Source organism: Ammodytes marinus (assembly GCF_949987685.1).
Source record: "Ammodytes marinus genome assembly, chromosome: 3".
Classification (NCBI taxonomy): Eukaryota; Metazoa; Chordata; class Actinopteri; order Uranoscopiformes; family Ammodytidae; genus Ammodytes; species Ammodytes marinus.
Window position 1 is genome coordinate 21,989,441 of NC_137232.1, and position 271,051 is coordinate 22,260,491.

A 271,051-nucleotide genomic window follows, 5' to 3' on the forward strand; every position below is an offset into this window, starting at 1 on the left:
ACTCCCACGGGAGACGTGAATATCAGTTTATCTAAGAAGCAGCGGGTCTTGAATCCTTGAGTCTGAGTAGCCTAGTATCTGGTCAGTGAGGGATTTGTGAAGGTAAATCTATTATGTCTTTCTTAATAACAACTTAATAATAATGTCTTACATTGCTGAAGAAGAGTTCATCTTATTTTAATAAGAACAAATTCTGGGCTCATGATTTAGAGTGTTGAGTCTTTTTCCCTTATAGGTTTATTAATAAAATGTTCTGTATTTCATACTCAGCCCATTGAGAACTATAGTGTCGTGACTAAGGGAGCTGCAAAGACACTCAGTAGAGATAATAGATCCACAACTGTTTATCAGATTAATTTTAGGAGTGACAGTGGAATATTCAGGCTGCCAATAAAAACCGCAGTCTTTGTAAGAGCTGAGAGAAATCCTCTGAGCAGGGCTCCTCATTATTTCTCATCCAGCTCAGTGTAGATGCACCTCCCCCGCCAGCCATCTCCATGTACATGGGCGGCTTTCACTGCTACACCGTGTTTGCAAATATCAGCGGATATTCATTCGCCCTACATCCCGACAAGCCGGTCCAGGCTAAATCCTGCATGCATGAGCCGGTTCAACGTCCCTGAATAGCCTTTATCATATAGGCCCCGTCCATTTTAAGACAGCTGGAGAATTACAGAAACAAGCCGATGGCCGTATTCAGACAGGTAGGCTGTTCAATACGGAGCTGGAAAGTGGCACAATGTTTCAGCAGCATCCAGCCCAGTCTGAGCACAACAAACCCGCCTCCGTCTCTGTGCAGCAGCCTGGTTCAGTCCACTCTGCTGGGCTACTACATGTGTGATGGTAACGACGAGTCCTCGGATGTAAAATACACTCTTGTATAGTGGGAAGAGTGGAGGGACGCCAGCATGTATCATTATCCAGTAGCCTCGAGAGCACGCGGGCTATAGTTTCAGATAATCAATCAGTCAATCAATCAATCAATCAATCAATTTCTTTAGGAAAGTCAGAGACCATCACACGGTGACAACAAGGTGAAAAATATGGTCAGCGATGGTTTGCATGGTGGCATTGCAGGATTACAGTGTCTCTGATCCGAGTCGAAGAGATGAAATAAGGCCATGAAGAAATCCACGTCGGCTCCATATTTCCTTTAGCCTTTCAATGCATCGCCACCCCGTCTTGATAATAATAAAATTAAAATAGGCCTATTAATGTAGCCTAATAATAAAAATACAAATCCTAATAACAATTTATATTGTGCGAACACAATGTTGCAGGTATCCAGTCCCCGCTAGCGTTTTTCGCCCCAAATAGCTTAACTAAAAACGTAAACAATTAGCCTTTACTATAGGCTATCCTAACCTGGACACTGAGGGCAGCAACATCCACCGATATCGTCGCATGGGCGTGCGGTTTCATCCGAGTAAGAGGCACCATCCAGGTCAGTAACCCAATTTTGAGACAAATTAAAAAAGCCGCTGCCAATAGTCCGCGCGGCTCAGTCGGTTGTACGGAGAACCATCGATTTCAAACATTCTTTATCTCCCCAAAAAAACAGACGTGACATTCCGAGCACCGAGCTGTCAGTCTGTGGGCTGACTTTACATCCAAAATACACCGGGGGTGCAGTCCACATACGTCGGAACAAGTGCTTCCGCTGTCACTGATCTGCAAACCATACGGATGGTCGCAGCACGCAGGTTCTCTGCGCATTTACGCCCCGTCACATGTGTGCGGATCGGGGCGCAGCTCGTCGGTTTAGGACACTACATTCTGCTGTTGGAACCACACCAAACTCGGCTGTGCTGACAATGTTGGTGCGCCGTTGCACTGTGGGTAACGCAGTTCTTGAAGGATCTCCGTATGACCTAAATTATTCTGGCAGCTCACGTAACTAAATGATTAGCAGTAGCTATAATAGGGAAAAGGACGCGTTTCATCAATTATGTGGTAAATTTATTCTACACTACAGTTGCATAAAGAAGTGTTAGGGGGTTAGTGCATTGTAATATAATGATTTTGGCCTAATAGGCCTACATAATAAAATGTTGCTTCTTGTACCCTTCTACATAGTCTGGGGTCAAAGGTCTGCAAGAGAACCACAGCCCTGTAGCTTAAAGTGAGGACAAACAATGCAATTTATTTTCTTCATTTCCTGCTAAGGAGAGTAGGGCATATGTTGTGTGTGGATATCGGACTGCAAGCTGTCGATTTAATGTATTTTGTATTGCTGGCATGTAATTCTGTGTGGACTTGGGCTACTTAGTGTCATGACAAGCAAATAAAAAAACCTTCTTTCATTCATATTTTTTTTAAATTACATCAAATAATGCCTAAATAACTTTTAGTTATTGTATCTAAATAAGTAATAATCACGTTAAGAATGTCATTGCATTTCAGAGTATAATCTATCAAAGAGTTATTAAGACAATATACAGTATGAGTACCATAGAAACTTAGTAGTAGTTGTTGTAATTACGTGCATCCATTTTTAAGCTATACTGACCCCTGGTGACTAATGAGGGAACCACAAAGGAATGTAGCTGACCTTTATGAAAAATAAAATACAGTACTTCTTCTCCATGACTTTCTACTCCAAAACATTTATGTGACAGTTTTTAGTTCAAATTGAACACAGAAAACTGAAATATATTGTTGATGGTTGAACTACCAAATAGTAACATATATAAAGTATGAAATACATTATAGTTATGGCAATGACATTATTATTGTTATATGCTTCACACTTATACCTAAGTAAAAATTTTAATGTAGGATTTTTATTTGTGGAAGAGTATTTTTAAAGTGTTTGGCTTAAAAGATTTATAAACGTATTTCCCCAATGGGAATGGGGAAATCGTTCTCCTTATACTTCCTGTCATCAAAGCTGGACATAAGTAATCCAGATAAATCCAGTAGGGGAGAACGGGGGAATCTGAGGCATCGGGTAATGTGAGCCACCCCCTGTATCTAGGCAACGGAAAACATTTGTGGTCATGTGAGATATATGTTTAAGCCCCTCTCATTTCCCCATGGCCCTGAAAGAGAGGACCTCATGGTGCTGTGGTAAGCATGTTTTTTTCACCAAAATAGGTATTTTGCATGTAAAAGTAAATTTTCTTGCTGTCAACTTAATCAACTGTTGTGCCAAAGCAAATGTATTCACGTAGAAAAACTTCTATCGTACGTGTTGATGAACTACCAACATGAAACCATGTGATGCTGATAACTGAATATTAGCCTAAAATGCTAAGAGAGGTAGTTTTTTCTCAAATTGTGGTGGTGGGGGAAAGTGAGCCAAATGCTGTGGAGGCACAAGTTAAGTTTAGTCTTAAACATATTTTAATGTAATATTACATAACATATGTTTTATTTTGATGTCATACACATTGTAGAAAAGCCATCATGCCAAGGAAATACACCAGGAAGACGACCTGGGGCAACCACACGGAAAGAGAACCTTCTCATCTTTCCCTGTAACCTTCAGGGCTGGAATGTAGAGTAGGCCTAGTTGTAGAGTATGACAGGCTGATGTTATAATCCAGTTGGGTCTTCTCCTGTGTTCTGAGTCCCAGGCTGTTCTCGCTGGTTCTGATTTTCCTATGCTATATGCTTTGACCCCCAGACGCTAGCTGGCTCTAAGGGTCCTGTGTTCTGACCCCCAGACTGTGTTATAATCGAACTGGTTCTATCTTTCATTTGAATCTTATTAAAACCTTTTCAATTATAATATGTTGTATTTGATTTTGTTCAGAGTTACTTTCAAGTGTTTAGAAAATTAGCTTTGCTTAATTGACCAAACCCCATCATTCTTTAACTAGTCCGACATTAGTTCTGGAATGTGTGGCTAGCTTTCAGGATTCTTACTGTTACAATATGTTGTTATGGTAGTTTCAGAGTGGAAAAAGTAAGTGGATCAGTTTACCCCACAGCTGGGGTAAAGTGAGCCACATGACAACTTTTTTTAAAACAATCATATTTTCACTGCCCTTTGTCTTGAAAACATTCTGCTAATGCCCATTTCTAGGAAACATCCTGAATTAATGGGAAATGTGTACATTTGAGTGATAAATCATTTTAGCTCCCTTAGAGGGGAGCAAATATAAAAAGTGGCTCAGATTACCCCGTTCTCCCCTACTAAGAATTTGAAATTGTAATTACTAGATCACCACACACATATCATCAACCCACACCCTCTGCATCTGTATGCTCATTGCCAATTTAAGTTTGGTTTTTAATTTAATTTTATGTAGATTTAAATTTTACTTTACGTTTAATGTTTTTTATCTGTTTTATGTGGCTTTTGCCGCATTTTCAGGAGAGAGATATGAACTATTTTGCCTGCAATAAGCACATTTCTCGTTTTTTTACTTCGTTCTTTAGATATTTGTTACTTGCAACAATCCCAGGATAAATACATTCATAAAATATTGAGACTATTTTTTCAGAAATATTTGATTCAATCACAGTCCCAAAGACAATGAAACAGGGTTCCTTCGAAGTGATTGCACCTCTAGCATCTGGATTCACCCTAAAAAACTTCCTTGATTTAACAGGAGTTACAGTATGTCTATCAGCCAGTAGTCTGAGGGTGTATTCAGACATGCCGTGTTTAGTTCGGTTGAAACGAACTCAGGTGCACTTCCACCTTTGGTGCGCATCTTTCAGACATGTGTGAATACAGCAATCGCACTCGGGGGCGGACCAAACAAACGATCCGAGACCAAGCTGAAGAGGTGGTCTCGATGCGGTTCCATACGCACTCTGCTGCAGTTCGTTTGTGGTGTGAATTTGTCCGGACTCGATCCGACCCAATTGCAGGAAGCACTGTGCCTTTTCTTTTTTAATAAATCACCGTCAGCTTCACATTATGGGAAAGTGTTGCCGTTGTTGGGAAGATTAGTTGTGGTTTGACCGGGAGCCCGAGCAAATATATTACATTTGATAGACAGGACGTGTAAACATGCTGATGTGTTCAGCGATCAGATGAAGGAGAGGGGAGCGTCTCCCGCACAGTGCCAACAGGTTCACGCTGCGCATTGTATGAAGTGCGTGTTTTTATTTTGCTTCCCATGTTACGGGACCGTCAATACTATCCCCGTGTCAGTTTGGAGCAGAGCTGCGCCGAACTCACACAAAGCTGACACACGGCTATATCAGCTGTGTGTCAGCATGAGCCTATTTCCTCGCGAGCCGTGCGTCCAGCAGCAAAAATACAGTACATATTATGTTTCACATCGTAGGCTACAAGCCACATAATTGACACAGGCCTACATATTATAACCATATGAAACAACAATAATTTTATGTTTTTTTATTTTATTTATAGGCTAGATGTAGGCCTATTTATTTATTATTTTTAACCCTATATCGTATCAGTTATATATTTCGCAGTTTTCACTTCGTGCTTCCTGCTTCTCTCCACCCCAGAATGTCTGTCCAATGAATGAATGACCTCAGATCACGTGTGGTTTTGCTTCGTAATGCTGGTTCACTTGCAAAAGGGGCAATATGAAAGTGGACCACACCAAAAGAAAAAAATCTAAACTCTATTTGGTCTGGACCAAAGCAAGTGAACTAGCGGACCTTCCCAGTGTGAATACACCCTGAGGCTTAGGTCTGAGCCCTAATAGCACACATGCATTGACTGAATCTTCCCCACCAGAGTCAGTACAATAATAAGACCTGCCAGTAATTCAATAGTCAGTTGTTAGAATTAACTTTTTTGATGTACAGTATCTATTGAATGTTGAGCCTACCTCTGTAAGCCCTCTGTGTGTTTGTCTCTTGTATTTATGTATGTATTGACATGATTGTAACCAGAAGACAAAAGCAAGAAAGCAAAAGATCAAGACAGTTGAGGAATCTTAATTAAACATACTGGGGGGCGCCCTTAGCTCAGTTGGTAGGGCGTCCCCCCCATGGGCCTCGGCCAGCAGCGGACATTAGTGCTGTATTAACCCATGCTTGATCAATTACTTTAACAGGCGGCTCACACAAGAACTTGTTTCTTAAGATGGTCTCATTAAATCTGCATAAACAATATTTTTTATTGATTTAGCATTTAGCACTATTCTGAAGGTTCTTACATAAGGATTTGTTCATACTGTTAGTTGTCCATGGTCTGATTTATTAAAAAAATTATGAAAATGGATTTTATAAATAATAATTTTTGATTTATAAAATCAAAAAAGACTATCAATCATCTGTTCTTTTAAAACGTTGCTTCTGCTACATTTGCATATACAATTACACTTATAAAATTAAAACTTTAACTACAAAAATACGTGTTTTAATGTCAGTAATCAACTGGCAAAGTTTCATGACGATATCTGCAAGTTATTTTTGTTTTCCAAAAAAGGGTTTTTTGCATTTGTGCACTATTTACCAAAGCTTGGTCAATTCTATAACCCAGTAGGCTAGCCTAACAGTTAACAATTAACATAACTTGTTTACTTTAAAAAAACAGTAAACTTATCTGAATTAATTTGATTCCAAATGACATGTCAGATCAACTACCACAAGGTTGTGCTATTGACTAATTTATGTAGCCTACGATGCATAATCAATGAATTCAACATGCAGCATAATAAAGACACAGGATGCTTCTCTGGCATTATTTCTACAGTCCTGACTGTGTATTCTCACCTGCATTGTCCCGTGCCTTTGATATTCAAAGTGAAGCTCTGTCACATTGACAAGCTAGTCTGTATGTATATGTGTCTATGCCTCATGACACAGTAGTAGTGGTCTGCTGCCCCCTGTGTGTTACTATCAGTAGGTTGCGCCAACCGTGACTGCGCATGCGCACTGAGTGTGCGGGCGCAGCTTCGCCGTGGTTTCGGTTGAGCATTCTTGGCAACGTCTCGCTCAGTGAACAGCCAGTCGACCATCGGCCGACGAGTTCTTCCACAACGTCTGGAGAATAATTTTAACGGAATAGGAGCCGAGCGGAAACACCGGAGCAACATTAGGTAAGGCGTGTGTGTGTGTTTTTCTATCTGAACAGTTTTAGTTGAACAGTGCGGGCTATTCAAAAGCGCCGAAAAGTAACGAGTGAACTAAACGTAAGCGACCGAGGAAAAGACGGAGGCAGCCGAGCCGACCAACTTCACCCAAAGCAGAGAGCAGGGTCTTTACTACGGCTCTGCTGTTAGTCTGAATACTACCTACAACCGTCAACACCGGCTCACTGCTTCACTTCCACATCCTGCCGTTCATCAGAGTAAACATTCTGCCTTAGATAGGCTTCTACCCGCTAAAATTAATCAACTACAACATATTCTACTACAACCTTCCTGATCATTAAAGCTCCAGTGCGCATGCCCGTAGTGCTGTGCAGACTTTGGGGTTGTAGTTTTTTCGTACCTGAGATAATCACAGTTGCGAGGGCCAAGCGAAAAGGGTAAGACTACAAGTTCCAGACAATGGGAGCTTTGTTTGGGAGCGGAGCTAGCCAGCTAGTTAGCCTGGACGAGCTTTGAATTTCGAGTAGTTTTGCTGCAAATCGGAAGTTGCCTTTGCTGGAGATTTGTTTCGGGATGAGCTGAATGAGGACATGTGTGGCAGTGCGGTCACATACACGTATTTTTCTTTTGGTTGCAGAAGTTGTAAATGGCACTGCAGTGCTGTAACAGGTCGTGCAACATGTTTGTTTTCTTTAAATCTTGAAATGAGAATTGATCGTGCTCTAACATAGTTGGACATGCAGACTGTCCAGCTGTCAAAAAGACGTGTGCACAGTGCGCTGGAAATGCAAGTATGTGTGTAGGCCTATATCTATGCGTGTGTGCTTGTGCAGTCGAGTGTGTATAGTGAATGGAGAGGTGATGATGCCTCGGCGTGTCGTTTCCCTTTCATAAAGATCCCCTTGTTGCTGCTGTATTCCCCAGCATTCGGGAAATGACACGTCGAGGATCAGGATGATGGATCTGTCGTGCAAGAGCAGCAGAGCATGGGCACTGCATATTGTGAGCATGATCGTTTACGATGGTTTCCTCCCATCTGGAACTAATGGAATAATTATTAACGGGTTAAAAAAGAACGATGTTAAAGTGTCCAACCCAAGTTATCCTATTGAGTGTGTTGAGCAAAACACTTACTGCCCACGGCTTGCTGTACAATAGGGGAAATCCTGCATTTCATCCTCAATTTGAGAGGAAATCAGATTTGTATGCAGTCAACACAGTGTTGTGTATATGTATGTATGTGTGTGTGTGTGTGGTGTAGTAGTTTCAGCTGAATAATAATGACATGGCTTTCCATATTGTGGATTCAGTTCCCCTTTGATCAAAGGCTGTGCACCAGACAGCAGAAGTCAGTTATTCTTCTTACAATGCGTTCTGTTTAGTTTCCATGAAGACATTCCCATACTTTTCAATGGCTGTTTTGAAAATGTAAAGCGAAACTAAGCAGACTCTACTAGTCATAGCCTGTAAACGTATTAGGGGCACTTTACACGGCCACGCAAAACGGTGCATACGCAGAAAAATTTCTGCGGTTGCACTATATCATTTACAGGAAAACAGCAAACGCAAACGCAAACGCAGGCATGAACCGCAGATTTTTGAGATCACCTCCGAGGGAGGATTTTTTGGAAAACTTAACGGTTTTGGTTTCCTGTAAACACCGAATCCATTTCCCCTGATAACGCTGACGTCACGGCTCCACCCTCACACATGCGCATTGCGTTTGGATATAAATAGGCATGCGCCGTCTTTGTAGGTCCACGTGTGCCAGTTGGAAAACAACAACAACAATGGCGGATCACCGAGCTGTATTCATTGTGCTCATGGACGTTGTGCTGTTGCTGATGCATTTGTTATCGTGCCACCAATCGCTCCTACAAGCAAATAGGGAAAGAGTTGTGCTCTGCCTGTTTTTCTAGCTAAATAAACGTGTGTCACTTCTATATGCCAGGGACACGGCTCTACATTAAAAAAACACTATCAGCGTGCAGCGGTTAAGTTAGGCTACTGTTCAACAAAAGGAGCATTAAGGCTACGGCTTCACAGTAAAAGCATTTCACTGGCTAAACATTCATAGCATTTCGCTGGACACACGTGAGTTGACTTTTATTTTGAAGTACGCCTAACAGGAAAATATCCGCTCACGAAGCCCCTTCACTATCAGCAAGTCTGCTGTTTTTCCGAGTTCAATGCGGTGAAATAAGAGGACAGAAAGCTTGTCTTTTACAATATTTGTAACCCCAAGCTTACACCAACCGCTTTATGAACGTTAGTGGCATTAATTTTCGGTTACAGTAAGGTTTTATGCATCAAATTGTACCGGAAGAGCTATCTACTAGGCTGTGTCACCGCTGACTATTGGCTTGGCATGGCTGCTACTTCAGCGATTTCGGCCCGTTTCCTCTGAAAACTTTGTGTACGGGTGAAGATGTCAGATAAATTGTGTCTGAACGGGGTTTTTTTTTTTAAACCAAAAACGGGAAAACTCACGTTTTCACCGTGTAAAGTGCCCCTTAAGGGTCTGAGCCACTATTATGTTGTATGACACACTGCTCTAGTGCGATCTTTGTATTCAAAACAGTTTACATTTACACAAGGCTGCCTGACTGCTCATTGGTAACCTTCACCATCGTTGTCTCCCATGGACACACACACACTCGCATTTGAATGCTCGTTGCTTGTTTCATGTCTTTCTTTCGTGGATCTCTTTACCTGTCTAACTAAACAAAATTTCGATTAAGCGATTGTGTGTGGGGGTGGGGACTGCACTTATAGTTCAGAATGACTTATTATATCTTCGAGTGAATGCATCTGCATGTCCCTGCAGGCTGTTTTTGATGAATACATTTTGAGAACCACAGAACACAGGAATTTTAGTCTGTGCTGTCATTGCTGTTGGAATACTCAAATACACTGATTGTGTTATCAGACTTTTATAGATTAATAGAAAGCAAAAGCTCAAAATCTATAGGGTATAACATTTCTGAACACATTTCTCTGGTGGTACTTCACCTTTTCAGATTTTGTCCAGGATATTTGTCGCTAAACATATCATACGGCAGGGAAAGTCCGGCTGCTAGCTCCATGAAGTCTGTTGGACCATGTTTGTTTTTGGTACAATGATATCACATTATCATGCTAATCTAGGCTGATACCATAACTTTGGACCCACGTGACGTCACATAGTTGTAATGCACCCCCAGCAGACGGCTTGTAGCTGGCTCCAGATAACAATGTCTAACAGTCTGTGTGTGATCTTGAGGAACAACTCATATTTTGTGCTACTTATTTTGGTATTTCATGGCAAACAGCTGCGGGGACAAAGGATCCTGTCTTCAAAGAGAGCAGCTGAATGTGGGCCACCTGAGTTATTTCGCCTGCAAACATTATGTTGAATCACCCAGTCATATCTTCTTGGCAGAAAGTGACTCATTGTTGATTTTTCCCTGTTCCTTTAGTCTTAAAGGGATTTTAAAAGCCTCACACACATTCGATACGCCTTTATCAGTTGGGTGAACAATATTCCCAACAACAGTCTTTTGTGATTTTTTTTTAAGGCAGAAAAGATTTGTATGTTGGCACCAACTCTGGTTTAAAGCTGGGGTGGAGGATTTGGGGAGAAAATGGCAGTTGGGAAAGAGATTTGAATCCAAATACCTCAACCGCTCCACTTGTTCTCTTTGGTCCCTCCCCTAGGGTCCCTCCCTGACATGCTCTACACCAACAAAGTCGTGTCAAAGTGAATGGACAGTCCCAACAGCCAATAAGAACAGAGAATCGGAGCCTCACTCTGATTGGTCAAAGTGTACAGCACGTTAACTTTGACCAATCAGAAATCACATACCCCAGCTTTAAGTTCCCCTGCCCCGACTGAGACACCTTGGCAGCCCTCCTCCTGTCTGTAATTTTAGAACGAAAAGCCTCTTGCCGGGTTTCTATTTAATCCTCAGGGTATTAAAATAAAGGCTTATAAGACAAACACGAATATACAGAGAAATACACAAAGTCTCAAGCACTTTTAATAACATCCATCACCATCATTGGGAGATGAGGCTTCCTTAAGCCATCTGGTCGACGTCAAGTTGCACAGTGGAGAGGCATACGTTTGTGTTTTAAGCAGCGTGAACATGTTGCATCTTAAACTTGAGCTTATTGAGTTCAACTCATCGTCAACTGATGTGTCTGCTACAGGGCTACTGTACTGACATTCATTTCTTATTGAATTATTATAATATAATTCTCTTTCTAGTTTATTGGCTTCCTCTTGCCAGCACTGTGACGCAGGTCCATCCCGTGTCAGTGATTAATTTGAATGGGTCACCACCACCCTGTACGTAGTCACACCTGGCATCAGCCTCCTCCCAGCAGGGGTTGAATGCAGCTGGGAGGATGTTACTTGACTGGGCTGAACACAGGTGGCTCTATGTGGGTTGACCATTTTATTTTTATTATGCCTTTTCTGATCTTTCTTTTATCCATTGACGAAGAAAGTGAGGCCAAACCTTTCTTATGCCTCCTAAAATATTTAAAAATAAAGAAAGCTAACGTTCATATAGACCTCCCATTTAAAGAAAATTAACCTGATAGTCTAAACTACCAGCTTGATCGTGCGTTCAGTAGTCTTGCGTCACACACGTGTATTACCCAGTGTGCACAATATTGCAAACCTTCCCCCCTCCCTTTCCCCACTCTCTTTGATGTATTTCCCTCCCCCGAGGGTCTTATCCATAACTCAACCGGCATGACAGTGTCAAGAGGTCAGAGATTTAGAGAAAGAGGAGCACACTATGTGTTTTCCTGAGATGAGCCGTTGCTTTATGGCCTTCCTGTGCAGCAATAAAACATTTGCTAGGTAGGTGGTTGATCCGTCAAGCCTCCCTCCTCCCTTCTCATCATTTTCTTCTTCTCACTTTAGAGGTCATATTCCTTCGAGGTGTTGTTTACCAATCTGTATCTTCTTCTCAGGGACGACGATGAATCAGAGTGGCAGTCCTGCGTGTGTTTAAAATGTGTTGCTGCTTGCATTGGACTGGTATTAATTGCTCACAGTGTGCCATTTTTATATTTTACAGACGTAAGAATCTTCTCAGTCTAGGTCTCTCCATAGGCTCCATGTCCCAGGCTACGTCTTTCTTCTCTTGGCTCCTCTCTGCGCTGGGTATGTTTGACTGGGGTAAATATAGCCTGTTGGTTTTAGCTGGAGGATAAACACAGATGTTGAGGAGGCCTTTCTGGCCACAGGTCGGCCTGCGTCCTCCGCCTGGTCAGCGCTGGAAGGAGAGGGGAGACAGAGAGTGCGAGAGAAGGCCTCACCTTCCATGTCCAACCACAACACACTTAAAGAGGGCACCAAGCTTTTGACAGGGTTATTGGAGATGTATACTTTGCTACAAAGCATTTAGACAGCCTTTCAATGTGCAGTACATAAAAGGGTGATTTACGCTGGTCATTTGGCTATTTGAAGTGGTGAGTTGTCAGGTGGTGAGTTTTAACTTACTTAACACTCGGGATCTGTGTTTGTTAAAACAGAGGGGTCGTTCTGAGGATTCTTACCCAGACAGGACTGTTTGGGTTATTTCTCGATTCTCACATCGAATCCAAGGCCGTGAGGGACGGGAATAGCTGCGATAACTGGCTACATGTCTGCTTAGTCCTGAGCAGCACTGAATGTGCTCATTTCCATAACAATAAGGGCTCTTATCTGTTACTCTTTCCCCTCGTTTATGATGCGTCTCTCTAGCTTATACACGTCTTTCAAAAGACACTGATGATGTTAAATTGTGTCTCATTGCTGGGCTGGAAGTGACTGCTGATGATAAAAGCATAAATCACGCTTTCAATCTGTGGGGTACAGGCTTTGTACTTCCAAAACATTCAGATACATATCCATTCATATGGATTGTCAGGCAGAAGCCACCTTTCACTCTGCGATGTCTTCATTGACTTGTATTTTTCCCACATCTTGTTTCTTGGGTCTTGGGTGTTGAGGTTTTTCTGCTGCTTTAATGGGAGGACCGTGTTGTTACACCTGCTTCATATCTGGCCCTAACTGGGGCTTCACACAAGGGGTTGACAGGTGGTTGTGTGTGTGTGTGGTTGTGTGCGTGTGTGTGCGCGTGCGTATATGTGCGGACAAAGAATTCTGTCATACGCCAACATAGCAGAAATGTTCTGGAAAGAGGAAATCCTGCATGACGGGATAAAGGAACAGCTGATTCTGTCTCTGTCTGTATTTATGGAGTGAGGAGAAGTAAATTAACCTTGTGTGTCCAACTCCCTGAGCTTGACCATTACACACCTGTCAAGTCATGAGCTCACCACTTGTTATCCATTTGAGTCTGAGCTGTCAGGAAGAATCGGAAACCGCTACAGTTACAGTTCAGCAACACATTCTGTTCTCAAGCAAAAACATGAAACATTATTTAATTTGTAAATAAATCAGATTATTCATTTAGTTTATTAAATTACATAAAAGAACCCAAGTCAACATATTCCTGTTGATTATCTAGCTCACAATATAAAACCCAAAGACATTCAATATTAAACAGAGAAAAGCATTACATTCTCACTGTGAATATGGCATTTGTGCTCGAATAATGGCTTGAGTAATTGCTGGAATAATGACTATTGCTGGGAAGTTCAAAAGCCTGTCATCTCAGTCAATGACTTCAATCCAGCCCAATTTTGTCTGAACAATGAGTCAATTCTCCATCTTTAAAGATGTGTACACGGCCACGTTTTTTTGTCTCTTTCTGTAGAGCAATGAAAGCATCTTCGTGGCCCCCAGACACCTCATGTGAAATTCCATCTGTATTTCATTTGGAGTCGCTTGCCGGCCGGCCTGTTTAGCTTCTTTTTTGGCTCTCTGTGCTGCCTGCTGGAGGTCAAGCTGTCGGACAGGAAGTGAGTATGTGCTGAGGAGGATGCTGCTAGTGTGTGTGGAGTGGAGATGAGTGTTGCTATGAATCAGACAATGGGCGTCAGTGAGACAAATGCTGTAACACTGCAGAGATCAGTCACTAAGACCAATGACCAGTTCACAGGACATGAGCAAAGACATTCCTCCAAAAGCTCCTGAAAAATGTTAACACAATTTGTCTCTGGCATGCAGCTGATATCCTGGACTCTTTTTTCCCCCCCCCCCTCCTTTCATTGTTGGGATAGTTTAGTATTAGCTCATCTGAGGAGGAACCATGCTGCCTCCCAACTGCTGTTCGGGAAAGAAACAGTTGGAGAAAAGGGTGTAACACCAAATGTCAGGAAACGTGTAGATTTGCATGTTTCCCTCTTCCTCTGTCACTCAGGACTTTTTTCTTTTTGCGACCTACATTTCTGTTTGCAACACAGACAGCTAAATAAATAAACACCTTGTGTCTTTGGTTCTTGTATCTCTGTAGTATTTAACTTCTTCTGTCTCATTGTAAGATGTACGAATCAAAAGTCAGTGTCTCCCTATTTTCCTTCATTTTGTGGTATGTGTTTAGAGAGAGGCATACATACATGTATGTTGTCTCCCGCCCAAATCCCCTTCACAGGCTATGCTGACTGTGTGGAGCCATTGTTTTAATGCTAATTTAGTATAGCATGTGGTCATTCCTTGAATGCCTCCTGGCTCAGTGATTATGGTACTGTATCAAAATGTGAATTTTTTCCTCCTCATTTCCAAATCAGATTTGATCCCGGGATGGAGGCTATTTAGTGGGCTATTTCTGCTCAAGTTCATTTGGTCTGTGCTGCACACAGATGGTAGGCTAATGTATTTTTGCTGTTGCTGAGGAAGTGGAGATAATGTGTTGAGACTGCTCTATGTGTGGGACATTAGGGGATTTCTGAAAAAACATACAGCTGTTTTGTGGCTTTTTAAAATCTCCCTGAGTATGTAATCGTGTGTGTGTGTGTGTCCTATGGTTATTTAAATCAGAATTGTTGTCATATCGCAAAGCTTCTCTCTCTCATAGTTGCCGTTCAGATCTACAAATCCCACAAGGGATGGTGGTATGTTGCTTCAGGTAAGGTGAAAAGAAGAAATATGATCCAGGAGAGCCACTTTGAGTTATAGATATACGTTTGAAGGCTTATTAGATGCCAAAACACACGCTCAGTGCTTTACAATACTGTGAGGAAGGATTTTACTTTCTTGAAACGGATCACTGCAAAAGTCATCTTATCCTCCATTGCAATAGTTGTGAGGTAAAAAGTGACGATGTTCATGTTACAAAGTAGAATACCAGGAATCTCTGCTGGCATTAAACTAACCAATGGAGTCCATTGCTGGAAGATGCTGCATTGTGTTGCTGCAAAAAGGTTGAACTAATGTCTTTTGGCAGACAACTACACATTTTTTTTACACTCTCTGGACTCAAACTGGACTGTCTATTTTATTCAAGTCAAAAGCATCAATTCTCTATGTAATTATCTGTTGTAGCCTGAGAAGGACGGTGTTACGAACTCCTGTCTTCCCTGCCAGTATAGTGTGTGTGTGTGTGTGTTTCTGGGTGAGTGTGTGTGTGTTTGTGTTTCTGGGTGAGTGTGTGTGCAGCAGTGACAGCCTTGTTAGCTGTCCCATAGGAGTAGTCCAGCGAGCAGCAGAGGGGAGAAGGAAGTGAGTGAAGTTTGGGTGTTTCTGCACACAAAAGTAGCGGCTGTTATCATCGTGGGAGAGGAGGAGACGGATGAGCTGATAACTCTGAGGGAGAGAAATGGCTTGACAAGGGAGGAGAGGCTTAAAAGGGAAGCCTGTTGGTTGAATAAAGCCAGCACATGGAGCTTCCTTCTCCTCTTTCACCCCCTTGATTCATCCTACCTATTCTTCCTCCCTTTTCCCCATGACCTCTACAGCCGAGCTCTGATTAGATCACTTTCTGGTTCAGTGTGTAAGGCAAGGTGCTACCTGAGAAAATAATAATGATTCTCATGACAAACACAATGAAGGAGAAAAAAACACAGTGGAAGTGTAAGAGAGAGAGAGAAAGAGTGAATGTGATAAAAACCCCATTCTCCTGAGGTGAGAGCCTGGGAGAATGAGTGAGAGCATATTGTGTGTGCGGAGAAAATGCTGTTGTGTGTTTGTGTCCCTAGAGAGGGTGATGTGGAGCAGATCTCCTCTCGCTGTGATGAGTACAATTAAAGGTGGAGTCAGCGATTCTGGACAAAGCTTGTTGTCAAATCCCCTTTTGTCAAAATCAGTGAATACATCCTCATGATACGCTACCTGTCCGTACATAATGTGCGCTGAACAAAAAAGTCTGATGTTAATACACAGCCTATAGGCTCTGTTCTAGTATGTCAACAAAGGGGGTGCACCTTAGCTAGCAACATAACTTTACAGATTTTGACACCAATAATCTTTTTCCAGAATCGCTGACTCCACCTTTTTAAGAGAGGCAACTGAAAAAGGTTTAGAACAAGAGAGCGGCAGGAGACAGTGGACGTTTTGTCATGGCCCAGGTGACTGCCTGTGTTCGCTGAAGGTCACTGTTAACGCCCCGCCCTGTGACAGAACTTGTCTGACCCACTTTGTTGCCCAGACGGCGCTCAAACACTCACAAAGCCTCAGACATGCACTTAGGCAACCTTTCATGGTCAGCTCCTTCTACCAACACATGAACTCTGTCACTACTCTCAACCCAAACACCTCTGCACACACATGGCTGCGTCCATTAAGCCCATTTCTACCATGCGACTACTGCAGACACACTTTCCTCCCCCCCTTGTGGTGCATGTACCCACTCACAAGCACAGTTGTCTACAGAGGGCCCTGTTTTTCCAGTGGTTCCCACGTCTGAATTTGACAGGAATGTTGGCAGCCCGGTGGGGAGCCTCCAGGCTCTGTTTTTTTTCCTCTCTACAATTTATAAAGGGGTAGTTCAACATTTTGGGAAGTGCACTTACAGTAATTGCTCTCTTGCTAAGAGTTAGCTGAGAAGATCGATACCTCTGTCATGTATTACTTTTCAATATAAACCTGGAGCCAACAGGAGCTTAAATCCACCATCACCTTTAAAGCTCACTAATAAACATGTCGTATTTTAAATCCTTCATCTTTACCAATACCAGAGTGTAAAAACATCAAGTTGTGCTTGTACAGGGTGTAGTGTGTTGCGTATTTATTTTCCAGCCATAGACACATAGTTGTATTGATCTCCTTATCTACAGTATCTCACAAAAGTGAGTACACCCCTCACATTTCTTCACATTTTTCTTTATATCTTTCCATGGGACAACACTGAATAAATGACACTTTGATACAATGTAAAGTAGTCAGTGTACAGCTTGTATAACAGTGTAAATTTACTGTCCCCTCAAAATAACTCGACACACAGCCATTAATGTCTAAACTGCTGGCAACAAAAGTGAGTACACCCCTTAGAAAAAATTTACAAATTGGGCCCAAAGTGTAAATATTTTGTGTGGCCACCATTATTTTCCAGCACTGCCTTAACCCTCTTGGGCATGTAGTTCACTAGAGCTTCACAGGTTGCAACTGGAACCCTCTTCCACCCATTTATGACAGCATCACAGAGCTGGTGGATATTAAAGACCTTGCGCTCCTCCACCTTCCGTTTGAGGATGCCCCAAAGATGCTCAATAGGATTTAGGTCTGGAAACATGCTTGGCCAGGCCATAACCTTTACCCTCAGCTTTTTTAGCAAGCCACTGGTCGTCTTGGAGGTGTGTTTGGGGTCGTTATCATGTTGCAATACCACCCTGCGGCCCAGTTTACGAAGGTTGAGTGCACATGGTCAGCGTCGTACACAGAGGTTGCCTTTGGAAAATAGACGTATGAGTGCTGCCAGCATTGCTGAAGGGCTTGAAGGGGTGGGGGGTCAACCTGTCAGTGCTCAGACCATACGCCGCACTCTGCATCATACTGGTCTGCATGGCTGTCATCCCAGAAGGAAGCCTATTCTAAAGATGATGCACAAGAAACCCCACAAAAAGTTTGCTGAAGACAAACAGACTACGGACATGGATTACTGCAACCATGTCCTGTGGTCTGATGAGACCAAAATACATTTATCTGGTTCAGATGGTGTTAAGAGTGTGGAGCGGCAACCAGGTGAGGAGTACAAAGACAAGTGTGTCTTGCCTAGAGTCAAGCATGGTGGTTGGAGTGTCATGGTCTGGGGCTGCATGAGTGCTGCCAGCACTGGGGATCTACAGTTCATTGAATTCTAACATGTACTGTGACATACTGAAGCAGAGCATGATCCCCTCCCTTCATAAACTGGGCCGCAGGGCAGTACTGCAACATGATAACGACCCCAAACACCCCTCCGAACGACCACTGGCTTGCTAAAGAAGCTGAGGGTAAAGGTTATGGACTGGTCAAGCATGTCTCCAGTCTTAAACCCTATTGAGCATCTTTGGGGCATCCTAAAACGGGAGATGGAGGAGCGCAAGGACTCTAATATCCACCGGCTCCTTGATGTCGTCATGAATGGGTAGAAGAGGGTTCCAGTTGCAACCTGTGAAGCTCTAGTGAACACCATGCCCAAGAGGGTTAAGGCAGTGCTGGAAAATAATGATGGCAAAACAAAATATTGACACTTTGGGCCCAATTTGGACATTTTTTCTTAGGGGTGTACTCACTTTTGTTGCCAGCAGTTTAGACATTAATGGCTGTGTATCGAGTTATTTTGAGGGGACAGTAAATTTACACTGTTATACAAGCTGTACACTGACTACTTGACATTGTATCAAAGTGTCATTTATTCAGTGTTGTCGCATGGAAAGATATAATGAAATATTTGAAGAAATGTGAGGGGTGTACTCACTTTTGTGAGATACTGTAACTGAAAATCTCCACTCCTCCCTTAAATTTTTTCTGCCTTTCTTCTTTTTTTGCCCCTGAACTTTTTGTCATTAGTAAAATGTTTTTACTCCACGCCCCAGCTGTCTGTGCCTGGAAAACAACTAGGCCAGTGTATAGCACATGTGCAGCAGCTCGGTGTGAGCGCACATGCATACGTGAGAGTGCATGCAAGGCTGTAGAACCACACCCCAACTCTTAACCAAACACTGGGAGAAAGAGAGGCGACTTCTGGAGGGATTTAGCTTGTTGTGACAGCACTCTGCACTAGTCTGGGCCGGGACACTGATGACTTCAAACAAAGTGACAGCAGCGCGGGCCTTCCAGCCACCCATGCTCTCGGTGCCCCGGCCAAGTTTGCAAAGAAAGTGATGATGGTGATACGGTGCTACAGTCTCTCACAGTTTCGTTTGAAGTTGCCTGGAACAGACACACCTTCAAAATAGGTTGTTATTAGAGGCCAAATTCCACTTAAGAGATGCTTCTGTCAACCAAGATGCCTAAGATTTTTAGGGGCTGAGCTCTCTATTTGTGTGTAAAGCTCACCCTCAACTCCCATCTATTATTGAGACTTACACCAGCAATTGTTAGGGATGCACCGATCCACTATTTTTTGTTCCGATCCGATTCCGATATCTGGGTTTTGGATATCGACCGATACTGTCCGATACGATATCATAATTGTTATACATTTCTTTGTTTGTGGTGATGTTATGTGTAAGGCTAGGAAGGCTATTTTTTTTTATATATATTTTATGTTTTTTTTTTTTGCACAAGTAGCTTAAACTGCAATATATGTTGTCAGCAAATATTACTACTCAGATATACACAATCACATTATATATACAACAATTGTTAAAAAATGTAATGCTCATTTCAAATAAATTATCAAATTATTTGAACTTTGACCTAGTTGGCCACCGTCCTTTCAAGGAGCAACCGGTGATACACCAGCTGTTGGCTACGTGACATTGGTTGCGTTCCGAATCGCATACTTTCTACTATATAGTATGTAGAAAAAAGATTTAGGATGTCCCGATTCTTATGGCCAGATTTAGGATGGTTAGAAGTACCCGGATGTCCTACTTCATGCGGCCAAGATTGTTAGTGTTGAAAAGTGCATCCTATTTGGGCGATTCTGACCCACAATCCAGTGCGCACGTGAAGTGACGTAACATCGACGAAGCCTCCATATGAAAACAAACGGGGATGCGACGGATATAAAAGCAAGAGGCAAGATCAAGGCGCAATGTTATGATGAAATAAGAGAGTAAAGTATGTCCCAATAGTATGCCTACTGCATCCTAACTAGATTATTTTTATCGTCGGATGTAGTATGTAGAATAGAAAAAAGAAAGAGTATGCGATTCGGAACGCAACCATTGTCAGAGCGAGGCAAACTAAAAGCGGCACCAAGCGCAGTAGGAATACAGAGAGGGAGGAAGAATATCAGCATATGTGTTTCCCTTAACTTTATACCACAACATTAGCGTGATCTCGGAAGGGTAAGCAGTGCTCGGCGAAATGCTAACGTTAGCTGTGCTCGGCGAAATGCTAACGTTAGCTTAGCTGTTTGCCTACATTCCCTTTGCAGCGCTGCTATTGCCAATCAACAGTGACTGCCTTGCATCATAGGAATACACGGTCAATAATGGATATAATATGGACACAAAAGACTATCAATATTGGATCTTTTGTATGGATTTATAAATCCACGAAAATGCATGTTCCAGGATGGATCGATAAACTCCTTTAAACTACGATGGCACAGCTGATTTGGAACGGAACAACAGCTCTGTTTGCTTCCACGGGGAAAAAGTAAGAAACTCCGACTTTGGTGTGTTTTTTTAGAACGAGTATTCGAATCCTCTCTCCCTCCACCGAACGTCGGCATCTGCTCGCGCGGGGCTCTCGCCCTTTCATAGTAAAAAAATCGGATTTTATATTTATATTGTCAGTCCGATATCCGATCCGTAGATTTCGCCCATATCGGACCCGATACTGGATCGTATCGGCCCCATCCCTAGCAATTGTATACATTTTATCAGCTACTAAGCATCAGCTGCTTATGAGGGTTTAAACTTAAAGTAAGACGAGTTCGACCCCCTGGATTCTGCAGGGAAGATGTTGACAGAACTTCAGTCAGATCTTGTCTCAATTTAATTTTCCATAGTGAGGTGTTCATATGTGCTAGAAGGACACACACATGCACACTATACTCTTGAGTTAAAGGGAGCCACACCTTTTCCTGTAATCTTCTTTCAGTCGAGACAAACCCCTCTTTATAATATTTTCTGAATAGACTGTGTTCACCACCTGCTTCTTAGTTTGTGTGTGTGTGTGTGTGTGTGTGTGTGTGTGTGTGTGTGTGTGTGTGTGTGTGTGTGTGTGTGTGTGTGTGTGTGTGTGTGTGTGTGTGTGTGTGTGTGTGTGTGTGTGTGTGTGTGTGTGTGTGTGTGTGTGTGTGTGTGTGTGTGTGTGTGTGTGTGTGTGTGTGTGTGTGTGTGTGTGTGTGTGTGCGCGCAGTCAAATAAGAGCTTGGTTAGAATATCTCAACAAAAAAACAAGTAAACGCTACCATAACAAATACATTTGAAAAATGTATGCAATGTAAGAATAGTGGCACATTTAACTGACACCTTTATCACAAGTGAATGTTTGCGGCAGATTTCAACAATGTTTGTGTCCACACAAGACAGTGATGATAGTGTTGAATGGCTGGGCGATGGGCGATGAATGGCTGCAATAGTGACTCTAACCTGTGTTAGATCCTTGTGTAGGCGGGTGGGGTTTCATCCTTTTAACTTTAGAAGGATTAGACGTCTCGCAATTAGTGACACATAACCAGTGTTGTTTAATTTATATTGTGGAAGATAAACTTCTTCAGCAATTGGGCTATTCTGTCTAGTGCTCTCAGTGGAGATAGGTAACTTGAAATTCACCTTAAACCTTTTTGAGTGCTTGTACCACAAAGTAAAGATCAATATCTAGATAAGGGAGCCGTGTGAGTTTTGTGCTTCTTAACAAATGCAGACCTCCTAGATTAACTTCTCTTGCCATTTGCCTTTTTTTGATTCCCTGTCTCACTGGCTGCATTCTTTTGTTTCTCTCTTTTCTCACAGCATCAGTTTGTACAGTACTTTCAGCGGCTCTGTGTTTCAGCTGGGTCTCAATGGACCTAGTGTACTGTGTTTGCTCTCACTAGTCAAAGTCCCGCAGGCAAACAGTGCCTGATCTCTCTGGGGCCTGGGACTGTGTGCAAGAGCGGAGCTACAATACTACAGTTTCACCATAGCCTCATGTTACCAGAGTGTCTGGCTAGTGACGCTGTGTGAGAAGTGGGGGGGATGTGTGTGTGTGTGGGCCTGCAAGAGTTGGCTAGGGATTCAGTGTGGACTCCTGCAGATGCATTTTTTTTTAAAGAGAGTGCATACAGATCAATAAAACGAGAGTCACACAGACTGGGGAGAAGAGGTTGAAACACTAGATCACACATTACAGTAGGTGTGAGAGGAAGAGCAACAGACCCCTGTAAAAGAAAGATTCACGCCCCCCTGCCGCTTTCTTCAAGGACAAGCAACAATCGGCTGTTATCCTCCATGTGATTCAGATGCACGTTTGTGTCCAGATGAAGTTGAATGTTCACATTTTTGAGCACGTCTCTCTGATTTAATCCAACTTCCCCCCTACCTCGGTTTCTCCCAGTATTCTGCGAGACTAGTAATTGCTCCCCTCGGCTGGTGTTGGCAGACGGAGAGAGAAGGAGGGGGGAGAGCAAGAGGAGGCCGGAGTGATTATGAGACTTGGGGTGTGCTTTAACCCACTTACCACACTATCTCAGGGTCTCCTGCCAAAACGGTGAGCTTAGTGCTTTTAATCCTCTTCCCACAGTGAACTGATAGTTTGTTGCTTGCGGCTGCTGTCTTGTTTTACCGCCTCCAAATGTTACATACGTGAGGTTCTTTTACACCCCCTTCACAATTTGTGGTTATTGGTGACCATGGTGATTTTTTTTCTCTCTCTTCCAAGTATACAAGGTTGGATTTGTCCATCTCAATTGCTTGGTTTCCATCACCCTGCAGGGTTCGACATAACCAATGGCCCGCTGGCCCGGGGCCAGTAAAATCATATGCAGGTCAAGTTGATTGGCCAGTCACTGTCCCGCCCGGGCCAGTAACGGCCAATCGACTTACTTTGCCCCCTTTCTTTCTTCCCACTGCAGAGGTTGAGGTGCAGAAAATTAAGTGAAAACTGCGCTTTTCCTTTAGCTGCCGCCGTAATGTTACAGTATTTGCATCAAAGCCGTAATGGTAATACAAATGAGAGGCTTTTTTTAACCGCTGTGAATGCGTCTCCGGTGATTGTGTCGGTTGTAGACAGAAACTAACGGAGGGACTCGGATCACGGACAGTTCCTTAGTCGTGCAGTTCCTTAGTCGTGCAGTAAAAAGTTGTGTTGAACCCTGCCCTGCTTTTATGCACATTTTGAAGTGTTATCAGTAAATGATGGAAACAGCAAAATTTGAAAAAAATCCTCTAATTTGCAAAAAGTTTTTCCACTTGCGCCGTATAAAATAAGAAAAAAAAGGTATGAACTTTCCAAAGATTCACTTCATATTTAGATGGAATCCCGGCTGCGTGTTTGTAAGAGGTGTGTGTGAGTTGTCGGGGCAGTTTCCTGGTCATAAACACATCAGTGAAGTGGCCCTGCTATCGTTTGAAGTGAGCTTCCCTGGCGTTGGCCCTTCCAGCGCTCAGAGCCAGCCAGCTAAGGCAGGCATGTTTGTTTACCCCCCTCCAGACGTGTTTGTGCCGGGCGGGCCTCTGCCACTATAGTCCAGGTTTGACTCCATCCTCGTTCAGCTCATTGCCAGCATCACATGCGTTTTTACCCACATTGTGCTTCATAAAGCCACGTTCCTTGCATTCTTTATGTGCAGGCTTGTGTGTTCCTTTTTTCACTTGCATGGATGAGTTTCACTGAGAAATGTAGACCACACCATTGATGAAGCCAAATTGTGCACAGAGCTTTAAGCGTGGCTAAATGTTTTCAAGTGTTGGATTGGTATTTTCGCAGCATGCGCGTTTTCCAAGCAACATTTGAAGTAGTTTCCTCTTTTGTGCAAGTGGAAGTGCAAGATGGTGGAGGGGGAGCAGGAACAAGGGAAGGCTGATTCATTGGTGGGTATGCAACGTTGTTAGGAGCATCAACAGCAGCCCTGTCACTGTAGGTTTACGTCTGATCTCCCCCCTCCTTCAAGCAGAGTGGAGTCATGGCAGAATCGGGGTCAGCTACGCTTCCTCAGTTGCTACCCGGTCCTTATTTTACCCCAAAACAAACTCTCTCCTCTCTTTCCCTTCCCATACCTGGCACCACTTTCAATATCCTTCCCCCTCATGCATCTGCTCTATGCACTTCCATGCCATGTGCTTGTTAGGGGAAGAAGATAGGGTGAGATTTATTATTAACAAAGGCTGATTCTAGCACTGAAAGGAAGAGTATTGTCTGAATAGTCCATGTGGAGGGGAGCACGCCAGGCGATGGTGAACAAATTGAGCTTTTTATACAGAATATCAAATAGTTAAGAGGGGGGGGGGGCACTGATGGGACACAATGACTGGTGTGATAAAAAAGAGTTTGTGCTGTTTGTGTATGCAAGTTTTGGCAAAGACTAAGCTGCTTAGCCATGGCAGTACTCCACTTTAAAAGCAGCATACAGTACGTTGGTATGTAGTCCAACACTGCATTAAAGCTCTGATGAGCTCGGGCAGCCATGAAGACTCATTACCATCTCATAAAAGATCTTTGTCCTCACAAGACTACATTATCTCTGGTGAAACTACAGCCAGTGCTCTGTGTTGTTGTGAATCTATGGTACAATGACTTTGCTAAAACCGTTTGTTAAGGTCAGAGTTTATGACTCAGATTTAATATTACTCTCATAAACCCAGTGAATTTGTGGAATGTAGACTTTGAATGCGAAAACAGGACTTTTATTCCTTGCACATCTCCTCAAATGGATGCTTTCTGGTTTTACAAGACTATTACGGCTGTCCCTGACTCAGTATTTTCCAAGTTGATTTGACTATTTGTGGTAGGCGCACTATAGGCAGGCGTACTATAGGCAATCAGATTAATCGGCTGAACCGATTAATCGGTCTATCTCTACTATGCATCTCTGATGAAGCCGGCCTGCTCTAGGCTATAAGGCCTGGCCTGGCACAGTGTGCTTGGTTAAACAGATGGCTCAGTTCAGGCTAGTGTGGTGGAGGGAGGAAACATGCAGAAAGGCTTTTAACCATCTTGACTCGAAGGTGACACCGGGACTTCTCCTGATTTCTTTTAAAGATTACTTTTTGACATTTTAATTGCTTTATTAGATAGTTTGGAGAGACAGAGATGAAATGGGGTATAGAGGGGAATGACATGCCAGACTCAAACCTGTGGTCTGCTGCTTCGGCGGAATGAGCCACTATTGGGGGGGGGGCTCTTACCACTACACCACCACGAGCGCCCCCCAGATCTCTGCTGAAAATTACAAGTGTTTCAAGGAATAATTCCATTTCAAAAACTCATAACCAGCACAAGTTGGTAGGACATCATCAGTTACTATGACTTTCCCTTAAAATAAAAAACCAAAAGCATACATTGCAGGATACAGTTGCACTGTGTTTGCGTTTGGCACACCTGCCAAGTCAAAGGTCCCGGATTCTAATCCTGTATGAGTCAATTAAACACAAGCTGGTTGCGGTTCATTAAAAATGACGAGCGTGTTCCAACTAGTCACTGTTTGAATTTCTGCTTTATCCTTCCCTATATGGGATGACAATGGGCCCTTTCAAGAAATGTAGAACTGAAAATTTCACTGTAAACGAAGAAAAAGAAACAGTTAAAAAAAAATGTATTCACTACAAGCCTGAGTAATAGACTGCTGTGGTTTTACTGCAGCGTTTGGAACTTAAGTCCAAGGTGATGTGGTGGAGCATAGAGGCAGCCCTCAGTCAATATTTGTCTCTGCGAGTGCCTTACCACTGGCAGGAGAACAAACTGAAATGGTCTGGCAAACGTCTTACACAGAGGTACAGGGTTTCTCTCAGCAACCTCAACTTTAGTGTTAAACTTCCTACAGCTGCCACTGAGTGTGTGTGACACCTGTTCCCCATGTTTTCCAGGTCTGTGTTTATAAAAAGCATCAGAGCAAAACCACAGCACTAAGTGGTTAGTGGGTGGCTGCAGCAAAAGCACCATTAGATGCTCAAATGTACAGCGTTTGTGCCTAGCTTTTGGGCTTTAGCTTAACGTTTGCATTGTACACCGCTGTTGTGACACGCCGTCAGCAAACAGCTTGGACATAGGCCACCCAGCAACAACTGGACGCTCTGCTGATTATCACCCACTCCTTTTCTCTTTTACTCCCTCTGTTCTGTCCATCTGGCAGGGAAAGAGTCATACACAGGTGGGAAGGTAACACAGAAGAAATGTGAGAAATGACAGCAAAAGACGAGGTGGATGCCAAAAAAAACCTGGAGGAAATGGAGATCCTAATGAGCAGAAATGTGTGGTACTGAGGGTAACAGTGTGTGATTCAGCAACACATGTGGCATTTTAAGAGGCCTACTCATCTCGTTAACCAGACCTTCAACAGAGGCTTTGAAGGTCGCTTTACATTTTCCACCCCATCCAACACAGTGTGGGAGCAAACAGGAAGTTGTACTTCAGGAGCAAGGTTCAGAGTTTTCTTATGGCGTATAGAGCTGTTAAGCGGAAGTGGCTTACTTCCGGGACATGGGACCTCTCGGCTCGAAAAATTACAACGGTAGTCAATGGAAATAAATGTATTATTTTCTGGTCCCAGTCATGAAATGCCTTCGATTACACATATGTTTTGTATGGATTTAGATGGTATTTTTTCGTGCAAAGAATGGAACAATTTAGCATGTAGAAGCTGGATACGGTCAGGTTTTGTGCAGAGCGCTTTTGTGGACTACAGCTCTTCGCTGCTCTTGACACTTATGATATACGTCACCACCACTCGTACCCGCTTAGCTCAGAAACATGGCTGTGTCTTTAATGCACTTTACCGCCTTCTTTCAATGCCAAGACAAAAGTCTTCAGCGTGGCAAAAACCACTACACAAGTGGACATGTGGAGAGTTTCAATTTCTCGAGTGGGGAGATTGTTGGCGTTGTCCACGCCAGCCATTAGCATTAGCACTGTCAGTCGAGAAGTGGAGGGAATGTGTTGAGGTGACGTCACAGAGGCGACAAGACTTGTAGTTGTTCTCGTAACATTTTTTCAAAAGCCGTTAGACGAATAATCATACAACATACCGTCAAACTCTTCACATGAAAAATTATCATTTAAACCCATACAAAACATATATGTAATCCAAGGCATTTAATGACTGGGACCAGAAAATAGTAGATTACGTTCCATAGACTCCCATTAATTTTTTTTCAGCCGAGAGGTCCCATGCCCCGTAATTCCGCCACTTCCGCTTAACAGCTCTATTCATACTAGGAGCAGTTGCTCTGTGCCATGCGTGATTGTCCCCCCCTCCCCACTCCAACGCTAGCCTGTACTGCTCTTAAAGATCTGGACCAAGGCACGCTTGCTTCTTGCCATACGTCTCTCACCTTATGGGCTCAGATTTAGGGATTGGGAGCCTGAGCTATCCGATTATTTAAATATAAGAATCCGACCAATTTTGCAGCAAACTTTCCACTTCCACATCAGACCAACCCAAACCCTTAATTAAAAAAAAACTGTGCCAGAGCCGAGAATGTGTACCGTGCTTGAGTACGGTACGGAGCACTCGTGCTGGTCAAACAGACTAGATTTTAGAGGGGCAAACATACTTGGCTTAGTGTGACTGCACCTTTACTAATACTGAGTTCTGTTTTTTTTATTTTTTATAACCAAATTCCATTTGAAACATGTAAAAGATTTATCAGTGCCCTACCCTGAGAAAAATAAACTGATATATATAAAAGCAAAGCCCTCTTACAGTTTCTCTTTGTGTGAGTGTACGTGAAGAGGCTGTCGGTATGACTACCAAAGCAACAAACTGTTAGTCCTTGTTAATGGAAGAGGGCAAGTGACTCACAGCGTAGTGTAACTCGATTGGCTAGTTTGCTCAATGTCATCCTCACTGTGCGGTGAATGCTGTCGCGACAAAGTTGTATTTCCTGTTTTGCCAGGAGCCTCCAGCAACCGGCGGCTTTGTTTGGGGGATGTAGGTTTGGGCTGTTTGAATGTGAGACTGTTCAACAAAAGAGAAATTCTTGGAGACAAACGGATGCACACACAAACATAGTTGAATTATAATTTTTTCTTTGTATGATGAAATCGCAGTGAGGCCGCCTTTGAAAATAACTTGACAGTTACTTTTTCAATGCCATGTCACTGAGATAATAAACAGCACATGTATGTCTATTATTTTAATTTGTACTGTAATATAGTGACATACTGTATGTAGGATTCAGTATGGCCTCAATAAAAAGTAAAATAGAAAAGGGATCAATGTGGTCTCAATGTGGTATCTCCATAACTGCCTCAGCCTTAAAGTTGTGCGCCAAGAGAGTTTCCAAATGGATCAAATATGAAATTAAATGTGTCTACTACTAAGATAGTGAGAAGCATAGCCATAGTGATGCTTGACATAATAGCTATCAGTCTTAAAAGAAAGATAAACCAGCAACAGCTGTTTGATTTTCTGCTTACATTTAAGATGACGCAAACTTACAAGGGGAAGTAAATGAATGGCATTTAGCGTTTGTGGTATTCTTTTTATTACCTGTCGCCGTTTTGTCGTAACCTGGTGCCAGCCATCTGAATTGCCACCCACCACATCTCTGATTTGTTTGGCCATTCAGATAAGCTTGATCTTGTTTCCATTGACATTTTTGTACAGAACAATATCATCAAAGGTGGAGAAGATCAACCCAAGGTGTTACAAGTTCACATACATAAAATAAGACACATGTTAATTACACCAAGCAACTGCTGCTGTAACTTCCATGTCGAATGAAAAGGATGTTGTCGGGATGAATACATCTCTCGCTACTGATTGGTTGGGGGAAACAAAACCCTGCTTCCAATAAGAAATTGCCTTACATGAACACAATATTTGACTGTCTGAATGAATTAAATGACAATACTATCCATTTATTGTGCTAGTATTGTCCACATTAATCATTTCAGCCTGTCCAAAGAATGACATGTTGTGAATAGGGAAAAGTAAGTAAATGAAAATATTTAAAAAAATAATAATTTGTGTGTAGCATCATTTCTAGAACGGTCATGTTACAGAGACTGAGGAGTTGTAAGGCGCTCGGCTCGCCACATTTCAGACAGTGAGAAATTTCAGTCAGCCCTTAAAACTCTGAGTGGCTGTTAAAAACATAGAGGATCATGTTTTTGGGATCATGCATTCCTCCTTGTTTTTTTCCATGTTCATGTCTGCCGCTCTCCCACATTCGTCATTCTCTGTCTAAAACTTGTTTTTTTATTTTGGCTAAAAGCAAGCTGATCCCAGACATTTCTCACCAAAACCTGAACACAGAATCACAGAGAAGTGACTCAGGCTATTATGAGTTTTGTGTAATCATGACTCTTCTGAGATTAATTGATAAAAAAAAAATTGGGTTTCATTTTATCAGAGTTTAACAGTTGTGGTCGGTGGATTCCTTATCAGCCAGACTCTTAAGTGTACAAAGCTCTTTCTTGCTTTTAGACTCAGGCATTGCAGCAATAAATATAATAAGAAGGTTTGGAGCTTAGTACGCATACTTTTTTATCAGGAGGTACTCGTATTTGACCTCACTCAAGAGGAGAGGGAGGAACAAGGGAGTAATAACTGGGTTTTTAATTTCCTCTAGCAGCTTTCAGCCAGCTTCTGCTGCTCGGCTGCCTCTGTGTTGAGTCCCGTTGGGTATTGGTGGATTGAAGGGGTCAGGATCACTGCGGGACACGGTGGATTGGACGGGTTCCATCAAATAGAGAGGTGGAGAGGGACAAGAGACGGACAAGTTTATTTTAATACTTATATTGACAATTGTTCAGTCTTAACTTCTCCTGTGAAAGTAATTTTTTCTCCACAATACAATAAGGACTGACTGTGACCTCGGGTATACCGTAGTGTACAACCTTCCATAGGTCAGCTATTCTTTATGGTCATTATTTCCACGATACAATAGTTATGTTGTTAAAATCAATTGTTATCTTCCTTTAACGCAAGTTTCTCCTTTCTTATGGTTTAGCTTTTTCATAGTTTATATTTGTTTGATATCATTTACACAATGGTTTGTATTTTGTGTTATGATGGTGCAAGTTCTATATAGAAATCATTGAAAGCCACAAACCAACAAGCCTCTGTTTACCACATTCACTCCAGGTCTTTCTCAAGAGTTTCTCAAAGGATATTTGGCAATCCAGCATCCTCTTGTGTCATGATGGGAAAGATTAGGAGAGAAAATGTAGAGGAATATAACTATGTTTGGGTTGTTGCCGTCCTGCAGGAAAGTGGTAGGCTTTAGAGGCACTGGGACACATTTATTTTGCTGTGCTGGTGGAGCTGTGTTTTCCTGCGATAGACATCAATGTGATAGTGGCTGCACTGCCTCCATTATTTCTGGTCAAGTCTTACTGTATTTCATTGGTGGAAATTGGAATCCAGGTGAACTTTGGCTGTGTGCATCTTGCACCTGTGAGTGTGTGGGATGAATTTCAATCCTGTAACCGTGTCATCCAGACCAGTATGTTTGACTCCCTTCTTTAAGAGAGCGCAAACCATCAGCGTCAGGTAGAGCTAACAAGAGGCTAAATAACAGTGACTCTAAACCTTTCTGACTGCACCTCATTTCATGGAGGAGAATTTGCACTGAATAATCTCTTCATTGGCCATGCAATTAAACCCTTTAACTTGTTCTGAATCTGATTTGACCTTACAGTATTACTCCCACAATATGCCAAGGAGCCTTTCCCACACTTTGTCTCGGCCTAAGCACCGGCTGTGCTGCAAAATCCTAGTTACAGAACATAATGTTTGAGTTGAAAACCCCCAAAGGATTCCACCGTTTCATCAGAGGAACCGGCGGCGCTATTATCTCTTATCTCTGACCGCTATCTCTCAGCACTGCTAACACACTCTCTCTCTCCACCAGCTGAGCTTATCTGGGCCATACAGCTATATGCATGCTGGGTGGAGGGAGGCAGCTGCAGTCGTTGTTTCCAAAGTCTGAAATCAGGCCAAAAAGTAATCTAAGTCTATCACAAATCATTCTATCTTTCAGATGTAGTGACTTTTCTTAAAGCCAAGTTATAGTACAGATCTGACCTCGAGTCTGTGTGACTCACTCACTCCGGAGAGACAGTGACTGAGGGAAAACACTGAGAGATAATTTATTCCTTTGGGAGCTCACAAAGTCTTCATACAATAAGCAGGGTTCGACATAACGTATAGCCCGATGGCCCGGGGCCAGTAAAATCATATGCAGGGCAAGTTGATTGGCCAGTCACTGTCCCGCCCGGGCCAGTGACTGGCCAATCACAGTTCAGTATCTTTTTGTAGACTACATCATGGTTCATTGAAATGCGCGTTGAGAGTCGTAATGAAAGCAGTGTTTATTTAAGACTCAATATAATAAACCTAATATAAAATATATTTTTTAATGAAAGGCCAGTGGACAACCGATGCGTGGGCGTTTTGACAGGCACCGTTGGCAGAGCTGCCTACCGTCCGCCTGCGAGTCGACAAATTAGTCGACTTACTTTGCCCCCTTTCTTTCTTCCCACAGCAGAGGTTGAGGCGCAGAAAATGATAACTGCGCTTTTCCTTTATCTGCCGCCGTAATGTTACAATATTTGCATCCAAGCCCCAATGGTAATACAAATGAGAGGCGTTATTTAAACGCTGTGAATGCGTCTCCGGTGATTGTGTCGGTTGTAGACAGAAACGAACGGAGGGACTCCGCTCACTGTACAGTTCCTATAGTCGCGCAGTTTGGCACTGTGTTTTCAGGCTCGAGACATTCAATCAGATCGCGGAAGTCTTTCCCATTGAAATCGCTAACGGGGAGAATATCCCCGGTTATTATTTTAGCCACAAACCACAGTTCATCTGCGTGGCGGCTCACTCGCTGGCGAGATCACACGGTGAAACGCTGCTGTGATCGGACGAAGGCATTGTGTGTTTCTAAGGTGATTTAACGTCATAGTCTTAGACGAGCGTTTAACTTATGCTGCATATTTTGCACTGCATTGTTTTTTATCAATAGTTTGAAAAAATGGTCCCACACCGGACTCTTATATGTGAAGCTGACACTTCATGGAGAAGTGACACTCCTGCAGCGCGCTCACGACCAGACGTGAACTCACATACACGGTGAAATCTCCCATTAAAAAAACGGCATAACCCACTGATTTTCGGATTTCTATTCTATTTTTAAAGTCAACTTGAGCGAAAGTGGAAAACCGGTCATTCGGTCGACACATTCACATCCCTAATGCATATAGAGAAAGTAATAAAAACAGCCTACCACACCACAAAGAATGATCAGACCTTCATCTCTTATTTATTTTTTATGTTTGAACATGACTTCTGCAGGTGAACTATTCATTAAACTGCCCAAATTCAAGAATAAAAACAACCATCAAACTACTGGACTTTAAAATACTGGCCGACTCTTTCAACATACTTTCAGTTGTAGGCTTCTATCAATATGTTTGCCTGGTTTTATATTATGTGTATGAGCAATATCAACATTTCATATCATTAACTAAAAGAAAAATAACCAAATCTAAAGGGAATATCTATACTGTTACAGTATAGATATTCCCTTTAGATCTGGTTATCTTTCTTTATTTTTCTAATACAGGTATTATAATTATTGACACTAAATTATGAAGAAAAAAAAAGTGTGTGCAGGGCCAGTGAAAATATACAAGGGGCCAGTAAAACTCGGATCCACTGGCCCGGCGGGCCAGTAGGAAAAAAAGGTTATGTTGAACCCTGCAATAAGGCCGTATAACTGCCTCCTCTTTCAATGGAACCATTCAGAGGAAAAACAAAAATCAAACTGAGAAGTCTGGGGAAAGGAGAAATAAAGACTTGCTGCTGGAATTGTGTCAGATACCCTCTTTGTTTTACTACACTGCCACCACACACACGGCGCACAGTCACACACACACACACACACACACACACACACACACACACACACACACACACCCAAACACACACGCCCTTTGACCCTGTGCTCGTCTGCTAAATGCCGATTCTTCATGCGGAAAAGAGGACAGCAGTGTCACTTCTCATTAATCAGCCGATGGAGACGTCACTCAGTTTACTCTCTTCTCCTTTATTTTTATACATGTCCCCCCTTAAGGCCACATGAGGTTGTGTTCATGTCACACACTTTTCACTGCGTATGATGTCATAGTAAGGTCTTCATTGACCAAGATGTTGCTGACTGAAAAATCTAACTGAATGCTAATAAGGAGGAGACTTGATGGTTTAGAGCAGGGGTGACAAACTCATTTTGGTTCAAGGGCCACATACAGCCTCTCTGATCTTAAGTGGGCCAGACCAGTAAAATAATGGCAAAATAACGTACATATGTCAACTCCAAATCTTTAGCTTTGTTTTTCAGTAATATGCTTTATCATTCAGCCTACATATGTAACCTATATTATCACGGATCACAAGGGATCTCTGTACCCCCCCAGTAAATGTCTTAGTAAAGGTTGCTGCTGGCCATGGGAATAGGAGGTGCGGCGAAAATTTTGGGGATATTTTTTGACACAATCAATCATCAATATTAGCATGCTATTTAGCCACATATATTGGCCTATTTACAGCCCTCAGAAAACTGACAGCTCTTCTTAGATGCAAGTTCATCAATTCATGGCTTAAAATCCTGAGCTGTAGAACGTTCAGCAGACATTCCTAGCTGTAAGCCACGTAAGTTTCCTAACAGTTGGGAGCGTATGCGACGTGCGGATATGGCACAGGCTCCATGTGGCCTGCGGGCCTTGAGTTTGACACGTGTGGTTTAGAGTGTTAGAGATTTGAGCAGTATTCCTAGTTCATTCAATTGTTGCTGAAATCTCACATCTGTCAAAGGCCAATAAACTCTTGTCTGACTGCAAAGCAGTTAAAGTCAGCTAGGACTCCAAATAATAATTATTGTCATTATTGAATCATTTGCCGATAGAGAAAATGAGACGGAGAAAATCATGAAAAATGATTGATCACCTGCTTTAGGCCACTGGAGCACCCATAGTTATCAATAGATCGCACACTGCAGAAGTCTTATTGAACAAGGCACTAGGGATGGGCATTTTAAGAAATGTTATTGATCGATCATCGGGAAAATTAACGATCAATTATCGATTAACCGTTATCTTTTTACATAGGCTATTCAAAAATGCCAACAGAACATCCAAAATACAGCGTTTTTACCATAGACTGTATACAAGAGGTTTTTACTCAATTACATCTTTATCCCAAGATCTTCTAGGCAAACAACAATCTATTAAGACAAGGCAACTTTTTAAAATAAAATAATAATAAAATGCGGCGCTGGTTATAGCCTGAGGCTAAGAGCCAACAATGAGCCAATGCTACGATACCTTTAAAGTTTAAACTATGCGCCTCCTAAGATGCTGCCAAAGACTGCATAAGGGCACGGCACGTTTCTCTGAGTGGTAAAGGACCTAACGTTACTTCATCTAATCATCATCTAAAATGTGCAAATTAGTTCCCTGATGAAGGCGAAGTAGGAAAGCATAGACGCTAAAGTTAGCCGCTAATGCTAGCGGCGCTAACGTGACACGTTAAACAGGGTCGGATGTAGGCTTCAATGTACAAGTGGTACATCATTCGGTTTGTTTAAGTGTTGTACTTATACAATGCTTAATGAACTTAGTTATTTTCGGTTCTAAAGCTGAAGCTGTCTGATGCCAAACTTCGCCTCGACTTCTTCCTGTTTATGTTTTGACATCTACGGCAGCTTGCAGGCTGCTGCCTGAGCCTGTTCTGTTGTCTTCTACTACTAGTTAAGTATCTCCCCCTGCTGGTAGGAGGTTTAATTGCTGCCCATACAGTCTTTGGTGCTGTCACAGTGAAATTCATTGCTGTGCTGCCGGACTCACACTGCGCAACACAACGGCTATATGATCGATAACAATTTCACGTGATCGACAATATTCTTAACGATCAATGATCGATTAATTATGCCCATCCCTACAAGGCACCATGGCACCAACACTGCTTGGAAGGAAGCAGAGCCTCAGAGATCAATACATCCTGCTCAGTTATCAGTTGATATTTTCCTTCTCGTCTGAAGTCAGCCATGGCCTGGTTTTTCTTTTTCTTCAGTAAGCCTTGAGTGTTGCCAGGTCTCGTTCTTAGCCCTAAATACCTTTTTTGGCTCATTTCTGTGCCGGCACTGATTAAATAATCTGTTTTTTAGAGTGGTGCATGGAGGAATGCGCTTTAGGAATATTTGGATTGAGGCTTACCCCGTGCTTGAACCTTTCTGATCCGGTCACTGAAAGTTGTGAGATGGACTCTTAAAGTCTGTTGCCTGGCCTGAGGTCTTATTGGAGGACTGTCGAATGAGAGCGTGCGTCTGTTAATTTACATCAGTGGGCAGCAGCAGCAGCACAGTTTATATCTTGAGTTGAGAGCTGCTGCGTAGTGAGGAGAAGGAGTGTACGTTAAGGAGCTGAGTCGAAGCAGTTAACCCTGACATCTGACCCTCTTTGGAAGGAGGGAGTTGAACTACTGGCATCAATAATACATCACATGATAATCATTACTTGACTTTCCTACTCTTCGGCTCCCCGTGGATTTTGTAGATGATGAGAGCAGGTCTTCTCAGCCTGTAAGTAGTGTTTCTGTAAAAGTTAAGCTTCCGGAATAAAAACCCTGACTGACTCCCTCCTCCCAGCTGCTTGACACATCTCCTCTTGTCCCTTGCTGGAGGCTTCTCTTCCTGAAACCTCATCATCATTTAGCCTCATTAGTCTGTCACTGCTCTGATTCGGTTACAGGAAGAACCTTGAAAAAAACCGGCAGCCTAGGCTCCCACACACACACTCTCACACACGATACACACAGACAGTTATGTCGACACACTCCTGCCCCCGCTTCCTCATTAGTATCAGAAAAATTAACTGAAAATGTATGCGTACAGAGACCAAACCTTTCCATATCTTACTTTGAAAACACATAATGTGTAAAATTCTCTAAAAGGTTCAGTAAGCGAAATGGTACTTTTAGCTAACTTCCTGTCAGTGAATGCAGTGAGCAATCCCCTCCCTCGTCCCTACGTCACCACATTAATGCACTGCGGTCTTCAAGCAGTGAGTCATGTAGCATTATCGCAGATCCGTAAGTGCGATAAAACATGATTAAAACCATCAAAACAGACATTGGGATGGATTTTTACCTGCTCCGCCATTGTAGGCGCATAAACATTCACCCCTCTGAGGCACCCTTAGCTCAGTTGGTAGGGCGTCCCCCCGTGGGCCTCGGCCAGCAGCGTAACCGGTTCGATTCCAGCCCGCGGTCGTTCTCTGCATGTCACTCCCCTCTCTGCCCCATTTCAACTGTCTCTACACTATCAATAAAGCATAAAAATTCCCAAAAAATATCTTTAAAAAAATAAAAAAATAAATAAAAAAACATTCACCCCTCTGTCGTTCTCTGTGCGTGCACCGGCAGAGAGATCGCCTGTTTGTAGCGTATACTCTTCTGATTGGATATCAGGTTGTGGGATACCCGAAAAGTTTATTTGCCGATTACATACAGAGCGGGTGACTGAGAGACCTTTGTTAAGAAGCGCGCACACTATAAGTGATGATCACTGTATGAGTATAGAGCGATATAACACATAACTTAAATATATCTCTCACTTCACCTTTTAATAACAAAATAAGTTGAGCTTTTTAAACTAATTTTGCTGATTTAATACAACAATATAAAACATATTAGTCTAAATCCGGCAGCATTATCATTTTAAATACTCAAACAAGACTAAAAATAAAATTCAAACCAGAAAAATTTAAATACAAAATGACTGTATCCTTGCTAGCTGAGCCTCTGCTTTTGTGTGTGTATGTGTTTATGTGATTTATGTGAGATTATAGCAAAATACCATTGATTACCAACCCCTTAATCACAATCAGCTGTGTTATTTATTTATTTATTTATTTATTTATTTATTTATTTATTTATTTATTTATTTATTTGTAGCTGACCTCTAAATGCAATCTGATTACAGCTTTTAAGTTTATAAATGGTTGAGATATTTCTGGTTATTTCAGAAAATCTCTGCTGTCCAAATATCTACTTAGCAGTGGGATAGCTAATGTGTTGTTGCTGCCACACCCACAGAGTTATCTGCTGAGCGGCACTTGTTGAGTACTAAGGGGAAACACTGGCTTATCTTTGTTGTGCTAGACAGATTGAGTAGCTCATGTACTGTAGTTGAGTTGCCTTCAGAGCCGTCAGCTTCTTGACAGGTGAGCAAACATGAATCCGTCGTTATGACCAATCATAAAAGCACGTGTCACTGGTGCAGTACACTTGCAGGTGTGCTTGCCCAGCTGCCTCTTTACAAAGAGCATTTTATTTTATTTTATTATTTTTTTTAACATAATTTTGTTCGTATTGATCAATCATAGTAACGTGATAAGTGATTAAATATGCATAGTTCATTGTCTCTTTGTCAGGGATTTTAATATGTGTACTGTTTATTGTTTTGAACCACAATAGTAAAATAAAGACTTTTATTTCTACTCTAAACTAGTCTGATTCCTCCCAACTGAAGCACAAACACAGCAACAACTAAGTGGGTACCAGGCTGATGGCACACATCTATGGGTTGCATTGCATTCATTTTTAACAACTTTCATTTTGGGTTGCTTAACATTTGTTTTTCACAATATAAACAACATCAAGGTACTAACTTTAAATATATTTTAGTAAATCATGCACTACAATTGAAAATGGATTCACTTGTATTTTAGTAGTATGGTCGGTCGGTAGGCCTAATTAAGACATCTAAACAAAGTGATAAGATAAAGCTAATAAATTATGCATTGGGATGATAAATGATTCAAAATTACAACACAGGACTAAAACACACACAAAAAGAAATCCCAAGAGTACTGCCTAAATTGCCGTAGAAAAGAAGCACTGTTGAATAATTTAATTAATGTTGGACTAAATCTTCATTAGAAGTGCTGCAGTAGATGTGGAGCCCACTGCATATGTCTGTGTGTGACTGTGCGTGTGAGTGAGCGTTTTTTTTTCTTTTTTCCCGATGGTCTATGTGCGCGCCCTCGGGTTAATCAGTGTGGAGCAGCGGCCCGCTGTTCTCCCCTGAGATGTCTCTGTGGGAGCCGCAACAGCTGCGACAGTGTAAACCACCCCGAGGACCCGTCGTTTCTGCTGCACGCACGCACAGAAACACCCAGTCTTGCACAGAAACACACCCAGTCTCACTCGTGAGGCCAAGGGCAGTGCTAGGGGCTTGTAGCTTCCGCATTGTCTCTCTAATAATATTACCAATAACCATGATAATGATCATTTTAATAAACTTTATGTGTAGCACTTTTCAAAACAAAGTTACAAAGTGCCTTACAGGGCAGAATAATGAGTAAGGCCCCCTGATAAAATTTAATATTTGATTGAGATTTAAAAGAAGTTAGGGAGTTTGTTTGCAAACCTTGAATGGCTGGGTTCATAGGGCGTGAGTAGGGCCGAGATATAACTAGGAGTAAGCAAGGCCATGCAGGGATTTCAAAGTAAAAGTAAATTTGACCCCAAAATATCTCATAGGTTTGCTTTGTGAGCAGCCACCCAAGCATATAAGCTGTTGGGTGCTTTTGAACAATGTGAAGAAGGATAATAATCTTAACCCTTAGATAGCAGTTCATTCAAGACCAAGGTGATATGATAGCAAGGTGTCTCGGCCTTGAGTTGCAAATAAGTCTCCACACATGTAAGCCTCTCCAAGAATCTGCCCTCAGGCCTGAGTGTGGATCAAGGAACCGGTGAATACGATGTGTTCACGTGAACAGAAAGGGCTCGACCTGTCTCGTGTCTGATCCGACGTCACTGCACAGGAATGCTCCTGTCAGTTTCTTAGGCAGGATAAAACGGATAACACGCAGACCTGGCCCCCAGCCGCCACAACAGGTAGCTAGCCCACAGAATGTAGATGCTAATCGTGGCTCCAACATGGCCACCTGACAGGTGATATGCCCTGATGAGCCAGGAGGTAGGTGTGTGTGTGTGTGTGTGTGTGTGTGTGTGTGTGTGTGTGTGTGTGTGTGTGTGTGTGTGTGTGTGTGTGTGTGTGTGTGTGTGTGTGTGTGTGTGTGTGTGTGTGTGTGTGTGTGTGTGTGTGTGTGTGTGTGTGTGTGTGTGTGTGTGTGTGTGTGTGTGTGTTGAGAGAATGTCTAGGTGGGGATGAATTTTCCCTTTTGTATGTGATGTGTTCTCAACATGCAGGCCTCAGTGAACAGCACAGAGTTAAGATCTTTTTTCTCAGACGCTTATAAAGTCGTTAGTCAGGGCCTTTTGGGGCCTTAAACTATAAACTTCCAGTCATACATTGAAGTTTACCCTTTTAACTACTCTGCTAATCCACATACTTACTCTGTCACCAAATTCAAGCTCTGCAGATGTAATTGAAAATACTCTTCATACAGCTGGCTCTGGAGCAAGACATATGGCTGGTTAATTCACCATCGATAGTGAGATAAGACCACCATTTATAGAAAATGCAAGGAATTTGCCAGTCTGGATTATGCTATGGAAAAAAAAACAAGTAACAGATGCTGGGAATATGCTGTTGAGTACACTTCTTTTTTTTTAACTGCCCAAAGCTTTTTCATGTGTGTTTGAACAGCCCATTCTAACATGCTTTGATGATCGCATGGCACGTGGTTGCGAGTAGTGTGTGTCGAAAGGGAGCGAAGGGACATGGATTGGACAGACTGAATAAAACCACAGTGGGAGAGAGAACAGATCCGAGGACAGAATGGGTCATGCTTTGCAAAGAGAGACGGGAAATTAGAGAAAAATAAAAGAGCAAAGTTCAGTTATTTCAGTGAAGCGTGTGTCTGTGTGTGTGTGTGAGCCAGTGTGCTTTGCTGCAGTCTGCCGCAGCATTGGACTGCAAAGTGAACAGCTGATGGTCGTGTTATGTGGATCACTGCGTTGTGTCTTATTATTTACCGCTCCGCTCTCAGGTTGTGTGTCCTGATTGCCTGCGGCCGGCCGCCTACATCATACATCATACATCTTTCCCTTTTTTTTTTTTTTTTGCTGTTGCACCTTCCCGTTCCCATGGAAACCAGCACCAGCATAGCGATCAAACAGCTGCAGCAGCATTTCCAAGTGGTTTTGGTGAAAGGACCTCTGTGTATTGCATATGACTTCATTGCTGTATTTTCCTCTTATGTTGCCCAGAGTTAAAACACACAGCCAGTGGGCTCCACATTTTTTGTAATGGACAAATGACTGATTTTGAGTTTTTTAATCGTTTCCGCCTATGTTATGGACACTGATTGCAATATCATGTGTTTCTTAGCAAGTAAACATATGAGTCTTAATAAATAAAAGTTGTAACAATACACTTAAACATGGCGACAGTAAACATGGCGTTTGTTGACTTGTTTCAAGAAAATAATATTTTACTGCTCAATCAATGTGTATCAGAAAATCCAAACTGTGCACACTTTGCAAATTCATACTGAAATTGGAATATCAACAATCTTATTTTTAGTATACTAAATCCTCACTCAAAAGCCCCTTTTACACAGCCAGTGAAAGCCGGGAATATGCTGGAATTTCGGCCCTCCGCCCTGCTGTATAAATGCGACTGCTGCGGAACGAGGGAAGAAAGGTGCGAGTGATTGTTCCGGGGATTATACTACCTCGGGGGGTAGTAAGATTCCCGACACAATCAGTTCCGCCTCTCTGTTTAAATGCGACCAGCTTGTTGTTGCGGAACAGGGGGGCGTTTGACGTTCCATAGCCTACGTTCTAAACATGCGACCATGTTAGCAGTTGAAGGACGTGTGTTTAACATTAACCACGGCGGCCTGATGTCCCGTAAAAATCACCAAATAAAAGGAACGGCGTATAATCTAGCTGGTCATAAGGTCCGCTGCTCAATCCAAACCCCCACGCTTCATTTTGCAGAGTGTATGAGTCTATTTCTGCCCAGGGGAAGTTGTACAATGGGAAAGCTAGGCTCTTGCTAGGCTGCGACCAGATCGCCACCGCTATTATTATCCTAAGTCTGAGCGTATATCCACACTTTATTTCTGTCTACAGTAACATGTCTTCACACACTGTGTGTATGTGTATGTGTGTGTCTGATTGGCAGATCGCTGCCCTTACAAAGAGACTCGCTCACAGCCAACCTGTCACACAAACACACACAGACACAGACACAGAGGTGAAGCAGTGAGCAGCGGATTGATTTTTGTCAGTTCGGTTAACAGTCCCAGAGATGTTGGACTCAGCGCGTCGCGAGATCAACCGGCACATCGTGGGGACAGTAAAATACGGCCCTCTTACTGCAAGCTCCAGCACTTCTGCTCTCAATTCACCGGCCAGTGTTGTTGTAAAGCAGCTGACCGGCGCGGCGCTAAATGTTTACGTCACAAGCACCTCTTTCATTCCGGAACGCTGTGTAAAAGGGGCTACTGATGCGCCAGCAGGCCGGCGTTGCTTGGTTCTGTGTAAATAACACAGGAGCAAGCAAAGCCGGCATATTGGAGTGATGTTGTTCCGTCAATATGCCGCAATCTCTGTGTAAAAGGGGCTATAGTGAAAAGCTATACTGATTGACCATGCAGGCCGACTCAGCTTTATTATACAGATATACTTTAAGACTGAGGGGCACTTTACACGGTGAAAACGTGAGTTTTCCCGTTTTTGGTTTAAAAAAAAAAAACCCGTTCAGACACAATTTATCTGACATCTTCACCCGTACACAAAGTTTTCAGAGGAAACGGGCCGAAATCGCTGAAGTAGCAGCCATGCCAAGCCAATAGTCAGCGGTGACACAGCCTAGTAGATAGCTCTTCCGGTACAATTTGATGCATAAAACCTTACTGTAACCGAAAATTAATGCCACTAACGTTCATAAAGCGGTTGGTGTAAGCTTGGGGTTACAAATATTGTAAAAGACAAGCTTTCTGTCCTCTTATTTCACCGCATTGAACTCGGAAAAACAGCAGACTTGCTGATAGTGAAGGGGCTTCGTGAGCGGATATTTTCCTGTTAGGCGTACTTCAAAATAAAAGTCAACTCACGTGTGTCCAGCGAAATGCTATGAATGTTTAGCCAGTGAAATGCTTTTACTGTGAAGCCGTAGCCTTAATGCTCCTTTTGTTGAACAGTAGCCTAACTTAACCGCTGCACGCTGATAGTGTTTTTTTAATGTAGAGCCGTGTCCCTGGCATATAGAAGTGACACACGTTTATTTAGCTAGAAAAACAGGCAGAGCACAACTCTTTCCCTATTTGCTTGTAGGAGCGATTGGTGGTACGATAACAAATGCATCAGCAACAGCACAACGTCCATGAGCACAACGAATACAGCTCGGTGATCCGCCATTGTTGTTGTTGTTTTCCAACTGGCGCACGTGGACCTACAAAGACGGCGCATGCCTATTTATATCCAAACGCAATGCGCATGTGTGAGGGTGGAGCCGTGACGTCAGCGTTATCAGGGGAAATGGTTTCGGTGTTTACAGGAAACCAAAACCGTTAAGTTTTCCAAAAAATCCTCCCTCGGAGGTGATCTCAAAAATCTGCGGTTCATGCCTGCGTTTGCGTTTGCGTTTGCTGTTTTCCTGTAAATGATATAGTGCAACCGCAGAAATTTTTCTGCGTATGCACCGTTTTGCGTGGCCGTGTAAAGTGCCCCTAAGAGCACTCTTTCTGGTTACATTGTACTTTTCCACTGGTTTTCCCTCATGCCACACTCCCTCTCCATCCTGATTTATTCTTAATGAAGATCTCCACAGCAGGAAGCTTCACAGCCACGTGTCATTCCCTTCTCCACTCACAGAGGAAAGAAACAAAGCAACGGCCCTTTTTCTTTCTTTCCTAACCTCACCATTGCCCCATTTCTATTCAAATAAGACGGGGTGGCAAGAATTATGGGGGAAGAACGAGGTGCATGAAAGGGATGAAAGTGTGGCGGCCCCCACCTCCCAGTGTCGGAGTGTGAATGGGGCTGCCCACCCCTCTCTGCAGGGGGTTTCCTCCCTCTCCTGCAGCATGTGTGCTCATAGTACACAACAGACTGTGCAAGTCTAGTTGGAGTTTCAATTGAAAGGTTTGTACATGGTGACAGTAGACTGCATAAATGCTCTAACTGTACAAATCTTCACGATCAAACGATTGATGAGTGGATATTCAAAATAGAGCTGCAAATAACCATCTTTTTTTAAATTGTTCAATAAAAAAAGATCACATTTCATATTCACAAACTGGGTCCATGAAGTGTTTTCCGTGTTGCTTGAAAAACTGCTTTTACAATTTATCGATTACATAAATAGCTGCCAATTAGGTTTATCTCCATCAATTAAAGGCCTACTTCACCGGTTTGAATATGAAGGTGTATTGAATTCTGAGATCCTATGTAGTATAAATGTGCAAAAAAAAAAAAAAATCGGTTCATCCTAGCCTGAGAAAAGGCAGAAAGAGTGTTTTTTTTAACCCTATATTTCTCTTTCTCGTGACATCACAGAAAGAGAAATATAGGGTTAAAAAAAACGTACTTTGTAAATATTACTGTGATGTCACAGTAAAATACATCACAGTAATATTTACAAAGTAAGTTTTTTTTTAACCCTATATTTCTCTTTCTGTGATGTCACGAGAAAGAGAAATATAGGGTTAAAAAAAACACTCTTTCTGCCTTTTCTCAGGCTAGGATGAACCGATTTCAATTTTTTTCGCACATTTATACTACATAGGATCTCAGAATTCAATACACCTTCATATTCAAACCAGTGAAGTAGGCCTTTAAGCAGTAAATGAACTACTTTTCCCATGCTCTCATTTAAATACTTTTTTTTTTTTTTTTTAAGATATTTTTTGGGCATTTTTATGCTTTATTGATAGTGCAGAGAGACAGAGGTGAAATGGGCCAGAGAGGGGAGTGACATGCAGAGGACGACTGCGGACGGGAATCGAACCCGGGTCTGCTGCTGGGCCCGGCCGGGGGGGGGGGGGGAGACGCCCTACCAACTGAGCTAAGGGCGCCCCCTTCATTTAAATACCTTTTAATAAATCTGATTTATTTCTGCTGATGTTGACATCTGTTATTATTTATAAATACACTGGCAAGATCGCAGTAGTACATCAAGTTCTTTGACATTTAATTTAACTTTGGTTGAAAGTTTGGATTTTACTGCTCCATATCACAACATACTTAATCTGAGAGCTAAAGACATCAAACTTTTAGGAATCAACTTCAACTTGAGAAGGCTAAATTCTGGAGGAGTACTAACGCAGCATTTGCTCAGTCTGAAATATTCATGCTTCAGTCTTGAGACAGTAATCCCATTTTAATGGCAACATAGAGCAGATGATGGTGAAGCCACAGACACGCCTGCAGACACATATTATCCACTCTCTTTTTATCCTGTCAGCGGTGGTTGCACTTCTACTGTAATGAGACGTGTTCTCTGAAATGCCCCTGGCAAAAGGAGTTTATTTATTTATAGAATTATTTATGTTGAACTCATAGTAGTTCCACTGACCTGAGAAGATATACTGTATGCACTGCACATCCACACAGGGAGTGAGCCAACTGTGTTCTGGCTGTGTTGCACTAACGTCTGTCTGGCAGGATTGTGAGCCACAGAGACTGACTCCATGACTAAATATAAAGCCAACTTTACCAGAGTCTTTTCCACCATGGATGTGTGTGGATGTCTGCTCCAAATAAATGTTCACTCATGCTTAGATGTGGTGTTTGTGGGAGGCTGCAGAGGTCGTTTGTCTTCATGCCGGTGTCCAGGAATCCTCTGTCTGACAAGACCATTACTGGGACAATAGTATACACTTTGCTGATAGAAGAAAATTATTGAAAGAACTGCTGTAGATTTTTTGTTCAGCCACATCTAGTACTCCAGAAATGGCAGCAAAAATCCAGATACTAAACCTTGTAAGCTGAGCCTGTGTCACAGAGGTGATGATTCAACTGTGTTTTTTGTGTGACTGGGGTTTACCAGGTATGTCGGTACGAGTCCCTCCACTCCCGTTGTAGAGCCTCTGACCACCTTACCAATGTCATTTGTGGCTGTGACTCATAATTCTTATAATGCCAAAATGTGTGTCAAAACAACCGTGCCTATTATTTTTCTAGTAAAAGCCCACTCCCTCGGTAGCATTTCCACGAGCCAACTCTCAAGAGAAGCAGCAATTTTGTTTGCAAACTTGACTTCGAAAACATTTGTCATCCCACTTAGGCTTTATTCCATGAGCTGACGTTTTGGCAACAGTGTGCCTTCTTCGGAGCTTAGAGGGAAAAGCTTGACAACTTTGTATTTATAGCTGCCGGCAAGTGACAGGGGTAACCGGACATTCAAAATCTGTATACAAAATATACTCTATTCTGATTGTTTCAATACCTTTTCCTGTCACATGCTGTTAGTTCACATTCAACTTGATTCAATTAAATGTCTTGTGCATGTAAACAATTTAGTTTTCCTGAGGCGTTTCACATGTTTGTGTGTACGTTGTAGACTGATAGATTTCCCTAAAGCGTCCCTGTAATCGTGACGATGGCTGCAGACAGCGCCTCACACATAAGTTGCCGTCCAATCACATTGAGGCTGAAGATGAGCAAACTCTGTCTGCCATGGCTCGGAAGTTTTCACTTAAGAGTTTAATTTCATTTTCAGGGCAGTAGAGTGAAGCCTGAGCCTTAAATCCATGCTGACGCTGCTGACTGTAACTGCAGATGCTTTGCTATGGGAAAGTAGACACTCACTCACACCATCACTGACCCCTGCCCTCCCCCTCAGCTAAAGACAGTGTTATTATGCTTGCCGTGGCAGGGTAAGTGGACCTTGATTGATCAATATTGATTAGAACTGTATTTGTCAGACAGTAATGGGCCTCCCCCTCAGGACATCAATGTCTACCCTCCCCCCCCTGGCCCCACTTCACCCATCTCCAAATGTCCCACTTGTATTTGAAGAGCCTTCCCCCCTACGTGAGGCCCCTTGACCTCTAACCAAAGTACTCTTCACTTAGTTTGCGCTCTTCCTCTGTATTTCCATCCAACATCAGAGCACATGCTTTTGTGTAAATCCATCAGCTCTTTCTGGTTCAGTAATTGAGATAATAATTAAGACATATTTTTTTTTGCTGAGGCAAAATGCCACAAGGACCTACATGACGTGATGTATTGTTACTCTGTTTGTGTGCAAGCCAGCCTGTGTATGCAAACGTGTTTACAGCACAGATGAGTTGCAGTAAAACCGCCTGGGGCATCTTTGTTCAGACTCCTCAACAAACAATAGGTGCGCGCGCGTGCGTGCGCAATGACATGGAGAGCATGGAAATGATTACAGCTGCTCAGTTACTATCACCACACGCAGATTATGCAAAAGACAAAGGGTTAAAATATCACCATGGGAAATGTGTTCAGATTAACATAAACAATCTAATTTACTGTTTGTGAAAAGTGAAAGTTGTTTTAATAACTGTACAACAAATGTGCTGTAAATGTGGGATTTAACAAGATGTCAATTCTTTCCCATTTTTCCCTACAGAGTGAAATAGTGAGCTTTCCCCTCCTGCACCGTGACGTGAAACCTCACCACGCCCTCTCCACCTGCACACGGCACAGCTGAAGGCAGAGCAAGGTGCGTTATCTTACTTCCTGTACTCTGCTCAGGTGTGATTATGATCTGATACATTTATCTGAACTAAAATCAAATGTTTGTTTTGGGACGGACTGTGTCATCCACTTTTCATGAATTGTCTTGAAACTTTTATTGTAAGAATTTCTCTTTAATCACTGTAATCGGTTGCTGTGTTAATTTGCCATTGACAGTTATTCGTCTAAATTAGTATTTTAGTGTGGTTAATTTAATATGTTGTGTGTTCAGTCTTTAATCAAGTAAAACATTTTTCTGTCTTTGTCTTGATAGATGTGTTTTTCGTTATTCTGCTTCAGTTAAACATATAGAACGTAACTGACTTCACATGCAGGATGTTTGGTTAAAGAAAAGTGAGACTTGTGATAAAAGGCTAATTGACTTGATGACCTGCTCTGTTGTTTTGTAGATAAAGCACTTCCTCATCGGCATTTTGTACTGATAATGAAAATCAGGTCAACTGTTGTATTCTCTTTTCCATGAATGAGAGCTGCACTAACGGCCTCTGTCACAACACAACTTCCAGCATAACAGGATCTCCCACAATGTAATGCTGATTTAAATACTAGTTTACCTGTATTTTTCTGCAGACTCTTCCAGGTTGTTTTCTTGGGCTTTTTGTTATCAGATGCCTTTTTTATGATTTATAAAACTATTGTTTTTTTTTGCTTCAGGAAGCAGTTTGTCTTGTTTCTGAACTCTCTGTCTGTACTAATGTTATCTTTATCTCTTGTGTCAACAAGGGTGCTGGAAATAGCAGAGATACTTTCCTTTATATTTTTTCTTTTAAGTCTTTCATTTCTGTAGTTTTTAAATATGTATACAGTATATTTTATTTTTTGTAGTATCTTTGGCCATATTTTGATGTTAGGGATGGAATATTCAACGTAGAAAAACTACCTAAAGCCTCTGAAAACCTGGTCTAAAATAGAGTACGGTGTCTCAATAAGCTTTTATAAAAATCTGATGAAAAGAAGTATTCATAATCATTAAAAAGCTCTTTGACTGTTGATAGACCCTTTGACAGGACTGTGTTGGCATGGCCGTATCAACTAGTTTCCATGGCAACAGTCATTGTTTTTAAAGAACGCTCGGGCAGAGAACTGCCGTGATTGGTTCAAAATACTCATTGTGTCATAAGAACAAGAGCATAGCTCGCCTCATCTCAACCGAATTTCTGTAAAGTTCATCAAACTTAGATGACAATATTTTTCATTTGGATTGTAATACAGTATGCCTTACTCTTATAAGATGCTTACTATCAAGCACATAAAGCGTAAAATTACATTGAAGGATTTTGTGGATTTTGCAGGGGCTTCAGTGATATTAGTTTAATTAATATTGGTAAAGCAGCAATTTAATGAAGTATCTTATCTTATCAGGTATTTCATTAATTAGCCAAACCACTCACATCTGTCCTGTTACTGTATCCTTAAACTGTATCTTAATCATCATCATTCATATCTACAAATTTGGTTGCAATTCATTTTCAATCTTTTCATATATAAAGCATTAGAAAACAGGGCCATAGATCCCAGGGAGACCTTACCAAATGTTTTGTGTTCCAAAACCCGAAAATATTCTATCGAAATAGAAATATGGAAGAATATTTTACAATGAACCTGCAGATAGAAACAAAGACAGTGGATTATTATCTTCATTAGATTCAGTTTCATATTAAACTGTTTATTTCTTTATGGTTAAAAGGCCTTGAGCAATACCCTGAATCCCATCCAGCTACTACAATATTGACCTATGACCTCGTCAAGAAAATGTCAGAAAATTCCCTTCTTTTTGGGGGCAAACCAGAGAGATAGAAACGTTTCATACAAGCTTTGCAGCATGAGAATATTAAGTTTCGATCTCCCCTCTGATTCTTCTTTCCATTTCAGTCTCAACTCAAACAATGTTGAAGGTGAATGGAGATAATGAAGATAATTCATTATTTTTATGAGCGCCTTTCATAACACTCCAGTTAAAAATATATAAATAAATAAAATGAAAGAAAAAGAAACATATCCATGAGTATGTTAGAGAGTGGAGTTCCATGGGAGAGGCAAGTCGGAATAGGTGTGTTTTGAGGGACTTTTTAAAAGGTTGGGGGAGAGACGTGTTCTGCAGCCCGTGATCCTAAATGCATCTTGCTCTTTTTTTCATCCCCCTTTCTCCTCATCTTCATTCTCGTCGTCCTCTGGATGTCTCGGTGTCATGGGACGGCCGATTGACGGACAGACAGGCAGATGGAAGTGACACTCACGACATCAGCGCGATTCAGCAAAACAATGTAGAGGCAAATCAGTGGAGACAATGACAGTGGGGTCGGGAGAGACTTGAGGAGGGAGACTGCAGGAAAGTTAGTCTAAAAGGAAAGGCAGGGCGACGGGCTTAGCACAGCTCCACACTGAAAAGGGAGAGATGTCGCCTCCAGATAAGCCGAACAGACTTACAGGCCCAATAATAGACCGCAGTCGACTGTGTATTTCCTTCCAGCCGAATGTCCTGATATGTCAATGTTGTTTTCAGTCTTTCCTGTAGAAGTTTGGTAGTTGATGGAGAGGGTCTGGGAAGAGTGTATCTGGGATTCCAGTTGACCTAGCAACACGCAACAATTTTATATATTTATCGTGGTGCGTGAGTCGGGACCATTTGTGTGGTCACAAAGATGACTATTTTATTTGATTATTTGTCCAGCTATAGAGAAAGTTTTGCTGCTGTAGGGAAATACAACTCTGTTCTCTTAGAGCTTGATTGGAGTGAATTGTCTGGCTGGAAGCAGAGGCCTATAGCTCATTTTGTCCTGGCATGACATCAGATTTGTATATCAAATCTGTTGTAGCATCAGGGAAAGCAGGCTGCTACAACAGTCACACCAGCACTCATCCTGTAACTTCTCTTGACACCTCTGCCTCTTCCTTTTGAATGCACCAAGGTTTCAGCAATGCACTTATTTCTTTTATGTCCAGAATCTTGCATAGACCTGCTACTTAAAAAAAGAAGAAGCTGCTTTTAGTCTTTTTGGGGTTCACAATAATGGAGTTGTAAGTCTTCATAAACACATTTGAAGCCGTTAACCTCTCTTAATGCTAAGCATCAAATGATATCTTTATATTTTCTATCAGGTCTATCTTGATATTTCATATGCTACATCTACACTGAAAAAGTTAACGATCATTGCAATAATTCCTCCTGTCTACTCTCTACTGGCTCTTTATAACATCCCTTTATGTTGCAAATACACTGTAAGAAAAGGGGATGTATATTTTTTGTTATCTTAGCTTAGACCAATTTGTTTTAATATGTTGAGCCTTATAATTGACTTGTAGTATTAAAGGTGTGTGGCCTGGCAAGGCCTGTCTGACGCCTTCTCATTTAATTTGCATTGTTTTGGTCTCAAGTTGATAAGTTTGACTGGAGTCCAACTCTCAACTCTGTAGCACCGCTTTTTATTTTGTTTGGCAGATGAAACAGAAACAAGCCTTTGTGTTTCCAATAGGACACACCTTACAAACGGCACCACATGATATTCATAAATAACTTCCCTGTGGGTTTTAAATTAATAATTTCAGATGGATCTAACTTCTGTAAGTTTTTCCTTCTGAATGAGTTGAGGTCCTTCAGCCTGAGTTTAGGGTCAATGCAGACCCCGATTGCATCTTCACCTCATGGCATGAAAGCTGGATCTGCCTTGGCTGCTAGATCTGTATTGCGTTGTGTTACAGTGTCGTGCCCTGCTCTGCTCCTGTCTGCCATCTGCCAGTCATATGTACCGCCATCTGTTATTGCAACCAGCCCATAATCTCTGGCATCGTTTGCTTAATTCAACACTGACAGTGAGTGGTGCTGATGTTTTATGTCAATGTCGTTTTTTTTTATTCTTCTGTGATTTTTATAAACCTATTCTAAAACAACCACAAGCTGCCCTTTTATTGTTTGGGAGGTTTTTATAGAAGCTTTTTGTCTTTACACATACATCTTTTCATTTGACTTTTGCATGCTGTTTCACATCCCAGATATAATTAGACCACTTTCTGTTTTGGCAACGGCAAGAATGACACATACGGCAGGTCTTTCTCTCCTCCATTCTTAACCCTTTTACATTTGTGACAAGCGTTTAGTTTGCACCGCTGCACTGATCTCAGGTCTGCCCCATACTGGTATGGCAATTCCAGCGAGCCGCACCATCAGCGGGCACCTCCTCCATACAGCATACACTCATTCCTCTGGAAGCTGTGTTCCTCTGCAAACTCTGTCATTACTACCATCTAACCAGTGTAATTACCAGCCTCTCTGTGTGTTTGTGGCGCACGGGACAATCCTGCATCATGCAGCATGTCGGAGCGGGCGTGGAGGGAGGGAGAGAGAGAGAGAGAGAATGATCATGAATGAGATAGACAGGGAGAGTCAAAACAGGGGGAGGCACACCCCAAAGCTGGCTAATTACTGTGTCAGTAATTAAAAAGCATTTCAATTCTGCACTTCATCTTCTGAAGTCTGAGTCAAAGCTGTGTGTTTGTTCTCAGATCTTACTTTAATTGATGGATATTACTTCTTTTTTATTTTCCCATATTTATCTCTGAACTTTGTTTAAGCTTTAGCTTGTAGTCGATAATCATAGTTTATAGTGCTGTTGATAATTACACCTAGCCTCTTTTTGTCTCCTTAATATCACAAATAGAGCTTATATGTGGTTTGCTTCCCCTCTCCTGTACTTTGTCAGTGTAGCTCTGGCTCCATACTGTCTGCTGACATTTTTATATTTTCTTATCTTACCAGAAGTGTAACTTTGTGACGTTTGTATGACACAATGTGTTGAAGACCATGGGATCTGGTTGAAGGCTCCGACACCTTGGGGTTGAGATTGTTATATTTTGTCACACACACTGAGTCAAAGGTCACCTATGAACTTTCATAGTCAATTTAGTTTCGTAAGTTGGATGGTAAATACATTACACAGAAATATTACACATGTCATGTAAATAGTAAATACATTACACAAAAATATTACACACATCTTTGATTTGCAGAAAATAATTCAAAGGCGACGGCGTTGAACTGAAATTATACTGAATGGTATTTAGCCCTTGGTCACAAGTTCATCACAACACAATCAGTCTTCTCAATGTCCGCTCAGTTTATGAAAGGCAGATTGTATAATGTGAACTAAGGATGAAAGGGGTTGGGCTGGCCCGACTGGATCAAACAGCGTCTTTTTTCAAGCCAAGCTAGCGGCACGGCTCTTTGGATGACACTGTCAGTCGATTTATAATTTCGGTCCAGATTGAAGTATGTCAACAACTGTTGTTTGGTTTGCCCATAGATATTATATATAAGAACTGTCCTGCAGGGAAGACTCCAGCTAGTCCAGAGTACAAGACTGTATCTTTCAGTGGCTGTCAGATTTAGATTTACTGTTGTGGGCTGCAGACAGTCCGACAGAAGTCACCGGTAAAGATCAGGCCACACTCTATCTCCATTGCCTCTCTCATCAGCACCTCAGACACATAATGAAGCCATTCTGCAGCTCGTTGCAGCTGCGGCCTGATAATCTGTGATTGGGGCCTGATAGTGGATCACAGGACAGCCATCCGGATGAGGAGAGACTCTGTCAGAAAGCATGATCAGAGCGGGAGCCTTTGGCCCAGAAGTGCCCATGGTTCTCCTAAAACAAAGGCATGATACATTGCGTGGCTGTTTGACTGTAGGGGGATTTTGTTTGCTGTGAATGAGTTGTGTTGATGCCACAGTGCCTGTGCGCATGTATGAGGGAATGAGTAATGCATTCTCGGGGCCAGAAATGAATTCAGCGTAGGCTCATAAAAGCCGTTGTATATCATAAAACGCACACAAACCGCTCTGGGCTGCCTTGACGCAAGGAAAAGCTCAACGGTATGCAAAAGTGAACTTCATTACAAGATCGTCAACCCAGGAGAATTCAACGTTTGTAGAATTTTTCACTAACTGAGGCCGAGAAGAGAGACGAGCACAAATTGTTCCCGCAACAAAATTGTACCTAATGTACGCTTTCTACAGGCTATTAAAATGTCTTGAAAGAGTCAAATGTTTAGCTCCTCTTTTCAGACGAAGTGAAGCTGAACCCCAGTGGTTCCAGTATCGGTGAAAGCACTTAAACATTTAATGTTTTTAGATGGGAGTCCAAATGTGTTTGTGTGTAGGTGTGTGGTTGTTCGTATTTTTCTGCTTTTGGTTTAATCCTATCATTTAATTCCTTCAAGCTTTTGTTGTCTGAGGAGTAAAACGATTACACCACTCGAGTTTTCCAGAAGGGAGATTTGAAAGGTCAATGTTGAGGTTGGAGGATACATTGTGTGAGCAGTGTGTGACGAAATGATGTTTTATAGATATATAAAGCAGGAATATGAAGAAGGTACCAAGTAAAATCCATAAGAGTGAAACCTCACAAGTGCACATTTTCAAACAGTTGAGATGCAGCTGATGTGCATTTGCCCTCGGAGCAAATTTAGTTTAGCTATTCAATTTACTTTGGCGGTTTGAGGAGAGACTTATGTAGATAAAGGAGCTTAAAGCCAGGAACAGAGACCTTAATGGAGAATATAAGATTAGGCAGAAACTCCAATGGAAAAGGAAATTTAGGAGAGAGGAAGAGAAGCATATAAAATACCAGTAGTTTGACCAAAGCAGAGGTGAATGGATTCAGCACATTTGCATTTTTAGACATTTAGTCGAAGCTCAAAATATCCCCACCTTAGACGCTATTAAAGTCTTACATATCTATTTGCCTGCTGGACTTGTAATGTTGCTTATTTATGTAGCAACGTCTATAAATTAAAACCAGGATTTGTTTCAACCGTGGAATGTGTGCACAATGTAATCAGTCAGCACCATTAGAACTTAGATAAATGAATCAATCTTTATTGCCACAATTCATCCATGCCGTTATTAACTTGTCCAGGAGAATTAATGAAAATATTGTTGAATATTAAATCATTACAAATGAATACTCTGCTCTTTGCAAGAAAGAGGGTATTAAAATAAATAATTCTAGACCATACTTTCATACTTTGGCTGGTATGATTGTGAAATGGTATTAAATATCATTCAATTAGGTATTTGAAAAGTTCTTAGACAGTCTTGAATTTAACCCTGTAGAAAACCCTGGTAATCGGACCCAAGGACATACAGCAGACTTCACAAGATGCTCATCCTGTTGAGTCATAACCACATCCCAAGAATGTGGAATATGAATTCCCAGTCGGTCACTCCAAACAACCGCTGTATTCACAGCCCAAAAAATATGACCATGACTTTTTTCTAGACTGGTGATGAGCAAAGACTACGATGACTCAGTCTGTTGGGAACTTTACAATCAGTGCAAAGCATCACTAGTACAAGTTTAGCTTTTTAGATCACTAAATATGGGGTAAACGATATACTAGTTAAAACCTGTTCAAGCCATTAATTCAGGGTAAAGTTTTAAAAGCCATTCAAATCATTACAATGAACCTCATTTGAGACGTAGGCCTTTGAGGAAACAGGAGTCTGGTGGATTTGCAGCGTGATTGTCATATTAAATCATGCCGCTGTGGTTCACTGAGCAATGTAGCGCTTTTTTCTCTCTGTCCAACCCTTCTACTATTTGTGGATTTACCCCACCTCACCCCTACAGCTGTTGGGACACTTTGTGTCCTCGCCCTTTTTACGGCTGAAGTCCCTATTCATCTCCCCGTCTCATAGTTGTACTTGTTTGTTGTTTGGCTTCATTGTGTAGCGTCTCTTGTCTGTCCCTCTGTTTTTGTGCCCACATGATGACAAAAATCAGTCATGACCACCTGACTCCGACTCAGATGATAGACAAGACTAAAGTGTTTCAATTGTCTGTGTAGAGCCTGCATTCCCTCTTGTCCTGCATCTGTATTACTTTCTAGTCTGATATATATTAAATTAAGTGTTTCAGTGGTTTTAATATGCATCCCACATTTACTGTGGGGATATGAGTGTTTGCGTGTGCACGCGCACATGCACTCGAGTGCACAGAGTGTGTGTGATGATGATAATAATATCCCTTGTCAGCCTCCCGAAGATTAGCCTCAACGGGAGAAATCCTCTGTCATATCCCCTCACCTTATTCCCTCTCTCGCTCTCTCTCTCTCTCTCTCTCTCTCTCTCTCTCTCTCTCTCTCTCTCTCTCTGTCTTACACTATTTTACAGTTGAGTGGCTCGCTCTTCTCTCAATTCCTTGCTCAGTTTTTTCTTTGTGGTTGTGGAGAAAATGTGGGTCACTACAGACCTGGGATAAAAAAAATAAAAAGTATTTCATGTCTAATTAATTTCGGCTTTGAATTTGTGACCTACATGTCTGAAGCTGATTGTTTCTGGTTTCTTTTGTCTTTTCTCAGATCTGCAATCGACTCACAGTTGTCCAGGAAGAAGGGGACTGGTCCTGACTCACGCTGGTCATCGATGGACCAGTGAAGTCTTTCCCACCCGGCCAGTTAAAAGCAATGTTTATGGGAGCTGGAGGCCGTAGCACCGTCAGCCGAGTGTGTGTGGGGCCCCTCCTGTCTCTATTTCCCAGCACCCCTACTGCCATGGGATGCCAGCCCCCTGCCTCCTTGCCCTGAGCTCTCCTGGGGTGCCATGAACAGCTACAGAGACAGAGGGGTCACTTGTACCTCGTCAGACCTCCTGGATGGATGTGGAGGGTTTCCCCAGCACACTCCGTTCCGCCACACCCCTAATGGCCACCCTATTCCTGGCCTCACAGACCCGGCCATGCAACCGCGTATCTCCGTGCCCAAAATGGGTGTTCGGGCACGGATCGCGGAGTGGCCTCCCCGGCGAGCGCAGTCCAGAGAGTCGCTGCTCGAAAATGGCAGTCGCCATAGAGATGACTGCTCCACCTCAATATCTTCGTCAGGTTTGTCATCTGACTACGGGTTGGTGCGGGGAGGAGTGGCCAGGTTGCCACGGCGGCGGACCAAGGACGTAGAGTTCAGAGGAGGAGGGTTTGAAAGCCTCCGGGTTTTCCCTCCATTGAGGCAGCGCTCTAATAGCGAGGTGACACTGAGCGAACAGGACGAAAATGAGGTGAGTGACTCACACACCTGTAGTTTGGTACTTTAAAGAGATATTTGTTTTGCTTTTTAGTTCTCCATGTCAAATAAAAAACAGTAGAAGAGGCATCTTGTGGGGGCACCCATGTTGCTCACCGTGTAAAGTGCATACCATTGAGGCTAAGTCCTTGTCGCAGCGGACCTGCGTTTGACTCCGGCCTGGGAGATATGGACCAAATCTTATATCACGATATAGGTAATTTTATATCACGATATGGATATATATCACGGTATAGTATTTTTCCTTTAAATTCAATGGATTACAATAACTGTACGGAACTTTAATCACATTGGACTATTTTCATCTTTTGCTTGGAACTTAAATTTCCATACAAAAGAGAAACTGGTGCAAAATACCACACCAGTCTGGCTTTAGTCGGTCAGTGCAAAATAAAAATGGGTTAGCATTCAGCATCAACCAAATAGCCTACATTTTCCAATTGATAGTAGCCTATATCAAAATAATGAAAGACTTGAATTTTCCTGCAGTATTTGCTCATCTTCATTTAAAAAAGCTGTCACTAGTGAGCAAATGCCTGGTGATACTTTCACTCCAGCTTCAACACAAATAATATTTTCAAGTTTGACATGTTTTAAAGTTACATAAAACCAGCCTTGCTGGCTGTCTCCACCAATAGCATCACAGGGGTTAAGCCCTGAGTAGATGCTAAAGATGTCATTGTTAGCCAGCTAGCTCACGAGAGCTAACCCATGTAGTTTGCTGCTTAAAACAAGCCAACTCTGCGTCACGGCAACAGCGCGCTGAAGCGCCGCACACAGCAGCAAGTTTCCTTTGCCCGATGACATTTTTTACCGTTAATACCAGCTGCTCTGCCACCATGACACGGAGTTGGTTTGTTAACTGTAGTGATGGCGCACTGGAGCTAGACAGCTAGAGCAACATATGAGGCTTCTTCTGTTGAGGGTAGAGAAGCTGTATTGCAGCCCAGAACTCTGCTGCAGAGCCCCGGTGTGGCGCGGCGGTGTAACTTTTTTCTCCGCGGTATAAACGGTATGGCCAAATCTTTCCCGGTAGACACTTTCATATCGTCCACGGTATGATACCGTCATATCGCCCAGCCCTACCGGCCTGGGCCATTTACTACATGTCTTACCCCAATCTCTGTCTCCCTTTTAACACTGTACTTGACTATCAATAAAAACAGGTGAAAAACACCCAAAACATATAAAAAATAAATTAATCATTAACAATCTTTCTGCCATAATACAGAACTGACTATTGTTTTGACTGCGTTCCTTCCCACCTTAACATGGTGTTGCACATACAGTATGTGTGATCATGGTTACCAAATAATATTGCATACAGTAAACATTGCCTATACAGGTCACATATTTTAACGGCTTTTGGCAATGTTAACATTAGTTTAGCTTTTCAAATCATGCAGTATTTACTTGGCTACCATCAAAAAATCCTGTGGTTGTTTCACCCTTGACTAAACTAACTGAACACAAACTTAATGTACATTTTTAAATCAGAGCTGTTCCATAACGACTTAAAATTCATCACAACTGAAACATCTCTCCCCCTCTGCTTCGAAGGTGGAGGTTCGTGGAGGTTGCGGGATCGGGAACATATTCAGAGAGTATGGCAGCACTTCCTCCATCGACATCCAGGGCATTCCCGAGCAGAGCTTCTTCGACATGCTCAGCCAGTTCCACCAGGAGAGGCCTGACCAGCGCAGCTCAGCTCCCGTACACCTGGGGGAGCTGCTGCGCGTCCCCGACCCCAGCGCGCCCCTTCCCTCTGCTCCTTCACCCGGTCCCACAGGCGGGGACGACAGGGGCACGGGAAGGAAGGACGGAGCTGAGCGAGTGAGGAAGAAGAGTGGAGGCACGGAGTCGGCGCTGGGCACCTCCTCTTTGTTCAGGAAACTCAAGAGCTCGAGTCGCGGCGAGCTAGACGGAGGGAAAGGAGACACCAGCGATGACGGGGGAAGCCGGGGCTCGGGAGAGTCCTCCTACAAACAGTGGGTTTGCCCCAAGAGCTTTGTACATTTTGACGCTCAGAGCATTCTGTTTGACCTCCACGAGGCGGCGGCTCAGCGAAGCTACTCCGCCCAGAGAAGGAACACCGCCACCGGGGCCTCGGCTGCTTCGGTGTCGCTGTCCGCCTCCAGGTCCTCGGCTCCCAGTGTGAATGAGCCAGTTTACTCCAGCATAGAGGACTTGACCTTGAGCATGGACCCCGGCTCCTCAACACCCTCCCTGGGCGTCGACCCCTTGGATGGACCTCCTGGAGCCCACAACTCCTCCAGCCCACTGCTCCTCTGCTGCCCCCACTTCCTGAATGAGACCGGGGGCCACGGGGAGCGCAACATCAGCTTCCTCAGCTCGTCAGCGGAGCGAGGAGGAGACAGAGGAGACGGAGCGAGGGGTTGGCTGAGGAGGAGTAACGCCAGCGTCTCGGTGCTGGAGGTGCCCATTGAACAGCAGGTTACCAGACTAGAGAGACTGAAACTGTACAGCATAGAGCATGTAGACCTGGGGGCCAGGTACTACCGAGACTACTTCCATGGGAAAGGTAACACTCAGACACATTTCACGCTTTAACCAAACCATATATTTTTCGATGTTGATGCCAGCTGTGTTTATGTGAGGATCACAAGAATCAAACATGTTGAGAGGACTTTGGGGTTTTCGACTAAACCAGCAATTTGAAGATGTAACCTAAAGATCCTTCTCTGATATTTTGTAGACTTAAACAATTATCCATAAGGTTTAAGTGGGATTAATCGATGATGAAAACTATTGCTAGTGGCCCGATAGTGTGATCATACTGGTCCTAAATTCTACTCTGATTTTACACCTCACCGTTATCCGTCCATATGAATTAGATAGATAGTGCCAATCTCCGGTGTCATTCACAACACGTCATCCTGCGGCTGTTACTGTCCAGCTGGGCCCGAGTGGAGCAGAGCGGGCCAAGCTGGCAGCGCTCCCAGAGTCTTTATTACACATGTACCTGCCACTGGACTGTTTGACAACTCTGAGCTGATGATACAACACCACCTGCCTTTCTGCACCATCACAAGTACCACTTAACACACTCAACATAGTCAGCCAGCGCAGCTTTGTCTTACATTTGGTTTTCAGTGTCAGAAGTAACACCTAACTTTTAAAGGTGCAGTATGTAGAATCCATTGAAATGTTTCAGTACAGACTTGGTAGAAAGGGAATATATTCATGAGTATGTTTTGATTAGTATATAATTCCTTGAAAATAAAAGTTGTTTATTTTATTTCCTTAGAATTAGCCTTTTAGATCTACTTTACATGGAGGCTAACATTTTGCACCGCCATGTTTCTACAATATCACAGAACGGGCAAACGTAATGGCCATATGCTTTTTTATAGTGGGTGTCCTGGAGAAATGCACCCGTTGGAAGATGGAAGTGCTATAGAATAAATGACTAAGTACATCTTCGCCTCATCACTTGTAATTGTGGAAAGACCTTAGGCAGTGGAGTATGATGCCATCTTTAGTACGGTAACTAGCTTCTTATCCTTGAAGGCCACTGTAGCTTCTGTAATTATTCAAAGAAATATTCCGATACACCACACTGCACCTTTTAAGGAGAAATGGTGTGTGATGTGTGCCTGTCCGTATGTGCGTCGGTCTCATCACCACCTTCAGACGGTTGACGGCTGTGGAGGAAACTTCCCCCTCGGCGAGCATCATCTGGATCTGGATGCACCCTAATGAGTGACAGATGCTGTTAGGAGCACATGTGTGCAAGCAAGCATGTGTGTGATAAGAGTGAGAGACATGCCTAAAGCCAAACAGAAAGGTTATCATTCCAAAAATACGTTCATCTGCTGACTCGTTTCCCGTTTAGCTGTCGCCAAGAATACTGTGATTCCCCAGCCGCATCAAAAAAATCACATCTTTCACCACAGGACATAAAATGGAAGCGAAGCAGGCCCCAGTCCCCATAACGTGTGCCTTGTCCGGGTTCATTCAAGTCAAGACGAGGAATAGAGGAGCAATACTTGTTAAGCTAGATTCCTCTTCGGAGGATTTTGTTTTTGGACTCCCACGCTGCCTCTGGCGTCGGCATTACCTCGGCTTAGCTGAGGAGCTTTAGAAGAGGACACGCAAATATGCTAGTGAAGTGTGTTGATTTGTCTCAGCCACTTAACGGATGATTATCTTGCCTGTAGTTAAATACAAGATTAATTAGACTAACAACACCATGTTTTGTTCATTTCATGGATTTACAAGACCACATATTTGTACCTTTATAGTCTTCTTGTTGAACATAGTCAAATTGTATTTCATCAAATCTCCTTTTGTTATGAGCTGCACACATCTCTGTGACCGCACAACTATGAAGTCCTTTAAGCCTTACCTTTCTCTAGTAGCAATTATCATTTTCTTTGGGTTATGCCTTGTGTCAGCTTAATTGATTTTTTTTATTAAGTGAGTATTGATTTCTAGATAACACCTCATTGTCCTTGACTTGGCTCCTCTGTCCGTTATGCTTACTACACATGCATTACCAGGTTTCTTCTCTTCTAATGCCTCTCTCGCTGTGAGACTCTTTTATTATTTGTCTTATCTTTATCTCTTTAAGGTTATTTGTACACCTTTCTCTCATTATAAGTGTCTCCTTATACCTTCTTGTTACTGAGGCAATTGAGTCTGTAGCACCAAGTATCAAAAACAACTGAAAGGTTTGGAAAAACATGTTTTTCAGAAAAAACATTAGGCCTGCAACTAGGGCTGGGTATCGTCAAGGACTTCGCGATACGATACGTATCACGATACACTGGTCACGATACGATATATCACGATGTATTGCGTATCTTGATATATCACGATATATTGCGATATTCCATAAACAAGTTGCCTTGTCAAACATTACAGCACAATATAGTGATAATTGTACAGACAAATGAAGTCAAAACTATTTCATTCACAACTTCCTTTACTATTTTTCTTCGTTTTTTTTTGTTTTGGCAAATTATCAAACACTGCTGCAGCTGCCATAACATCAAAATAACAAATCCAATTCACTCTTGTACTAACTGTACAGGACACAATGAAAATGAAAACACATCAGTGTGCTTTTGTGACACAGTGAATCTTAAGTATTTTTATAAACAAAACTGATCTAACTTCAAAAGTCAGTATCCTAGAGGCTCAGGCCTGACAGCAGACATGGGTTTGAATCTGACCCGTGATTGTTCTCTGCATTCTATTCCTCTCTGCCCCATTTCATATATGTATCTCTGCACTGTCAATAAAGCCTTGAAAAGCAAAAAAAAAAAAAAAAGAATCATAAAAAAAATGTATTAAAAAAAAATCGATATTTTGATATAAAAATCGATACTGATATCGGGAAACTAAGTATCGCGATATATCGTTATTTCGATTTTTTGACACAGCCCTACCTGCAACTAACAATTCAGATTAATTGTTTATAATTGTCTTCATAATGTGAGAAAAATGTTGATAGTTTACAAAAGTGGTAGTTCATTGTCAAACATGTTCAGTTGACGATCAAAGAAGACAAAATAAAACCAGCGAACTGAACCTGTACATTTTGGTCTTTTTGCTTGAAGAAATTAGTATGCTACAACCTGCGCTTCTTTTCAAGATTGATAATTATGATATTATCAGTTATCTTGATTAATTATATCGTCTGTAAAAGGTTTATAGTATTATATGTAATAGATGTATCACAAGCCCATGTTCAGACAGAAATGAATGAATATGAACATTTTTTCCTCAACATTGCTCTCCATCTCTCCCTTGTCCTTCACCAGAGCACTCAAACTACTTTGGGACAGACGATAAGCTGGGCGCTGTGGCCTTGAGCATCCGCCGGGAGAAACTGGAAGACACCAAAGACCTGAAAGACCAGTATCAGTACCGCCTCATCGTCCGAACCAGCGAGGTTTGCACAAATCCCCCGTTTGTTTAGAGATTTCTGAGCAATGAGACAGTGATGAGTCAGTAGGAGTGTGCACTCTGAAGTTAAATCCTCTCATACTTTCATTTTACCCAGCCCCTCCCCTTCTGTCCCTACCTGGGACGCTCATTACCCTCTCTGCCCCGATTTTAACCCCCCAACCCCCTACTTACTCCTCCGCCCTCTCTGCCAGTGGAACATTCCACCTGCCCCATCTCAGCACCGCAAGGCCAAACCAAACTTTGGCTGCTCTGCCCAAAGTGTTTGGCCTGCTCTCTCAAAAGGGGGCACACCCTAACCACTTTTCCACTTTGATAGATCGAAGTCTCAAAATGTATTAAACGATGGGCCAATGGTGATGGAAAAAAGCCTCTTGAAAGACATTACTTCAGAGCAGAGCACACAACTATGTTTCCCTCATTCTTTTCTGCTTCATTTGTGGGGTCAATATGAGTTTATTATCGACAGAAAATTAATCTGCAACTATTTTGATAATAGATTAATGCTTTGAGTTACTTTTCAAGCATAAATGCAAGATATTCACTTGTTCCAGCTTCTCAAAATCTTATGTGGCGATTAACTGAACATGGGTTTTGGACTGAACAAAACAAGGCATTTGAATGTGTCACTTTGAAATTATTTCTTATTTTTCCTTTTTTATAGACAAATAACTGTCAGATTAATCTCAACTAAAATATCTGCACAACCTGTCTGTTATTGTCGAGGTCAATCAAACAGACAGCAATGCGTGTAGAATCTTCCTCTGTGCGGCTGGTGCTGTGTTGTTTTTTTAGCCAGATTACATGGATGCCTGGCTTCATCACCTTAGCTGTGGTGTAACAATGGAGTCTCTTCGCCATCTAAGTATACAGAGTTTGGCTAACAGCCACAGCCAGAACACCCGAGCCTACCGTTCCCACACAGAAAGAAAGCCATTGATTGCAGACTTCTCTCTGTTCTCTCCCGCTCAAAGACCAAGCTGCTCTCATATATCCATTCCCCTAAAGTGTGTAATTTAATTCTGTGCAGCAGTGCCAGTGCTGACAGAGCAAGGTGGAGACACTTCCTCTTTCTTCCTTCATCACACATTTACACTCACCGCCCTCTGACATTCCTGCTCGGCATTTCGCACTCACTCACTCCACCGTTGTGCCGAAGCTGACAAGTTTGAAACAACAGTTTCATAACATCGGCTGGGTGTCAATCAGGTTTCATTTCTCCGTGAGTCTCTGAGGGTTCAACTGTCTCTTTGGCCCCTGCCAGACTGCCATACATTTTTAATGAAGCTGCATTTGTGTGTGTGTGTGTGTGTGTGTATGTGTGTGTGTGGTGAGAAGGAACAGCCCACTCCTCCCTAACTGTATCTAAGGTTATTATAGTCTCACTGTTTTGAAGCAGGTCAATTTCCTCTCGCCAGGGAGCTGCACTATGTGGCAGCACAATACTGATGAGAATAAAAATTCACAGTACGGCTCGACTTCAAATCCTCGTGTGTGACAGAGAGAGAAACTGTAGCATGGCACTGCTAGATGAAAAAGTATATAATAAAGCAAATATTGAAAAAGGATCGGAAAATATTTGGTCCCCGAGATAGGGAAAAAGCTAAACAGATAAATAGTGAAAGTGATGGTCATATTAATTAAGTAATGGATAAAGCATATGTGTTATTTAAAATATTTACTCTCTTAAAAATCTGATAATACATTGCTTCAAGTTTTACAAGCTGCATTTCTTTTCATTCCCCCACATTTAGCTGGTGACCCTGCGAGGCTGCATTCTAGAGGACGCGGTGGCGAGCACAGGGCGGCACGGCACAGTGCGGGGTCTGCCACTAAAGGAGGTCCTGGAGCAGGTGGTCCCAGAGCTCAGCGTCTCCTGTTTGAGACTGTGGCTCAGCACGCCCAAAGTCACAGAGCAGCTCCTCAAACTGGATGAACAGGGGGTGAGATATGCAGCGAAGTCCACTCAGTCTGGCGATTTAATGACTGCAAAGCAAAAAAATGTGAACTGATAAAGTATGGTATGCTCAGATCGGGTGTATACAAAACGCCTCTGATACCTGTGGAACTACTTAGTGTTGGTGGTGCAAAGTACTAAAGTGGACTGAGGGCCGTGAAAGCTGGGGGAAAGCAGGGTGTGGTGGTGTGTTTAAGCATGAGTGTGTAATCATAAAAGCTTTAATGTTTAGCCATGTTATCTCACCCTTTTTTATTTAATGGAGGGTGAAGTGCAAGGCGGACGTGATCAGCCAGCTGTGGGCTTGTTTTTGTTTGTGTAGGCGGTTTATACAACAATGCAGTTGTGCTTGATGATTAAGTGCATCCAGATATACAGTACATACCTGTAACACCTACTTTGACATGTACTAGAAGCACAAGGTTCAGATCACTATGTTTAATAAATGTGGTGTTTTTAGCTGTGTGTGTGTGTGTGTGTGTGTAATGTAAACGCTATCTCCCCACTGTCTCGTAGCTAAGTCAGAAGCACAAGGTGGGCGTTCTGCTGTGCCGCGCGGGCCAGAGCACAGAGGAGGAGATGTACAACAACGAGGAGGCCTCCCCCGCCTTCTCTGCCTTCCTGGAGCTGCTGGGGGATCAGGTGCTCCTCAAAGGATTCACCAAATACGCTGCACAGCTCGACACCAAGAGTAAGTCTTCGCAAAGAGGTCCATATAGGTGTTATAATATATAGGTGTTATTATAGGCAATATTACAGGTCACGTGTCTGAATATATGCAACTTTCTACATAAGAGTCGAGATGATGGGAAGGTTTCACCATGGAGATTATCATGAAGGCTGCAGTAGCACAAGGTTAAAACAGGAGCTTCTTGTTAAATTTTGTAAATTATGAAACAGTGAGCCAATTCTGTCTCTTTCTTCATGTAGTTAGCTCTATGAAAATACAGCAAATTACTTTTAGAGAAAATATGTGCGCAATTAGACATTCTAAAATATGCAGCAGAATTATCCATCACTGAGGGAATTGTCAAAGACGTGTGTTAATAGACTCACTAGGGGGGAAAAACGGGATGAGTGTCTGTCAGCAAAATACATTTGTAAAGCCTGTGAGAGAATAGAAAATGCTCTTGTTCTTCGTATAACAACAGTTAAATCCCAATCTCCACTGTAATTAAACAACCTGATGGCGATGTGAAGTGAAGTAACGGTCCCTTCCTCTTTTTACCCTTAGCCGACTCTACGGGCACACACTCCCTGTATACAAGCTACCAGGGCTACGAGGTCATGTTCCATGTGTCTACTATGCTGCCCTATATGCCCAACAACCCCCAGCAGGTAAGAACTCCTGAGCAACCCGGCAAACAATCCAGAAACATCAAACTAGCCACCTGTGTTTAGCGGTGGACAGATGAGAATACAGTGAGTGTTCTAAGTTCACCTGGAAATAATTATAGTATAATAATCGAATTTAAGCAAATTTTATGGTACTACTTACCAACTTAACTGAAGCTGCATTTCACAGTGGATGACTGGAAAGAAGTCCTATGAACGTATAAATCCAGAGTAAGAGAGAGTATGGCAGTAATAAGAGGGTGTACAGTATGTTAAGAAGATAATACAGGAGAAAGAACGATACCACAGTGTAATGCCCACAGTGAAATATGATGGTATGAATATTCTACTGTATATATTTTTTTTGCTGCTCTAGAGTTGTACACCTGCAGAGAGAGATGCATAGAAATAGAAGTATCTTGACTTATGGTCTCAGACTTTGGGATCCACCACCACTATCCTTTCTTGTCACCCAAAAGCCTTACAAAGTCTGCCTGTGGTTATTGGTTAGTCTGCACATTTTCTCCAAGTGGCAAACCACGGCAAGAATCCATAAAGTGGAAACTCATGACTTATGTCAGGCTCTTTATTTAGAGTTTCTTTCCTTTTTTATTTGGCCTCTCTTGATTTTATAGTCTTTGTTCTCAGTCTCTTGGCTTCCCTGCCCTTTTTCTCTCTTTCTTACTGACTGGCCTTTTCTTTTGACCTCTCATTCTTCAACTGGATCAGAGCTGGGGTGGGGTTCAGTAGTAGTGAGTCCTTTCTTTATTTTCTCCTTCTGTATCTTACTTTAAATCCATCAGCCTTCCTACACATTCTCCTGTGCGCTGTTTGTTTGCAGCGTGGGCTGTGTGCAATCTGACCTCTGTGTAGGATATCACTCTGCCTGTGTGTATTTCTAATGGTGTTTTGCGTGAGAGGCTCACACGGATGAACACATGTGCTCCGACAGGCCCTATGTGTGCTCAGGATTAGTGTACAGTACACACACACTTTGTAATGTATCACTGCCAAACAGTGCAGGCTGTGGAGAAGTCATTCATTAATTTGGGGAATTGGTGAATTATACTTATTATACTTTAATACCATACCCACAGCGGTCTATTGTTTGTTATTGTAAACTAGCTTTTTTGACCTTTACATCATCTCGTTAAACATATTTTTATTGGTGAGTAAACAAGAAGTCTGAGGGTTGCTCCTTTTTCATAAATAAAAAAAAAGTGAACAGTTCATATTACACTTGACTCTTCAATCAGAAAGTGTCATTTTATAAATGGCGCAATAACTCCATCCAGAGGTTTAGAGATTGCAGCAGCAGGGAGGTGTACTTGCCCAGACGAACCTCTAGGTGGCAGCATCTGACAATTAATAAATAACCTGCAGTGGATGAATGAAGGCAATCGGAATCAAGAGGATTTATACACAGATGTACACATTCAGGAGAGAGGAAAAGGAGAGCGCAGGTTAGGCCTGAACCATAATCATATATGAACAATGGCAGGAAATTATCATATCAGCAGTATTTACTCTTTAGAATGGATGCTAAAATAGAAAATAGTCTATTCAAATGATCAATTCTAACAATTCTAGTTAATTTTTGTGACCTCTACATCACGCTGCAGCCTCAGTGCATTGAAGGATGCTTCTGTGGCTCCATGCTGGGGAATGTGTGTATCAGTGGCCAAACAGTGGGCTGGATTACGTAATCAGTACGTTCACACTTCCCTCTGCAGATAAAGAGAGGATTGGCAAGCACTGCACCACAGACACAGCTCGGACTCTGTGTCTCCTAAATGAACACAGACAGACGGACAAACCAGTACACACACAGAGACAAAGGCCCACACAGAATAAAAAAAATTACATAAAGACTTGTTGTTTGGTGTCTAGGAGTGAGTGTCTCAATCTCTTGTTTCCCTTGTCCGACTTTCTGACCTGAGTTAGTAATGTAAGCTCATTTTATTATTTTGCCTTTTTATTTATTTATATCTCATCTTTCCTCTCCCTCAGCTCCTGAGAAAGAGGCACATAGGGAACGACATCGTCACCATAATCTTTCAGGAGCCGGGAGCACTGCCTTTCACCCCGCAGAATATTCGCTCACACTTCCAGCACGTCTTTGTTATTGTCCGTGTGCACAATCCCTGCTCTGAAAACACCTGCTACAGGTAAAGGTTTACAACAGAACAAGCACATGTTCATACACAAACAACATAACACATTAGAGTTACACACTTCTAATCTTACCCGTCTGGCCTTTTCAGTGTTGCTGTGACGAGAATGAAGGACGTGCCTCCCTTTGGCCCACCCATCCCCAGCGGCGTCACCTTCCGTGACCCACTCGTCTTTCGTAACTTTCTTCTAGCCAAAGTTATCAATGCAGAAAATGCGGCTCACAAATCGGAGAAGTTTCACACCATGGCGACGCGAACGCGGCAGGAGTACCTGCGTGACCTAGCAGAGAACTATGTCAGCAGCACGCCCCTCGACTCGGCAGGCAAGCTCAACAACCTCATCTCCCTCGCTTCCAAAAAACGTGAGCGCTCCAAAGCAAGAGACGGAGCGGAGCTGGGAGCTGCTGGGGCCGTGGCCTGGAGGGTCCAGGCCCAGGACTTCAGTGGAGGTGGGACCGAGCTGCCCTGTGCCTTGGGCTTGTCTGCTGAATACATCCTCCTGACAGACTGTTCCACCAAGGAGGTGGTGTTTAACTGTTTCTGTGCCGACGTGATCGGCTGGACTCCAGAGCGCCTGGCACTGAAGATCTTCTACGGCAGAGGAGACCACATCGCCGTGAGGGTCCTAGAGGGCTGTGCACAGGACATCAGGGAAGTGGTGCAGCGGTTAAAGGTGAGAGCTTGTTCCAGTCCAGGTGTAGAGCAATCAAGAGAAAAAGAGTGTCAAGTGGGAAATCAACTAGCGAATATATTAACATTTCTTGTTTTTAACCTAAATGCCTCGTGTTGAGCACTGAATAATGTGTGATTTGACTTTCCGATTAAGTCGACCAACTCCACGCACTGGCTGATGAGAGGCATTACATATTGTGATAATCCCTGTAAAATATCGGGGGAAAAAATATTTACTGGACTTCAGATGTCTTGTGTCAATCCAACAGGAAACATAATATTTTAAAAATGACTTTATCTTTCTGAAAATGCCTGATGCATGCATATTAGATACTGCTAAAGTTTCCAGAATCAGAATTGAGTATTTAAAGGCCTCCATGCCCGTGTTTCCTTTGTTCTGGAAGATACCTAGAGACTCTTTTAATAGGCTACACATGTAAGGACATTAAATAATACTATAAATCTTATCTCTTTCTATTCACATCATCTCCTTGGCCAGTCGTTGACAGTGGGATGTGAGACGGTGGATATGACTCTGAGAAGAAACGGACTTGGACAACTGGGCTTCCATGTTCGCCTGGACGGCACTGTGGCTGAGGTACCGTCAGATGACCCTCTGTCGCCCCCCAGATCTTCTACTAAAATATCCATTTATGAAGATTATTGGCTGTACATAAGCGGCTTGTTTGAAGCGGCATAATTGTTTTATGCTTTTTTGTTTCGTTTTTCTTGACGCAGGTGGAGGAGTATGGCTTCGCCTGGCAGGCAGGACTGAGACAGGGCAGTCGGCTGGTGGAGATCTGCAAGGTTGCCGCGGTGACGCTGACCCACGAGCAGATGATTGACCTGCTGAGGACGTCTGTGACGGTCAAAGTGGTCATCATTCCCCCGTATGAAGAGGGGGGGCCTCGCAGGTGTGTTAACGTTTGCCTGTCGGGTTTCTTTGAAGCTGAACTAACGAGGGGTGATTTGAACTGGCGTGAATACAGATGTTGGGGCAGTAGAAGACAGCATGGGAGGGCACTGGGTGTTATCAGGCATCAGCTGAAAGACGAGAGCAAGCTAACGGTGAGCACAGGACGCTCTTCACTCTTAACACACAAAAGCACACGGGTGAGAGAGTGGCTAGACTCCAGTGTTATGAAAGGATTTTTGTGTGGGAGTGTGTGTGAAAAGAGGAAGCAAGCGAGCGGAGGGAACGATGTACGGTTTTCATGAGGAAATTAGAGGAAACGAGGCATGGAGACGAAAAGAAAGAATCTTCTGTTTTAATTTGAATTAACGCTATTTGACACACTTTGTTTCTCTCCCCCGCTTCTTATCTGCTCATCTCATTCCGCTCAGCATCGTCCTTGCTTCCTCCCCTCCCACAATGTCTTCTTCTTCTTTTCCCTGCCATCATCCTTTTCCAACCTTTCATCCACACATAAGGCCTTGACAAAGAGAATAATGAGGCCTTATGAGACACTGATGTGGTGTTACAGAGGTGAAGAAATAACCACAGTGTGTGTGTGCGCTTGTGACAAGGAACCAGGGCTCCTAAATACAGTATTTGCAGCTGGCTGTGTGATCGCACAGTGGTTAGATTTGTTGTGTTGGAGGCATTTTAATTACACAGAGTTAAATCCTTTTCACGCACACACACACAGACATACACACTCCCCCTCTCTCTCTCTCAAGTAGCAGTTGATAATTAGAGTCTTGTATTTCACTGTCCCTCTCTCTCTCTCTCTCTCTCTCTCTCTCTCTCTTTCTCCTCTCTCTCTCTAACTCGTTTGTGTGCCAGGCAAGCAGATTGCATGAGATTAAGGCCTGGAATCTGCAGGAAGAAGGGGGGAAAAAGGAGACCACAAAAAAAATGTGGAAGTGATTAATTAAAAATGCATGCCCTGTGCAAATGAAAAGAACAGAACAGAAAAGAGGGAGGGATTGAGAGAAAGGAAGGGTTGAGTGTATTGAGTTGGAATGGCAGAGACTGGCTCTGTGGAGAGGACGTGTTTCAACACCACCAAGAGAGGTGGGTGGAAGACGGAGTGAGAGCGAGAGATAGAGATAGAGAGAGGACAGTTGGAAGCTAATTTCCTTTTCTATTCTGACTCTGCGGTACAACACGAAAAATGGACAGACACACTGCAGAAAAGGTGTGATGTTGTAGTGTGTTTTGACCGTGTGTGTTTTGGGAAGCTCCAGCTGTATAGCCTCTGCCAGTGTGATGGAAGAAACACTGCATGTCGACATGTGTAGGATCTGCCCTGTTTAAGGTTTGGACTTGCTCCTTCTGTGTGTGTGTGTGTGAGATCAAACAATGTCCACGCCACGTGCTTTGTTCATGTTCATTCAGTTGTTGTAGTACTATAGAAATGTGTTTCTTTGTTGTTGTTGGTGGTGTTTTTTTTCTCTCATTCATTTCATTTCCACGTTTTGGCCTGTCAAATATGAATATTTGCTTATCTTTTATGAAAATAACTTAACAAAAAGATTTATTTTTACATTTAGAGAACTCACCTTTTTACTATCTTATGTCATTTTGAAGACCAAACAAACCCCTCTCCAGACTGACTTACAATGAAAAGAATCGTTACTTGTAGACTTCATTTAAGACACTGTGTTTTCATCTCTTTTATTTCTGTCTTTGCTGTGTTGTGTTTGTACTTCCATTTTTACCCCCCCCCCATTTCATCCTCCTCCACAGTGAATTTCAACTCTTCACCTTGACACCATTTCTCCTCCACCATCATTCCCCCCCTTCTCTCGCATCTTCTCCTCTTGGCATTTGCCTTGACTTGAACACATCCTCTATGCATATTTGATGCCTCCTGCCCTCCTGTAATGTCTCCTGTGTGAATGAAATAATAATGATGTGTGGAAGATATGTGTTGGATATCGTGTCAGAGAGGCCACTAAGGGGACTATGAAAACACATTTGACTTGTGACTTGACTTTGGGAGTTGTGATCATCTTCGCCTCTGTGTGCCCTCTTCATGCCAACAGATGTTTGTCCCTCTCTGTCTCTGTAGGGGCTGCACAGAGGAGTATGAGATGAAGACCATGGAGCAGAAGCCAGAACCTGAGCCTCTGGCGGCAGGCTACCGACCCTCCCCTCGCCCCATGTGGCGGTGGGACAGCCCACCCATTCCTCCAGGGCTCCACAGCGCCCCCACCCCGCAGCGCTGGGCACCCATGGGTCCCCCACCTCCTCCACTGCCGCGTTCACACAAAACCCTGGTGCCTGTTCCCTACAGGGAGCCCCAGCACCTCAACTCCAAGAGGTGAGACCTATTGGCAATGATGCACACATAATTAATGCATGTAACATCTGTTACTAAGGGATTTTTGTTTTGTTTAGCTTTGTTTACCCCCATTTTGTGCTCAGTTTCTAATCATACATGTTACTCGGAGCTGGTGTCTCACTGCCCAATCCCAAAGTAAAAAGCTGCAATCAGTTCCTGGCAGGTTTTTTTTTCTTACTTAAATTCAATAAATGGTTTCTTGTGTTTCTTGTAACAGCCTCTCTCATATGCCTCAGCTCTCTGTGGTCTGGTTTGTTTTTCTCTCGGTTAACCATCAGCATCTTTGTGTCCTCCAGGCCAGTGAGCTACCCAGAGAACCACTACAGCCTGTCTCCTGCAGGAGTGCTGCCCTATAGAAACCCCTCAGCCAGCTTCTCCTCTCCCTCCTCGGGATTGGTCGGCCTTTCCACCATGGGACCGCCTGGAATCACACCAGGCCCCTTCGTACGCTACAAACCCTCACCCGACAGGTGTGTGACTGCTCCTTTGTTTCTCGTCCCTCCTTTGACGACATATCGGACTTAACTCACGACAACTGTTTCATGTGCTGGAGTGGGATTATATGTGTTCTTAAGGCTGAATGATGTGGTGCTTTGGAGGCTGCAGTTAGACATATATGAACACACTGTATCTCAGAGGAAGGATCTGTTGTGTGGGTGGCTCTTCCTCACAGTGTTGGAGGCTGATAATATCTCACCCGACCAGAAAAACCTGTTTTTATTCAAATGCCGTCAGGATACAAAACAGAAACTGAAATTCTTCTCTTCTCAGTCAAATCAAAAACTCTACATTTTATATAACTGACTTCTCACATGAATGATTAAATACCCTCTCCCCTCCTCTTATGATCTGCCTATGTAGATATGGAGCAGGACAGCGCCCCCTGCTGCCTTATGAGCCCCACCTGTGTGTGGACATCAACTCCAGTGGAGAATCTTCCTCAGGCTTCACCAGTCAGGAGAGCACCATGGAGCGCTGCAAAACAGGTACATCCATTTACAGAAACCAGGAAGGTGTGTACCTGCTGCATGACTTTAAAGCACCTGAAGAATATATTTTTACGAAACAATATTACGACTAGTATTTTGAGAGAATCATCGCCTGAATCTACACACAACTCAACAATGTTGTTCTGTGAATGTTGGATGTGTAAATAGACGACAGATTACCGACATTCTGGTTTTGTATGACCAAAGAGATTCATTGCAGGTTTATATGTTTGAGTATGTCTTTAACTGCATTTCTGGTCTCTACATTGTTCTAAGTGCGTATGCTGCATAGTGGAGTAGCAATAACAGTGGGATTTTCTGCGTGGGTTGGTGGGTGGGTGGGCGGGTGGTTGGAGGTCAGTGTTTTAATGTGCTATAAGTATTTAATCCTCTTTGCCAACCACGGAGGGTCAGTGTAAATTGCTTTAATCCTGTGTGTGTGTGTGTGTGTGTGTGTGTGTGTGTGTGTGTGTGTGTGTGTGTGTGTGTGTGTGTGTGTGTGTCTGTGTGTCTGTGTGTGTGTGTGTTTTCTGTCTAGAGCCCCTCTGGCATGTCCCAGTGCCGTCGTCTCGGGGACCAGGTGGCGGAGGCGGGCAGAGGAGACCAACCACCAGGCAGGATGTCCCGGGGAAAGACTCTCCAAACAGACACTCCAAGGTCAGACTCCACACCATTTCCCACTTTGATCCCTTCTGTTGGCCTGGTTGCTTCTCTGAGTGTGTGTGTGAATGTTGCCATCTTGTCCTGCACAGGGGGAGGCTCAATACTCCAGCCACTCCAGCAGCAACACTCTGTCCAGTAACGCCTCCAGCGGCCACAGTGACGAGCGCTGGTTTGACGGAGGAGCCGGAGGGGAGAGAGGAGGGGGGGGCGGTTGCCTCGGCGACCCGGCCGACCCTGACCCGGACCTCCTCAACAAGGGGGGGTCCAACGACAGCGGCATCGACGCCTCCACCCACTACAACAACAACACGCGCCACGCCAACACGTCCAACAACAGCCAGTCCCACAAGCCCCTGCACTCCTTTGTGGCCTACAGCGGCATGCAGGAGCTGTCCGTGGGAAGGAGCAGCGGCGGGGGAGAAGCCAGGAGACGAGAGTCTTCGCCAGTCATACCGGTCGCAGCCAATCAGAACAAAGGCTACCGGACCAGGACGTTCCCGCCTCCCGGCTCTAGTGCAGAAAAAATGGAAGCTTTCAAACCCAGGTAGGAGACGCGACTCGCTGATGACATGCATCTTTTATGAAGCTATTATCAACAGACATAAACCTCAATAAATGACAGGGCAGATTTATTATAGACAGAGTGTTGCATGCATAATTGCTGCAGTTAAATGCTGCCTAGCTCAAAAAAGAATGTATGAACTTGGCAGTAACACAAAATTGGGGGAATTTTAGGTGAATGCTACACCAAGCAGCAGCTATGTAGCAGCACCAGATCCGTTTTGAACAATATAATCCATGAAAATGCTTCTCTAAAGGGTACATTAAGGATTAAAGCCGACTAATCCTTGTGAAACATACAGATTATCATGTGATCTCTTGTGCATCAGGAATCCATGGAGGAATAAAACACACAAACATACACACGGTTTGACCGCTCAGCGTCGGATTAATACAATCTGTGTTGAAATCCCGAGTGCCATCCACTCATACAGAGCATTCTGTGATTGAGATGTGTCAGACCAACCTAAAAGAGACAAAAAAATAAAACTGAAGACTTTAGGACATAGATGATTCATCACAGGTATTGTGCACTTGGACTGTTAGTGTTGTAAGGTGTTTGTTTTGGTTGGACGATTACTGTAGGTTTGGTTTAAATATTTGAGATGTTTTTAATATAATTTTTAGCTTGTTTTCCAATGGTGAATAATTGGTTTGGTAGATAAAAGACATTTCAGGTTGTGTCAGCAGCAGTCAGTAGATAAGTAATTGCTGTGTGAGTGTGATAATGTTGCTAAACAGACAACACTACCTGGGAAAACTTAATCTTCATTATATTCACCAAGTGTGGCTATAATTCTTGATCTTTTCTGTTATTAAACATTTGAATGATCCTGCAAAGGGGCAAATTTAACCCAGTAATGTATTTGATTCTAATCTTTTGATCTGTCGGGGAATATGTTTTTTCTGGAATGCAAAAATAAATAAATGGCTATCTGTCACATAGTCAGTTGAGATAGAATTGAAATACTCAAAATATAAATGTTTTCTAGTGAAAAAAGGAGGATGGACAAGCAAGGGCCTGTTTCAGAAAGCCGGTATAACAAACGCTGCACATAAAAAGATAATCTGATAATGCGAATGTAGTGCCCTCTGACAAATATTAAATTAAGTCACTACACTAGGTAAAATGAATGTCACCACCTTAAAATACAATCATAGTTTCAAGTGGCTGACTGTGTTGAAGACAGTCATTTTCAGATTTGTTGTTTAACTACATTGTCATGAATCATCACTTATAAAAAAAATATGTGTGTCCTCTCAGGGCCTACACACCGCAGGGATACAAGACTCCGACAGCGGAGAAAGTTCGACCTGTCCGAGCCGCTACGACGACGCCAACTTCAGCTCATTTAAGCTCCACCCCTCTGTCCAGCTCCGCCCCCAAGGCCTTTTATGGGAAGAGCAGACCGTCTGCCTGGCAGGCCGAAGAGACCAACCCATCGCCTTCCATCGCAGCTACCAAGTCCAGCTCTGACAGCAGCAACAGCAAGAAGTACGATAGCGATGCCTGGTTTTAGTCTCTCCACCTCAGTTTTTATCTGATTCTTATGCAAAATATGGGGGGGAGTCCTTGTGTGTTTTTGGTGCTTATGTCTTGTGTCTCCAGACAGGTGGATACCAATTCAAAGAATGTGTTTGGACAGCCTCGGCTCCGAGCATCACTGAGGGACCTGCGTTCTCCACGGCGGACGTACAAGAGCACCATCGAAGACGACCTGAAGAAACTGATCATCATGGACAACCTGGGAGAGACGCCACAAAGAGATCCAGTGAGGACACACACTAACACTTACTAGGGAAAGTTCCATTACAGTTCATCAGTCTCACATGCTGCACACAGCGCACTGAGCTCCGTCACTTGTCTCTCTCTCTCTGTAGTCTCCCAGGCGAACCCTGCAGCGCACCTTCTCAGACGAGTCGCTGTGCAGTGGGCGCAGAGACGCCAGCTTCGCCAACTCTGAGAACCAGACCACGCCCACCGATGTCCTGTTCACCTGCACGCTGCCCACACGCAGACACGGTGTCTCCTCCAACCACACGCAGAACAAGAAGGGTGAGTTCTAAATGCCATTTCTATTAAAACGCATGTGGACAAAAGGTGTTGAATGTTATATTGACCTTGTTGTAGGTAGTAGTAGATGCGCTTGTATCGTGCAGAGGTTTGTTTACTTACTGATGTCCTCCCCTGTCCCTCAGTGCCTCTGTCTGCCTCGGAGCTGTCTCTCACAGAGGTCAGGGACAAAGTTCCCCCCCTGAGGAGGTTCGATCCCGGGCTGATGCCTCTGCCCGACACAGCCTGTGGACTGGAGTGGTCCAGCCTCGTCAGCGCTGCTAAAGCCTACGAAGGTGAGGCTGGAGACACTTCAGGATTAGGTTTGTTCAACTCAGTATGCTAAGTATGAATTATGATATATGTAAATGTTATTTGTGGGATTCATGTATTGTTAAATAGGTGACTTGAATGCTAAACCAATCCAATGCTTCGGTTGTAACAATGTAATGTAGTTATTTTCAATGTAGTCTTTGCTTGGGTACCATATCCCGGGAACTTAAAGAAAATAATTTACAGCAGGCAGACTGGAACATCCTGTGTTTCCCGGATGGTACTAAATCTTTGATTTAATCTTAACTTTAATATTACCATTATTAATCTTAGATAGTCACATAGAACAACATTACCTTTCCATTGCTTCCTAAACAAATTCACACGCTGCCAGCACGCGATTGGGCGCTGGTTTCCTAAAAAAAATACTATTTTGTCCAAAGATGCTGCTAAAAAGAACAAAAATGGAAAGTTCCTCGTATCTGCTTTAAATATAACTAACCAGTACAACATCTAAATCCCTAGTAGTGGATGTGAGACATATTGTCTTAGTGTTGGGGCTTAATAGGTTTCATCATGTTGAGGCTCTTTTCTGTCACACGACACTCATGGAAAAACGGATCTGTGGTGTTGATCTAAACCTCCGACACGATCAGCTGCTCAGCCTCTGTGTCTTTTCTGGTTCTTCCTCCTGTCCCTGGTGTCCTCTGCCTCCACAAAGACCGTCACACAACTGACAAACGCAGTTAACTGAAGCCAACATTTGATACATAACCTCACCAGCTGCAAGCTCCTCCTGTGTGATCACGTATCCCAAGGGACACTTGGGTTAAAAAGACTCCTTTTATGCAGCTTTTTAGAACGCACCATTATGTCTCTGTTTCAGCACAAAGAGCCGTTTCCCTCTTCTCGCTGACTGAGCCGCAGGTTGAAGTTCCAGACATGAGACCGGTCAGTCCGGTCCAGTTTCTCACTCCGCAGACGCCTCGGACCACGCCGACCTTCAGCGGGTAGGTCAACTTCACCGTTACACTCACCAAACAAACAGGATCTGCTGTACAGTAGTGCAACCAGAGAACTCCAAATGTTCATGTTTTTTAATCGCTTAACTTTGTCACTACTGCCACCCTGTGGTCATTTCCCCAATTTTTTCTCCTCTGTGGATTATGGATGGAGTAAACTGTTGGTCGTTTGAGTTGTAGTACAAGTTTCTGTGTTGCCAGAAAAGGTGTTTGTTTTTTTCTACCCGTTAGCAACAAGAGTGAGATATTATTGAAACTAGAGAGCTTTGGTTCAAACAGTCTTACTCAAGAATGAACCAACACACAGACACCAGTAGAACCTGTTCTCCCTAACCGCCTAAATAACACGCTCAGCAGTGGGTGGTTATTTCTCTCTGATGCAAATTGAGGTGTGCCGTGTGTGTTCACAGTGACGAGGTGCCCAACGATTTGTCTGGTCGGCTCCACACCCTGGAAGTGATGTTAAAACAACTGAACACTGATCTGGAGAGAGTGAGAATATTTTATTTCTCCTAATTTTACCTTTATCTAACATAAAAGTAGAAAAGTCCATTATGGTAATGTTGCATGCACAAGCTATCATACCCACTTACTTTCTATTTCTGATACTTTCCTTTCTCACACTGTAATACATACGCTTTTTACTGATGTTTTTCTTAACAGGTCCTCAGTTTTTCAAGTAATTTTTTCATTTAACTGTAATTTAAAAAAAATTATATCCTCTAATCAATTCTTAAAAGTTGTTTGTTTAATCGTTTTTTTTTAAATGTGAAAACGACAAGTTATGGTTTTAGTTTAGTTATGGTGCTCGTTGGACGTTTTTAATTAACTGAAAACAGATCTAGGTAACCTGTTTCCTGTCTTTATGCAAAGCTAAGCTAACCATCTCATGGCTGTAGCTCCATAGTTAGCGGCAAATATGAGAGTGGTAACAATCTTCTCATCTGACCCCCCAGCGAGAAAGCCCCTACACATATTTCCCTGAATGTCAAACTATTCCTTTAATAACAAGTGTAGATTAAAGCTCCATCCATTGTCCAGCCACCATTTTTCTTCTTCCTTTTTATTCTTCCCTTATTGTTGCTCTCTGTCCACCTCCAGGAGAAGTTTGACAAAGTAGTCCTGCTTGCAGAGATGGCCAACCTAAGAGAGAATAACCAGCGCTTGCAGGAGGAGAGTTCGACAGCCAGTGAGCAGCTGGCCAAGTTCAGCAAGATTTTCACGAACATCAGCAAGACGGAGGAGAGTGACCAAGAGGCTCAGTCATTACCGCACGACACTGACCCAAAGAGGGAGTGATATTAAAGAAGAGTGTGAGATTCAGGCCATAGAGGGAGGGAAATACTCTTTTAGTACCCATGATTCCTTGCACACGGGGGGCGGCAGAGGTATAATGATGTCATCTCGCTCAGCCTCCACTGGACTGCCTTAAACTGTAGAGAGAGCGGAAGAAAAAGAGATGATCCTGATTTTTTTAAATGCAACACTCCCAGACAGAGCAGAGACCCTCCCTCTCTTTTCTCTGAGCCTGTTTATTTTTTATAAACTGAAGTCAAAAAGTCTTATACACTTGTCTTATATATATATATATAAAAGACAAGTATATATATATATATATAATAAATATGCTACTATGCCAGAGGAGCGAGTACAAGAGGAGAACCTGACTGTTTTTACATCACCTGGAGAGGCCTATTACTGTTCCTGCAGCGAATCAGCCAAAAAAAAACACTCATTACAAACTGCATCTCCCAGAATGCACTAGAAGTAATAGAGGCTCTACAGAGATGGTACTGTAGATAAGATGCCTGTGTGGTACAATTCACATGTATCAATATTATCTATATTGTACTGATGTTGCATAACAATTGTACTTAAGAGGTGTGTGTGTGTAACTGAAGGTACAGCGAATACTCAGTAGCATCAGGGCACAACAGTGTTTGTGCTCAAGGTAAAGATGCATTTTAAGACCCTTCTGTGTGCTTGATGGTCTGTTATAGGACGTTTGAGTGAACCAGTTTACTGTAATATAAAAAATTGTGGGCCACAAAACGTTATTTTTCTTCGGTTTACATGGATGAAGCCGCGGCCCTTTTAGATGTGAAACAAGCCATCAGCGTTGAGCAAGCGTCCCAAAGCTCAGTGATTTATAATAGTATCATATCTCTTAATGTTATGCATTGTTTTGATTTTAATCAAAGTCACTGTGCTTAGCAGTGCCACATCATCTCAGATCTTAAAGTAATTATTTTAACCGTCACTCGTTAGCACAGCACGTCTTTGAAAGGATCTTTTGTAATATTCAAAGGCATAGTTTGACACTTTGGGGATTATTCGATTCATGGCATAGAGTTAGATAAAATATTGGTGGTGTGTCTCATTTGTTTAATCCCAAACAAAAAACGGGTTTTGTAACAGATGTAATGCCTATTTATTTGTAATATTACGGTGTAATGTATTAATTATTAAGCATCAAGCATAATGGTGATGTGTCACCATCAGACTGAGCCTGACCTGCTTTCCCTTGTTTACAGCCTTTATGCTAAGCTAAGCTGTTTACAGTATTCATGCTAAGCTAAATGTCTGTGTGCTTTACATTCAACCATCAGTCTTCTATTCTAACTCTCTACTAAAATGAAAAAGTGAATAATCGTATCTCTCCCCAAATGTCAACCTATTCTTATAAATGCATCTTCTGTGCAAAGCAATCAAAACTGAAGCTATTGCCGGTAATGTTGTATATAATAATATAATAATTACTGTTCAATAATCTCACAGGACAACACTGAAGCCCCTTCATATCAAAACCCGTGTGTGTGTGTGTGTGTGTGTGTGTGTGTGTGTGTGTGTGTGTGTGTGTGTGTGTGTGTGTGTGTGTGTGTGTGTGTGTGTGTGGTAATGGTAAATGGACTTGTATAGCGCTATATCTCCGTTTATCACAGACTCAAAGCGCTTTACATTGTTTTTTTTTTTTTTGTACACATTCACCCAGTCACACACACATTCATACACCGATAGCAGCAGCTACCACGCAGGGTAGGTTTAGCACTAGGGTGCTAAGCTAACTAAGCTAACTATCGGGAGCAATTTGGGGTTCAGTGTCTTGCCCAGGGACACTTCGACATGTGGCGGGGAGACGGGGGATCGAACCTCCGACCCTGCACTCCAGAGGCGAACGCCCTACCCACTTCGCCACTGCCGCCACTGTGTGTGTGTGTGTGTGTGCGTGTGTGCATGTATATCAATGATAGGATTTGTCCCTGTGATAATCCAAATGAACACAACAAGACACTATTTATACCGCTAGCTTGCTTAATGATATTGTATACTATATCTATTTTTCATACAGAAACTGTCTGTTTTTTTTTTTGGATGATGGTACTTCGAATGGATAATACATCCCTGAATAGGATGCATCTAACTTTCCTGTGTCAGCAGAGACCGTGCTGATTTAAAAACTGTTCTAAATGATCATCTCCTGCGGCTACTTCTCTCCTGGTCCGACTGGAACTGTTGAACTTTTTCACTCATGACTCACTCAGGTTCCCCCACGATGCTGTTGATGACACTAAACGCATCATGTAGGGGTGGGCGATGTGATCGTGTAAATCTGAGATTTTTTTGCCATACTGTTTATACCATTGTGATTATCCATTTTAATATGTGTGCATTTGGGTCATTATAGGCAAAGCTGCAAATCATTTAGCAGGACTGAAGACTGATTTAATTACCTTGATTTATACCTATTTAATTTGCTGTATGTAGCTTAAAACGAATATTTTCTCTTTTTTTTTCGATGAATGACGTGCTGTGACTAAATATTATATCCACATCGCCCACTCCTACGATTTGAAATACTACTATTCTTTCACTTGACACAAAAGGGAACAAATGTTGCAGTCGGACGAAAAACTTATATTTCCTCCTGCTTCTTCCAGTTACCAATTTCTGTATTCCTCTTCAGCCACGTATATAGTTTGAAGTCAGGCTGTTTTCATCACCTTTCACTTTGATACAAGTAACGTTTATATCTAAGACTATTTGGACCATTTTGTTTGTGTCCAGAAATTCTGCATTTGTCAATCACAAACTCATTAAGGCTGTAATTTCAGATCCAATCTGGTTTTTGCCTCCTTCGTTCACGCAGGTGTAGCTGTGAGTTATCTGCCAGTCTCTCATTTATTTGCTTAAATTAGTTTGTTCATGTTATGTATAATTGTAAGCTATCTAAAGCGTACACAAGGATCCCTGTTGAACAAATTAATAATGCATTATGGATAATGGTCATATTGTATAACTAGGTTTGTTTTTTAGATGTTAAATATTTTTATAATTTATTTAACACATTCCCACTGTTGCGGACAATGGTGAAGATGAGAGGGTACTGTGTTTTTATTTGTGTATGCGGTTTTACTTCTGATTCCTTGTACAAAAACTTGATTCGTATGATTAGTTTTTTCTATTTTTTGCTGGTGTTGTCTTTGCCGGTGCTTTCTGCAGAGGTACAAGACGCACAGACTAAAAGGTTTGGTTAAACATTGTTTTTCTTTGGGCTGTAATAACTTGTACATTTAAAAGTGTAAATTATGTTTTCATTATTTTATAAAAAAAATATATTAAAAATAATTATCAAAACAGCGTTTGATTTTGATTAATTTTAAAAATGTAATAGATGTGATTTTTTCCCCCTCTTAAAGTTACACAAGTGGAAATAAACTACAGTTGCAAATTGAAGTTTTTTTTATTTGTTTCATGAATGAAACCTGAGGAAATGCAAATTGACGCCTTCAAATTGTTTTGTTTTTACCAAGTCATACATAGTGGTCATGTTTTTTGTTAGTGAGACCAAGAAAAGCAGCACATCCTCATTTTGATAGTTAATCAGTTTAACCCTTGTCAAAGATAAATCATGTTTAATTTGGACACTTTCTCTAAAGCGAAACATCACCTTTGGCATTATTTTCATGACAGCTATTCACCACAATGGTATAAAGATCGTCTTAATAATTTTTGTCCTGCATTATAAACACACGCATAAACATGAAACGGGATATGTGCTTATGATCGAACACTTCAACCTCTGATCTTGTGCAGTTAAAGCATCTCGCCTCCACAACTTCAAAGATGACTCAAGTTCCCAGACAATCTACATTTCCAAAGTAGTTTACAAATGGGGAATGCAGTCACAGGCTATAAACATAAACCTCTACTTTAGACCAATAAAAACCATTGAAAGGTTTTTTCCCCCTCTAAGTCTTATTGCACTGTGAAGAGGAAAAACCAAGATATTCACCAAGTTGTGATGAATGAAATGTTTCATTTATTGTTGGATGCTGTAGTTGAGGGAGGGGTGGGTTATGACTACAAAATGGTTAATATTTTAGCTTTTGTCAAAAAAAAAAAGTTACTGGACCTTGCACTTACTTTAGATATCTTTAGAACCAAACGTCCATTTTAACCTTAGATTTGTTGGAAATATGGATTTGTCTTAAAGGTGCAGTGTGTAATATGACATCATCAAGAAAGTTCTACAAAGTTCTAGAATGCAACACTCCCTGGGTAACCCCAACCCTTTAGAATAATAACAGAAGCTACAGTGGCCTTCAAGGACAAGAACAATTCTAAATTTTAAACAAGGCACCTGATGACATTCCAAAAACATGGATTCCTCCATAAGACTTGCCTGCTCAATGTACAAAATGTAATATTAATATTTGTAATTCTCCGCTCAAGAGGATAATTCAGATTATTGGCAGAGGTGATTTTACACCAATGAGGACATATTTATGAATGAGGATATTGATTTCAGCTAATACATTACTTAAAATGTTACACAGTGTCCCTTTAAGCATTCAAATATTTTTCCTTTTCTTACACCAGTATGCATATATACAATATACACACACATTTACTTTGTTAAGTTTGATAAATCCTTATTTTAGCAGCTGTACATCAGCATTTGTTTTCTGGTCCAATTTCCAAATCAATTGATCTAATCTTTCTCACAATCCAACAAGTTAGAAACAACTTGCATGAACATTTTTATTTTACTATTACAAAGCCTTTTTATTACATAAAAACAAAAAACATTTCATAGTAAGTACTTGCATTGACATGAGATTACAGAACACTTATCTTTCATAAAATTAATTTCATACATTCTGTTCAGTGCGTTCAGCTCAATGTGTTATCAGTGAAAAAGTTGTTTCTCTAGTAACGGCTGCGCTTAAATAAACATGACTTTTCACAGCAGGTGCGTTCACACGATACTGAGGCCGTCGTAGGCAAGATTGTGTTTATGGAGTGGGAAATGGACGCGTCTAAGACCCACACATTAGGCAGTCGTCTCTGTTCTCCAAAGAACACACCATGGCGGCCATGTTGCGCTCTTTGATCTCCTCCTCAGTGGCTTGCACTGGCTCTGGCGAGTCCTTGGGCTTGTCCTTGTCCTTGTTCAGGGTGAACTGAATGGGGTTGGCAGCGGGCTTTGTCCTCAGGTAGTACATTCCAGTCTTTAGGCCCTGTGGCAAGAGAGAGAAGTGAATTAAAAGAGTGTTGTTACAGTACGGTCATAGGAGATTTCCAACTGCTTTTCGTTTCACTTCGATTGTCTCACTCACCTGTTTCCAGCCGAAGAAGTGCATGCTGGTCAGTTTGCCGTAGTTGGGTTCTGCGATGTGGATGTTCAGGGACTGGCTCTGGTCGATGAAGGCGCCACGATCAGCCGCCATCTTGAGTACGGTCTTCTGGGATATTTCCCACACGGTTTTATACAGCTGCTTCAGGTCGTCAGGAATCTCAGCAATCTCCTGATGAAACAATAAAGTTAAAATGTCAAACATTAGTTGGTAAAATATGAAGATTTAATTAATTTAGTTAGTTGTAAGACTATAGAAAACAATGAAATCAGAATCTTGACAGTGTATGTACAGAGTTCCCGATAATGCAGCACAGATAGCTTACCTGAATGGAGCCATTTTGACCGATCAGTTGGTTCTTCATCTCCTCGCTCCACAGCCCCCTCTCCGTCATGTCTTTGAGCAGATGCGGGTTGACGATCTGGAACTCTCCGGAGAGGACCCTGCGGGTGTAGATGTTGCTGGTGTAGGCTTCGATGGACTCGTTGTTGCCCAGGATCTGGGCAGTGGAGGCGGTGGGCATGGGGGCCAGCAGCAGGCTGTTCCTCACACCGTGCTTAGCGATCTTCTCCTTCAGCAGCTTCCAGTCCCACAGGTCGGTGGGCGTCTTGTTCCACATGTCGTACTGCAGGATGCCCTTGCTGACGGGACAGCCTGGGTACGTCTCGTAGGGGCCCAGCTCGGCGGCAAGCTCGCAGCTGGCCTCCAGCGACGCGTAGTAGAGGGTCTCGAAGATCTGGATGTTCAGCAGCTGAGCCTCTGGGCTTTCAAAGGGATAACGCATGAGGATGAAGGCGTCTGCCAAACCCTGCACACCGATTCCAATAGGCCTGTGGCGCTTGTTGGACTTTTCCGCCTCGGGCACCGGGTAGTAGTTAACCTCGATGATCTTGTTCAAGTTTTTCACGATTACTTTGGTGACGTAAGCTAGCTTTTTAAAGTCAAAAGTCCGCTCTGGGGTGACATACATGTTGAGTGCGACGGAGGCCAGATTACACACCGCGACCTCACCCTCACTGGTGTATTCGATGATTTCTGTGCAGAGGTTGCTGCTCTTGATGGTGCCTAGGTTCTTCTGGTTGCTCTTCCTGTTGCAGGCGTCTTTGTACAGCATGTATGGCGTGCCGGTTTCTGTCTGGGACTCGATAATGGCGTGCCACACCTGCTGAGCCTTCACCACACGCTTGAACCGCCCGTCCTTCTCGTAGCCGGTGTAGAGCTTCTCAAACTCCTCCCCCCAGCACTCGTCCAGGCCGGGGCATTCGTTGGGACACATCAGAGACCAGTCCTGGTTGCTCTCCACTCTCTTCATGAACAGGTCAGGGATCCACATGCCGTAGAACAGGTCTCTGGCCCTCTGCTCCTCCTTCCCTGTGTTCTTCTTCAGCTCCAGGAAGTCAAAGACGTCAAAGTGCCAGGGCTCCAGGTACATGGCAAAGGCGCCGGGCCTCTTGTTGCCGCCCTGGTCCACGTAACGCGCCGTGTTGTTGTAGACTCTCAGCATGGGCACGAGCCCGTTGGAGTTACCGTTGGTGCCAGCGATGTAGCTACCGGTTGCTCTGATGCAGCTGACCGCCACTCCGATTCCTCCGGCCGACTTGGAGATGAGGGCGCACTGCTTCAACGTGTCATAAATGCCCTCGATGCTGTCGTCCTTCATAGCGAGCAGGAAGCAGCTGGACAGCTGTGGCCTGTTGGTTCCTGCGTTGAAGAGCGTAGGGGAGGCGTGGGTGAACCACTTCTCCGACAGCAGGTTGTAGGTCTCGATGGCGGCGTCGATGTCCGTTTTGTGGATTCCAACAGACACCCTCATGAGCATGTGCTGCGGGCGCTCCGCCACCTTGCTGTTGATCTTCAACAGGTAGGACCGCTCCAGGGTTTTGAAGCCGAAGAAGTTGTAGGTAAAGTCTCGGTCGAAGATGATGGCCGAGTTGAGGCGGTCTTTGTTCTCCAGAACGAGGTCCAGCGTCTCCTTGGCGATCATGGGGGAGTGGCGTCTGTTCAAGGGGTTGATGTAGTTGTACAGGTCCTCCATGACGTCACTGAACACCTTCTTTGTCTCTTTGTGCAGGTTGGAGACAGCAATGCGTGCAGCCAGGATAGCGTAGTCGGGGTGTTTAGTGGTGAGAGTGGCGGTGATCTCTGCAGCCAGCGTGTCCAGCTCCACAGTAGTGACACCGCTGTACAAACCCTGGATCACCTTCATCGTGATCTGGGTCGGATCCACAAATTCGGAGTTCAGCCCGTAGCACAGCTTCTGGATGCGAGAGGTGATTTTATCGAACATGATGCCTTCCTTGCGGCCATCTAAAAAAAAAAAAAAAATACATAAAATAAATAAACTTTTAGAGTTCATCCAATCACCACCAACATTTTATTTGTTCAGTTTTGCATCTTTTGTAATTGGTCAACATGTGGAAACTAAAATGTGCTTTTGCATTGCCTTTCTGGATTATTTCTCATTATATCCTTGTGTCCATTTTCCTTTAAATATTTTATATCTTTTGACTGAGCCTCTCGGGCCACACAAGTGAAGCATTTCTTTGATTTAACGCAAATTGCTTCTATTGAAATGAATTACACATTAGATAAAGTTACAAAAGTCATATTAGTTCACCCAAATATAGTCACCAACATGGTCTTATCAAAGTGTGCAATTTCTCCAGATATTTAACTATCAGTAAGACATTAATATTACTTTTATAAAAAATAGCAATACTGTTGTAAAGAAAAGTTAAATGCTCAGATAAAAGTGCTGCATTCTAGTCCTACAAGTACAAATGCATCAAAAAAAAATATATATATATATATATATATATATAGGGGAAGGTGGGGTGATTTGTGCAACTTTTTACTCAAAGTGATTTTAAAGTGAGGCCTTGACAGTTATGTCTCCAACTCAAATATGTACATATATTTCAGGATGTTGTGCATCCCTGGCAATAAAAACTTTGGATCTGGAATAAACTGTTTAAGAAATATAGCTTTCGGAAAAAAAGTTGTCTTGTCGCACAAATCACCCCACGTAGTGGGGTGATTTGTGCGTCATTGTGTCACAATGACAAAGTCACCATCATCATCTTTCTGGCCATCTGAACTCTCATCAGTGGTGTCGTTAAGTGGAATTGAGATGTCACTCTCTCCTGAGCTACTGTAGACTATCACTTTCTTTTGGTGACCAGCGTATACAGCCATGCCACTGGCACAACTCTCAGAAATGTACTTTGCACTAGTTGCTCCGTGCTTGTGGAACCAACTGCCACCTGACAAATGTGATTCCCCCTACATTTCTGCCTTTAAATCAAGGCTCAAAACCCATATGTACACCCTGGTGTTTCCTCCCCATTAACCTCTGCACTACTTACTTACCTCTGCACTACTATCTGTGTTTATGTGGATGTATGGGCTTTACGTCTTTTATTTTGGTTATTGTTATTTTACCTTCATTGTTTACCTACTGAATGCACTATGTACAGCACTTTGGACAGTGCAAACTGTCATAAATGTGCTTTTATAAATACATTTTACTTACTTACTTACTTATAACTCACCCAGGCCCTTGCGCACAAATCACCCCATCCCCAGAATTTTGGATAATAGGCATGATGCAGCAATTTAGGGTTGACATTGTGCTAACTATATAGACTCAAAGTGTAGCATACCAAAGCACTAAAACATGTGTCAAATGTTTTCAAACGTGTCTATAATTGTTCAGACACAATAATCAAAAAACCTTGATCATGGAAATTTTACTTTGAAAGGCAAAACACAGTTTTTTGAGCTTAAATGTGCTTATATCTTATTCCTTGTGTCTCCCTTCTTTACAGGATGAGTCAAATGGATGGCTCTTCTTAAATATGTGGTCACATTTCCAATTTCTTCCACGGTTTTCTAGAAACAAGGGGTTTTGCAACTTCCAAAATGCACAAATCACCCCACCTTCCCCTATATATATATTAGAAGTGGGCATAGATTAATTTTTTTAATCTAGATTAATCTAGATTAATTTTGGAATTAATCTAGATTAAAATGTCTCATTTGAATTCATTCATAATATGTGTGTGCTCCTAAATAATGACTCAAAGTAAGTCTTTGAGAACGTGTTTCTCAAGCCAGGTGGCGCATCAGACCAGGGGCTCATCTCCTGTTTCCAACATGCATCACAAACTGCTTGAGGAAGCTGTTCTACTATGATAATTGGTGATGAAAATAAATAATGTTCAACAAGATGTTACTTAGTAACGCGTTACCAGCATCGGACCTCTTTTTTCAGTAACTAGTAATCTAACGCGTTACTATCTCCAAACCAGTAATCAGATTAAAGTTACTCATCAAAGTCACTGTGCGTTACTTTTTCTGTAATTTTCCTTAATGAAGCATTTTACATAACTGCACAAATGACTGCGATTGCGATTTTATGTAAATAAATGTGCACGCATGTGTCTCTAAACGCTCCAACCGCTCCTCTCGTCTTTTTGGTAGCGCCCCTCGTCTCTGTCATGCAGCGTGTGTGTGTGCGCCTGTGTCTGCGTCTGTGTGTGCAGCAGCATTACGGCCGAACTGTGGCGCAAAACAAAGTTTCCCCCCCCGATGAAATATAGCGTCTGCTATGGGGATATTTAGGATTCGGGTACGGTGACGTTGACGTTGAAGAGATAGAAGTGTTTAAAACTTGGAAACTTATAGTCACGTGGCGACCGGTGGCCACACACACCCACCCTGCGTTCCAATACCCGATTGTGTCGTGGGCAAGTGATGGAGAGAGAGAGCGGCGGGTGTGTGAGAGAATAAAGGCTCCTCAAGTGTCAACAACGGCCCCCGGCTATTATTATCTCCCCTGAGCCGAACAGGAGGTGGAATAAGAGATTAACGGCGATATTTTTTTTATCGCCGATAAGAGTCTGACGTTAACGCAGCACGTTAACGCCGATAACGGCCCACCACTAATATATATACACACACACACACACACATATATATATATATATATACATACATACACACTAAATATATACACACACACACACACACTGATGAGCATCTTGAACTATAAACACATCTCAATTTATAAGTTGATTGTGTTAATGATCTACCTTAATTGTGTTAAAGATTTACCTTAAAAGTGACTTAAATGATAAAATAATCGTAATGGAGTAAAAGGGTACAAGATTTGCCTCTGAAATGAAGAGTATTAGTACAAAATGGAAATACTCAAGTAAAAATAACTAAAAGTAGTAATGAAGCACGGTGCAAAAGTTAATGTACTTACTGGTAATTATATTCCACCACTGCTAAATACATTATGTTATTGTTGTAATTGAAAATAGAAAAGGAACTAACTAAGCATTGTGAAGAGTTCAAATAGTCAACTTTTTGTATTCCCTCTACGATCATCACTGACATGTTTAACACTTCTTTCTTCAAAAAAAAAAAAAAAAAGAAAAAAAAAAAATCATGTTTGGGTGTCATATTTCCCCTTTGTATGGGAGTGTTTCTAAATTATTGTTTTATTGTTGAGCATTGTCCAAAAAGAACGTCTTTAACTTTGTGACAGACAATTAAGCCATCTCAGTTTATGTCAAAGAGTTAACTTTTTTGTGTGAATCAGTATTTACAACAGATAGACAATCAGTTTAGGCTAGGCTACAAAGCTTTTGGCGCCAACTATAACAAAGGCCATAATACAGCTACAACAAAAACATTCAGCAGAAATTACATTCAACTTATTTGAAATAAACATTCACTTGCATGTTCAGCCTTTTTTTTAAATGTTACTTTTTACTAGAACGACATGCTTTTAATTTAACAAGCAGTGGAAATATTTCTGCTGTTTGACACTGGTTCGCTAATCACTTTAACAGACCAGACTATCTACTAATTGACGTTAGCTGACTCGTGCATGGTGTGCATGTTTCAGCTGTGATATAACACATTATTAATCTTAAAATAATATTGTTGACAGTGACAGCACTGAAGCTAGTAGAGGCCTTAGTTACACATGAATACAAAATTATTCAGGAAAAAATAGCTCACCTCGCTTAATCACGTGCATGGTGGCGAAATGTGAAGTTACTCGTCTCCCCAGGGAAAAAACAGCAGAACTCTACTCAAGGTTTATCTCTCCTCGATGTCAAAATTAGCAGGTAGATGCAAGATCTAGCCCAGTTCCTTGTCCAGAGAAGAAAAGCGCGAATGAAGCCCAACAAAACCCGCCACCGTTGTATTTATGCGGAAGGAGTAACCGGATCCAGGAAGAGACGGGCATTTTGACCAATCAGCGACAATAGAACGTGGGACAGCTTCCTTTTCCGTTCATTTTCCCGGACGAAAATCCAAAATCTGGCGGGAGAGAAGAAGTAGGTCATATAATCAATGCGTTTGTTCTGTTCAGACCATATATGACCTAGCTATTCTTAACAAAGGGAATACGAATGTGTGCTCAATCTAAGTTCTTACACATTTTGCTCGATTGCACCCACCAAGTCTTCATTGTCTATCAAATAAACTCACAGGTAAAGTATTACAATGAAATAATTCTGCAAACTACAGCAAAAATCCTACCCGGGTAGAGGTTCCTGATGCAATATGATTTATTCATGATATACTCGTCTTACTCACTTAAATGCTGCAGTTGTCTACTGATGGCTATCTTAATATATTATAATGCATTGCATCATAATCATTTGTTGACTGTATTTTGTATGTGATCTGTGGCTTAGTGGTATAGCATGTGGTATAGCATATGTTTATATATATATATATATATATATATATATATATATATATATATATATATATATATATGCCTAGCCTATATAAAAATGGAGTACATGGAAAAACTAGCATGAAATTTAACTATTAAAATAGACCTTTATGTAGGCTATTGCACTTGCTGTAGTTCCTCCTCTTGCAATACAGGGGGCGTTAGCGAAGCACGAAGCTGTTTTCCGACCGAACATTTAAGCCTGAAAGAAGTTACGCTGTCAGAGAGCTCAACGACGAGGCGGCGTAAATAATCTAAACATATTTGAATTGACTTTTTCTCCTGACGAGTCTTGACAAGTTTGCTCTATGACACATTTTTTTTCCGTTGTGGATGAAAATATTTTTGAAATTGTCGCAAAGAGGCAGATATAATTTGTTTTTGTGTGAATTATTATGTTTCCTGGATGAAATCGGCCTCAAAGTCAAGCATGTCTGCAGAGATAAGGGTTACTGGGGTCCCGTCCAGGACCGGTCGAGCGAGGAGTGGATCATAATGTTGAACCAAGACAAACAGGCTGGCAGACCGCTTCAGTTCAGAACCAGCGTACCCATCGCGCAGTGACTTCCTGTGAGGATTACCCCCCTACTTGTTTGGACACGTCGCTGTATTTCCACGGCTCGCACACGCACATAGAGAGGGAATCGGTATCTCGTCAGTCATGCCTAGGTCCAGTCGGCGGTACAAGCCTCTGCAGCAGAGCAACGGCAGCGGCTCTTTTCCCGGCTGTGACCGGGTGCGGATGCCCCGGGCCCGGGTGCTGCTCCTCTGTCTCCTCGGGGTTCTGGTGCTGGCGGTGGTGCTGGGGGTCTACCTGTCCAACGACATCACTGACGGACAGGTAAACCGCATGCCAGCTGCAGATCTGAACAAAGACAGGGTAAGTAAGAGTAACCATCATGGCTCTGGAAAGTATCAACATGTTAAATTAAATGTTATAGCTAGCCACCACCAGATACAAGACGTGTCAGATAACTATAGGTTTTTGTCTTATAGGCTATCCTCCCACCAGTTTTCATCTTCCCCCTCTCTCTTTTTTAATTATCAATTTTTTTTAAACATTTGATAAATTAAGAAGCTATGATGTCTAAAATCAATAATAGTAAGTTAATTGATTAGTCATGGACAGAAAAATATTCTCAGTTTCCTCCTGGATGGGATCCCCTCTTGTCTTCACATATGGATAACAGAAAGATAGTGTTGGGTAAATAGACCCTTTAGGTTCCACTTAAGCATATGTACACAACCTGGACCACAACACCTCCTTGACGTGGAAAAGGGTTCTCTTTGCTGTCTTAGCACTTTGCTGCAGAATACATATTTTCTGCATTTCTTGTTCCCCCGTCTGCTTTTAATGGCTAACCTTACCCTCTGCTCTTTCCAGTTATCCCACAAAGCCAGTAAGTGCTCTCCGGCTCAAATTCGCCGGCTGGCCTCTCAGGTTGACGGTACCCGCCTTTGGGAGACTCACCTGAGGCCCATCCTAATCGAGAGGCTCCCGGGGACACAAGGCAGCCTGGCTGTACAGCAAGTGCGTGTGAATATTTATATTTTCCTCCTCCCCTTTTACGTGTTCCCTCGACATATTTGTTTTACTCTTTACCCCACCTTCTCTGCTCTTCTCTAGCACATCACCTCCACTCTGTCCTCGCTGTCGTCCGGCTGGGCTGTTGACCTGGACTCCTTCCAGTCTTCGACCCCTCGTGGCCATGTTACGTTCACAAACATCGTGGCCACTCTGGACCCCTCTGCCCCTCGCAGGCTGCTCCTCGCCTGCCACTATGACTCCAAGGCTCTGCCCCCAGACCCACGGGCCCCAGAGAAGGTGTTTCTGGGGGCCAGCGACTCTGCAGTGCCCTGTGCTATGATCCTGGAGCTCGCCACCTCTCTGGACGCTCAGCTTAGAACATTCAAACAGCAGGTATATGAGTGTATTGATTGATTATAAACAGCAATTAGAGCTGATTCCACGTACATCTAAAAAAAAAATATATATATACATATATATCATGGAAAAGTTCATTCAAGAAGTGAAACTTTCATAGCCTATATTCTGGATTCATTATGCAATGTGACATATGTCAGTTATTCCTTATGTTTTTATTTTGATAATTACGGCTCACAGCTCATGGAATAAAAAATCCGGTATCTCAAAATATATCAATACTCCTTAAAACCAATCAAAAAAAGGATTTATGATACAGAAATGTTGACCATTTGAAAAGTGATAGATGTATTTCACTTTATGTGTAAAGAACCTAGAATATATTAAAGTTTCACTTTTTGGACTAAATTACGGAGGAAAAAAAATAACTTTTCATTGATATTCCATTTTTTTATATGCACCTGTAGTTAATTTATGATTGTATACTTTCCTGAAACTTAACTGCCTGAGATGCTGATGAGCAGTTTCTCTTTTTATTTTCTTCTCATGCTCTCATTTCCTTCTCCTGTGCCTGCAGTATGAGATAGTTATGCTGACTCAAGCCGCTTGCTTGCTTTGCAGCAGTCATCTGAACATAGCATTATCTCCCTAGAGGCTTTGATTTATGGAGTTACTGCAGGAGCTACTGGAGATGCTGCTTTGCTTTCTCTATTAAAGGTCACATATTATGCTAAATGCACTTTTTAAATGTGTTCTAACATATCCATGGGTCCACAGTGTGCCTAGAGACTGCCAAAATATTTAAAAAAATAACACTCTCCTTTTCTCACAATCCCCCTTTCTGAAACCACCACCCCTCCCCCACCCAATATACTCCAGTCAGAATTTTCCCCTTTTCTGACCTCACAAACTGGAAAGCCAGAAGCTTCCACTGTGCAGCCCACACCCCTATTTCTTATTGGTCCACGGCCCTGACAGACAGAGGGCGAGGCGTATCTGGCTTCGCTTCCGGACAGGGGGCGGGGGCAGCGCAAAGATTGTATATTTACGAGGGGAGCTGCAGCTCTTTTTAAAAAATAGGCCATTGTGAGATTAGCTGAACTTCAGCATAGTACAATAAATTATCTGAAAGTTTTTTTCAGCAAACAATTAAAGAAAAACGTATTAGTGACCACTAAGACCATATCATATGGTGTATAATAGTACCGAAAAGTGTATAATATGGGAGCTTTAAGCATATTTCAACGTTGTGATTTCCTCCCTAGAAACTTCCAGTGACTCTGCAGCTAGTGTTTTTCGACGGGGAGGAGTCGTTTGAAGAATGGACCGCCACGGACTCTCTGTACGGATCCCGTCACCTGGCCGAGCGCATGGCCGACACACCTCACCCCGTAGGCTCCACACACACCACCATGCTTCAGGCCGTGGTGAGGAGATGGAGACGCACTCTGAATTATGTATGAGCAGGCTGAATTTAGCAGCCTGAGCACGGCATATTGTAAACTTAACAATAGCAGCTGGGTCTGACCTGTCTTTATGGACTTACAGTAATTTAGATGGATTACTTAACTTTGCCTCTTCTTTCTTGTAGATAGGGTTAGGATACAATAAAAAGACATATTCATTTCCAGCTATTGCCCGCCTAACTTTTTTTACTTTCTGTCCAGGATCTCTTTGTGCTGCTAGACCTGCTTGGCGGCCCAGATCCGCTGATAGCGAATCATTTTGACAACACAGCCCGCTGGTTTGACAGGCTCATAGCTGCAGGTAAGAACCAGCTATAACTCTCTTATGAGTATTTATAAATATGAGTACATTACACCAGTTCTCAAATCATTACACTGGCTGCCAGTCACCCATAGAATCAATTTTATAATTTCATTGCTTGTTTTCAAATCACTCTGTGGTTTTGGGCCTAAATATATCATATACTGTATATATGAGGTCATCTGCGGCTGGCCTACTGGTTTTTCCCAGAGCTAGAACAAAACATGGTGAAACAGCATTCTGTTATTATGCAACTCAGACCTGGAATAGCCTTCCAGATGATATCAGACAAGCCCAGGCAGACTCTGACCACTTTTGAGTAAAAAAAAAAGTAAAACAAATTTTCTATTTTCTATTGCCTATAAAAAAATGTAATGCAACTGTATACGTTGTTTTCTGTGGAGCACTTTGAGTTGCCTTTGTGTACGAAATGTGCTATATATATAAATTTGAATTGCCTCTTTAAATGAACCCATCTTTTTGTTCCCTAACTCTTCTCACCTCACTCTCAGAGAAGAGACTCCACCGACAGGGGCTTTTGACATCTCACCCCTCGGAGCAGTCGTACTTTAGGAAGGATGTGTACCTTGGACCAGTGCAGGACGACCACATCCCCTTCCTCCACAAAGGTGAGTTATAACGAGGACACACTTAAGACATTTTAACAGACAGTTTTTAACATCCACTTTCCAATACTCATACAGGTGTCCCAGTGCTGCACGTCATCACAACCCCATTCCCACAGTTCTGGCACACGCTGGACGACACAGAGGAGAACATGCACCGTCCCACCGTGGTCAACCTGACCAAGATCATGGCCGTGTTTCTGGCAGAATATCTGGGCTTCTGAACACACCTAAGCGCTATCAAATGCTTGAGGTGAGGGTCCACTCTTTGGCCCGTACTGGAGTACTAGGCCTGTGTGGGACCAACATGCAACAGGGAAGAACTTAAACCGTACTGTTGTCTGTCCAAGACTTTACCAAAGACTCTGGCCCTGCTGGACTGACCTGTTCCTAAATGTGTGGACATGTGATGTGGATCAAAAGAGTCGTAATAAGGTTTAATAGTTCATGGTACATGAGGAAAAGTGGAGGAAAGCTGAATCTGTGGACTAATTTATTTCTTTTGAAATATAAAAATAATTAAAAAACATATTAAAAGTGCTTTGGCTAATGAAAATTAACCTTTTCATCTATTTAACCCGTTAATATGAAAGAAATGCACCTAAGTCCTCTTAAAGGACAGGACGGTTGAGCTCCCTGGGCAGCTGTGAAAAAATGATCAGAAAACAGCTAGGTCATATCTCTGAATTGTTTTCTTGATGTTAGCTTCCCGTGACGGAGAATCCTTTTTGGCCTTAAAACCTGCTGTCGTTAATCTAATACGGCTTTGCTGCACATTGGGTCATCGCAAGGATGTGATTATAGTATGGATTAAAGTGAAAATCCAATTTTTTTTTATTTACACCATGTAAAAAGGTGTGGGGATGAGTCTGCAATGAAGTCAAAATGCAGAAACCTTTAGTAGCATAGTCCCATATTATCTTCCATTGAACAACTCAAAGAACAATATTTGACGTGTTATGTTTTGGTTACAAACTTTACTTACAAACTTTACTTACAAAGTATTGTTTTATTGACAATTGATTTGACATCCTAGAAGAAGCAATCTTTATTAAAAAAAATTACATACTAAACATCAAATCTCCTCATAGGTGGTGTAGAGGAGGAGGAGGGTGGGAGAGGCGTTTAGATGAAGCGCAGTGGTGAAGGGGATGCGGTCTATCCGCAGGGGAAAAGTCGTCGTCAGAGGGCAGGTAGACTTCCCCCAGGTTTCCGCCAGAGCAAGATGATTGAAAACTGAAAGAAGAGATGTGAATGCGATCATGTGTCAGAATTTCAGGAAAAAGACAGACAAGAACCCAATTGCAAGACACAAAACAGTTCAGGTGCAGCAACACAGTTTAATAGGAAGTGGATGACAAACCAGGTAGTAAAACAGCGTGGCAACAAGTCCAGTTGGGGCAGGCAAAAGGGTAATCCAAAGCAAAAGTCCAAAAGACAGGTAGAAACACGAACAGGCAGGATCAGAACACAGGATGATATCTGAATGCTGGAGCGCTAGGTTTGACACTAGGACAATCTGGCAAGTGACTGAGGGAAATGGACTGGTATATAAACTGAGGGGCTGATTAGCAGATGGGGAGCAGGTGAGTAAGGGCAAGCCAGGTGAATGCAATTAACAGGGAGTGCAGAGCAGGAGGGAGTGGCTGGGTCAGAAATGACATGAAAGTTAGAAAGGAAACCAGGAAAACAGACAAAACAAACTACAGGTGAAACTCGAAAAATTAGAATATCGTGCAAAAGTTCATTTATTTCAGTAATTCAACTTTAAAGGTGAAACTAAAATATTAAATAGTCTCATTACATTCAAAGTGAGATATTTCAAGCCTTTATTTGTTATAATTGTGATTATTATAGCTTACAGCTTATAAAAAACCCAAATAAAAAATCTCAGAAAATTAGAATATTACATGAAATCAATAAAAAAAGCTTTTTAAATACAGAAATGTCGGCCCTCTAGAAAGTATAATCATGCATATGTACTAAGTACTTGGTTTGAGCCCCTTTTGCATGAATTCTTGCCTAAATGCGGCGTGGCATGGATGCTATCTGTCTGTGGCACTGCTGAGGTGTTATGGAAGCCCAGGTTGCTTTGATAGAGGCCTTCAGCTCGTCTGTATTGTTGGGTCTGGTGTGTATCATCTTCCTCTTAACAATAGTCCATAGTTTCTCTATGGAGTTCAGGTCAGGAGAGTTGTCTGGCCATTCATGCACAGTAATACCATGGTCAGTCAACCAGTTACTAGAGGTTTTGGCACTGTGGACAGTTGTCAAGTCTAGCTGGAAATGGAAATTGTCATCACCATAAAGCTTGTCATCAGACAGAAGCATGAAGTGCTCTAAAATCTTCTGGTAGACGGCTGTGGTGACTTTGGACTTGATAACACAGTGGACTAACAGCAGCAGATGACATGATGCCTCAAATCATCACTGATCCAAATTAAATGTTGCGTTTCATTTAGAAATCAAGGTCCCAGAGCCTAGAGGAAGAGTGGAGGGGCACAGAATCCAAGGGGCTTGAAGACCACTGTCAAGTTTCAACAGTCAGTGATGATTTGAGGCATCATGTCATCTGATGGTGTTGGTCCACTGTGTTATCAAGTCCAAAGTCACCACAGCCATCCATCAGGAGATTTTAGAGCACTTCATGCTCCTGTCTGTTGACAAGCTTTATGGAGATGCTGAATTACTTTTTCCAGCTAGATTTGACACCTGTCCACAGTGCCAAAACCACTAGTAACTGGTTGACTGACCATGGTATTTCTGTGTTGATTGGCCAGACAACCCTCCTGACCTGAAACCCATAGAGAAACTATGGAGTAATGTCAAGAGGAAGATGATACACACCAGACCCAACAATACAGACGAGCTGAAGGCCTCTATCACAGCAACCTGGGCTTCCATAACACCTCAGCAGTGCCACAGGCTGATAGCATCCATGCCACGCCGCATTTAGGCAATCATTTGTGCAAAAGGGGCCCAAACCAAGTACTTAGTACATATGCATGATTATACTTTCTAGAGGGCTGACATTTCTGTATTTAAAATCCTTTTTCTTATTGATTTTATGTAATATTCTAATTTTCTGAGATTTTGAATTTGGGGTTTTCATAAGCTGTAAGCCATAATAATCACAATTATAACAAATAAAGGCTTGAAATATCTCACTTTGCATGTAATGAGTCTAATAGCCTAATATATTAGTTTCACCATTTAGGTTGAATTACTGAAATAAATGAACTTTTGCACGATATTCTAATTTTTCGAGTTTCACCTGTAAATACTGGCTGTAGTTGTGACATCATGCCTGGAAACAAGTTAAATCTTAAGTAATTTCTCAATTTAACCACAAGGGTGTGCTGCTAGGCTATATCTATATATATCTTTCACTAGGCTACAATAAAACATAATAGTCTATGCTAATAGGCCTACCCTAGGCCTACAGAATACCAAGAAATAGGCCAATTGGAGCCTTAATTGAATTAAACAGTAGACTAAACGATGTAGTAGGCCCTAGGAGCTATTGCTATTTAGCCTTTTTATTTACAAAGCGATTTTAACTTTCTCATAATCACTTTGGACCACCAGTTTTAATTGCTTGATTTCAACTGATAAATTAGTCAAATATCTCTCCGCCGTCGCGGTGTCAACAGACCTGGTGGATTTTAATTAATTTCTGATGACACCTGCCTATGCCTTTTTTTTTACGAGAAGCAATTTCTCTTTAACCAAACATAATATGCTAGCCTATATGAATTAATTATTATTAGCCTATATATTAAGTAGCCTTAAATAGCCAATTTTGTTTTTGGCGCGAGACTAAACGACAACGGTTCGTTTGGTCACCGTGTCCATCCGCTCCCTGGTGAGTGCATCTTTTTCACTAGCTTTTAAGTAACCTAACTGTATCCTGTTGTTCGTCATGTAACATTATTTCTTCAGATAACTTTCTGTTGGTGTAGGAGATAAATAAATGATAAAAATGTGACAAATGCCCTAAAGAACGAGCTGCTGCTTCCCATCACTGACCGGTCCGTGGTTCGGTCCCTCTGCCTGCGGTTCTTGAACCAGTTGCTGACCTGCGTGGTTGTCAGGCCCGTATCAGAAGCGAGCTCCCTCTTCTCCCGAGTGGAAGGGTACGGTTTATTGTTGAACCACCCCCGGAGAATATTCCTTGATTTTTCCTGTTTAAGTTGAATAAATTAAGTCATGACTTAACATTGACACCCAGATAATAAGGATAGCCTATCAATGCCATATTGTTTGTTTTTTAATCCCAGAGTTAGCCTATCAAGTTAATCCTAGGCCACTTTTGAAGTTGAAAACTTTTGTAGTTAGCTTATTGCTATTCAACATTGAAACTCTTGTTTACTTACTTATATATCTAAAAGTAAGAAGTAGACAATTAATCATCTCTTAGCCTTTACCAGAAAGTAACTGTTAGGGGTTACACATTTAGGATGAAACAAGAGTTTTTTCCTACCTTGAAACAGTAGCTAGTCTCCTCTCCGTCCCAGATGGTGTGTGGCAGGGGGAACTTTCTCCTTACGCGATACTTCCCCACAGCTCCCAGGGGCCGGCCCCTCTGCCTCTCGGCCTCCATGTAGTGGGCTCGGAGCCAGAGCTGCTGCAGGAGCGGGTGGCTGCGTGTGGAGAAGGGGAAGCCCTGCAGCAGAGTGTAGAGGTCAGTGAAATGGCCCTGGTGAAAGGCCACTGCAGCTTTGGCCTTCAGCACACTCTCCAGCTCCCCATGGAGAGAAGAGGTCGACGTTGACGAGGAGGAGGCCAGCAGAGGAGGAGGAAGAGTGCGCAGGAAGCCAGCAAGACGATCAATGCAACCGCTCTGCAACAGGACCTCACACACACACGCCACCTGCTCAGTTGTGAAGAGCATTGCTGTGGTACCCCCCCTCCGCCCAAAAAAAGTTCTCAGATGAGAATTGAACCAAAGTCTGTGAGAAGATATGCTATCGTTTAACAACCTCTCTTCAGTCTGTACTGGAGAGAGCTGAAGCCTCCGTGGATGTGGGAACCAAACGTGCATGTGTGCTTATCATAACTCATCACTCCCTGGCAGAATCGAATCCCAGGTAACCGGAGACCATCAGGGCTATAATAACACACCAAACGTCTCTCCTCCTCTTGTACAAACACATGCACACACACCCTCAAACACACATTTTGGACATTTGCTATTGCATTGGCATTCACCCACAGAAAGAGAAAGAAAGGGAGATGATGGCTGTGCAAAAAGAAAATGCATTTGAATAAAATTTTCTTGCCAAATTAGAAGCAAAATCATCCAGCAAATAGTTTCAGTGAAACTAATAGTGCCATGCATGACAACACTGACAGACACACCAGCCTTTATGTAAATATTGTTTATTACAATATCATGTAATATAAAAAATAGAATGCATTTGAATACAAAAAAATAGAAAATACAAGGACTTTGAATGAAAATACACAAATGATCCCTTTCAAAACTATCAAAAAAGTCCATCAAAATACATTGTCTTTGGTTAATTATGGAGTCATGTCAGGTAGCAGAGAGTGAAAACAAAACCTGGGCTACAAAAAAATGTGCGTAAGCCCACAGAGGCTTTTAATGGTTACATACTTTGGTAAGAAATGGCTAAAAAGAAACAATCACAGGCAACCATATTTTAAATATAGTACACATTTCCCTTTACCCCTAACTTATTCTTAAAGGTTCAGCCAAATGTAATATACAATTGATTTGTCCAAGCCGTTTAATATTAAACCCAAAGACCATTGGGAGAAAAAGACCTTAAAATTATTAACAAGGGGGATGCCCAACTGCAATTCAAAAGGACGTATCTGCTTTTAAAACAGATGTAATACCTGTAGTGAGAGAATAAAATCTCAGTTTGCACAACAATGTGACCTACCAAGTGAAAATGAATATCATTTCCTATCCTTGTTTTTCCACAAGGACTCGCTCTCTTTCAGTTAAAACTAGAAACCGATTGATGCATGCTTTAAATAGATTAAATGTACAAAAAAACAAACGTACTGATAAAAAAAGAAAAAACAAATAGATGCGGGACTGAAGTGTATTTTTGTGTACCATGGTTGGCCAAAGGTTTAACCGCTTGCTGTGTTATGACAGTAGAAAAGCTCACACACACGATGATGACGAGTGTAGGTGTAAATGGAAGGAGCTGTTCCACTGATTTACAACAGGATATCACCGCTTTAGATATTCTGGCCAACCGTCATAGCAACGATGCAGCGTGGTGTAAACATTGTGTGAATGAAAGGTGCAAAATATACAAAATAAAAGATGAGATAGCGCCATGACTACGAGCCATGGGAGCCATCATAACATAACATTTCAATGGAGATCAAACAAACTGAAATATGGGTATTCAAAAAAAATTAAAGTCGAAGTGAATCCCAAAATTTGGTCTTGTATATAGCTATGTAAAAACAAAATCACAAACATCTAACATGAAGCTTTAAAATAAGGCACTTATCAATATCAACAAACAGACATTTTGAATGCATTTGACAACAAATATCACCAAGTGGGATCACAGCAAACGTTTTAGTGTAATGCAATGTAACGATTCATTTAAATGCTTCTCTTCTCCCAAGTGTGCCGGCTTTTAAACCCCATCACTGTGCCACATAGTGTCCTATGAAACTAAACATGCATTGCATAGACTATAGACCCTTTTATTTCCTGTTACATTTGTGCTAATGGAGGGCGCCATTCTCACTTGAAAGACTACAGAATCTTATTCATAACTTTTCACTGATCAAATGTAGTATGGCTACACGTTACAACCTGGACTTCAGCAAGTAGTATTTTTATAGTAATAAAATACTGTTATATAGCCCTTAGATCTATGTAATAATGAGTTCAGATAGAACTCAAATCAGTTCTGTTTGTGAGGAATATAATGTTCACTATATTCCTGGAGTGTTGTAAGAATAATATATTGAGGCTGTGACAAAAACAAAAGAACATATTTGGAGTTCTGGAAACGCAGGCAATACTCAACTATTTCTAAATTCATGCCTTTGCCACAAAGTCTGTTGTAAAGTTCCTGTGGTGGATCCACAAATGACTGCCTCTACTCACATAAAAAAAACAGATACTGTATATCTTTTCTAAGGACAGCTGGCGTTGGTGTGCAGTCCACAAGAGCTGAGAGAATTGGCAAATATAGTCTCAATAATAAAGTCTTTCTTACATCAGGACCTGTAACTGGGCCAAGCAGACTAATCCGTCTCAGTTTTTCAGTCGGGATCTGATAAATCAGATAAGGCACTTGTGAAAAAGAGCTGCTGAAGATTGATGTGAAAACACCACCATACCCCCCCTGACAGAGTATCATCTCGTCAAAACTGACACATTTTGTAATGAAGGTCGTAGAGGATTGACAATGGGGAATAAAACAACAACAGCTGAGACTGTAACCTACTGTGTGTTCAATCCTTTTTGTTTTTAGAGCCGTGAGGTTGCCAACGAGCACCGTAAACAGATTATAAGCCCAACTCCTCATCCACAGGGACGGACTGGAGCTGAGTAAGAATCTTGGAGTCCCCACCCATCTCTTGCGAATTCCCCAGCTCCGAGTTGGCTTCCTCCTCCTGGTCTGTCGAGGGGCTTCCCAGGAGCAGCGACTCTCCTCCAGGTAGGTCTAACAAAGCCGGGTCTACAGGTAGGTCCCCCTTGCCGCGGACATCAAACATAGTCAGACCGGCAGCGGAAAGAGGTATGGGGCTCCAGGCCGGTTGAGACAACTGGTTGGTGGGTGTCACTCCGCTGTACATGGGACTGAGGGTGAGCATACTTTCTGGAGTAAGAGTGTTTGGTGTGATGGGGATGACTGAGTGGTCCAGGGTGCCAGATGTCCCAGTCTCCGTGGCGCAGTACATTGGAGATGAGTTGATGAAGTTTAGGGGAGAGGATGTGAGGACACTCGGGGTCGGGCATGAGGTGGTTGAAGGTAGGGAAACCACATGGGTGGTGGGGGTGAGGACAGAGCTCACTCCATTTGCATAGATAGGCGAAGCTTCAGGGACGGGTTTCAGGAGACTGGTGAGCTGGATGCCTGCTGGGATGGTCAGAATCAGCTTGCCTTGCTGGACACTCAGGTAGGGGCTTCCACCAAGGAGAAGGTTACCTACAGTGGTGACGTATTTATACATTAAACATGTGCTATCAGGTCAAAAATAGTCAACATAGAATATAAAACAGGATTAGGCAATATATACATTTTATTTATATAACTTATCCTGTGTATTGCAATCGGTTATTTTCTTTAACTTTCTACACATACTGATGCTGATTGTTATAATGTTATGGATATAACATATAGCTAAATGTATTAATAAAAGCAATTGACAAACATTTGTTATTATATCTTGAAGCTAAAACAAAAAGATGAATAGATAACTATTGATAATACATTTTAGATAAAATATCGTTTAGTTCCAGCTCGTGAGTTAAATTATTTTTCTAATGTGAACATAAACTAAATATGTATTATTGGTTTTCTATAAATAAATTTAAAAATCAAGATTTTCTGAGAAAATACCCACCGGATGAATCATTTTGCTTTCATCATCGTTCAATAGACTCACTTGTCTTGTTTAGTCACATTATAAAGTGTATAAATTATGGTTACATACATTTCTCCAGAGCCTAAGTTCATGTCTTCAAAGTGCCGACATTCCAAATCCCAAAGATGCTCAGTTTAATATCATATACAGTCCTGCCCGAAATTATTCATATACCCCTGACAAATTACTTAAAGTTACTTTTATTCAACCAGCAAGTTTTTTCTTGATTGGAAATGACAGGTTTCTCCCAGAAGATAATAAGACGATGTACAAGATGCATCATTGTGAAAAACTTTTTTTCTCAACTTCTATTTACATTTGAACAAAAAGTGGCATGTCCAAAATTATTCATACCCTTCTCAATAATCAATAGAAAAAGCATTTATTGGCTATTAAAGCAATCAAACGCTTCCTATAATTGCTGACCAGCTTTTTGTATGTCTCCACTAGTATTTTTGCCCTTTCATCTTTAGCAATGAGCTCCAACTCTTTCAGGTTGGAGGGTCTCCTTGCCATCACCCTCATCTTTAGCTCCCTCCACAGATTCTTAATTGAATTCAAGTCAGGACTACGGCTGGGCCACTGTAAAACGTTAATGTGTTTGTCCGCTAACCATTTCTTCACCACTTTTGCTTTGTGTTTTGGGTCGTTGTTGTATTTAAAAAAATACAAGAAGTTCTGCATGGTGGGAAATCTCAGAGGACGTGGTCGGAAGCCAAAAGTTACCTGTACTGACCAGGAGGATAGTGACAGAGGTGAAAAATAATCCTAGGATCACCACCAAGGCCATCCTGGTTAATCTTGGCTCTGCTGGAGGCAGCATCTCATTGCAGACAATCCAACGGACACTGCACATCTAATACAATCTTCCATATGCACACTGCTGGGTTCCTTGGCCGCAGAACAAGGAGGATGCCACTTCTCCAGATAAGGCACACAAAAGCCCGCTTGGCCTTTGCAAATGCTCATCTGGACAAAGAAGAAGACTTCTGGTCTTCTGTTTTATGGTCAGATGAAACTAAATTGAATTGTTTGGCCACAATGATGTATCCTTCATTTGGCATAAAAAAGGCGAAGTCTTCAACCCCATCCCCACTGTCAAACATGGTGGTGGGAACCTAATGCTTTGGGGGGTGTTTTTCAGTCAATGGACCAGGGGACCTAATCACAGTTAATGGCACTGTCGTGACTTATTTTGCTGTTTATTAAAATAATCACGCTGGTTCGGGATTGTGGATTTTTCATTACACGCTCGCCCCTTGGGTTCCAAAAATAAAGGCTTGAGATCGTCTGTCAGCTTTACAATATTTATTTTAAAAAAGCAAAAGAAAACGATGAGTTCTCAAGAAGCCTTTTCCAATAAATTAAACCAAAAGAGCTGTCACTGAGCGGTCAAAACTGTGCCGCTTCCCGTTCATCTAATTAACTTCTGGCTTCTCTCCTAAATACATACAGGTGCGCACCGTGCGCTCATCAAGCCAACTACGGCAGCCCCAGCATGTCAAAGGCAAATAGTTAATTTCTAAATGTAAACAAACAAATAACCATACTGAATTAATTTTGCATATTAACCATTAATCAAATATAACATTTTTATAACCCAAAAATGGCTCTAACAGGCACCATGAAAAAAGGGCAATACATTAAGATTCTCAACAACATCAGGCAGTTGGCAGAGACACTTGGCCTTTGGCACCAGTGGACATTTCAGCAGGACAACGACCCGAAACACAAAGCAAGAGTGGTGAAGAAATGGTTAGCGGAAAAACACACTAACGTTTTACAGTGGCCCAGCCAGAGTCCTGACATTAATCCAATTCAGAATCTGTGGAGGAAGCTAAAGATCAGGGTGATGATGGCAGTGAGACCCTCGAAACTGAAAGAGTTGGAGCTCATTGCTAAAGATGAAAGGGCAAAAATACCAGTGGAGACATGCAAAAAGCTGGCCAGCAATTATAGGAAGTGTTTGATTGCTGTGATAGCTAATAAGGGCTTTTCTATTGATTATTGAGAAGGGTATGAATAATTTTGGACATGCCACTTTGTGTTCAAATGTAAATAAAAGCTTAAAAATACTTTTTTCCACAATTGATGCCTCCTGTACATCGTCTTATTATCTTCTGGGAGAAACCTGTGTCATTTCCAATCAAGAAAAAACTTGCTGGTTGAATAAAAGTAACTTTAAGTCTAAATTTGCCAGGGGTATGAATAATTTCAGGCATGACTATATGATCAAAAAACACACAAATACATGCTACATCTGCAAATGTCTAATAAGATTAAATGTACCTTGAGGAGCTGAGGGCAGCTGAATGATCCCAGAGTTGAGGAGCTGCACACCAGGGGCTATGCTGGTTGGGGGCCCCACACTCTGAAAGGGTCTCAGCTGGTTTATCCTGATTGGACCCTGTGCCACCCCAGCATTCACAGGAGCTGAAGTCAGGATCTGTAAGGGCAGTCCGGCAGAGGGGATGGAGAGCGAAGGACTGGCCGGTACCACTTGAGGAAATGAGATGGTGGAAGAGGTTTGAATGGGGGACACCGGGACCAGCTGAGGCATGGAGAGGGGGACTAACTGGGCTGGAGAGCTGCCTTTGGTCTGGGGGACCTGGACTACTTGGGTCGGAGAGGAGATGGAAATAACCTGTGGGACGTGGATTTTGCTTTGTGTGGAGTTTGTGCTTTGGTCTCCAAGCTGGTGTACTGTTCGCTGAGCGAGCTGACCATTGTTCAGCTGTGAGATAGAGACTATGGTTGTGGCGCCTTCGGACAGAGTTGTCGAAGCATCCTGCAGCTGGTGTTGCACCAGTCGGCTGCCGATGCTGTTCATTGTCTGGGAGCTTTGGAACTGAGAAGCTGGTGAGGTGAGGGGGGATACAGGGACCAACTGAGGGCACTGGGACACCTGGGCTCCTGAAGAGTGCTGCTGGACCAGCTGGGACACCGGTATGCCCTGGATGGAGGGCACGACCTGGGGCAGAGAGAAGACCTGAGGGGTGCAGTTGCTGGAGGAAACCACAGAGCTTGAAGGGTGTAAATGGGAGCCAGCAGTGGCAAAGACAACATACTCCCCTTGCTGACTGGAGAAAGGCATAGAAGAGCTGGAGATTACTGACATGGAGGCAGGAATGGTGAGGGCCTCCTGGTGTTGGGTGTTTTGTGTTAGGACTAGTGAAGGGAGACTAGTCGGAGTTGGTGACGAGGGGGATAAAGATGAAGAGGAGGAAGATACAGTCTGGCTGCCGCTCTCTAAATCGGGGACGCAGATGAAATCCATTGCATTGTGGGCGTCTGTCTTGATGTGCAGAGGAAGAGAGATGATGGACGGAGGGTTTGAGGACGATGTGGTGTTAGTGCTGAGAACGACTGAGGGAAGATTGCTTGGTTTGGCCACCATGGCTGAAGCCGACTGCTCGGCCACAGGAACTGCTTGCTGCTGTACACTGACACTAGGTTTGGTTATGACCTGAGCCCCATTCAGTATCAAAGGAGAGTTGGTTGCAACAGGACTCAGTGTGACTGTCTGGCAATCGCCCAAGCTTAGCCCGTTTATTATGGCGCCGGATATCAAGGAGTTCCCATTGAGAAGTAATGACTGAGAAGCAAGGAAGCCACCAGAACCGTTGAGGATGAGCTGGCCTCTCGTGCTACCGGAGACAGCAGAGAGGGAGATGATGGAGGCCGTGGAGCCGGCAGTCTTGTCTAGTTTTTCAGGGGAGTCGTCCATTGGTATGGCCTCGTCATCACTGCTGTGGTTCCCATCAGACTCACTGGAAAATTAAACAAACAGGTCAGATAAAAAGGGAAATGTGTGCGATTTTAAAAGATTGAGTACTATAGGCTTTAACACTGCTTGCTCAACTTAAAACGCATAAACACAAGCACTTGATTCCCTTTGGCATTTTCTATAATCCTTTAAGTGCTTAGAGCTTGCGCCACAAGTGAGTTTTATTGTTGCTTCATTATGTTTGCCAACTGGCTGTACAACATGGTTGACACCATGTTTTGGAGACTCACACGTCTCACTGGATTGGGCATTGTTACTTATTTATGTTCAGATTTCTTTTTAATTATTAACCAAAATAATTAAAAGTCTGATAAATGATCAAGAAAATTCAATTAGATTAAAACGCATCATTATCTTTCATGATTGCATCTGGTTGTTTGAACACCAACTTTTTACTTTGATTTTGTGGCTCAGTCTCAGTGTGATTTGAAGCTTGGTTTTTGTTTTGCCAATAATATCGAAATACTTTGCTTAAGGTTAACCACTTTCCAGCATGTGTGAAATACGCTGAACAAAGAATACAATTTTAAAATGCATTTACAATCGTTTAAAAGAGGATATGTTAACTTATTTCAGTGTTAAAGTGTCTTGCAGCAACGACCTTTAGGCCACAAAAAAAATATTCTAAATTTTTTTTTTCTCACAACCACACCCACCTCATGAATGTAATCGCTGTAGGACATTTAAAGTTATTGTACATATACATTTCTGGTGTACAAAATGACAAAAGAATATCCTCCCTGGACAGTTTGTAATGGTACTAAAACTGTTCCTTTGGTGACTTTACAATTTATCAAAATTTTAGGGTGACTTTTTTATGTCAGTTAATAGTTGTTGTTTTTTAACAACTCTGAAACATTTTCACTGTTTACACAAATGCCTTGTTTCCGTTGTATAAGGCAAATGACATAGGTCATTCATTTGTGACAATATATCTGACAAAATAAAGCAACATTTTCATGAGAACATCAATCAGTCAGCCATCAATTTTACAAATTGTATGTTTAGATTCAAGTCTTTCAAACAATCTTTTCCAACCTATCTACAAATCCAACCATATCCTGCAGTTGATCAGTATATCTGCAGATGTCTCCTTGTTTAGACAGGAAGCTGGATCTGGTTCAGAGCCTGCACTTGGTTAATATGTGCAGCCTTGGTCGACCATACAGGGTAAGTGAGTGTCTGCTGGACCACCACAAAGCTTCTGATAAGATAAGCCTGCTGTATTCTCTCTTATCTTCATCCCCCTTTCTTTTGTTTGGTGAAGCAGTGTCTTTAAAACTCTGAGATTTCATTCTGTGTGAAAGACAGAAACTTGAGGATTTTTCCCCCCTCCGTTTACCATCTCCCTCGCCGTTCCTCGTTTTTAGTCTAACCTCATTCGCCCTGCAGGCCCTAGGCAGCGGTGCAGGGTTTCAGGAAACTTGAGCCCTGGTGGATCTCACATTTCATAACAAAGCAACATGCTCCTGGGTCTCAGACCTGTGTGGCTTAACTGCTGTCAAAAGCCAATCCTTCTCACTTGATGGGATATGTTTTGTCCATAGATAGTACATGGTTTTGTCCTTAGTTTTGCACTGAACTTCACAGAAACACTGACATGTGTACATAGGCTACTTTTCCTGTGCTGCCCTCTGAAGGCCTATAGGTCTTTGTTTACCATGAAGGTTTGGTCTGCTCGGTATAGTGAGTAGCCTATTCTTGAGTGACCATTGCGGTCATTAAAAAACACATAACAAGCCACTCTCAAATAAAACTAAGAAAGTTAGGACAGTTGTTGCCTGGATAATGACTTTTGATTTTAACCACGATCAATGCATAAAGACTAGATGATTATATAGCCTACCATACGTGCAACATGTGTTTCCAGTGTTGTTATAATCTTACCTTTTGCTGTGAGTCCCGGACGGAGTCCTGTCCCTCTGCCTGCGGTTCTTAAACCAGTTGCTGACCTGTGTGAGGGACAGTCCGGTGACTTGGGCCAGGTTTTTCTTCTCGTCCGGAGTGGGGTACCTGTTGCTCTTATAGCACTCCTTTAGGGCATTTCGGGACTTCTCTTTGAAGCAGTACACGGTCTCCTCTCCGTCCCAGATAGTTTTGGGCAGCGGGAACTTCTTCCTGAGCCGGTACTTGTCCACTGCGCCCAGGCTGCGGCCGCGGGACCTCTCCGCCTCTTTGTAGCGGGCTTTCAGGTAGAGGTCCTGCAGGAACCCATGGTTAGACGTGTGGAAGTCGTGGCTCTCCAGGAGAGCGTACAGGTCCTTGAATTCTTCCCGATGGAAAGCCACCAGTGCTTGGGCCTTCAGCAGGGTCTCGTTGCCACGTAGCAGCTCGGACGAAGGAGGTATGGTGGATAGAAATCTCCACAGGCGATCCACATTGCCCGCCTGCAGAAGGGCCTCGCACAGACATGATACTTGGTCAGTGGAAAAACTCAGAGCCGACTTTTGGAAACTCTGTAGTAATTGTTCCGAAACCTGGAGCGGGTCTTGCTCGTCTTTGGTGTCCGTTGCCGTTGGCTCCTCTGGGCTGTTCTCAGATTGTTCTGCAGACTCCAAAGACAAGGAAGCCATTTTTACTTTAACTTTTTTTCCTCCAGTAGTTCCTCCTCCTCTCCCTCCCTCCCTCAGCGCAACGCTCGCTCCCACTCTTCGCCAGTCGACCAAACCATGAATGTGCCTGCGAGTTCCCAGCGACCACGCCCATTTTCTAAATAAACGCACTCTCTTTGTTGAAAAATTATTTTTATTCAGAAATTAACATATTTGCCTCCTATAGGGGTAGACCTATACAACTGTAGCACTAACAATTATCTTCAAAATTTGATTTTTGCTTTGATAAAACTGAAATTTCATTTGTGACTTGTGTGAATGGAAAAAGTTTTCAATTTCAGTTTTTTTTTCCACTAAGTGAGAGCGGAACCTGTGTAATTATCAATTTAGGCTACTTTCATAACCAATTAATCATATTAGTCACATTTCATGATAAAATGACAAACGTCCTCTGGTTTCGCCTTTCCCCCGAATAGAAACCACTGGACACATTTTGACAGAAGTCAGAACTTCTGAAAAGTAATAGACTGATGAATTGATAAAGGAAGTCATTGTTGATTGGAGCCTTAAATAAAAGTAGCAATAGGCCTAGGTACGTCCCTGACAGTTTGTCATATTATTGGATTATTAGTGAAGCATTATTGTGCAGGCAGCATTTTAATGTTGTAACGGTGGAGATGAAGCGAATAATGATAATAGTGTATAGTATAGGCCTAATGTTAATGTTTTCCTTTGAAATATAGACCTAGTTGAGTCAGCATGTATTATACTCAAGTGAAATACAAATATATGCTAGTAGGCTAATAAGAATGTAGCAATGCAACCAACTGTTATTTTCCAGAGCTGCGAACCAGTGAGAAAAATTAATAATTAAGTGAGAATCTAAAGAGACACAAATTCATTTTCTTTCAATTAACTAATTAGTTCACTGACTCGATGTTTTAATCCCGCTACATTATCTCAGCCCATATCTATACTGGTTAAACAGTAACTCTATAATAATTTTATCCTACTTTCATTATTTGCCACATAAAACTGTTTATATCAAGATCTATGGTTCCTTTTTAAAGGAAAATGACACCGTTCCAGGTAGAATTTCTATTTGAGTTTTCAGTAGGTGACTTATGATATTTGTTTTAAAAAATAATAACACAAATAAATTATGTGTGATTAATAAGGGTTTTGCAAGTCAGTGTTTGTACAGGTTAGACTTGTCATCCCGGATCCCATGGTTTGGTGTGGCTGAGGTCAGGGGTGGATTACTGCACGGGCACAGGCCCAGGGGCCCAAGGGCTCAGGGGGGCCCTATGCCAGAGATACTGATAGTAACTTTTGATGTCGCATAGTCAAAGAGCTCAGTCACTCATGTCAATAACAGGGTCCAAAAAGGAATAGCCTAAATATAAAGATACTCATTCAAATTTAACAAGATAGAAATCATCATGGGCCCCTCAACTAGTAGGGGAGAAATACAAAAGCAAGTTAAAAAGAACAGCATTAGTAGCTCTGTAGGGGCTCCATGAGGGGCCTTGAAGGCCCCCTGACACATACAGAAATAAGCTTTCTATGTATGAATTCTAAATTGTTCATAAAAAGTAGCTATCCACCCTTTATTGGTTGAAATGGGCCCCTCCATCATATTACAGGTCTGCAGACCAATCTACTGTACTGTTTTTACAGTTGCAGAGTAAAGAGTGCTGCCTGTTTAAGAAAAATCTGAAAAATAATGTTCCTTATGCATCTCAGAATTTGATATAGCCTCTAAAATTTCCTCTCAAAGTGCACCAGATTGATGCATTTTCCTGTGGGAAACACTGACTTCCTAATATGTTGTTGCCATTAATTGTATGTATCTGTGCGGAAAAGTCAATGTACCTGACTGGATAGGGAGGAGTGGGGGGCCCTTTAAGAGTTTGTGCCCAGGGGCCCATTAACTCATAATCCGTCTATGGCTGAGGTGGTTCTCTAATGCAAATACTGTCAGTTCAAACACACACACATTTCACTAACACAGCAGGTATAGCCGTTGGGACGTTGGGTTATTACAACAGGCATGCTTCATGCATGTTAAAAGGAGAGAGCATCAATTTAGAGGTAGTCAATGCCTCTTTGCAACTTCTCTGCATTAAATATATAAGAATTAACTGATAATTTCAAGTAGGCTTCTAAACAGAAAACTTACATTAACGAGAAACTGTGTGGAGAAATTAGCATTTCCTTTATGATATAACAAGATGTATGTGTGTGTCACATGTATTTGTCATAGATAGTATATAAAAGGTATTTGTGCATGACCTGCTGATGAAGGTGTCAATGAGGATAACAGACCTCCATCTCCATCAGATACCACAGGAATGTAAATCTTCACCATGGGAGTGCGGGCTTGTCTCAGCCCCTATTCACTCCTCTCCGTCTGGGGTTATAGCTCTACCTTCTTTGATCTTCCTTTTCTGCCCACACCATGCTCAAACCACGATAAAAGAAAAGGTTTTCCTTCATGGAAAACATAATTTCTTCATGGAAAATGTACAAATGACAGAATAAACATTAGGATTTTGTTACACACAATATAGGCTACTTAAGCCTGTGGTGTAATGCCATATGCAACAGTGATAGAGTAATCCAAAATAATGTTGGAAATATGTAAGTATGTTTTTTTTTTATTATTATTACACATAATCATTATCTTCCAAAAAATAACATATTTAAAATGTTCCTTATAAAAATAAAGTTTTTTCAGTTTTCATGTTTAAACTAGATAGCCTATAAAACGGTTGGGTTAAACTTGTGTATAGCGCCACTATGTGGTTATTTCATCACTCTCATTCACTCCTGTCTGGTGATTGGTTGTTGGTCGTGTCAGTCTACGAGTAGTAGGCGGTATGGCGGCCCCTTTCTCTTCGAATCGCAACATTATTGGTTGAATCATATGAAGGTATTATTGTAGCATAAGTCTTTAGCACGTGTAACTGCAGATTTTGAATGCGTAAACTGAAGTCACAAATGTGTAACAGTAGATTTGAAGTCGTAAATATTTGTTTTGCATGTGTACTCCAAAGTCACAAATGTGTAACAGTAAATTTGAAGTTGTAAATATTTTTTCTACCATTGTGGACACAAAATAGGGGCTACGAGTTCACAAATCGTTGTTACGGGTGCACAAATCCTATCCTGTGCATCGCAACTTCAAAGAGTCATGCGCTTGACACTTTTGCTACAAACATTGCAGCACAGTTGGTGCAAAACACATTTGCACACCCGTGTTTCATAATGTGAGAACATGCCCCCAATTTGTGCATTCGTAAACCCAAATGTGAACTAACGCATCAGAAGTTGCACATCTGTGAAAAATGTCCTCTCAAATAAAATGATATCGAGCACAGCATTTTAATGAGCGAGCACAAATCGATGATACAACTGCTCAAATCTGTTCCTACAAGTCTCAGCTGAGGGTTTTCTCTGCTCGAATCTGCTCCTGCAAGTCTCGGCTGTGGGTTTTTTTGCAGGTAGATTTGCACCACGCCCAGGTGGTAAATGTGGTGCAAAAGTGTTTCGTATGCGTAGAACAGATTTGTATCCGTAGAAGGTGGGCGGGACAACATTGTCGCATCATCCAATGAAAGCGCCGGTTGGGACACGTGACGTCAGCATGTGAACAAACGGAGGAAAAGCCTTTTTCCTTCGTCCCTTTTCACCAGAAATTGTAGGAAATGACTAAATGAGCAACAACAACTATCAAACTAATGCGAAGTAGTAGGTAGTAGTGAATTGAACTCTTTTTCTGTAGTTTTACATAGCATTTTTTAAGTAATGGAGAATTATATTATATGTACTCCAGCCTTTGAGGAAAAGTAGTCCAAGGTGTCTGTAACAGTAAATAAGCCGCGTTAGCTAGCTTTGAGGTGGTTTCCCGATCATTTTAGACAGGACAGGAGGCTTATTATGTGACACGGTGAAGTTGAGGAGGGGATACCCATTAAACACCAGGACCTGCGGTGGTTTAATAAACAGTTGAGCTGCTTCACAATCTCTGTCCAGAGCCACAGCAGTGTCTGGACTGACGGTCACGAACACAGACCTAGGGTTTAGCTAGAGCCTACAGGACACGGGGCCATCAGAGATTCATACCACGGAAACTATGAACTGTAAGTCTGGTTTTCTTATGTTTTTAAACTTCAAAGTTGGTCGGTATAATACGTTCAATGATGAGAAGCAACGTGTGGTTATAATGTATTGCAGGCAGCATAGCTAACCACTAGCTAACAAGTCATAATGGGTATAACAGCTAATGTTCGTTAGCATATTCTTTTAAAGGATGTACCGTTTTTTAAGGCATTTGGTCACTTCTAAGGATGTTAATAATTAACTGTTAACGTAAAATAAGAAGGCTGACCAATGAATCCTTCCGTTAATCAGTTAAAATAATCCCGGCGCTAGCCAGGGAAATATGAGTCAGCTGAATACTGGAGTCTCGTTGCTATAATAATAATCAGCGTATCTGCTTTTCTGGGACATCGGCACCTTCATACATAGCCTACTAGTTTTACATCAGGATGTAATGTTAGCATGTGTCGACCTCATATAGAGCGTTTTCTGTCTTAATAGTGGCTATGAAGATCCAAATAAACACATGTGAGCAGTATACTATTCTGCTCAGCCCGTCTCAACATCATGTTGCTGTTTCTGAATAAAAACAGGTAGACAAGCGTCCCATTATGCAAAGGATTTTTTTTTTAATTGTGCAGCTCCATCGTGTTTAAATCATATCTTATATCTGTTTTTCCAGCCTGAAAAAAACCATTTACAACTAATTTTAAAAGTCACTAATGACAAGATACCCCCCACGAAGAGAATGAATTGCAGGGCTGTTATAATAAACTATATTGATTAGTTTTTAGCTTTGTGTTCTTCATCAACTCGAACCTACATGTATTTTATTTATTTTATAAATCTTAACATTATCTTAACATCTGAATGGCACAATCTGCTTTTCCACAGACTCATCTTGGCTGTCCTGCACAAGGCCTGCACAAGTGTCTGGGATTTCCACCCTGTCAGGGAGAAGCCATTGTACAGTGAGCAGCTACAGTCAGTCCTAACTATTATCCGTCATGTGTTTACTATAACATCACTAATGGGATCTAACAATTGTTTCCGTCCCCAGTGTATGCATTGCTGAGGGAAGGACACTCCAGATAACTGAAGACTTCACTGCTCCTGCTGCCTTGAGAAGATCTCCGAAGATGGAGCAGCGTGGAACTCACCTGGCAGTCACAGCACATCAGTCTGACTCTACACTCTACACACAATTTGTTTTCAATTTTTAGATTGTGATTATTATAAATCTAGACAAAGTCAGATCATACTCAATTCATAATCATATTGATTGCAGTAAATGAGGTGACATACTCAGTCATGTTTATTTGTTTGACATATTAAAAAGGTAGGGGAGATTTTGATTAAATATGGTAAACAGTTGGGCTACAGACCAAGGACTAAGTTACTAGTTTTATGTTTTGTTTTATAAAGTCTTGTTCCGGCACATGCCAGAGCATTTTGGGTATTTTGTTCATTTTCTCTTAATAAAATAACGCCATACAAAACTTTACTTGGAGGTATGCAATTGTGAGTGCATTATAGTTTTAAACTGGTTGATTTGTATTTTTCATTTTGACCGTATGTATATGTTTAGTAAATCCACAAATATTTTAAAAAGTCCAAATCTTGTGATTTGTTTGTGGGGTAAGCTTTTACTATACATTTGTACTGATTGTGCTTTGATGTGATAACTGCAAATCATAAATATAATTGATATAGGGCATTTATTAGTCTTGCTTTAGCAGCATGCAGACCTACTTATTAATGCAGCACGTGATCTGAATTAACATGTTCTAAACTGCATAAAATGTTATGGTGTGACACTTTGTGATTAATTAAAGTAATCACTGAAATGAGGTTATATGAAGCTTTGTACCCTGTTCTTCTGGACACGTCACATGAGGTAAGGTGTATAGCAGAACTGTCTGGGGATAAGCACACAGTTAAACCTGATCATCTAATTATCAGTTTGTGATACAAGTAGTGATAATTTCACATGGAAAATGTGAGATAGAGGAACAATTATTCCAATTCAGTTTTAATGTGTCCTCTATACTTTTCTATTGCCTTGTAGAGTAGGTTACTTATTCACTTCACTATTCACACGTTTAAATTAATTAAGCTTACTACATTTAGAAGACTAAGTGTATGATTTATAAGCATATTTCTGGATTTAGATACTGAATACTCTGCAGCAAGATATGTAGGCCTACTTTATTTACTTTGGTCCTCAATGCCTGCAACGTCCTCCTCACCCGCTGCGTGTGGTGTGTTTTAACCATAGATAGTTTTAACAGCCAGGAGCCTTGACAGCGGCTGCGGGACAATAAACTATTGTCGATAGTTAGCCTGCTATCGGTGTATGAATGTGTGTGAATGGTAACGTGTAAATGGGAACAGGTCTCCCTTGCAAAAGAGTCTTCGGACTCAATGGGATATACCTGTATAAATAAAGGTTAAAAATATATATATATGGAAATTCATTCTCTATTTAATAAGACTACTTTTATTAAAATGTAAAGGTTTTAAAGAGAAAAACAGCAGGTTTAAACAGTTACACCAGTGCCAATCACACAGCAGACGTTAACTGACGTCGACGCTGGCCCTTATATCTGCTAAAGTAAACTTGTTTATGACTTTCACTACTGGCATAAGGCTCCGCTGTAGTTCCCTCTTATTCAATTCCCTTATTATTACATTTCCTACATTTTCTGGTGAAAAGAGACGACCATGGACCAGCCATGGACATATGAGGGAGACAACGGAAACAGGCTTTACCTCAGTCTGTTCACATGTTGACGTCACGTGTCCCAACCGGCGCTTTCATTGGATGATACGACAATGTTGTCCCGCCCACCTTCTACGGATACAAATCTGTTCTACGCATACGAAACACTTTTGCACCACATTTACCACCTGGGCGTGGTGCAAATCTACCTGCAAAAAAACCCACAGCCGAGACTTGCAGGAGCAGATTCGAGCAGAGAAAACCCTCAGCTGAGACTTGTAGGAACAGATTTGAGCAGTTGTATCATCGATTTGTGCTCGCTCATTAAAATGCTGTGCTCGATATCATTTTATTTGAGAGGACATTTTTCACAGATGTGCAACTTCTGATGCGTTAGTTCACATTTGGGTTTACGAATGCACAAATTGGGGGCATGTTCTCACATTATGAAACACGGGTGTGCAAATGTGTTTTGCACCAACTGTGCTGCAATGTTTGTAGCAAAAGTGTCAAGCGCATGACTCTTTGAAGTTGCGATGCACAGGATAGGATTTGTGCACCCGTAACAACGATTTGTGAACTCGTAGCCCCTATTTTGTGTCCACAATGGTAGAAAAAATATTTACGACTTCAAATTTACTGTTACACATTTGTGACTTTGGAGTACACATGCAAAACAAATATTTACGACTTCAAATCTACTGTTACACATTTGTGACTTCAGTTTACGCATTCGAAATCTGCAGTTACATGTGCTAAAGACTTATGCTACAATAATACCTTATGCTACAATAATACCTTCATAGAATCAGGTTGAATTCATTTACCTGTCTGGTGCTTTTTTTCATGTATCTTATATGTTATTTTGTATTGTATCTTGTACAGCACTTTGGTCAACTGATGTTGTTTTTAAATGTGCCATAGAAATACTTTGGACTTTGACTTTATAATAGGTCTGGTGGTGGGTAGAATGTTCCAGAGCGGGGCGGATTTGTGACGTAACGCGGTGGGTTGGTTCGGGCCGGGCGTTGTCACGTGACTCTTGGCGTGCCGAAGTAAACGCATCAAAATATATAGCTCCAAAAGCATACATGTGTGTTTGAAAAAGTAGATACTGACTGGGTTTGTGTGGTGGTCTGCTTCGAGCGTAACATCACTAGAAAAGAAGTGCACGTTTGTAAGTATCCATGGCAACACTACCGTCTCATTGTTTCCAACGTGACATCCAAACCGCTAGCGTGAACGCAGTCTGTGGCTAGACAAGCTAGCTAGCTAAAATAATGTGAGATGAAACTTGAATGATCACAGTTCATAAAGTGTGTAAACGTGAGAGAGAACGGAGGGCACTTCTCCCAGTTAACCATCATGTCAATAGAACGTGTTTTTAAAGTGAGAAAAGCTTGATGGTGAGTTATTAACGGTTAGGGAAACAACTGGATAGCTAAGTATGACTGGGTAGAAGCTAAGGTGTATCTATTAGTCCTCACACCATTTCATCCGAATTGTATTGGAAGGAAATAGCTTCCATCACAGTGTTCTCACTGCCAGGTATTTATATTCCTAACCCTGCGTTGGTACAGCGTGGAATTACTAGTTTGCAATGTTTGTTTGCATCAGTTTCAGTCCGGTTGTCAAATGTCCGGTTGTTTGTCCTTTATATTCAGTGTTTGACCATTAGCTGAGTTCATACCATCGGCATAATGGACGGCGGATTGACAGTAGTTACCAACCCCACTGTGAACGTGCGCCTAACCAGCACCATCTCCTCCTTTGAGTCGAAGCGCAGGTTAAATAGAGGGATTGCTATAGCAGAACTGAAGGTGAGTCTCCTGCAGTTTATCGTGCATTATGCTCCTCAGAAGAGCTACACATAGGCTGCACTGATGGGCTCTAACACACATAACACATTACACTTTTTATTACTATAATTTTTTCATGTCTGCTTTCCACATGTTACAAGATACCTGACAACTTGTCTTGCACTTTGTTTTGTATTATAATTAGGGAAAGTTGGAGATGGTTGTGGGTGTAGCTGCCTCCGGTATGGACCTGGAGTTGTTCAGTGTCTCTGACGACTTCTTGCAGAAAATGGACGACAATGAAGCTTTGCTGGGTTCCTTTCCTGTGGATGATGACTGCAGAATACACGTGTGTAGCCAGACGCCCTTTTCAATATAGCTGCCCAGAAAACTGTCAAATTGTAGTGAAGTTCAGGTAGCAAGTAGCAACAGCTTTGGTTCCTAATCCAATTCTCTCATTATGCAGGGAAAAACAGATTTGCACAACCACCTTTGTGAAATTACACGTTAACTCGAGACAAGTACCTGGAGTCCACTTCAGTGTCCAGAGTTTGCAGTATCGCATTTATGAACTGTTTTGAAAATAAGAACCATGATCTGTTGACTGGTTCTTGGTGTATGTAATGTTAACGAAATTAAGCTTATAAACTGTTATAAAAACATTGCTTGTTTTTAGGCTTAAGCTATTTGCAGGTATTGGCTAAAACATGCAGAACTACTTGTGATTTTTTTTATGTGCCTTTATCTCATCCTGTAATGCCACAGGTTATTGATAAAAGTGGAAGTCAGATGGGCGAGTTTGATGATGTTTCCAAAGTGGAGAAGTTTGAACTCCCAGATGAAGCTTATGAGAAGAGAACAGGTACAATCTGACACATTTAGACTTATCTTAAATTCATTGCCTACACTTTTTTCCATCGTGCTTTTGGTATTTAAGAAACAAGATATATTCCATCATTTTATTACCTAATGGGGCTATTGCATGATCAATGGATACAACATTAGCCGAATTGATTGGTTGATAATTAGGTCAATCAACTGAAAATAAACTCTTAACCACTGGATCAAGTGGTATAAATTAGTATTGATAGAGGATGTTCTGCATGATTTACAGTCTGTTTTGAAATATCTAGCATTAAGTACAACCTATCTTTCTTTCCTTCAGATTCAGCAAGGTCATTCATGAAGAAAAACCGTGTTGGTCACTTTAACGAGGAAGAAAAGGCCAAGAAGAAAGCTGAGCTTGCTGCTCTGGAGGAGAAACAGAAAGCGGCTGCTGATGCCATTTCTGCTGGTAACCGATGCCAAGTGCAGGTCCCTGGACAACCCACAAAGCTTGGCACAGTCATGTATGTTGGTAAGTGTGGATAAACCTTGCCAAAATGGTTTTCTTTGGTTTGAACATTGGTCTACAACAATGTAGCAGACGTTATTGTTATTTATTGCAAGCCATGTGGTTGTAATAAATTGTAAATTCTGACTGTTAAAGTCCACATGAATGAAAAAGGAACAGATATAGATCAGATCCTCCTCTTCTTTTTGTTGCTTGCTGTAGATAGCATTAAGATGGCTTGCAATTACTTTACATCATGGGATTCATCCCTGATTTTACATATAACCAACAGAACAGTAGAGAAATATATATAAGCTCACTTACAACTAGTCAATACAAGTTAATAACTTTATAATAATTGTTATTCATGACAAAGCAAACAACAGTAATACTGGACGTGCCTGGCTTAAAGAACAATGTTGTTACATTCATTGCAGGTACAGCAGAGTTCAAGTCAGGCTACTGGGTGGGTGTAAAGTACGACGAGCCCCAGGGAAAGCACAACGGAACGTAAGAGCACCATCTTTCTATTTTCTTTTTTGCATTCGCAATGAACAGTGCTCATCATGTTGATTTTGCTTTGATTTTTGAACCCTGCCTTTTTCAAATTATGTTTCCGCAGGGTTGAAGGGAAGCAGTACTTTGAATGCGAGAACAAATATGGTGGATTTGTGAAGCCCTTGAGTGTGACTGTGGGAGACTTTCCTGAGGAGGATTTTGGTTTAGATGAGATGTAGGTTTATGTCGTAACAAAAGGCGGCAGGCTGTTTCTGCCACGACATTTGAGCTTCAACCTCAAGCTGTTGTGTTCACCAGTCAGAGACTGTGGGACGTCAGTTATTCTAACAAACAAAATTTCGTTTTTTGTTTTATGCTTCTCTGGAAGGCATGATCTAAAGAGCCTTGCTAAAGGTTTTAGTTCTCTGTCTCAACATTGCCAGTTCAACCTGATTAAATGAATGTCAGGAAATACAGCTCTTGCTGGATATGATTATGAGACAGGATAATCACAAGAGGAGCTCACAAAAACAAGGCTTGATAAAGGAGAGGGTTTTTTGTTGCATATAAGGCAGCAAATTGAGGGTCAATATGTAGTCCTTAAGTTCATGCACATCTGTTAAATTTATTTTTCTTTCTTTAGCAGTACTTGTGGCTCCCAATCTTTATCTAGATGGGAGTATTTAGAGTTATTTACTGCATCAACAGTTACGACAAAATCATCCCTCTGCTCATTTAGTTTCTATTAGTTAGTAGTCGTAGCTCTTTTTTGAAGACTGAACATTGTTTAGTGGACCAACGGTTGGACAACTTACCCCATAAAAACTTTGACACTAAAATAAAAAGTGCCATTGTACCTTGTATTCTGACTAACATGACGTCTACAATTTAGTCAAGCTGGACACATGTCTTCTCCTGCAACCATTTTTCACTAATGCTTGAAAGACAGTAAATTCACAATTGAAGAGGCAAAAAGACCCCACCAACAGTATCCTAAATACAGCTTTTAAAGTTGTATTTAGGGTAAGGGGGCGTGAAAGATTATATGCAAGGGTATAGATTTATTTTTAAAAACTTATAAATTCCTAACTTGTCTTTTGTTTTTGTATGTAATGTTTAAAACAGTCCAACCTTTAACTTTCCAAGTTGCTTTAAGATGTAATCACCCTTTATTTTTTTCTGAATGAAGGCATCTTTTAAAAAATGTAATTCTCTGCACTGCAATTTGAAATGATAAGGCTCAATTTGACCTCTTAAATGTATCTACATAACGTAAACAGAGCCCTCCTGTACACAAATAAATGAAAAACATTTAAGAAAAATCCAATAAATAAAGAGAGTGGATACTGGAAAACTCGATGTGTCTCGTGATATCAATCTTTAACTGCGTATCAATTTTAAATTGTGCTAAAATGTTGTTTAAATAGTACAGTGCATTATCTTTGTTCAGTCTGAGTCATCAAAACGGAAAACAGCTGCATCTCTCCGGTTAACCGCCTTTCTCTCCATTATAATAAAATGGGGGAAAAAATTAATTTGCTATTTGTTATTTATGGTTGATTTACAGTATCTCACAAAAGTGAGTACACCCCTCACATTTTTTCAAATATTTCATTATATCTCTTCATGGGACAACACTAAATAAATTACACTTTGATAAAATGTAAAGTAGTCAGTGTACAGCTTGAATAACAGTGTTAATTTACTGTTCCCTCAAAATAACTCAACACAGCCATTAATGTCTAAAGTGCTGGCAACAAAAGTGAGTACACCCCTAAGTGAAAATGTCCAAATTGCGCCCAAAGTGTCAATATTTTGTGTGGCCACCATTATTTCCCAGCACTGCCTTAACCCTCTTAGGCATGGAGTTCACCAAAGCTTCACAGGTTGCCACTGGAATCTTCTTACACTCTTTCATGATGACATCACAGAGCTGGTGGATAATAGAGACCTTGCACTCCTCCACCTCCTGTTTGAGGATGCCCCAAAGATGCATAGGGTTTAGGTCTGGATAAATGCTTGGTCAGGCCATAACCTTTACCCTCAACTTCTGTAGCAAGGTAGTGGTCATCTTGGAGGTGTGTTTGGGGTCGTTATCATGTTGCAATACTGCTCTGCAGCCCAGCTTACGAAGGTTGAGTGCACTTGCTCAGGGTCATATCCAGAGGTTGGCTTTGGAAAATAGAATTATGAATACTGCCAGCATTGCTGAAGGTCTTGAAGGGGTGGGGATCAACCTGTCAGTGCTCAGACCATACGCCGCACTCTGCATCATACTCGTCTGCATGGCTGTCATCACAGAAGGAAGCCTCTTCTAAAGATGATGCAAAAGAAAGCCTGCAAACAGTTTTCTGAAGACAAGCAGACTAAGGACATGGATTACTGCAACCATGTCCTGTGGTCTGCTGAGACCAAGATAAACTTATTTGGTTCAGATGGTGTCAAGTGTATGGGGCGGCAACCAGGTGAGGAGTACAAAGGAAAGTGTGTCTTGCCTATAGTCAAGCATGGTGGTTGGAGTGTCAAGGTCTGGGGCTAAATGAGTGCTGCCAGCACTGGGGAACTACAGTTCACTGAATGCCAACATGTACTGTGCCATACTGAAGCAGAGCATGATCCCCTCCCTTTGTAAACTGGGCCGCAGGGCAGTGTTGCAACATGATAACGACCCCAAACACACCTCCAAACGACCACTGCCTTGCTAAAAAAGCTGACGGTAAAGGTGATGGACTGGCCAAGCGTGTCTCCAGACCTAAACCCTATTAAGCATCTTTGGGGCATCCTCAAACGGAAGGTGGAGGAGCGTAAGGTCTCTAATTTCCACCTGCTCCTTGATGTCGTCATGAATGAGTGGAAGAGGATTCCAGTGGCAACCTGTGAAGCTCTGGTGAACTCCATGCCCAAAGAGGGTTAAGTCAGTGCTGGAAAAATATAGTGGCCACTCCAAATATTAACACTTTGGGCCCAATTTGGACATTTTCACTTAGGGGTGTACTCACTTTTGTTGCCAGCACTTTAGATATTAATGGCTGTGTGACAGTATTTACTCTGTTATACAAGCTGTACACTGACTACTTTACATTGTGTCAAAGTGTCATTTCTTCAGTGTTGTCCCATGAAAATATATAATTAAATATTTGAAGAAATGTGAGGGGTGTACTCACTTTTGTGAGATACTGTATGTTACCGCTAAAAACTATTCTCATCATCTAAAGTTTACATAAGAAATTTAATTATTCCTTTGGATTCGTTTTCAGGGAATGTCATTAGCATTTTTTTTGTGTTCTCCTTTTCTTTAAAAAAACAAAAACGCAAATCTGTAAGGTTCTGGTGTTACCACAGTAGTAAGCTATGTGCCAAAGGGAAGCCTACTAATAAAATTGATTTTCCAGTACAAGAGATTGAGTTTATTTGTCTTTACATGTAACATTAATCTCAAAGCCAGACCAAACTACAGCAAGTAGTAATGTATCATGAATATCGACTATTTACTATATTCGCAAAACTAGCTTCATTGCACTTCATATTTTCAATCCGAAGTAGGTCCAATTCCAGGTAGTTTAAACATACAAGGAATTTGCATTGGTCTGTTGTTGCATAGAATAAACTTAAGTAGCAATAAGTAGCGAAGAATATATACAAAATGTAGATGAAAAAAGATAAATACATGTGTGCAAATATCTGTTCTTTAAAAAAAACATCTGTACAATTGTCCTGGGGATGGCAGAATGATAAAAAATGTGCTCATGTTCACAATATGCATGTAGTCTTAAGATGCTACGCCTTGATCCGGAATGGAAAACTTAATGTAACATAGTGTCTAGGGAGGTTATAAAGAATCTGTGTCGGGGGGCGTTTTTTTTATTAAGAGTTTATCTTTATCAGAATTAAGGGTCTTAGGAAAGGGTCATATGGCGTAAAGACATTAAAAAATCATGTCAATTAAGGAACATGCAGCAAATGTGTAGGCTATGCATGATGTATGCTTATTTATTAATATACTCTTTATCTCCTCCTTTGCTGATAAATCAACAAAAACAAGTTTGAATGCCTTCAGTGAAAAAAAACTCGTGCATTCAAGAAAACAGCAAAATGGCCCTGCCAGAGTGTTATTATTTAGTTAGATTATAACAACAATGAATTACAATGATGGTAGAATTGTAATTGTAGGAGAAAGAGCAAATTCCTAGTGTTCTAGCACTGTTAAAAAAAAGAATCATGAAAAAAAAATGCAGTGCAGTATTTTTCTCTGAAAAGCTGTATTGGCCTACTTGCATTTATTCCATAGATAGTATATACCATTATGACTAAGCACATTGTTTCGTGCCGTTTTCATCAGCCTTGTCACAAGAAGCAGCTTGCAATATTTATAAGCCTCATAGTTTTCATCACTCCCCAGAAGACACACGTCACTGCAATGACGCTACAACTGAGCTCTCGCGATGCGGGGCGTAGTTTGCCAGCCATCGGAGTGGTGGTGTGCGCGATAGAGACAAGGGAAGATGGCGACGCAGGAAGGCGAAGCTACCAAAGCTACCGAGAGCAACGGCGAGGTAAAATGAATGACACTCTTTAATATCGTGTTCACTTTTCACGCCCAGGGGGAGAGGAAACGTTGTGCGTGTGTGAGTGGTGAGCGAGGGGGCCGTTAAGATATAAACGTGTTGCCGTTCGTTCCACGAGCCTAGTCAGCCTACAGTGACGTTGTCAATGCCGGTTGGTTTTAAAACGACCCCCTCCTGTCGTTAACGACGTGTTGAGAAATCCCGACTGTTAGCGGGCAAATGTACGGAGCGATAATGGAAGTCGACGTTCAAAATCTCACCGTGAGTGCAACAATAACATGAAAGTGACAGGTTAATGAGTTGACTCCGAGTGTGAGCCAGCTGATTGCTGCAGTGTGTCAGTTCGCTATCAGAAGGCCTGAACCTCTACAGCGCAGCTTCACTAACCAGGCCAGTCTTTAGCAGCTCTTATACATTTCTAACCCTCAGTTTAATCTTTATCACCTGCCATTTTTATATTATTTACAGTCATTCCATGGCAAACTTTAGGCTCAGCGTTAATTTCGCACAGGTTCACCTAGCAGGTCTTAAAGTCTAGTTAGTTAACACTGACAGTGTGGATGAATCAGGAGTAGCTATGGCTCACCCTGGAAAAGGGCTCTCTTCATTTGTTAACAACAGGTTATCAGGCCATGTTCTAATTATTCCCTGAGTTACGAATGCTTATCACAAGTTACCAGAGGTCAACGTGAATAATCGGTTTTCTAGAGGCAAACCAGCGATAAAACAACAACACTGCAATAATAATAATAATAATAATAATAATAATAATAATAATAAATAAGGTGATTGTGCAGCTTTAATAAATACTTGGTGTCACTCTACTGAATGACCATGATGGTTCACCAGTGTTTTGGTTTTAATCATTCGATTGATCTATGAACTTTTTCAGGACTAGGTATTACTTTATTGTTTGATTCCTATTGAGGGTTCAGTTGCAAATCTATTATATTCTTAGCTATTAACATTATATCGATGTGACAGCTGTGCATAGAGTAAAAACAAAAATACCTTACGATCTTCAAAAAACATGCATTTCACGACGGACTGATTGCGTTTTAAGCCATTAGTAATCACGTCCCTATTGATATGGCTAATATTGCATACTAGGTTTTTTTGCTTCATCTTATAAGCCACTATGTGTAGTAAAACATTATCAGAAATTTCAACATCTCTGAACTTCTCACCTCCTTCCTGTCTGACACACACGTGCACACACAGAGACGCACGCAGGGAGGCAGGCACGCACGCAGGCACGCACGCACACAATGTTAAGAATTTAGTCTGCAGTGTGCATTGCACCATAAATAAAGTGGTTAAATGTTAATCCTTGTTCAGAGAGTGTGTAAAATTCTTGTAAATGATTATCTCACGCTGCAACAGATATGTAACAGATAATAGAGTGGCTTGTATATAATTTTACCCAAACTAGACATACAAGAGCGTACTAAAAACTCTATTTGTGAGCCACGTCACAGCCTTGAAGATGTTATTGATGGTGCTTGGCCAGTTGCTTATCACACTCTGGAAGTTGATTAATTTCTAGGCCGTCTTGGCGCCCTGATTAATGATGATAACCTGCTAAGCGGAAAAGCTACCCTTTACCCTGAAGTGTTGTTTGTTCCTATAGAGGCCAACCCCTGGCCTCCCTTGTGTTGGTGACAATGGGGGAGATGAGATGTTTAGATAGCGAATGAGTCTCATGACTTGGCGTATGCTTGTGTATTGTGTCACTTGTATAGAATGTGGCCTTGCTGGAGGGTTGAGCGGGTTACAGCGACACGCTGAGGCAAACTAATGACATGATTCACTTATCTTGTATGCAAATACGCATGCTGGTACTCCCATGAATGTGACCTCAGAAGAGTTATTTTAACTATGCCAAAACTACCAATGCTCTATCAGGTCAATTGATCATTATTGTAAAATGTAATGGTTGCCTGACAGATTGATTTCATTTGATATCCTTTTCTTAGAAATTAAATCTCAGCTTTAGGTGCTGCTGTCCTGTTGTCTGTAAATATTGTAGGGCTTTAGTCTATTTATTAATGTCAGTGAAGAATAAAACGAGTGCTTTCCTCACTTTTTAAAATCCTATTTTATGTCTTTTAAATAGCTTACTTTTTTAAAGATTACTTTTGGGTGTTTTTCACTTTATTAGACAGATTTGGAGGGACATGGTTGAAATGGGGCAAAGAAGGGGGGCATGCAGAACGGACCACGGGTCGAATTGGAACAGGGTCTGCTGCAATGAGGACTGAGCCTATAGGGGGACGCTCTAACCACTACACCACAAGCGAAATGTATTTTTTTTATTTTTTATTTTTTTTAAGATATTTTTTGGCATTTTCAAGTTTTATTTGACAGTACAGAGTTGAAATGGGGAGACCGAGAGAGAGGTGGGATGACCTGCAGTAAAGGTCCACAGGTCGGACTCGAACCTGTGACCACTGCAATGAAGGCCGGAGCCAATATGGTACGCGCTCTATCCACTACGCCACCGGAGCGCCCCACGAAATAGCTTTTTAAAGCCAATAACCTTGAAGCTGTTCTTGTTGGATGACGTTCTACATTCAATTTTTTTTTGGCAAAGCTGACTGTGTGTGTCTTTGTGTGTGTGTTTTAGGTGGCCGTGAGCAGCAATGGAAGTGCTGCAACAACAGATGACCAGACTGTGCAGACAGCTGGAGATGCACAGGATCCTCCTCCACAACCAGCACCTAATGCATGGCAGGTGCTTAAAGGAGTCCTCTTCAGGTGAGTTTTGGCTTTTAAACATGGCAGACTCGCTCTCTATTTTTATGGCTGTAATAATAAATAATATACATGAGTCCATTTGGGACCTTTTTTGAAATGTGTTTATTCAACTTTTTGTATGCACAGACAGGAATGAGCAAATCAAAAAGTTGTATAGTTGGATTTCCACTTCTGTTTTGGTACAGTCACAAGAGAAAACTTGTTCTCGTAGGACTAGTTGAGCTGACGAGGTTCAGATCGCTAAACACCTTTTATTTATTGTCTTCCCAATGTGCAGGGATGGATAAACGTAAATTGATCCTTGTACTTGATCACTTGTTTTCTCTTTCAGTAATGATGTTTAAGCGCACATATCAGAAAGAAAAAAATCCTAAAAGCAAACAGCAACAGTGTGTAGGATTATGACAGTTTATGATCCGATGCCCATTTCAAGAGCTTTTTTAGTAGAATTACCTGACCAGGGTTCAACATAACTTTTTTTTCCTACTGGCCCGCCGGGCCAGTGGATCCGAGTTTTACTGGCCCCTTGTATATTTTCACTGGCCCTGCACACACTTTTTTTTCTTCATAATTTAGTGTCAATACTTTTAATACCTGTATTAGAAAAATAACCATATCTAAAGGGAATATCTATACTGTAACAGTATAGATATTCCCTTTAGATATGGTTATTTTTCTTTTAGTTAATTATATGAAATGTTGATATTGCTCATACACATAATATAAAACCAGGCAAACATATTGAATTTGAAGCCTACAACTGAAAGTATGTTGAAAGAGTGGGCCAGTATTTTTATTCTTGAATTTGGGCAGTTTAATGAATAGTTCACCTGCAGAAGTCATGTTCAAACATAAAAAAAAAATAAGAGATGAAGGTCTGATCATTCTTTGTGGTGTGGTAGGCTGTTTTTATTACTTTCTCTATATGCATTAGGGATGTGAATGTGTCGACCGAATGACCGGTTTTCCACTTGCGCTCAAGTTGACTTTAAAAATAGAATAGAAATCCGAAAATCAGTGGGTTATGCCGTTTTTTTTTAATGGGAGATTTCACCGTGTACGAGTTCACGTCTGGTCGTGAGCGCGCTGCAGGAGTCAGCTTCACATAACAGTCCGGTCTGGGACCATTTTTTCCAACTATTGATAAAAAACAATGCAGTGCAAAATATGCAGCATAAGTTAAACGCTCGTCTAAGACTATGACGTTAAATCACCTTAGAAACACACAATGCCTTCGTCCAATCACAGCAGCGTTTCACCGTGTGATCTCGCCAGCGAGTGAGCCGCCGCGCAGATGAACTGTGGTTTGTGGCTAAAATAATAACCGGGGATATTCTCCCCGTTAGCGATTTCAATGGGAAAGACTTCCGCGATCTGATTGAATGTCTCGAGCCTGAAAACACAGTGCCAAACTGCGCGACTATAGGAGATGTACAGTGAGCGGAGTCCCTCCGTTCGTTTCTGTCTACAAGCGACACAATCACCGGAGACGCATTCACAGCGTTTAAATAAAGCCTCTCATTTGTATTACCATTGGGGCTTTGATGCAAATACTGCAACATTACGGCGGCAGATAAAGGAAAAGCGCAGTTATCATTTTCTGCACCTCAACCTCTGCTGTGGGAAGAAAGAAAGGGGGCAAAGCAAGTCGATTGATTTGTCGACTCGCAGGCGGACGGTAGGCAGCTCTGCCAACGGAGCGAGAGTGCACCCGCTTGTTGCTCCGCCTGTCAAAACGCCCACGCATCGGTTGTCCACTGGCCTTTCATTAAAAAAATATATTTTATATTAGGTTTATTATATTGAGTCTTAAATAAACACTGCTTTCATTCCGACTCTCAACGCGCATTTCAATGAACCATGATGTAGTCTACAAAAAGATACTGAACTGTGATTGGCCAGTCAACTTGCCCTGCATATGATTTTACTGGCCCCGGGCCATCGGGCTATACGTTATGTCGAACCCTGCTGACTCAGTTTATGTGTAGCTACTAGCTGCCTTGTGTTTGTTGATTGCAGTAGTTTACAGGGCATTTAACAGTTAATTTTTATGTTTAGCATATTCAGGAAAAGGTTCATGTTGAGGGATATGGTCCTTGATGATTAAATGAACCGCACCTCTGGTGCAAGGGTTATTTTATTATTCTTTATTTTAAGTTAAAAAGAATAGAGGCAAAGTTCTATGCATATAGTTTCGCATTCTAGCACCTAATGTAAGGAATAAAAAAATGGGTCCTGGAACAAATGTGTGGAAATGGAAAGTTTGCTTTGTTGTGATTTAATTTAGTGTTTTATGTTTGCCTTAAGGTAGTGAAGATAGTAGCTAGAGGTGCTGCCTTTTACACTTAAAAACAGATGATGGTTATAGATCACTCTACAACTCATTGGGCTTCAGAATGCAGAACAAAGATCTTGTCCAAAGTTGATGAGTAATGTATTTGTGAACATGATTCTGCACTGCACTAAGACACTGCCCTGTAAATTAACAAAAACGTGTGTTTAAAAATGAATTATTTGTCAGTTTAACCTAAAACAACATGCATTGAACTCTCAAAGGGAACTTGGAAGTTAGACTGATTTAAAAATGGAAAGATAAGCTAGGTCCTGATAATTTTGAATATTTCGTAATATTTTCTTTGTTTGCCACAGAGTACTCCGTGTTCCCCTTTCAGTTCTAAGTTTGTCTTATTTGACCCATCACTGATTTTATGATGCAAGAAAGGCGTCTCTCTCTCTCAAAGTTTGAATGTAATGAAGTTTGACTGGAAACAGTTAAATCAGATAAGCCTGCTTGTGGTTTCGATCTCCTGTCTCAGCTCTTCAGCTCACAAGTGGCAATTTGTTTTTGATTTATGCTAACATACCCAGTATGTGTCCATTTACAAACAACTTCAAATATTATTCCAACTCAGCAGAGTTCTTTTTTTTCTCCTATTTGTTCTCCCTTATCTTTACCATACATTATTTATTTATCAAAACTTTTTTTCTCGTTTCCCCAGGATCTTCATAATCTGGGCGATCAGTAGCTGGTTCCGTCGTGGGCCGTCCACTCCTGACCCCAACACGCCGGCCGGGGCACCTAGAGTACCCAGCAGGAACCTCTTCCCCAAGGACACCCTCATGGTATTACACCTGTCCCACCAGCATTTGGACAGCAAGCCAGTGTTATGACTCCCTTTTTAGACCGACTCACTCGTCCTCCTCCGACTCTAATATCATAAACGCCTTTTATTTTCCCACCTTGCATTCAGGACTTGTACGTGTACGTGAACCAGGAGGAGGTGTTCTCTGACTTCAACAACACTGAAGACCTGTTCTGGTTCCAAAGGGACCTTGTATATGGAGACTGGAGCACGGGGGAGAACGGGGACGGCTGTTACGAGATACATAAGGAGATGGACATCCCAGAGGTAAGGACTGACTGCAATGTGTGAGAAGTGACAGACTGTTGGTGGATGGTGAAAGGAAACGGTTGGAAATGAGGCTTACATTGGTGAAGGGCAGGACAGACAAGTTGGTAATAAACTTGACAGTTTCGTAATGTATATGTGTATTTTTCTAAAACTGATGCATCTTCCTGTGCCATGTGTACTTGCAGAAAGTGCTGCACAACGGTTCCCTTTACATGCACATCTACTTCACTAAAAGTGGATTCCACCCAGATCCCAAACGCAAGGGGCAGTATCGCAGACTGGCAACGGTTCATTCAACACGAAGTAAGCGCACATGGAAAATGCAAGGATTGTTAACATCAACTAAATTGGAAATAATAGAATGATATATTTGTGATTTATTTCTATGTATTAACCTTTTACTTATTCACTCAGTGCTAAATAAATTCAAGCGAAGAAAGTTTATGAAGACCAAGAATCTGCTAACGGGAGAGACCGAAGTAGACCCCGAAATAATCAAGGTTCATAACGTTTTATTTGCATTTTATCATTACACTGTCAAGCAAGACTGATACATTTACCAATATAAGCTCATTGGAGATATTTTGGTACTGTTTTCTGAGGTCATATAGAAAAAGTGTCACCATTATATAGTTTGTCCAACAGAGAGCACTGACAAGTTGGTTTTTCAGCAGTGAAATGTCCCACTCTGTATGAATCATATTAGTCATACAGGAAAAATACCTAAGGGATCCTTAATCAAGATAAAACATTTTTGTACTTTTTCAAACAGTTAGATTTTAAATCAAGCACCAACCTTTCCTTGAATTAATTGATGTCTTGATTCATAATTCTGCTATGCTAACCAGTTTGGCTTCAAGCATTCTTTTCAATTGACTGACTCTTGGTAAATACAAGCCTCAAGAAATACCTTAAGAGCGAAATCTCAAGTAATGACCTTTTATCAGTTATCCTCATTGTATTACATTGATTTCTTAGAAGAAGAAGAAAAAAAAAGTATATTGTAGCTTATCTTGGAAGAAGGCTGTGAGCAAAGGATTAATGTTAATTTAAAAGCTTATCGGCGACGTGTCTAATCTTATGCATTTCCCCACAGAGGGCAGAGAGCCACGGTCCAGTTGAGATTATCTCTTATTGGCACCCCAACCTCACCATCAACATGGTAGACGACCACACTGCCTGGGTCAAGGGCTCTGTACCCCCTCCTCTAGACCAACGTAAATTCCTCCCACTCACCTCTTTTATTGTTGTCAGCTAAAAGTTATAATTTCCAATTACAACATCTGTTTATTGTACCAGATGATGAGTCTCTATTTTGTGTATCAAAACATCTTTATCACCCCTACTCTTCTACTCCCTCTCCCCCTAGATGTCAAGTTTGATGCAGTAAGTGGCGACTACTATCCCATTGTGTACTTCAATGACTACTGGAACCTTCAGAAGGACCACTATCCCATTAACGACACCCTGACAACACTCCCGCTGCACCTCTCCTACTGCCCGCTGTCCTTGTGGCGTTGGCAGCTGTACGCCGCCCAAAATGCACGCTCACCATGGAACTTCCTACCTGAGGACACCTACGAGCAGTCTGATGATGACCAAGACTCTGTCAAGGTAAGAGGTCAAGGCTAACGGAGACAGAAAACTGAAATAATAATAAGGAAAACCACGTTGTAACAAGATAAAACTCTTTGTGTAGGTGGCCCTTTTGGAAACCAACCCGTACCTGCTGGGTATAACCATTGTTGTCTCCATTGTGCACAGCATCTTCGAGTTTCTTGCCTTCAAGAACGGTGAGGTCAAAACAGCAGGACTTATGTATTCATTTATTTTTGGCAACAAAATAATTTCCCCATTGTCTGATACGCCTCATTTTAACTCATCCCCATCTCTTCAACAGATATCCAATTCTGGAACAGCAGGCAGTCTCTAGAGGGCCTGTCTGTGCGCTCCATTACATTTGGAGTTTTTCAGTCTCTGGTGGTGCTTCTGTACATACTAGACAACGAGACCAACTTTGTGGTGCAGGTCAGCGTCTTCATCGGCCTCCTTATTGACCTGTGGAAAATTACCAAGGTCATGGACGTCAAAGTAAGTCACAACAACTCTTTTTATGCACACCATTTTAAATCTCCTAAAACGTGTCTCTCCTGTCGTCCTTTCTTGAAATAAACCTAAAAAAAAATCATGTTCCTCCAACATTTCTTTTTGCATGTATGTTGTTATTACCATATATAAGTAACCACCATTTTTGTGTTTCTCCAGTTGGACAGAGAGAACAAAATCTTAGGAGTTTTCCCAAGATTAACATTAAAGGACAAGTCAACATATGTTCAGTCTTCAACCAAAGTCTTCGACGACGTAAGTCTAACCGAAACTAAAATACAGCACTTTCAACATTGACCAAAAATACATTGAAGATGTTATAAGACTTCTGATAAAGCTCTACACTAGTTGACCTAATGTTGCTCTGTGAAAAAGGACAACTAAGCCTGAATACACATTTGTCTGCTGTGCTTAATAAAAGCATGGCGTATAAACCAATAGATAATATTTCAGCAAGTTCATTTCTTCATACTGTCTCTGATAACTCCTTCCCTGTCTTGTCCTGTGAACAGATGGCCTTCAGGTACCTGTCTTGGCTGCTCTACCCTCTGTTCGGGTGCTATGCGGTCTACAGTTTATTGTACGTAGAGCACAAAGGCTGGTACTCATGGGTACTCAGCATGCTCTATGGCTTCTTGTTAACCTTTGGTAAGTTTGTCTCAAGCATTTATTCACTTCTTATAAATAATAGCTTATTTTCCTGTGTCCTTTTTGATTCAGAAGAACATTTACAGTTCATGTCAGGTGTTGGAACTTTAATACAAAATAAATTAAACATGGCTTAATGTAACTTACTGTATACTGTAACATGTTCCTTTTAATAGTAAAGGGTTCTTGTGAACTCATTCCTAACACCTGAAACTATTTATTCTCCAAATGCATTATTGATTGTACTCTCTGCTGAAATGTTGTTTGCAGCACAGTTTATGTAGATACATTTTTTAGACCAGAGACCAGGCTGGTTATTATTGTCTTTTCATTATCCTGTCTCTTAGTGGATGCAAATGCTGCTACTGTTTTCATACTTGCACCATGGTTATGTATCCAATTCCCAGAAGCCTCTGCTAAAGTGCTGTGTATTAACAGAGTCCATGAAGGGCTCACTCGAGTCATGTTCCCTGCTGTCTAATCTACTGCCCCTGGTGTTAAATGGTTAACATTACATAACTTCTGCTTTTTTTCTTTCCTTCTTTCATTCTGTGTTTGTTTTTTGTTTTAGGTTTCATTACAATGACACCACAGCTATTCATCAACTACAAAATGAAGTCTGTGGCCCACCTCCCATGGAGGATGCTCACGTACAAGGCTCTGAATACCTTTATTGATGACCTGTTTGCCTTTGTCATCAAGATGCCCATGATGTACAGGATAGGATGCCTCAGAGACGGTATGTCTTCTGTCATCCAGATGACACATAATACAAATAAACATAACACAAAACAACAATAATTTTAAAGTGTCATAACGACATTTTTTAAAATTAATGTATCGTCTGTGTCCGAAAAGGAGTAGGAAGAGGCCAAAGCTTATTTATTCCCACCCCTTATTCAACCGCTCATGATTATCTGATATGAATTTATCATCTTTAAACACCCATTTACTAGCCTGGAAATCCAGACCTGCCGCTAGGCGCTGGCAAATTAAATGTGCTGCGCCTGTTGGTCTGGACACTCTCCATTGAAGCTCATTAAAAAAGTCAAGAAATCCTGAGCTACGTTTCAATTGGTTCTATCTGATATGGCCAGAGCCCTTTGTATGGTGCTCTGGGGCGGACGTAACCGGATGACGAGAGTGACGTGCATGCGGCGTCGAAGCATGGACATATAAAGAAAAGCGATAAGATAAGTGATAGTAAACATCAAAGATGGCTGCGGATATGTTGTTTGAGACGGCTTTGACCTCGACCCTTTACGATTTTGAAGACGGCACTCAAATCTTTCCTTAGCAATTAAGAGGAATGTTCTGTTTTGCCGACTGACCACGTCAAAAGTTTAATTTAACAGTTAATCTCGCTGTTCGCTAAACGAATGGGGCTTAATACGTCACCTTGTTCATTGCTCTGATTGGTTGTAGTGCTATCCAATTGCGTGCAGTGACATTTGAAATACTCGAGTAGGAGCCACCTCTTGAGTTAGTTGGGAATTACTATTCATCGTGGCCAGACCCGGCCTCTATCGTTCTAGATATCAGGGTCTGGATTTTCAGGCTACCTATTTACATAATGTGCATCAAATTATTCATATTTATGCAATAATCTCTTTACAAAAAATATAAGCAGGTCTTACAAGATTTAATTGGATGGCCATTGATGCTGCTAGATGGCTTTGCTGGCTTAATGTTGCATTCATGTTGGAACAGAAATACTGTAATTAGCTTCCTATAAATGGTTCAAAATAAACTGGGATACTCTTTCAGTATCTTTCTGAAAGCTCTGATATTTCCAACTTTGTAAATAATAACACATGTTGATGTCTCGGCTCAGCCAAAGTTGTTTAAGCAATTTGAAATGGATTCTGTCCTACATTGTCAATAAACAATAATTGTATCCCTGCCACGAGTAGCTGTGTACTCAGTCGTGGAAGTAAATCTCTTTTACCAATCCCATCCCATATGATTTGTGAACATAGTTCACAGTGCTGTTCATAAGATTTATAAACATTTTACATGATTACCTTAGACTAGAATTGAAAAGAAACTACATTTTATTACTGTAAGGATTTTTTTTATATAAAATGGGAATAAAGAATTAGAATTGTACTTGTTTCCCCCTGGACTAACATCTGGCTCCTCTCCTCCTGCAGATGTGGTGTTCTTCGTCTACCTTTACCAGCGCTGGATCTATCGGGTGGATCCCAACAGGTTCAACGAGTTTGGCACCAGCGGGGTCGAACCAACTGAAAACAATGTGGAAGAGGCAGAAGCTGCTCCCGCCGCGCCCGCCGCCATCACAGACAAAGCAGAGGGGGAGAAGAAGAACGATTAAGCCAGACTGCACCCTTATCCTCCTCCCTGGCCCCCCTCACCGCTTGGGGCAAAGAGGACTAGTGGAAATTCAGTCAGGGAGGGGAGTCGTCGTTTAGCTGTCATGGACGCCACTACACAAAAAAAGAGAAAAAGAAAAGAAAATGCAGTTCAACTGTGCCCTCTGATTTCTATGTGGATCCACAGAGAATCATATTCAGTGTAGACTTGGTAAATTCTTATTTCTGTTCCCCACCCTCTGGTTTTGCAGTTCCAGTGAAGTAAAACAAAATGTGATGTACTGTATTCTGTATGATTTCTCCGAGGGTAACTGTCTTGGAGTAGAGGTCAGGAGGGGAACGGGTCGCAGTTATACTACATTTTTTCTTTTCTTTTCTTTTTTAATATATATAAATATATATATATATATATATATATTCACAGGGAGGAAAAAGCAGCCAAGTGCAACTTCTTTGTGTAGATTCCTTGTGAATTTTCTTTTCATTCCATATGAACACCGTGTTTCGGATTGCTGGAAACTGGTTAGTAGTGCTGGAGGAAACTGGAAACATCCTGAGTCACAGCGGAGGAAAGAGAAAAAGAGAGAGGTGGTGACTGGTGATGGGACGGATGACCCTACAGGACGCTTCCCACAAGACAGTGACTACTACCCTCAATTTTAAACAAATGTTTAATGTTCTAAACTTGAACACGAAAAAAATAACAGCCTTGTTGGTATTAATATAAATATATTAATATTGTCAATGACTTAATTTTTGTTTTTTCAGTCACTGAAGCATTCTTTTGTATGTCCTCAAACTGTACAGAATCTTAGCTTGTCATGTTAATAATACCGATGTCAAAACTGTGTAGCAGTAGCTAATTTTGCAAGTCTTTTTATTTTACCCCCTCAGCCGGATGTCTGGTTCAAATTGTTTCATGTTCACGCTCCAAACCAGATCACCTCGACCAACACAGTGAAGACGGGTGTCAGATGTGTGCTGGAAGAAGGACAGTGTCTCTTTGTTTTGTTTTTTATTTTGAGTGCTGTAAATCCTGAAACAAAGAGGGTTCCGTGTTGGTACATATTACATTTTCATTAATTCATGTTTATAGTAAAACTTAAGTGTGATTTAAAATGTCTGTGCAAAGCTTTTTTGATTACTGTTGTTGCTTTTTACTTACTGCTCTGGGTTCTGCTTATGTCATGCTCAATATTATGAGATAAGCTACTCTTTAGACTCTCACCGTGAAGGCTTGAGTTATATATTTCAGCTATTGACCAGTTTTATTATTGATAGCGATTATTTACTTGCTTTTGTTTTGACAAAAAAAACTCTGAATAATGGCCATCACAATATTTACAAAAGTCTCCCAATGTGGTAACTTTTGTACAAACGGAAGTCCAAAACTAATTGATGCAATTTACAGAGTAATAAATCAAAGCAAACAATACTATATTTAAAGGGATTGAAACCATCACATTGGGTATTTTTTGATAATTTGACAGGCCTTTTTGGTCATATTAATGCTGGCACAATATATACATAGTTAATGTATGTCACAGTAACACTACTCATTTAAACCAGTCCTTTTTGGATATGAGACCTGAGTTTATTCTCATTGTCAATTTAATCCCCAGATGCGGTTTACAGACTCAATCAAGGAAGAAAAAGAAAATATATAGCTGTGGGCAGAAGAAATAATAGCAAAGTATTGGCAGTTTAGTCCATCAACATCAGGCTCGGCAGCTGAGTAGTATAACAAATTGCAGTGTTTGACACTGTTTGCTTGCCCTTACACAAATATGCATCTATCAGGTGTTTAGGTGTACCTCTTTTCAGAGCCGGCCCAAGCCTTCAGGTGGCCCTAAGCGAAATATGATTAGGGGACCCCTCTCCAATGTTAGCGCTGCTGAAACTATAGATCTTTGTTAAATATCATTCACACACCCAGTGTTTTCCGCTAGTGCCTCCACTGTGCGAAAATATTAGACAGCCGAGATTCAGACCCTCCTAGGGGGGTCCGGGGGTATGCCCCCCGGGAGAAGTGAAATGCATGAATCTGGTGCACTTTGAGAGGAAAATTATGAGGCTAAATCTGAGAAATTTTGTGTGAACAAATAATTTGGAGACACTGGGTCTGATTAATTAGAAGCTATTGAAGAAGGACACATGGATTTTCCATAAAAATATTAATATAAAATAAAATGTTATGGAGGGTCCTCTGGGTTGGGCTTGGAGCTCTTTTTCTTTTACGGGACATATTTCTCTGTAATATAATGAAAGCATTTAAGATTATTTTTTTTGCATTTTCAAGCTTTTTTATTAGATAGTACAGCGTTGAAATGGGGAGACGGAGAGAGAGAGGGGATGACCTGCAGTAAAGGTCCACGGGTCAGATTCGAACCCGCGACCACTGCAACGAAGGCCGGAGCCAATAGAGCTGTTAAGCGGAAGTGACGGAATTACGGGGCATGGGGCCTATCGGCTGAAAAAAAATGTATGGGAGTCTATGGAAAGTAATCTACTATTTTCTGGTCCCAGTCATTAAATGCCTTGGATTACATATATGTTTTGTATGGGTCTAAATGATAATTTTTCATGTGAAGAGTTTGACGGTATGTTGTATGACTATTCGTCTAACGGCTTTTGAAAAAATGTTACTGGAACAACTACAAGTCTTGTCGCCTCTGTGACGTCACCTCAACACATTCCCTCCACTTCTCGACTGACAGTGCTAATGCTAATGGCTGGCGTGGACAACGCCAACAATCTCCCCACTCGAGAAATTGAAACTCTCCACATGTCCACTTGTGTAGTGGTTTTCGCCACGGTGAAGACTTTTGTCTTGTCCTTGAAAGAAGGCAGTAAAGTGCATTATTGACACAGCCATGTTTCGGAGCTAAGCCGGTGCGAGTGGTGGTGACGTATATCATAAGCGTCAAGAGCAGCGAAGAGCCGTAGTCCACAAAAGCGCTCTGCACAAAACCTGACCGTATCCAGTTTATACTCGCTAAATTGTTCCATTCTTTGCACGAAAAAATACCATCTAAATCCATACAAAACATATGTGTAATCGAAGGCATTTCATGACTGGGACCAGAAAATAATACATTTCTTTCCATTGACTACCGTTGTAATTTTTCGAGCCGATAGGCCCCATGCCCCGGAAGTAAGAAACTTCCGCTTAACAGCTCTATATGGTACGCGCTCTATCCACTACGCCACCGGAGCACCCCAATGAATGCATTTAAACGCAGTGTGAGGAACTAAGCAGAAGAACTCTGTTGTCCAGCTACTGTATCTTTTTTTCACAGACAAGGCTGAAATAGGTTATAGACTATACACAGTGCATGGGCAACTGAGGGCAGCCCCATTTCCAATTGTTTTTAAATAAACTCAATACACACTGTGCATGGATGTGAACGTGACATGATCAGATAATTTCGGATTTCCTCCCAGATGAACTGATTACATTTTTAGGCTATTAATTATCTAGACCAAAACATTTTATTCCTTTTTTTGTATGATAACTCACATTTGCATAATATGATGTTAATATCTAACACACAAACTAAAAAAAGGGGGGGGGGGGCCCCCAGGCAGTCGGGGGCCCTAAGCGGCCGCTTAGTTCGCTTATGCCTCGGGCCGGCTCTGCCTCTTTTCCTATCATGTGAATCATTTCCCTGGTTGTGAAACCTGTTCAATTATCATACAATGTTTTTAAAATTCACCCAGACACTGCTCATCTACAGATTGCCATTTTGTCCAGTGTCCCTCTTACCCCCACACCCTTGGGATTTTTCTCATGGTTATAGCTTTCTTATTTATATCACCGCTGCAGCTTTTTTGTTGTCGTTTTTACTTGTCAGTCCTTCCTCTAAACGCCTCAACTTTCGCTTTCTATTTCCTTTAAGTCGCTTGTCTTCCGTGCTGCCAGCAGGTGTCACAGTTGGGCACTGTGACTTGTGCTTATATCCAAAGGTGAAGGTAAGGAGAAGTTTGGTTACGTCACTTTATTTTATTTTTAGGGTCCGTTGCCAAACGTGCTGAGAGATCATTGGTGCAGTTTGGTAACTATATTCAAGTTGAAGTGAGGATTTCCCACTTCTCCCCCAGTTTATGGGAAATGGGATGCAGTGTCATGATGCAACCAGGACAAATATTTTGCTTTCTCCTAAAGGCCGGTTTTGGCCCCAAGCTTTGGTTGCAAATACGTGCGTGTGATGGGATGTAGGGTAGGCTAATTTTGGTTGAAAATTGTTAAGAATATACAAATGAATCTGATGCATTGCTTAAGAAAAAAAAAAAGATTACCTAATGGAACAAAAAGTAATATTTTCTTGACTGTACTCTTGTACGTGATGAATATTTCAGTGAACATTATTACGTTCAGCTTGGTGAGGGCTGTTCCATGTTTGCCTGTAGCTGGGCGGGGGGTAGTTTCCCGACGGGGCGGTGACGTGAGGCTTAGGGGATTTCCACGCCCCGAGTCAGCCAATCAGAGCGAGGCTGCTGCGGAAACACAAAACTTAGGGAGGCAAAGCAAAGTAGGCAATCTTCTCCTCAGACATAATTCAACACATGGCTGATAAAGGGTCAGACTCATTTTCACGGATCGGCACACACACCCACCGACGGTTTCTAACCTGTCTTTACCAGAGCTGGTTTTAAAGAGAGAGACGCGTATTGATCTCGATTACCCTTAAAAGAAGACAAATACCGGAAATTATCCGGTTTGGAAATAATTCAAGGACACGACGACGTGAGTGTATGGTCTTTTAAGACTCCTCACAGGCGATGAAAGACATGGACCGCTTCAACGGGACTTCTGGTATGTTTCAAGCGTTAATCTTCAAACATATGCGTGTGGGCTTTATGTGTGTTCGCGCGGGTGAGCGAGGGGTTGACATCATCACCATGTGATTTGTCAGCGGAGCCAACACCCATCCCCGGGATCTGAGCACTGCTACCCGGCTCTCACCGCTCCGCTTAGTGTTGGTTTGACAGTTCATAATAACACTGACAGAGTGACAGTTGATTTTTCTGTTTGTCCTGCAGAGACGGGGGTTGCAGACTTCGGTGAGTATGGGCTCTTTGTTTTTAATTTATTGTAAGTATTATTGTTTCTGTTTTTGTTTTTACTTTTTGCCCCCAAAAAGACAAAGAGAGTCATGCATGTGAGGGTTAAGACTTTAAGGCAGAGTGTGTGACCTAAGGCGACCTCATGAAAAAGGAGAAGTAAGACAATTATTAGTAGCCTATTTCTCCTTCCTCATCTAGAGTTGTGATGTATCTGTGGTTAAGTCGCTCGAAGGTCCAACATTAAACATTGCAGATGACATATTAAAAAACAGTTTAAGAAAATCAAGCAAATGGCAATATAAAGCTGTCAATGTGTCTTTTAAAATAGGCTACTTACTGCATTTAAGGCTGCAACCTATTTTTATTTATTAATCCTCCTATTATTATTTGTATTACTATTATTCAGCCTCTGTAAAGTTAGAAAATAGTACAACATATAAATAAATAACCCTAAGACTACATATTCAAATGTATTGCAACCTGCAGATACATACATGCATAGAAATATAACAAACCATGACATTTGTTTAAGTTTTTGTCACATGTTGCCTTAATTGATTTATTTAATCATCACCTGATTATCCAAAGTTGTTACAGGCTATTTTCTCTATATTGTCAGAGAAATCAATGTTTATCTACATATTTTTGACTGCTATGTTAAAATGTTATACACCGTGGCTGCAGAAAACTCTAGTGTCTGTTGTGTAGGCAGGTGTCAGACACTGTGTAGACCTCAACCACAGATATAAATCCTTGTGCATGGTACAGACTACTGATGGTAACCATACCAACAGTGTATGTTTTACCACTTTTAACAACAGTTAACCAGTATTGATGCCTAACTTTGGATGATAACAGACTAGGAGTAAATGACACTTTAAAGTTCAGCTTGTAAAGGCAAAGTTTTTTTTAACTCACACTGCTAAAGCATCAAGCATGTAAAGTAAATACAGAAATTAATCATGTAAATAAAATAGAAAAACACAATGTCTCGATTTGCATAGTTTGCCATCTGATATCTGTTAAATAATATAACCTTTCTTTATAGACCTCATTCAAGAAATCCTCACAGAACATATAGGTCCCCTCCCTGGACCTCCTCGCCCTCCTGCTGAGCTCCCTGACCCCGCCAGGGTCCGACAGCCCATGCTAGTGGCAAGAGGCACAGGATATCAGGTTAGTGTGTCCAAATAACAACCAAGGGGGTGTTCATGCAGTGTGATAAATGTGTACTACTGTAGTCATGTGTGTTGTTTGGGTCTCTGGTGCAGGTGTCAGATGTGGGTTTGTGGCCATTTTGGGGAAAACATGGCAGCAGTAGGCTTTGACAATATATATATCTGCAGCCCTAGACTACACACATGTTGTTGGCAAGTGACTTGAGTAATTGATCTGGGCAGGTACAAATGTTCACATATCGGTGTGATTCGTCAGTTATTTTGTCATGTTGCCTTCATTCTGCTTTTTTAAAGCTGGTTAATATATAACTTGATGACAAAGGAAGCTTCAGTTGGACTTCATCTCTGCTAGAATATAAAAATACTTTTTTTAAAGGATTACTGTAAATGTAGAAGACACTGCAGTTTAGTGCATGTAGCCTGCAGACGGTCTGGTGTTTTGTTGTTGTACAGTCAGGCAGCCAGGCCGCTCTTACGGTAAAGCACGTGGTTTACAGACAGCGGGGAGATCCTAATTGCTGTAAACTGATAAGACTGTTGTTGTGACGCTGTAGCCGACACAGACAGGTTATGAAGAAGGGGTCAAGGGAAACCGCTGATGTTTTTATCCGGCGTGTGCGTGTGTGCGTGCGTGTGTGTGTGCGCGTGTGTGTGTGTGTGTAAAAGTATTTGCTGCGCGTGATAGAGGCTGACACACCTCCTCTGCATGCTTTCTCTGGGAGGATGTTGAGAGGGAGAGGAGGAGGTTGGAAGAACCGTAATGTGACTCCTACTTTCAGTTTGCTAGCCCTCTCTGTTTACTAGCCAAACCCACTGTGGGTTGAGAGGTCGCATACTTCGCCCCGCGCCGCTTCTCCAATTGGTCGATTCAGATCATATTGAGCCGACTTCCTATTTCCTGTTCGTTGGCTTTTGTTAAGCTCTGGTGTTTTAAGACTAAAAGGTATGCCCCGGCTAACACGCTTGCAGACCCACACACACACACACACACACACACTTCTTTGACAAAAGACATCTGTGGCTCGACAGGATATTGTGAAACATGACCTCATGCAGAGGCAACAGCCAGATCTCTACATCGATGGTTCTCTCAGCTTGATTAACTGCTACACAGGCGACAAAGAGGCAAACTTCTATCCTTCTTTGTTCCCTGCAGGTTTGAATCATTCATCTGTTGTTGAACTGACGCTCCAGATAGACTTTTAATTGTGAGTGTTTCTTGTGAAGTTAATACTTTATAAGTATTATACTTTTTTTTTTTACTTTTACGTGGAAGCCAAACTCAGGGGCCTAACCTGGCAGAAATTGTTGAGTAAAGACAGGGAGTAAAATCTGCACCGTGTGATGTATTCAAAGTGTGAGTGGGAACAGAAAAGCTTGGTGTTCTGCGGTGTTACAGAAAAATAAGACAATAACATACACAAGGAGGAGTCAAAGAGCACATTGTTTATTGCTGATACAAAGCACATGTATGTACGACAAACACGCATTGACTCAGTTTTGCTGCTTTGTTTCACTGCAGCCCTGATGCAGAAAGCTTCACCTACAGTGATGTCTGCTATAATGGATGACAGACATCTGGTTCTTGTGTTCTTTACTTTAGAAAAACTGATGTTCAATGTTTATGTGTGTTGGGAGTTGATGTTATTTCCTAATGCTACAGGGAAGCCTATAGCCATTAGTTGCACTTAGACCTTTTACTTAATTAAAAGTGCAATAACAAGTGTGCTAAAATATCCTAAATACAAATAAAATTCTTTACATTCAAAATGTATCATCAGTGAAATATATTCAGTATCAAAAGTGCTGGTTCTTCGGGGAAATCTTACCTGTAATGTTATAACATGACTTAGCTAGTTTTAACTAAATATGTACAGTACGGTCCAGTCCAGTGGCTCACAACCTGGGGGCCAATGAAATTATTAATGGGGTAGAAAAGAGGAAGTCTCTATTGCATTTCAGGGACTTTTTGAAACATGAAATGGGACCCCAACTAGACACTGGACTCAAAACAGTTAGACTTCAGATGGTCACTGGTTAGATATTAAACAGGGTCACCAAATGTTTTCATGTAAAATCCTAATCTCAGAAAATGTAACTTTGTGGATAATTTAACAGCAGAAGAGAATATGGTTAAAAGTTGCCGTCTGTTGAAAATATCTTGATGAATGTTTCTCTTTAGTAACATGTTAAGAAACGTTGATGGAAGTTTGGTTGATTGTGGTCACCACAATCATTTCAAGAGTTTATCTTGTAATCATTATTTCAGATGACAAGACATGTCATCTGAGACTTCTGTCCCTAACGTAAGGACGGAAGCGGAAGACGCAGTCTTTCTGTGTTGTTTTTCTATGAGGAAATTAAATAGATGAAACTGTATGAACCTTTTAGAGCACTGTAGACTCCATAGTTAATGATTCCATCCTTAATTGTGATTTGTTTTGTCTGCTTATTATTGCGCTGCAGTCTTTGGTAGGTCTCTGCTGCATAATACTTTCCTAACCTGATAAATAAAACAAAAAGTTACATCAAGTGTTGTCATTTTGTGTCCACCACAGCCAGCGTGCGCCTTCCCTCAGCCCTTGCAGCAGGCGTGCGGCTCCAGGGAGATGGCTCATCCTTCGGGCTCCTCTCGCCGAGGTCGAGCCTCCTCCTGTCTGCTGGGCTCCAGGAGCTCGGGGGGCGTTCCCTCTCAGAGCCGGGGAGACGACACACACATGCTGGAGCGTATCCTGGACAATCCCAAACTGGTGGTGGTGGAGGAGCCCAAGGAGAGAGGCATGAGGTTTCGCTACGAGTGTGAGGGACGCTCGGCCGGCAGCATCCTGGGGTCGTCCAGCACCGAAACCAGCAAGACTCAGCCTGCCATCGAGGTAGATTCACAATACAGTTGAACTTGGGTCTCAGACCTTAAAGGGGGGTTTACTAGCTCTCAGAGAGACAGTTTGAGGTTTTTAACCACAGCTGATTTTGTTTGGTATGAACACAACAACCCCCTAAGTCGACCAGTGAAGATGGGCGGAGCTGGAAGAATGTGGGTTGCTAAGAGTAAATTAGAAAGTCCCCACAAATCCCAGCCCAAAGTGTGGTCAAAAACAGGGGGTTTATCCCCTGTCTGCACACAAACAAACACTCCTACTATACACTCACACTCATATTCACCCCCTTGTATTAAAGTTTAAAAAAAGTAAGTAAAAGACATGCTTAATATTTGTATTGGTCAGGTCAATTTCTTCCTGGTGAAACTGGTACTTCAGGCACTGATGATCAGGTTTCTTTAAAAATGGGAAAGCATTATTAAACATTGATAACAATTTTATGTAGAAAAGCTAGTAGTTAGAATATTAATATCTATGGTAAATGAATGCAAAAATACAGCATGAAGAACACAAAAAAGGCTTTTGATTGGCAGTTATTCTGAATTGCTTGGCCCTTCTCCTCAGGCAGCATCTGCTGCATATTTAAATTTCTATTTACTCCAATTTTCTCACTTTTCAGAACGTGATGGCTCCCTCCATTTTTTAATCAAAGGGATGAAATCATCATGTTGCAACTAGTCCTAAATAACAGAATAACAGAAACAAGATGTATGTCTGATGTGTTTAATGCTGCCTTGTATTTCTCTGTCTTCATCTTCCTTCAACTCTCTCATCTCACTGTCCCATTCCCTCTTTCAGATTCAGGGTCCCATTGACCGATTAAAGAGGGTCACAGTCACCGCTTCCTTGGTGACTAAAGACCCCCCACACCGGCCTCACCCCCACTGCCTTGTGGGTAAAGACTGCCCGGACGGTTCAGGAATCTGCGTGGTCACGTTCAATCCTCACAGCAACCGACGTCACAGGTGCACATCTGTCTCTCAGACTTTTACCATTAAAACATGTTTCAAGCCTTTTTCACATTCTCCCAATGATCATAAAAAATGACGTGATAAAATGTCTTTCTTCTTTATTTTTACGTTTCGCATTTGCAGCTTTGCTAACCTTGGTATCCAGTGTGTAAGGAGGAAGGAGCTTGATGTTTCACTTGCCAAGAGAAGAAGCCAAAATATTGACCCCTTTCAAAGTAAGATGGATACACACCGGAACTTGATATTAACATTGTCATCTCTCTATAAATCCAAATAAATAAAGGATGAAACTGTTTTTTTCTTCCAATTGAAACAGACCTCATGACTGATCTTTTGGCTTTTTATTCCCCAGTCGGTCACTCGAAGGGCATTGAGGACATGGACATGAATGCTGTTCGTCTGTGTTTTCAGTGTGAGCTTGAGTGGGAAGACAGCAGAAAAGACACTCTAAGCCCAGTGCTGTCCAACCCCATCTATGACAAGAGTAAGACATTGGCAAAAACATACACTTGTGACTCCTGATCACAGTATGACAGAATAGCTTTTTCCTATTTCTCACTCATTCTTTTAATGTTTTTTTTAAATGTCTTATATCACAGAGGCCACAACTACATCTCAGCTAAAGATCAGCTGTTTGAATCAGAACAGAGGATCCTGCATCGGCAAGACGGAGATCTACATGTTGTGCGATAAGGTGCAGAAAGGTAAGAGGATCACTGAGCTTTATGTCCAGAGTAAATGGGACGAGCTCAGTTTTCACAGCAAGAGTTGGGTCATACTCTGCTGCATCAGATACATACCAGACCAAACCTATCAGACTAAATAATAAAATAAACAAGCAATAAGATAGGCCAAAGATTACACACAGATCATTTATTCTTCATCATCTTATTCTCATTTTTCCCCCCTTGCTTTAGCTAGCTAGCTTTGTTTGCACATAGACTTGCCTTCTTGCGCTGCCTTGGAAACTCCTGTATAAAAATGGTGTTTGTCACATGGCCGAACTAGAATAGCTGGTTTTTATTGCTAGTGTCAACATAAAAACAATTGTGCCTCACCACATTGGTATTAACGGCAGGGTTTTTGCAGTAAAATGTGTTTTCTGTTATTTTTCTACCCCTGTAGAATGAAAGATGCACATCATTAATTAAAAAATTATAATAATAATAATAATAATAAATTAAGCTTTGGTTGAACAATCTTTTGCTTGTTTGTGTAATCTATAACCTCAAATGTTGAAATTATTTAATTTGAATGATCCACAGATGACATCGAGATCATCTTCAGGCACGGGTCGTGGAAGGGGAGCGGCGAGTTTGCCCAGACCGACGTGCACCGGCAGATCGCCATCGTGTTCAAGACGCCTCCCTACCAGGACCAGGACCTTACAGAGGAGGTGGAAGTCAGCGTAGTCCTGCGGCGCCTCTCAGATCAGATGGAGAGCGAGCCAATCCACTTTACATACCTGCCACACAACCCGGGTGAGTTGGGCCGGACAGCACTGGGTTATTATCTTGGATGGCTACTGTCTGTCTGCTAAAATGGTTTAAAATGTATTTTTACTGTCAGATAATTGGGAAGCAAGATCCAAAAGCAGGAGATTCATTTCTGAATTGTCCTCATTTCAGATCCATATGAGGTGAAGCGGAAGAGAAAGATAAAGTCGGACATCAGTTTCAGAGAGAAATCGTGTGCGACAGGTGAGGATTGAACCTTGTCCTTTCTTTTACTTCCGTTTGGATTTGATGTTATTCATGTTGGCTTTTTCCCATATTTAAAATAGAATAAGGTGGAGGCAAGTAGTAACAGCCTTTGTCACAGCTGACATTTTGACTGGTTGTAGCTGGAAAAGCTGAGGTGTTACAAAAAACATTAACGATTGACAATGGGTTTTTTTATCAATCGCACCTTGTGTTTAACCCACACAGAATGCTTTAAAAGGAGTCAGCCGTTCTGGAGAACGCTTGTTTTCAAAATCACTATTTTGTCAAAATCAGTGAATATCTCATCATGATCTGCTACCTGTCCATACTGTGTGTACACTGATTTTTTTTTTTTTGGGGGGGGGGGGGGTTCATACACAGCCTAAGATATGTAAACTGGTATGTAAACAAATTGGGCCCAACATGACAGTTTACAGTTTTCATCGCTCACACAGTACGGACAGGTAGCAGATATTGAGGAGATTTTCACTGATTTTGACAACAAGTATTCTCCAGAATCATTGACCTTTAATCGCTTCAATGCACATGGATGGTGCTCAACTCTTGAAATAACAAATCACATGGAATGATCCAGGTATAAAGTTCACTGCGTAATAACTGAACTTGCTTCATATTTCTAACTGGTATTTACTTTCTCTGTAACACAATCCGCAGAAAGTGCACCTGCAGCAGAGCTGCCTTTCCACTTCCCGCCGCTTCCAACGATGATGTCTCAGGACGACAGGCTTTGTGCTGCCCAGCCCGGGACCTCTGCTTCAGGGGAAATGTGTTACAACGAACCCCAGGACTCTAACAATGGCGCAGATGCGACAGCGACGGCCATCTTCAATCAGTTGCTGGATATGCCTCTAATATGGGAAGCGATATCTGACCCGAGCCTTGCATCATCCTTGCCCGCTGGCTTTGAGCAGGGGCCCGACGCAAGCGCCATGTTTTCCAACGTAGACATGAACTTTAACCAGAACTTTGGCTCCTTCACTCAGGACTTTTCCCAGTACAGTGACTTCCAGTTCAACATGCTCGTCAACGAGAACCAGACGCCGCAGACGGAGGCACAGGACAGCCCCTCCAACATGGTGCAGGTGAAGACGGAAGAGGAGCAATGAGGACGGGATAGTTAGGATAAATGTATCATGTTACTCTCTTACAGAACCCTCTCCGTCCACTGGTGGCTCTCTCATGTCTGTACGGTAACTATGAAGCTGATGCCAGCAGTCGGTTAGCTTAGCTTTGTGCAAAGACTGGGTTTTTTAAAGAGGACCTATTATACTACTTTTCTGGTCTTAATTTCTTGTTTTACACTGCTATAGAGCAACCTGACACGAATCACATCACTCCGTTGTGATTGGTTACCTTCCTTCCGGAACACTTTCAGTGGCGGGAAGCGCGAGCATGGACCTATAAGGGCGCGAGGCAGACGCGAACAGGGAAGTGACAGCATTACCACATGGAAACATCCGCGTGGTCACGTTACAAATTTTTATGCGACGTCACAAATTATGAAAGGGTAGACCGCTTTGAAGACGTGACTTCTCGACTGGCTAGAATAGTGTTTAGTGCTCTGCACAGACACCCCAGACGGTCAGCAGGGAATACGTCGAAATGCATGTAAGTCATTATTTGATAATTTAGTATGGTTAAGCATGACTATGAATCATCATAACAACGTTTATAGGTCATAAAAGTCAAAAAGCATCATAGGTCCTCTTTAAGAACAATGAAACAAACGCCATGTAACTTGTCTAACAGGTACTGCTAGCCACATGTAATGTGTTTACCAGGTACTGTTAGCCACATTTGGTTACCCTTGGACAGAGCCACACTCACTGTTTCACCATTTTCAGTCTTTGTGCTAAGCTTCAGCTTCATATTTAACAAACAAGTGGTGTTTATGAACTTCTCATCCAACCCTCGGCAAGAATGCGAATAAGATTATTGTTGCCATAATGTCACACCTTTCCTAGGGTTTACAGCCGGATGAGATTATGTTGTCCCAAAAGGCCTCCTTTGCTCTGGCTGCTTGCACTATATGCAATGTGTTTGACTCATTTTGTTTCACAAGTCGTCTCTGTTGCCCTCTCACTAAGCCCATATCTTTATCTGTGTCCATAGGCCTTGCTGGTCGAGGCTTAAGCAACCAGGTGCAGGTTATCATTCCTAAATTAAATGCTGCTAGCATTGCTCTTAAGGCTTAAGTTCAGAAGAAAGTGATTCTCACAGTCAGCGTGGAGCTTCAAAAGAGAACTCATAAAACTTTGTAACCTGGGAACAATGAAAACCCTGTCATAAATCGCTGTCTATCGAAGTAAATCATTGATAAGGCAAGACTTAAATATTATGTTTCTGAATGGTTTGTCTTGTTTTTGCTACAACATGAATTTGGGGAAATCGACCTTCCTTCTATTAGTGATTTTCATTGTGAATGGCCTTTTAGTTGTTTCAGATTTGTTCTTCACATTGCTCTTGTCTGTTATTACTCTCTGTTGCTGTTGCCGTCGCAAACAGCTGGCTTGTTTAATATTTAATCGACCTAAATGCAATAGAAACCAGTCCTCCTCATAATAGCTCTGTGTGTCAAGTTTCTTTTGTTCTGCAGTTTCACTCTTGTGCTGAGCATTCCTGTCATGAGTCCAAGACCGCCCCCTTTGCCATATTACAGTAGTGTAAATATTTCCAAAAAAAATAAAATGTCAGTGTGTTATTTTTGTCTTTTCCTTACTTCCTCTGAAACTGGCTGCTGCTGTCCATTAGACATCAAAAGAAAACCAGAGTTTAAACTGTGACAAAAAAGAGATGTAGATACTTTGGAACGTGACCTCTCTCCAGCTGCCTACACACATTCCTAACCCGCTTGCTCACTTATAAAAACAATGAACCTTGGCAACAACAAGTCACAGAGACAATCTTGAACGACTCATTTGCCCAAGAATATTAGAGAGAAAAGCTCGGATTTTGTCTGTTGTTCACGATTTTAGTCATAGCATCACAAAGACTATTCTGTCACATTTTACAGTAATCTGGGTTGAAAAAAATCTCTAAATGTGTGTGGTCTGCAGATATTTTTGTCAGGCCTTATTGAGGAACTTGTAACGCCACTTCAGCAAAATTTCATGGATTGGGAAATTTACACCACTATCTAACCTTCATTTTAAAAGGTTAGTGTCTTCTTCTGTTAGCGTCCAAATAAAGGTGTTACAGCACATTTATATCGTTTTTTGGGTTGGAGTCTACCATGGATACACATTCACCAGTGGGGAAACGTCCATCATATGTTCCTAGAGGCCAAAATAGCATCTTTGAAGGGATTTGTTTTGTCTCACCAACCGTCTGAAAACCAAAAACATACAATTTATAATAATAGCCTAGAAAACACTAAATCAGATTTGAGAAGTTAGAAATAATTCATATGTTGCATATTCATTTAGAGCTTATTTAAGTGATTGGTGAACTAAAAGTTCCACTTTGTTCACTATCAAACTCACAAAAGAAAACTTTCTTTTCCTGAACAGTAAACGGTCAATAGAAGTGTCATTTTATATTTAACACACACTTAGGCAGGTGTTACCTTTTTTCTGGGCCGTCATTGTTGACTTGAACTGAATGGCTATTTCAGTTTCTGGGAAACTCCACACTGGGCTGATTTCCAAAGCCTTTTATCTAGTGTACACCCAGAGATACACATTATTATTTCCTGTGAAATGGTACCACTATTCCCCACTGCTAGGACTAGTCTGGACATGCCCACACTATCAGTTTGAACACATGGCCATCTCCCTGCTAAAAGGCAGGAAAAACCATGGTTCAATAAAAACTTAAAGCCTCATCAAAGCGTGTATTTACTGAATTCAGCTGTAACCCAGCCTTATTTAACACCTGTAGGTGTAAGTATTAGGTAATTCAGGATCACTATAGTGTTTGCTCCCAAAACCTTAGTCACACTGAGGGGAATGTGTCTTAAAAACTTCAGAGACTGTTTAATTTGTTTCTTTGATATTAATTTGTTTTATGGTGGACTGGACAACACTCCAAGGTTGCAGGTATTTTATAACACAGAGTTAAGATTTGGCAGATGGATAAAAGGAAGTGAGGGAGCCCAAATTCAGAGAATATACGCCGGAGACTTTCCCAGTTGTGACACTTAATTATTTTACTGTGGTTATTCTATCAGGCTAATGTAATGTTCTTGATTTAATCAAATACCACTTTCAGACTGCACCTCAGCTTTCAGGTTTGCGGAGGTGTCAGTTGGTTTGGGGAGACTCTGGGGAATACTGAGCACACAGGTTGAGTCATGACTCATGTGTGGTGGAAATTAGGAAATATGGTACTATTGTGATACAGAAAGATTTAATCACCAAGCTTGCACACATTTTTATAACCACAGGAAAAGGGATGTTTAACTGTCACTTGCATCACCCACACAAAATCACATCGGCTTTCCGTTCAAATTTAGTGGGAGCACACCAACATAGTCAGGTGATCAACATTTTTTACCAGGCGCTTACTGATAAATCACACACATTTAGACTCAAATATAATATGCTGTCTTCATCATCATAGTGTCATGTCATTTTATATTAATATATGTGATATATTACGTTTCCTGGAATTAACATGGGGAGGGGGCGGGGGAAGATTATCTGAAGGTCAAACATTTATGTAGTCATTCTTATAACTCTACTGTACGCTCTTTTTTTTAAGATATTTTTTTGGCATTTTATTGCTTTATTGATAGTGTAGAGACAGAGTTCAAATGGGGCAGAGAGGGGAGAGACATGCAGAGAACGACCACGGGCTGGAATCGAACCCGGGTCCGCTGCTGGCCGAGGCCCATGGGGGGACGCCCTACCAACTGAGCTAAGGGCGCCCCCACGCTACTGTACTTATTAATTAAAGGAAGACAGGAAATATTCTGTGGTCGCTGTTTTTGAAATACCCGTAAATGATTTACAATAAGCAGATTAACACTTTCTGAGGCCCTTATAATGCCAATGTATTAAGGTTAAACATAAATGTATAATACATATGCTAACAGTATGGTGTTAAGTAGGAACACAACATCCTAACTAAACATAAAGCACATGCTGGGAGTTTTGCAGGTCATCAACCAAGGTAACATTCATATGTTGACCATATGATAACTATAAGAGGTCAGGTGATCACATGCCATGAAATGAATGTGTCTAGAACATGTCATGCCAATAGGGTTGTTAAAAATTAACTTAGTTTGTTGTGTATGATGTTCTGCATGTATGTTTTGGGATCCAGGGCAACTTATCAACTACTGATTGTGTCAATATCAAAGTTTGAGACATGTCAGAGCAAACATGACAATATATTATAGATAAATTAATATTGTGTGGGCTGGAAAGGAACCTGCAAGGAGGCAGTTACCATAATCAATATTGACACGAGAAAAGACGAACAGGGAAAAGATAGAAATTATCTGGAAACATCAGATGAAAACTGCTGACAAATGATTAGTAGGATAAATGGGACTCGTATATCATTATCATGGAGGGAAGTTTCACGTAAACTAACTAGATTAAACACAGATTTCTCTACACAGCCTGGTTTGAAATTACAAAATTGAGGTCACACGTGTCAAATTTTTTAATTTTAGCTCAGCGGAAAGAAGAGGAACCAGAAGATCCAGTTGTTCCTCTTAAATCACCAAATTTGGCACTTTATGCTTTTGTTAATATGATTGATATGCTAATCACTGTATGAAAGGGTAATTCCACTATGTGGCTGTATTTATACAAGAAGTGAATCTTTCCATTTACAGGTGCAAGCCGTAATTTTTTTTGGCATCTGTTGCCAGGTTACGACGACACCCACGGGAGTCCCCACACCAGTCGGGACTCCCCATCTTACAATAATAATCTGCAACCACAAAGTGACACAACACCACAAACAACTGACACTAACCAGACAAGGAGAGGTGAAAGCGAAACCAGGCAGGAACAGCTTCTTTTTTTTTCTTCACTTTGTCATTTTTCCACTGCACCACTTCTTTGCACCATACAAGGACGTTAGCTGCTGTGTTCACGACACGTGCAGAATTGTTGTTTGTTATGAGAGTTTGTTTAGATGGCAGTAAGACAGTTCATCTCTAACAAGAAAATACTGAGAAAAACCACAGTATTTTCACAGATCTAGAAGCTACTTAAATATGTTATGTGGTAAAATGGTGGGCTTGGTTCATTTCTGGAGTTCTTTCATAACATAACAAAAAAAAATGGATAAAGCCAACACATTTCAAACTCTTATTCTATTAAATGGTGACTTTACTCATTTAAAGCATTTTGGCTCCATCTATTGGGTACAATCAGACCTGGCATGTCCTGGGTTTAAAGAACAGCCTCAAAAAGGTTGTACAACACATATTCAGCTGGTACTACAAAGGGCTTAGAGGAACAGAGTTGATGATAAGAATAACTACAATGTAAGAGTTCTGCATGCATAAGCACAATCTAACAAACAAATATGTTACATATATTTCCAAATAAAGGAAATTAAAATTAAATATTTGTCTGTTAGATGTAGCAATAGGCATGGCATGTTAAGTGTAGCTTAGCAAGACTGGAGGAAAGTTACTTCTCAAAACCGAAGAAATAGTAGCCTGGCATTTCCAGACCTGCCACTACGCGCTGGCAAATTAAATTTGCTGCGCCAGGGTCTGGATTTCCAGGCTAAAGAAATAGACCACCGTAATGGCAAATCCAAATTTTTAACACTTTGATTTTTGTACATATGAAACAAATGAAATGAAATGTGTTAACAGATCTTTTTAGGTGCTGGTAGACAGGTTTTGTTACCATTGGAAGGAGTGAGGTTAGCAGTTTCCTCCTGTTCCCAGTCTTTATATTAAACTAGGCTACCAGCTTCTGGTGCCAGATTCATATTAACTGTGCCATCATGAACCTGGTATCAGTCTTCTCCTCTCTTATTTTAGCCAACTTTCTTTGGCTTATAAGACAAGTCATCTCACCTAAAGTCATTCAGTCAATCAGGGAATTAAACAATTTAACTTTTGGAGAACAGATGAGTAGAAAGACTCCAAGATTATGAAAAAAATCTTTAATTAATTTAACATATATATCACAGCTGCTCAGTTTTTACACTGATGGAGGCTTCTCCTTTAACTCCTAAAAGTTCTAGTGCTTGGAATCTTAAATGCAAGAGAAAATATATAAGAATTAATCCCAACATGAACCTTGTCATTTGTGTCCCTCCCACTTTTGTGTCGCTCCCAGATGGAAACTGTAGGAACTCCTCCCGGGTGTTCAAGCGTTCCGGAAAATGTGACTTCCACCACCATCTGCAGAGGCTTGACAGTTTAATCCTACTGAAGTCTTCAGTCTGAAAAGCTGCCTCTGGTCCTGCTCGTACGCTTCAGGTCCTCACTCCTTCTCTATGAGGTGCGGGGCTGAAAGCTTTTGGATGTACAGCTCCTTCACCAGCTCGTCCACACAGGCCTTAAACAGAGGCTCCGGCTCCTGGGAAACAAGAGTAAAAGATTATATAATACCTTACATCTTTCAGGGGTATGTGATTTGGTTACAGTGGATTAGAGATGTAAAATATATAAATCTATCGCAAGAGATAAGCCAAGCCTGTGATTTCACTCGAATTTACTGGGTTATCTCCCGGATATGATGTCATATGCGAATGCGAGTAAGGCTTTTGTCACCTTGTGCTCCAGCTGCCTCTGTTTCTCCACGGCCTCCTCTAGACTCAGACCCAACCACTCTGCCTGCTCTTCTGGGATCTCAAACTGCTGCTCCAACAGAAAAACAACCAGGGAATTGATTTCTTGTACAGTTTAACATTGAGGTTACTTTTTTATTTAAATAAATAAAGCCACATACCTTGTATTTGTTGTAAACCTTTTCCCTCTTGACCGGGTCTTCGGGGTAAAGCTCTGTGTCTTTGCGTGCCAGGCGAAGCAGCATGGCCCTCTTCAGGTCCATGCCCAGCTTGGAGTTCAGGTCTTCCTTTGGCGTCTGAGAAAAGTTTAGAAGAGGAGATAATTAGAGTCATTAAAAAAAGCCCTACAGAAAATGTCATTTTGTCACACAGTTGCAGTGCTCTCTTACTCTTAGAATATAAAAGTCGAATCCGTAGGCTTCATCCATGAGGCCTAGAGCACGTGCTGTGACCGTGATGGTGAACTTGTGGTTGAGGATCTCGCTGTACAACTCTCTCTTGAACAGCTGTGGTTTCCATGTTTTCCTCAGACGAGTTGACATCTACAGAGAGAAAAAGAGAGAGACAATTCAGAAAAATCAATAAAAGGGCTTTGTTGCTAAGCTACCATCAGAAATCATTAAAGGAAATAGATCAGTTAACAACATATATATATTTTCATTTCACCTGTCATGCTGGGTCATCTCACTACAGTTGAACAAAAGAAAGTAAGAAACAATTTTGAAGACTCACCTTGTCGTTGTTGGCGTATCTATAGCCCGATACCCAGCCCTCTCCTGCCCACAGGCCGTCCTGGGAATGTGGAGGGTAGAAGATGGGGATGGGGACATCCTGGACCCGTTCTTTGTGCCCTGTCTTGGGGTTGGCTCTGTACTGGACTCCCAGAGGCTTCCAATGCACAGGGGTAGGTTCACTTTTCTGCTCGAGGGACTTGAGGTAGTGTTTGGGGAGCCGAGCGTAGATACCCTGTTTCAGTTTCACGGCGTCCCAGATTTTGGCAGGGAATTTATGAAGAAGAGGCATAGCGGACTGTGTTTTCAAGTCAAACCTGGAAAAGACTGAATAAAGGTAAATGTTAAGAAGATAAAACAAACAACAACAGAAACAACACTTAAATTAAGTGAAAGAGTTCTTCCACATATCAGAGCTGCAGTGAAACCTTCTTCGTACTTTTGGTTTGGCAAGTAATGCAACTTGCCAAACAGAACATTTGATTAACTAGAGATTCACAATGGTTGACTGAAAGAAAATACTTAATTTCATTACAAAGACAAGTTATTTTCCTCATTTATAAAGGGGAAATTTGTAGCCAAAGCTTTGGAAATGTTTAAAACTTCCAGTTTATGGCAGTTTTATTCATTACAGACAGAATATTTTGTCTTCAGATCAAACCAAGTAATTCCAAGTCATAAGTAATGAATATATTACATTATTGTTAGTCTGTCTACTTCACAATTGTCCCATGCGTAAATCCACATTAGATTAGTCATCTTTAGATTAGAAAAGGTGGAAGTAACGAGTTATTAGGATTTTACTTGACTAATGACAATTGAATTAATAATTAGCGTTAGAGATATACCCTTATAAACACACCACAAACCACCCAACCAAGTGTTTGTACTTTGCTGTAGGTTTGCTGCGTCTCTGTTTGCTTTTGATCATACAAAACACAACTATTATGTTCAATATGACACCAGCTGAAATTCAGATTGTATTTAGGGGTGCATATTACCAAACACGTTTGTAATTAATCAAATCTCCACGAAGTCATTTGCCAGTGCCACAGACATAACCTAGGGCATTTGGGGGCTCTGATGGTCTAGTTCCAAGGGCAGATTCCCTGTTGGTATTTCACTGTTTTGATAACTTTCTTCGAATAAATTAACTGTTTCAGTAAGTACTTTCACTGTGGAAAGTGTGCATTGGTAATTGCTTAGAACAGACAAACAAATTGAAATGGTACTATTAAACCTGATAAAATGATAAGAGACAATAACATAACTTAAAAAACTATAAGTGCAGATGAGGAGTTTCAGACAGCTGGTTACTTTGTAGTCCTTTAATTAAAATATAATCATTTACAAAAACAAAAACCTTCATAAGGTTACTTAGCACATGCTAACAACTCGTAGGCTATATAGGTTACACCAGTATGTTTGGCTAAACAAGGCTTTTGCGGGTCTAATGTATCGCTGAAGAAGCTTTTAAAAGTCTCTCTTACAAGGTTTTGAGAAAAACAGTGATCTTCGCCGAATAAAGGTTGAGTTTTATCCACGTTTATCCAAAACATCAAGCAGGCAAGGACATCATGCTTCTACTGCACAGCAGCCGCATTCATCGACCCGCCCACACCAAGGGAGAAAGATGATTGGATGGAGGACAGCACATTCTTGCAGATGATTGGCTCTCAGTCTGCCAATCAATGTTTTTATTCCGGGTAAAACGGAAACAAGAGAAGAGAAAAAAAACACCGAACAATAAAATTATTTATCCCATGGACCTATGAAACATTGATATCAAAAACATTCTTAACCAAATACTACATAAGACAAAAATGTAATAATATCTGCCCATATATGCTACTGTTTCAGTAACCTTGATGAAGAATAAGAAAAAAATGCCCTTTTTTTGTATTGTGATAGTGAAGTGCCACGACAGGAAGTCTTGAGAGGTTTAAACATGGGTTTAAAGGTTTGAAGAGAAAACATTTTTAAAGAATGAAGGAAATGAAACACAATATGCAACATCTATGATGTGATGAACTCTATGATGGTGATCTAGCTGCAGCACAAATGTCAACTGATGGATATTTTCGACGATTGTATCCTCCGACTTTCGCCCGAAAGGTGGAATTGAACCACTCTGCCGCTAAGCAGCTACAGGTTTGAAGCCTGCACCCCGGACCACCGAGGCTCATCCGGGCAATGTAACATTGTCTGCAAGGTTTCCTTATAGTTGATACTAGTGCGAGCTGTCTAACTCGCGGTGTCACTATAATTGACTAAACTTAGTTTGTAGGCTATTCTCTAAAGGCAGCTCATGTGAACACAATCCTGTGCTTTGATGGGTGTCCTAAAGTACTTTTATGTCAAATACACACTAAAAAGAGGAACCGTCTGTGCTGCATTATGCTTATCAGGCGCAATGTGATTGGCTGTCTGAAAATATAAAGGTCGATCCACATTGGTTCAGCACCATGGACCTATTATAAGAGCACAGGTAAGAGATATATGCCTATGGATAACAATAAAACGAAGACAAATCCCTGTGGGGTATGTCTGATACTGAGCACCTACAGGAGAAAAGACACAGCTGATATCAGTAATGGCTGCATTGCATTTAGATGTGCCAGTGTCATAGGCAGTGGCGTTTCTAAGTGTAAAAAACAGGTGGGGCTCACACCAAAGAGTGGGGTCTGCCCCCCCCCCCCCCAGGAAAAATTTGAGCTTAAAAGACACCGTTTCTCGCATTCTGGCGATTTTATAAACACAAAATTAGTTGTTCACTTCTTGGCAAGACGTGGATAGTTGGCACAGCCTGACAGCCAATGAAATTGCAGCACTATCCCCTGCTGACTTATGGGCCAAATCACTCAAAGTTTGTAGGTTCAAATCCCAGTTCAGACAAAAGATGAAGTTTAGAACTTCAGAATAAATAACTTAAATTCATTGTGTGGACATAAAACACTAAACCAAAACTACACTGGACATTTAAATGCAGAATTACATCAAGGCTATCAACCAATAATATTAAAAACCTTTGACATTATGTTTAACATGTTTAAAATGCAGCTACTTTTTAACTACTAATGCATTTAATAATCAGTAAACATTATTTACTTGACACAGACAAATGGATCAAATGTGTTGTTTATTAAAAAATCTTCACAACAATGACAGCTAGATTTCAACAAACAAATAGTCACACAATAAAAAGACTTTTAATTAACTGCATCGAATCCTTCGACACATTATATGAAATACTCGCTGATACATTATTAAGAGGCTATAAAATAAAGAATCCACATCAGGTTGAAATAAAGTAGCTGCACAGGAGTAATGATTCATTACATTAAAAAAGACAATTTTCAAATATAAGATCTTCTGTGTAAAGATTTAGCTTGTCCCAATACATGATGTCCTGCTACATCCTGTTGTAAGTTTCAGTGTGCAAACCAGCAGCTTTATGGAGGTTCTGACCTACATCCTCTACACAGCGGAAGTCACATCACATGGACTGAGCCTCCCAGTGAAAACCAACAGCAATTCGAGGGATATACAAGCAACAGAGTCAAGTCCAAGGCATGATGTTATAATGACATATAGAAGTATAAGTTCTTCCCAATTGTAGCATACTGCATGCACACTATGTACTCTTTATGGTCAGCTGCAGTATGTACAATAGAAAAAAAAATGCATGAAAAAAAAAAGAAAAAAGAAAAAATATATATATAGGGGAAGGTGGGGTGATTTGTGCAACTTTTTACTCAAAGTGATTTTAAAGTGAGGCCTTGACAGTTATGTCTCCAACTCAAATATGTACATATATTTCAGGATGTTGTGCATCCCTGGCAATAAAAACTTTGGATCTGGAATAAACTGTTTAAGAAATATAGCTTTCGGAAAAAAAGTTGTCTTGTCATTGTGTCACAATGACAAAGTCACCATCATCATCTTTCTGGCCATCTGAACTCTCATCAGTGGTGTCGTTAAGTGGAATTGAGATGTCACTCTCTCCTGAGCTACTGTAGACTATCACTTTCTTTTGGTGACCAGCGTATACAGCCATGCCACTGGCACAACTCTCAGAAATGTACTTTGCACTAGTTGCTCCGTGCTTGTGGAACCAACTGCCACCTGACAAATGTGATTCCCCCTACATTTCTGCCTTTAAATCAAGGCTCAAAACCCATATGTACACCCTGGTGTTTCCTCCCCATTAACCTCTGCACTACTTACTTACCTCTGCACTACTATCTGTGTTTATGTGGATGTATGGGCTTTACGTCTTTTATTTTGGTTATTGTTATTTTACCTTCATTGTTTACCTACTGAATGCACTATGTACAGCACTTTGGACAGTGCAAACTGTCATAAATGTGCTTTTATAAATACATTTTACTTACTTACTTACTTATAACTCACCCAGGCCCTTGCGCACAAATCACCCCATCCCCAGAATTTTGGATAATAGGCATGATGCAGCAATTTAGGGTTGACATTGTGCTAACTATATAGACTCAAAGTGTAGCATACCAAAGCACTAAAACATGTGTCAAATGTTTTCAAACGTGTCTATAATTGTTCAGACACAATAATCAAAAAACCTTGATCATGGAAATTTTACTTTGAAAGGCAAAACACAGTTTTTTGAGCTTAAATGTGCTTATATCTTATTCCTTGTGTCTCCCTTCTTTACAGGATGAGTCAAATGGATGGCTCTTCTTAAATATGTGGTCACATTTCCAATTTCTTCCACGGTTTTCTAGAAACAAGGGGTTTTGCAACTTCCAAAATGCACAAATCACCCCACCTTCCCCTATATATATATATACCTGTATATATTTTTTTTCTTTTCTTGTGAGAGTAGGTGGGGCTTCGCCCCACGTGCCCCTAATGACCAGTCGCCACTGGTCATAGGCCTACTAAGCTGTAATCATTGTTATTAGTCATATTAAAACTATATTTCGTGTTCGTTTGTTCGGATGTATGGAAGGTAAAATATAAAAGATGACTGGAAAAAAGTTTCAGAGTTCTCAGGTGCTATTTAATGAAGTGAGATCACAGGACAGCATATGCAGGAGTCAGTGACAGACAAACAAGTAATGAGCCTTTTCGACAGCAAGGCTTTTTAATCTTCTCGTCCAATCCTCTTCTTCTTTGCTCTTGACCTGAACTATGCCGAAACGTAGAATTATGCTCCTGGCCTTGAATGTAACTTGTATCTATGGTTTGGTCAGCTGAGTCAGGAAAATACAGTAGGCCATTGTTTAAGATAGATACATCTGTCCCTTCTCTGGCCTTGTTTTCTGGGAAAACATCTATAAAACTTACAAGAAGTTTTGTGCTATTTCCCTCCCTTCCAACTGTCCCTGCTCCAGGGCCTGAAATGAAAACATTTTAGATCACATGTTATGAATGTATCGATTGTTCAGTTGATTATATAAGAGTAAATGTAAATAACATATGGTTGGCTATAACATCATATGATATTGGAAATATTTTTCTTGTCAGTCACACACCTGTGCCTTTTCTGCAATGACCAGTTTTTCTCTTGTAGGCTATATGATGATTCATTAACTGTTCATCTTTGTGATCATTACATATTCTTTTTTTGTATGATAGTAGCTGTTAGTTGAGAGTAGCCTATTAGTAGGCCTTGTTCAATAAGACTTTATAGACTAGTAAAGAACTTGATTATGTGGTTTGTGACGAAAAACTATGTCTAACTGTTAACAAGTCAAATTAATTGACCAGCAGCCCCCGGTTTGTAGAATGAATGGATTCATTTATCCCTTTTTTCTGTTTATTATGACTTTATTTTTTAGATTTTTTACACTTTTCTTTGGTGTAGGCCTACATTATATATAAATCATAATCACAGATTCAAAGTGTAAACATAAAACAAATGCAATTGCAAGCAATGCAATAAGTAAATAACACAGATAAAAAACAGGAATATACATAATATTATATAAATAAATAAAAACAAACAAAATAAAAAAACAATACAATTGAAAATAAAATGGGGTAGGTGAATACGGAGGAGGGTGTGTGTGGGGTGTTCCTATTTAATGCTTCTATTTTAAGAAGTCTATCCTCAACATACATTCTGCTCCACTTATCGTCCCTCATACTAAAAGTTAGTCTTTCCCTGTGTAAAGTGTGTTCTATAGTTGAGAGACATGCTACTATTGTTGGGGGAATTGGCCGTTTCCATGTCCTTGTTAGTTACCTGTTTTGTTCAGTTGCACATTATATTAAACAGGTAGCCTACTTGTCGTTTTATCTTCCCATGCAATTTTATTCCCAAGATATTTTCTAATTCAAGTGGCTATTTTAAATCAAATATATATTTAAGTGCTCCCTTGACCTCTTCCCAGAATTGACTTAAAGGCCTACTTCACCAGTGGGAATATGAAGGTGTATTGAACTCTGAGATCCTATGTAGTATAGATGTGCAAACATTTTAGAAATCAGTTCTTCCTAGCCTGAGAAAAGGCAGAAAGAGTGTTTTATGGTCTCACTGTCTAACTCTACATTTTGTACAGTTGTGATGTCACAACTGTGCAAAATGTATGTAAATGTAAAACTTTCTGCCTTTTCTCACGCTAGGATGAACCGATTTCTAAAATGTTTGCACATTTATACTACATCTCAGAGTTCAATACACCTTCATATTCCCACTGGTGAAGTAGGCCTTTAACACTGAACATATAAGGTGTAAAAAAAATCTCATACTCACTTTCAATGCAAACCTCTTCCCTTCCTGTATTTGGATTGTGATATGTTAAAGGTTGTAGTTAATGACTCTATAATGACTTCAAAGTTAATTTCCATTCTTCTATTGATATGCTAATTTCTATGTATTTTTCCCATTTCTCTTTTACTTTATATTCTGTAGTGATGAACTTTTGCAGTATTTTACATGCGATTGAAAGTTCTTCTTTACCTTAATTTCTATTGTGAATTAGATATTGTATTATGTTATTGTCTGATTTAAAATTTCTAGCAAGGTCAGTTCCAACTTCTGAATACCACAAGTATTTTTGTCATATTCTACAGTTAGATGATATAATTCCAACCTTTGGATCCTACATTTGTCGCCCGAAAGGAGGAATCAAACCACTATGCTGCTACTCAGCTACAGGTTTGAAGCCTGCACCCCGGACCACCGAGGATCATCCAGGCAATATATTACTGGCAGCCACTAGAATTTATACCTCATACCAGCACAACCTGTCTAGGACACGGTGTCACCATTATTTTAATAAACTTAGTTTGTAGCCTATTCTTTAAAGGCAGTTCATGTAAACACAATGCTGTGCTTTGATGGGTGTCCTAAAGTACATTTATGTCAACTTAACACAAAAAAGAGGGAAAAGTAGCCTGATCTGTGTTGTATAATGCTCAGCAGGTGCATTGTGATTGGCTGTCTGGAAATAAAAAGGTGGAGCCACATTGGGTCAACACAGGTGGCCTATAGAGATAGGCATATATGGAGGATAACAATAAAACAAAGATAAATCACGGATGGTATGTCTGGAACCTAATGGAGAAAAGGCATACTTGTAACAGATGATATTAATAATGGCTGCATTGCATTCAATTTAGCATTGCTCCATGCATTTGATATTATCTTAAAATTAAAAGAGACACACGTTGGTATTATTATTCGTTTTATTTCAATACATTCATGGGAGTTTTAGGTACTTAATTTTCACTATAATTCACTTGATAATATTGCATAAAAAATATTTTGTGCAGCACCGTTTTAATGTCATATACATTAACAGAACATGTTACATATGATTTGCAGGCAGTGTTAGAAGAGAGAAGTTACATCCATCATTTCATCTATTTATTTCCCTCCAGTGCAATTTTGGTTAAAACTGAGGGTCAGAGGAAGGTGTTCTCGATGACAAGTGTCTGAGGCTCTTCCTTTGTTTCACCAGCAGGCGGTGCCAGCAAGCCCCTGGTCTCTTCATCTTTCTCTGGGGGAGAGCAGCACATATTCCCTGCACAGGCCTTTCCACAGGCGATTCTGCAGGACGGGAGCAGAGGAGGCATGGAGGGGTCCTCTCTGTGGACAATGGGGGAGGCATCCCCCCTGCTGCCGGCAGACGACCCAGAGCAAAAAGCAAACTCTGGCTGAACGGTGCAGCAGGTCACTCCCACACTCCGCAGCACCTTAGTGACCCCTGACATCAGATCAGCACATCTGGACACATGTGAAATCAAATTGCATTTTTTAAATATATTGTTTTGAATCTGGACAAAAATATATTAATGAAAAACAGTCTGTAACCACGCCGAACATAAAATATGTATCAGTAAGATTATCTTATTTATAAAAGCAAAGAAACACGTATAGTAAATGTCTGGTTACTAAACGTTAAACCACATCTTCCACACCTAAAGACAATTATCAGTGCTCATATAAGCAGTCTGGGGCCATAAGTACAAACACTAAACCTTTCCACTTCACCTGTTTGCTGGAAACCCAGCGTGGCAGTGTACGTGGACAGAGGCCACCAGGAATGACTCAGTTAATTGCCAGACGTGAAGGTCGTGCACAGCCTGCACACCGGGGACACTCGCAATCCTCCGTCCAAGATCGGACACACAAATGTGTGGAGGTGTGGCCTGAAGCAGCAGCAGTCCATACCTTTGCACCTGCAGAGATTTACCAGTAAAGCCACAGTCAGAAAGCTGGTAAATGAATAAATGGATACTTCTCCAAATCTTCTTGAACTGATTGTTAGGAAGCTGCTTGTCATTAGGGGGTGAAACTTTTAATTTAGTGTTGATATAAGATTCAGCAACATTTAAACTAAATGGCAGAACATGAAAACACAGAGCAGACTGACCTGTAGAGTAGCTGTGGCAATGAGCATGATGACAGCCAGCAGGGAGAGTCCAGGGTCCAGGTAGAGCAGGAGGCTGCAGGCTCCAGAGCCGTGCAGGAGCTGGGGGCTGATCAGCAGCATCACCAGGCTGTTGATTAGAGCCAGAATAGAGGAGCAAAGGCCCTGAGTAACGAGGGCCAAGGACGGGAGACACGACTGGGTGCTCGGTACAGGGCTCTCAATGTGATGGGAATACGTGCATGTTTTAGGGGCTTTCTGACTTCCTGAAGGGGGAGAAAACAGAAAAACATAATTGTTTTAAGAACTTGTTTTATGTTATCAGAGCTACAGCACACTGATAGGAATTAAAAAAACAAAAATACAGTAGAAAACATCATTACTGACAAAAAACCTTTTACAAATTTAAAGTTTACATTGAAGCTCATGGTTTCTTATTTTTCTATATAATCCAAACAATATTTGTTAAATGTAAACATTTTATTTCACTTGCAAAAACATACCACACTCATAACAGACAGGCAAATTAATTTGGGCAAACCTAAAAACCAAATATATATTATATAAAAAGAATGTGGCTGAATTCAAATTGTCTGACAATACCTGCATGTCCTATGCAGGTACTGCCCAGTGGGGCTTCAGCATGTAAGGGGATTTCTGGCTGTGGCTGTGCAGTTTGACAATGAGTGTCAGGCAGGCTGGATGAGGTTCCCAGGTTACAGAAGACAAGTCCCCCATTGTGGAGTGAGTCTTCCACAGCCGATTGGACGTGGCTAATGTCATCTAGGACCCGGCCCGGCTCTGCCTCTTCGGCCAAGACTGTGGGAGTCAAACAGAGGAATGAAAAACAAACATGGAAATTGATATTTTATACAGCTGAATATACACTCGGCAGCTACTTCAAAGGGAAATCTCTCAAAGCAGCATAGTCACCTGTACAGACACAACAATTCTTCTCTAGTTAAACTTTATCATTGCAAAATTCCAGTTTGAGAAAGTGCTTTACACCAACTAAACTCTCATGTATTTGTTAGTTTCGATGACCTTAGGTCTGTTAAGGAAAATACAGGATGCATTCTCCCATTCCAGCCACCAGATTTGCAGTAACATACAACCTTTAAATATCTTAAGTACAGAAAAGTAACTATTAAGTTACTGGTTATGAACCATTCATTAGAACTAATTTTTGAGTTTGCAAGTCATGAAAAGCGTAATAATAGTCAATTCATCCCAAGGTTCTAACAAACAATCAATTCTGCAGTAAGTCATTAATAAATGGTTCTCACAAAGATCCATGGTCTTTTCTGTCGTAGATATTAACACGTTCTTAACAAACATGTCCTGCACCTGCAGATTCCTGGAGATCTTCGGACCGGTATCTTTGCTGAACAGAGACTAAAATACAAAGTAGGTGTCTACCTAGCAACCGACTTTTTTTTTTTTTAAATAAATGGTTTATTACTGATCTACTGACCATGAATAAAGATATACACCATAAACCCATAAAGATGATAGCTCATATATATATATATATATATATATATATATATATATATATATATATATATATATATATATATATATATATATATATATATATATATATATATATATATATATATATATATATATATATACGCCTGCCATGGCACTGCTGCAGCCAAGGCTTCAGTCGCCATTCGTAGCGAAAATTAAAGTGAAAATGAATGACTGCCGGCTGCCACCAACATTCATGGAGGTGTTGGTGTGCGCGCAGGGTTATAAGTAGGACTTTTGCAAATGACAGGCTTTCTTTTCTGTTCTTTTCCGCGAAGTCCCAGGTTGCGTTCCGAATCGCATACTTTCTACTATATAGTATGTAGAAAAAAGATTTAGGATGTCCCGATTCTTGTGGCCAGATTTAGGATGGTTAGAAGTACCCGGATGTCCTACTTCATGCGGCCAAGATTGTTAGTGTTGAAAACTCATGTGAAAACTGCATCCTATTTGGGCGATTCTGACCCACAATCCAGTGCACACGTGAAGTGACGTCACATCGACGAAGCCTCCGGTTGCGTTCCGAATCGCATACTTTCTACTATATAGTATGTAGAAAAAAGATTTAGGATGTCCCGATTCTTGTGGCCAGATTTAGGATGGTTAGAAGTACCCGGATGTCCTACTTCATGCGGCCAAGATTGTTAGTGTTGAAAAGTGCATCCTATTTGGGCGATTCTGACCCACAATCCAGTGCGCACGTGAAGTGACGTCACATCGACGAAGCCTCCATATGAAAACAAACGGGGATGCGACGGATATAAAAGCAAGAGGCACGATCAAGGCGCAATGTTATGATGAAATAAGAGAGTAAAGTATGTCCCAATAGTATGCCTACTGCATCCTAACTAGATTCTTTTTATCGTCGGATGTAGTATGTAGAATAGAAAAAAGAAAGAGTATGCGATTCGGAACGCAACCCCAGAGACACACGGAAGACGATACTAGTGAAGGTCGCGCAGCTGAGCTAGGAAGTGCTAGGTTACGGTTTCTGCTTCAAAATAAAAGTCAGAATTGACTTGACGTTTCGCCGTTTTGCCAGTTAAATGATTTTAATGTGAAATTACGCTGTAGGACATGTTCCGTTTGAATTGACAGTAACTTAAATGCGAGCCATATGTATAGTTTGTGGTGTTTCAGTTGTTCTAACATTACTAGTTGATACAACAGCATGTGAAAAAACCACAACGTTTGCTAGGCCATGACGAGCGTTAATCGCGCGATAAAAAAATTGACGCTGTTAAAATGGGTTTGCGTTAACGCCGTTAATAACGCGTTAAACTGACAGCACTAATATATATATATATATATATATATATATATATATATATATATATATATATATTAATATATATATATATGCATCTGCTCTCAGACAGAGCATGTGATCTGTAAACTATGGTTGCGTTCCGAATCGCATACTCTTTCTTTTTTCTATTCTACATACTACATCCGACAATAAAAAGAATCTAGTTAGGATGCAGTAGGCAAACTATTGGGACATACTTTTCTCTCTTATTTCATAACATTGCGCCTTGATCTTGCCTCTTGCTTTTATATCCGTCGCATCCCCGTTTGTTTTCATATGGAGGCTTCGTCGATGTGACGTCACTTCACGTGCGCACTGGATTGTGGGTCAGAATCGCCCAAATATGCACTTTTCAACACTAACAATCTTGGCCGCATGAAGTAGGACATCCGGGTACTTCTAACCATCCTAAATCTGGCCACAAGAATTGGGACATCCTAAATCTTTTTTCTACATACTATATAGTAGAAAGTATGCGATTCGGAACGCAACCAATATTACCTTTGTGGCTCACTTCAAGGTGAGAGTTGATCCTTGGCTCCCTGCTATCCCAGCCCTGCTCATCCAGCAGCTGATCCCAGTTCAGCCAGATCACCAGTGTCTTAAGCAGCACACTCACAGCCGCAAACACCACAAGCAGCAGGGGGCGCCGTATTGGCTCGGGTGCCAGGAAAAAGTTGATGATTTCTATCAGGTAAGAGATACACAGAGAAACCAGGACCAGAGTGGAGATGAAAGCCCCCACAGGCGGAGTCCTGCTGCTGGTGTAGGACAGACCGCAGGCCAGAGCTGGAGGGGAGATGTTTGAGGAGGTAGCTTCAGGGGGAGACTGAGGAGCAGCAAGCTGAGTTGACAAACTAGTGGCGTTTAGGGTTACAGATAGAGTTTTGATGGATGACTTTGCAGGCAGGGTGGAAGAAGGTGTTGCTGAGGAAGAGGAATTATGTGGAGGAGACACATGGCAGTCCAGAGAGGAGGGCGGAGGTTTTATTTTGCATGCGGGTTGAGGATGAAAAGCCATGCGCACAAGGAGGAAGAGAGTGTGGAAACCGTCCACCAGGATGATGAGGGACTTGCACAGGTGATTGATGGTGACCTCACACACCAGCAGCAGGATGGTGACTCCCAGCATGCTCCAGTGTAGCACCCTCATACCTGCAACTGCAAGAGTATACAGTGCACATAAGAATACTTCATATACAATCACTTCATCCTACAACCTCTATGTTGCACATTTTACATTAAGTACATTTGTATGATTTATTAAAAAACATTAGAGATTAATCATTAATAATAAGATTGAAACACACGCTCATCTGCACTTCTTCCCCTTGATGGAGAAAACCTGTACTTATGTTGATTTACCCCCTGGTACCAACACTCAGGCAACATGGTGGAGATGGCAGCGACATATTTAGGGCTCCTCTTGGTCAAAGTGTCGTAGGCGTAAGCCACCTCCCTAGGCACAACTTGTACGTACGGCTGGCACCAGACTGAGGAACAACAGCAACTGTGAGTCTGATAAAAGGACCTTGAGGTGCTCAGATGAGCAACTATGTATAACATAGCTCAAACTGTCATTTTAACCAGTAATATCTATCCAGGTTATCTTGACAACAACTTCCTCACCACCCCTCATGTAAATTTCTATTTCTAGAAAATGTTTCTTATATGGGGCAGTGGTCACCGTCTTCTTGCAGAAGGAAACAATATATTAACTTTCCCTCTGAAATGGAGTGGAGTAGAAGAATAAAGTAGCTGAAGTACCTCAAAATAATGCACAACCAGTGATTGAGTAAATGTACTCTCAATATCAATATTTATAATCCACTTATGAATTATATAATATTCAGCAATGTAACATTCTGCATAGTCATTTTTCTTACACTGCTGTGCTTCTTTTACAGCATGTACAAGAACCACAGAAAACGTAGGCAGAAAAACATTTAATACAAATGTAATCAATGTTTTTTTAAATCTAAACTTTAGTTACCCCAGAAAAGTGGACGACCCCCTCAGACAGCTACCAAACGCGTTGGGTACTTGGATGTGATCTGTGCGCTGAAATCTTAAAAATGTGAATCATCATGCTCACCATCTCTCCCCCCTCTCTGTCCCAACACTCTACTCCTCCTCTGCTCTAATCACAGTCATGTGAGCTGGGGTGGGGGTGGGTGGGATCGTCCTCAGCTCCTTTGGTGGGAGAAAATACCTTCATCGGACTATCACACAGCCCACCCACCCTTCATACACCCTCTCTGAGCTGATCAAGTGAAGCTAATTTGAACTAATTAAACTAAATCCCCATTGTGTTGTCAGGATTACAGATACCTAGATCTGGTATTACACAACCAGAGAAGAAAGCCTTGCCTTGATATGCCGAAAACGTCAGGTGGCTTACTGTACAAAATAAATAGGAGAATCAAGAGTTATAGTGTACGGTGATGCTGCAGTGTATGATATCTGCTCACCGGCAAAAACCACCCAGAGTGTGTTTAATCACGTAGTTCATAGGCTATACTACAGGCTTTTTAACTTTGTTACTGTATGACAAAGCCTTCTATTATATAATTTACAGGATCCGTCTAACCAGAAAACAAAATACAGTGTCAACTTTTCCGAAAGGTCAAAATGCAACTGAAGTCGTGCTGTGAAGTCAAACATTGTTCAAATGCTATCTGAACACAGTGCTTTATCTTACATTTCTTGACAAGATCAGAAAGTTTGCAAACATGACAAATATGTACGGCTGAAATTTTAGGAAATGACAAACAAAGACGTCCAAAGTCTTTGGTTTGGAATTAAATAATCAACTATCAACTTTTTCTTCAATCAGTTCAAAAGCTGGAATAAGCTGAAAATAACATACACACCTTAAGACAATGTGGAATGAGATGTATTGTCCAACTTAACATAAACATATGACATTGTGAATGAACTGTAAAGGCAGATGGCTATTGTGATATTGGGCTATGTAGCCTAAATACAACTGATTTGGCTTTGATTTGATATGTAACGTCCTCTGATCACACATTAAAGGACAGTCTTGAAAAGTATACAGTAGCCTACATTTCCCATACCATAAACTATTTGTCATACCAGACCAAGTAAAGTAAAGTGTAGCAACAAACATCATATCAATCATGAATTCAACTCTTTTCAGGAGGAAGAATGTATTAATAATTTTCCCCTTTTCACTGTCTTGCCAAGAGTTAGAGTGGAAAATTTATACCACCCTCGAGTGTGTACGGCAAATATGACGCTACAGCTATTCCAAAATCTGTGTACCAGGACTTAAGAATTTAGATATGACATGTTAATTAGTGAGCTCTAGAGGTGCTGATACAGAGCACTTAATTTAAGTTTAGCTAACAATTCTGTCCTCATGCTAAGGTAAGCTAAGCAGGTTCTGGCTATAGGAATTATATTCTGTGTGGAGTCTACTCTCGTTTTGCCTCTCAACAAAAAATCTCCCAAAATGTCAAACTGTTCCTTTTCTCATTTCTGTATTTATTCAAGCCCTGTCAAGGTGGTGCCCCCTCGCTGCCCCCCTCTCAGCACTCATGATCCCATGATGCTAGCTGTCCCATCATGCCCCTGATATTCTGTGCCAGAGGTGCAGGGGGTTTGTTGCAGTCCACTGGACTCGAATCAACAGGCCAGATAGGGGCTGACACCACGGAAAAATCCCTACTGTTCTACCAGCACGTCGGCACATTCCTGAGGCACGGCTAAGCCCAAGGAAAGAGCCATTGAGGAAGCATTTGATCACTTGCCACACTGTCCCATTACAGAAAGACAGGCCACAGACAGGCAGCCTGAGTGGGCTAAACCTTTAGCACCTAAGCAGGTTTTTAGCTTTGCAACCTCAATCATTGGAGAGTTCCTCTAATGCAGCGGGACAATCAAATAATATCATCTCCCTATGAAGTTGTTGTTGTTAATTTACAGCATGTTCAGCAATATGTGATTTTCTTTAATATGTAGATGTATTTAAATCAAACCACTGACTTAATATATGAAACCCCAGTATCTTTTAAAAACAGATGTCCCACCTTTGAGAAACAATCTAAGAACATTACAACTTTATATGTTCAAATATCTATATTTTGCCAATAGATTACTTCATTTCTTTAGACATACAGTATGGTTTAATCTATGACAATAGCTAAATAATATTTCTTATCAAAGCTTTTTACACTTCTAGTTTGTATTGTACAGTTTTAGTCAAAATGATTCATTGAAAGCAGTAACCAGTGAAAAAACTCACAACATGGGAATCTTTCTGTCAAACGTCAAAGTCCTGGCATTTTCTTTAGGCCATCTATTCCACATTCTGCCTCAGTTCAAGTTGTGATTGATTGTTTTACATTTTTAAATGCACACATCAGATAGCCTGAAAGTCTGCATTTATCCATCAAATAGAGTAGAGTAGAGTAGTGTAGCAGGCTATATTCAATAACACGCACATGGGTCGGAGCTAGTTTTTAACCCTTGGCCTTTAGTTGCGGCTAGCAGCTGTTGTAGAATAATTTCTGTATATGGAAACTTCAAGCCAGTTAGAATGGCCAGTTTTTAATACGGTATCATGCTCCCGTTCAGCCACAGGGGCTGTGGCGGTATTCTAGTAATCGCAGCAGGGATGTTGGATCGATCCCCCTCTCCTGCCTCATGTCAAAGTGGCCATTGGTGTATAAGCAAGTTAGTATGATCAATATCTGCAATGCAGCAGTCTCAGCCATCAGTGCGAGAGAGGAGTGAATGCAGAAGAAGCGTAAGCGCTTTTATGTCTGACTAGAAGCACAAATCCATTTTCGTTTAAATCAAATGGCCTTGTTCATCTAGGCTGAACTACCGTAGTCAGACTTTTTACAAAAGATTTTTACAGAAGATTAGAGCTCCATAATTTTACCTGCTGAAGGTAACATTTGAACAATTTGATCAAAATGTGTGTGCATTATAGGCAGTGGTTGCTTATGCATATTAAAACATCAAGAACTGCGCCCTAATTTAAATAGAACTTTGAGGTAATTGTAGGCTACTCAGGTATTTCCATTTTATGCTTGTTTATACTTGTCACTGCACAACATTTCTTGGATACAAATTGTATATCGTATGTATGATTCCATTCCTATACTGTTGGGGAATTTTTCTGAATGAATCAAGTGTTGATGTGCAGATGAAAGTACATTCCTTTGAACCTTTGAAACATCAACCAGAACACAATGAGTCAATTTTAGTGAAACAGTAGCACACTGGTCTGTTTTGAGAACAGACATCAGTCACGCTCACACAGAGGTCTTTACCAAGAAGGACTCTTCTTCACCCTGAGGTGCACAATGCACAGTCACATGTTTCATACAGATGTGGACGGATACAGAGACTTGTCTCAGGCCATATGAGGAGTCAAAAAAAGAAGAAAACAGGAGGCTGAGAGAACATTAGGAAATGTTTAATTTCACACAGAGACTGAAACTACTATCGCTGTGTGGCAGGTATGTGTGTGTTAATGCAGGCTCTGATTCAGTAACAGAAATTAATAAACTACTTTTTACTTTTGCAGTATGGATGTTCTGTGTGGGATTGCACAATGTCTCACATCACAATAACCTTTGAACTGAACACACTGCCAATTATTTCAGGAGATAAAAATAGACTTTAAAATAGAATGTCTGTGCTGGTGATACTGCATGTTATGTGTATGTTTGGGATAAAATTAAAATAAAAACATTTTAAATTACAAAAGACATTTGGTGTTCCATCTGGGGGGAGCAGGACCCTTTTAAGTGGCCGCAGGATAAAACAGAGGAATAGTTTAAGGTTTTGGGATACTCACAAATTTGCTTTCTTGCATAGAGTTTGACAAGAAGATTGATACCACTCATGACTTTGCACTAAATATGAAGCTACCTCCAGCAAACTGCTAGCTTAGCTTAGCACAAAGACTGGAAATGGGGGGAAACTGCAAGCTTGGCTGTCGAATGGTTAAAAAAAAAAAAAAAAAAAAAGAAAAAAAAAGTCCACTACTGGCACCTCTAAAACTTTTTATACTGTCTTGCTACTGTAATCTTTACAAACAATGAATTGAGGAAAAATTACAATTTAACATTGTATTGGGACCCGTAGCGAGGAAAATTTGAAATTAAATTTATACCATAACCAAATCATAAACACATTAGGTTATGTTATGTGAAAACGTAATGACTTTTGGGTAGACTACCTAAACTGAGACAAAGTCATGACCAGTACCATAAAATACTCATGAAAAACATTTTCAAAATCTTTACCTGTGTTATTGCCATGAACTGGTATATATAGGCCTATGTGTGTATGTAGGGTGAATACAGGCATCTTGGGACACTTTCTGAAAATATGTGTCTTGTGTAATTTTTAAGTATGATTCAAATGTCTTCTCCCATCACATGATACCATTCTAAACAGCTTGAGATCTCTGATATACAACAGAGAAGAAAAAATAAAGAACATTTTAACTAGGGCCCGACCGATATTGATTTTGGAGTGCCGATGCCGATTATTTTCAGAGAAAAATTACGATTACGATTAAATCGTCCAATTAAAAATAAATAAAGTCCCCAAAACATATATTGAAACATTTTTTTTTTGAACCCTTAAACATATATATATACCTTTTAATGTTTAAAATATGTACAGGAACTTTGTCTTTATTGCAATACGCACTGTCTAAAAAAATAAAGTGTAACAAATATGTCTAAATTCAGACATTATGCATTTTATCTTACTGCACCCAACCCTCTGGAACTCCCTCCCTCCAAACATCAGCATTTCAGACTCAATAAACTCATTCAAAAGTCAACTCAAAACTCACCTCTTTAAGAAAGCATAATGACACCTGACTCCACTTCAAACCTTATTTTAATTTTTTCTGTATTTTGTTTTCTTTTTCTACATGTATGATTCTCTATGATGTAAAGTGTCTTTGAATGACCTCCAAAAAAGCACCATATAAATTCTATAAATTATTATTATTATAAACTATCAAGCGATGACCAATGCCTCTGCTATTGGTTGCAGGGGGAACTGTCAAGTGTAAATTAATTCAATGTATTACAACACACCTGCTGCTGCTGTAAATAGGCTATAGCATTAATGCTATTCGTTTAGGCTACCTCCAGGCCAGCAATACATTTCACACATGATTGCTAAAAAAAAAAGTAAAAAATTAAGAAAAAAAAAAGAAAAAAAAAGAAATAAAATGCAGACAATTCCGAAATATGCGAAAATCGATTATATCGATAAATCGGTCGGGCCCTAATTTTAACAGAGGATGAATGACTCTTCATCAAACACATTGACCCAAAAAAAGAAAATTCAAGGCATTACTGTCATCTTGGGACACCTGTTATTGGCATCTTGGGACGATTAAAACACATCAAATTGAAGCAAAAAAACAGTAGCAATTATAATAAAAATCACTTTAATCTCAAAAGAAGGGTGCAACAGATTATCTTAATATTTGTTGAGCTATAATGCCTAGGAAAATTTAAAAAAATGAACTCAACACATATTCACTAAAACTACCATTGAGCTAGCTGGTAGTGCTAATGATGATTGTGATGCTGATTGCTAGCTAGCTATTTTTATTTAAAAATAAATTAAATAAAAGCTATTTGGAATAAAACATTTGCAAATTTGACCATCTAAATGTATGAAGACAAAATTCCCCATTAAAATGACTTGAATCACTGTGTCCCATGATGCCAGTAATACACTGTCCCAAGATGCCAATGGCATGTTGGCATCTTGGGACAGTGACAAAATCACATTTTTAACAGAAAATAAGATTGATCTGAATTTTTTTTTTTAAATTCTGAATGACCACTCTATTACCTAACATAATATATACACATTACAAACATCCATACATTTGTATGACCTTAACATAATTTACAACAAAACGCTATGTCATTTGACTTTTCATCTAAATTCACTGCAATGCTGTTGAACATGGCTAGACCACGCCCTCCAGAAGAGCTATGTCATGACCACATAACCAATATTTTTTCATTCTAAACTTTCTCATGATTGGCACAGTGTACATTTTTTGAAATAAAATATTATTCGTTAAAAGAAAAACAGGATCAAGCTTAACTGTCCCAAGTTGCCCATTGTCCCATGATGCCAGTATCACCCTATTAAATTATATCCCTACAATTGTGGTCTATTCAGATACAAGACCTTTAAAAGGTGATCACAAGGCTTTCTCAGGTAACCCTTTTCACATCAATGTACAGACATAAAAGTGGTAGGCCTATTTCTCTTCTCATTTAACTCGGCAAGAAAAGGGATGAGAATATCCCAAAATTTCCCTCCTCGTCTTATAAATGAAGAATATTTTTAGAGTTTTTGGTATCTTAAAGAATAAATACGAAACACTGATATACTCACCGATATAGCCTATTTAACGAGTGGCAAAGTATCCAGAGTCAGACAGAAAATAAACGCTCCTAACCTTAAAGGTGCGGTTTCTTTATATGTCCATGGCATGGTCCATGGCTGTAAGCGGAATGGTTCTATTAGCTAACTGCCTGTCAGTTACTGCAGTTAGCAGTCCCCTGGCTCGTCCCTACGTCACCACATTAATGCACTGCAGTCTTCAAGCAGCGAGTTATCTAGCATCATCTCAGATTCATAAGTGTGATAAAACATGATAAAAACCATCAAAACAGACATTGGGAAGGATTTTTACCTGCTCCGCCATTGTAGGCGCATACACATTCACCCATCTGTGGCTCTGGCGTGCACCGGCAGTGAGACCATGAGTGAGACGGGTTTCGGTTTGTAGCGTTCTATCTTGTGATTGGATATACATTTCGGGATCCTCCAATAAGTTTATTTGCCGATTACATGCAGAGCAGCTGACTGAGAGATCGGCTTTATGAAACGCACACATTATGTAAGTGATCACTGTATGAATAAAGAGCGATTTAATTAGGTCTGGGTATCGTCAAGGACTTCGCGATACGATACGTATCACGATACACTGGTCACGATACGATATATCACGATATATTGCGTATCTTGATATATCACGATATATTGTGATATTCCATAAACAAGTTGCCTTGTCAAACATAACAGCACAATATATTGATAATTGCACAGACAAATGAAGTCAAAACTATTTCATTCACAATTTCCTTTACTATTTTCTTCCTTTTTTTTTGGTTTTGGCAAATGTTCAAACTGCAGCTGCCATAACATCAAAATAACAAATGCAATTCACTCTTGTACTAACTGTACAGGACACAATGCAAATGAAAACACATCAGTGTGCTTTTGTGACAGTGAATCTTAAGTGTTCTAAACAAAACATATTTAACTTCAATAGTCAGTATCCTAGAGGCTCAGGCCTGACAGCAGACATGGGTTTGAATCTGACCCGTGGTTGTTCTCTGCATTTCTTTCCCTCTCTGCCCCATTTCATATCTGTGTCTCTGCACTGTCAATAAAGCCTTTAAAAGCAAAAAATAAAAAATATATATATCATCATCAAGGAATAAGATATAAGCACATTTAAGCTCAAAAAACTGTGTTTTGCCTTTCAAAGTAAAATTTCCATGATCAAGGTTTTTTGATTATTGTGTCTGAACAATTATAGACCAGTTTGAAAACATTTGACACATGTTTTAGTGCTTTAGTATGCTACATTTTGAGTCTATACAGTTAGCACAATGTCAGCCCTAAATTGCTGCATCATGCTTATTATCCAAATTTCTGGGATTGGGGTGATTTGTGCCAAAGGGCCTGGGTGAGTTATAAGTAAGTAAGTAAGTAAAATGTATATATAAAAGCACATTTATGACAGTTTGCACTGTCCAAAGTGCTGTACATAGTGCATTCAGTAGGTAAACAATGAAGGTAAAATAACAATAACCAAAATAAAAGACGTAAAGCCCATACATCCACATAAACACAGATAGCAGTGCAGAGGTAAGATAGTTAATGGGGATGAAACACCAGGGTGTACATATGGGTTTTGAGCCTTGATTTAAAGGCAGAAATGTAGGGGAATCACATTTGTCAGGTGGCAGTTGGTTCCACAAGCACGGAGCAACTAGTGCAAAGTACATTTCTGAGAGTTGTGCCAGTGGCATGGCTGTATACGCTGGTCACCAAAAGAAAGTGATTGTCTACAGTAGCTCAGAAGAGAGTGACATCTCAATTCCACTTAACGACACCACTGATGAGAGTTCAGATGCCCAGAAAGTTGATGATGGTGACTTTGTCATTGTGAGCTTTGCAGGTAAAACCATTAGATCTGCTAGGCCTTGTTTAAGAAAATTGTCCTTCAATCTTTGTCAACTATTTACTTTAAATACACCTTAAATAAGTGATAGTCTAATGGATTTGTCTTGCATTACAGTTTATGAGATATATATCAATGGCACAATTCACCCCATGGTATTCTCTCCAACCGCACAACTTACACCACACCGGGGGCAAGTTGTGCATCAAGACAACTTTTTTTCCAAAAGCTATATCTCTTCAACAGTTTATTCCAGATCCAAAGTTGTTATTGCCAGGGATGCACAACACCCTGAAATATATGTGCATATTTGAGTTGGAGACTTTACTGTCAAGGCCTTACTTTAAAGTCACTTTGAGTGAAAAGTTGCACAACTTAGGCCACTCTCCCCTACTGATATCGCGAAACTAAGTATCGCGATATATCGATATTTCGATTTTTTGACACAGTCTTAGATTTAATACACATTAACATCAATAAACCGCTTACTTCACCTTTAACTTACGTTTCTCATTGCCGTTCTTCAGTAGAAAAAAAGTTGCTAGTGGTGAACATAACCCAGGCTACATAGGTTAAATGTAGTGTCTATGAGACAGGGTTTTCTAAGTAGACATTTCTTCACTTTGAGGGATCACAAACCAAAAGGTTAGGAACCAGTGATTTAGGCAACTCACATAATTAAAAAGCACCCTGTGTTACGTCAGAGCTATTTGAATCAATGGGGTCGTCTTCAAGTTCTGAATGGTACTTAAAATCACATTTTAATACCTTCTGACCGTCTAATAATCTCCCCTGGCTGTACTGTTGGAGCGTGGATTAGTGCTGTCTGGAATTCCTTCAGTAACACACACAGAGCCAAGCTCCTGCCAACGCTACACACCCTCACCCCAGGAGGCGTGAACAAGGGAGGGTTCGCTTAGTTTGACTGGATGTAAAATAAACACATGAAACAAAAAGCAAAGATATAAGAGGAACTTCTGTAAATTGACCAGAATTTGGGGAAATTGAAAGTACATTTTTTTTTCTTATTCTCTTATCCTGTTAAGAGTACTTGCATTTTGCCACCATGGGAACTTTTACCATGTTGAACATTCATCCCATATATCATGAACTTTGTAGATATTCTCAGCAAAACTAATCGAACCAAAACATTTTCATGGAGGTTTCAAAGATCACCCATTTGAATGAATCCAAAGCTATAATCCAAAAATCCCAACCAGGCTTGATCTGAGTACATGCATTTATCTGCAGAGTTCAGTGACTTTGAATTGAAACATTCACTCATATCATTAGTCATTACATGCATTTATTTGAGAGGAACAAATTTTCGCCATACATATCTTTGTGATTACCAGCACATTTCAATTAAGTTAACAAATTATTATTAAAATGTTCTAAAAATTAAAGCATAACAAACAGCGGGGGCGAAACTATCTGTTGGGTGGAGAGGAGCAGGAAGGTTGATGCTGCTCCTTTTAAGAAAAAAAAACACCCCAAAACACCAACACCTAGGGTGTCTGCTTCGGGGGAGAATATTTCAAAGCAGGGTAAAACTGCTCTCTTCATTAACGTACATGAAGTTGACATTTCATGTAAAGTCTTACTGCCTTGCTCTGGAAAAATCAGGACAGGAGTTGCATTTGAACAGAGCCATCAGCGCCTGCTGCAGCGTGTCGTGTATGATGCTGTTCAGTCTGGTTTCCTTCAGTGAAGGAAGAACCACACAACCAACTGTGCCCCCTTGTGGCCACAGCTTCACCCAGCAGAGTAGCATAAAAAAAAGGACTTTGATGAGAACCATTATTTTTGTCGTTTCCTTGTGTTTGCTTTCATGATTGCACCCTGACTGCTATCACTGTCAACCCTTCAATCATATTTACCTTTCCTTCCATCACAGATTACTCCCCACTCCTCCCCCAAAAAAGAAAAACCTAAATATTTGCTTTACTTTGAATCTGAAATATACATCAACAAATGAGGCTAATCTTTAAAAGCAACCCCTCAAAGGAAAAAGAAAAGGTGAAATCAGGAGGTGGGGTGGAGAACCGAGGTGGAGAAATTAATCAAATAGGTTCATATACCGTAGCTATAAAATAAATACAAAATATGAAGACTGAATCTGAAGTGGTGAGTTTGAAGGCAACATGGACGATGAGCTGGAGCGGAGAGATGGTACAGAGTGCCGGTGGAAGACGGAGAAGGGGAGGGGGAGACGACTACAGATATTGAGCGGTTTCTCTTGAAGCAGTGAAATCAACAATGACAACAAAGCAATAATAGTTTCTGAATTTACAGCGAACCAAAAAAAAAGAAAAAAAGAAATAAGGCAAATAACTCTAATCTCGCTTTACGACATTTGCTTTTTTTCAGTTGGGAGAAAAAACTACTGTGACTTTCAAAAAGTGTTTTTGATGTGGTTGAGGCAGGTGGGGATGTGAGGGGGACAGTTGCAGCTCCTCAGCGTCATCTGAGGAGACTGATTGTAGGGGGGGACGCTGATTCCTGAGGGGCCAAAGCCAGAAGAGGATGAGAACACAGAAGAGGGAGGTCACTTTGGCAGAGGTCCCTTAAAGAGTTTTTTATTCTGACGAAGGGAGAGAGGGGGGGGATGGTCGTGAGTGGAGACACCGACATTAAACGTTGACATTTAAACAAGACACTTTAACATCTTCAGCTTCCTGGGATAGAAAGCCTTTGACGATGTCCTACTTTCACCTCCAGATCAAGTGTTTTAAAGCCAGCAGGTCCGCTAAGCATGGTCCGCCACCATTATTTAGTCTTTTCCGACTGTGCCATCCTCCCCCTCTTTTCCTCACTATCAACGCTATGTCCTTGCGTGTGTGTGCGTATTATGATGAAATCTTTAATTGCTAGTCATTTCCCAAACTACAGTGGAAATCTACACAAGAGCAAGTATAGCTTTCAGAAAGGTCCATCTTTGGTTAGTGTTTTCTCCTCCCTCCTTTTCCCCCCAGTCTCTCACTTGCAGGTGGCTTGCTTGTTTTTAAAGATTGCAGATTGACAAAATGTAGTGATAAACATGGTGATTTTATTTCTCTCTCCCCCTCTTCCTTATACTCAATGTGCATATGTATGTGTGTGTCAGTGGTTGAAGTAGTGAAGATGCAGAGGATTCGTTATTTGTCACTTCCGAGCTCCAGAAGTAGTTGATTTTGTCCTTTTTTTCCTGTCTTTCCATAATTTGCTAGTATTTTTCGTGTATAGAGCGTTTGCATTAACACCAGGTCTTCTGTTCCTTATGGAGAGGTCGTGTTGGTGGTAAAGTCAAAGAAATTACAAAAACATTGTAGGGCAACCGGTCATGTAGTAGAGTCAGACAAACTATCCGAGTGCTGTTTTCTCCTGTTCTCACAGTCCCTGTGGAAGCAGAGGAGAGGACATCAATCAATCCTTAATGTTGCAGAGAACATGAAATTCAATGACAGCAAACCCATTTATGCATGATTAATTGAGCTATAAATGACTGGACGATGATTTAACTTTAACTGGCTACTCCCTCGGTTTATCAAAATCTTCATCTTCTTGAATGCAAACCTTAGCACATCATTGTTTGAAGCCACTTGAACACTTTCTGCAGCATGTTTTTTAATTAAAATGCCATTCGGCTCAACTTCATTCTCAGGATACTGCCAGCCTTACACCTCGTCTAGACTGGCCGCGAGGTTGAAGCAGCACTTACAGTCCTCAGCATCTATAGAATATGAGTTGCACATGTTTTTGAAACACTTACAGGCTAATACAATGCTGATCAGACAGGTTTTTCAATAGACCAAGTTTTTATCTACTAATCTATTTATTTTGACGATAAGAGTTTTAAATTCAACCCAAAAGTCCCCATTTTCTGATCATATATCCATATCGTCTTGTAATAACTCTGTATGTACGTATACATATATGTTTACCTTAGTATTCATGGTGCGTCTCTCCCCGTCTCCAAACTGGCTTCTAGCAGCAGCTCCTCCAGTTCTTGCCCACAGCTGACACTCACTACACATTAGTGACACATTACAGACGTTACCAAAACAGGCTTTTTACGCCCCAAAAACAACTGCACATGTGACTTTGATGTGATACATAGATCAGTGATTAACAGCGACTCACCGTGCTCCATAACACAGTTGCCGGGCTTGGGGCTCTCAGCGTCGAGAAGATGGAGTGAGAACTCAGGCTTCAGGCCGTTGGGCAGAGCTGAACCGACCACCTCCTCCTCCGGAACCTCAGCAAGACACTCACCCTCGTCCGCTGAGCTGTCATCGGGGGAATCTTCCACTGTAACCGGGGAGACCGAGACAATCGGGGCAGGTTCTGGACTCTTTGAATCTTCTGTTGGTGGGTGAGACTCCTGGGCTTCTCCTTGAGTGACAGATGGTGCTTGTTGATCAGTGGCAAGAGAGAGAACAGACTGTGTTCCCTCTTCATACGCCTCTGTGGGCTGATCAGGCTCTTCCTGGTTTGGCTGGCTATTTTCGTTCTCCGTTAGACTGGGTTCTTCGTTTCCTGGTGAGTTTGCTGGTGCTTCCTGCTTCTCCTCAAGTGGCACTGTAGGGATAGTAGCCTGGAGTTTGTCTAACGGTTTACTTTCTCCTTCTGTGCTATCATCTGACATGGTCTGTTTTTCATCTTCTATATCTTCCACGTACTCCTCCTTCTCCTCTTCTTCCTCCTTCTTTCCTTCTACACTAGCTGGCTCAGGTTGGGGGCTTTCGGTGCTCTCTGTTTCCTCCTCAGTGAGCTGCACCAGTGAGGAATCTGAAGGCAGGGCTGGCACTTGTGGACTTGGACCCGTCACCTCTGGATCTAAAGTGCTCGCCGTCACATCCTCCGTGGGTTGACTTGCAGACTGTGGCTCTACTGTGTGGGTGTGTGCGGTATTTGGTGCGGCCTCTAAGTGTGCAACGGGACTCTGCTGCTCTGTCAGTTTACAGTCTGGTGATGGAGCAGGTGAGCTCTCTTTGATGTCCTCGTGTGTTTGCGTAGGTGTTTGAGAGGAGGGTGGCGGCGGTGGTGTCGTGGCTGTGTTCAAGTCTACAGGCTTCTTTGAGGCCTCTTTAACCTGCCCGGGCGCTGCAGGTGAGCTTATCTTGAGTTGTAGCTGCTGCTGCTGCTGCTCAGGGGGACTCTCCACCCGAGTTACCATGAAGATCTTGTGACCCCTCCCCGGACTAGAGACAGATATACAGCGGCCGGGAGATGGAGGCGTGCCGGGAGGAGCGGTGGATTCTGTGACGGTGATGCCGGACATGACGCTCTGCCCGCCGGTCGGCGCGGCAGACGGGGATGAGGGAATCGTACTGGAGGCACTGAGGAGGGGCTGGGTCTGCTGCTGGGTTTGAACGGCTGTATGGTTTATGGAAGTGGAGGAGTTTGACGTGGAAGTGGACTTGGTAACCACCTCCTCTTCCTCCTCATCCTCAGTGTCTGAGTCTGACTCCAGGGTTATCTGAGGAATGCTTGTCTCAGAACTGGCTCCAGACTGGCTGCTCGTCTGTACTTCATTTCCTGTTGTTCGGCCATCTTCCACGTCCTCTCCCGGTTTCCCCTCCTGTGTGTCCTCTGGTTTCTCCGATGTGGGCTCCTGCTCTTCTTCTTCTTCTTCTACTCCGCTCCCGTCCTCTGTGGCGATTTCAGCCATGGACGCCGACTGTCTCATCTTCTGCTCCGTTTCCTCCTTCTCCTTAGCCAGGATGAAGTTTCTCTTGCAGCCATTTTGGATCTCAGCCAGCAGGGCGCGCTGGGTCTCGATGAAGCTCTTTACCTGAGAGAGACAAAAAAAGACATGTCTTGAACAAGCAAACTACACCAAAGGAATTCAAGAATAAGCAATCAATCAAAGGGAATTCTTTGATGTCTCTTAAGACAGTCTTTGGTTTAAGTCACTAATATTATTTCTCTTTCAAAACACAATGTTCTTTTAAAAAGCTTAGGCTGAGTCAACCTTTTCTTTTTTAAATTATTATTATTTCTCTGGGTATTTAGGGCTTTATTATTTAGCCAAACTGGTATAATTCTGTTTGTTAGTTACTGTTAATAAATCCAATGAAAAAAACAAAACCAAAGTTTATAGATATGAGATATTGATAAAAAAACAAAAAACACAGGTCATGAATATATACTTTGCCAAATCATTTAAAATGATATGCACTGTAGTGTTAAGCAAATTGTACTCAAATTGTAAATTGCATGTTTTGGGGGATTCATTTGAAATGTGTGGTGGTGCACTAATGTGTTATCAACAGGTTTTGGACAACAATCGAGGTCTTCTGGCACAGTGGAATAAAACATTTAAAAAAAGATCAAATCAATGTTGGTTATGGTATTTTAATTGGATTTGTTAGCAACAAGAACAATTATTGCCAATAAACTCTTATGTGCCTGCATGTCCACATCTATCGTGGTGGACTGCATTTCCCTTTCTCTGATCTACTATATCCCCTTTCCCATGCTCACAGTTTCTTTCTTGGGCTCCCGGTCGAGGTCGAGACGCAGCAGAGAGGTGTTGACTTTCAGAGCGAGCGACAGGGCCATCAGCCCACCTGTCTTGATCTCATTCTCTCGAAGGTCGAGGCGCAGCAGTCTGGGGCTCTCTGCGATGAATTCGGCCACAGCCACAGCTCCTTTAGCACAGTAGATAGAAAGACACAGGGGTCAAGAAATACAACACAAAAACAGAAGCAGAGGCATCCAGGTACTAGTTCTCACCTTCGCAGGAGAGTTTGGTGGATGCGAGGCCCAGTCTGAGCACAGAGCGGTTAGCGATCAGGCCGTCCTTCAGTTTGTGGACCCCTTCGTTACCCACAGAGTTATGGCCCAGATTCAGAGTCTCCAGACTCTGGGTGCATGGCTGAGGGAGGGAGAGAAACAGAGGAGAATGTGGACAAAGATATTATAAGAATCAAGTGTTTCTTTAGTGGTGGGAGAGTATGCAGTCATAAAACCACATCGTTTAAGAAGAGGTTAAGCTTTGAGAGCAGTTTGTCAAAAGGTGCGTTTCATTGTGTTTATGACACCAGTTAATTTTGATAAGAGACCGATTTTAAACTATTCTATGGATATATGTTAATATTGTAGCTTTTATATTCAAAATTATGTTTTTTATTTTATTTTTTCTTCTCGGAGCATCAGTTTCTTAACTGCTGATAGTTTTGACATTATTGAGAGTAACTCTGGAATAGCTTGTCCGTTTCCTTGCAGGCCACACTTTACCACTTAATGAGCTGATTATTAATAATCCAATAATCCTTGCTGTTAGCTACTGCTTATGTTGACTGCCAATTTAAATGTTTAAGTGAGCTTTGCTGATGCATTGAGACCTTTTTGACTATGTAGACACTACCAGTTTTTTAATTTTTTCCTTACACTTCTTACTGTTACCACATCATCGCAATAAAGCATTCCTGTACACTGTGGTTATTTCCAGGGTTATGAGTCAGCAGCCAGGGCAGTCATGGGATGTTCTTCGTCAGTATGAAATAAGGTTTTAGGCCATTTGTGTGTCTCATAAATCCTCAGTAGAAACTCCCATTAGACAGATTTATTAGAAATACTTTTCAAGAACTTTAAATAACCCTTATCTATTAAGTCTATTTTCAAAATATAAAATCACAAACTTTCGATGATTTTCAGGACCTGTAGGAACCCTGCATTACATTGGATCACTCATCGGACATTGACAACGTTTACATGCACAGCAATACTGCGATATTAACCCGGTTAAGATCATATTCTGACTTAGACAAACAGCAGTTTCTGTTCACCTAAATCAGAATAAGGTCATAGTCAGAGTAAGCCATTATCGGATTAAGACTGATGATCTTAATCGCATTGTTGAGACATATAAACACCATAATGGCACTTAACTTTCCCCCTTGCATTGCCAAACCATTGTGTAAACAAATTCTTTAAAATAAGATGTCATCTTTGGCTGACATAACAATGCAAGACAAAGACATATAGAATGTTAATTTCCGTTGGATGGGACGGCAATTATTATCCGAGACGCTGGAGCTGACGTCTGACATCATGACTGTTCTACCAGTACTAGTGATCGTCGCTGGTTTATATGCGGATTGACATATAAACTTGAATATTCCCGTAGCTGTGGCACATGGAAACACCTTATTTGGATTATTGTCTGAACCAGAATATTGACCTTAAACATAATATGCTGTGCATGTAAACATGGTCACTGTTCGCAAATCGGGAATACACAGCGCAAGATGCTGCAGTATTTAATATTATTTATTCCATGTCTGTCAACTTTTCTATGGTTCTATTAATATGGTAAAAGTGTCATACAGCAGAGTGCATCTCACTCTGACAAGACGGAGGCTAAAATGACTCTGCAGTGTCTAAATATAAACACAGTCAGAACTAAAACAGCAAGTGAACAATGAGTGTGCAGATAATGCCGCTATCACTTATTAACAGACACAAGACCAATGACTTGAGTGAAGGTTTATCTACGACAAATTGATGTGACATCAAAACGAGACTGACCGAGAGAAACATCTGACGGAGCGAGAGACGAGACGACTGCAAAAATGCCAGCTGCATTGATGAAAGGGGCTAACGTGGAAAATGTCCCGTCTTATCAGACATCATAAGACATATCTACACATCAAATTAAACTCTAACCAACACCACCTGTTACTGTAAAGGAAAAGAAGGTGCGGTGACTCTAGTGATCGGTAAATATGAGTCATTCATCTCACAGCCACACAAAAAATGCTAACAAGTTAAAGGTGAAGTAAGCGGTTTATTAATGTTAATATACTGTAAGTGTAAAATCGCTCTTCATTCCTACAGTGATCACTTACATAATGTGCGCGTTTCATAAAGCCGATCTCTCAGTCAGCTGCTTTGCATGTAATCGGCAAATAAACTTATTGGAGTATCCCGAAATTGTTATCCAATCAGAAGAGAGAACGCTACAAACCGACACTCGTCTCACTCATATATAGTATATACACTACATGGTCTCACTGCCGGTGCACGCCAGAGCAACAGATGGGTGAATGTGTATGCGCCTACAATGGCGGAGCAGGTAAAAATCCTTCCCAATGTCTGTTTTGATGGTTTTTATCATGTTTTATCACATTCATGGATCTGAGATGATGCTAGATAACTTGCTGCTTGAAGTCCGCAGTGCATTAATGTGGTGACGTAGGGACAAGCGAGGGGACTGCTAACTGCAGTAACTGACAGGAGGTTAGCTAAAAGAACCATTCCCCTTAAAGACACTAAGAAGGTGAAAGTTTTATGTTCAAATATTGTCTTTAGCAGACAATCATCACCATCTCTGTGCTGTTAACTGGGAAACAAGTAGCCACATGTGTGAATGTGTACTGCTGCTTGTGGTCTCAGGATTTCATCAATAAACTACATCCTTAAAATACAATGAAACACACAATGGGTGTAGGAGAGACTGAGCTACAGTAGAATGCATACATGTGGAAGTGAGCTTAGGGTCCAGCTACTGAAAATGTGAGGAGAAAAGGGGTCCAACAAACAGCAGAGCACTATTTTGATCACTTGTCTGATAGATTAATGTGGATAAAATAAAATAATCTCTGCATGAGCTGTTAGACACACACAGCCAGTGTTTCACTTATAAAACCTGTGCTGAGTATGTGTGTCTGTGTGTGTGTGTGTGTGTGTACCAGTGCAGCAGCGAGGTAGCCCATGCCGTTGTGTGTGAGCTGGTTGTTCCATAGCACCAAAGTGACGAGGCCTTTCCTCTGTTCTTTTAGTCCTTCACACACGTAAGCCAGGCCTGTGATGACAAGCACAGACGCAGTTAGAACATCTGTATTTTACCTCAAAACAAATCACAATTTTAAAAAGAACATCATGTGAACCGAAATAAAATGTTAATTTTGAGAGTCTGGTGCATTAGCAGCAGCAGCAGCAACTTGTTTTTCATTGTTTGCACTTTTGCAAGAGGATTTCAATAACTGTAAACTGTGAAGTTTTATCTTGATGGAAGATAAAACAATATATTTGGATGTATTTGATGAACTAAAAAACTAAAATGGATTATACTTTACACAATTCTTTAAACAGCACTTTCAAAAGTACAATGATGACAAATGTGATGAGCTTTATTTGATGTCTAAAAACATCAAACAAAGCCACGAATGAGTATAGTGTTGTGTGTGCATCTATTGATTAAGACACACAATCAGTCTCTTATTCAGACATCCACACAGGTATAGTTGTGAGTGTTTGGCCACATGCTGTTGAAAATTCAAGATAAACAGTACTATACTGTATTCAGCGGTGACAATTACATCAAGACAATAATCTTTCACAAAACAAAAACAAAGAGGACCAAACGTGATAGATGTACTTACAGTACTACTTTGTTTGTTTCCCATCCTCTACAGTAATCAGATTTAATTTAAACAAAATTATCAAACATAATAAAGCTGTTATTGTGTTGATAACACTACGCTGTCACTTTTAAACACAGTGAACAGATGATCACACTAATCATTGCCTTCTCTCTATTAACACGTCACCTCTGTCCAGCAGCTGGTAAATACAGAGACAATTTCTGAAAGCATGAGATTAGGGCCTACGTCACTTTATTGGTTTGTAGGGCAGCTACTGACTATTTCATGAGTTTGTGAAAGTTACTGAAGTTTACACAAAATAAACAAATATTTGTAACAAAACAGTAAAGGAGTATAAAACATATGTGCTACTGTGTGTTTTAGCGCTCCATCACTACTGCGTACCAGAGTCCAGGATATGGTTGTTGCGCAGGTCCAGGATCTGAATGTTGTAGTTGAACTTGAGCAAGTTGCCAAGTTGAGCCGAGTCCTGCAGACCGTTGAGCTTGTTGTCGGCCAGGTACAACTCCCGCAGGTTCATATTCATCTTCAGAGCCGTAGCTGTACCGGAAAAAATAAATGAAAAGGGATACGGGTGAAAACGGGAATAGAGGTTTAATTTCTGAGATCATTCTTGGACATTGAAGGTGGAGCTGGTTAGAGAAACTCTTGCCCAGCTTACCCAGTAACATGAGCGGCCTCCCAGACAGGCCAGCGTTCTCCAGGTGGAGGACTGCCAGGCTGCCACTGATCCTGAGCGCCCGCGCCACAAAGGGAGCCGAGTGGTCCAGCAAAGGAGTGTTACGTGCATCCAGATACTGCAGAGAGCTCGTCTGAGGGGGGAATTGCCAACAAAGATACAATAAAATGAGGTATGCTCGGATTCACAAATTCAGAAATCCTAATAGTGCCACCGAATTAAAGTCCTTGTACTCGCGATGAAAACTATCTTGGCGCAGAAATTACACAACTATAAAGGGAATGGGAGTGTAGATGTACAAGTGGATCTTGAGAAGAGGTCGTCTCACTGTTTTTGTCTTAATGAGTTGAAGTAGAAGATTTCTAACATCTGTCAAACACACATTTCCCACCTCTGCATCCTCTGTCGTCTAGTTGGATGCCTTTGATCTGTATACCTAATCCAGTAAGCTCTTGTTGAATGTAATTACAGCTGCTGTAATACACCAATGACAACTCCGCTGAGAGCTTCACCAGACTCCCCAAATAAAACTGTATCCTCGCATGAACTCTTTCAAGTGAATGAATAGGATGATGTTTCCGCACATTACCGCCCAGATAGAAGCACTTCAATATCATTTCTCATCTGCTTGATTCAATGCTTCACGCCCTCAGAGATTCAAGGACGTGCCCGCGTCAAAACATTAATGTGTTGAGATTTATTAGGCTTTTCTGAAATGAGCTTCTACAACTTTTTAAGCTACAACAAAACTGGAATATATGTGTGGGGTCTTTGTGCAGCTCTTCATTTCAGTTGAATCCTTGTGTTTTCTCACATATATTGCTTGGCAGGTGATATTTGAATGCATTTGACTAGTGGCAACTCATTTGTATTCCTAACAGTAAGAAATGTTGACTGACGTCAAAGAGCAACATAAAAGAGCACACACAAGACAAGCTAGACTTTGGGTAGCGAGCACAAGGCAAAAGGCTGAGTGTCATGAGTGCTGACAGGAAAAAGGCAGCGCTGCACGACACGAGTTCAGCCGGAGATAATAATAAAGAATAAAAAGACAACCACAGAGGAATGATCGATCTTCTCCCTTGAGCACAGAGCAACTATTACCGGGGAAGAGGAAACGACTTGACTGACCGGTTCGCTGGCTAAACAAAATACACATGAAACATTGCACAGAGTTCGGTCTGAAGAGCTTCCTTGCAGGAGACAAATCACTGCTTATTTGATGAAAGAAAATAGTTATCTCAACACAGAAATCATCTTGTTTATACTCAACTTGTGATCTTCCTAATATTATTTACACTGCTCTGTGGAAAAGCTTATATGAAATGTAAACAGGGACTTTTAGAGGCTATGAGGCTGCTAATTGAAGCTTTCTTGTTGCAATTTTAATCTCTTCTTTTTATTGTTGCAGGTTTTTTTTTTTTTACATTTTTTATCGATTGGTATATTCTACCGTTTTAATAAAAAAATGATTTGCACTTTACCCAAACAAAATACCACTACCTAGCTGTGTTTGTACTAGTTTATTTATTAATGTATCTGTTCTAAATGTCTATGACCTAGAGCCAAAGGAATGCATTTTCCCTCTCTGTACTCAGTATTAAATATAGATCACCTTGAAACTAGAGGTCAAGTCAGGTCATATTAATGTCATTATTTAAATTTTTCTTGTGTATAATATCTGTTGTTTGTTGCATTCAGTCTGGATATGTATTTTATGGTTTAGTCTCATTATAGTGGTTTTGTTTAATAGTATATTAAATACTTGTCTTTAAACATTTTTGACCTTTTTGGAAAAAAAATTCTCAATTTATCATGTAGATGTAGTCAAATACTTTCCTATTTTTTCTGCAGACAATGTTAATACTATCTACTGTAGGGGAGGACCATCTCTCACCTTTCTGATCATGAGAGCTGCAGCCTGCCATCCCCGGGTGCCAATGTGCTTGTTGAAGGAGATGTTGAGATGGGTCGCTGACTCGTAGTACTCGATCATATCAAACAGAGCTGATGCACCCTGAGAGGCACAAAGGAAACAGGAGGAACCGTTATGTCTTTTTAGATTAAAATCAAACGGGTAAAAACAAATGTCACAATTGGTCACAACACCCTGATCAGTCAAATCAGAAAATACGTCGATTAAAATTCCTAATAGGCCACGTAATTTTTTTGAATGTCTTTTTTCGTCAGTTCAATGGTCCAAAATCCAAAGATAATTAGTTTATGTTTAACAGAGAAAGCTTTAAATCCTGTAACCAGCTCTTTTGATTGTAACATTACTATGACAGTAGCCTTCAATACATTTTCTGTTGATTAGCTTTTACAACTCTATAGATTATTGACAAATTAACAGTAAATTAATTAGCAGAATATTCTTTTAAATAATTCTACAGTTCAGAACCAGAGACAACATTTATTTTGATCTGATCAACAGTCCAGAACTATTAGTGAAATATCAGGTGATGCAGCACACTCATGTGAGTGCTTTAAAAAATGTTTTGGTTTTGGTGTCGCTGCGAGGGTCTCATCAATCCTTGATATACTGACTATGTAAAGATGATGATGACCATAGAGCGGAAGTGGATGGCAGGGTATTTTGCTTCTTTGCTTTTTATTTATTTTTATTTAACATCATTACATAACAAGTTTTTAGCATATTTTAAAGAAACTACTGAGTCATCAGCACACTTTAGCCAACCATACTGAAACCAACACACCTACAGCCAGTGATGAATTTGCGCCCCTGCAGTCCTTTTGGAGGATGAGATTAAAATGGCTGTGCGTATGCTTTTATCCTCTACTGAGGCTAATGAGAAGCAACACAATCAGACAGGCTGCTGTGCTGCATACTGTCTCATAACCTTTTCCCTATGTGTGTGTGTGTGTACACACTAAGAGACATTACAGAGTATACAGAAATGTGTTTATCTTCAGGGTAGGGTAAGATGAGTCACTTTCAGCCCCGTAAAAGACAGCCTATGTTAGTGTACTCTGAGCCTGCTCCTCAATACATGTCTTCTAAAACTATTTTCTCTCCCTTCATGTTCAAAATCATTCCTAAAACGCCACTAATGCAGAAATGAGGCTCTGCCAAATCAAGAAGCCATCCACGGTACATCTGACTATCGTTTTCTATCCCACGCTCCTATTTTTACCTAATTTAGGAACACTTCCTCAATAATTCCCTTCCTTTCATTAGAGCCCAAGGCGAGACACTTGTCTCAGACCCAGATGCTGCACTCTGGTGACTCAGCCACTGACTCATTCAGCTACTTCGTTTTCCCATTTCTGGGGCAGTATTACATGTTGGGTGAGAGAAGAGCGTATGTCACTCACACACAATTTGTTTGGTTTATGCAAAGATCTGGTGTGCGTTTGTGTCTGTCAAACTGTTTTAAAATTATGTAAAATATTGTTCATGAATGTTAACAGCTTGCATTTTGCTTTGTGTATAAAAAAACAACCCTGCACGGCTTCTCATCATAATAACTAATATTTAATGTATTTACACAATTTATCCCAAATGAATCTGTTGGAGAATTGGCTCTTCTTGTGATTTAACTGTACAAAGAAACATTGGGATCTTTACAACTATCTTACTTTTATTTATTGATAAAATTGTTATTAAACCAAATCAGAAATACCGTTGTCTCTTGTTGATGTTTTGGACATACCATGTATAGCAGTAAACAAGTAGAAGCCTTCTGGCACCATCTACTCCTGGTGTTAACATATGATCTCGGATCACAATATGGAAATGAGTTTGGCAGAGCTACCGTATTGAACTTGACATGAAATGTCCCAGGTCAAGAGAAGCAATGCCTTGAACGGATGTCAGTCATCTCTCATTCATTTTCAGGTTAGGACTAGCTAGCAACTGCTACTTTTGTAGGGTTTGCTTAACCGAGCAGGAAGAGGGGCTGCCTCGGTCTGGGTTTGTCTGGGTCTGAGTACCGGTGTCATGCCACTGCAAAATTGTCCTGCAGATGCAAAATGCATAACTGTTTATAGAATATCTATTCATCCTTTTCCCTAACATTTGTGCTCTTTTGTTTATCTTCCATGATTGGCTGAGCGATGCCCCGGGGGGAGCTCTCCCTCTTTCTACCAAGCTCTCTCCATGCTGCTCGACTGACTCGAGTTCTGTGCGGAATCAGCCGTCCTAGGAACGGACGCACCCTGGCTGCTAAGAGTCTCACATCAGCATTGATTCACCGTCCATCAGGATAGTACTCTTTCTACTCAAATGCCTGTTCAACCTTTTAAGTTCATTTTTGCTTCGCTCATGGGTTGTCTGTTTGTCCTCTTCCAGTTTTCCATGGTGGAGACGAGACGGTGTGGATCCGGTCCCCCCTCTGGCAGCTTCTGAAGTCCTCCTGCATCCACACTATTCACACTTTTCTTTAGTATTACCATGTAAACATCTGGTCAATGATCAAACTCCTTTGTAATTTTTCTCTACTTATGACATCTATTGCAGCATGTCCGTCCTGGGAGAGGGATCCCTGAGATTTCAATTTTTTTTTAAAAATCCCAGCAAAGGTTTTTTTTACTGGGAGTTTTTTTCTCAGCCGAGCTAAGGGTGTAAGGGCAGGGTGTCATATTGCATGGAATGTAAAGCCCACTGAGGCAAATGTCTATTTGTGATATTGGGCTATACAAATACAACTGATTTGATTTGATTTGAATTGATGATTTTATTTTATTCAACTTAGAAAGTGGGAGAAACCTAAAATAACCTCAGAAATGTAAGGAGAAGAAGCACTCTCTAACACAAAAAGAGATACATAATAGTCCTTCCACTGAAACACTGTTATGGCTGAACACAATCATACCAAATATGGTTGTTGGTAAAATATATTCTAGACGTTTGTTAAACTGTTGTAAATATAAGCTCTCAAGACGGATATTATGTGGGGTACCTTTTAAAAAAAATTCAAGGTTTAAACGCTAGCAGTCTCTTTCTTCCTTGCATTTGTTGATTGAATTTCCACTACCAATTGTCAATCGGTGGAAGAGTGTTAAATGTGTCCTGTCAGCTGCGTGCAGGTGCAAGAGTGTCCAACAACAATTCAAACAAAATAGGAAACTCCTCCTAAAACAAATCTACATATCGCTCTTTGTGGTCAAAAACTCAAAAGGGTTGATTTAAATCATATTGACTTTCACGAAAATCAAGTTTAACATTTAAATACCCAAATTTAAAATGGTGTCAAGTGTCTGTAAAGAATGAACCACAAGTAACAGAACATCTACAAGTGTGCAGGAAAACAGCAGGAGATTGGGGCCTAAACAATTATTTGGGTAAGGGTGAAAACACTGACACAACTGTAAGACAGGAATGAAAGAATTAGTATTAGGCGTTGTTCTCACGGCAACACGAAACGGTGCAAACGCGGAAAAATTCCTGCGGTTGCACTATATCATGTCCATGAAAACAGCAAACGCAGGCATGAAACCGCAAGTTTTTGAGATCTACTCCCAGGGTAGCCTGGAAATCCAGACCCTGATATCTTGAACGATAGAGGGTCTGGCCACGATCAATTAATTTCCAACTCAAGGGGCGGCTCCTACTCGTGCATTTCAAATGCCACTGCACGCAGTTGGATAGCACTACAACCAATCAGAGCGATGCACAAGGCGACGTAAGCCCCTTTCGTTTAGCGAACAGCTGTTAAACTGTTAAATTAAACGTTTGCCGTTGTCGGTCGGCAAAATAGAACATTCCACTTACTTGCTAATGAAAGATTTGAGTGCCGTCTTCCAAATTGTTAAGGGTCGAGGCCAAAGCAGTCTCAAACTCACACAACATATCCGCAGCCATCTTTGATGTTTACTATCACGGCTTCGACGTCGCATGCACGTCACTGTCGTCATCCGGTTACGTCCTCCCCAGAGCACCATATAAAGGGCTCTGGCGCGCCCATATTAGATAGAACCAATTGAAACCACCAGCCAGATTTCTGGCTTTCTTGATAAAGCTTCAACGGAGCGCGTCCAGACCAACACGCGCAGCAAATTTAATTTGCCAGCGCCTAGTGGCAGGTCTGGGAATGCCAGGCTACTCCCAGGGAGGATATTTTGGAAAACACAACGGTTTTGGTTTCATGTGAACACCGAAAACATTTCCCCTGGTAACGCTGACGTCACGGCTCCACTTCACGTATGCATGGTCTATAACATTTGCTGTCAATACCCACACGCGAGTTATAAAGTTAGAAGATAATTAACGTGCAGGGCTTAAATAGGCCTATAACACTCGCCAATTTAGTCTGTAGTCTATTAGTAAGTTATTGATACCATGCACCCGCAAAATAAACTTGTATACACGGCTCTCTCTACATTAAAAAACACTATCCATAGTTCAGCGCGCAGCGGTTAAGTTACTGTTCAACAAAAGGAGCATTAAGGCTACGGCTTCACAGTAAAAGCATTTCACTGGCTAAACATTAACAGCATTTCACCGGACAAACGTGAGTTGACTTTTATTTTGAAGTACGCCTAACAGGAAAAGTAGCCGCTCACAAAGCCCCTTCACTATCAGCATGTCTTCTGTTTTCACGAGTTCAATGCGGTGAAATAAGAGGACAGAAAGCTTGTCATTTACAATACTTGTAACCCCATGCTTACACCAACCGCTTTATGAACGTTAGTGGCATTAATTTTCGGTTTCAGTAAGGTTTTATGCATCAAATTGTGCCGGAAATGCTATTTACTACTACCTTGTACCGCCCACTGCTGGCCTGGCATGCTTACTACATCGATTTTGTCCCGTTTCCTCTGAAAACATGTGCACGGGTGAAGATGTCAGATAAATTGTGTCTGAACGGGGTTTTTTTTAAAACCAAAAACGAGAAAACTGTCACGTTTTCACCGTGAGAACAGGCCCTTAGTTAAAGTGACCCTTCCTACCATGAAGGAACGTATCATGTGTGACTCTGGCTAAAGGCAGAGCGTGTGTCAGTGTGTGATACAGTACTGTACAGTATATTTACTGCCCTTTGTGACAGGAAGTGGTCAGAGCCCGTGTCCCTCTGCACACAGCAGCACTGTCTGTATCTGTACGTGTCTGCAGCCCAAACATCCCTAATAGTGTTTACACAAGTGGACATCTGGAGTAATCAAAAAAGCCATGACAAACACTCCACATCCTGCCAAAGCAGTATGAGTGAAAAAGGGCAGAAAACGACAGTGAGAAAGGCATGAATTGAGTTTAGGATGAAAGATGGATTGATGCTAGCTGCACTGAGAGAAATGAAAGGTGGGAATGAGACAGAGAAAGATATAAAAAAGGCAGGATCTTCTTACATCTTCATCCAAGTTGGTCTGCTCCAGGTCTATCACTTTAAACTGGACCCTCTTCAAAATCTCTTCCAGAGACTCACATGCTTTGTAGTCGAGCTTCTCACCTGAAGATACACACATTTGGTCAGTTAACAGTTTTGTGGCAGCACATTATACATTAATTCATAAAACACAAGTTTAAAAAAAGATGTGTTGATTCACACCAGTTAAATTTAAAGTGCTGAGTCTGACTGTCAGGCTGTGGTTGTTGGTGCTTACCTTTAAGATCTAAGCATTCATTCCGCAGCGTCAGGTCTTTCAGTTCCTACACAGACAGAGAGAACAGTGTCAGTAAAAGCTGAATTAGTGTATTAACGGACTGAAGTAAACTTTTGTTGAAACTTTTACATCACACACAAGGCATTTCAATAGATTAGTACTGGAGATATAAAACAGATCTTGCAAAGTTAAAGAAAAGCATCAGCAGGACCTGTTGTTGAACTCAGCTGTGGTGTGTTCCTGCAATGTTGTATATTGTATATGTGTGTCATTGTGCACTTAACCCCAAAACTGCTCTAGGGACGCTGCACTGATGCTGTCCCTGCTGCACTATGAACCCTTCTGGGAGAGATATGTGGAAAGTGCAAATTTCGATAGCCTTGTGTACAATGAAAATAAAGTAGCTAAAAAAATATAATCAAAATATTGATCAAGACTCCTTGATGTCAACAGATAGATAAAGAGGGATTCTGTGTGCATTGTTGGAGGGCAGGTAATCGAGAGTAACAGTAACTGTGACAACATTCAAGTTAAGGTGGAAATGGTTTTTAACATGACAGCATGGCAAAGTAAAATAAGTTGGATTTCCTTGTAAACCTCTTTGAAACTTGTTGCTCATTGTGGCTATTAGTGCTTGTGATATTCATCCATGGAATACTAAAATCTGATTACCAAATAGTGCAGAATATTTCAATATATGTATCTGTCGACAGATTGTTTTTGCATTTCCAATAGTTGCCTCACAATAAAAGGTGTACAGTATGTCTACTGCACTGAAATATTTGGTTTTCATCAGTAGAAACATCCTTAACTAATGGCTCATGTGTAGAACAATCAGTTAAGCACAAGACACAGCCTTTTGAGGGGAGTCCCAGGTTGGCTGTGGTTGACCCTGCTAACAAGCAGAACCACAAAAACAGGTCTAACACTATCAGGTTTTCAGGACTTAGTGCAGGTCACTGCCATTAAAGTGGGCAAACCCAGTTCAAACTGTGAGCCCACTTTATATGCCAATTGAATCTTCAAAGCATATACAGCTGTCTGTCTGTGTGTTCAACTTGACCATGTCATATATCCTGTGATGTAGTGTGACACCACAGTGTCACAGATCAAAAGGTGGAAAGATATTTAACCTCTTGCCCTGGTGAAACATCCAACCACCCATACAATCACGAAAACATAAGAGTGCTGCCGTCGAAACTATGTACCAGCAAATCCCTCTCTCTCGTTGACTGCTCGGCCCATTCAGCATGAACTCAATAACCTCTGCCCTGGTGCCACACTGCCATCACATGTGTGCCTGTGAACATACTGAGGCTGGTTTAGTTGTACCAAGGGTTCAAGGCCTACTGCATGACTCAACTGGTACCAACATTTTTTTTTATGTACAGTAACAAATGCCACATCCAAAAAGCTTTGTCATAATACAGCAGGAAACCATACTAAACAACGCACTGCAGTAGTTTTAAAAATAATTCAGCTGTGAGAACGAGTGAACCATTCATGATGGGAATCAAAATGCTGTTTTAAATATGGTATAAATTAAAGAATCTGGATCAGCATCATAATACAGATGGTGGTTCGACTATGTATGTACTATCGCAATTTTGACAATTTAACAGAAAGACAATCTTCACTTACAAATACCTTGGGCACCTGTCAGTGAGAATTTACCTTAACCTCTCCGACAATGCTGCCCGAATCCAAAATAGTGCATGACTCATAGTGTGCCTCTGCACGAGTGGTGATATGGTGGGTACGGCTGGGTATGTGTGTGTGTGCGTCCGTGTGTTGTGGGTTGACTATTGAGCTGCTGAAAAAAAGGTGATATGACATCCTGGTGGAGATGCATGAGAAAACCTGTTATGGGACTTTAACTTTAAACCAAACTCATTAGACCTTTTGAGAAGCAGTCTACTGTATAAAAACTCTATCATAATCCTTCAAGTGTTTTGAGGGATACACACTTATTTTATTTCATGCTGAAACCATTTTCATGTTCGTCCATTAGATATGAAGCTACCGCCATCAAATAGTTAGTTTAGCGTAGCAGAAATACTTGAAACGGAGGCTAAAGTGAAACAAATTGTGAGCGCCTCTAAAGCTCGAAAAACATGGAATATCTTGTTTGTAGATTACATAATTACATTACACTGCTTCTTTGTGCTAAGCTAAACTAACCAGCTCTAATTTAATATTCTACGCCGGAAAGCAAATAAGATTTTCCCAATGGTTCAAACGTCTGTTTTAAGTGCAAAAGTAAACACATGACACACTTAAAAGACAGAAAGTAGTATTGAATTTAAATGATTATGGCGTACATAGCCATCATCATTGCACTGAGGTGTGACCAGCGCCGCTGTTGTGTTGGCGTGCATAGAATACACTGCAGGTGGTTTGACACAGCGCGTTGATGAATGTCATGAAAGCGCTATAAGTTAAAGGGTAAATACATCCGCACAACATACGTTTCTATGATTTAAGACATATTGGGCCGGTTTCACAGACATGGATTAAGCCTAGTTCTGGACTAAATTGTACTTTCAATGGACAATCTCCATTCAAAATTCCATTTAGTCCAGGACTAGGCTTAATCCATGTCTGTGAAACCTGCCCATTAAGTTTGTTGACATCATACTCCGTTTGCTCTAGAGGGTCCAGGCCTTGAATTGGGATGCTGCCAACATGGTCATTTTCATCCCAAATGAGGAACATAATGTGTCTGTGCTTATGGCATAATAGACGTAGATGTCTGTGCTGCGCATACGGACGTTGCCAAGTCTTTAAGCGTTAATGTTTGTGTGACGTATACAGCAAATTATGTAATTCTTCATTTCACAGATTTAAAGTATACTCCCTGATTTCAGACTGTAATGTAAAAGTCTAAAGAGAGCTTCTGCATATTTCTATAAAATCAAGTGTGCACCCTGGTTGCGCGCAAGACATTGCATAATAAGGAAACCACTCTATCCAAAGGGAAGTGCGCCAGCAGAAATGTGACACAAGGCCACCAAGTGTTCAGGTCTCAAGACTCTGGTGGTAGTTACTGCAGAGCAGGCATTCAACATGCAGCTGCTAAATAGAGACCCTTATAAACATACAGACACACAAACAAATGGCCAGAAATGTACATAACCTGAGGGCCCCTGGCAAGCCGCCATGTGTACAGAGTACAGTTGGACTTCTTAAAGAGAGCATTTAGAAAGAAAGAGGAAAACACTGTTAAAGGCTGATCTCCTCTTGTAAACCCCCCTCTCACCAGTCAGCCATTTGGTCCGGCTTGTTTATGTGGCTGGTTACTGCAAGGATGACCAGGCAGAAATGAGAGGGGGCGATTGTGGACAAAAAAGACTACAGAGGTAGAAGAGATGCCAGACATTGCGAAAAATTACCAAAACATAAAATCTGAATATTTGATTTGAGAAAATCCGAGGATAAGTCAACTCCCAGTGGAAATGTACCCAGGCTGTAGGACTAAATGAGGCTCACAGCAGCAGTTTAGCACAGAGATGTGCATTTCCACAAGTAGCTGAGATGTTAACTTCTCTTTCTCAGCTGACCGGGCGTGTGGGGATTTCTCTGGAGAGTCTCTCGAGTCACACACAGACATTTCCATCTTGGGCTTACTTTACTTTAGCATTATCACTCACACATGGAGATGCACCTACAGGTACACATTTGCAAAGCTCCAGAGGAGAGAGGCCTCGTTAAGGGTTTTATATGTACGCCTGAGAAAACAGGAGAAAGTGCCAATGTGTCAGTTTGGATGTTCCCACACAAATACAAACAAGGGACAGGCACCCATATCTTTACATAAACACAGGTCTTAAGCATCAAAGATATCAGATCCAACCTTTCCATTTATGGCTGGGTCATTTATTTGCTAAAACAAAAGAGAGCTCCAGATATTTATTAGACGGAATCTCTCATTTAAACAGGTCACTATTTATTTTTAAACATCCACTGGAAACATAATGCTTTATTATGCATCATCATATTGCCAGTACAGTCATAGTAACTCTAAAATATACCTGGGAGTGTTGCTGCCCCAGAGGCAGTGGAAATATTGTCAGTCTACGCTAATAACTGACAATTACATGGTCAGTTGCATCAGGGGCGGCCTTAACGATCTGGGGGCCCCTTTCAAGACCTAGTGTTTTTTTTTTAATTTATTTATTTATTTATTTAAACCCATTGATGACGGCTGCTGCGCGATGCCACATTGGCTCTCCTGCCTGATGCTGCATCGTGCAGCATTATTACTTTATCTAATTTTCATGGCATTCCCAGCATAGAATGCACTGTCATTGGTTCAAATACACATGAGGTGGGTTTTGTTGATTTTTTTAAGACCACGTGACCACCTAAAAGTTGTGTGGTTTGCCGAAAATCATGTCAATCAAAAAAATAAAAAATAAGAAAATAAAACAAAATAATAAAAAAAATACGCCAGCTATGTCGGCGACAGAACAGTTAGTGGCGTTTGGTGTGCAGAATCAAGGTCTACTATAGACTACTGACGAAAATCACACAACACATTGCATCTATTTATTAACAATACTTAATAATTTTCTAATTCATCTAATTTTGACGATTTTTAGAAATATTTGTTGGTGTGTAAGCACTAAGGGAGCATGTTTAAATAAAACCTGTGAACCTTAACTTTTAAATGTATTTTATTTCATGTTTCTATGTGCTACACAGGCTTAGATATTAAGGTTTTGGTAGACTTGACAATTCGTACTATTTTTTCAGAAAACCCTCAGGCATTAAGGACATGCATCCTAGATTGCCATAGTCATCAATGGGTTAAATACATATTTCTTGTGAATGCTGTGCATGCTGCCCGCAAAAAGAAAACAGATCGTAGAATCCAGTTGGTTCGTAGATGATTTATGAGATGATGGGCCACTGGGTGCAGACTCTTAAAGGGCCCCCCCACTCCTACCTATCCAGTCAGGTACACTGACTTTTCCGCACATATACAATTAATGGTAAAAACATATTAACCCATTGATGACTGGCAATCTAGGATGCATGTCCTTAATGCCTGAGGGTTTTCTGAGAAAATAGTACGAATTGTCAACGTCTACCAAAACCTTAATGTCTAAGCCTGTGTAGCACATAGAAACATGAAATAAAATACATTTAAAAGTTAAGGTTTTATTTAAACATGCTCCCTCAGCGCTTACAAACCAACACATTTTTCTAAAAATCGTCAAAATTAGATGGGAGAAGAAAAATAAATAAATAATATAAAATATTTAAAAATAATGTGCTAAATGAGGTTATAATCCTGCTTCCTTTTAGCATGGATAGTAGTGACTGAGTGTGCAGTGGAGGGATAAAGATAGACAGATATAGGAAGGAGGTGATAGCTTTATTTTATTAGTTAGTTCAATTATCACTGGCACCATAAATCCAACTTCCCAGTACAACTGGAATGCAGAATAACTCACGCTGTCGGGAGCCGATCAGCTGGTCTAAACGGCTGTATACCACGGAGATGAAAACGAAACTGAAACTTAACTATCGTCTGGCTGGGCGAAATTTTAGTTGGAGCAGCAAAATATAGCCTAAATTCTTAAATATTGTTAAAGCTCACATATTATGCACTTTGCTGTCAATTTGATATGGTGTAAGTCAGGGGTTCTCAAACTTTTGATAGCTGAGGGCCAATTTAGGAACCCAACATTGGGCCGAGGGCCGCCGAAGGAAAATGAAATCATTTCAATGGCCAAGTTGCGTCTATACAGTTTACATGTATTGGTCTTCATCCGGTAATGTGTAATTAACACATTTTAATTAATTAATGAAGGGCTAGGTTTCCCCCCCAATGTATTTCAACATTGGGGGGGAAACATTAAAAGCGGGGGTCTTGTCCCCCCGAAAAATTTGAGGTTCAAACACTTTGTGCATTCTGGTTAATTTTTATGCAGTAATTTGTGTCTTCTGTATTCATTTATGGTGGACATGTTAAGGAAAAGACAACTAGCTCCCATTGACGCAAATCTAATGGAATATAAATCAGTAAGGCACTGAGGCATTCTGTATTGCATTCAAATATTTATTCTACTTTATTGTTCAAAACTTTCTGCACATTGAAAACATATCACCTTTTGGAGTGTTTTTTGTAGGACTCACTACTCATGATGCAGCAGCAGTGTTAACTATTATGACACTATACATTGGAAATAAACAGGGTGGGCTCTCAGCAGTCAACTGGCAGATAGTTCTATGGCTATCAGCAGCCAGCTAACGTTAACTTGTTAGCTAAACTTTAGGCAAAAGAGTTAGAAACCAGATAAGTTAGCATCCATCCTTAGACACTTAACCCAATGTAATTCACCTTGAAGGTGAGAAAGTGCATCGTATTGGGCTTAACAAGCTCACTATCTAACAACTTACATTGGGACCACTACACTGTCTACTACACTGTCTGCTGCACTGCCGGAGGCTGACCAGCCGTCTGCAACGACGGCTGGTCACGGCTGTTTCGACCCTGTACTGTTTTTAATGTTACGGGGGACACATCCCCTCCGTGCGTTTAAAAAAAAAAAAAAAAAAAATAATTAAATATTTTTTTTATTATTATTATTTTTTTATATAATTCATAATTCAATGCGGGCCGCCAGATATGTTTCCGCGGGCCACCGCACTTTGAGAACCACTGGTGTAAGTAGTCCCTAATACTTATTTTTTTAAATGTTTGCTGAAAAATCCGTTCAGAAAATTTATTGTAGCAAGCCTCTATACCCTGATGTTCCTCTGGTCTCAGGATGACCTATATTGGTGTCTGCAGCCTGCGATCTGGCTGGTCCCTCCCACCGTCTCTGCCGTGCTCTCGTGATACCAGAGAGACACTGTGTGACTGCGAACACAGTGTTTACCCGGAGCGAAGCCATACTTTGAACAGTTTGACATGACATGATTAAAACCAGTGAAAACAGTAGCTTCAGTTTGATTTATACAGGAATAACTTCCCACCCTTTGTGGTGTTAAAAACGAGGCATTATTAAACTGCAATGGGAAAGCTAAGTTAGTGTAATAGAAGCAAACGTTGGGTGCTACTCCCGAAGCTACATGCTACACTAGGTAAATAACAGGCAAACAACCATTGAGGAGATTCCTTTTAGTTTCACCGATGGAATTACTACACAAGTAGCTCCCTAAGCTTTGTCTCGTTATAAACGCGGCATTATTAAGACTGCTGTGATTAAGATAAATTAGTGGATTATGAGCAGAATGCTTCTGTGTTGGTTTATGCAACACTCTGCATGGTTTGCTGTACTACGGGCATCTTGTCGCTTAGCGGGGAAAACAACATGGCTGTTGCTCGGAAAATGTTCCAGAGGATCTCGGGCCGTGGACCAATAAGAAATGGGGGAGTGGGGTTATCATAGACTACTGCACGGTGGAAATTTCTTTATATGTCCATGGAAGTTTCTGGTTACTAATGTGGGGGGGAAGCATGGACATATAAAGAAAATATGGGGAAGTGGCTGTGCTGACTGTGACGTTATAGTCGGCGAGAATTCTGACTGGAGTATATTGGAGAGGTTTTCAGAAAGGGGGAGGGTGAGGAAAGGAGAGATTTTTTTTTTTTTTAACTTTGGCAGTCCCTAGGCACACCGTGGACCCATAGTTATGTTCCAACACATTTAAAAAGTGCGTTTTGCATAATATGTGACCTTTAATAAATAGATGCAATGTGTTGTGTGATTTTCATCAGTTGTCTATAGTAGACCTAGATTCTGCGCTCCGAACGCCACTAACTGTTCTGTAATACACTATCGGCGTCTTATTTTTTTATATATTTTTTATTGACGTGATTTTCGGCAAACCACACAACATTTGGGTGGTCACGTGGTCTTAAAAAAATCAACAAAACCCACCTCATGTGTATTTGAACCAATGATGGTGCATTCTATGCTGCGCACGTTATGAAAATTAGATAAAGTAACAATGCTGCGCCACGCAACATCAAACAGGAGATACAATGTAGCGTCGCGCAGCATCCTTCATCAATGGGTTAAGGAAGTCAGTGTCTCTCAAAGGATTTAGGGATACTGTAGGAGGGACCTTTGTCCTTTTTGGGGTGTCCGGGGGCATCCCCCCGGAAGAAATGTGTGCCTTTTGAATTAAAATGCATCAATCTGGTGCACTTTGAGGGGGAAATTTAGAGGCTATATCAAATCCTGAGATGCAGAAGGAACATTATTTTTCAGATTTTTCTTAAGCAGGCAGCACTCTTTACTCTGCAACTGTAAAAACAGTAGATGGTCTGCAGACTCATGTTCTATGATGGAGAGACTAATTTCAACAGATACAGGGTGGATAGCTACTTTTTATGAACAGTATAGAATTTACACATAGCAATCTTATTCCTGTATGTGTGTGGGGGCCCTAAAGGCTCATCATGAAGCCCTTTAGACAGAGCTACTAATGCTGTTTTGTTATGCTTTTGTATTTCTCCCCTACTAGTTGAGGGGCCCATGATGATTTATTTCCTTATATTAAAGTGTAACTGCACCCTTTTACTTGTTTTTTGAGATATAAGCTGAATTAAATCACTATGTTGTTAAGGAACACATATATGCTGGTGTTAACGTTGAAAAAAATTGCAATATGTTAAATATCGGCAATTTAAGAAATGTTTTGTATTGTAAATCATTTTAGAACTTTACTAAGATTTTAAAAAAACTTTTTTCCATCGGGTTCGAAAAATGACGTACTACTGTACTTTTGGTACAGTAGTACGTCATCACGTCGCCGCAAAGCCGGTCACGCTCTTCATAGGTCCATGGCTGATTCATGAGCTACTACTGTTATACCATCCCTCCAAGGATGTTATTTTGGGGGTTAACACACTTCACTTCTATCGGCAGTGTGTCTGCATTATCTCACACTGTATAACACACACACACACACACGGACCCGGACTTGTTCATTACTTCACTTGATTGACACACGCTACCGCTCGCTCGCTCGCTCTCCTCGCTCACACACACAGACACACACAGACTGCCGCTCGTTCACTTGCGCTACTCGGTCTCCTAACACTACGATAGAAACACCCGCCAACAATTTAGAATAAGAAAGTCCTCCACCTCAGACGACCCATCTGTGTGGCATATGAGCTCACTGTGTAGCGATAGTGCCGTTAGACTTTGTGTCACTCAATATTTCAATGAAGTCATGTCATTCAGATCTTCCTGAGTGACAGCTACTAGCAGCTAGCCCCCTCCTTCACAGACACCGCGCGCCCCCTCCCTCCCGAAAGTCGGCCGGCTGATGTCGGAATGTTTTAAAACAATGGTTCTCAAACGGAATTCAGAATCCATGGTCTGAAAGCATTTTTCAAAATCGTGCAGTAGCTCAAACAGGGGGTGCAGTTACCCTTTAAGGCTTATTCCTTTTTGGACCCTGTTATTGACATGAGTGACCGAGCTCTTTGACAATGCGACATGCAAAGTTACTATCAGTATCTCTGGCCTAGCATGCTAAAGAATTATTTATCCAAATAAAAAATAAAAACATTCAATTGAATTCATTTGCATTTTCTAGGTGTAGAACAAAAACTACTCTTCTCCCTCAGGCCACCAAGAAACAAGGAACCAGAAAGCTGCTCCGACTGCTTTGTGAAATATTTTGATGACTGCCATCCTCTATCATCAGATTTAGAGCATCATTAAAGCTCCCATATTATACACTTTTCGGTTCTATTATACACCATATTATATGGTCTTAGTGGTCCCTAATACGTTTTTCTTTAATTGTTTGCTGAAAAAAACTTTCAGATAATTTATTGTACTAAGCTGATGTTCAGCTAATCTCACAATGGCCTATTTTTTAAAAAGAGCTGCAGCTCCCCTCGTAAATATACAATCTTTGAGCTGCCCCCGCCCCCTGTCCGGAAGCGAAGCCAGATACGCCTCGCCCTTTGTCTGTCAGGGCCGTGGACCAATAAGAAATAGGGGTGTGGGCTGCACAGTGGAAGCTTCTGGCTTTCCAGTTTGTGAGGTCAGAAAAGGGGAAAATTCTGACTGGAGTATATTGGGGGGAGGGGTGGGGGTTTCAGAAAGGGGGAGAGTGAGAACAGGAGAGATTGTTATTTTTTAAAATATTTTGGCAGTCTCTAGGCACACCGTGGACCCATGGATATGTTAGAACACATTTAAAAAGTGCATTTAGCATAATATGTGACCTTTAAGATTGGGAAATAAGTGGACAGTAGTTTACATCTGCTTGAGATGTAGATTTCAGTGTTTCCCTCAGGATTTTTTTCAGCAGGTGTGGTCCCCGAACCCTCTAGAGGGGACCGGGGGCATGCCCCCCGGCCGAAAGTCTTTTGTACCCTTTACATTTGAATGCATGAATCTGGTGCACTTTGAGAGGAGAATATGCACTTAAATCCTATTCAAGGAGTCTTGTGTATTACTATAGATAGGATAATTGATGCTGACTCTTAAACAAGTTTAACCCTATTAACCTTTGCCCCTAAGCTATTTTTGAGATGTTTTGGTTTGCTTGGATTTATTCTCTTATTAAGAATGCATTCATCGGCCCTTTAACGCACAGCAGTCAAGCTATGAACATCATTTATTTGGGCGGATATGCAGCAAAAAAATAAATAAAAAATGTGCAAATGATTTTTATAGCAGCGGCGGGAAAAATGTGAACCTGGGGGAAACACTGTATTTCCTCTATTTTTTTTGTTCTCTGAGACAAAAACACATTCAGTAGAAACAGGCCCCATGTGATAAAATATTTTAACATGTTAAATATCGCAATACAGATGCAACAATTCACATACAAAAGGCACAAGGTCGGCAGAAGTGTAAAAACAGCCCTGAGGCTTCCCCCACTGGAGCTTGAAGAAATGCTTATGCAGAGGGATTATGGGACACATGACTGTGCTGGCTAACCCACAAGAAAAGGCAGAAAAAAAGACATGAAACAGTCGTCGTAAAATCCACCTTTGTTAAAAAAAAAGAGGAAAAAGGCCCACTGGATACTATCATTACATGTCCATAGTACCATGTGGCATCATGGTGTGCCCTCAAACCACAATAACAGGCTTTAAGTGTTTTCATCACAAAATAAAAAGGTTTAGGATGTAATTCTTGGAACAAAATTTTGTTCAACCTCATTAACAGGAACCTTTAGAATTACAAATAACTTTTGGGTGGAGCTACCAGGACTTCCGTACTGTATCCAGAGAGCAGGTCCAGCTTCTTGCTGTTACTAACTTACTCCCTTCAACTTACTAGTGATAATGGAAAATAAAGATTATCGTATGTTAACATTTTGTGGATTCATTTGTGGATTGTTTCATCTATAATATGTCAGATAATGCCAATCAATCGTCTAAAGCACAATGCAGAGTCTCATCTGAATTTTTGTTCTGAACACTGGTCCAAAACCCATATAACTTGACATTGAACATATTAGTCAGAAACAGTACAGGGGAATTGGCCACTTTAAACGGGGGTGTAAAAAGGGTAAAGAGCAGGAGCTCAGGAGGCTAGGGTTGTGATGGCTTTCCACCTTACAGAGAGATTTAAGAAGTGATTCTGATGTTCCACTACTGGTGGTGGCTAACTTAATTTGAAGGAGAAACGGCCTTTCGCATACATTTGGTGTTAATTTATTTCTTTACCTACAGCACACAAACAGCCCAAGCTATAAAAGAGAGAAAAAAGGACAGCAGCTAGAGAGTTAACACTCTGTTGCCAGGTTATTAGGTACACCGAGCAAAAACGAATGCAGTCTAAAACAACAGTCCTGCAGTCTGTTCATTTGTGTTTGTGTGTAGTTGAACCTCACCTGTATCTGTTTGAGCACTTTGGCTATGGGTTTACAGTTGAGTTTCTGACAGGTCTGTTTGTAGGAAGAGAGGATCTCCTCCACCGTCACATTCTGAGCTGCAAAACACAGAAAAATAAATGTAAGATTGCTTTTAACACTCTCCAGGAGATGAACGGCCGGCCACCAAAAAGAATGTACCACAATTATGTCCCTGTAATATGTTTTCCATAGCTTTAAAAATGGTCAGATTTCTGTCCATAATCATTGTTTATCATATTTTTTGATTGATTTTTACTTCTACATAATAAAACTGTACTGCACACACTTAAATTAATTAAAGCTAGTAATCCAATGCAACCATGTGTGACAGTTAACAGCATAAAGGTTGGGACGGGATGCAGAACCATCACTTCAGCAAAACCAATGATGAAAGACACCACAGTTTCAATATAACCCTGTAATAAATGCGAAATGTTGTAAATCTAAAATGCCTCGGCTCGAATCGCTTGCTGGCGCACGTCGTCATATCATTAGTTTAACTGATGCTTATAAATGATGTGCACATACTGTCTGCAGTTCACTCAAAGGTCAATTGTGATGCTTCAGTTGCAATAGTGATTTTCTGACAGCCATCATTTGCAAAGCAAACAAATCAAACATCGGAAGTGGATTTGGGGTTTAGCTGCATCAGCCCTGATTGATACTAAGCAATCAAAATGAAGTCTAGGACAGGGACAGTTAGACACACTTTTGACACTTTTTTTCTTTCATTTATTTGTGTCTGGCAGCACTCTCATGAGAGACGGGAGTTCTCCCTACTCAAGTGAGAAAAAAGGAGGTATTGTTCTTGGTGTGTGTGTGTACAGGCCAGCCTCTACTGCCATCCCAGACTGTTGCAGGGGCTAACTCCAGTCAGATGACTGGGCAACATTCATACTCACTGTTCTGGCTGAGAAACTGCTGAGAAATTAAGTGAGGCACTCACAGGGAAAAGAAAGACAAAAAATATTGACAGAAACGAAGAAAGAATGACTAAAAAGTGCACACGTGCAGGATTTCAGAAAGAGATGTAGACAAATAGATGATTCTACCAACATTCCGCTTATATTTTAATCTATGTGTAAAAGTAGTTAAAGTAACGGATTGATTAATACATTGAGAGTAAGCAGTGCATGCTGATAAAGACACAACCTGTGCCCACACTTCTACTGTAACAAGACAAGAGGTTGGTGAATCTGACTTTGTGCTGCAGTCAGCATTTTGATTTCTCTTGCCAAGGTGAGAACTTGTCCGCTTTGCTTTCCAGTGTCCTCCATCTCCTCTCCTATGTGTCACCGACAATGTCCACCTTTAAAACTCTCAATCCCCCCATCTGCACAGGGTATTTACAGAACAGACTGGATTAAACAGTTTTATTTAAAATGTAAAAAAATAATACTACTAAAACCTTAGTCTTTTTATATAAACAATGTCAGTGTTGCCCTGGAAGTAAACATAATGTACTGCATAGATTATAAAGTGGTTCTTCTGAAGTATGCATGTCATGACCTGCTTACACTGAAGAGTTATAGGATTTAGGGGCCAGGGGCCTCATTTATAAAGGCTGCTGCACACAAAAACCTTGCGTCAACAGGGGTGAAATGTGTGTGAGCACTTTTCACCACAAATGTTGGTTATAGAAAGATTCTATGCTGAGAAGTATCCATATCCTTACACCAACTTTCACCGATGCGTAGAGCTCCCGCTAAACTTTCCCAACTCGTGGCAACACTTGGCCCCTAATATATTTAATCATTAATATGTGTAAGTTTACCTATAGTTGCGAATTAGGCTACTGTAGTCTATGAAGTCATGCAGTTATGATGAAGGTTGAATTACTTATCAAATAGGTCTATACATGTTTTGGTTCTATTTTTAAGTATTATTATTGGAAAACATGATACCATCATATATGGGTGTAGTAGTGGGATGACACGAGGCGGAGATCATGTGCGCACAATTCACTGCAGATGGGTATTTATAAAAGGAAGACTGTGTACAAGTGTGCGCCGCATAGATTTATAGATCTTACATTTCTTTTGTGTACGCGCATTGAGTTATATCTATTTCATCGTAGTTCTATACATTGCTAAGAGCATGTCATAATAAATAACCTGCTTGTGGGACAAAGGGGCAGTTAAAAATCTGTATGAGCTCCTACACAATTGACCCTGTGTAATTTGTTGTCTCATTGAAACATACACACATCATGGCTAGCCTAGCACCATGGCTCAAAATATTCTAAGACATGATGCTGTGGTGAGTCTGAAGTAATTATGTGCATGTCTGTGCATGTGAGAGACTAAATGAAAGAGCGAGTCATTGCCACATGATAACAATGAGAACAGATTTTGAGGCCCAGACCCAACAGCCACTCAAACAGAAAGCAGGCAGGCCACCTTGCAGCAAATCCTGGTACATACTCAATGCACGCTCATATAAACTATATAACTTTGCTTTCATGCCATAGTTTGCCACAACACCTTTCTTAGCACACAGTTGACTTAAGTAGATTCTGAAACCCTCCTTTGTACTGTACCTTTGTAGAAACTGATTTTGAATTGGGAATCGTTTGAAATCGAGAATCGTATGATTAGAAAAGATTCACATACCCCTACAAAAAAATGTGTAGGGGTGTGTGAATCTTAACTGTCAGTTAGACCCCTTATGATGTCATAAGGAACACTTTGAATGGCCTTGTGTCTGAATTGTGCTATATAAATAAACTTGCCTTGCCTTGCCATAAGGGGAGATAAATCTGACTGGTGTTTTTGAACACAGGCTTTCATAAAAGGTGGAGGTGGGTAAAAAGAGGAGGTTGTTTTTTACGTACTATGGAGTCTCTCGAAACACCTGGGACCCATATTAATTTTTTAAAACCATGAAAAAAAAAAGAATTTTGCATAATAAGCAAGTTTCGCCAAAATTGTGATGGATTTATTTTAGAGAGGATATATGACTTATTTTTAAAGTTCTACACCTTATTTTACTCTGAAATCATCCTTTTTTATTAAAAAACTAATTATTCACTTTCTGTGGTTGATTCTACAGGCATGCTAGATTCTAGGGTGAAAACACTTTTAATGAAGTGCCACTCAATTCATTTGAATTTATTATTCGGCTTTATCTAAAAAAAAGAATAATAATGAGAAAAGAGAACTGTGGATTGAACCTAAATGCGTTTCCCACCAGTGTGGGACAGTCTTGGAAATGTGTACAGTACAGTGTGAGCGTTCCAGTGAACACTGTGTCCTTGGAAAAGTGTTATTGTGCAGGGTGGTTGTGGAGCAAGTGTGTGTAAACACTTCCTGAGGGAGAGGTGGGGTTTTGGGGTGGGGGACAAGTTGGTTTCCATCCATTCACAGTATTTTTACACATTAATTAGAGGGGGGGGGGGGGCATGGATATAAAGAACCAGTGGCGTGGGGATTTTTTTTTGAGGAAGCCAAGTGAGACAACACCTTTTAATCTACATGTTTATTGGAAGGTGGGGGACAGAAAAGAGTAGGCTGCGTCGCAGCTTGTATTTAATGTAACTACAAGAGCTATTATAGCGCCTGGTCACTTTGCCAGGATTTACACACGCCTGTAGCGTTGTGTCAAACATCAACTGCAAATAACTGCCACCTCCGTGCCACCGCAGCGCAGCCTGTGTTCTCCACAGCACCGCGGAGCTGAACACGGTCTCTCCTTTCTTCTCCAGAACATTTTCAGGAATATAACTGTCCAATTATTTCAAAGCAGATGATAAAGTTACGTTTATAAAAAGGGGAGATGATTATGTTTTCATCCATCTTAATAGATGGATGAAAACATAATAGTCACAGTTTGCTCCCATAAGTTCTGTGAATAGCCTATCTGTCTGTTGCCTGCTGTGTACAGTTATCAGTTTTGCTTTATAAACCAAGTTAGCACCGGTTAGCTTGAGTAAAGCACCATCAGCACAGCAGACTGGAGCTCTCAGCACCGGTTAGCACCAGCGCCAGCATATCCCCAGAGTAGGAGAAGGGTACTCTGGTCGGGCGACGGACACAATATGATCACGCGGCGCGGAACCTGCGATTCGCGCGGCCACCTTTCCACTGGAAAGTTACAGTGGAAAGGCTGACAATCCTATTTTGCTCATAACTCCCCAAAGAAACATCGCACATTCAAAAACTTGACATCCACTTGTTCGGTAAATTGAGCTGCAGCTTTCTACCTTAGGCAGTTTTGCGAAATGTATCAATAGGGGGCGCCAAAACCACAAAAAATGTATATCTTGTAACAACAGTAGAGAAAACGCGTTTGGGGCTATAACTTCCACACCGAACATCCCACAGTCAAAAACATTATATCCACAGATGCCCACAAGTCAGCTGCATCTTTTTACATAGGCCACGCCTATTTGCGGAGATATAGATTTTTTGCTACGTCCCAAAAACTGTGTCAGTCACCAAAACATACTCCTCCTACAGTTTTTGCCCGATTTGGACGAAACCAAAAGCATTATGCTCTAACCACTCCCACGAGCAAAGGTTGTATAAAGATTTTTTTTAAGACCGTCGGAAAATACCAAACAGTAGCGCTTTAAAGATTTGCGCATTAGCTACCTTGTACCAAACTGCTAAATCCAAAACTATTCATCCTATCAACACCAAACTTCACACGTGTTTGTCCTATGGTCCTCAGGTTGGTTCTACATTTTCGTTAGATTGCTCCAAAATGGGGCGCCAAAAACACAAAAAGTATACATCTCCTTGAGCATCTTTCTCTCCGATTTTTTTGGCCTTTTGGACTATAACTCCCAAACCGAACATCCCATGTTCAAACACTTTACATCCTTGGCCCCCGTTCACAACTGCTTGCAGTTCTAGTTATTATTGTTGGCCACCGGCATCCACTGTGCAACAACAACACACTCAACCACTTTCTGCTGCCTTTGGTGAGCTTGTGAGCAAAGTGAAAAATAGAAAAGAAAAGAAAAGAAAAGCAGGACACTGTGTTACAAACAACACCTAGTTTGCTAACTCAGATTATTGAAGGTAAATTAAGATAAAACCACTATTTTGCTATACCCTTTGGTGGCAAAAACACTGAGCGATGAGATCAACAACAGGGTGAAATGAAGCTAGACGGCCAACTACATAACAGAATAATACTTTACTGAAAGTGAATCTAATTGATTGAGTTGAACAACTCTGTCTCTCTAAATTATTTTCCTCACTTGTAGCCCTCACAATTAAGAAGGATTTAAAGGATATCAATGCCATTAAACTTAAAATGTTCCCTCCAATTCAACGGATAGATTTTGTATGATCTAGTGTCTGTCTGTCTGTCATGTTTAAAAATGATGGCTGTTACACCTATGCTGCAGCCAGATTGATTGGTATCTTGGGGCATGGAAAAACTGCAGGCAACAAAGGACGTATAACTGCCATGAATTATAAATTAATGACCCTAAGCTGAACAACCGGCAGAGCTGCAACAAGTACAGGCACATATGTTAAGAGGAGAGAGCTACACTTACAGTATGTCAAAGCTTTGTTAAGAAAATATTGTTCATTTACAGTAAGCGATCGAGTGTGAGCATTTTTTTTGTAAACCCTTCGTCTTCCCTTCTCCCACACCTTAATTGTATTGGAGCTTTAAGCACAAGTTGAGTTAAAGGTTAATGAATGAACACGTCATTTTACTTCAACAATGGCTAGCAAGCATTGGAGTAACGTCAACCGACACACCTAAACCTCTATATGAGGGCATTACTTCGAAACTATTGCAAACCACCAAATTTGATGACCAAAATGAATTTTAGCCTGTAATTGGTATACAAGTCATACATCAAGCTGATTAATAAAAAACAACTTACTGATATTTACTTGTGATATCCACGTCCATCCATGCATCTGCAACAGATCATTTGTTGGCTTATGGGCCTCTCCCATTTGTTTTTGTTACATTTTGCCCTCCTTAGGCAGCACCTTTGAGCAGGGTTGCAGTACTCGAGACAAGTCTCGTAGTTGAGATGGTCTCTAGACCAGTTTTGAAGGTCTACGTTTAGTCTCAGAATTGCATTTTTACTCAAACTTGTCTCGATCTCATAGAAGGAGGACTTGCACTGTACTGCAAACATATCACTATTCCCTGAGCATTGCATGATTTACTAGTTAACATTACTGTGATTGTATGTAAAACTTCCTGCTTCAAAAGAAACCCATAACTTGACTTCTTTTCAAATCTGAAGTTTTTTCACACCTTACCAACGTCAGATTGGGGGTGGGGTATGTTGTTTTTCGACAATATCTGTTACTTTCCAAAACACAACAATCAGACATTTGACACCCACTTCGTGTTGTGGTTAGTGTCTCTGGATGTGAGAATGTAAGCTGGGTTTAAATTCTTTACAATACTATTTGTCAGCCACGTTTTGTGACTAAGGAAATCTTTCAATCAATCAATCAATCAATCAATCAATCAATCAATCAATCAATCAATCAATATCCTTTATTTAACCAGGTAAAATTCATTGAGATTAAAATCTCTTTTTCAAGAATGACCTGGCCAAGAAGGCAGCACCATTATAAAATAAGCACAATCAACCACAATTCTCATACACCACATTCAACGTCAGGTAAAGTACAATACAAGATCAGGGACAAGACTATATGAAGATTGAAATGAGTACAGTTAAAAATTAAATAAATAAACTGGTGACAGATGAATGAATAAACCCGGCCGTTATCAGAAAATAGCTTTACAAACAATTGCATTGACCAAGAGAACTATCTTCTCTGTCCTTCAGGATTCCTTTGAATTCTCCCAAGGTGACCAGCTCCGGTAGCTTCAGCTGCTTTTGCACAGTGTTCCAGGCAGAAGGCGCAGCATATTTAAAGGCCTTTTTCCCTAACTCAGTTCTAGCTCTGGGTACCAACATCTGTAACACATCCCTAGAACGCAAACCATAGCTACATTTGTTTGTGGACATGTAAACACATAGATATGAAGGGACCAGCCCAATAAGACACTTGTAAACAAAAAACAACCAATGTGAGAGTCTGCGTACAGATAGCGATGGACATTTTGCAGTGGCATACAGGGTACAATGGTGGACACGATTTCCACAGCCAGTTAAAAATCGCAGAGCACAGTGGTAGACGGTATCCAATTTCTTGAGGTACTGGTCAGGGGCGTTTATGAACAGCAGGTCACCGTAATCTAACAACGGTAAAAAGGTCGCAGTGAACAGACATTTCCTGGCCTGCCATGAGAAGCATGATTTATTTCTAAAAAAGAAACCTAATTTAATTTTTAATTTGGAGACCAGTTTGTCAATATGAAGTTTAAAAGACAATTTTTCATCAATAATGAAACCCAGGTATTTGTACGAATTGACCCTTTCAATTTCGGTCCCATGACTAGTTAAAAGCTTTGGCAAAACTTTTGGTAAAGCTTTTCCATTTGAAAAAAGCATTAATTTAGTTTTATCTGTATTTAAAACCAATTTCAATTTTGTCAGCTGTGACTGCAGAACGTCCAAAGCAGACTGCAAGAAATGAAAAGTGTCTGCCACTGATGGGGATGAACAATAAATAATAGTGTCATCTGCATAAAAATGACAGGCAGCATTGGTTTCAGGTGAGACTATCTGAAAACATGCATTATCATAATATTTAAAAATTATAATATGACGAGATGGTTGTCACGTGTAAAACAGAATAGTAGTAATTGGGTTTGAACTAATGTCATTGAGTTGTTTATTTACAGTTAGTTTTAATAATCCTTCCTAATTCTGCCAGTTCCGATTATTAACAACCAATTAAATATAATGTACTTTATTTTAGATTTACAATTAAAGATTCCTACGCCATGCAAGTATAACAACTTATTAAAAGTGATGCCTAATTATAAACCTTTAAAAGACTTCACTTCTTTTTAGTTTGATAACATCACAACACTGTTGCACTCAAAGCTTTAACCACCCCCAACAAAAGGTCGGAACAAATGCCCACAGTGTAAGCGTGGGCTTTGGTCCCAGACTCAATTTGTGCTAGTCCTACTATTCATCACAAAAGGCTGAATACGAGATATGAAGCAGCACTTTTAATTTCTGACTTATTTGTAAATTTTAAAACTTCTTCCGAGAGAAGCTAGAAGCTATAATTTCACATAAGCAGTGGCTACTGAAAAAATTTGAAATATTGCATGTAAAGATAGCACAGCACACGTGGCATTTCCTAGTGTGTTGTTTCAATAAACAAAAACAGGACTGAGGAATATGTAGAGGACTTTGAGCTCTGCCCGTTTTCAGTTACACCCATTCACACTTGACCTGAGTTTCTGCAAAAGGTAGCAATATTGCTAGTTCTGGAAAGTAACAAAAAAATTGAGACACACAGTCATGTGTTTAGAGGGAGACGCAGCAACAATATTTGAAGTCAGACAGGTGACTGACACATTGACTTTGCACAAAGAGAAGATTCCATTGAAAATGTAAGACATGCATCATGTCTTCAAATTCCCTTGTTTGCTCACATTCAAAGTATGGTTGATACAGCATACTCACACATACACGTGGAGAGCTTCAGTCAAATCGTTGGCAGTGACTGGGAATGTGGTAAAAACTGTACAGGCCTCAGCTAAGTTACTGCAGATAAAAACCGTCACCTCAAGTGTTTTCACATGTCAACAGCAATGAATTAACTAGCAGGTACAGCCTTTGGGCAAACCCCAAGAGATAGATGCAAGTGTGCTAGAGAAACACAGAAGTGTTGCCAGTTCCTACTTAACATGCAAGTGCCAGTGTTCGAAATATCCCCCCCTCTCTCCAGTCCTGTTCCCTGCCATTTCAGACTTCTGTGCTTTGGATGGTGACAGCAGCGTCATTCACACATGACAGCTGGCTGCCTAGCTGGTCAGAGGTGGGGCAGAAAGACAGGGACTGTGCCACTGCTGCTGTGTGCTGCCTTCTAACAATCTTGATTATTGACAAGAGGGTAACAGTGGGTGAACACAAGAAAGAAATAAAAGTGCACATTTTAGAAGGGAGCTAGCTTCTGCTTTAGCCTAAAGGTTTAAACTACTTAAACCAATTTGTGTAAGCTAAATTATTATTTAGAAGCACAGGTCTGCACGAGGGCAGTGGGTTTTAAGTAAACAAAGTAAATTTGATGGCTTCTAATGAAGTAGCTGAATACATTTCAGGACTTTGCAAGTATTTAGCAAGTTTAATTATGCAAGCAAAAACCTTGGAATCTAGTGTAGGTGCATATCTATAATTAACATAGTGCACTCGGGTCAGACTCTGGCAGATTCTGACGCATTGACAACACCTGTAAACCCCAGGCTTCCTACGAAAACACACACATCTGATCCCACACAATACCAGTCCTCCACTGGCCTTCACTTTATTGCAGTATTTCAGTTTTGTTAGATCCTTACTGCAGACACAGCCACTAAAGCTGGATAGTGTGTTTTATCACAACATGTCTATTCTGACTTCATGCTTTAATCGGTATAAGACATAACTACGCATCGATATTAGCCTCTCTCATAATATGATGAACAGTGCTGATTAGAAAAACAAACAAAAAGGGGGAAAAGGCTATTAGACCAAATGGAAGGGGAAATGATGAGCATACAACAGTCATATGTTTTTTGTTAGAATGAGGGGGCATTTTGTGCATTGTATACTCATATTCGTCACTCCCAGCTTCCTCACCAGAGATAAGAGTAAGGAATTTTTATCTGGAGGACTGAGAATTTTTGTATGTCTTTTATACCATTTATTATCAATTCACAGCCTTGTTGTAGAAATTATTGTGATGTTTAGGGCTACAGTGCTACAGAATGAGACAAAGTTCAAGGGCAGGGTTCATCATGAAACAAACACCGATTGACACCTTCTTGTATTTACAAAAAAAACAAAAAGGTGCATTTGTAGCAGTGACGGGCAGAAATGCATAATAGATTAATGTTAAAACTAGAGCTATGCCAGAGGGCTGATATTATCAGGAGGAATTATCATTGACAGCTGAGCAGATGCTGGGGCCCAGTCTGTGGATAGATAGGGTTGTACCAATCAAGTTCTTGGTTTGAATACCAGGTTTATACCGTCACACAGATAACACATCTGCACAATTAAGTACACATTTCAAGGATATTAGTAATCCATGTATGCTAAAATGTTTTTCATAGTTTAATTCTGCATTTTAATATTTCTACAATGATGTTAATTTATTCAAGAGGATATACAACTTTCTCAAAACTTATGGTCCATTCAACAAAAAAAATATATATACAGTATCTCACAAACGTGAGTACACCCCTCACATTTCTTTAAATATTTCATTATATCTTTTCATGGGACAACAATGAAGAAATGACACTTTGATACAATGTAAAGTAGTCAGTGTACAGGTTGTATAACAGTGTACATTTACTGTCCCCTAAAAATAACTCGACACACAGCCATTAATGTCTTAAAGCTCCCATATTATAAATTTTTCGGTACTATTATACACCATATTATATGGTCTTAGTGGTCCCTAATACGTTTTTCTTTAATTGTTTGCTGAAAAAAACTTTCTGATAATTTATTGTACTATGCTGATGTTCAGCTAATCTCACAATGGCCTATTTTTTAAAAAGAGCTGCAGCTCCCCTCGTAAATATACAATCTTTGAGCTGCCCCCGCCCCCTGTCCGGAAGCGAAGCCAGATACGCCTCGGCCTCTGTCTGTCAGGGCCGTGGACCAATAAGAAATAGGGGTGTGGGCTGCACAGTGGAAGCTTCTGGCGTTCCAGTTTGTGAGGTCAGAAACTGGGAGAATTCTGACTGGAGTATATTGAGGGGGAGGGGTGGGGGTTTCAGAAAAGGGGAGAGTGAGAAAAGGAGAGATTGTTATTTTTTTATATATTTTGGCAGTCTCTAGGCACACCGTGGACGCATGGATATGTTGGAACACATTTAAAAAGTGCATTTAGCATAATATGGGACCTTTAAGTGCTGGCAACAAAAGTGAGTACACCCCTTAGTGAAAATGTCCAAATTGGGCCCAAAGTGTTAATATTTAGTGTGGCCACTATATTTTTCCAGCACTGCCTTAACCCTCTTGGGCATGGAGTTCACCAGAGCTTCACAGGTTGCCACTGGAATCCTCTTCCAGTCATTCATGACAAAATCAAGGAGCTGGTGGATATTAGAGACCTTGCACTCCTCCACCTTCAGTTTGAGGATGCCCCAAAGATGCTCAATAGGATTTAGGTCTGGAGACATGCTTGGCCAGTCCATCACCTTCCCCTATCAAAGCCAGTACTAGTCTTCCGGCCTCTAGCACAAAGTGAACCCAACAAAACAAATCAATTTAATGAAGTATGGAAACACATCTATGAGGCACTATGAGAAATAAAGCTTGTAGCATTGCTGAGAAGGGAGGGGGGAACTACGGTGGAGATCACAGGACATGGATTTTTCTTTTTGTGTGTGTGTGTGTGTGTGTGTGTGTGTGTGTGATCATGCAATAATGAACAACACACACATTTGTCCTTTTTTTAATTTTTTTTCTGTCTTTTCTTAGTTTGTATGTATTGTCTGGTGTTGTTTGTTTGTTTGTTTGATTATTGTTACAAAAAAAAAGCAAAATAAAAAGAATTATACAAAAAAAAAAAAGTGAACCATTTCTAGATTTTCCATTACATACTGGAAGCCTTGCTTATCAGTATGTAACTTGGTCCACAGCCACAACACAAAACATTTCATGGGTCACAGGGCCTCTAACAACCTTGTGCCAAGTGGGCCTTGGGTCCGATGACATGAGACAGAGCTGCACGTAGGCCAAAGAGTTTGTTGGTCTTTACGGTGATTCATGTGAAGTAATTGGCTGCACTGAAAGTAGTTGTTTTAACTCAATTGTACACAATGTATTACTATGCAAATGTAGTATTAGTCTATTATTCTCTGTTGCTGTGAAAGAAATACTATCTCGCAACAAGACATACAGCAAAAAAGGCAATCTCTCTCTCTCTCTCTCTTTAAAAGTGTTTGCAGCAACAAGTCTTATAAAACAAACTTAACATGCTTCCATTACGTTCCAGTGTTTTTCTGACATAAGCATGAGTTGTACCTATTGGCCAGTCAGTAAATAGAAGAAACATGAGAGGAGGAGAAGCCAAGAGAGCGGGGGAAACAACGCAGCATGTTGGGAAGTTCAGGAATCTCAGGATATGATGTAGTATTTGCGCAGGCCTAGAGGGAAGGAACAAGCATCCCTCAAGTTTCGGCAGGGATAAGGGAAAGGAAAAAGTTCATTGGCATAGACATATTTACTACTTTCCTTACGCTGTTTAAGAGTATGCGGACAACATTTTACTCAAGAACAATATTACAAATCATAGTTCCCAGACCCAATACAAGACTTTTTTGCATGTAAATTGAAGCCTCACACATAGTATTAAAGCAGATACCACAAGACTTTACAACATACATTTTGGAAACGGGAGAGTGCCAAGAAATTAATGGAAATGGGTCACCCCAGCTATCTACAATTGTTTCCCCGACTCTGTTCAATCCAGAAGCATTTAATACCCATCTAACAAATGATTTCCTTTGCTATTACAGCAGTAGTAAATCATACAGAGCATGGATGAGGCTTGAGGCTCTGTGAACTACATTTCAGACAGATGACATAAGACAGGGACCAGCAGTACACTGGATGGGCCTTGTTTCGGCGTTTGTCTAATCTTCAGCTATTTTTGAATAATGGAGCTTAACAAAATATGTTGGTTTTCGATGTGGTTTCAAAGCGCACATTAACTACGTCATCTGCGCTGTCTTTCGTACGTAATGTAGCAAACATGATATGTAACTATAAAGCAGTGATTATTTAATGAACTTCAAGTCTAGTTGTTATGAGACTTTGTTAATTTGCCAAAATTGATGGGTGTTATCAACTGATGGGTGTTAAACATTTACCTTGTATGGGCCATAACCTTTTACATAAAAGAGTGAACCATAATGTAGGTAAGTATGTAAGTATTTATACTGCTTCCCTCATGATCGTCATGGTGAAATATAAATTAGTTGATGCCATGATAACTTTCTAGAGCAGTGAAATCCTGTTTGTGAGTGTTATAAACCACCACTGTTGAGTTTTTTGGCATTGACACACATGAAAATGCAGCAATCTGTCACTCCAACTGGACCTTCTGGATCAGATTTCATACCCGCCCTCCCCCCCACACGTTCCCTGTTTTATGGGTTGATTTAACGCAGGTCTGTGCACTAATGTTATCACCGCTAAAAAACTAACCATATTCGGGCATTATCCAAGTCAGAGCTTTTTTGGGGGCAGAGATCGATATTTTAAGTGTGTCTTTATAAAGTTTCTTGTTAAACGTTAGTGTAGGCTACTGTTTGCTGATCGCTGTAACAGTGTTAAAGTAGCGCGCATTTAAATAAAATGTTGATACAGATAATCGGCTAAATATCGGCCCGATAATCGGCCAGGGCAGATAATCGGTCGACCCCTTATTAAGACGATAAAACATCTGATACATTTTCAGTATGGACTAAAATCAACTACTTCTATCAATTTGACTAATTTAAAATGATCGTATGCTTCCAATTAGGGCTGGCCGATATGGGCTAAAATCAATATCTCGATATTTTTTTACTATATCTCGATACACAATATATATCTAGATATATTTCAAATCTCCTCTAGAGCACATCCTAAATGCTCAATTTAATTTATTTTTTGCATAACATCACACCAGTAATATGATTTAAATAGTCCCTGCAAAATGTGTCTGCACTAATGATGCATTATTAGGCTACATGAAACAACATCTTGTTAATATTCTTTAGTGCTTTCTATTGGAACAATTTGAAACTTGCACATGGCAAAGAGTTTGCACATTGTATTGATTATTCCATATCCTTCCACTCCCATACAATGGATCCATCATTATTTTATTTGGAAACTGTTTTTTCCATCTTCTGTTAATCTGTAAACTGAGAAAACTAATTATGACTCATTACAACCACTCACTAAATTGTTTATCACCACTAACCCCCTGAAGATAGCAGCCACACTTTAAACACAGAACAGGTTTTGCTCCATAATAGTAGTCTATGTGTATACAAGGCTCTGACATGTACAGGTCCTTCTCATATAATTAGCATATTGTGATAAAGTTGATTATTTTCCATAATGTAATGATAATAATTGAACTTTCATATATTTTAGATTCATTGCACACCAACTGAAATATTTCAGGTCTTTTGTTGTTTTAATACTGATGATTTTGGCATACAGCTCATGAAAACCCCAAATTCCTATCTCAAAAAATTAGCATATCATGAAAAGGTACTCTAAACAAGCTCTTAACCTAATCATCTGAATCAACTAATTAACTCTAAACACCTGCAAAAGATTCCCGAGGCTTTTAAAAACTCCCAGCCTGGTTCATTACTCAAAACCGCAATCATGGGTAAGACTGCCGACCTGACTGTTGTCCAGAAGGCCATCATTGACACCCTCAAGCAAGAGGGTAAGACACAGAAAGACATTTCTGAGCGAATAGGCTGTTCCCAGAGTGCTGTATCAAGGCACCTCAGTGGGAAGTCTGTGGGAAGGAAAAAGTGTGGCAGAAAACGCTGCACAACCAGAAGAGGTGACCGGACCCTGAGGAGGATTGTGGAGAAGGGCCGATTCCAGACCTTGGGGGACCTGCGGAAGCAGTGGACTGAGTCTGGAGTAGAAACATCCAGAGCCACCGTGCACAGGCGTGTGCAGGAAATGGGCTACAGGTGCCGCATTCCCCAGGTCAAGCCACTTTTGAACCAGAAACAGCGGCAGAAGCGCCTGACCTGGGCTACAGAGAAGCAGCACTAGACTGTTGCTCAGTGGTCCAAAGTACTTTTTTCGGATGAAAGCAAATTTTGCATGTCATTCGGAAATCAAGGTGCCAGAGTCTGGAGGAAGACTGGGGAGAAGGAAATGCCAAAATGCCTGAAGTCCAGTGTCAAGTACCCACAGTCAGTGATGGTCTGGGGTGCCATGTCAGCTGCTGGTGTTGGTCCACTGTGTTTTATCAAAGGCAGGGTCAATGCAGCTAGCTATCAGGAGATTTTGGAGCACTTCATGCTTCCATCTGCTGAAAAGCTTTATGGAGATGAAGATTTCATTTTTCAACAAGACCTGGCACCTGCTCACAGTGCCAAAACCACTGGTAAATGGTTTACTGACCATGGTATTACTGTGCTCAATTGGCCTGCCAACTCTCCTGACCTGAACCCCATAGAGAATCTGTGGGATATTGTGAAGAGGAAGTTGAGAGACACCAGACCCAACACTGTGGATGAGCTTAAGGCCGCTATTGAAGCATCCTGGGCCTCTATAACACCTCAGCAGTGCCACAGGCTGATTGCCTCCATGCCACGCCGCATTGAAGCAGTCATTTCTGCGAAAGGATTCCCGACCAAGTATTGAGTGCATAACTGCACATAATTATTTGAAGGTTGACTTTTTTGTATTAAAAACACTTTTCTTTTATTGGTCGGATGAAATATGCTAATTTTTTGAGATAGGGATTTTTGGTTTTTCTTTACTTTTTTGCCAAAATCATCAATATTAAAACAATAAAAGGCTTGAACTACTTCAGTTGTGTGTAATGGATCTAAACTATATGAAAGTCTAATGTTTATCAGTACATTACAGAAAATATTGAACTTTATCACAATATGCTAATTATATGAGAAGGACCTGTATAATGGTTACTGTCGCTTTAAGAGCAGTTGCTCCCAGTCTATAGTGTATAAGTTAAGTTTCGTTTTCTGCCTGTTAGTCCGAGAGAGAGATTCATGCGAGCGTAAACAGCAGGTGGCTCATCGTCCCTCTGTTACCTGCCTTATTGTTTAATTCTCCTGTATTGAGTTCATGAGAATAAAACTGGAACACAATCAGAGGATTTAAATAAATACGGCTGAGAATAATATAGTCTAAAGCAGGGGTTCTCAACCTTCTGCAAGCTGGGCCCCCCCCAAAGCTGGGTCATTGCAGTTGGGCCCCCCCACCGACCCTGACACCCCCCCCCCCACACACACACACACACCACCCTACACAGATAGAGAGATAGAGATAGAGATAGAGATAGAGATAGAGATAGAGATAGAGATAGAGATAGAGATAGAGATAGAGATAGAGATAGAGATAGAGATAGAGATAGAGATAGAGATAGAGATAGAGATAGAGATAGAGATAGAGATAGAGATAGAGATAGATAGATAGATAGATAGATAGATAGATAGATAGATAGATAGATAATCTATTATTGTTATTATCACAAGGGCTAGGCCAGTGGCGCACCTTTGAGTTGAACATTGGGTTTAGGGTTGGGGTCCGGAAATTTTTTCTGGTGCACTTTAAAAGCTAATTATGAGATTGTATCAATGAGACACTGAGGAAATGTTTTTTTTTTAAAATCTCCTTAGAAGAGAAGAAAATAGTAGCCTAAATAGAACATACACAGAATAAATTCTACAATAGGTATACCTGTTATGAAAAAGCTTCACAAAACAAAGTCTATGATCAATGGGAAACACTGCTGTCTGACAACCCAGTTCAGAGAATTCGCACCCCTGAATGAATAGCATGTGATATGCTGTACAACCAATTCAAAGATGATTTATAATCCCAAATGCCCAAATCATGTTAGTATCCATTGTAATGTTTGTCAGAAAACTAAACCCCTGAAGATTTTTTTGTGTTTTTAACATGTAATCTAAGCATTCTGGCGAAGATAATAAAGGAAAAAGTCAATATTTATTTCAGTTCAGATGAATAGTAAAATTAGCAAGACAACATAACTTGCTAGCAGCCAGATGCCTAACAACTGGACAGAGGGACGGATGACAACTAGCTTTTGACCAAATATCTTGCTAAAAAAATAAACCTTTATTTATGAAATTCTGCCCTAAGAACATGTTACACTTGCTAACTACAAACTTAAATTGTTTTATTCAGATTTCAAAAATCTGCTGGGACACCTGCCCATACACATGCATGGGTGGCACGCATGTCACAAGCGCACTTATGCTGTTTTCAAGACCTTTGCAGACCAGAGACCAGTTCTAGTGGCCACAGTCCTACCATTAATTCAGTACTTGAAAATTGCAAACTGATCTCATATCAGTGGATTGGAGTGTTTGTGTGATGAACTTGGCAACTACCTATCAAAAAGAGTTAAGAAAGAAAAAAAAATACATATCATCTCTGAACTAGGCTACATATCAGGAAAAAAATTTAAATTACAAAAAAAAAAATAAGATTTTTTTTTTTTTTTCATCCCCCTCGCGCCCCCCCGGTAGAGTGTCCGCGCCCCCCCGGGGGGGCGCGCCCCACCGGTTGAGAACCACTGGTCTAAAGAAAACAAAGTCTCATCATCAGTTCCTGCATTCTAACCGATGCACCATTCCTGGATGCTATTCATACCTATTGATCTAGCCCTCCTGCATTATCACTAAAACACTATGTTTTATTTTATAAAAATACTCACAAATGTAGCCTACTTTACATAGACTTTTAGTTAATAAACGGTGTGCACCTCCCTTGGTGCTGACATGGACATATTGTAAGAGGCTGCCCGTAATAAATGTGATGCCGTGGTTGTGTGACATTGGACCAAAAACTCTCCGTGAAGTCGGCGTAATCTGCCCCCGGCGCTCGTTCGCCTTCCTCTCATAAGGACCAGGCTCTGTACATCGGCCGCTTATGCTGTCAAGCGCCCGCCCCCCCCCGTTCTTTTGCATGTGTAGCCACTAGCCTTCCTCTCATAAGGACCAGGGCAGGCTGCGGCCACTAATGCCGTCATGTGCGCCCGCCTCCCCCGGTCGTTCGCCTGTGTGCTTCTTCTCATAAGCATGGACCTACAAAAAAGGTCCACGCTATGAACGACGGCCACCATCGCCGTCATGTGCGCCCCCCTCCACCTTACTATCTATGCCCTCCACCCGCTCGTTCGGCTGTCATAAGAACACAAGAGCCCTCGTCTTTTTTTCTCCCCCTCTCGTTGTTTTCACATGGCGATAAAAGTAACAGTAACACACACAGGGCGCACTGCAGACTACGTCACAGATGTGCGCCCAGGAGACTCTGGTTGGGAGGGGGGATTGAGTGAGTTGCCAATGCATGTGAGTCTGTGAGGCAGAGAGCCACAGGAAAGAGCGAGAGAAGCGAACACCAGTGAGTTTGCCGGTGGAGGCGGCGGCTAAAAAAAAGCACATTATGTGCCAATTTGTATTCGATGGTCGCGATAGGGTCATTTTATACATCCCCTGGAGAACATCTTGCGATACATCGCATATATTCGATATATCGCCCAGCCCTACTTCTAATCCATTGGACTGAAAAAGGTTTGATGTACCAAAGTGTTCTTTGCCAACATAAAAAAAGGACATTACTCATCACGTGATTATTTGTCTGTTCTCCTATTTATCAACGGCACAATCATTTGAACCTTTGGAACTTAAATAAACTACATGATAAACCGTGCTGTGATAAAATGTGAGCCCACACTACAGTAAACTAAAAACTTCACTGTTCCCAGTGCTATGAGTTTCAAAAGGTCCCACAAATCTTGGCTAACTTGCTTGGAGTTTGCCCCCATGGAGGTTGGCTAAAGATATTTCAATTTCCAATGTACCATCAGACTGGCAGCCTGGCATGATGTGGGCTCTCTTAAATTATACAGAAACATTTGGAAATGCAAAAGGATTATGTGACAACTCGTTATGAGCATTGCATGATACAAACATAAATTATTTTAATCGGGTAGAACAAAAATAAAATTACAGTTCCATGTAGTGTAATCTAAGGATAAATGGGGGAAAGTGTTGAGTGTCTTTTTGAGTGGCTTTCAGACCAATTCCAGGAGTGTTAATAGTAGGGCTGGTCCGAATTATTCGAATATCCGAGTATTCGTTTCTTAAATTAGTATTCAGAGCTCAATTCAGTATTCGGGATATTCGTTTTTTTTTTTTTTCAAAAAACATTTAAAAAAAATTTTTTTTTGCAAAGGTAGCTCAAACTGCAGTATATTTTGTCAGCAAATAATATTTGGATATACAAGTTATAAAACAATTGTAAAATACTGATTAGACGTTCATTTAAAATATATTATCGAATGATTTGAACTTTGACCTAGTTGGCAGTTGCCCTTTCAAAGCGCAAGTTCCGGTGATATCAGCTGTAGTAGGCTGCGTGATGTTACCAGAGAGAGGCAAACTAAAAGCGGCACCAAGCGCAGGAGGGAGAGAGAGATGGAGGAAGAATAGAGTATGTGTTCCTAATAACTCTATAGGCTACCACAACATTAGCGCGATTTCGAAAGGAAATGTAATGCTTGACGTAATGCTAACGTTAGCTTAGCTCAGCTGTTTGTTTACATTCAGCCATGCTATTCAGCCATCATCAACCGTGACTTGCTTGCATCATGGGAATAGGCGGTCAATAATGGATATAATATGGACACAAAAGACTATCAATATTGGATCTTTGTCTGGATTTATAAATCGCCGAAAAGATGCACGTTCCTGGATGAATTGATAAGCTCCTGTATGGGTTACGATGGCGCGGAGGACAGCTGATTTGGAACGGAAAACAGCTGTTTGCCTCCACGGGGAAAAAGTAAGGAACTCCGACTTCACTACCGTTCGAAAGTTATTAAAGCATCAACAAACTACGCAGCTTGCTGTCTTGGCTCACACACTCGGTTTCAGTGAGTACATTGGCGGTATTAATGTTGGTTTGATGGTGTGTTTTTCTGGAACGAATATCCGAATATTCGCTCGGAAAAACCAACGAATATTCGAAGCCTAAAAAATGGCATTCGGGCCAGCCCTAGTTAATAGGACAATTGATATTCTGCTCAACATGGGGCAGCATTGCCCATGCATAATACCCTTGACGCTTGTGTGCTTTTTACTATGCCTCCTCCCCCATGGACATCTCGGATCACTGACCCTTGCCTTGGTCTGGCCTAGATTTTCAGTTCGACACATCAAGAAAAAAAACGCTCACAGGATTAACCATAAAACCACACAGGTCACAAAGACACATTCTACAGCAGTAATGTAAAAATAAACACACATTTAAAAGCTATTCAGCCCACAATCAATCGTGCAACTTTGCAGCAGTTGTTACATTGTGACAGTTATTCTGTTTATCAAATAATTTATATTGTCCACCCTGGATGAATCAGCGTTTAAAACATGGACAGATCATGTATGACCAGGATCAGCTTTAAAAGCTGGAAAAGTAACTTCTACTTTTGCTGTAACTTTTAGAGATTGTGTTCCTTATATCAACACACAGTAATGGCAGTGCCATATCCTGCATGAACTTCCGTTAGACTTGTTTTCACTGAACAAACAGTAACTGTGGTACAATGGCACACCTCAAGGAGTGGTGGGATCCACTTACAGTATGGCATACAGCACAATCCTTTGCCTATAATGTGGCTGCAGGGAAATGGGGATAACCAGATCTACGCTATGATTTGACTGTTCATACTACCAAATTAACCCGTTTTTTAAAAACTGGCGTTGGCACAAGTGCTGCCAAAACACTTCAGTTTGGTTGTACAAGAGATGACGAGTTTGAAGAAAGTGACAAAAGAAAAATTCCTCTCTTAAAATGACTTACCTCTCACGTGTCAGTGTCAACATCCATACACCAATTATGCTATTACCGACCACACATGGAATATACACACCAAAGCAATATGCACCACCACAGGACACATTTTAAACCCAAGCTGAACATAGTGACTTTAGATGTGGAGTATGGGGAAACGACTGACAACTAAAGTCAACCGACATGTTCGTACAGGCACAATAGACAAGTACAATAAATAGAAAAAGTCCTTCACACATACAGACATGCTGAAACAAACATTTAGTATTACCATGTCTCCAGGGGTCCTTTGGCTCGACTGCTCCCGAGACAATGTCCCCGTCAGTGGGAAACGTCACCTTTTTTCCACTTGGCTTGTGTTTATCGTCCCCCTCCTCCACTGAGGGGTACAGTCCCGCCTGGTCTGTGGGAGCAGCCTCTGTGCTGCTGGTCTGGCTTGCCTCCGATGGGCTCTCTGCCGTGCTGCCAGCTAGGACATCCTGAGAGATGGAGGACTCTGAGTCTAAAGTATTGTCTGAGACTGATTTGACATTGGTCGATTCAGCCTCCAGCACCCCACTGTCATCGAGAGTCAGATCCACACCTATGTCCATGTCCCCGCTCTCATCCCCTTCTCCCAGAACAAACTTTTCAGGCTCAGCGTCCTTAACTTCCTTCATTGTCTCTACCCCAGTATCGCCCTTGTGCTGCTCATCGTTAGACAATATCAAGTCTGTGGGATTAACTACGGCTGGGGTGTCTTGGGCACTGCTCTGTCTATTTCCATTGACTTCATCAATTTCCAGTGTTTCTCGTGCCTGATGGTTATCCTCATCAGCCACCTGAAGGTTCTCGGTGAGCTGAGGCATCAGGTACGTTTGGGAGGCCTCTGTGGGATCAATGTTTTGTTTTTCTGTGCCACTGTCCGTCATCAGTTCAGAGATCCGGGGGGTGATACCTTCCGAGTTGATGGACGTGTTGTGATCATCGTCCAAGTTGCTTTTTGTCTTGACATTGCACAAATCTAGACATTGATCTTCGATATTCATGTTTTCATTTCCAGTGAAACTCAGTCTTTGTGCCAGACAGCCTAGATACTAGGTTAAACAGTAACTAGCAACCAACCAACATGGATAGGTCCGATTCTGGCCTTTGTCTCATAACAATTCAAATAGATGTGCCCATATTCTGGTCCTTTATTGACCAAATTGTATTGAAGTGCAATTAGAAAAAAAAGCTACTTGTATTTTGACTGGTTTGTTGTGCTGGGGGTGGTTTTTATTTTTCACAAATCACAGGTGACTTTGGCAAATCCTTAAAAAGGAACTAATTAAAGTGCAATTGCACACAAATATCCATGCAAGGAGTTTGTGATATCTGTGTGAAATATATGCTGTTTCAAGAATAATTAATATGCTAAACTAGGCAACTTTGCTTAACTGTCACCCAGACAATCACCTCTTAATAATTTCTGCCAACCGTGTCTTATTCGTCCAAGTGGGAACCGACTAAAGGCTAACTGGTCGTCAGCACATTTCCAGGGACATTATAGTGCACCGGGACAGTCAATTGTAAATTAACAAGTCACTCAGGGTGCCTCCATTACGCTAGCAAAGTGAGCTTACTGCCCGACATCAAACCAATTCATTTGCATGAATTCGAGCGAGCTAATGTGAGCTAGCTTGCTAAAGTTGTTGTTCAACAATGACATCCAGGCCCCAGTGCGGTCGCATGTCTACTTCTTTGCGTTTCTCCGTAACAAAGTCCATTCTTCAGTGGCAGGAAAGAAAATGTGTCCCCCTCTCTGTAGCCCTTGTCTCACCCTCAGTCGGCTCGCATCACAATCCTCGAGCAGCCAGGAAAAAAACAGGCGTCACACTCCGAGCAATGAGCATGTTTCGTTGGCTAACGCTAGCGCTGGGGAACCGTGCCGAAGCTACACCTGTCGGAAGCAATAACGCCTAATTATCATGAGAATATAAAGATATTCCGACCGCTTAGGGCTCGTGGGTGTCTTCTTATCCGGGAGAAGTGCGTTGAACCTGTTTTTGTCCAGCATTACCAGTCGCGAGCTTGTTGAAGTCCAACAACTGTTTGTTGTTCACACGTCTTACGTCAGCGCGTCGTTACCCACAGGGCTGCGTTCAGCAGACGCAGTGTTACAGAGGGTTGCGAAAAGGCATACAAAAGGGCAATAGGCTATATTATTAAATGTGTACAGGAATATTTGTTACAGTGTTACTTTAATTGTAGTCCTTTCACTCAAACACAATATATTTGACTTAATGGCACGTTTCCCACAATCCCTCATAGCCTAGGTCTACATAGGCTAAATTAAAACTAATGATCAACTGATTTAGTTGATCTAGTCAAAAGGGTTCATTGAAAGCAGTAACCAGTGAAAACACTCACGACATGGGAATCTTTCTGCCAAAAAGCCCTGGAATTTTCATTATGCCATCTATTCCACATTCTGCCTCTATTCAAGTTGTGATTGTTTTACATTTTTAAATGCACACATAAGATAGCCTGAACGTCAGCATTTATCCATCAAATAGGTTAGTAGTGTAGCAGGCTATCTTCAGCAACGTGCACATGGGCCAGAGCTAGTTTTGAACCCCTGGCATTTAATTGCTGCTAGCAGCTGTTGTAGCGTAATGTCTGGATGTGTGGAAACTTCAACAAGCCAGTTAGAATGTCCAGTTTTCAATATTGTATCATGCCCCCGTTCAGCCACAGGGGCTGTGGTAGTCGAGTTATCGCAGGGTGGATCGATCCCCGTCTTCTGCCACATGTCAAAGTGTCCCTGGGCAAGACACTGAACCCCAAGATGCTCCCATTGGGGTATTGTGAGAGGCAAACAATTTAGGTTGATCAATATCTGAACTTTAGCAGCCTCTGCCATCAGTGTGAGAAAGGAGCGAATGCAGTAGAAGTCTAAGCGCTTTTAAGTCTGACTAGAAGCACTACAAGTACAAATCCAGTTCTGTTTAAATCAAATGGCCTTGTTCATCTAGACTACAAAAATAGTCTTGTATTAGGCAGACTTGTACGATACAAGTCAGGTGAGTGCACCTTCTTGCATGTAGACAATGTTTTAAAATCAGGAGATTGTGCATTTGATCTACAGAAGGAGCATTTGTTTGACAATCAATTTGATGTCAAGTATCAAGAAAATAAAAAATTCAAATAGTCCTGAAGAGTATGAAGCACATTTCCTTAGCATTCTAAGAAATGTGCAGTTTTCTATACCAACATGCAAGTCCCTACAAGAGCTGTAAAGTGGTTTCCCAGAAAGACTATATCCTAGTGCTTCCTGGGCCATACACAAGTACAAATAAATAAAAGCAACCATTAGTAGAAAAAATAAGACTTTATTGGGATAAAATTTGCACAGTCACACTTTAAAACTCTTGAGACTCAACATCTCTAGCAGAGCTGTCATCCTTTGACACCTTGCTGGTCTTCTTGGGCAGAAGAATTGCCTGGATGTTTGGGATGACACCACCCTCTGAAATTGTGACCCCTCCCAGCAGTTTGTTGAGCTCTTCGTCATTCCTCACTGCCAACAAGAGGTGGCGAGGAGTAATGCGGCGCTTCTTATTGTCTCTGCAGGCGTTTCCTGCCAGCTCCAGGATTTCAGCGAGGAGATACTCGATGACACCCGCCAGGTACACTGCAGCGCCGTTACCAATTCGCGCTGCATAGTTGCCTTTCTTGAGCAGCCTGTGGGTGCGGCCTACTGGGAAAGTGAGTCCTGCTCTGGTGGACCGGGATATAGAAGATTTTGGAGTTGGAGCCACAACTTTCTTTCCACGACCAGACATCTTTAATCTGAGATGAGAAAAATACTTTAATACAGAGCAGTATATAAAGTTACCAAGTTATTTTCTTAGTCAATGTAGAATTTTTAAAGCAGTTGTGTTCAGAATAAAGGTGAACATTAGCCATTTAATAATGCTTAACACTTAATCAACAATGTCCTCTCGAGGTAGAACTTTAATAAACACTCACCAGTATTCTGCACTTCTTTCAAGTTGAGACAGCAGCTTCCCACTGAGAGCCAGCATGTTGCTTTTATATGAGTGGGGAAGTCATTTGTTGATTACTGACACCTGGCTCCTCTGCTGCATGGAGTTACCTTGATCACCTACCTTTGCCATTATTATATAGACTGTTTGGTATTTGTGGGAGCCCATATTTAACCCTCACATACATTGTGCCGAGGAACGGTACAATTTCATGGCCTTTAGTTTTCTTGATGCAATGCTGTGTTTTTTCTGTACAGGCACCCTTTTATCTGTGGAGAAGTCTTGTAGGCCACAAACCTCTTTGTTTAGTGAGTGGCCGTGGGGTTTAGCTGAATGCACAGGTATTATCTCTTTAAATTAGCAGAGACACACTGTAATTAAAAAAGGGAAAGCACGGATTTCAATATAAATTTCAATGGCAGTGGATGAGATTTTTACAAAAGATTAGAGCTCCAAAATTGTACCTGCTGAAGGTAACATTTTAAATAATTTGATCAAAATGTGTGCATTATAGGCAGTAATTGCATATGCATATTACTTAAAAAATCAAGTACTGCACTTAATTTAAATACAATTGTAAGGTAATTGTACTCAAGCATTTCCATTTTATGCGTGTTTATATACTTGCAACTGCACAACATTTCTTTGGATAAAAATGTAACAAACAAAAAACTCGAAACCAGCTACAAAAATAAATAATTAAAAATCTGTACGAATGAAATAATATCATATTTAATATAACAGTACAGGAGCATTATTATGCATTTTGAGCACTTTGACTTTGGATAGTTAGATAGTTGTTTTTTGTTTTTGTATAACGTGTGCGAAGTAAAGCAAACGGACAGCATTTAAATCTGAACCAAATCTTAAATAAAACATAGTAACTATATTATTCAACTTATCATATACTCCCCTTGTTCTATAAAGGTCAAAATGATGTGCTTTCAACGATTCTCTAAAATGGAACATTTTGATTGACCTTAATCCCAATCTGTTTTGCATGAAGAAATATTGAAATATCTTGCAGTAAGACTTTATTAAAACAGTGGACACACCAGTAATATTGGTTTTCTTTTGTCTTAAGTAGAGGTTTATTATTTTATCCTCTGACTACTTTCCCCATTTGTAAACAATGCTTTCAAGACATTTTTCTTCTGTCTGGGAAGATCATAGAAGATCAAAAGCATTAGCACAAATATTGTTGATGTGTGTGTGTGTGTGTGTGTGTGTGTGTGTGTGTGTGTGTGAGTTTGTTCTTTGAGTTATTTTTTTGCAGTGTGTAAATCACTTTATAGCTGCTAGGACATAAACAGGCAGTCTAACACAGTGGTGGGGCATTTTTGAACTACACAAGGGTTAGAGATTAAGAAAAAACAAACACATTTTCTGTTGCAAAAGTATTTTGCATGCACAGAATGAGAAAGTATATATTTGAATAAGCCTACAGTAAAGTGCATATTCTGCAATGAATCTGACAACCTTTGAGAAATGTATTGTGCTTTATTGTGTATTTTACTCTTGTGCTCTATCGTCCCCACAGTGTATATACACCTTAATCCAAATATTTGTTTAAACTCCCTAATTTTCCTTGGAGCAGTTTTGGAGGAAGTGTTGAGATCCTTCGCTGAAGTAAAGGTCGCAATACTGCTAATGAAAATACTCCACTACAATTTAAAGTCCTAATGTAAAAATGTAAATTAAGTAAAAGGGAATTTTCATTATTGCCAAAATCTAATGTATCAAGAAAATGTACTCATATAATACAAAACAAAACACCTCGTCTAAGTGTTGTACTATTACAGTTACCTTATCTCAAAACTCTCAGATTAATGTAGTGCAGTACAAAGTATAGTATTTATGTCTGGAATGTAGTGCAGAGTACAATAAAGTAGCATGAAGTCGACATACTCAAGTAAAGTAAACCTATTCATTCCTGGAGTAAATACACCACATGTTTATGCTGTCTTACAACCTGCAGTATATTATTTAAAAAAATAGCAATCAAATTGAGTACTTAAAAAAAATGTATTAATGAAACAGAAAATGGATTCAATGCCTCTGTTCCATCCATTTTTAATGAATTTCATCTCATAATGTGGGAAGTCATAAATGCTCCAAAAAACGTCAACAGCAGGTGGCAGTACAGACCTCAGATTTAACCTGTCGCCTGTAGCAGTTTGTCTTTATTTTCTGTCTTAAATGGTGTTTTCATAATAGTAGAGCACTTGTAAAACCACAGTTAGTGTCATGATAATTCACTTCATGATTAGGTGCTTGACTCCTGTCTCCCTGAGGGCCGGATGTGCTTACTAACTCATGTGTACAACAAGTCTTTTGTTACAACCCACTCAAAAAACAGACCAAACTCAGGATTATTCATGTTCACAAAGCCAATTGTGCCGATGAATACCATTTTATAATGTTGAAAGCTCAAGAAAAAGAGTGCATTTTGACATAGCTGTGTGTCAAACAGCTGATTATACAGTTACATCAAATGGAAAGAAGGGTTTGATACTGTTCAGTAGAGCATACAAAACCTACTTCTCATCTGAGAACACGCACAGGTATTTAGTAAGAGTGCGAGATTTCAAATGGTATTCTTTGATTGACTTAAGACACACTGTCCTCGTTGCCTTAATATGTGTTTGTAAAGGTTCCCGCACCAAACAAGGATTTAAGCTCTCAGTGGCACACATAATTTAAACAGAATGGATGAAGATGAAGTCAAAAGTAAATATTTTAACATCACGCTGGTGGCGCACCCCTAGCCAAACACATTTGCTTTAATGCAATGACGGGCGGCTCTGTCATTGTCAACATCCTCATTGCCAAATTTGAAGGCAGCCATCTTTGTCCTCTGTGCCATTTGCCATCTCCCCAACATGCCGACAGTGAGAGATGGCAGGGAGACATTCTGACTGTTCGGATTCACTTTAAAAGATGGCAAAGGGCCAATCGCAGAGCAGTGGGGAGACAAATTAAGCAGGGACCTTCCCAGCAGGTCGTCCTTGGCCAGATTGAATGCGATTCTGTTCAACCTCTCAACATCCTCCCGACAGGAGGAGGGCAGGACGGGACTCACAGAGCAGCTCCCAGGACGTGCCTCTGCAGCCTGTCTCTCAAACAGGTAAAGTATAAAGCAAGCCAGCACATACATTCAGCTGGCTCCGATTTATTTGCACTCAGTGGAAACCACATCGCGCATATAGGACCCTACGCTATAGCCTTTCATCATGTGAGTTGTCATCATAGAAAGAAGCCAGTAGTTTTTGTGCAGATCTCCTGAGAGTCTTCGTCTGGATGAAGGCCGAAAGCTTCTCTGTATTTATTAGCAACAGTAGCTACTAACACTGAAGTCTGCAGTCTGCTGCAGAGTATGGAGAGGAGATGAAAGTGAGAGCGAAAGGAAGCCACGGAATGATCCAAGCATACCATTAAACTCAAAGATTGAAGGCAAAAACCAGACACCAAAACCCCTAACAAGATTTCTTTCATCTCGGCAATGCTAAGAAGCGATAATTCAAATTTTCAAAGATTTCTCACAAAATGGAGGGCTAGAGTTACAGGTGGGTCTCCTCCTTGGCCTTAAGCTGGCGCACGGAGGCCTCGTTCTCTTCCCCCTGAGCAGTAATAAATCTGTAGATGTGTCTTTTAGGAGGACTGTGCTGTGACTTTGACTACTAGTTTTTCCCCTCTCCTCAGCTTTAGGGAGGCAACAGGAGATAGTGCCCGATCCTAGGAAAGCAATAATTCCTACACGAAAGACATGCTTTTGTCGTGGATAGAGTGGTGTTCACTTTTGAATTACTGACAATTTTCAAAGGGCAATACCCCCCTGTAAAAAATCTAATTTATATAGATTTTTCATTGCAACTGTTCACCTCTTTCACCATTAACTACTTTACCCTCCCACATAAATTCCCCCAGCGACATTAGTCTCACATGGTGCTTTGACAGCAGGTGTTGAACACATCTGTCCCCTCTTGTAGTCTGAAGTTAATAAAAAGACAATTAATGGGAGGTGTCCACGCGGTTATTGGAGAGTAGATCTGAGTAGATCTACTTTAATTATTAAACCCGATGGACACCCACAGTGCAGCCGGTTGTCCCGAGGTCCCAGGATCCATAGTTGCTTAAAGTCTATCGCCTCCTGAAAACACTGCCTGCGAGGCTTTGATTGTTTTTCCATGACTTCTTCAACAGCCTGGGCTCACTCCTGTTAAATAAAGGAGACACAACTATAAGAGACTAGGCCTCGAAGTTATTTCCTTTCTTTCCTGAAGCAATTATTAAATGGATAGTTTTGTTTGCTTTCTTACTTCGTGTTTATCTATTTTATGTAAAGCTTCAGCCAGCAGCTAGTTAGCTAAGCGCAGCACGAAGACTAGAAACAGGGGAATGGGAACCTCTATGCAAAGGTACCAAACATCCAGTCTTTTTACTAAGCTAAGCTAACTACAGTAGCGGGTGACTATAGCTTCATATTTACTGTACAAGCATGAGTGAGGTATCGATCTTCAGCTTTCCCTCAGAAAGAAAGCAAATGATCGATTTAGAAAATGTCAAACTAAGTAAATAAACATTGATTAATGTCACTGAAAGTCATTGACAAAACACAAGAGCCGCTTTAAGTAACAGCTGCATGGTTCTAATTATTTTTTTATCTGACCTATATTTTCACAAATCTAAATAATTAGTTAATTAATAAGTTAAGTCTTTTAAGCTGGGGTGGAGGATTTGGGGAGAAAATGGCAGTTGGGATAGAGATTTGAATCCAAATACCTCAACTGCTCCACTTGTTATCTTTGGTCCCTCCCCTATGGTCCCTCCCTGACACACTCTACACCAACAAAGTCGTGCCAAACAGAGAATTGGAGCCTCGCTATGATTGGTCAAAGTGTACAGCTCATGTTAACTTTGACCAATCAGAAATCACATACCCCAGCTTTAAGTCACCATCATGACAGACATTATCAATGCCATTGTTTTCCCAAAAAGTGACAACTGCCTTTATTTATGCTTTATGACTATTTTACAAACACCTGTTTTCATATGGTTTAGTTTTGTTTTTGGACTGATACTCTAAACATCAATAATTAACATTGATGATACATTTTAGTACAATTTAGTGGGTTTTTAGGAAGTTTTATTGGCCCAAAATACAGGAGCTCGATATACTTAGTGTAGTACAAGACCATTTAAGACACACATTTGCAGATTTTACATTTTTCTCATAAAAAAATTAACAGACCTACAGCAGGGGGACTCTCTCACTTCCTCAGCCTTGATGTGGAGGCCAACTCTCTCCTTTCACAAACCTCCAGCTCTACCAACGCACCAGTGAGATGTGAAGACAAGCTGAAGAATCCTTTTTTAAACTTGTAGTATTAGGGCACATTATAGGCAGGCGCTTAGACTGTTTATTTTTATATTGTAGTTTATTATATTTTATTGTCAATCTCTGAACATATTCACTTGAGGTTTTCCTTTTGGTTTTCTAACTTATTTTACGAAATGACGACAACAACGTGCACACAAATACAAAACATAGATTTAGACAAATCAAAATGAGTATAAGTAACCATCTTTTTAGTATGAAATTCCTTCTCTGTGTTTGGCCTAGGCAGTGGGGAGGGATAGTAAAATAATACTTTTGGGACCTTGATTGATTTAAATTTGCAGAGTTATCGCATTCACAGCTAATAGAAAAACTTGGTCATTATAAGCTGATGGAATGCATAAAAATAGAACATGAACAACCTCATATAGGCTACATCTGTACATACCTCATACATATTTTTATTATATTTAACAATATTCTATTTCATGTACAGTATACTACTTCACTACAGTTAACATGTTTAATGTTATTTCCATGTACAGTATTCTATTTCGTCCACACTTTATTTTATTTTGCATTCTAAATTTACTTCATTTTTATGTGCAAGGTGCACCATATAAAAATAGAGTAAATTTCTCCACACTTTTTTTTGTCCTTGCACTACCTTTGTGTTAAATTTGTGTCTCAGGTGGCTTTCATCACCAATGACTGCTGCTGTAATTGTTGTGCATATGACATATGAATCTTGAATCTTCCAAACGAAGCTACGCCTGCGCTTGCTATTTCTGGAAATTGTGAATTTGAGAGGAGTCTAGAAAAGACTCTCTTCTCTCCTCCTCTCCACCTTCCCCAGTTTTGCATCATCCTACGCATCTTTCATCCTCCTCAGCTTTGATGGCTGCCATATGTCCATACCACATGTCGTCGGTTTCCCAATAAAAAAAAGAAAAACTTTTCCTTTTTTAAACATTCTGAAAACACAGCTCGGACTTATAACACAACATCTTAGTAGGATTTGATCTGCAATGTGCACCTGCATGTGCGGAAGAAGAAGAAGACAACCACCACTAAATCCACCGCCACGTCATTAGAAGATGGGGGAAGAAGGAAGGACAAGAGATTTTCCATCCTCTACCTAGCCACCCATCCGCTCATCCCACCTGTGCAAAACTCCAGTTCTTCCCTGCTTTTAATTCCTCCATCTGTTTTTCTCTCTTTCCTTTCTGTCTCTCTTTCTTTTCAACCATAACCTGTTTTGGCTCCCCTTCACATTATTCTCCACTGTATAACTCCTTTTTTATGTAATTCTCTTCCTGTTCTCTCTCTCTCTCCCTCTTACACCATTGGTCATCATCCAACACACACACACACACACACACACACACACACACACACACACACACACACACGCACGCACGCACGCACGCACGCACACACACACACACACACACACACACAGAGGCATTCACACACTTCATTTCTTTAAATATTCATTTCCGTCTGTCTCTGATGTGTTTTGGGCAGTTTCCTGTTCCCAGCCCTCCCGCTTCCCTGAGAACCGCCATGTAGGAAGTGCCAGTCCTGGCACCGGTTCCTCCTCCCCCTTCGACTAGTCACATTCCCAGCTTATAGAGGCCAAGAGAGATGGAGAGAAGGGGGAAGAGAGAGATGGACCACTGCCATGGCGGTTACTGTCCATTTAATATTACTGGTATCTGGATTCTGTTACAAAAATTGTTGTTGCAATAGCCTTTTCCCAGACAGTATCACCCTCTTTAGTGGACAACCCGCACAACCCCGCACGCTAATAAACTCAGGGTATTACTCAATTTCACAGCTGGAAGTTTCTTAGAATTTCTCTAATTCTTCTGACAGAAAATATCCCCATGTTTTCCCCAAGATAAACATGCAAACTCTGCGTATTTGTGTTTTATATCAGACTGCAAAATATGTTTTATCCGACATGACGAACTGTAATTACTTTTCAATTTTAAGGTCACATTTACAAGGTTCACAGTGAAGAATCAAAAACCTTTGGGGAAGAATTTGCTCAGAGGAAGGGAAAACTCTGAGGTGAGAAAGCTCTCCTGAGTTTCTCTGGGGGTCTAAAGCAGAAGATGTGCTACTGAGAAGTTAAATATTGGGTACAGAGGGATACCGTGAATACGTATGCAACTGATTTTGCTGCTCAATCAGTTTTTAAGACCCCGGTCAATGTCTGGTTTGAGAAGCCTGTTGAGATACTCGCTGGGCTAGAAGGTGGACTACTGTTTGTCGGCTTTGTATCTAGCTCTCCTAATGCAACACTATACATCTGAGGTTGACTTGTGCTTTTGAGATTGACGACCAATCAAAAATGACAAATGGCTCTGTTGCTAACAGGACAATAAATCCATGAGTTTATTTAAAAAAACTATGCCTACTTCTAACTATTTTTATCATCAACTCCTGTCTCATAACCATCTGAAAAACCATTCCTTGTGGAAAAGTTTATTCGTAAACAGAGGATGTTAAATACAAATGGGTGGTGCAACACAGCTGATCACATGATGTGATAGCTTACCCCATTAAAAAATAAATAAAATCTATGTCTCTCTGTTCCCTCAGAGATTTGCACTTTCAAGATTGCTTGCTTTTGGTTTAAGAAGGCAACAATTTGTAGGGAAATTATATAGCAAGTTTTAATTAAAGTAAGCGATTTATTTATGTAAATAGTTGTGTTAAATCGCTCTTTATTTATACAGTGATCACTTACATAGTGTGCGCGTTTCATAAAGCTGATCTCTCAGTCACCCGCTCTGTATATAATCGGCAAATAAACTTTTCGATGATCCCGAAACTGATATCCAATCAGAAGAGAGAACGCTAAAAACCGGCACCCGTCTTACTGCCGGTGCATGCGCAGAGCGACAGATGGGTGAATGTTTATGCGCCTACAATGACGCAGCAGGTAAAAATTCTTCCCAATGTCTGTTTTGATGGTTTTTATCATGTTTTATCACACTTACGGATCTGAGATAATGCTAGATAACTCTCTGCTTGAAGACTGCAGTGCATTAATGTGGTGACGTGGGGGACGAGGGAGGGGACTGCTAACTGCAGTCACTGACAGGAAGTTAGCTAAACTGACCATTCCGCTAACTGAACCTTTAAATAAGAAAAAGTGCACAGCTATACTGTGCCCCTGTGAGAAAATCCACTGATTCTAATGATTTGATTGTGCCGAGAAAGGTTTCCATTTAAATACTGATGTGCAAAGCATACAGTTTCAGAGATATCTCATCATGGCCTGTATGCACATTTCTGCATCTTTACTTTCCTGTTCATGGTCATTTTTTGCATCCTCTATCCTCCCTCTGCCTTTTCCACCGTTATTCCACAATTTCATCCCTTCCTTCCTCTCCCATCTGGAGCACACAACGCCTCAGGTCTGTCCCTCCCTGCCTGTCAATATGTATAAAAATAACCTGTTGCAGGATCCAAGCCCCTTTGCTGACAGCTCAAGGCTGTTCTCAGGCTTGTGTTTGTTTGCGTGCATGTCTGTGTACATATGTATGCTTCGGGGGGGAAGGACAGATGTTCTCGTAGCTTGGTGCTTGTTTTTTTTTATTCTGGCTACACACAGACCTGTGATTTATGTTATTGAGCTGTTGCTTTTGCCAAAACAAGACTGGAAGAGAGATGAGGGGACAGAGGGATGGGCGGAGGGGCCACCGGATAGAAGAAAGTGGTAATTGCTCAATTGTTGCATGGCAAGACCCTGAGATGTTGACTGTCCAAGCTTTATCACCACCGGTGAACATCAACAATGCAAATGTGGTGTTATCACAGTGTGTATGTTCAAATGGCTCTAAAAGATGGCAATACAGTGTTGACTTACATCAAATAGACTTAGAACACAATGTTTCAGCATCATATGAGCATAAACGGTAACACTTTATTTGAAGGGGTATAAATAAGACTGTCATTACACTGTCATAACCATGACATGACCCCTGTCATGAACATTATGAATAGTTATGACTGTTGTCATAAAGTGTCATTCGGTCAATTAAGTCACGATTAATGCAACATTGACATTGTATGAGTTGTCTTTGTTATGACAACCTGACATAGACTAAGATGAAATAACTTGTCGATGTATTTGTTATGACAACCTGACATAAACTAGACAAAATATCTGGTCGATGTCTTGGTTATGTCTATTTGACATTAACCAATAACATTACCTTTCATAAACATGTCATAGTAGGCTTGATTATCAAACTTAAATGAACTATTATGATTTATGTGGTAAGATTACATTAAACTGTCATATGCGGAAGGTTTTGACATTGACTGTCATGAGACCTTTATTTTACTGTCTTGAATTATATGTTTGCCTCAAGTAAAGGGAAACAATTTGGGCATTTCAATAACATGTCCTGAAGCGTTATTACACTGTCTAATGCCTTTATAACATGCTCATGAATGATTCTGTTTGCCTCGAGTAAAGTGAAACAATTTGGACATTTCAATAATATGTCCAAATTGTTACTACACTGTCTAATTTTGACATGCATCATGTAACATGAAGCATGTGGGTAATATATGTTGAAAATACCGGTAACACTTTACAATAAGGTACACAAAATTGTAGTAGCTACTACATACCTACTACATAGATATGTGTTACCTACTACATAGGTATTTTTTTTGTGTTACCTACTACATAGGGTTTTTTTTGTGCTAACTAACACATAGGTTTTTTTTGTGCTACCTAACACATAGGTAGCACAACAAAACAAAAAAACCTATGTGTTAGATAGCACAAAAAAAAAACCCCTATGTGTTAGGTAGCACAAAAAAAACTAACACATAGGGTTTTTTTTGTGTTACCTACTACATAGGGTTTTTTTGTGTTACCTACTACATAGGGTTTTTTTGTGTGCTACCTAACACATAAGGTTTTTTTTTGTGTTACCTACTACATAGGTTTTTTTTGTGTTACCTACTACATAGGTTTTTTTTGTGCTACCTAACACATAGGTAGCACAAAAAAAACCTATGTAGTAGGTAACACAACCAAAAAAAAACCTATATAGTTGGTAACACAAAAAAAACCCTATGTGTTAGGTAGCACAAAAAAAACCCTATGTAGTAGGTAACACAAAAAAAACCTATGTAGTAGGTAACACAAAAAAACCCTATGTAGTAGGTAACACAAAAAAAACCCTATGTGTTAGGTAGCACAAAAAAAACCCTATGTGTTAGGTAGCACAAAAAAAAACCTTTGTGTTAGGTAGCACAAAAAAAAACCCTATGTAGTAGGTAACACAAAAAAACCCTATGTAGTAGGTAACACATGTCTATGTAGTAGGTATGTAGTAGCTACTACAATTTTGTAATTACCTTATTGTAAAGTGTTACCAAAATACCTTACCAAAGCAATACAAGTCAAGACAGTCTCTGTTGCCTTAACTATAAATTAGTAATTATTGTAAGTGAATACGAAGTGTTCATATTAACACTGTTGTGTGTGTAATTAAGTGTCAATGTCAAACACTTTTCAATGTTATCTTACCACAATCGAAATAGTTTCTTTACATTTGATTATTAAGCCTACTATGACATGTTTATGAGAGGTAATGTTATTGGTTAATGTCAAGTCGACATAATCAAGTCATCGACTAGACATTTCGTCTAGTTTATGTCAGGTTATCGAAACAAAGACATCGACAATTTATTTTGTCTCAGATTATGTTAGGTTTTCATAATTCGAAAGACACTTTATGACAAAAGTCATAACTAGGCGTATTCATAATGTTCATGATAGGTGTCTTTTCATGGTTATGATAGTGTAATGACAGTCTTATGCATACCCCTTCAAATAAAGTGTTACCGCATAAACTGTATGACTGCCCTTTTTTATGACGCCAACAAGAAAACGGTTACAGACATCTATACACCTGTGAGAACATCTACAAGACAAGAAAGAAGAACACAATGAAATCAAACAAAAATGGGGTTAGTATAATTCTGTAGACTGTCTTTATCTATGGACTTATACAGGAGCATAACCAGTTGTTCAATTCATTTTAAATAAATTATTATCTACCACAGCAGTGGTTCCAAAATTCTTCAAGTTGTGGTCATTTCAAACATTTAATCCTCTTTGAATTACATCTAAGTAGCTCATAGTTGGCTGATTTTTATAAACATTTTTACAAACATTTTGTGGCCGGACAAACATTTGCAGTGAATGCTAGTTCCTAAAAGTCTTGTAATTCAGCCTATTGCAGGATATTGTTTGTTTAATGGATAGTCTCACGCTTCCTTCTGCGATAACCATTATCAATGATTTAATCGTGTCAACACTCTAAATTCTTGTTCCATTCAATCAAATGGAGTGTGAAGAATGTTTATGTAACATGTTTTTGGTGTTTTTCATGCTGTGACCAAACCATAATCAGGATGTCTCTCTCTCTCCCAATAAAACACAATACCTTTTTAGTATTAAGTAAGCATTTTTTGACTCTCACTGTTGCCAGGTATCTCCAAAACAAGTATTTTATGGATACCTGCTATAGTGCTCATTGTTATTACAACAGGCTTTGTTGATGTCCAGTAAGCGCTTACATGGAAATGCTCCATGGCCTCTTGCTGGCTTCTGCTCTCTTCCTTCCTACTGGATGTTGTCACAATCTGCCAAATGGGAGCTGCATAGCATCCCCACACACTCATCACCCTATTCCACCACACACACACACACACACACACACACACACACACACACACACACACACACACACACACACACACACACACACACACACACACACACACACATACACACACACACACACACACACACACACACACACACACACACACACACACACACAGAGAGACACACACACACACACCACACACCTGATCTTGACTCAGACAAAGTTTTGGGAATCTGCAGGACCATGTGCAGGCTTGTTTTCATCTAAAAGGGTACATGCTTCCAGTAAACCACTGATGCCGGCAAGACATCTGGTTGATGGTGCTATTCTCTGCAAAAGCTGGATTTTGAATCAAAGTAAAAGGTTGTGTTTTAGTACTACCAGAGGATAGTAGACATGAGAAAATATGGAAGGGGAATACATCAGATCAAGATATGAGAGGAGCTTTGCAGCAGGCCATGAAGAGTATGGTGTTTCATCCAAAAAAATATTTTTAGAGCAGCCAGCCATAAACAACCTGGGGTACCTGAGCCGATCCGCTGATCATTCGCTTAGCTACGCCCCGCTTACAGTTGCTTTGCCCGTCAAGCTTTATTGTTTAGCACAGCTATGGAGTTTACAAGTTTCTACGGAAGAGGATAAGAGCCACCCATACTTCTGAGTATAAAGTCTGAATTCTTAAACATTTTTCACATGGCCCTAATCCTCCATTATGTTTCGATCTGAATGTTTAGCAAAATTGAACCAAATTTCATCAAAATCAGCAACAGAAAACATGACTTTAAACGTTAGGTCTGCAATTCGCTAATGGATTTCTTTTTCTGCATGCTGCATGTTATTGGTCTCTATATAACATTAGGACAGTTTAGAAAGCATTGGGGATGCCAACGAAACCTTCTAGAGATTATATCATGCAGCTGATACAAGATGAAATAGCAGTTAGTCACAATTTCTGGTTGTAGATTGACATTCCTGTGGTCCCTCAAGAGTCTCAGCTCATCTTTATATTTTCCGGCAGAATAATTAAGCCCCCAGGAGCCCACCAGCAGAGATTAGAGGCTATATATCAGTCTTTCCATCGCTTTGTCTTCATACAGTTCCCACCCTTCCTCCCTTTGGAGTTACAGCTCAGAGCTGCTGGAAACGAGCTCATAGTGAAAGGGGAAAGGAACGAAGGAAACCCTTTTCCTCCAGACCAGGCCAATGCTTTCTTCCCAATGGGTGCGTAATGGTGATGTGAACAGAGTGAGGAGGCATGTCGTTGCATACCTTCACTCGCAGAAGGTGTTTTTTGGAACACACATTATCGAGTCTTGAATAAACAAAACCCTCTGGGAAGTTGGGAGTGTTGATGCTGCGGCGCGCCATAGGAAACACATGTGAGCTGATATACTATGCGTACTATGAATTGCTCACCAAGCTCTATCTCATGTTTGAGTCCTGTCCTGGACAATTCTGTAGTGTCATCAACAGAAGAAGTTTATATTCAAACCTCCACTGTTTTGTGTACCTTCAAGACTTTGCATCCATGTTAGGATCCATGTAATTTTCAAGGTCTATTCACTCTAGTGTATAATTGAGGTTTGAAAAAGACTAATGGCCAGATCATCAAAAGGATTGCGCTGCTTTTACGACCGCTAAACCGGTGCAAATGAGAGAAAAAATTTGTACAATCCACAGAGCACAAGCAAAGCGGGAAATGAGTGCAAACTTCTCTCAGACAGCCCTGCCGAGCATGAATGGAAATTAGGGAATATTCAAAATCCAGGACAAAAGTGCCAGATTGTAAAAGAATGTTTTAAGGAAAACCTAAACAAGACACTTGCTTTACACATTAATGCTAAAAAATATAGTTCTGCATTTCCCGCAATGGTCAACACAATATTTCCTCTGGGAAACTCCTGGTGGCACTATACTAAATATGTCACATGTGCTATAATGCTATGGGCCGGTTTCACAGACAAGGCTTAAGGCTAGTCCGAGGCTAAAATGCCTGTTGAGCTGGATTAATTCAAAGCCACTTGCACAGACTCAGTTTAAAATAGTCCTAGATTAAAGCTATTCTGGATTAAACAAAGCCAATTGCAAGACTGTCGACTAGAGCTACTCTAGGTCTAAATTTTATCTTAAATTAATCCTCCAAGGAGGCAGGTTTAACTTCAGCTTAGTGGTGTTTGTGAGAGATCATGAACTATTTGGAATATCTAAATGAAGACCAACTCCCCGCTTTCAATATGGAAAATGCACTGAAAATAACAACTTTGCTTGAGTTTATTAGATGGATGCATTTAAATTGAAGATACTCACAATACAATGAGTGTCTAAAACAATTCAGTTTTCAAATGTGGTTGTTGTGATTTAAAATACTGACACACGTGAATAACAAAATGACAAAACACTACATGAACACCTTTTATTTTCTACTTATATCTTCACTGTGATTAGTAATCACAATTGTCTCAGTACTGTATCTTGTTTGAATCATAGCTCTCTCTTCCAACTTCATGTCATACAGTTTACGCTCTCTGGACTTTCTTTCCACCTCTGTCCCCAGAACCCATACTGAGTTTGGGAAGAGGGCTTTCATGAGTCTGCTCCCTCCGCCTGGAACACTATTCAAAAAACACTCAAATTGCAGGAACTCATCACTAAGAATGATTTTTAAAACTTTTCTCATTGCCTCAAAATTGTTCTTCTTCTTCGCCTTCTGGAATGTATTTGTCTCTGTTTTCTCATGTCTTCGGTAACACTTTACAATAAGGTACACAAAATTGTAGTAGCTACTACATACCTACTACATAGTTTTTTTTTTTTGTGCTACCTATGTGTTAGGTAGCACAAAAAAAAAAAACCCTATGTAGTAGGTAGCACATAGGGTTTTTTTTTGTGCTACCTATGTGTTAGGTAGCACAAAAAAAAAAAAACCCTATGTGTTACCTACTACATAGTTTTTTTTTTTGCGCTACCTATGTGTTAGGTAGCACAAAAAAAAACCCTATGTGTTAGGTAGCACATAGGGGGTTTTTTTTTTGTGCTACCTATGTGTTAGGTAGCACAAAAAAAAACCCTATGTGTTACCTACTACATAGTTTTTTTTTTTTGCGCTACCTATGTGTTAGGTAGCACAAAAAAAAAAACCCTATGTGTTAGGTAGCACATAGGGGTTTTTTTTTGTGTGCTACCTATGTGTTAGGTAGCACAAAAAAAAAAACCCCTATGTGTTAGGTAGCACATAGGGGTTTTTTTTTTTGTGCTACCTATGTGTTAGGTAGCACAAAAAAAAAACCCTATGTGTTACCTACTACATAGTTTTTTTTTTTTTGCGCTACCTATGTGTTAGGTAGCACAAAAAAAAAACCCTATGTGTTACCTACTACATAGTTTTTTTTTTTGCGCTACCTATGTGTTAGGTAGCACAAAAAAAAAACCCTATGTGTTACCTAGTACATAGTTTTTTTTTTGCGCTACCTATGTGTTAGGTAGCACAAAAAAAAAAACCCTATGTGTTACCTACTACATATTTTTTTTTTTTTTGCGCTACCTATGTGTTAGGTAGCACAAAAAAAAAAACCCTATGTGTTAGGTAGCACATAGGGGGTTTTTTTTTTGTGCTACCTATGTGTTAGGTAGCACAAAAAAAAAAACCCTATGTGTTAGGTAGCACATAGGGGGTTTTTTTTTGTGCTACCTATGTGTTAGGTAGCACAAAAAAAAACCCCTATGTGTTACCTACTACATAGTTTTTTTTTTTTTGCGCTACCTATGTGTTAGGTAGCACAAAAAAAAACCCTATGTGTTACCTACTACATAGTTTTTTTTTTTTTTGCGCTACCTATGTGTTAGGTAGCACAAAAAAAAAAAACCCTATGTGTTACCTACTACATAGTTTTTTTTTTTGCGCTACCTATGTGTTAGGTAGCACAAAAAAAAAACCCTATGTGTTAGGTAGCACATAGGGGTTTTTTTTTTGTGCTACCTATGTGTTAGGTAGCACAAAAAAAAAACCCTATGTGTTACCTACTACATAGTTTTTTTTTTTGCGCTACCTATGTGTTAGGTAGCACAAAAAAAAACCCTATGTGTTAGGTAGCACATAGGGTTTTTTTTCTGTGCTACCTATGTGTTAGTTAGCACAAAAAAAAAACCCCCTATGTGTTACCTACTACATAGTTTTTTTTTTTTTGCGCTACCTATGTGTTAGGTAGCACAAAAAAAAAAACCCTATGTGCTACCTAACACATAGGGGTTTTTTTTTGTGCTACCTAACACATAGGTAGCGCAAAAAAAAAAACTATGTAGTAGGTAACACATAGGGTTTTTTTTTTTGTGCTACCTAACACATAGGTAGCGCAAAAAAAAAAAAACTATGTAGTAGGTAACACATAGGGTTTTTTTTTTGTGCTACCTAACACATAGGTAGCGCAAAAAAAACAAAACTATGTAGTAGGTAACACATAGGGGTTTTTTTTTGTGCTACCTAACACATAGGTAGCACAAAAAAAAAAAACCCCTATGTGCTACCTAACACATAGGTAGCGCAAAAAAAAAAAAACTATGTAGTAGGTAACACATAGGGGTTTTTTTTTTTGTGCTACCTAACACATAGGTAGCGCAAAAAAAAAAACTATGTAGTAGGTAACACATAGGGGTTTTTTTTTTGTGCTACCTAACACATAGGTAGCGCAAAAAAAAAAAAACTATGTAGTAGGTAACACATAGGGTTTTTTTTTTGTGCTACCTAACACATAGGTAGCGCAAAAAAAAAAAAAATATGTAGTAGGTAACACATAGGGGTTTTTTTTTTTGTGCTACCTAACACATAGGTAGCACAAAAAAAAAAACCCCTATGTGCTACCTAACACATAGGGTTTTTTTTTTTGTGCTACCTAACACATAGGTAGCGCAAAAAAAAAAAACTATGTAGTAGGTAACACATAGGGGTTTTTTTTTGTGCTACCTAACACATAGGTAGCACAAAAAAAAAAAAACCCTATGTGCTACCTAACACATAGGGTTTTTTTTTTTTTGTGCTACCTAACACATAGGTAGCGCAAAAAAAAAAAAACTATGTAGTAGGTAACACATAGGGGTTTTTTTTTTGTGCTACCTAACACATAGGTAGCACAAAAAAAAAAACCCTATGTGCTACCTAACACATAGGGGTTTTTTTTTGTGCTACCTAACACATAGGTAGCACAAAAAAAAAAACCCTGTGCTACCTACTACATAGGGGTTTTTTTTTTGTGCTACCTAACACATAGGTAGCACAAAAAAAAAAAACTATGTAGTAGGTATGTAGTAGCTACTACAATTTTGTGTACCTTATTGTAAAGTGTTACCCTTTCTTCTTATGTTTGTCTTATATTTCATTCATTCTAACTGCTGCCATTTTCTGCCAGGCCTTCCTCGGAAAAGAGGTCATTTGACCTCAAGCAATTTTACCTGTTAAAATAAAGGTTAAATAATGTCCAATTCCACCTGTAGAATTTTCTAGAGCTGCAACGATTAATCGACGAATCAATTATTAATTGATCATTAAAATAATCGCCAACTTTTTTGATAATCGATTAATCGTTTTGAGTAATTTTTTTATAAAAAATTTCCAAATTCTCTGATTTCAGCTTCTCAAATGTGAATATTTTCTGGTTTCTTTAGTCCTATTATGACAGTAAACTGAAATCTGTGTGTTTTGGACATACCAATACATTTGAGGAAGTCAACATGGACTTTGGAAAATGTATCAACATTTTTCACCATTTTCTGACATTTTACGGACCAAAACACTAATCGATAAATGATCGATTAATCGAGAAAATAATCGACAGATTAATCGATTATCAAAATAATCGTTAGTTGCAGCCCTAGAATTTTCATTTTCATGTCATACTTCCTTCAGATATTGCATTTTCTCGGGCTAACTTTCATGCAACGTCATCTTTTTTGTCCTTTGTTGAAAGGTTGTGGCAAGCTCTTCTTTAAGGCGAGATTCGGGTTTTTCCAGAGTCTATCAGTGCAGATATCATTAAATATAATGTCAAAATTATAAATGAGAAAGATATGAAATGCCGATAATAATGAAGATAACCTGAAGTTGGTGTCTTAGTAACATTTTCATTAATTTAATTTGTTGCAAATTGCGGCCCAACTATTTATTTGCTCAGTCCCAGCAGTATGGCTTTTAGATTCAATAACCGGATGGTTTCAAACTATTTTTTTTTTTCAATTTCATTAAAGTTTATTGACGGGATTTTTTTAGCCTCTGCCATTGTTTTTTCTCACAAGCAATGGTGTTTCAGCTCCACTCCGGGTTTTTATGATCGCCGTTGGAACAGCAGCATGTGCTCATGGGCAGGTGTTTACAATCAGGCTTACTTACCTTACTCCAGAGGCCTGTTTCAGGTAGCTGGTTTTGAGGCAACCCAGAGTTTGTTCGCTCTGAGTTAGTGGAAACTCTGGGTTTTCCGTTTCAGGTAGCAGGTTCAGCGCAACCAAGAGTCTGTTACTGCGGCAACATACGCCATGGGTCTAACCTGCTCGGGAGGTGGTTAGACCTACCCTGAGTTTGTTTTCACTTTACGCTGCAGCTCCGACTGAAGAAAGAGTGTCACTGTCACACGCGTCCCTGTACAGTTTGAAGCAAAATCACTCCATAGAAATCTCAATCGGGATGTTTTTATCATTTCCTGTTGATTTTACGTTTGACCGATCATTTATCTGATCAGTAGCCTTGTTCTCAGCCCTCGGTCCGTTCATATAGGCGGCCACCTTACACATCGTGACATGCTTTACATTCAGATTAATAAACCTATTTGTATTGTATGCTTTTTAACGTCTGTGCCACTGAACGGAATAATAATAATTATTATTATTATTATTAATGTCTTTCACTCCCCATTTAAAAGAAGCGACAGTCTGTTTACTGCACAGTGGGCTATTAGGCTAGCTTCCCAACATATTATACAGCGAATATAAAACACTGTCAGAAATGCTGTGCCGCGCCAGCTTTATTACTTTACTGCTGATATGCGTAACTTTTTAAAATAGACTATGGCTTCTCATACGGAAGAGAAATGATTGCTCAGTTTTTTTCTGAATTGCAGAGGAGATTAGATCAGAGTTATGTGACAATATCCCCGTTAATTCTTCTCCATAGGCTACCATAAACTCATTCGTTAATATTTCTAACTCCAGTGGGAGTAGCGGAGAAGTTTTTTTTTTTTTTTTTTTGAGAAGTGGAGAAGTGGGAGGATCACGCATTTGTTTCTTCTGTTTCCATGGTGAATCATGTTATCAGCGATCCATTGACGATGGCTTTTATGCACACGCTCCACCCAGAGTGAACACGCTCAGAGTTGATTGACCCAACGCTGATCCACTGTTCTGTAACCGAAAACCCAGAGTTACTCATCAACCCTGCGCTCTGAGTTGACCAACTCAGAGCGCAGGATTAAACTCAGAGTATGTAAAACCAGCTACCTGAAATAGGCCCCAGGACTTCATAGTCTCAGACAAACTAAGCCAAACTTAAGACATATCCATGACAGTGACTTAAACGTCCCAGTTTAACTAGTCCACATTAAGGCCTACTCCTGGCTTAATCTAGGCCCTGTCTGTGAAACCGGCCCTAAATGTCTCTACCAGTAGATTAATACATTTCAGAAACTCAAACTGTTTTTTAAACTAAACCTGGTTGCATGCTATTATTTTTTCCAAGCAAATAGCTATCTATTCCCTTTACTTTTTTGAGGCCAATTTGTTTTTGTACAATTATTAGTTTTTGTCCATCTTTTAGGTTAAGGTGCAGTTGTAAAACTTAAATTTTTTAAAAACTTAAATAGCACCCTGCAGAGACATCCCAACACATCATGTACCCAACAATTAAGGAGAGGATTAAAGCTGTTTGAACGATCAAAAAATGCTGTCCATTTCCTGACATGAAAGAGCAATTCTCCAGAGATCTTAACGGTATCTTAAGTCATTGACGTTTCTCATTTTAAGATGACCTCTAGCACAGTGACATTAGCAAATCAAGCTGATAAAAATTAAAAAGATAAAACAAAAGCCTTACCCCTAAACTAAAAGGCCGATGACAGAACGAACTGAGCAGACAAACCACAAAAATGGGAATGAGGGTTGAGGGAGGAGAGGTGTAGAGTAGGGGAGGGGAGGTGGAGGAAAGAAAATGTGAGATCAGGCCCAAATCTGTGGGGAAGCGGTAGCTTGGGCCGGACGAGTTCACAGATGTTTTAAAGTGCTAATCTAATCTTTATGCCAGGCCTTCCCCCTCCTTACTCTCTCCCCCCCTGTCACAGGTTTTTTTCTTTTCCTCATACTTTTTCAGAGGGAGGTTGGAAAGGCAGCGGCCTGCGTTAATGCATCTCAGGAGCATCATGTACTTGCTGCTTTTCGATGATGGGCCCTAGTTTTTCATGGGCCCGTTATCAGCCCTCTTTTCAGGCCCAGGCCCAGACACATGTGCAATTGCAATGAAGGAGTCGGGAACTATGCACAAAGCTGCCTATAAGAAATGATGGAAGCGAGGTAAATAAGAAAAAAGGGAGGTGCTGGATTGACTTTTCCATTTTAAGAATATAACCCATGGTGATCATCCAACACGTTCAATTACTTTCTTTTATCACACTCTGACACCTTATTGGTCCACGGACTTTGCCTGTTATTTAACTCTGGTAAAAGTGTGTCGCTGTGACTGAGATAAGGGAGTAAGGGGGATCACATTGTTCATGTTTGTGAAGCTAATACATTTTAGTCCCCACTTTGAGTTTTAGATCATTTCCCCTCCTTGTCACTCTCTTCCTTGTCCTACCTCTGGTTGCCCGATAGAAGGGAGAATTTGAAATACACTGACAGCTCCCTCAGATTCAGCGGATGTACTTGCACAGGAGTTAATCTTACTCCACAGAATTCAACAGCAAAACAAAATCCTGTGGTTTTAAAGCTCTTCCTCCATGCTAGACAAGAAACAGAGAGGCCATTGCCAAACAAAATCCCCCAGGTCACAAAGCCTGCAAAAATAGCCAGAGATTAGAGGTACATGTGGAAGTGTGAGAAAAAACAAACCACTGAATCATTTTTCTGTATGAGGACATGTGTTTTTAATTTCATATAGGTTAACATATCATATCATATCCCCGTTGGGATTTTCCCTTTACTTTTCAGTTAAATTTTTTTTCCTCAAGGTGATTCAGGGGAACCAGTTGACGTTATTCCTTGTTGTTTGCTTACTGCGTTGTCCGGTGACGAGGCATTCCTGCCACTAACTCCTGTTTGCCGATCATGTAGCACTTTGAATGCACAAGTCATAAAATACACCCTGATGAGTCCAACCTGGCAACCGCCACCAAACCTCCAATCACTCACAACCTTCAGTTGCTCTCTCTCCTTCGCCCCTGCCCTTCTATCTCTCTCTCCCTTTTCCTCTGTGTGTCGCTAAACATCTGGAGAAGAGTGATATCCTCAAAGTAAACAGACCAACATCTGTCCACCAGCTCCTCTCTTTCCCCTCGCCATCTCTCTCTTCCTTCATCACTTGATTCCTCCTTATATTTCTCTCTCCTTTTTTCATTGGCTGTATGACAGTTTCTGTTTCAGTCATTCTGTCCCCTCTTTTCTGTTTGTTTCTTGTCTGTTGTGTTATCAACAGGTATAACCATCAGTGATGGATGTGTTTACGTTGTTGTTACACGGCTGGATGGGCCTTGTGATCTGAGATATGGAGGACAATGAGGACACACACTGACTGATGGTTATAATTTGAAGTCAGATTTCTTAGGCTGCACAAAACAAGTTTCCTGGGAGTTAGGAAAAAAAAATACAGGATAATTAAAATGTATTGCAACTTGAGTATTCATTTCAGTTGACAGTCTGTTTGTTGCACTGACATGGCCGTGCATGGGTTGTATGGTGTTTAGAGTGAGTAAAATTTGTCAAAATTAGTGAGAGGAAATGATCAAATGTTGCAATTTTGGTGTGGTTGGTTCCAGAATAGGGAAACTTATTTGGGAGGATTAATGAAGGCTAATGACCTAAACATTTATCCCTGTTTTCAGACTTCCTGCTTAAACTTTGACCTACAATGAGGTTGGACATTCACTTTAAAGTTCACCTTTTCATTGTTTCTCACAGGGTCCCCGGTGTATCTAGAGACTCCCAAAGTCTAAGAAAGAACATTATGTTATAACGCGAGAAGCCACACTCCCCTAAGCCTATTGCCAATCTAACCTCGCACTACCTCCACCTGCGATAAGCACACCCCCATATACCACTGAATCTATCTGTCAGTTAGATTCATTGCCTATCAGAGCAGATTGAGCTTTTTGGAAGGCGGGGCGTAGCAAAGCCCACCCACTGGATAAGCGTTTCAGACGGAGGGTGAAAGGAGGAGATTCAGTAATGGAACTGCGAGAAATATAAAGTGTTTTTTAGACACTACACCATGGAAACCATTTCTGGTAGAAACCCAAGTTACAATTTTGAACTTAAAACCATTTCCCTCCAAATACAAGAGTTGGGTTTCAATGATAAGGCTACAAAGTTGGCTCGTTTACAACCTGTCTGATCGTGTTTCTTACCCTGTTGAGTTTCCAGATCCCCGAGATTAGTGAGTGCAAATCAATACTCGGACTGTAATAAAAGGGAAATAATCTCCAATGATTGGTGTTCAAAGGGAGAATTAAGAGGTAAAAAGGGAGTGAAAGTCCCTCCCTCCTCTCGACTCTGGTGGTATATTTCTATGAACTTATGCCTCAAGTGTCGAAAGCAGTGCGCCGAGAGAGGAGGTAGGAATAGCAGAGAGTAAGGAAGGAATGAACGCAATTTTCATTCAAGCAGGGACAGCATCAACATTACGAGACACCTGAATAAACATAATTTTTCATCGTTGAGCTGTGAGGGAATCGGAGAAGGGAAGATGAGAGAAAAACATAAATGAAGAGATGGACAGATGACGACAGTGGGAGAAAAAAGAGTGAATGTGCATGGTATACAGACGGTTGTCCGATCATTCACTGTATCATTTTAAAGGCGGAGATAATGGAAATGGATGAATTTCGGACAGTAGCTGGAATCCTCTGCCCTGTTTCATCAAACACACACACAGACAGAGTTGAAGTAAAAGAGACATAGACATAGAGAGACAGGCGGACACAGCAGGCCTCCCCGATCTCAGGGGTCAGGGTTCTGGCTCATGACAGGGCTGCTTCCGGTTGGCCTGCCGGGCGTTTTGACGGCCTGCACCTGCCTCACTCTGTGACCCAGAGGTCCAGTTTGGCTAGTTCAGTTTCAGCTCGAGTCGGTCTTTGAAGCTCAAAGGAGAAACCAGAGACCTTTGCTATCTGTTTTATGATTTCCAGACTTGAACCACCAACTCAGCAGCAGCTACAACAGCAGCAGCAGCATCAGAATCAGCGCACAACTGGTAGATACATCCACATCTGCTACAGCGATTTGGGACACTATCATTTTATTGTATGACACACTATATGTATCAAACAGCAAGTTAGTGTACTTAAGGGGCCAGCATGATTGAAAACAGTTTCTGATGTCCAGAAGGAATCTTTTGCAGCCATTAAGGGTCCGTGACCCCGGCAGTATAAGTGATGCCCTGGTACTTCTGCTGCTGGTATATCACTGTCATCTTGGCTTTTATTTATCCTTGCTGTTTGAAAGTGAATGTGCCTGCAGCTGTGCCTATTTGCCAAACCCACAAATAGATCTGATGATCCGTCAGAAATGTATGGAAAAAGTCATGGAACAAAAGAGGGCTTTTGTAAAATATAGCCAATGGGATTTCCGCATTTCATGCAACTCTGCCTGAAGATGCCTTTTTGTGTATGGAGTGCATTCCATCTTGAAAATTGAAATATAAAAAAATGTATACGCTATTCCTGCTAGTAATTCAAGATGTTCTTTGCAGGTATCATTAACTGTTTCATATGGCCAGTGGGTGGGCTGCACAGTTGAGCCAGCAGTGAGTCCAACAGTATCACAGGGGTGGTACTGTAGTTTCCTTGGTTCGGACAGGTAGGGAGCAGTCTGTCAGTCAGCGGGGGACACCAGGGACGAAAGAGTCTGCCTCTATCTCTGGATCACCTCAGCTATGTCAGAGTGGGCGGGAAGAGTGTCAGACCAGTCAACGGCTGTGTCTTGATTCAGGGGTTGCAGCCTTGGTAGGACGCAGTCTCGCGGTCTATGAAGGCTATAGCCTATGAAGGCCGATTTTAAGGCCGGTTTTAAGGCCAACGAGCCTTGTTAAATGAGACGGTCTCCGCAGGTCTCGGTTTACGAGCATTTCCGGTTTACGTAACAAGCCGTTACCTAGCGTGACGACTCGCCGCTCCTGTGCTGCCTAGCAACCCTGATTGCTGCCAACGGAGACAGCCCTGTCAATGGAGGAAAAAAGAAAAAGAAGTTGCCTACCAGACGAAAAGAAAAAAAAGTACAAGAAAAAAAGAAAGGAAGATAAAAGTTAAGAAGATGGAGCAACACGTTGCTGTTTTGTTATTTTTTATTTTATTTTATGCCATCTCTGAAAAAAACGCAATGATGTTGGGCCACGAAGGATACATCTGATGCAGCCTTCAAAACCGTGAAACGAAGGCTGCATTTCTCGGCCGCATATGAGGAGCCTTGCAAGGAGCCTTGCAAACGGGACAGCCTTTGCGCGCCGCTATGACGCAATCGGTCTTCAAATGCAGCCTACGTAGGGTGCAACCCCTGAATCAAGACACAGCCTACATGACCTCTGTCTACATTCAGACTACCCTGCAGTGAACCAGGAAGCAATCCCCACGCCCACCATCCTCCTGCCACAGCCCTAAAGTCATATCTGGATGCTCTCTGCTTTCTCTTGTAGGCCAAGAATGATGATATTCATTTGAAGATTTTCAATTGAATTGATTTTAATTGAAGATTCAATACATTTTGTATTTCTACAAAATTATAATCCTTATTTAGACAAAAAAAAATGTAGGACATTTTTTCAAGTCCTCATTCTGGAAGCTAAATGACTGTTTATTTTCTCCAAAGCGTGAAATTCATTATGTCTGATGTTGAGTAAATTGATTTGACAAACTACAGTTTACAATAATTCAGTTCTGGATTAATTCAGCAACTATAGAGACATGTTTTCTTCCCAAATGGCCAACTCAATAAGTGCCTTGCAAAAGTATTCATACCCCTTGAAATTTTAGACATTTAGTCACGTTATAACCACACGGGTACATTTATTTTATTGGGATTCTATGTGATAGACCAACACACAGTGGTGCATAATTGTGAAGTGGAATGAAAATGAAACGTGGTTTTAAATTTTTTTTATAAATAAAAAACTGAAAAGTGTGGCGTGCAAAAGTATTCAGCCCCCTGAGTCAATGCTTTGTAGAACCACCTATTGCTGCAATTACACTTTTCAGTTTTTTATTTCTAAAAAAAAATTAAAACCATATTTCATTTTCATTCCAATTCACAATGATGCACCACTTTGAGTTGGTCCATCACATGAAATCCTAGTAAAATAAATGTACGTGTGTGGTTTTAATGTGACAAAATGTGGAAAATTCCAAGGGGTATGAATACTTTTGCAAGCCACTGTACATAACAGCAGCAGAGACTTTTGGTTGTGTACTTTCCCAGGAAACTTAAGTTTCTATAGTTTTTGACATACAAACATACAAAGAAACAAATAATTTACATTTGAAATGGGATTTTATAGAGCGGGGAAACTTTCTTAGGAAGTGGGTGAATAATTAATCCAGACCCTGTTGACCTCAGTATTTCTAAAATAGGTTTACTATGGCTCTGGCTGCTCTGTTTTTTTTAACCATAACCTGGTTGTAATTATCTCAAAATCCCTGATAGACCTTGTGTAAAGAACGCTCTGTAATGTGAAGCCTCCCTCCCTCATCCAGTGCTTATATGGCGTAGATCACAGATAAACCCAGACACCTGGTCAGAAGCGCGTCCGTGTGTCCATGCATCCCCCGTCACTGGGGAGTAACCCTCCACAGCTCCTGCGTAACCCTCTGCATGATTTATGGACTGAGGTTCTTTGGGGCTGACTGGGTCAAGGCCGCTGCTACCCAGCCTCAAACAGATTCAACACCTGACAAGATAAGCCTGTTCATATCCTGCCTTGTGCTCCACACCCCCACCCTGCAGAATTCATAAGCAGGGCACCTGTGAGTGGATGGTGAGGAGCAGAACATTTTTTTTTCAAAGAGAGATATGAAAAGTGACGTATGCTGCCTTTGAGATAAAGAAGATAAAAAACATTTTCAGCACTGTCTGTGATGATGTCCATAACATAAACAATTGAACATGAATCAAGCTCTTAAGATTAAGTATTTTACCCTGTAACAATCTATTTATTTTCATTTCCCCTTCCTAAGGAGCTTTCATTGTGTTAGTGTTAGCACACTTTTCACTAAATCAACATATTTTTATCAGCTTGTTGCAGACCTTAATTTACTCAATTTATGAAGTGAATATTAAAACCCTACGTGTCTTGAATATCATTTTACACATGTCTAAATTAATGAGTTTGTAACAACAATCACACAAGCATAATATTTGGATCGAAGACAGAAGTTTTTTATTTTATTTAATCAATTCTGCTGGGTCTTACTTTTGTAGTCTTGGCCTTTATTCCTGTAAGTAATATTACAATAACAAGGCACAAAACACAAGTTGGACAATCACAAAGGCTTTGAACAATCCAACTTGATGAACCAATTAGATTCCCATGTTATAATTAACTTAATTTTTGGGGGCTCATCAATAGTCCCTTCCCTCGCATCATAACGAGGGACAAATTGACTGTTTAACACCAGTTTCCAATCTGGCACCCGGGAGAAAAAGGAGTCGTTGGGTAAGTTTGACAGTGAAATAAAAGGTTGGGAAGCGAAAACTGATGGGCAGATGATTGACGAATGAGCTGAGATAAAAGACGAGGTTGCAGAGGCTGTGAAGGGGATGCTGAACGATGAGAGAGATAGATGAGTAATGAAAAGGTGGAAGAAGGACTGGATTGCAGGTGAGAGAGTGAATAGGGGGTCATGGAGGGAAAAGGCCAGAGGTTATCACTCAACCAATAAATGAACCCCGATGTGTTACAGCCCATGAGATGAAATGTACTGACATTAACCCAAAGAGTTATTTATACAAGAACAGTATAGTAGCAGAGGCACAGACCATCTGTTACAATGATATGACATATAGGCTACTCTTTGTGCATCTTCACCTGCCTCTTTTACACTTTCTTTTCTTTTCGCACACGCACACACAACACACACACACACACACACACACACACACACACACACACACACACACACACACACCACACAGTGTACTCCTGACAAGTGTTGAGAGGTGAAATACGCAGGGAAAGGAAAAGAGTTCCAGCTGTGGGTTACTTGCCTGCTAAAACAGCAGCTTACAGTCCAGCTGTGTGGCAGAATATAATGATAGAGTTCAGAGCCAAGATAATTGCTGCAAGTAGCACAGACTACAACGGAAACGGTTTCCAGGGGACATTAAAAAGTGATACACATGGCTGGGACACGCTTGCCAGGCAATCCAAATCGCACACCTTTTCATTTTACTTTGAGGTACACTATGTAACTTTGGGTGTGTCAGTTTTTATATTCTCATCACTGACTAAGCATACTTTTCCCACAGGAGAATTGGATCCCTGGAACACAGTTTGAAGTTATAAAGCTACTTACAAGTTACTTTATCACTTTTGTTGTTTACATCAGCAGGGCCCACAGTAAAGTTTACAAACATATTCTTATCCCACGTTTGGTTACAGGTGCCTTAAAATAATTTTCTTTTGATTGATGATACTAGTGTTACGGCTGGACAGGGAGGACACAGGCGCGGAGACAGTACCAGTTTAAGAAGGTTTATTTAGAAGGAATCCGCTGGGGGTTAGGGCCGTGATCCGGGGGGAATCCTACTGTCACGGGGCTCCAGGGGGAGAGCAACGGGGAATGTCCAGGGGGCTGAGCGAGAGCAGGCCAGAGCAGACAGGCAGAGGGGTCTGGGAGAAAGTGCTGGCTGGTGCGGGCTGGAGCCGGTGGCAGAGAGAACAGGATTAGAATTAGGATTAGGCAAAATGCAAACAGGTAGGTAAACTAGAGAGCGCGACTGACTGAGAAACTATCACTATGTGAGTCTACAATCTGGCAGTGTCGGGAAGGTCGGGCCGGGTATATGAAGAGCGGTTGATTAGTGATTGATGGCAGCTGTGAATGCTGGTACCTGACTCCAACACACCTGACTCGCAATTACACCAGACAAAGGGCAAAAACAACACAGAGGCAAAGAGGCCCAGGCAAGATCATGACAAATAGATTTATTCAATACTTAGAATTACCTGTCGAGAAGATATGTCTAGCTTGCTAGCAGGCTCTGCCAATGTAAACAAATGCCCCTCCCCTGAAACTGCATCGTTCACCTTTAAGTAAGCACTGCATCTGTCCTTGAATAGCATGTTCTTTCCATTCTATATTATACAGACCTACAATTTAGTCATAACATTTTGCCTTGAACTTTTAACCTCTTGCTTATATATCCCCCACAGTCCATGGTTGTGCTCTCTGGGCGCCTCAGTCAGTGGAGAGACTTTGTCTGCCGGTCAGAACAGCCACAATATCATACTGGTTTCACACCACAAGATGCAACCGGATGTAGTAGGACATCCGGACAATTTTGGCATACTGTATTGGAACATCATCAACCTTTTTCCAGCATGCTAAATAGTATGGAAGTATTGGTTTAGGAACACATAGTTATTTTGTTGGCATGTTTTGTGACATGTGGAATCAGTGAAAACCTGTTACATAATTTTTTTATTTTCGGTAGACAAGCATGTGACAGCCTGACATATTTGTCACTTGTTAGTATCATTCTTCCTAGTTGCATAGTTTCTGTATTTGGTTGTGTTTCCTTACTTTGCTGAATTTTGTTGTGAATGTGTTTTGCTTGTCTTGTCAAATTGGTGAAGATGTTCTCTTAAAATGCTTGTATTTTTACTTTTTAAATCTTTTTGATACAGCTAAACCTCCATAAACAAGTCTCACATTCCTCAAAACAAAGACATAGATTGTGTGAATATTACGCAACTCCACACAGTATCAGGCCAGCACTGAGATGGTCTTACTCGCCAATGTAACGACTTGGGTGTATTAAAACTGGAAACCAAAGCCTTGGGGAATAGAGGTACCACCTCTTTTCTTCTTGTAAAATATAGTACACCTTGAAGATAACAGGAAGTAATCTCAATTTATTCTGGAATCTGATCAAAAAAGAGGAAGGGAATACCAGGTTAGAAAGCATCCCAGTCTTGTTCCTGCTCTCTACATCACGCAAACCTTGTGGGCTTCACTCACCTGTAATCTTCAGTGAGCCAGTCCATCTGGTGGTGGCAGAGAGGGCAAGGTCCTTTTTCACAAACACGCAGGAATGTTAAGGTCAGAGACCCCCGCATTGAGGGATGACCTGCCGTCAAGTGTGCAAACCTCTGCTCTTCTTTATCTACCCTCTTTTTCCCCTCTTTTTGTGTTATTTTGCCTCCTTGTGCGATATCTGGGATCAGAAAAATGTGAGCTACGGGCGGTAGTGTGAAGTGATACATTGGTTCACTAGTAAGAAGACCTTTCCCTATAAATCTCAATCTCACAGCTGTTCTTTTGTTGGAATGTAAAGCTACTTCCTCAGCTACAGTATCATTTACGCAAATCTGTTTAGATGTGAACCCTCTGTGGGACGTCTGGCTTTGTTTTTCTTCCTGAACGTGGCAATAATTCCACTGAAAACGGTTGATAAAGAATAAAAGTCACGGGCCAGTTGTGCTGTTTGCTTTGTTTATTAGAGGTATATTGTCAAACATTTTACAAGCTGTTGCTTAAATGTTTCCACTGAAAGAGAAAAATGCAACACTGAAAAACAATTACTAAGCCTAGCCCCACTTGTATAGCCCCTGTTTGAAAGGCACTAAAGTCCCGGTTTCAATGCCAGTCTTCCATTTTTTTCTTGACACGTGCAGACACGACTAGCAAAGACACCTGATGTTACACACTTCAGTAGCTACAATACACAGAGCTTTCATTTGACTTGTTAGTTGAGCTTTTTAATGGCGACACTGCTTATGTCTGCTATAGCATGTGAAGGACACCAAAATGTGTGCAATGATAAGGTGGGACGTGTAAGTAACACAGACTGTTAAATTCAATACATTGAACATTTGTACGGATGTAATGCTACCAAAACTTACTAAATGTGGACGGCTGGCTTTCAGTTTTGATGTACACTCCGTTGAGTGCAGGTGTCTTAAATAATTTCAAGATTAAATACACCATATTGCTGCTATTTAAATACATAATGTGTCCTTTTAAGTTAGAATTGCCATTCAGTGGAATAATGAATAATCACAAGACAGCCATCACTTGGATTTTCTTCACGTCTGCAAAAGCAATGTACAAAAAAGTCTCTGTTTTTTTAAATAATAGTGATAGTAGAACATTCAAACGATAGCATAATATTTCCTCAGCATTATTGTTGTGGTTTTAAATATCTTGTGATGTAGGGGTGCTTGTAAGCGACAGTCTGTCTTTACATTAACGTTCATAAAAACAGATGATGCACCCTACTTCTCGGTTTAAATACGGCAGAAACAATACTGTCAGGCAAACGTTTAGGTGCCGTTCTGGTGCCCTCGTCGTATAACCAACACTGTTGATCATCAGGTAGTCCATCAGAAAGTCACAGTTTCCTCTCCAGAGATAAAACGTATGTCCACGAGTGCCTGCTCTGAATTCTTACCGGTGTTTAACAGCTAAACATAGCGAGATGAGTGGCAAACTCTGGAATATATAGCAGTTGCCATCTGATATTAAAGCGTGGTCTTCTCATGAGAGCACAATTGATGGTGTAAACAGCTGCATAATAGCTAAATGAGAAAAAAGTGAGAAGTCAATCCTGGCAGTTTACCTGTGTTGACCATATATTTATGCTTACACTTCTTCCTTTGCCTACTCGTCTTATCATTTATCCTGTGGTGTGTCAGATTATGTCTGTTTCATTCACTGTCTTTCTTTCTCTTTCTACGTCCGACCCTTTTTTTGCTCCTGATATTGATTATTTAGCTGCTATGTGCATTCCCTTTTCTTCCTAGTCTCTACCGACCCTTCTTACGCTGCTACATTTGTCTAAATCAGTCTGTTAGCAGTTAGCTGCTGCAGTCTTTTCTTTTCACTATGCTCCTATTCCCTCTAAGCTCTTCTGTTCATGTCTTGCTTCCTTTAGATGAGTGTACCGGCACACTACCGGCAGCCACAGCCCTCCACCACCATGTCCTGGTAATTCTTCAGCACGACTCGGTCTTGCGGGTCCAGGTAGAGCAAAGCGATGGGACTGAGGGAGGTCGGGACGCAGCAGGCACGGGGCACCGCACCGTTTACAGAGTTTACCAGGGTTTGCACCATGGCATGGCTAGAGGAGTTCATATGGTCGGCTAGAGGAAAGCGACACTCTCCCAGGCAGAAGAAGGCGTCGTAGCCGCTGGGTGCAATGATCCACTTGTGCCAGCCCACATCGTTGAAATCTACATACAGAGGATGGCGGCGACATCTGTTGCGGGACAGGCGTTTCAGTTTGGCAGCGCGGCCGCCATTTCTTTTCACCCTTCCCGGTTCACTCCAACTGACCCCTCCTTTATCACCGCCCCACACCACCACTGTATTCCCCGGTTTTTTACCCCTACCCCTGGCTTGGTCCCTATTGCGGCCCTTGCTGCTGCTCCTGGCCCTCTCTTTTGTCCCTTTTCTCCCTCTCATCCTGTGGCCACCACCTGGGGTTCTCCTGCCATGTTTGACCAAGGGCTCTCCACGTCCATCATGACTGTAGGTCACCAACAGGGGTCTCTCCTGGGCCCAGTTGTGCTCGTCCTGACCAATGGACCTGCATACCCTCAGATGTCTCTCTTTGTGTGTCTCGTCCTCTACCTCACCTGCATCAGAGGAGAGACTCTGGTCAGGGAGTGAGGTGGTGCTGTTCTCAGGGCTGACCTCCAGGAGGAAGCCCAGGCTGCCAGTCCCAGCAAGTATCTTATGGAGAATCTCTGTATTTAAGCTAAAAGCCTCCCAGAAACCACTTGCTTTATGATTGTGGAGGCCAGTGGTGAGTAACCTTGTCTCCAGCAAGGTAGGCTCAGGGTCCTCATGGTGCTCAGAGAGGTATAGGTTTAGTCTGTGGTTCCCAGGGCCCAAGGAAGCTCTGTCAGTTCGGAGAAGCCGAAGCTCAGCGGAGAGCACCCTCTCATCTTGAGGGATGGAGGAAATATTAAAGGAGATGTGTAACCTCTTCTGGTCCTGTGATACGGGGGTCTCTCGAAGCGGTTCTAAGAGAAGGAGGAGGAGATACATTGGATCACGTGAGTTTAGTATGTTTCAAAACTTACTAAGGCTTTAGTCATACTAACAGACACAAACTGACACTGGAAACATTACATCAGATTAATAGTTTGTCGGATCTTTCTTTTTCTCAAAAGACCCCAAGAGTTAAATGGTGGCAATAAACTGACAACAGAATAGTATTCTGCTTTCAAAAACTTGTTAAGGCTTTTAAAAGATGATTCCTCCTTCACTATATGCAATCAGTGATTCAAAATGTGCTTCAGGGAAACTATCAAAATCAGCTTCATAATCCCCTTCTAATGCATATTCCTAAAATGTGTGAATAATATAACCACAAACTAACAATGATAACTAATCCAGAACTGGTTGCACTTGAATTTATAGGAACTTGGAGGCACCTGTAGGGCAGTCTGAAGGGGATCATTGGAGGCCAAACAACACATTTCGCCCAAGGGGCCTTCTAACAGGTAAATCCAGCCAAGATCAGAACTGCTGTGCAGAGTCCAACACAGATTTCCCTTCGGTGTGAGATATATCTAAGCATGCACTCCCACATGTTTTGACAGAAGACTTTTAGATTGTGATAACCATCTTATCTGAGAGTGCACAGATGGGTCTCACTAAGTATTGAGATAGTTGACTGGTGACTCACAGCAAACATCTGCTACTGTCATAAATATGCTCTTTACACTTCATTTGTGGCTGATAAAAGAATTCGACAGAATGCATAAACAGATTCCCTGAAACAAAAGTTCAAAGGCCATACTAAACTCCTACAATTCCCCCTACAATATTTTAACTGTCGTTTTATGTCAATTAAAGTTGATTGACAGCATGGCAGCACAATGTGCCAGCAAGCTTACCATTGTGGTGAAAGCTGCGTACAGTGTTCGCCTGCTGGATGTGCTGGCTGGGGAAGCTAAATGACGGGTCCTCCACTAGATGGTACTGCTGCTGGTGGAAGCGGTAAAGATCCAGGAGATACCGGGGCACCGGCACCCCAGGCCGAGGGTCGGGCTTGGACTGCAGTCCCAGTCGGCTCAGGAGGAGACTTTGGATGGTCTGAGCCAGACTGGGCTTCAGGATGGAGCCAGCTGATGGGGGCAACACGGAGGATGGCATGGGCGACACCCTGTCATGGTCGAACTTGCTGGTGTCTCCACCCTGGCGACCAGACGAGGCTTGAGGTAGCAGCAAGACCATGAGAAGAAGCAGGTTAGCAGGGAACATGGTGGACCTGGAGAGATGATGGGAGGACAGGTGTATCAGGAAACAAACTTGTGGGGCACTTTCAGCCAATTCAAATTGAGGTGCTTAGGAACTTAGGTGTTGATGCACAACATGTATTGTATACTGCAAGTGTTGTATGCTGATCTCTTATTTATTTATTTTTTTTTTTTTTAATTTTTTTTTTAATCTGCATGCATTGGTGTGCTTTTTGTTGTTATTTATGTATTGACTCTATTTTTTATACATTGTACTATGGATCTTCATGTGTCCTGAATAAAATCATATATATATATATACAGTCATATGAAAAAGTTTGGGAACCCCTCTCAGCCGGCATTATAATTGACTCTGCTTTCACAAAAAAAATATAAAAGTGGTATGTCTTTAATTTACCAGGAACAGCTAAGTACTGGGATGTTTTCCAAACAAAGATTTTTTGAAAAGCAGTATTTGGTTGTATGAAATAAAATAAAATGTGAAAAACTGGCTGTGCAAAAATATGGGTACCCTTGTGGTTTTGTTGATTTTAATGCCTGTAACAGCATGTAAAACTGATGATTTTAAACACAAAGTTGGTTGGATTATGTTGTTAAGCCTTGAACCTCATAGAAGTGTCTGTTTAATCATGAGAAAATCTATTTTAGGTGCCTAAATGCAAGTTGCACTTCTCTTTGACTCTCTGCTGAAGTGAAACAGAATGGGATCATCAAAACAGCTCCCAAAAGATCTTAAAAACAAAGACTATTCATTGTCATGGTTTAGAGGAAGGCTACAAGAAGCTTTCCCAAAGGTTTCAATTGTCAATTTCGACAGTAGGGAACGTTGTCAGGGAATGGAAGGACACAGGCACAGTTGCAGTTAAACCCAGGTCTAGCAGACCAAGAAAAGTACAAGAGCGGCATATGCGGCGGATTGTGAGAATGGTTGCACACTACCCAAAGATCACCTCTAAAGACCTGCAAGAACATCTGGCTGCAGATTGTGTATCTGTACATGGTTCTACAATTCAGTGCAATTTGCACCAAAACATCTGTATGGCCGGGTGATGAGAAGGAAGCCCTTTCTGCGCCCACGCCACAGATACAGTTGCATGGAGTATGCAAAAGTTAATTTAGACAAGCCAGCTTCATATTGGAAGAAAATGCTTTGGACTGATGAGACAAAAATTAAGTTATTTGGTCTTTATAAAAATCAGATGTTTTGGTGCAAATTACGCTGCATTGTTGAATGATGTACAGATGCACCATCTGCAGCCAGATGTTCTTGCAGGTCTTTGGAGGTGATCTGTGGGTTGTGTGCAACCATTCTCACAATCCTCCACCTATGCCGCTCCTGTTTTTTTCTTGGTCTGCCATGCCTGGGTTTAACTGCCACTATGCCTGTGTCCTTCCATTTCCTGACAATGTTCCCTACTGTCGAAATTGACAATTGAAACCTTTGGGAAAGCTTCTTGTAGCCTTCCCCTAAACCATGACAATGAACAATCTTTGTTTTTCAGATCTTTTGGGAGCTGTTTTGATGATCCCATTCTGTCTCACTTCAGCAGAGAGTCAAAGAGAAGTGCAACTTGCATTTAGGCACCTAAAATACATTTTCTCATGATTAAACAGACAATTATATGAGGTTCAAGGCTTAACAACATAATCCAACCAACTTTGTGTTTAAAGTCATCAGTTTTACATGCTGTTACAGGCATTAAAATCAACAAAACCACAAGGGTACCCATATTTTTGCACAGCCAGTTTTTCACATTTTATTTTATTTCATACAACCAAATACTGCTTTTCAAAAAATCTTTGTTTGGAAAACATCCCAGTACTTAACTGTTCCTGGTAAATTAAATACATACCACTTTTATATTTTTTTTGTGAAAGCAGAGTCAATTATAATGCCGGCTGAGAGGGGTTCCCAAACTTTTTCATATGACTGTATATATACAGGAACAAAGTGAATCACATGACATAATTACACAATACAAGGTATTGGTTAAACAATCTGCAAAAGAGACAGCTCCTCTGAGATGCTCCTGGACTCTGTATATCATACTAATGTCCTCTCCTTCCTGGAAATGCTAGTTTCTCATTAGTCTTCAGCCTTCATTTGGCAAACAGTATGTTCAAGAAATCTATATATCCATAAATTGCTAGCTTGCAGGCTGTAAAAAACACGTTTTCTCTGTTGGTTTATTGCGAGCTCCTTACACCTTATATCTCCTAGGAAATATAAGCAGGACTAATTAAATGGTGTCTATCGGTAATATAATTCAAATTAATGCTGAATGTTTGTGTATAAAAGAGAGCTAGCATTAATCAATATGACTTGTGATATTAGTTGAGGATAGTTGCAATGACAGACATGAGTAGATTTCTAAGGAGAAGCTAAGGAGACACAAGAGATGGGTGCTTTGGTTTTATGCATGTCTTTGATGTGGAGAAACCATTTCAATAGAGGAAGATTTGGCCTGTGAAAAAAAAGTGGATATGTGAATGAAGTGACAATGACATGATACCGGTAATCCATCCAGGATTAATTGATCAATGTGTTTATCAAAGGAGATATGCTGAACCTTAAAATTCCTTCTAAAGATTCTTCAAGAGGGAGGATTTTTGAAGCTATGCAGAAATATCTTTTGAGCTTCACCCCAAGTGTGGTGTTGCAATATGAATTCACTGCCACAATGCTGATCTCTTCCGTCTTCCCACGTTCACACCACAACACCTGCTTTATGATGTTTTCGTTGCTGAAGCATGATTCTCTTCTTGTTCTCTCTTTGCCTGCATCATCAATATGGAAAACAGTGCCCCATTAAGCTAAATTCTGCTCATAACATGACAATTGACTATATTCTGCGCGGGAACACGGTCGCAGACAGGGGTCACGAGATTACAACTATGACCTGGCTGACACCCTGAACCTCTGTAGTGCAGGTGTTAATAACTGAGCTGATAATTACAAACCAGCATGTTAACCCTCTTGACCTGAAGAGGTTGAGGTGAGGTGTAAAAGGGTCAAAGCGAAGGAGTAAAACCTGTAGACCAATCAGACACGAGACAATCTGAGCTGCCAAATGAATTTTTGAGCTACACATCAGAGTAAATAGGATTGAATCATGTACCGATTGTCCCCTTTGAAAGGACAGGTAAGAATTATAATTTTTTTAAAGAAAGTGCACCGGAATTTCTGTCTATCTCTCACTCAGAAGAGAACTTTATGTTTGCAGCAATCTCTTCTATGTCCGAGCTCTCCCATATCTCTCTCCTCTATCTCTTTATCTCATCTCTCTGGGGGACAGAGGATCGATTAAGCCCTCTACAGCGAGATAACAGAGGTGTTTATTGCGGAGCAAACACATAATAGCACAGTAATGGCCAGCAATCTCACCACTCTGTTAAAAAAAGGGTTAAAAGGAGGTCAGAGGTGTGAAGGTGTGTATAGGTCTATGCATGTGTGGTTGCGTATGTGTGTGTCGTTCGTGTGGTGCACAGTTTAAAGGGCAACCCTGGGAAAATAAGCCACCCCCAAGCGTGGGATTGTTGCTGGCTATCCATTTAACTCTCGCAGCCCCACCCAAGGGCTGTTTCACCTGGGGCAACACAGCAGAGGACAATTACAGATTAGACACTGCTGGACAGCCTCTCCCATATAATGTGGAGGCTTGTAAAGAAGATTAAGGACAACAACACCACCTCTCTCCTGTACTTTCCTCACCCACAAAACCACCTAGGTGACTCCGAGGTTCAAAGGTTCAGTCGTCACACAACAGGGTGTGTCTCCTAAGCCAGTGCGAGGCAGAGGAACACAGACAAGAAAAGAGTTCTGCTTGCCCTACATCAATTTGACACAAACAGCCTCGCTGTTCTCCCTGGGTGTCTGTGTTGTGACTGCTTCTGTCTGATTTAAAGCTGGCAGAGAGGATCCGGGCCTAATTTAGCATTTTTATGGGACATGTGCATGACAGTGACACCCACCCAGTTGTAGACTCATTCCAGTTGGCTGGAAAAACTGACATTTTTATGATGAGACCCCCTGTTTTCCTGCTTTAATGTCTGACTATTCCTGCCTTACGTTATTCTGTCTCTCTCTGGTATGAACTAAACTAATCAAATGTTCCTGGGGGATAGAGGAGGAGAGAATGTATGATGAGTGGGTCAAGGATAAGGTGAGGTAAAGGTGTGTGCATCTTTTCCCCGTGTACATGCATGCAGCTCAGCATATTAGACATATTAGATGTGACCTGACCTCCCGAGCAGACAGTAGCGTGACCCTGGCGTGCGGCAGACGAGTGTCATCACCGGCCTGCCCCAT

At 41.0% G+C, this 271,051-nt stretch overlaps 13 protein-coding genes and 1 long non-coding RNA gene across 16 annotated transcripts in view; 6 read left to right on the forward strand and 8 right to left on the reverse strand.

Moving 5' to 3' along the window:
- The first annotated feature begins 6,841 nt into the window (after positions 1–6,841).
- Positions 6,842–81,312, forward strand: sipa1l3 (signal-induced proliferation-associated 1 like 3). 2 transcript variants are annotated; one of them, XM_080024922.1, is made up of 24 exons: positions 6,842–6,977; positions 46,614–46,706; positions 55,097–55,787; positions 57,374–58,355; positions 61,603–61,733; positions 63,502–63,690; positions 64,221–64,395; positions 64,939–65,042; positions 67,050–67,207; positions 67,304–67,886; positions 68,385–68,483; positions 68,624–68,799; positions 70,903–71,154; positions 71,472–71,645; positions 72,037–72,161; positions 72,703–72,821; positions 72,917–73,371; positions 74,653–74,883; positions 74,998–75,160; positions 75,270–75,444; positions 75,588–75,764; positions 76,601–76,724; positions 77,147–77,228; positions 77,838–81,312. In XM_080024922.1, the coding sequence occupies exons 3-24, from the start codon at positions 55,338–55,340 to the stop codon at positions 78,033–78,035; spliced, it is 5,322 nt and encodes a 1,773-aa protein (XP_079881048.1). In that variant the 5' UTR covers positions 6,842–6,977; positions 46,614–46,706; positions 55,097–55,337; the 3' UTR covers positions 78,036–81,312. The 2 variants fall into 2 exon arrangements, with proteins under 2 accessions (XP_079881048.1, XP_079881049.1); XM_080024923.1 differs by having other exon boundaries at positions 75,588–75,737.
- Positions 81,313–82,050: 738 nt separating this feature from the next.
- Positions 82,051–89,567, reverse strand: LOC307270403 (ribonucleoside-diphosphate reductase large subunit). Its single transcript, XM_080053476.1, has 4 exons — positions 89,408–89,567; positions 83,700–85,681; positions 83,357–83,545; positions 82,051–83,257 (listed from the first exon to the last, which is right to left on the reverse strand). Exons 1-4 carry the CDS (start codon positions 89,424–89,426, stop codon positions 83,057–83,059), a joined length of 2,391 nt encoding a protein of 796 aa, XP_079909602.1. The 5' UTR covers positions 89,427–89,567; the 3' UTR covers positions 82,051–83,056.
- A 786-nt stretch (positions 89,568–90,353) lies between these two features.
- On the forward strand, positions 90,354–95,274 carry qpctla (glutaminyl-peptide cyclotransferase-like a). Its single transcript, XM_080052697.1, has 7 exons — positions 90,354–91,017; positions 91,522–91,668; positions 91,765–92,058; positions 93,288–93,449; positions 93,690–93,789; positions 94,302–94,418; positions 94,494–95,274. Exons 1-7 carry the CDS (start codon positions 90,799–90,801, stop codon positions 94,637–94,639), a joined length of 1,185 nt encoding a protein of 394 aa, XP_079908823.1. The 5' UTR covers positions 90,354–90,798; the 3' UTR covers positions 94,640–95,274.
- A 226-nt stretch (positions 95,275–95,500) lies between these two features.
- Positions 95,501–99,309, reverse strand: six9 (SIX homeobox 9; the record flags this gene model as incomplete). Its single annotated transcript, XM_080024803.1, has 3 exons — positions 95,501–95,651; positions 98,445–98,599; positions 98,899–99,309. 3 exons carry the CDS (start codon positions 99,307–99,309, stop codon positions 95,501–95,503), a joined length of 717 nt encoding a protein of 238 aa, XP_079880929.1.
- A 587-nt stretch (positions 99,310–99,896) lies between these two features.
- Positions 99,897–109,385, reverse strand: six5 (SIX homeobox 5). Its single transcript, XM_080053541.1, has 3 exons — positions 108,688–109,385; positions 105,303–106,783; positions 99,897–102,574 (listed from the first exon to the last, which is right to left on the reverse strand). The coding sequence occupies exons 1-3, from the start codon at positions 109,371–109,373 to the stop codon at positions 101,931–101,933; spliced, it is 2,811 nt and encodes a 936-aa protein (XP_079909667.1). The 5' UTR covers positions 109,374–109,385; the 3' UTR covers positions 99,897–101,930.
- A 4,082-nt stretch (positions 109,386–113,467) lies between these two features.
- LOC307248643 lies at positions 113,468–115,253 on the forward strand. Its single transcript, XR_013844800.1, has 3 exons — positions 113,468–113,497; positions 114,351–114,427; positions 114,517–115,253. It is a non-coding gene; the product is annotated as an uncharacterized lncRNA (long non-coding RNA).
- Positions 115,254–117,207: 1,954 nt separating this feature from the next.
- Positions 117,208–123,168, forward strand: tbcb (tubulin folding cofactor B). The gene is made up of 7 exons (XM_080053939.1): positions 117,208–117,355; positions 117,843–117,998; positions 118,183–118,326; positions 118,743–118,839; positions 119,143–119,334; positions 119,748–119,820; positions 119,933–123,168. Exons 2-7 carry the CDS (start codon positions 117,879–117,881, stop codon positions 120,045–120,047), a joined length of 741 nt encoding a protein of 246 aa, XP_079910065.1. The 5' UTR covers positions 117,208–117,355; positions 117,843–117,878; the 3' UTR covers positions 120,048–123,168.
- Positions 123,169–124,273: 1,105 nt separating this feature from the next.
- Positions 124,274–136,764, forward strand: clptm1 (CLPTM1 regulator of GABA type A receptor forward trafficking). Its single transcript, XM_080054114.1, has 14 exons — positions 124,274–124,361; positions 127,000–127,130; positions 130,130–130,253; positions 130,382–130,540; positions 130,729–130,846; positions 130,958–131,043; positions 131,640–131,760; positions 131,913–132,157; positions 132,243–132,336; positions 132,444–132,634; positions 132,809–132,904; positions 133,162–133,297; positions 133,869–134,036; positions 135,451–136,764. Exons 1-14 carry the CDS (start codon positions 124,311–124,313, stop codon positions 135,630–135,632), a joined length of 1,902 nt encoding a protein of 633 aa, XP_079910240.1. The 5' UTR covers positions 124,274–124,310; the 3' UTR covers positions 135,633–136,764.
- Positions 136,765–140,178: 3,414 nt separating this feature from the next.
- Positions 140,179–150,131, forward strand: relb (v-rel avian reticuloendotheliosis viral oncogene homolog B). 2 transcript variants are annotated; one of them, XM_080053785.1, is made up of 11 exons: positions 140,179–140,446; positions 140,674–140,694; positions 141,746–141,873; positions 144,434–144,748; positions 145,553–145,719; positions 145,849–145,940; positions 146,078–146,209; positions 146,325–146,429; positions 146,991–147,206; positions 147,354–147,425; positions 148,104–150,131. In XM_080053785.1, the coding sequence occupies exons 1-11, from the start codon at positions 140,413–140,415 to the stop codon at positions 148,553–148,555; spliced, it is 1,734 nt and encodes a 577-aa protein (XP_079909911.1). In that variant the 5' UTR covers positions 140,179–140,412; the 3' UTR covers positions 148,556–150,131. The 2 variants fall into 2 exon arrangements, with proteins under 2 accessions (XP_079909911.1, XP_079909912.1); XM_080053786.1 differs by lacking the exons at positions 140,179–140,446; positions 140,674–140,694; positions 141,746–141,873 and adding an exon at positions 142,889–143,083.
- A 4,429-nt stretch (positions 150,132–154,560) lies between these two features.
- Positions 154,561–157,505, reverse strand: mrpl28 (mitochondrial ribosomal protein L28). Its single transcript, XM_080024987.1, has 6 exons — positions 157,384–157,505; positions 155,895–156,220; positions 155,552–155,704; positions 155,324–155,458; positions 155,146–155,232; positions 154,561–154,951 (listed from the first exon to the last, which is right to left on the reverse strand). Exons 2-6 carry the CDS (start codon positions 156,183–156,185, stop codon positions 154,856–154,858), a joined length of 762 nt encoding a protein of 253 aa, XP_079881113.1. The 5' UTR covers positions 156,186–156,220; positions 157,384–157,505; the 3' UTR covers positions 154,561–154,855.
- Positions 157,506–163,780: 6,275 nt separating this feature from the next.
- On the reverse strand, positions 163,781–168,749 carry LOC307248407 (uncharacterized protein; the record flags this gene model as incomplete). Its single annotated transcript, XM_080024805.1, has 5 exons — positions 168,095–168,749; positions 165,352–165,567; positions 164,752–165,014; positions 164,370–164,557; positions 163,781–164,102 (listed from the first exon to the last, which is right to left on the reverse strand). Exons 1-5 carry the CDS (start codon positions 168,744–168,746, stop codon positions 163,781–163,783), a joined length of 1,641 nt encoding a protein of 546 aa, XP_079880931.1. The 5' UTR covers positions 168,747–168,749.
- A 10,418-nt stretch (positions 168,750–179,167) lies between these two features.
- Positions 179,168–231,081, reverse strand: ppp1r37 (protein phosphatase 1, regulatory subunit 37). The gene is made up of 13 exons (XM_080025271.1): positions 229,292–231,081; positions 208,329–208,426; positions 196,500–196,545; positions 196,245–196,345; positions 190,834–190,953; positions 188,919–189,069; positions 188,642–188,797; positions 187,562–187,674; positions 184,602–184,743; positions 184,350–184,516; positions 182,004–183,657; positions 181,805–181,889; positions 179,168–181,259 (listed from the first exon to the last, which is right to left on the reverse strand). Exons 1-12 carry the CDS (start codon positions 230,046–230,048, stop codon positions 181,813–181,815), a joined length of 3,582 nt encoding a protein of 1,193 aa, XP_079881397.1. The 5' UTR covers positions 230,049–231,081; the 3' UTR covers positions 179,168–181,259; positions 181,805–181,812.
- A 1,322-nt stretch (positions 231,082–232,403) lies between these two features.
- LOC307271449 (late histone H2A.1-like) lies at positions 232,404–232,826 on the reverse strand (the record flags this gene model as incomplete). The annotated part of the gene is made up of 1 exon (XM_080053913.1): positions 232,404–232,826. The coding sequence occupies one exon, from the start codon at positions 232,824–232,826 to the stop codon at positions 232,404–232,406; it is 423 nt and encodes a 140-aa protein (XP_079910039.1).
- Positions 232,827–262,965: 30,139 nt separating this feature from the next.
- Positions 262,966–271,051, reverse strand: part of bmp16 (bone morphogenetic protein 16) — a 10,725-nt gene continuing 2,639 nt past the window's right edge. The window contains exons 2-3 of the mRNA XM_080052653.1: positions 266,380–266,753; positions 262,966–265,500 (exon numbers count right to left, since the gene is read on the reverse strand). Of these exons, the coding sequence (XP_079908779.1) occupies positions 264,425–265,500; positions 266,380–266,746 (1,443 nt within the window). The 5' untranslated portion in view covers positions 266,747–266,753 and the 3' untranslated portion in view covers positions 262,966–264,424. The remainder of the gene's footprint in view (positions 265,501–266,379; positions 266,754–271,051) is intronic.

What these genes read in the sequence shown, in the direction of transcription:
- sipa1l3 (XM_080024922.1), top strand. Translation starts at nt 55,338, where the DNA reads ATGAACAGCTACAGAGACAGAGGGGTCACTTGTACCTCGTCAGACCTC. An exon ending in GAAGAGGGGGGGCCTCGCAG is followed by an intron (nt 68,800 to 70,902) that starts GTGTGTTAACGT and finishes CTGTCTCTGTAG; the next exon opens with GGGCTGCACAGAGGAGTATG. An exon ending in CTCCAAACAGACACTCCAAG is followed by an intron (nt 72,822 to 72,916) that starts GTCAGACTCCAC and finishes TGTCCTGCACAG; the next exon opens with GGGGAGGCTCAATACTCCAG.
- LOC307270403 (XM_080053476.1), bottom strand. An exon ending in GTCAAAATGGCTCCATTCAG is followed by an intron (nt 83,546 to 83,699) that starts GTAAGCTATCTG and finishes TTGTTTCATCAG; the next exon opens with GAGATTGCTGAGATTCCTGA. An exon ending in ACTTCTTCGGCTGGAAACAG is followed by an intron (nt 83,258 to 83,356) that starts GTGAGTGAGACA and finishes CTCTTGCCACAG; the next exon opens with GGCCTAAAGACTGGAATGTA.
- qpctla (XM_080052697.1), top strand. Translation starts at nt 90,799, where the DNA reads ATGCCTAGGTCCAGTCGGCGGTACAAGCCTCTGCAGCAGAGCAACGGC. An exon ending in TTAGAACATTCAAACAGCAG is followed by an intron (nt 92,059 to 93,287) that starts GTATATGAGTGT and finishes TTTCCTCCCTAG; the next exon opens with AAACTTCCAGTGACTCTGCA. An exon ending in CCACCATGCTTCAGGCCGTG is followed by an intron (nt 93,450 to 93,689) that starts GTGAGGAGATGG and finishes CTTTCTGTCCAG; the next exon opens with GATCTCTTTGTGCTGCTAGA.
- six5 (XM_080053541.1), bottom strand. Translation starts at nt 109,373, where the DNA reads ATGGCTTCCTTGTCTTTGGAGTCTGCAGAACAATCTGAGAACAGCCCA. An exon ending in TCCGGGACTCACAGCAAAAG is followed by an intron (nt 106,784 to 108,687) that starts GTAAGATTATAA and finishes TTAATTTTCCAG; the next exon opens with TGAGTCTGATGGGAACCACA. An exon ending in GCTGCCCTCAGCTCCTCAAG is followed by an intron (nt 102,575 to 105,302) that starts GTACATTTAATC and finishes TCACCACTGTAG; the next exon opens with GTAACCTTCTCCTTGGTGGA.
- tbcb (XM_080053939.1), top strand. Translation starts at nt 117,879, where the DNA reads ATGGACGGCGGATTGACAGTAGTTACCAACCCCACTGTGAACGTGCGC. An exon ending in TTGCTATAGCAGAACTGAAG is followed by an intron (nt 117,999 to 118,182) that starts GTGAGTCTCCTG and finishes TATTATAATTAG; the next exon opens with GGAAAGTTGGAGATGGTTGT. An exon ending in TGGCACAGTCATGTATGTTG is followed by an intron (nt 119,335 to 119,747) that starts GTAAGTGTGGAT and finishes CATTCATTGCAG; the next exon opens with GTACAGCAGAGTTCAAGTCA.
- clptm1 (XM_080054114.1), top strand. Translation starts at nt 124,311, where the DNA reads ATGGCGACGCAGGAAGGCGAAGCTACCAAAGCTACCGAGAGCAACGGC. An exon ending in TAGACCCCGAAATAATCAAG is followed by an intron (nt 131,044 to 131,639) that starts GTTCATAACGTT and finishes ATTTCCCCACAG; the next exon opens with AGGGCAGAGAGCCACGGTCC. An exon ending in TGGCTTCTTGTTAACCTTTG is followed by an intron (nt 133,298 to 133,868) that starts GTAAGTTTGTCT and finishes TTTTTGTTTTAG; the next exon opens with GTTTCATTACAATGACACCA.
- relb (XM_080053785.1), top strand. Translation starts at nt 140,413, where the DNA reads ATGAAAGACATGGACCGCTTCAACGGGACTTCTG. An exon ending in GACGGGGGTTGCAGACTTCG is followed by an intron (nt 140,695 to 141,745) that starts GTGAGTATGGGC and finishes CTTTCTTTATAG; the next exon opens with ACCTCATTCAAGAAATCCTC. An exon ending in CAAGAGGCACAGGATATCAG is followed by an intron (nt 141,874 to 144,433) that starts GTTAGTGTGTCC and finishes TGTCCACCACAG; the next exon opens with CCAGCGTGCGCCTTCCCTCA.
- mrpl28 (XM_080024987.1), bottom strand. Translation starts at nt 156,185, where the DNA reads ATGCCTCTTCTTCATAAATTCCCTGCCAAAATCTGGGACGCCGTGAAA. An exon ending in TCGACTTTTATATTCTAAGA is followed by an intron (nt 155,459 to 155,551) that starts GTAAGAGAGCAC and finishes AACTTTTCTCAG; the next exon opens with ACGCCAAAGGAAGACCTGAA. An exon ending in AGAGGCAGCTGGAGCACAAG is followed by an intron (nt 154,952 to 155,145) that starts GTGACAAAAGCC and finishes CTTGTTTCCCAG; the next exon opens with GAGCCGGAGCCTCTGTTTAA.
- ppp1r37 (XM_080025271.1), bottom strand. Translation starts at nt 230,048, where the DNA reads ATGAATATCGAAGATCAATGTCTAGATTTGTGCAATGTCAAGACAAAA. An exon ending in GAGGCCGCTCATGTTACTGG is followed by an intron (nt 188,798 to 188,918) that starts GTAAGCTGGGCA and finishes TTTCCGGTACAG; the next exon opens with CTACGGCTCTGAAGATGAAT. An exon ending in CAACTGTGTTATGGAGCACG is followed by an intron (nt 181,890 to 182,003) that starts GTGAGTCGCTGT and finishes ACTAATGTGTAG; the next exon opens with TGAGTGTCAGCTGTGGGCAA.